The 288358-nt window shown below is 42.5% G+C and overlaps 2 protein-coding genes across 3 annotated transcripts in view; both read right to left on the reverse strand.

Moving 5' to 3' along the window:
* Nucleotides 1-5575: 5575 nt before the first annotated feature.
* Nucleotides 5576-153901, reverse strand: KIAA1549 (KIAA1549 ortholog). Its single transcript, XM_074168721.1, has 20 exons — nt 153781-153901; nt 79402-82143; nt 77813-77901; nt 71877-72054; nt 70426-70553; nt 68830-69013; nt 61206-61265; nt 58458-58603; nt 50313-50490; nt 47905-48089; nt 32898-33100; nt 29489-29613; nt 23947-24152; nt 21975-22198; nt 20679-20823; nt 18591-18824; nt 17506-17558; nt 13541-13686; nt 11525-11679; nt 5576-6406 (listed from the first exon to the last, which is right to left on the reverse strand). The coding sequence occupies exons 1-20, from the start codon at nt 153899-153901 to the stop codon at nt 6152-6154; spliced, it is 5757 nt and encodes a 1918-aa protein (XP_074024822.1). The 3' UTR covers nt 5576-6151.
* Nucleotides 153902-189526: 35625 nt separating this feature from the next.
* The window catches only part of HIPK2 (homeodomain interacting protein kinase 2), a 132464-nt gene continuing 33632 nt past the window's right edge, over nt 189527-288358 (reverse strand). Inside the window, exons 2-15 of one of the 2 annotated variants that reach the window (XM_074168260.1) lie at nt 277439-278537; nt 224873-224996; nt 222627-222746; nt 221817-221903; nt 220455-220639; nt 216471-216633; nt 213285-213411; nt 211593-211714; nt 206840-206982; nt 206310-206489; nt 203463-203744; nt 193115-193362; nt 191942-192102; nt 189527-190178 (exon numbers count right to left, since the gene is read on the reverse strand). In XM_074168260.1, the coding sequence (XP_074024361.1) occupies nt 189711-190178; nt 191942-192102; nt 193115-193362; nt 203463-203744; nt 206310-206489; nt 206840-206982; nt 211593-211714; nt 213285-213411; nt 216471-216633; nt 220455-220639; nt 221817-221903; nt 222627-222746; nt 224873-224996; nt 277439-278537 (3509 nt within the window). In that variant the 3' untranslated portion in view covers nt 189527-189710. Of the gene's footprint in view, nt 190179-191941; nt 192103-193114; nt 193363-203462; nt 203745-206309; nt 206490-206839; nt 206983-211592; nt 211715-213284; nt 213505-216470; nt 216634-220454; nt 220640-221816; nt 221904-222626; nt 222747-224872; nt 224997-277438; nt 278538-288358 lie in introns of both variants that reach the window. The other variant, XM_074168259.1, reaches the window with a different exon arrangement.

Below are 288358 nucleotides of genomic sequence, written 5' to 3' on the forward strand. Positions count from 1 at the left end.
CAGATCACCTGTATTGCATCCAATTTGAACAACTTCCTATTTAGCAATTATGTTGAGTACTACTGATAGTGGACAATCCACAGTTCTTTCTCCTGTTTCCTTAAGTCCAAGGATAAAAGCTTCCTGATTTTTTCTTACCTCAGTACTTTTTAAATTCCTATTTCTTTAGTCAAATTTCTTTCAGATCTGCATTCCAGGACCCAAACAGCACTGTGCACTGCCAAATATAACACTGCATTAATTTTCCTTGAACGCAAAGAATTTTTTCCTGAAACACAAACAATATCCAGCTACTACTTTTAAATCATGCACAGCACTAAAATGTTCAAATAGCCTGGATGAGAAAACCAACTTCCAAGAAGCCTTGGGAAGGAAATCTTAGAGAAGTTTTCATGGGAACGTGACAGAGCTCTTAAAAAGTGTGTGCATTAGAATATATTTGGAAATGCAAAACAATAATTTTCATCTTTCAGTCTCTTTTCTACCCTCTTAACTCTCATTTCACTCTGTCTGCTCCACACATGGCAATAAGAAGATTACTGTAAGTGAATCTGAAAAACCACCATTTCAGGGATCCACAGAGGTTTAGCATTCATTTCAAAAACTCTTCAGAGCATTTGTTCAAATGTGCCAACATTTTATTCCGATTAAGGCAAGATGTAACAGCCTAAACACAAACTTCCACTTATGGAGTAAGAACTACTCAAAACTAAACAGGAGTGGCCATTACAAAGGAAAGCACATACTTTAAATGTAAAGAGTAACAAGAAAAAGTAACATGAAATCAATACAAAACATTCCAGCTCTACAAACTATCAAGTGCAAAAAAAAAAAAGTGTATTTTTCTAGTACTAATGTAACTTTTTTTCATCTGTCAGTCTTCAGTGGGATTCACAGGACTGCAGCTCTGCTCTGGAAAAGTCTCTTTAAAAAGGCAGTGCAACTCCACAGGATTTTTGCTTCTCAAGTTTCTTACTCTCGGGGTGAGTAAACTCACCCGGGACTTGTACACTGAAGCCAGACACATCTTGCCAAGTGCATCCCAAACTGTACTAAGGAATTTGTAGAATAAATTCTCCTTCCAAAGCATAAGTGCGACTAAATGGTTTTCAGTGGAAGTCATGCAGATGCAACCAGGGACAACACACAGACCAACATTTGGATCTGAACTACCAGTTCTACTGGTATGAGCTGCCACAAGCTGAGCTTGTTCTGCCCTCATTGAATTAGCGACAGAGATACAGAAGACAATTTTTACAGTACTCCTTCTGACATAAGCTGCATTTCAAGGGACACTCACCGTAAGACAAACATCAGAGTTTTCAAGCAGTCAGGTGCACTCACACCAAAATACTTCAAAACTACAGTGAACCTTCATCAGCATTGCCAAAAACTTTCATTCCCAATTTCTGTTTCCTCAGTATTTAGGACCTAGAAATACTGGAATACATGAATAACAGCAGACTGGCGACAGTAGAATACATCCCCAGGGTTCCTCCCTATCTTTAAATAAAATATAACAGCAAGAAAGAAGAGATGCATGCCCCCCCCCCCCCCAAAGGGAACCAGATTTTTATTTCCACATTTAAGCACTTTAAAGCTGCTACTTTTCTCTGGGTACATCTAAACAGCCCTGGAGAAGCTCTACAGCCATGGTGAACTGCTTTTGGGAGTCTCAGTGACGAGGGATGTTCCTCACGTGCACAGACCAGTCTTGCAGGTGGCAAAGGGCTGCACAGAAATGGGGTTGTGTTGTGGAATCAGCTTGAGTGGGGGCAGGGGGAGTCCCCAAGATTTTACCTCTCTCTCTTTTCAGTGCCCTGTCACAGGTGGTCCTGGAGACCTGGTTGCTGTCCTTTGCCCTTCTGACAATCAGATGTCATCCTTTTCTTTTAATCTTTTTTCAGCTTTATGTTTATATTCAGAAAACACCAAACAGGTGTTATTTTTAAAAAAATCCATTTATTTCTTTGTGGCCGCAAAAATATGGCCCACGTGTTCCCACCTCAAAGTCACAAATGTTCTTCAACCTGCCACTTCAAAGCTCTTGGCCAAGATATATTTCTTTCCAAGGACTGGCACCTGTTAACAAATAACTGCTAGGTAAGACACGGAATGGGAAATACCCATTTCTTCCTTGAGCTGAAAAATTGTTAAAGCTGCAAAAAGGGAGAATGTAGTGAGGGTAGGAGTTAAAAAATGAGTTCAACTGCCTACAGCCATCCACATCACACAACTGGTGACTTCACTTGGGCTCAAACACTTATTTAGCTTCCTTGTGTAATCCATCTACTGTGTTTTCAAAGCTGTGAGTTAACACATAACAGTGTCAGCTGTTTTGGTTCTTGGGAAGTTATGATGCCTGTAAACAGCCTCTTTCTAAGATAACACTGTAACCCTGTTGTCAGCGGTCTAATTTAAAGGCACTGGCTTCAGCACTTGGTAGGAACATGCACTTTGGGCTGATCAATCTATTTACGCATTTACGTGTGTGTATAAAGGTGCATGATATTGGGGTAGTCAACATCTCGCCCACCACTCCTTTGGGTGCAAAGGTGATATATAGTTGTTGTCTGGTGCTGCTGCTCTCCAACTGCTATATATGAAGCCTGCAAGTAAAGTACAGTGCAAAAGGTCAGTGAAATTCCACGTACTGCTCCAAAGTGCACATATTTCACAGTATGAGTCCAGCACCTATGCAACTCAATCCTCCTAAAAACAAGGTTTTCTTTCCTGAGTCCCATGCCCACAGTCACTGACAGCCAATGTGTTACATCCTGGTAGAGAATATTTTATTGTACTGAATTGTGCCCCACCTTTCAAATTAAGTGTATGAAAAATAATTGCAAAATTTCACTTAGCTCCAAAGATAATCAAGAAGCAGGCTAGGGGTCAACATTTTGGCCATGGAAAGGAAAAGCAAACCAACTAAGCTGAATTATGAAGCTCTCATCTTGCCAAGTTCTTCCATATGCCAAACTAAACACAGACTAAACACAAATGTCAAGTAAAATTGTGAAGAAAGAGAAAAGCCTGAGGATTCCATGAACCAGATGGTTTAGTCATGGAAATCAATGTAACTGTTGGTAACAGTTTTCTGTGCCTGTACCAACTTCTCATCTGATCACTGTTTTCAGAAACTGGTAGATTTATTAACAGATACTTAAATTCAGTATACTTTTAAGTTTCAAAAAAAAAAAAAAATTTGTTTTTTTTTTTACCCTCCTTTTAATACGGCAATAAAAAAAAATTGGCAAGCAGAAACTTACAGGTTTTTTTTTCCCCTGAATTCCCAAGTGGAAACACACATTTTGGCACATGCATTCCACAAAGTCCTTCTGTAGCACATAAAACCCCCAGCTTTTCCTGCAGCTGTAGAAACTGTCTCCCTTGTTAGGGCCATCCTTGGAACTGGTGCCTTATGTGTTGTTTTCTTACTATATGAAGATACAGACTATGCCATACCATTTTTGGTGAAGCGTGGATCAGGTCTCCAGCCAGTTTGAGAATATAACTTCCAACAACAGCTTTCTGACTTCTTATATTTTACTCTCCTTTCCTGTGAACTTGTAAGGTTTTAAAGAGGGATTTTTGCATCAGAAAGTCTCTTTTATTTACCATTACATATTTGTCCTGTACATGTTCTTCATAAGATTTGGGACTGAAAAGAAAAAGGATATTCTTCTAAACCTAAAAAGATGGAATATCATAATAGCCTCATCATCACTAGCAAAATTGAGTTTCATATTCCTTCTTTAACAGCTGGAACAGGCGCAGCCAATGAACTTACTTTCTAGAACCCCACCTTTTCTTGAAGTCATAGTAACATGCTAACGCTATAAGCACTGGCCTCTGATCTCACCTCCAGTGAGGTCAGAGGCCAGTGCTGGATAAGGATGTGGGCTATGAAAGAGATGGATTTAACGGGAACACTTCTGAACAGTCAGTCTTCAGCATTGTCAAAAAGACCAAATAAACATTGCCCTATACACTCTTCATTCTGCAAAACCTGACATTTTGCAGAAGTATTGGCAACATTCACGTTTACAAACTTGGTGTAAAAATGTTTATTTTTATTCTAGAAGTGATTATCACACAAAAAGTTTAAAAAATTAAAAATATAATAACCTGTTGATACTGCTGTTGACAGCCATGCTGGTGTTCTGATTCCATTCAAGCCTCAACCAGTGCCCCTGAGGGCTTTAAGTACCGGCCAGGGAACTGGAAGTTAATTCAGACTGCTTTGCTACAGTTAAGTCCCTCAAAACAATTTCTTGATGATCATGGATAAACAGAAAAATAAATGATTTTCCTAATAAAGAGGGGAAACATACCACCTTTTTTTCCACATCAGTGAGCAGCCAGTTGCTTCCTGGTTTTGGCTTTGGCAATATCATGTACTTATTTCATGAAAAAGGTACACAGGGTTTTCCATAGTGTCCTCCTACTTGTTTTCATTTCAGTCTGAGTTAGTCCCGTCACAGTACTGGAACCAGGAACAGATCTGGTAGCCAAAGCCCACCATACCATGCCAGACCAGTGTTATACACCTGTATTTTACCAATGCCATTTCTACCCCAGTGAGTGAGGCAAATCCTGATCAATTGCCCAAAGACCTTTTTGGCAGACTACTATTCCTTAGACCTTTTATGACTTCGATCTGCTAGTGTTTGAAATACCCCCACTGTACCACCAAATAGTTGTGCTTTTCATTTTTCTAGGGCAAGGCTCCCAAGCCTCCTCACAAACACCGAGCTTATCCTGTACCTATGTGCCAGTCTGTTAGCTTTAGTTCAGTCTGATCAGAAAATAAAAACACTCCAACAAATCATAACTTAAGTAAAATTTCTGCATGTATTATGTCAGTTACAGTTATGCAATGGCCAAATATTAGTAAATTCGTAGCTAATATTAAATTAAAACTCTGGAAAAAACAGCAACAAACAGTTCCATGGCACGTACCATTCTTACCATGGGGATAATGCTTACCCTTTGTCCAAAGGGACAGTGGAAACAAGTATAAATATAGAAACTGTCTCAAAACCGCAAATCTAAGCCTATGTTAATGCTCTAAACTGTCACTGACTTTCACTAAAATTATTCAGATCCAAACATAAGCAATGATTTAGGACATCAATTTATAACGTAATGCTGGTGACCCTGTACCAGTCAGGCTGGATTGGTTTCTGTCCACAAAGCAAACTACAGAGTGGCAATATTTTATCGCTGGTCTTGCAAGAGCATATAGTATGTAAATACATTTTTTAAAGATATACATACACACTTCCCCAAATTTAACTGTGGCTGAGTATTCCTCTCCTAGTTTTCAATAATTTTTAAACAAAAATAAATACCAAACCCTTTCTGTTTGGATGCTTTGTTTTGCTTTTCCAGCCTGAATGAGTCTACAGATAATTTCTTAGTTATACAAGGCCAATGTTTCACTTTGCAAATATTGAAGATGAAGGAACACTTGAAGCTTCAGCACCAGAAGGAAAACAAGGAAGAGTGCAGAGGGTAGCTCCATTCGGAAGCACAGAGCTATAACAATTATTGTTCCAGTTTGTTACAAGTAGCTCACAAAGACTTTTATTCTAAGAAGTCCCATTTTTCCTGACAACCAAAGTGATTTTTACGTGGGACCACACCTTCAACACCCATGAGCTGATACAGTTTGTAATCTTGCAGAACAGCAACACAAACCAGTTCTCCATAAGCACTGGAGAGATCAGAATACTTGTAATCTCTTGCAAAATGTCATCTCAGTTTATTCAAACCTTCGTCTACTTCCTTAGAAAAAGGAGTCTATCATATTGGAGTTTGTTCCTGTGATTTTTTTGTTGCTGGAGTGTTGACTTCTTGACCTAGGGTTTTATTTATTTGTTAGGTTGAATGATGGTAGGGAGAGAAGAGGAGCACCGTAATATTAGCAGATTAATTAATATTACTTGTGATGACACTGATGATTTTCCCTGTTTGTCCCCCATCTCTCCTTACTATCCTCGTTTTGCTGCCTTTTTCATTTTTTCCAGCGTGTTGTCAACAGAGCTGTGAAAGTTCACTCTTTTCAGAGAACAACATTGCTGATTTCTTTTAAGTCTTTGCTTCCATAGGAAGCAGATACCTGGCAGATTTGCAAAGGAATGCTAAATCAACTGTGGAAGTTCTGCACTGTTGCCTGTTTCTGAGAAAGTCGTAGAAGTTCTTCTCTAATTGCTTTGATAAGAGAGGCTGAAGAGTGACCTGGCTGGAGGTCCTCAGTGGAACTGGTGGTGTAGCAATGGCCCTGGCCCTGAAGGCTGTTGTGTGGAAGCTGAGCAGGGGGTGCCGAAGGCTGCCTGGCTGAAGTCCTCGGCATCTGGAATACTGGTGAGGAGGAATATTCTTGGTGTCCATGCATATGCGTCTGGAAAAAGGTAGAAAGCATTATTGTACTTTCTGAACAAATATGATAATCCCAGAAAAGACAAGAAAGCAAAAAGGCAAAGAACAGAGGGAAAGCAGCATGGAGATGCTTCTATCTGCTGCCACTGTTCTTCTGTTGTATGAATGAATGATTCCTCTTATGGAGCACAAAACAAGAAGTGTACACAAAATTGCTGGACTGCCTCAAATTCAGGAATTTTCAAAATCTCTTTGAGCTTCCACTAAAAAGTCTGACCCCCTTTCTAATCCATGATATGGTTAGAAACTGAAGTGGAAGGAGGCGGGAAGAAAAACCACAGAACTGGAAGTCAACAGAATTGGCTTCTCTGTCCTTGCCTTTCCATCTACTTCCTAAAAGACAACAGGCAAATCACTCTCTTCCCAGCTGCCATTTCTCCATACTATCTATAAATAAAGATACCGTTACTTTAACCTTCCCCTTTCTCTGCCTGGCTTGCCTGTTCAGCCTGTACACTTTTGGGAGGACCCTGTGACTGACCAATGCCCAGGAAAACATGGTCAACAGAAGAAGCAGCAGGAAAATATTATTTAAATTGGAAAGATTAGGTATTTCTGTACTCAACAGCTGTTTTACATATCTGAGAAACACCATCTCAGTTCAGAGACTATCACTGATTCAGGATAGAAAGGGGTTAATTCCGCATTTGTTCAGTAACATATATCTTCTAACAAAACAAGAGAGAAACAAAACAGAAGGCTGAGTTTATGGGCTTGTCTATCTGGAAAAAAATCTGCTTACACTGAAACAATGCGTGAATTTACAGTACACTAGGTGACTGCACTGACTCCCAGTATGGACACAAACGAGGTACATTTTGAAAATTTAAATTCCAGCTGGCATCCCTAAAGCAAGCGTTTCCTCTTGCCTCATATTGCTGCAGGCTGAGACCCAGCCAACAGAAAACACTGGGCACAAGACTTGAACACATACTGTTGAACGCACAACTGGGAGCAAAGCAGCATAATCCCCTTTCAAAGGGTCTGCACTCTGGGGATGAGGAGCAGCCAGCTGCAGCAAGTTCAGATCCCAGTTACCATGATTTAGTGAGCACCCATCTTTCTCTGTGGATAAGCCTTAAGCAGTAGCAGAGAGAACAACCTGATGGGGGAAGAAAGGACAGCAAGGTCAGCTAGAAGAGGATTTGGGGGCGAGAGGGAGGGGAATGAAGGGATTACAAAGGAAGGATATGGGGGACCTGGAGTGACTGTGGCAGTAGTGTGCGGGGAAGACAAAAATGCACGAGAGCTCCTTAACATCTCTCATAATATAAATGAATAAAATCTAAGATATTGTGTATAAAGTAGAACTAATCATAGATTCTGACTCTCTTGCACAGCTCATGTACAGCACTGATCATTTACACAGTTAATTTGGGAAGAGAGATTAAGAGGAAAAGAAGCTTTAAGAGAAGAATGATAGGTAAAGAAGGTTTTCCAAGTAACATCTTGTCTTACTTCTTATAAAAGGGAGGCGATTTTAGTATCAGAAAGGAATGAATGGGTCTCTTGATTGTTCAGAATTATTCATTTGGCAGTGAAACCTGAAACTAATTCATATGTGCAGCCTAGAGTTGGCAAACCTGACAAGTACTCTGTGGGTTTATAGAAAAAAAAAAGACATAAAAAATATTAAAAGCAAACATTTCTTGACACATGAGTCTTAACAGCAACCTAAATTATGTTCAGGTTGCTTTCACATTAAAATGCATTATGTGACTCAGCTCCTATCTCATACTGCACTGAATTAGCACCTTGAGAATGGTTTCTAAAGGGAAGTTCGGAAGAACATCTGATGACCGCAGTGGCTGTTTCTTAATGTTAGGGCTATCAAAATTTCCTAAAGTATCTCAGAAAACCAAAAGTAAGTATTTCTGTGAACTCATATACAACATTAGAATTAAACAGGTCTGGGAACTTTCAGAATCACATTGGTTTAGAAACCCAACCTATATTAAACTACAACAGCAACAGAGAGTAAAAAGGTTGGAAGATTTTTTGCCTTTTTTTTAACTTCTAAATGTCTTCACTAACAGAAATACACATTCATATATTATAGAATGTTATATATGTAACAATAGATAGTTTTAGATAGTATTTGTAAATTATATATTTTGCACAGAAACTTCTGTATAATTACCAGTAGTACAAAATAATTGACAAAAACACCTTTACTGAATTTTCCTTCTTAAGGAAGGAAGATTCGTGAGATCACATTGTGAATCTGTTGATCTCCATTAGTAATTGTTGAACTCTGTGACCAATTTCAACTGAATTAGATGTATAAATATACACACACATGCATGTATATATGTGTGAACAGATATATTTTATAAAATTCACAAAAATAGGTAGCTACTTAGACATAACCTGATTTGTGCTATCATTGAATCTGCTTCTGAGTGGCAGAAAGGCCAGGTTAGGCTATGCTCAACTGAACCTCTCAGCCAGCATGTATCTCACAGGGGATAGCTAGGGGACATGAGAGACAACTTGAAGTACAGTGAGATGGTTAAGAGACACTACTGAGGGCAGTCGGAGTATAAAAACAGAGGAAAAGGGTGTCTTGGTGGAAACATTGGAAATCTGGAGAAAACTTGGGAAAACAGTGGAGAACTATCAGGGATTGTAGACGGATAGGAAGTGATGTCAGGTGGTGGTAGGGAGGTAGAGATATGCAAGACACTACACAGATCTGTAAGAAACCAGGCTTCATTTGTTCTGCTGCTCAAATGATCACTTGCTTAGTATTGTATTTTCTGTCATCTAAGGAAATGCTGTAATTACCCTGGTTGCCAAGGCCTTCGAGAAGGAGAATTAAGGTGAATTGATGGTAACCTGCACACTGGCTTTGAATCAGGAGATACAAGTGAGAGGTCATATTCGAGCAGAATATCTGGTGTTGACCGCAGGAATAATAGGTGAGGATACTGTGAGGAAAAGGACCATTGTAGGAACAAAAATGCAGATCCCTCTCAAGTTTGCGAGTGAGAAGAACGCTCTAGATCTAATCTTCCTAAATGCAGAGTTTAATTTTAGAAACTTGCTCAGAATGAGGGAACAGTAAGACTGTTTGCAAAGGATCAGTTGAATACTGCACCAAAAGGAACACGACTGCCATTAGGTAAATCCTTCTTTCCAAAAGGAGGAAAGAAAAATTTAAAGCTCTGTCCTAGTGAAGGTAACTCTGAAGGTAATTACTTAACTACAGGAAACCGCAAGACTGGGGCTCATCTAATAATGCTTTTTTTTTTTTTTCTTTTAATGGGGACAACCCTTTGCAAAAAAAGAAAGAACTCCTCATAGGAAAAGGAAAGTGCAGGCACTAGGTGAGCTCCTACAACTAAATGACACTGTACTCAGACAGTTTTAGTCCATGATCTCCTCCTTTTGACTTTTTTTTTTTTTAAAAATAGCAAACTGAAAAAAAAAAATCACATTGCAGTAACATATGAACTGCAGCAACCAGTGAGAAAAAAGTTCTGTCAAGGCCAAGGAAATGTTTAAACTCATTAATTTAAAGAAAGTCAACCTGGATTGAGGTAGCGTGTACCCATCTGAAATTGTGACTGAAACCCCCATGAATTGTATCAGGCTGTGAGTCTTTGAAAGCTGTGCAGGTAACTGATGAAAAAACAGCTATTTGCACAGCATCTCAGATAATGGGTCTGTAACTGACTTTTCAGTAATACGTTAGCAATTCAAGTAGTAAAATATTAAGAAAGTAATGGCTGAAAATCCACTCGGGAGGCAGAAAGGAAAGGCCCACAGATCTAGAAAAGTCATTTTCAGAAAAGACACACAAATGATAAGAAGAGGCAATGAATGGTAACCGAGGTGCCTCTGAAAATGGAACAGGAGACACTAAAATCTCTCATGCAAGTGCTCTTCTAGATGTAAATTGAAACGATGATGTTCTTGCACTCAAATACCACAGTTCCAAGCGCAGATTGCAAGTTAAATTAGGCAAATACATCTTTCAGCTTCAACAGTTAAAGTTTTTGAATAGTATCAGCAGTTTGTCTCTAGTGCGACCAGCCCTCAAAAGTTTTATGCTGCTCAAGTTCATCTGGAGAGCTGGCAGCTCAGTTTCGCCAAAATCTAAAGATGAGGCCCATTCTGTTGCATTTCCTTTCTGCAAAGTCACTTCAAGATCATGCAATACTGCAAAGCAACTTCAAATAGTGTGAATATGCATTGCCCTAAGTATGCAAAAGGAGGAGATCTTTCCTTCTTCACTCAAGGAAGAAACCAGAAAAATGATAGCTTAAGCAAACGAGCAAAAGAAGGAGCATAAAGTTGTCGCTCTCAAGAGTACTACAATAAAGCTGTCACAGGTCAGTCTGCTTCAGGATGCAAGTACATCAAACACAGACAGGTAGCAGGCAACTGGATCTTTCCTGGAAAGGCCATACACTATCTTCAACCTCACACATCTGGTTGAATCAGAAATGTCAACCTCTAGAAGCACCACTGCCAAGAACATGAAATAACGATGGCTGCCTAGGCAACACTGGTAAACAAATACATATTAATTTATCACATCCTGCTGAGTGAGACTAGGGAAATAACTGGTTTAGAAACACCCAAGTGCAAGTATGTACCTTATTCCATTGCCCTGACTTCTGCTGTTGCGCAATGACACAGAAGACAAAAGAACTATACCAATACAAAGTAGGACGGTAGTCTGGGACAACTTAATTCAACGTTTTCTACTTACAATGATCTTAAAATACAGAGGCATATTTCAAAGAAGAAAATGGAAAGCAGTATCCACCTCTGCTGGAGCTCAGAAGCAGAACTGGGTGAACTGCAATTAATGGGTGAAGCCCTCAAGTGAGAGAAAAAAAAAAAGGTTAGGGTAAAGTGAGAGAAAGCAGTTAGAGAGAAGCAAAGATGAAAGAACAGCAAGCAAAAGTTAGAGTAGCTAACGAGGGTTTGAAGAGCAAAGCAAAGAATGTCAGAGAAGCAACTGAAAGTATTCCAGGGGGGGAAAAGTTCCAAACAGTAATGCAGGAAAAAAAATACCCGAACATATCACTACTTCGGAAACTATGCAAATGTGTAACACAGTACTCACTGCATCTCGCCTAGCATATTCATCCTCTCCACGGTACTGGGGCCACCCTGGCCCCCCCGGCTGGCCATGCCCTGCTCTGCCTGAGGGGATCTCCACTTGTTGACCTCCGATCCTGCTAGCAATTCCCACCTGAGTGAGGTGCTGTATCTGAGAACCTTAAAAGCAAATATTGTTTTTTCATCTTTATACACAGTCAAGTTTGTAGGGCAGACAAATGACAACATAAAACTTTGTTGGAAGCAGGAGACAAGAAGGAAGTGGAGCTCTGTTTCTGTGCAATTAATTAAAAATCAGCAGAAAGAAGGCTGTCAGTGTAGAATAAAGAAGGAAAAGTTATGTGCATTTTGTGCAGCTCATTTGAGTGTGATGCTTTTCATTGCCACTGCACTAAAAGAAGAGGTTGAGATACATGCGTCTCAGACATGGACTACACTTCATTCCAAAAATATGCCAGCCCTTTCCAAACAGCATTTACCGAAAGCCCTGGCAATGCTTTCATGTAAATTACTTAGCAGCAAAGAGAAGACATTTACTCCTGCGGTACACCTTATTTGCATCACACTGACAAGACCCTAGCTCTCCAGACTGCTTTCTATTCCATCTCTCAGAAGAATAAAATGCTTGGCTATATAAAAGTATGGTTCTTTCAGCTTTACTTTGCGGTTAAATATTAAACGATGCTGTTGTTGACTAACGAGAAGGTCAGAACACACTGTATCTCCTTTCAGCCCGAAAGCTAACCTCCTTTCCTTTCTCTTCCCGCCCCTCCCTCCCTCTGCTTTCAAACACATGCCAGGGTAGCCACCACCATTAATTGCAAGAGACATGTAACTACATGCCAGCTTTCCTTTTCCCTGAATTTCCTCCCACAGAGAAACAAAATTTATTATAATTATATTTTATCATTCATTAGAAATGAAACACATTTAATAAACCCACAGATAAATAAGAGAAAACTGTGTCTCTGTGTATGTAACAAAAAGGGAGGAAAAGACAAAAACAACAGTGTGATTTACATGATGGACAGTTAGGTCACTTTCATATTTTCCTCTCAAAAAACCCACAATATTTGAGAAGTTTGATATTTGCATGTAATTATCCTGAAGGACAGGAACTAATCACCTGAATTGCCTCCAAACTTTACAGCAGAGTATACATGAACATTTAGAGAATAGTGTGAATCAGGCAATAAAATAATCATCATTATACTGTAACGGTCACTACAACCCTGTCATTCTCATCCATTTAAAAATTACAGGGAGAGGATAGCAGCTATCAAAAACTAGGACTCTGACATGAGTATGTGATCATATTTCCAGTCTTTTTGAACTCCCCAGGAAGAAAACATTTATCTGGGAGAAAATTAACTGTGGCATTTGCATAAGAATAGAATCTTTTATTCTTAAAATCAGTGTTTGCTGCTTAATTGCCATGTGATGCTAGCACCTTATTCATGATAGCACTGATGAGTGCTATGGCAATTATCTCACAACCAAATCAGGGAAGATGATTTCATATGGGACAGCAGCAATAGATAGTATCATCAGAAACTAAAAGATCCTGCTTTTATGCATACATTTCTAGGAAGAGAAATAAGTAATAAAGATGCAGAAAAGTATTAAAAAAAAAAATGTTATTTAGGAGACTGATTTGGGATGCATCAGCTCATTTAGCACAAAAGAAATAGTTGGCAGTGGAAAGTTAGCATACACTGTATACTCTGAAACAATTAAGTAATTTTCTATTCTTAGAGAATGGCTTTTTTTGAAAATACACTGTGTGATAACCAATGCTTGTAAGATACTAAAAAGGTGGCAAAGCATTGCCTTTTTCTGCAAGACCCTACGGAGGTAAAGTTAACCTTTGTGATCACTTTTTTTTGGCAGTGAAGACAACGACCACATTTCAAGTGTATTAGCTGAAGGAGAATGATCTCTTAACAGTGACCTTAGTGTAAAAGTAGATATGGAAAAGGATCAGTTATTTTAGTGCATATTCAACTTCAGTGAAGTGTACCTGCAGTGCTTCCAACTGGTCGTGGCCGTGCCACTGATGGCATTTCGTCTGAGTATATCCCTCTGGAGGAATACTGAACCTCAGGTGGCTGCTGGTCTGGGTGCATTAACTCTGCAGGTTGAAGAAAACCTGGCCCAAAGTTCTGCCTGTGGAAAAGTAAGGACTCAAGATTACAATAAGTGAATTGCCTACTTGGAAACAGTAATGCAGGTGTACCTCATTGAACAACTCTTTATGATGCCTTTTAATGTATATTTTAACCTTAAATGTTAAAGAAAATAATAACATCTGAGGAATATATTCCTCCTTTACGACCTGCATTGCATAGGAATAGGAGTTAGAAACTCTAACAAAATTTCACACGAGTGTTTTTCACGTGTTGCAGTCTCCTCAATGCAGAGGAAAAAGGCCACAGATCTCATTTTCCTCTGGGGAAAAAAGCATCTTCAATGGAAAAAAAACAGGGAAGTAAGACTTCAGTAGTAATGTAGCTGCTTACCTTAGCAACAAGTCTGACTCTTACTCAAGAGTTTCTGGGCACACAGTTTTGCTCTAAATCAACCCATACAAACTGCATTATTTATTTCATGAACAATTATTATTTCATCAAGCATTCTTATAATTTTTCAGGAAATTTTCAACACTTCGCTCTTTAAGATTCATCAAACTACTCAAAGCTGTCATTAGCACATATGAAGAGATGTGATGTATACTAAAATTACTGTTTACTATAATTCAGGCTGGTGCTGGTTGCCATTGATGTTTTGTATTTACTGAAAAGAGCTAACAACAGAAATTGTCACCAATCTAACTTCATTGACTGTGCCAAGGCAATGGGACTTGTAAAAGAAACCCTGTAACTCATTCACAGAACAGGAGTAGAGAAGGAGATGAAAATGCTGCTTTTCCTATGCTTCCTATCAACATATCTTAACCCTGGCGTGAAGTTATATTCTAAAAGACTGATGCAGCTGAGTTTTCAAGGATTATTGATTCCTGTCAATATGGTGGAGGTGTGGATGCCCAAACTTCAGGTGCTTAGGTTACTAGGCTAATCTCTCTTAGACTGCAGGTACGATCAAAGAAGAGAGTCACGCTCCTCAAGGGGCATTCAAAGCAAAAGATAGGTCCACTAAACCATCTTCTGCAGGAGCCTCCCACAGGCGAGTATAAGGGAAGCAAAGTGAGACAAACATCCTGTCAGGCACATGAAATTACACAGTGAGGACTAAGAGATCAGTTTTGTACACCTTCTGCCACAATGGCATCTAAGGCCTTCTCGACTATGGACTGCAACCTATCCCATTCCTCAACACCTAAGTTTTACACTTTTTTGTTTCATAAGAAAATTCCATGACAGCATCTAACTCAAACTATTCTTGATTTGTGCTTTATTTGGAAAACTAGCCACCTTTGTATGACAGCCAAATAGCAAAGAAAGCTGACATAATAATAAATAGCCTAACAAAGCCAAATAAGAGTTTAATAAAGCACAAACGAGTAATTGTAAATTAAAGTACTAGCTACTTGGCATACAGTACTAAATGTAGGAGGTATAAGGGGTTGAAGCTGCAACAATCCCATTGAGGACGTGCCAGAATTTCCCCAGCTCCCTTGCATACAATCCCACCTGTCCACTCAGCAGATCCAGAAGAAACCATTTCCAATCAGACTTAAAAGCTAGTTAAGATAAATGCCTGAATGGGTAGGTAATGATTAACACTGTCACTTCTGTTATGTTAATCACTGTAACCAGTAAAGGATGTGATCATCTGGCCCTTTATGCCTGCAATGCTGAGCTGGAATCTTGTTGCTGATAAATTACTATAACTTTTTGATGTTGTCTAAAGAAAATATTTTCTCAACATTGCTGCAATTGTATTATTTTTGTGCCAATTTTTCAGAGGACAGGAAGTATATCCTTTATTGCTGCTGGGTTTGTACTTGAAAGGTGCACATTTAATAACCCATTGCCCTCTATTCTCAATCTTCTTTATAATAGGTAGACATAGCTACTCTTTAAAGTCAGAGATCAATAGATGAGTATAAAACCGGGATACAGCTCTGAATCTACATCATACATGCTTTCTAGCGCTCCCTCCTATTTCCAGACTGAGACCCAGCCTTCACTTTATCTTTCAACATTCAAAAAGATTATTAGTCTCCAGTTTATTTAATTAAGTGGGGAGATACCGCCCTAAAAATCAATTTTACACCACTAATCCACTATGGCTAAGTATCTCTGTTACATAATGCGATATTAATTTCCTGGTGTAAGCTGTTCATTGTGCCTTTACACTTGCCTCACTGTTATGTGACCTAGGTCTTCCACATTTAATTTTTTTTTTACCCAGGTTGGTTCCACCCCATTAAAGATGCTGACTGCATTTGTACCGAGAAGGGAACAGTACGGTCACCCAACTATTATTCCATGCATTGGATATTTAAGCCAATGGACTATAACATCGACCCATGGCACCTAATCATACTGACCTCAGGTTATTTTCCCTTCCTCTAATCAGTGCACTGTTTCTATCAATTTGTTTATCATTATCTTCTGAATTTGAGCATAACTCCCACTACACAACCATGACAACTCTTCTTGTTTTCTATTGACCAAGCCTTAGGAAACCTTCTATTTTAATGAAAATTTAAAGGAATTCTTCCTGTTAAGGTCAATGACCTTGCAGATCGTTAACTTCATCTGCTGGCACTGGCACAGCCAGCACTTGAACTATTAATAATGATGCCATTAATTTGTAACTTACAGAAATCCAGACTGCCTATACCAAAGGTTGATAAACTTTTCTACAAAAAATATGTTGCAAAGATACTATCTTGCTCAGGTGTTATAACATGGGTTACAGCACCTTCATGATTAATTTATCACATTTTCCCTGAATGCATAACAGGTCAACAAAGAGAAAATCCTCAATAACAAACAATCGGTTATGCTTTGTGTTGGCAGTCTCAAAGTTCATAATCCTCAAGGTAACCTAAACTACAAAAAATACACTGCATTGTCATACTGTGTGCCATTTCACGTATACTCCAATCACACTGAAATCGTCACCTTTAGTCAAGACCTAAGTAAGAAAACGTGCTTAGAGACTCCTGCTTTTCCAGTTGGTTCTTTCAAAATTTGGTTGCCTAACAGTGATTAAAAGAAAGTTCTTCATATCCATTTTACCATCAAGTTTCCAAGGCAGTGAAGACTTTAGCTGAAATGTAACGATTTCATCTTATATGGTGAGCTGTAAGAAGGTAATGACAGAGCAGCACAAGGCCACCCTTCTACCACTTTGGCTGCAGCAGCTTGGAGAAGGTGAAACAAGTCTGACCACAGTGAGCACCACGACTTAAGAGTCCAACTACACGTGTTGAACACAGACACCAAACATGGAATTAGCAGTCACCTGGGTAACCGTTTTCTTCTCTTTACATGATTCTCCCACAGCAAGGCCAGGAGAAGATGGAAAATTTGTCCTTCCCCCTTGATTTTATAATAATGGGCCTGAAAGGCAGGCTGCCTCTGTGAGGGTCACCATGCTCTGTAATTTGTTCTCAACTTGGGTAAAAATAGAATGAATCTGTTAGTCGTCTTTTGTGAGCGAGTGTTGCCCTGAGGCTACAGAAACAAGATGAGAGTACTAGGAGAATTACATGCATATGTTTCAGACTCTCCAAAAGCTGAAATTCAGTGGTTTGCACAATATTTGGAAGGGTATCTCTATAGCCAAGGGGCTAGAAAGACATTTCTTTTAAATGGAGGAATAAATGGACTGGATTCCATACAGCATGCATATGTCATTTATGCTACATAAATAAATTACACAGGCTGGATCTGGACTCCTGTTACTTCTCATTTACACAGTACTTTACATAATAATATACCGGTGCCAGTAAGAACTCTGGAGGAATTGCAAGCAAAATAATAAATGATAATTCTATCAGTGAAAAGCTACCTTGGTAGGAGACCTGATGCTGTTGGCGGAGTCATTCCAAATTCCACATATCTCTGTCAGAAGAACAAAAAAACCAAATTAAAATCAAAAGGCATACCCTGGGAAGTCCACTGTCAGCCTTTTAAGTGATGAATGGCAGAGATCACTGGGTCTGTACGTGTGACGAGATTGCAGCCATAAGAGCTTTACAAACCCAAAAGCACAAGAAGATCTGGGAATCACTGCTACAGTGATCTTCTGCCTGACCAGAATCTTAACTTAAAAACCTTTCAGAAATACTTTCTCTCACTTGCAGAACACCAAGGGCTGATCCAGCATCTACTTAGCTTAAAACTTTCAGCAAATTAAGCTTTGTATTTGGAAATCTCCTTATACCTCAACTAGCATCAGATTGCAGCAGAAAGAACACGGGGCTTGGACTTAACAGTCCAGTGGCTTTATGAAACTTCTACTGAATAGTTGTGGAACTCAAGATGGCCTAAAAGATTACCCATGTGTCTCAGTGCTCCATAAAATGCAAAAATTCCTACACAGAAATACTGCTTCCCCATCCCTCACCTCCTGAAAGCATTTGGATACCCTTCTGAAAAATATGACCTAAGCCAAATACAATTTCTTTTTTCATTGTCAAAATGTGAACTAGCACACACATTTTTTTAAAAAAAAAAAGTTTTACTCTTGGAGATAACAAGACTGATCTGTAAAAGACCACAACTGATAAGAACAGAAAAGTTATGCTAAAGAAGAACCTTTTCTTTTCTTTTGTGGTTGGGATGGGAAAAAGGAAAATAATCCAAATGGCTTAAAAAAGCAAGTTCACCATCTTGTGATGGTAATTTCTCAAGTCTCCTGATTTCTGAAGTCTCCTGGTTCTAGAAACTGTTCCATATTTGTGATAAGTCCTGATAGCAAGGGCACAATAACAGTGACCATGACTCAACCAGTGCTAACTACCTGCTCAGAAAAGCCTTTTAAATGGCATCACTCACATTAAATGGGTTGTTTACTCCCTGAGTTGGACCATAAGGTGATCCCCACTGGGTACATGTGGTTCCCCTCCCTGCTGGAGCAGGAGTGTTGTTTACCGGCTGTCCTGAGGAGACCCCGGGTGGTGTGATAGCCGTGGAATTGGCTGCTTGGCTGCTAGGAGCCACCAGTGCAAAAGCATCATCCAGCAGTGAGTGCATGGTTTGCCGAGCCTCTTCAATGGATGGCTGTGGTGGGATGTACTGGGAGACTGGGTGGGAAGGTAAGCCAGGGAACTTCCCCACATCAGCTGAAGATGATGTCTGAGGTTCAGGAGGCAAGTCTGGGTCAGACTGGAAGAAATGGAAAGAAGGTGAAGGGCAGCCAGAGAGATGATCTAACCAGACAGCTTCCAAGCCCCTGTGGGCCTTAAGTCCAAGCAACATTTTCTTTGCCAGAACCACAATGAAATAAATGGCACAAGTAATGCTGGACAAAACCTGCCCCTTACTGTCCCCACTTCCACACACAAGTTCAAATCTAAACATGAGGAGGAACTTCTTTACTTTGACAGTAACAGAGCACTGGAACAGGCTGCCCAGAGAGGTTGTGGAGTCTCTGTCTCCGGAAATATCCAAAACCCACCTGGACCCTTTCCTGTGCCACCTGCTCTAGGTGAACCTGCTCTGGCAGGGGGTTGACTAGATGTTCTCCAGAGGTCCCTTCCAACCTCTGTCATTCAGTGATTCTGTGATTCAGTGTAATCTGAAAGACTGATCTCAGGCAAGGCAGCAGAGCTTTGTGGAGGAGTTACTCAGCTGTAACAGAAATCTTGTGATTTGCAAGCACATAATGAAGTCATGCAGAGAGTGTTTACTCCACCCAGAAAAATAACACCAGCTCTGTCTACGTCTTTGACTTCTCTGCAGATTTTGCAGTTCCAAGAAATTAATACAGTCTTTAGCTTACGACAGACCACATCAGCAGTAATATTAAGCAATTATTATCTCTTCGAAAAACATATAGAGGGAGGTGTTAAGCAACTAAGTGGTTAGTTAGTTAGTTCCAACTGCATGGAACTTGAACTTGGGTGCAACACCTGAATGGGATTCATGCAAGTGCTTCATAGCAGCAATACCTGAAGCATGCATCAGAAGTACTATCTGCGATCTTACCACATGGGCTCAATGTTCATCAGTAACAGGAACTTAAATAAGCTTTGCAGCAGCAGACTTATTATCAAAGCTCATTCTTACCACTGCATGCAGACTGCAAAACCAGTCGTTAAGACGCAAAAACCTCTACTTCATCAGGAACTGAGCATTCTGAACATTAGGCTCGCTACAGATGCCAAAGGGGCTGAACTTGCTGTGTGACACATCTTAATTAAACAGCTTCAGATGATAATTCATTCTGCTGCAGCACATTAAAATCATCACACTCTTGTTTGAAGGCAGAGGGAAACCACAGAAATCGACATTGTAGTCACTTGACTGCATATGCAGCTAATGGTGAAATTCTTAAAAATTATTAAACCATCTTTCAAGATGCAAACTGTCCAGGGGTTTCTGATATTAGCATTAGGCTTACTAAAATCTGCTTAGAAGAGGTTAAGGATGCCTAAATACAGTTTGTGACATGGATACTCTTGAGCAGAAGCACTGTCCAGTGTCTTTGCCTTTTTTAGACAGGAAAAAAAAAATTAATTTTGAAGACACTGTACTACAATCGTTTCAAGTTACTGTAGTACAAAGACATGTTTCTCTTTAATTAATAATTAATTCCCACATTTTAAAGACGAGAAAATTTCCCATGAAAGGCACTGAGTCTTCCACTCTGTAAGAGCAAAGGACGAAATTTTATGAACATATGAATATATAACATCCAGCAAATTGGACTAGAGCAAAACTATATGCAAGATATTGTGGAACATGCCAAGCATGCTTTCATGTGCATAATACAGTGGCATTAATGACAACAAGGTTTTGGTTCTTGGCCTCTGTAATATCAAGGAATACTTGGCAGAACTTTGTTGCTTAATAGTGACAGACCGCCAGTGAAATCCTCATTTCACTTTAATTTACATGCTAACTACATGTGACTGAAAAAAGCCATACAGACAGTAGTCAGAAGGCCAAAAACCTCCCCATGCCAAAACTGTCATTAAAATTATCAGAACACTCCTGTCATTCAAGAGACATACATACAATATATGCAGAATTATTGACTCCTGGAGGCCTTTTGTATGTTCCATCACTGTCAGTTGTGATTAACCTGTCCTTTTCTGCATCAATCGGACTACCATTTATCTGATGTCGTCGGCGCTGCTTGGGAGAACGTTTTGCACGAGAACTTAACAGGAAGAAAATAAAAAGCAGAGAGAGAGAAAAAAGAAACAAGACAAAGGTAATCACATTTCTTTTTGCAATTTTTCTTCTCATCCCACTTAAGCTTGAACTATGCCCATTCCCTCCAAGTCAAGCTTGCTCAGCCCTGTTTCTCTTCCTCTTCCCAGTTTTTCAAACCAGTCCCATTAGTCGGCCTTGAACACCTCTCCTCAAGTTTCTCCTAATAATGCTTTCATTGGCAGCTCTCCAAACTGTTCCCTTCCTCCCTCAAGCTCTCTCCACTGTCACCTCCCTTCTGCATTGATCTTTCTAAGTTGTCTGTGCTCCAGACAGAGCCCAGTGCGTCTCCAGACCTCCCAGACCAGTATCTGACACATTTGCAGTAGCAGAACATACCACAGTGCCAACAAGCCTTTGCGTTTGGCACATTGGGTTTAACCCTACCAAGCAACCCAGGTGAGGAACCCATGCAGCTGGGGAAAAGCTACTTTCTATCAGCGTGGAAACAGTCACAGGGTACCAGTGCTCCAGGAACAAAGTACCAGTATTCATAAGCTCTAAACAGAGCCCAGGGAAGACTTTCTCTGAATATATAAGGCCAGGAAGGCAGACCCGTGAGGCTGACAAATATGCCTCATTACCCAGAAGGAATATATAAAAAGTTATCTCGTTGATTTGTGAATTTGCCTTTAAAATTCAGAATCTTCAGGCTTTTTAAGATGTTCAAAGCTTTCCTTATTTTACACTTTTCTCCCCTTAATAAAAATATTATTTCTTGCAGTTCATATTTTCTGTGTATCTTTTTTTAGTGCTTATATTGCAATTTTGATCCCTCTACACCACACAAGAATTATTCAAACAAACAGCAGAGCAAATGCTAAATTGTTTTAAGACAGTTTTCATATATTTCGGTTTATTTATTGAGAATTCACCCCCGAGAACTTGTAAAAGAAAAATTTCAAAACAGAACACACTGGCATATACTGGAATAAATAAAAATGTTTAGAACAATCCAAATCTTTTCACATGCATGGGTCAAATTCAACTAGGGATCAAAATGATTTTAAGCTCTGAAAGTTCAGAAGTATGGGTTTGATGTACTTTGGATGCTGATTCTAACGGAAAAATTGTTCTTCCCATCTTTGAAATCCTTACCTCTTCCTGGGCTCTATGAAGACAGTAGGCACACTGCCTCCAGGATCCAAGATCTTGTCAATCTGCATCTGTGCCTTGCGATATATTCTGTGCTGTTCTTTGGAATCAACCACCACCACATCATCCACCACTGGAAATTCATAGTGCCCTTTGCGCTTGGCACGAAGACGAATCTTATTGCGGTGATGCTCAATCTCAGATTTATGCCTCAGGGCTGTTTGTATCTTAAAGAAGGAAGGGAACAAAAAAATCAACTGCATTTTTCATTTGTAGTTTTTGCAAGTGGAACTTTTTGCTGCTCTTCCGTAAAACTCTCCTCCTCACCTCTCTGCCTGCCCCTCCCTCCCTCTTCCCCTCGCTCCCTCAAATCTCTGAAGGATTAAAGTCACACCACAAAATTTGTAAATACACTTTCTCTCTTGGGTATTTTGCAGTATCACCATTGTCTCCCCAGGTAGATGTACTATTACACACAATATGATTGCCAGCACAGCAGGTGCAATTAGACAGAGGTGGTAGTTTGTTAACAAAAGGCAGAAGGAACACAAAAAACTCCTGCTGTCTGCCAGAAGTGACACTGCTCTGAAAAAATAAGACTAACCAGTACAGGCTGTATCTACCTTTGCTTGTCAAACAGAGATACATTTGATCAATAGCGTTGAAGTCTGTCACCTGTTCCCTTTAATGACCTTCATCATGTAAGAAGCAAGAACTGAAAGAGCTAATTGAGCTCATAACTCAGTGCCTCTGCTGAGCATGAGAGGACACCACAAGCTATGCAGAAATGTAGGGGCAATACAAGGGCTCAGCTCTATAGATGAACACGGCACTACCAGCTGTACATCTTCTTGCAGGCTGAGATTTCATACCACTCTCTCTCCTTTTTTTCAAATTCCCTGGAGTGCATCTCATCATCTGGGGAAAGCTGTTGTAACACCACACCTTTAAGTCCTGGCCCAACACTCACTGAAAACATTCTTATCAATGGAAAAGCCTTGGGCACCAGGAGCAGGTCGCAACAACTGCTCTGCCGGTGCTGGACTAGTTCTGGAATACATCTGCAGCAGCGAATTAAAAAACAAATAAAAATTTATTTTTATGTCTTCTATGATGAAAATCCCAAAAAAGCATAAAAGGGACACAATCCAGACTTACTCTTTATGTTTATAGTTTGAATTGTATGTCTTCTGCTTATGTGATCAAATTTCTGTTTTGCGGCCCCTCTTGCCTATGTTTACTAGATGTATCTATTTACCTCTCTTCCAGAAGGTACCAAGAAACACAGTATCTTAACCCAGTTAAGTTAAAGGTTTCATTAATCTTCCATTCTGAATGATGAGAAGAGGCCATCCCACACCCAGTACAAAACTAGGATGCAGGTACATGGTACTGTCAGGCAGTGCACGATGTGGTTTTACAGTGCATTACCTTCTCTCCTAACGCCCCAGGCATGCCCATATTCTGCTTACAGTAACATGAGCCTCAGAGAAAGCAGGAAATTTCTGTATGTTTACTGTCAGATAAACACATCAGAAGTTGGAAGCAATGAACGTGCTGTAAATTCACACCCTAGAATGTCTTGAGATAACCTGTTTGTATAACCCACACCCTGAGTTGCTGAAAAGTCAAAAAAATGATGTAGAATGAAAACCAAGGTGGGCCAGACATTCCAATTCTCACATGTTAATTAACATAACTCTTGTAAGTCCTGTCCTAGCAAAAAGATGGTAACATGAGGTATCCTGACCATCAAATTTGCTCCTCTCAGTGTTTAAGTTTTAGTTTAGGTACCTCTTAAAAACAGGTCAGATTATCTCTCTGGACGGAAACAGGATTATTCCTGTAACTTATCAAAATTCAACTCCTCAGGAACTAACACACAACTCCTGATAATAAGAAACTGGATGCTTTTCACTTCCCTCTTGGCCGGGCATACAGTCCTCCACAAACATTCAAAGCACTTTAAAAATACCTCTTTATTAATTTTGTTGGTCTCTGCTACTCGATCAGAAAGCACTGAGTTCTGAACTGGAGGTGCTGCCATTGGTTGCATAGCAATCAGCTGGATCTTGCTCGGGACACGTCTGCTGGCATCTGAGGAACGTGACATCCTATCCACGTGTTCGAAGATAGAAGCTGAGGAGTGCTGCTCGTTTCCACTGCCAGTCTGAGGAGGTCCTAAATCAGCAGAACAAATACAGAGTAAAGTAGTGCTGCTAGCATTATGTCAGTCAAATATTAAGCTCTATGGATGCTATCCTACAAGACTATGCCATGTTTTCCATCTGTGTTTAATTTGCTCTGTTAGGCTTTCCAGCTGATTCACATTTAGTGTACAACAAGTTTACCCAGTGGTTTGCAATTTATAAACATTTTTCTACTATATTTCCAGAAAGTGAGCTGTCATTCTTTATTTCTGTAAATCAAGCTCTTGGCAGTTGCAACCCCCCAAAATCTCAATCTACCGTACTCCATAAAAAGCTGTTCAAATACGTACTGCTAATGGTTCCTCTTATCAGTACTTAAGGAGATGCAAATTCCTCAAATGCAAGTTCAAAGAGAAATAAAGATGCCTCACTGCAAAGTGCAGTTCTTAAGTGATAGAAGGAGCGATATATGAACAAAAACCTCTTAGAAATACACACAAAATGCAAAGAGTTTTACAGACATTTTACTGATTAAAGCTTTTAAAGCACACTTTTCTTCTTTGTAACAAGATAAACAGTTCACACAGTAATAAGCAAGCTACGCAAATATTGCCATGTTGTAATTTGTTGAAGAGGTTAAATCAACTCAAATATGACCAGCAAAAGATGCTATGGAAACCAATACATGTGAAAGTTGTGACCCTGGTCCTGTCAACAGTTAATCACTTCAACAGAAATGGGTCATCTCCCTCAAAAGACATGAAATCTGTAGGATCACCCCAGTGGTTTGCAGCTAAGCACATATTTAAGTATTTTTTTGCTGGAGCTAGGCCTACAACAGGAACTGCTATGTGGCTTGCAAAAGCTATTGAAGACTTGCAAAATAATCTTTTGTCTTGTCCACATGGTAACACCACAAATTCTCAAACCGCTTTTCACCATGAAATATAAGCAATAAGAGATTAAGATTTGTGACTCTTCTTATGGAGGAACACAACAGAGTAGAGGGACACAGGTCCACATTCTTGCACAGACCTCTAATAATGGGCTGTGGTTCTCAGATTCAAATCAGGAGGAGAATCTGATTTAATTTTGATACAGGTTGATCAACCGGATCCAAATCCAACAGAAAAAAAGGAAAAGAAAACAGTCACTGCTCTGATCCATTTGCAACACATGCTGGTAACGAGGTATAGGGCTCAGAAAAGGAGTGAATGCTATCTTCTGTAGAAGACCACAGAAGATGACTTGCTCCTTTGCTTCTCTATTCTAGCACAAAAAGGGAGCAGGAGAGGGAAGGAATGGTGCATTTTACAGCACATTGCTTTCCAGCCCAAAAGTAATCTGGCCATAAGTTAAGCAAAATTCTTATTTTTCATATTTCTTAAACTTGATCAATGCATTGTCAAATATATAAATTTATAAATGGTATGCATCACTTGTAAATGTGACTTTCCTACATAAAGTGTAATTTAAAAGGAGGTAAGCAGTTCCACTGAAGATCTCCGTGTCCCAAATGTTTTGCAAGACAGAAAACCTATTTATCTCTTCTGTAAATATTTATATGATCTTTACCATTTGTCATCTTCAGAGCTTCTTCATGCATTTCTTAGAAACATGCAAACGCTACCTCTCAGAGAGAGGCACAAGATATATCTAAGTAGTTAGTATGAAACTTTCAGAGCAATCCTGTAGCACAATGGAAATCTGAACTTCTCTATTGATCTTTCCCATTCTCCCCATACCCCAGTCATTTTTTCCAACCTTTCCAGTCTAACACAATTTCTCAAAGCTCACTGACCTCCAACATAAAATTTTAAGGTTATTTTCACGTTACATGGTTAGCAATGACTTCCGAGCATTCACTCCAAACCTTTATAATTTCATCCATAACCTTTCCTTTTGCACACATAAACAAGTGCTTGGCAGAGGCCTCTCAGCTGAAACGGTTCTTAAAATCATTCTGTAAACCTGTCCAAAAGTTCCACTGTCCACTCTACAGTAACATCATACGTTACTCTCTTTTGCAGAAAAGATGCACACATACAAAAAAAACCACCCCTAAGCTGCAACTTATCTTTAAATCCTCCTTGTGTGCATACACTGAATGTGTCTATGAATACAAACCAAGATGAAAGTATAGTAAAGAAGGTAAGAAAGCCAGGAACTGCACAGTGCTCAACACATACAGCAAAAGGAAAAACGATTTCTAACTCAACACATGAATCAGCTTCTTTAGAAGTTTTGACAGACTGAATAAGAATAGTTTATCATTTCAGAGTTCTTATATTACACTATTGTCCATGGCTGGAAAATCTTCCTTATAAAGCTATCAGATGGCACTATATGAATGAAATTTTGATCTCAGACTAGACAGCTGCGGCTGAAAAATAATGGCGAGGAATTAATACTGAAATACTGGACAGAACACATTTAAATAACCAGTCCCTATAGGTCACATGTCAGGATCAACGTTCATCACTGTCCCCTGGGTTGAAACTACTAATTGAACTGAAATGTCAGGAAAATGAATTGCTTTGCAGGAAGCTATGATTTAATATGAAAACCAATACAGTTGGAGACAGAGGAAGGCTATTGCTTCCCACAACTTCTTGAAAACAAGAGACACAGCCACCAATATGCATGAAGCCTAACCCAAAATCAAGTAAAGTCTTCCACTGATCCACTGGTATTGGAATCATGCCAGAGTATGTAGTTTTGGATAAATTTCACAGTTTCTTTGTATTCCAGCTGATTATGTTCCCAGGATGGAGCTGATGACTCTCATTAGTTACTTGTACAAACACAACAATGGAAAACATCATAGCCATCCTGATATCCATCCTTCTCCACTATTACAAGATGGAAACTGCTATCAGAGGACACAGTCCTTGATTTATCACTACATATGGTATGCATCAAAGACAGTGTCAGCTTTCTCCTGTCCCATTTTTGCTGTCTCAGTCCTGACCAGAAAACCACTAGTTCATGAGAAAATATTTGTGCTTCTTTGCAGGTAGCCTGCAAAGTCCTGGGCTTCTAGTAAAGACACTAACAATATCTGTAACTTCTTTATACAAAGCTTGTTGTCCTTGTTTCAGGACCAACAGCTGCCTCAGTTTTGCTTCTTTCACAGTAATGTTTTCCTCAATAATTTGAAAAAAAATTGGGAGGAAATTAGAAAAATGTGCCTAAATTGGATGACTATAATTTGTGTTACTGTGAATTTTTTATACTTCAATAGCTCAAAAGCAATTTCGGTTTTTTAGACTCAGAAGACAAATCCTTCCATCCTTAAGATATAATTTCAGCTGCCCCAGCATCTTTATTCACATTTGTACTCAACTACCAGCTCTGGTTACTTACCCACTCTGTTTGCTCCTGACAACATAAAGGAAAAAGAAGAGACAACACAGTAATTATTATAACTAATTCAGCTGGAATAGCAACTGGAAAAAACACAGCACTAAGATGATTGCATTTACTTTTGAATGAAATGCATGAACTTGGATCAAACTGCCAAGCCTCAGCTGCACAAAAAGGGAGCCGAATCTGCCATTTAAGACAGAGAGCTCTCTGCAGACAGCACCTCCAATTCTGAATGCTAAAAATAGCCCCTATGGTTACCAAACTAGAGGGCACCAAATGGGGAAAAAGTAGTATATTTGATCCAATAAGGGCATGATAGGTAAAAAGGACACATCTTACACTATATCCTTTGCTGCCTTTGCCAGATAATTCAGATGCAGCAATACTTAATGCTTCTACACCAAAAGGGCACGTTAAACTTTATGTAAGGGTTTTAAGCCAGATGGAAAACGAAGAGACAAAAATAGAGTCCCCAGGGAATAAGAAGTGGGAGAGCAGTAAATCAGGGCAACAGAATTGAAGTCAAATAGTTTGGAGCAACTCATAACCATCCTGAGACGAGTTCTGTCATAGCCTAATTGCTTTCCTATACATGTACCTGGGCATGAGTTTTGGTCCTTAGAACAAACCTAAGGAACTAAAAACATATATATATATATATATATATATATATATATATATATAAAAATAGCATCAATGCAGTATCTTCTTTTTGTAAATTGTGTAAAGTACACACAGCATACACTGCCTGCTGAATTATCTGGAAGTATAACTTTCTAGTCACATTAGCAGATCCTGTGCTTTCTTTTCTTACATGTTCGTTACAGAGGAAAGCCTGCTCCATCACCCTCGGTCTTCCAGGAGTAGTCCACATTATGAAAGTTTAAGAATTATACACTATTTTAACTTGCTGTTTAGCCACCCAAGAGCTAGCAGTTTATTGTAAACTATCTTACATACTCTTCAATCTTATTTCTTCAATATAAGCAAAATCTGGAGACTATCCGCTATAACCTGAATTTCACTGGCACTGCATTCCTCAGTAGTCATCTTCATCTCGGCTGGTATTTCATAGAGTACTTAGAGAAACATTCAATATACTGAAGAAACTGCTCACAATGTGGTCAATATTTTCTTCTCAGTTTCTGCTGCCACCAAGGCCACGTGTATTAAGAACAGATGGGGATACCACAAGCTCCTTTACCACATGTTCAGTATCACATTTTCTCTAGGAAGATTATTGTGATTTAAAGCAAAGACCTGGTAACTAAATCCTCAAGCAAGGAGCAAGGCATCTGAATGCAAGACTCTCAGAAAAAAACTCTTAGTGTTTGCGTAGTCACAGTTATTCACACACTTTTAAACAGGAAAAGAATTTAAAAGAATGTTTTAATTAAAAAATTTAAGTGGGTTTGCAGCGCTTTATCAATTTTTCAATGAGGAAAGAAATATATCTTAGGCTACCTCCAAGACAAATTGTGGCACCTTAACTGGAAGATGGTTCTTTAAAAAAAATAAATCACTGTTACTAACATTTTAGCACTGGATTTTCATCTTCCTATAGCACAATCATGAAGGCTCTTTGGTCTCTTTTTCTTAATCTCACTTTTTTGAAGTTACAGTTAGAGACATATACCCATGCTGTATCAAGTCCTGCTGTGACCTCTGCTGCCCATGTAACTGTCTGCAAGATTGCTACCACGAGAACCACAATTAGGCCTAAATGGAAAGAGGTTTGCCAGCGGTGTGTGGGAGAGAAAAGGAGAGAAGATTCATTCCTGCCAAGCCATTAGTTTCAAAAGCTTACTGGAATGAAAGGAATGTGTAGATCTAAGTTTCAGCAGAAGAAACTAAGCTCAAAAAAGAGAGAAAGGAAATTTTCTGTGACACAAACCAGAAAAATTAACAGCCAAAGATGACTTTAGGCAAGTTACAAGACTAGAGTAATTCTTCGACCTCAGTAAAGCACTGCTAGTGAACACAAGAAAAGTAACAAACCCTTCTTCACTGCTCTGCGTGGTTTGCCCTCATTCGCAACAGTTGATGGTCTTGCAGTTTCTTCTCCCGTCTCTCTCCCGCTGGATTGTTCACTTGCTGTGGATTCAGCATCTGATGGTGAAACTCTGCCACAAACGTTAAGAAACAAACAAACCAACATATAACGTAAGTTTGCAAAGGGGCACAGTTCTCACATGCAAAGAATCCCGTGCTAAAGTATCTTGTGGAGACTGCCAATATTTCCCTCTGTTTATACGTATTTCATAGTTAGATATTCATTGCCACGATGTTGTTGCATGTGAAAACTGACTGCAACAGGATTCACATGTGACAAGATTATTAACTAGTCTTTCCTTTAAAACACACTTCAAGAAAAAACTCTGCATTCATAAGCAGCAGTTTACTCTTCAGACACAAAAGAATTATATTAGAAATAAGAAAGCCATACAGGTAATTAGTCTAATATTCAGATTTTAGAATTCAGAATATTCAACACTACAGGTCCCCGTGAATATTTTCCTGACTAGTTAAATGCAGGGCCATTCAGAAACGCGACTTTTATGTACTTATCCTATTCAGTCATGAGATTCTTAAAAACATTTGTTACCTACAAATTACAATTTCAGTGTTCATAATTTTAGCGGGGGATTACAGAAAAATATAAAGAAATACTATGATTTTCCCCAACAGTAAAATTAAAATCATAAATAATAAAATATAAATATATATAAAAATATAAAACAAATGTAAAATTATTCCATAGTATAAAAATAGCAAAAATATAGGGCATACATCACTGCCCAGGTGACACAAAAGCCTGTCTTTTCACATAGGATTAGCCTTTATGATAGTGTCTCTAGTGACCATTTTGTCTTGTGAACATTCATATTCTATTCCTACAGGGAGTCAATCACTGAAAGAGTGCACTTGCCTGTGCATTAACCTTGTTAAGTGCAAGATTTGCTTAGGCTAGGTGGATATCTGAACTAGTTACTGAGGCTCTGGGCTAAATATCAACCTGCCTAGAGCCCACAGACTAAGATAACTACACCCAGCCAGACAAATTCATTGAAAGTTAAACCTAATCCTTGCGGCAGGCGATGCTCTGAATTCAACCCCCCTTTTTCTTCTCCCTGAACAATGCCTGATAATTGCACTCTGTCTTTCATTTTTTCTGTAGGACCATATTACTAATAAATGACATCCCAATAATAATAAAAAAAATAGCAGGGGAAAAAAAGGAGAAATGGTTCTCAATGAGCTTACAGATCTGACCGTTGCATCTTTTCCTCTTTTCTAAGGTGGAGAGGGTGGGCAGAGCCATCATCTCCATCACCTTTGTCTTGGTTCAGCAGAGTGTAAGGCTGACGTTCTGTTTCCAGATCTGCCACTGACTTTCTGTTTCACCTCACTGTGCTTTGTTTTCCTTTATACTTTTTCCTCAGTCTATCTAAATTATCATTAAGTAAATTATAGGAACATAAATAGTGCTGAGTCAACATCAGTCTTTCTTTATAAGCGCTGAGGAACATGCAGTTGTATCCTCTCAAGCCAAAATAAGAGGCCCAAGTATCAGCTGGAGCCTAGAGATGCTGTGCTTTCAGAACCTGGCTGTTTTTCTTGTTTGTTGTTTTTTACAGATACAGAACGTGTACTCACATCACCACTACATTTCCTGGCACACAACATACAGTCCTGAATTGCATTGTGATGAACAGAGTTCTGTATTTCCTCACAAAACAGAAAACAGCTAAAACCAACATAACACACTATGCTATCATTTCACATTTCAACTTCTGCCTCAGGGAATAAATGTTTTAAATCTCAAGCTGACATGGGCATGTCAGCATATAAGGGAAATGATGGTAATATCTCCATAGTTAAGCCTAAAGGGAGATTTGCTCTTAAGGGAGGATGAGAGAGAGGAGGGAATTTCTCTTTTGAAAACATTTTGAAGTGTTTGAATTTGGATGCTATTTAAAAAAAAAGAAGTATCTTTGTTCCAAATTCAATCAATGATTCATCATCGTCTTCAGGTGAAGCATTAAAATGTTGGCTTCAGAAAATTCTTCCTGTTTTATTTTCTGAATTATTCTAGATGAAATACAGTAACAGTCTCAATTTAAAATTTCTTTCCTATACATATGTACATGTGAATATAGATACCTTCCCCTAAGTACTATCTCTCTCTTAGGCCACTTTTGAACTTTGAACACTTGAAAGGAACACAGAAACACTTGTCCTTCTGATTTATATTAATTTGTTTTAATTTATTTAAGCTACATCAAAATGAGTTAGCTAATTTTTCTTCCACTATTTTCCAGTTTTGCCCACCTTCCACTGTACCACTGGTAGTCTACTACTTGCAAGGCCTGTAGGGAGTTAGGAAGACAGGGTCACCATATGGGAAGGTGGAACCTGAGCTATACAAAGCCCACATGGGGAAGATGAAGCAGGGACCTTAGGACAACTGAGGCTTTAGAGGATGCATATAAAGTTGAGCAGAGCAGCAAGCTGTGTCACAGAGACCTGCAGCTCAGGAAGAACCACCGCTAGTTTCCTTCAAGCTCATTCAAACCTGCCATTAGTTGTTGGGTTTTTTTAACTCCCATCATGTAAAAGCACACTCCTCTCCTCAGGGCTCCATTTTTATTCCCACCTATTACCTTCCCTTCATACTTACCCTCCCCCGCTCCAACTTTTTTTTTAACACACAGATCCTTTTTTACTGCACAGGTCTGTTACAGCGCCTATACTACAAATATAATACTTTCAGGCAAGAGGCATTCACATCATTTGATTACGGGAAAAGGTTAGGAGATTACTGCTGAAGGCTGGCAGACACTTTTCCACTGGCACAGCTGTAAATTATCACTCCTTTTCCTGAACAAAGCTGGTTTTCTATGAGAGCAAACAGATAACCACAAATAAAAACACTCATGCATCTTCCCTGAATTTTGGATATACTGCTTACCGCTGGAAATTCTAACTTACCATATATGTATTCATCACTATTAATATTATTGAAACACACTGCTATTGGTCAATGGTTTTCATTTGTTTTAACCACCTGTTGCCTTAGAAGCTAGAGAGCACTACAGAGAGAATGCATCAGAAAACATAAACTTGGTGTTTCCACTAAACATGCAATGACTTGACTCCAGCCACCCTAGTAGTGTCTTAAATACCCCTCTTAACTGGGCATATTGCCTTTAAGAGAAAAACAGACACTAAATTCTCACAATCTTGTAATAATAAGTAGCGAGGTGTAACTGATGGCCCACTAGAAAACACAAGTCCCAGAGCTCTGGAACAGTTCTTTCCACTGAAATTGCCCTAAAAATACAGTCATCAACAGCCATTAATACACTATCATGTACTGCAATTTGGTTTTCCTCTGTGAACTGACCTCCCTCTGTGTCGAACAGTCTTTGAAGGCTTTGAGGAAGTCTTGGATTTGGGGCTGGGCACATCTCCATTTTCAGATGGGGTAGTATCCTTAATGGGTCCTGGTAAGGGAGCTGGCTCATGGATAATGAGGACATCATCTTTATTGTGCTGGCCCAGATGCTGCTTAGCAAAATCAAAGCCTTTCACACTGGGGGCTTGTAGCTGTGAGAGAAGAACAAAGACAAAAAACAGGAACCATGAGTGACAATGCTTACAAAAGCTTTGGTTAAGATCTGCTAACAATGGCCACTAGAAGGATGGTCAGGATATGGTAGTCTCAGGAATGAACAGGAGAGCTGCAGGGTGAAGAAAAATAAAACCCTCATGACTCTATCATCTTACTTGAGTGTATGATACACAGTTTAGAACTCCAAATCAGCAAATCCAGTCAAAAAAAAATAGCCTTCTGTTGCTGCTACATCTTTTTCCAGCTATTTCTTCACATTTAATCATTATGTGAGGAGCTTTGTGTTTACTTGTGGGTGCAAGGCCATAGACACCAGTGTACTGACTGAAATGGCTACCACTGCCAGGTCATCTTTCCATTTCTTTCAGTCAAAATGAGGGAAGAGAATTTAAATAATATAAATAATGTCACTGCTGGTCTTCCTAATTTTGAGCTCCCCAAATCTGTAGGAGTCTAGGAGTGCTTGTACAAACATCTAGTTCATCTGATGAAAGATAAACATTCCGCAGATCTGAGTTATACGGCAGCCTGGCAATGACTTTTCAGCCAGCATGGATGCCTCCAGAAAAGAACTGAAAATCCAGCTGTTGCGGAATTCCATACTGAATAGACAGAAAAATATATAAAAGACTTTGGAGTTTAGAGAAATTACATGCTTATCCTAGAGATCTTATTAAGGGATTATGGATTCAATTGGCGTTTTGCTTGAGAAAGAAACAGAACTGGGCCTTTCATTTTCATAACTCTATTTATTAAAAAAGCTAATCTCACCTTGTCAATGACTTGATTCAGACTTAATTTAATCAAGTCTCCAAGTTTCAAGATTTCCTGCTGGTTCTTTTGGGCTTTGGTGTAATTAGGAATTTTGAAGAACTTAAGTTTTTTTTTCAAGTCTCGCTCAACTTTATGTAGTTTGGAAGTTGAAAGAAGAAAGGTTGACAACTCCAGTTTTCAAAGCCCATGCACACATACCCACTGCACAGCACACGTACAAAACCCTCTGTGTGTTCCTAGAGCTGATTTCCCACAAAGTGAAGCATGTGTTGGAGTCCGTCTACGGGTGCGTCAGGTTCCAGATGTTTAAATGAACCCCCTTTCATAAAAGCTTGGCATGCCAGCATAGTTAACTACAAACAGACTCGTCTGATATCATGCCAAAGATAAGCTTGCCTAAGGAATATTCTGAAACAATCTCTTCAAAATATTTTCTCAGTAAGCAAACATTTTCCAAATGGTTCTTAGAAAGGATGGTTTAGCACAGCAAACTGCCTGTATAGACCAGTAGATGGCAATAAAAGCTTTCCTGTAAAATTCAACAACTATCTGAATGGTTGAGGTTTTGGAGTTCATTTCTCACAAAATGAGTAAGCTTATTATTTGAACAAATCTGGATGTCTTCCACTATACCCCATTTTTCTTAGGCTTTACAACAGTCCCTTCAATTCAGCATTACGGGTGATTCATTTATTGAATTTCTGTAAATGACTGCAACCACTGATTCAAAAAGGCACTATTGAGCTAGATCAGGTGAAGGTGTAACTGTTTCTCCGTTTTTTGAGTCATAGACACTTAGTGAACCCTTCCTGAAACTTCCCCCTCTTCAGAATTGAAACGTTGTCCTCGGAATCTTGCTCACTTAAAAAAACACCCCCAACCTCCTTTTCTTTTTTCCTTTCTTTTTCCAAAATACTTCTGAGGAGGAACTTTTCACTTCCGCTGACAGAATTACCATGCCAGCTAGCAGCACTTTGATTATTGAAACTTCTCTTAGTTACCCCACCTCCACCTCTGATCCGTTTGACATTACGTCTATTCCCTTTGAAGATATTCTGGTGTGCGACACTCTTCCTTTGAACCTCTTCAGTGGTTTCCCTCCTTCTTCTAACCCTTTCATACTCCACCCTCATGCCTATACAGCCCTGCTGCTGATCCCTGATGATCACTTTCTTTATTTCACTACATTTCCCTCCCTTGCCTCCAGCCCCCTTTGCTACAAAGATGATGAGAGTCTTCCCCATGTGCTGGGTACAACTATTTAACAAAAAAATTTGGTGGTGCTCTACCCTTTCCTAAGCACCCTTGACTTGACCTGCAAAGTTACTATTAATTTTTGAATAGTATGATGGGTGGGGTGTGCAAGGACAACTAGAGACACAAAGACTAATAATACTGGAATTACTACTATGGTTTTATTAAGATTGGTGCATTTCAACATACCTTCGAGTTAACTGTAGCATATTTGGCTTATAAATCCTCTGGGTAGTAAAGCAACATGCAAAAATATATTTTTTTATTTTTTTCACTTTGAATAGTCTTATTCCTAGCTGCAGTCTAACATAACCTTTAGTCTAAGCACAGTTACGGAAACAGATATATTTATGTGTACATGTACATACACCACAGCATATGTATGCACAAATGTTTATCTACAGACAGATCACACAGAAGCTGAATTAAGAGACTGTTAGGATTGCAAAGACAAGCACTCACACTATAAGAAATGGCACAGTTAAGATTGTCTGAACGATCACAACTGGATCCTCTCATGCACAGGTGTTGCAATAGAGTCTTGAGCTACAAAATCATAAATTCATTTCTTCCATAGGAACCCTCTTGCTGTCTTCTCACCCTGCTGGATCCTTGGCACAGGCTGGGCATTCTGCTATTAGTCAAAGTTAGGCAGAATGTAAGAGTGTTATTTTATCTCATTTCATGCAGAAGTTGGCAAACACGTAGTAAAAGGAGGGGGTTTAAGAAGAAAAAGGATGTATTCTTCTATGCACATCTGCAGCTAGGGTGGCTGAGATTTTGCCAATGTATTTCATGGATGCTTGCTGGTGACAGAGGACTGGCAAGCCTCAGGTATCACCATCCCAGGCCTCAAGAAGCGCTCACTCTGGGCACCACAGAACCTGTGCTCTATTTTCCTACAGTTGCAGCCAGGTAAACTCCTTATCTAGTCTTACTCTTTCTTGCCAGGCAGAATCAGTCTCTCCATCCCACCCTCTCGCCCCTTTCTCCTTCTGCCAGCCAGCTGCCAGTTCCAGTTTACGCTACCCAAGAGCCTGAGGCTCGCTGTTCCTCATTCCTTTTAACTGGCCTCAAAACAACCTCCACATACAGAAACAGAGAAAAAACCCTCTCAACTTTTAAGGTACAGCTCTACAGAGCTTATATGTGCTGAGTAGGTGTAGCCCTATGAGAATTTAACTGGTAAACCTCTAACAAGTCTCTGACAATCACACACAAACATTTCATTCTTACCATCAGGGTGGTGAAACACTGGAGCAGGTTGCCCAGAGAGGTGGTAGATGCCCCTACCATTGAGTCACTGAGACTCAGTGGAATGAACAAACAGCGTTGTTCCAGATTGAAGAGGTTTCCCACATTTTCTTATAAATTTCTGCATGCCACCTGCCATATTCTTTTCTTTGCATCGTTATATAAAGTAACAGACTGGATGACCTCTGCTCATCTTAGGACAGGTAGTCAGAATACCACGTGTGGATCAGTCACCTACTGCTCATAAATTAACCACCACCAAGGAAAGAATACAATCTCTTTTTAAGAGCACATTTGCGCTGATACCACTCCCTGTTCAGGTGCTGAAACTGAGCCTCTCTTTACAGCTTCAAGTGCCTCCACCTAAGACTGCATAAACCCAGCATTAGCAAAGATTTCTTGTTTTAAATGCAGATTGTTAGAGAAGGTTTTCACTTGTTTTATCTTTATATTGTGAAAGGTAAAAGGTAAACTACTGTGAAGCTTACCACCAAAATGAATGCATCTAAACGAACACATTTGTAAGGCATTATATTACTATACAAATGCAGAACCTGATGAAATTGAAGGGAAAGATGATTTCAAACTGGTGAGTCAAGACAGTACTTTAATTCTTTTGTTACATACTGAATGAAAAACAAGTATTGGAAGCTCAATTCTTAGAAAAATCAAATCATTTCTGCAGAAGCCTACAAACAAAGTCTGTCCATCTCAGTCAAGACTTACTCCATGAAAGCAGATAATAATTTCAATACTGTTCAAGTCACAGAAGTATAACATGGTTGCCAATACATTGTTTTGCTAGATGCAGAGACACACCAGGAATGTCAACAATCTGTCTTCTTGAGAAAGCGAATACTGCACACACAGGTCAGTGAATAATTTCAGCAGAAAGCAGGAAAGAAGAAATACGCTTACTCAGTATTCTTCCTGTAGTTCCTACAAGCAGCATTTGAATTTGGACATAATATGAAAACTAATGCATTAAGGCAATTTTGTATTGATTTTGTACCAGTCTTGCCTTGTTCTCTGTAGCAACACACACACTGAACAGTGGCAGTTAAAACACGTTTCTAAGGGAAAAAAAAAAGGAGCTAAGCATATTTTCAAAATACTACTTTAGTGCTGGTACATAATCTATGAATAGGACAGGAATCTCTGCAAAGAAGTCCTGCTGACTTATGACCTTACTAGTGTGGTAGCACGTGGAATGCTACAAAAATGACAGGATAAAGAAACTTTACAGAAAAAAACCCAACAAATGTTCTCAAGTCTACTAGTTTAAATGCAGCAAGGCAATGAGAATCAGTGTTTTTAAAATTAATGCGTGTTAAAGACTCCTGCTTCAGCAGGGGAGTTGGACTAGATGATCTTTATGGTCCCTTCCAACTCTAAAAATTCAGTGAAAAATTCAGTGAAAGATGTAAGTCAGTCTGATTTAGGAAGGCTTAAAGCTATTAAAGTTCGCAAACTGCCTTCCACAATCTGAGAGTCACCCCATCAAGTTCTTCTCCGTATTCCCAGGGTCCCATAGCATAAGGTAGTGTGAATTCACTGCATTACTCTCATGATGCACCAGTAAGGACAATTATTTGCAGCTGCTAGCGTGCTTGCTAGAGTCTTCTTAATTTTAGCTCATTTTTTTCACCAGTCTTCATCTTCCCACAAGGATTATTCATCCATGTTATTTGCAGTGACTGTTCCATGAGATATTCAAAACATCTACCAACCTACCAATAAATAAGAACTTGGGAGTACTGAAGCATGTTCACCTTTCTCAGTTTCATTTTACTATTCAGTTCCCTTCAACACAACATCGTTTCGGATCATAGCCAGGGACTGCTTGTAAAGTATGCTTACAAATTATACATGCGATTCAATAACAATTATGCATACCTGAGTTAAGATACAAGAAACCTTTGTTGATGAAAAAAAACATGTTAGAAGATCACATAGAAGCAGAGTTCCATCTTCATAGCCTCCCTCAAAATACTGAAAAAAGACCCAATTGTATTCCTGAAAGTCTTTTTGTGCCATTAACACAAGTTTCCTATGAAATGGGATACGACACAATCAATTATGCCATAAGCACAAACTCTTTCCTGGTCTACTTCAAAAACAATACTAAGCACCATTGAGAAATGGGCAGAGGGATCCTCCTCTGATGCTAGTTTTGAAAATGTTTTTAAGTACCAAAACAAAAAAAGTCGCTAGTTCGACTTAAACACCTTCACTTGATAACCATGTATTTATGTGAAAAGAAGTATGTGTGCAATGTTCACTATATTGCCCCTTAGGTGGGATGCCAGCTAAGCTTGGCTTAGGTGGTATCCCATTACAGTTGTATTACGGCCTATAACCTCTATACAAGCCCCATCTCTAAAAGAAGCAAGATTTTGACATCTGAGGGCCAAAAAAGGGGTTATATATACAAAATGCTGCCCATTTTCTTATCTCAGACCAAGTGCCTCTTCAAACAAATTACATCTCACATTTGTCATCACAACAGCACTTGTGTCAACTACCACCGTTACCGGGAATAGATAAAGCAGTTGAGCAAACATGTCCTTGTGGAGAAGAAACACGCATATAGTTATATGGGTTTCTACCATCAAGTCGGGGAAAAGTAGCGCACGGTATAACCAGTGCCGGCATGGCAGACCAGAACAACCCAGCGTACAGCCTCTGGTTCTCCTTGTCTCCTCTGAAAAGTCAAAACTGGCTTACTGTTCACCACCACACAAAGTAAAGCAGGAATCCCACAAAAAAAATACCAGGTCAGGAATTTTGCTCCTGGAGCAGGATTAGAAACAAATAAAGAAACCCCCAAACTTACAAAACTTTATAAAGCCTGACATTCTCAAGACACCTGTTCTGTAGTATTTTCTTAAGACAGATTTTTCTCACGGATTTTCATCATCCCTCTTCTCCTTTGTGCATTTCTTCCTGCCACACTAATATTTCCATGACAGCTCAGTAAATTTCACAAAATACAAGAGGGATCATGTTGTTGAAAGCCCATAACTCTGAGTACATCTATGCCCACAGGCTGCTGGGATAACTGCTGTAACAGGCAGAATTTTGTATCTGAATCACATACAGTTTTAGCCTTCCTTCTCAGACAGAAATGCCGCAGGGTGGATACTATCTTAATCACAGTTTGGAGAGGTTCCTTTGCACACTGGTTGGAAGAAAGTGTCAAAAGTGACTTCGAAAAAGATCACCAACTTTATAAGATAGACAGGTCACTGCTGTGTCTCAGTTCCACCAGTCTTTTGTCTGTAAGTTATGTCAAACAATTATTCTTCCAGGGCCACATACACAACACCGACATCAACTGCAATGTCTATGAGGTTGCACAACACATCCAAAAAATTATAAATAAATCAAGGAAACTCTTTTCTCAATTTGTGAAACAAAAGATTACATTCATAACATGGTTCTCACTGCCTGGACAGAGCACACGCACAACACAGTCCAGAAACACTTCTTCTCCTCAAATGATGAGAAAAGTGCTAACAGACTTTCATGGTAGAGCATAAATCAGCAATTTTCATTTATTTTTGTCCTGGTATTTTGTTGCACTCAGTGACTCAAACACATTTATATATCTAAAAAGGGTTTAATGCACACAGAAAGAAAGTGCATTCTTATATATTGCAGAAATAATCTGCTTGCTGAAATGAAGCTACAACGGAGTAGCAACATTAAAACCTTAGGCAACAATGATTTCATATTGGCCCATTTCCTTGTTCCGAAAATAGATAAATTCTACAGTAAACTCTTTATCATCTTTTGTTAGGAAAGACAGAAATTTTTTCCCCGGTATTAATCTAGTCTCAGTGGCCTATTAGGTTTAGGATGATATAAAGTTTATCCGTATTTTGAAAATGGATTCTTTTTAACTCCTTTTCAAAAGTAACCACTATATAAATGTCACTCTATAAATCCATGGGTCACCCACACTTTGAACAGCATATGCAGTTCTAGACTCCCCCTCTCAAAAAGGATGGAAGAGAATTAGAAAATGTTCTAGCCTTTTCAAAGGCTAGCAGTTGGTTCAAAGGCCAGTTCAGAAGAATGGATAAGAAAACTGGGACTCCTCTGTTTGGAAAAAGAGATGATTGAGATGGGAATATGATAAGAGATCTGTAAGGTCAGGACTGGCAAGGAGCATGTGCCTAGGAATCAGCTGTTCAATGTCCCCTCCAATACAAGGCCTAGGGGGCACCACAGAAAGCAAGGAAGTGGCAGGATAAAAGCAAGATGAAACAAGATGCTGAGGTTATAACATCTAACATTCTGTGGAAATCCCTGTCGGCAGCTCAGATGGGTTTAGGAGGTTTACAAGTTCATGGAAGAGAAATGTGTTGAGGGTTGCTAAATATCACCACTTCTAGAGAAAGTCCTTAGCCACAAATAACTGGAGGCTAAAGAGTTACTCAAGGCAAAGCATCACTCACCTTGTTCTCCCCTTCTATAGGTTTTTGCTTTTGGCATCTGGGCTAGCTGGCCTTTCGGTCTGACCTTAAGACAGCTACTCATATGCTTGTAAAAGAGCAGATGGAGACATTTTACTTTTTGTATCTATCGGTATAAGCAGTATATAAATGGGGTATTTTATTTCTACAATTTGTGAATAGTTAATCCTCTTTACAGAAGAAGAGTTCCCACAAAAGAGCTTTTGCAGAGGAATTGCCATCAGAGAAATGTACTGTTGAGAAGTAATTAGGATGTTGAATACCCTGTTCCTTGTTAGAATCCAGCTATTGACTCTGAAGCAGCAGAACCTATATGCCAATTCCAAAAAGACAACATTTGGATAGTTAGTTAAGGTTGCTATTAGAAATGAATGATATTTGTTATGCAAACAGTAGGCATAGACATGAATCTCTTGCAGAAACTCATGTCAGTTTTCAAGTAGCTTTTGTAAGATTGGTGTCAGCTGCCTTTCTTAACATGAGTCTCTTTTGACTGGAATTATTCTCCAATGCAGAGCTGTTGCCTCGACATTATACAGATGAACAAAAGCATTACAGGATGTCAAAACATCACAAGAATTCTCTGTATCAGGAGCAGAAGCCTAGTATTTAGCCTCCAGCAGGGCTGGCCTCTTTGATCCTGGAAACATCCAAGAGGTAGCCTACTGAATACACAATAACAAGCAAAACTCTCAATTCAGAGGTGTAAAGTTACACCTGACACTCGAGGGTCAGATATCAGATGTCCCTGCTTGGGGGGAAAAGTAAAAATCCACACAAGCCCCTCTCACACATCTTGCAGAACGCATGATTCATTACCTGTAACGTGATTGACACACGGAGGTCTGGCTGGCTGTCAGAAGCAGCGCAGATTAGAGCAGACATGCAAGGGCTGGTAACGGTCCCCAGGTGATTATACATTAGCTGAGGTTTGTTGGCACATGATGCAAATTGGCAGCCCTCCAGCTCTGACACTACCTGTGCTGCCACTCTAGGAGAAGGTAGGGTACTGTATGCTTTGTCCTAGGCTTCATGGGGACTGAGCCACCCCACCTCTCCCACATGTGGACACACAGTGAGGGGCAGTAAGCTGGAGAGTTGTGTTCAGCCTTTAAGAACCATAGTGGCATGCACTGGGTCCCCAGAGAGAAGTGACTCCTGGCTGGAGAAGTACACTTTTTCCCCCTGGGGTTTTAGGATGTGGCCTTGGAAAAACTAGGAGCTGAGTAAGCAACTCAGTCCAAGTTAGCACTGCAAAGGTAATGACCTCAGCATGCCCAGCATTTACAAGAGATGATCCACGACCTCTAAATGAACCATCAATGAGCTTGTCCACAGGTGTGAGATTCTTGTCATTAAGGCAGGGAGCCTTTCCATGAATAACTATCTAGAGCTGAGGCAACCTCTGAAAAGTCCTAGCAAAGGATTTGACTTTTTTTCTCCAGAAGCTTATACACAGCAAGGAAAGTGAAATCCCTGGTGAACTAGGTTCTATTCTAATTTTTGAATGTCCATAGAGAAAAAAAATAATATTGTCAACTCTATTTGCATTAGATATAATATGTAGAATTTTTTTTTTTTCCTCTATGAGGAAGAGAAAAGGGGTTGACAGTGTTTCCACACAAAAACGTTAGTAGTCCAGTAGAAAGCAGAATGATGGTTTGGGCATTGAAGGTATTTATCCTTTTTTTCCATGAAGAAGAAAAATAACCTATGGCGAAAATTCTATTGCCTCCAAGAGGCACAGCTTCTTTGCAAGAAAAAAAGCTCAGGTTGGGACAGTATTGTGGTGGGTATAGGCAATGACATCCTGTAATTTAAAAATGCCACTTATGCATCTTTTTACTTCCAAAGGCAAAGACATCTTTATTCACCAGATCACTTCAAGCTGAATTTCCAGTAGGATGCTATGGCTTACAGAACAAGTCATGAATACTTGATGTGCCCTTTAAATATCTTAGTTCCATCTCTTGAAAAGAATTATCCTTGCACAGACCAATGACTCTTACATAGAAATTCACTGCTCTGACCTGCTTCCTTAGCTCTCAGTTTAAAAAGGGTCCAAATAACTTTGATCTAAGCATGTTTTCCCATCTAATTTCCAGAATGAAAAAGGTAACCTAATATTTTTCATGTATTGCTAATCCTGCTATGAGGCAGAGGAATAGATTAGCTAATCCGAGTCTCTTCAAGGTCCGTTTTATTTTTTACTACTTTATCTTCAAATCTGGTTTTGCCAGCATCAGTTCCCACAAAAGTTTTCTTTCCTATGTATTTAAGTTTATATTCATTGAAGTAGCAGACTTCTGAGACTATCCAGAAGTAGAACATCCCTTAGTATTGTTTGAGTTCAGGTTCTCTACACATCCTTTGCAGAAGACAACATGAGCCTTTTTAAGAAAGACCCTTACGCCATCCTGTCTGTAAGACACTCATCCTGTGATGACACCCAAAGGTCAGATGGAGAGAACAGAAACTGGTAGAGTGACATGGTACACCCGATTTGTAGAAAAGGCCTTCACTATCCTGCCCAGGTCATCACCTCGGAAGAAACATTAGCTTTGCCATATCTGTATTATCACAGAATCTTCATGGTTGGAAGGGACCTCTGAGATCATCGAGTCCAACCACAAAAAAAAAAAAAAAAAAAAAACCACAAAAACCCACCAAACAGACACAAACCACCAATCTTGGGCACTAGAGCATGCCCTGAAGTGCCATGTCTACATGTTTCTTAAATACCTCCAGGGATGGCGACTCCGCCACCTCCCTGGGCAGGCTGTTCTAGTGCCTGACCACTCTCTCAGTAGAGTAATTCTTCCTGATATCTAATCTAAACCTCCCCTGCCGCAACTTCAGACCATTTCCTCTGGTCCTGTCATTATTCACTTGGGAGAAGAAGTCAACACCCACCTCTCTACAACCTCCTTTCAGGTAGTTGTAGAGGGCAATGAGGTCTCCCCTCAGCCTCCTCTTCTCCAAACTAAACATGCCCAGTTCCCTCAGCCTCTCCTCATATGACTCGTTCTCCCCACCCCTCACCAGCTTGGTGGCTCTCCTCTGGACACGCTCCAGCAGCTCAATGTCCTTCCTGTAGTGAGGGGCCCAGAACTGAACACAGTACTCGAGGCGAGGCCTCACCAGTGCCGAGTACAGAGGCACGATGACTTCCCTACTCCTGCTGGCCACACTGTTCCTGATACAGGCCGGGATGCCGTTGGCCTTCTTGGCCACCTGGGCACACTGCTGGCTCATGTTCAGCCGGCTGTCCACCAACACCCCCAGGTCCTTTTCTGCTGGGCAGCTTTCCAGCCACTCTTCCCCAAGCCTGTAGCGTTGCCTGGGGTTGTTGTGACCGAAATGCAGGACCCGGCACTTGGCCTTATTAAACCTCATCCCATTGGCCTTGGCCCATTGATCCAACCTGTCCAGGTCCCTCTGTAGAGCCTTCCGACCCTCAAGCAGATCAACACTCCCACCTAGTTTGGTGTCATCTGCAAACTTACTGAGGGTGCAGTATCTTTGAGAGTGACCTGGCTTTGAGGGTGGGAACAAGCAGCAAATATGGACACAAGCCCAGCTTCAGCGCTGCTACGGCACATAAATATAGAAGCAATCTTGGGTACTTCTATGGGTTTGTCACTGGAGGATATGAATATTTTTTGACAGAGCTATGCCTGCTGAAGTGGGAAATATGCTATTATTGACAGTCACAAGTGAGGAACCGTGACCCAAATATCCTAGAGGGATGTCCACAGAGCAGATAAGGGACCAAAGCAGGTTAGCTGTGCTGGCATGATACTCTGGCCAGTATGACTGAATTGTGGTGTAACACAACTCCCTGGCAATCTTTACCTCACTGAGGTATACCCAGGCAGCCACACTCTTGGGGCACATCCAAAAGGCACACAGGGTCTTATTCACAACAGATAATAGTACTGGTTTACTTCATCAGAAGATAGACTGTGAGGGTATGCAGCTTATAACTTACTTTTAATGGTGGTCATAGGAACACAGAAATCATACCTACTCTGTAAAAGTAAACCTTTACATATAGAAGATTAAAATCAAAAATCAAATAATTATACTGTCGGAGTCCATATAAAAATATTTCAGGAAAAAGCATGCGTTTAAAACCAGAATTAAGTAGTTAAGTGAAAGGAAGAAAGAAAAGATGATACTAGAATGACACATTGGGCTACAGAATCCACGAAAATTAGTAGTGTCTTTAAAGCATCTCTCTGAAGAGAAGAGCACAAATTTCTAAAAACTACTCTAAACTGAGCATAAAAAGCTCCTGCAAAACTTATGTCTTACTTATGTAATCTGCATTACCGTACATTTACAGAAGTTCTCTCTCTTGATGTTTCAAGGAACCAGCCTTTTAATGGCAAAGTCTTTCCCAGCAGTGTGAAACAAACAGGCTTTACCTTCAACCCCACTCCCAACCTTGTTCTGGGCTTTTAACTCACAGGTGACATAATTTTCTATCAGCTGCTACTGTGAGTTCTAACAGATTATTATGCTGCCTACTGATCTGTTATGTTAAAATGGCTAATTAAACACACTGAAAAAAAGACTAGTGATACCTCTGGAGATCCACCAGTGTGGTATAAAATCCTATTTAATCTCAACAAGAAAAGGGTGTCTCAGTTTCTTATCTTCCAACCAACACACATTTTTAAGTGCGAAACATATTGTAGACTTACTGCATGGTTGAAAAGAATTCTCTTCTATTTCCAGTATGGATATGCCATGCATGTGTTAATGAAATACTTTGACATTTATACATTCCATTTCTATATTTACACTAAAAGAAATTTTTTTAAAGATTAATGGAAGCGAGAAGAGCTGGCACTACAAATGCATCTTTATGGTTTTTACCAATGAAATATTGATTTCAAGAGGAACAACCCAGATCTTTAGCCTAAATATCATTCCATTTACAGATGCAGTGCAGGCCTTCGCTTTCCTTTGGTACCAATGACAAGCTCTGCAAAGAGGGAATGGAAATAATTGTGGGCAGCGTGTGGAAGGGGGAGCCAGAGTCCATTTTCAAATTGAGTTTATTTACAGACCTAAATCCCTGACCACATGATTTCACTCTCTTGACCATTTCTTTGCACTTACTGTAATAAAAAGTATAAAAAACACAAACAATTTTAAAGGGCTGGACCAGACCAGATGTCCCTATTAATTTGTACGCTATTGTGACTGTCTGGGGGTCTTCAGTGTTTGTTAAATATGCCCTATTCTGACCTGGCATTCCAACCCACTGTTTGAAGACATGAAGAAATCCCAAAGACAGCCTGCTACTAAGGAAACCAGAGTCCTACTTTTGTTTTGGGTCTTGGGCAAAGGAGCAAAATGGTTTTCAAAGTAGGTTCTGCCAGATGTTTGATGTGGTAAGTGATAAAAATTTAAGACACTTTTTATTGCCTTACCTCATTTAGTATTAAAGTATGAGCCATCCACTGGCACAAGGATTGAACTAGATGTCCTTACTGGTTCTTTCTAGTTTGCTTATAATGACTTCCCTAAAGAAGGCAAAGTGACAGGCTCCCTAGGCGAACTGAAATGAGACTTGCATACAAACAAGTTCAAGGCTTCTGACTCATGAATGATTAAGATGAAGAATACTGTGGAAGCAGTGGACAAAAACAACTGAGCCATTTTTCCAAAAGAAAGTAGAACTATAAAAGACGTTTCTGTCCTTACAGTCAACCCAACCCAACTGCTTTCTTACAAAAAGCTTGCAACAGCCGAGAGGTACCGAAAAAGTATGTGATGAAATAGCATACTGAGGGTAATGATCCCCTCTCGCCTTTTTTGTATGACCCTTCTCAAATTAGCTGAAACTACCATGGGGAACTTCTTCGATCAAAATCTGCGTTATGTATTACCACAGCACAGGTGAAACAAGGTACCAGGGGGTGAAGTTCATCTGCTTGTTGCCGACCTTGATTCTGACACTCAATCTGCAGTGGCAAGACAAGTGGAAGTTACTATTGATTTGTTCTGACTGCTTTGGAAGTACAACTGCTTTCTGCTTCTCTCATCTTTCACATCATTAATTATCTTGAAAGAGAGCATGGTGTACAGACAAGACTTGTTACAGAGAAAACTGTATGACTGAACATGAGGTGACAGCACAAGAACATGACTACAGTACCACAGGATTAGCAGAGACAGATTATTTTGCCTTTAATAATGCTTCTGAAGGTATAGTCAGTAATAAGCATCTCTGACACACAGACCGGTTCTCTTCAGTTGTAAAAAGGAACAGTAGGATTTGTAACCCTTTAGTCACTTTTCCACTCTTTTTACTGAATACATCCTTTGTGAAAATCCGGGATCACATATTTTTTAATTTATAGCCTTGGGCAGGAAAAAGACAAGACTACTGAATTTCTCACCATCCTAACCCCGTCCTCCAACACTCTGTCCAACACACTCACCCATACAGTCTTATGCGGATCCACTAATTAGAAGTTCTAGTCCTGCAACAGGCTCTCACAACGGAGACACAAGAGCCATGGCATAACGTGGAGCAGCAAGGATAGGCTCTAGCAAATTCTAGTTTCAGCATGAAGTAAAACGGATAGTGCAGTTTAGCTGTCAAATTGGTTTAGCAGAAGCTCTCCAAAGAAAAATTCAGCCCTCTGCAGAAAACAAGGTCAGTGATTCAACACTCAGTACATTTCCTCTTATTCAGTCCTATCTGAAAGCCTTGAAATGAAGTGATAAAGAAAGGTTCCTTTCAGCCTCACTGCCCACATTTCAGAAGGATGTATCTATCTAATGCAGTATCGTATACCTAGGAGAACAAATAAAACACCACAGGATTTCTTAAGTTCAACTATCATTTGACTTTTTTTTCTTTTTTTTTTTTAAACTGGAAGGCTCTGAAACTGTGTTTCCACATTCTGTTTAAGGATTCTAGTTGTTGCCTAGACTCTCACGTTTTTTTATGCTCAGAATAGTAAAGCTCCTCTCAGCCCAGCTTCCCCTTTTACCTTCTGTCGCTGCTGAATGTTGCTTATCGTGTCTGGCTGAAACTCCAGTTTATCAGTTCGACAAAGTTTCCAGTATAAAATAATAACGATCAGGAGCACCACAGCAACTGGGACGGCCACACCAACAATAATCCATAGGTTGCTATTCTGTGACTCTGAGGTGGACTCCTTCAGCTTCTCCACAGCTGTGAAGTTAAAAGGAAGACTTTATGTGGTTATATATTTTTAACTGAGGACACTTCAAGGTTATGTATTTTTATGTTCTTCTAAATGCTAGTTAAGGAATTTATCAGAAACCAGACACACATCACAGGAAATGTCATACTACTTATAAGTTACTGTTTTGCCATGCTCAGGAAGCTTGGGGCAGGTGACTGATTGTCCTGGCCTACCTTCTGAATACCTCTGCTTAAATAACTAATGAAAACACACTTCTGCCACATCATTTTGTAGCCCAAAACTGAGTTGACATAGTGAAATAAGTCTAGAAAAATTATTTACCACTAACAAAGGTGAGAAGGACCTTCCAATATTATTGCCTGTCTCCTGCTTTAAGCAGTATTATCAGCTGCCTCTTTTCTTTAGTTATACATTATGTATTTTGTTACCTTCTCCATCAATAATCACACTCTATTTGAAATCAGTAAGACCCTCCTCCCCAAGATGTATAGTTCCACATTTTTAATTACTTTTTTTCCTTTCTCTGTTTCATTGTCCGTGTGGGATCCTTTAGCCCCGAACAGCAGACAAAACTACTGGAAAGTGTAATCAAACCAGTCATGCTTGTAAAAAGTGAACTGGAAGAATCAACAAAACTTTCATTTGCTCTATTCTGCCTAGTGGTTATATGTGGGACGGAAAACCACAGCAGCAATACATTTCTAGTCAAACTGATGCACTTTCTTAAAACGATACTTTCAAGTTAAAAAGAATATTTTTATGCAATCTTAGTTTTATATATCATTTTATTAATGGCCATTCTAATGATGAAGTTAAGAGATTAAAAGGAACATGTAATAATTCTTGTATTTTATACATCTGACAGCTCATTTATGAAATTACATTTTCTGTTATAAAAATAATCTTTTTTATTCTAGTTTCTTCCTATAAGAAACATTTTAAAAATTTCTATGATTCTATGCATCTTAAAAGAACTTTCTAATGATGCGCCAAAGAGAACAAGTTTCAACATGCAGAATAAGCTATGAACACTTCATGAAGTTTGTTCAACACCTATCATCTTTGTAAAGGGAAATTATTCTTGCAACTTTTTGCATTTCTCCCTAACCAAAATTACAGTCCATTAACAGATATTAAGCAGATGTATATGAGCTACTGACCTATCTTTAAACCACTGTTCTAATAAGGGACAAAATTTAGAAACACATCCAGATGGTCCAATTATTACTGTTTTCTTTCTTTTCTTTCTGCAGAGAATTTTAAAAATCACACACATGCTTGTTCAGTTGGCAAAATACTCTGTGGTAAAATGTAACTCCTGCCTTCATATTGCACAGAGAAGAGAAAAAGCAATTAAGCATTCATTTCAATAAGGTATTTTGTAGATCCTATACTTGTCTGTTACTGTTTTAAAATACTTTGAAGTTTCTTTCCTAATCATAACATGGAATTTTGAGTAGGTTTTCTGTCTCGCTCCTTACTGCAAATTATTTATATACCAAGTTTCCTGAATAATTATATGACTTTATATGACCTGTCATATTTATTCTGATGTGCATCTAGTAAAAGATCACATTACTTTTATATTACCTTTATTAAAAGATCACATTACTTTTATATTACTGATGAACAAACAAATAAAAATAGTCAATCATATTCAATGGAAGAAATAAACTGTTTCTTTTTGTTTATACCCTCCAAAATGCCCCAACTGGCATTAGCCTACATCTTTCACTCACAGAAACCGTAACTAGAAAAACAAAAACAGTGACTTATGTTAAACTTCACTGCCATTACTCAGCTAAATGAAACACCCATTTCACACTGACACCCTCCCATCCCACAATCGTGGGTTTTGTGCAAGCTCTGGAGCAAGATAAATTGCAAAGAATATTGGACTAGCAGAAAGAGATCAAAATGGCAAGAAGGTATCTAGTTAGCACAGCATTTTTCCAGCACAAGCACTAAAGTGAATGCAGTGAGGCTTGCATTTAAGCTTAAGACTCTCTTGTAATTCCAAGCTCAGCAGAGTCTTCAAGAAGCAAAGCAACACCATGTATCTCACTGCAAGACTACTAGAATTTATTTCCTCAGGAGTGTCAAAACTGCAGCACCCCAAGAACAAAGCACTGCTACAGTGGGCACTGTGCAGTGCCATAATCTCCAAAGCTAATGTCACCCTTCCTGTTTCTCTTCGCTGGCATCAGTGTGGTTTTGATAGGGCTTACGCTGTGCAACAGTGCCTTCAATGCGGTATCCAAGGATGATTGCAGCCCGCTGGATATCAACTCTGTTCATCAGGTCTGAGCACTTCAGAGCGCTGAGTCTCTCCCCATCCTGGTCCTCCACAAAATAGATCAGCTCCACAGGGTTATCAACACCAACTAACCGTGACACGTTCACAATCTGAAAAGAAATTGGAAAGCTTTTACATTTTAAGCTGTATTTATTTGGAGCTCCCACATATTTGGTCTTTCAGTCCTTAACCTCTCTCCCCCTTCCCTTCACAGGGCTTGGACCTTAAGGACACTTATCTAAAAAAACCATTCGGAACAGCTTTACCAAGATGGCAGCAGTATCTGCCTTAATTGTCACTGTGTGCAACCCCTAGTGCATAAAAAAGATTCCACTTTGCATTACGATGTAGAAATACAATATCTCTTAAAGAAAATCCCTCTATCTGTGACACTAAGAAATGTGATATTATAACTAACCATGTAACTGCTGTGAACTGGTACAGTTTGGAAATTGTCAATATCCAGAGAAGTCTGATAGGAAGACACGTGTAGTGCTCCAAAATACTGTATGCAGCAAAGGCAACATACACATAGGCTCGTTCTTTCATCTGAAAAGAGCTTAAGTCAACACTGGACAAGGGTAGATACGTAGAGCTAATATTCAGTAATAATAATTTGCTTCCAAACTAAAATTCAGGATATTTTCAGCTAATACTTATGCAAAAGATTCTGAGCGGAAGTCTTCCAGAAGATGCCAACATTGCTGGAGTAATATTGTCTCATGTCTTGTCTAATTACACAAGCACTTCTCAAGTGCTCCAGGACCCTGGGAAATTTAGAAACATCCATTTTGTAACTGAAAGGAAAATTTTCAGGGTAGCGATCCCTTGTATTACACATTTTTATGGCAAACCTGAAGTGACCATTTCTTTTTTCCTATTTCTTTCATGACAATGCACAGATCCAGTATTGAAGTAAGAGAACCGCTCACACTCCAAAGATGCCAACACCATGCCACCCTGGAAGCCTCTATTGCCTTTAGCATTGGTCAGTTAGTAGGAGTTACTGAAGACATTATTGTGATTGCGCTGTTCCTTCCCTAAATACCTGCTTTGACTTTGCTTTGTTATGAATAACACACACCTCGTTGTTCCAGTTTTTCCAAATGTCAAGCAGTTACACAGGCAAGTATTCTGTTAGCTTCAAATAGAATTGTTTGCTCTTCCTCAGCAAAAGCACCTGCACAGTCACGTTCAACTTCCAAACAGCTCCCCCCTGGCATCAACCTTTCTTCAAGAAGGAATGTATTTGATGCTGTGGGAAGCAACTGTTCCTTCCTACTTCTAAAGACATTAATAATCAAAAGAATGCATGCTATGAGGAAGCCCTGTAGATACTCTCTAACCACCAAATATCTACATTGCATATGAGAATCACATAACAATTCTGAATTCCTGTAAAATTAAATCATATAAATAATAACCCTCCTCTTTAACCATTCACACGTAATGGTGATCTCAACCTAGAATTAGGCCAAACAAATAGTAGGAGGTATTTTATCATGTAAAACAGAGCTTGAAGAGCTCTGGAAGGAGTTGCCACAAATAGAGCAATATGTTTAGTTTCCTTTGGAATTATCCTTTACTGAAGAAAGTACATATTTAATAAATTAGAATCTCAAACACTGCCCATAGGCTAAAGTAAAGCAAACACACAAAAGTTTGTATGTCTGAGGCTTACAAAAGAAAAGCTTTATATTTTTTTCTTTCCTAGTTTCCAACAAAGCAATCATGTAGAAGGAAAGCAGTGCAATGTTCTAGCTCAACAGGGATGATGTTCTGGTCTTTGGGGACATCAACTCAACATGTCCTAAAAAAGCATTTCCCAGGAGTGGTAGCAGTGAGGTACATAATAAAAAAAGAAAGCGGGAAAAAAAAAGAGAAATCACAATTGTCAAGAAAATCTTCAAGGCCAAATCAACTGAAAACAAAGAATAATGTTCAACATCAGTCACATTTGATGTGAGAAACAAAACACCTATAAATAGAGCAGAAAAACGTGCATATTTCTGAAACACAGTACAACATGCTAACAGGACCCATTAACCAATGCCACTTCTCATCCTGAATGCTATCCACTCTTCTACCAGCTAAGGGGCAACCAATCCCTGACTGAAGGTAACACAAGAGTATCTATTGATATAATAAATATAATAATAAGGTTTCAACACACATATTCATTCACCAGCTGTAAGGCTGAATTTGTTTTCACAGAACCCTGATATATCATTAGTTAACAAATGTCCACAGCTTCCTATTTCTGCTTCAGCTGGGTTGCCTTCACTACAGCCTGGCCTCAGTGCACAGAGCAGAAGGGTGTATGGACTGGTATCTGCTTTCAGCGTGGATGAACCCTTCCTAAGTAGCATTTAACTCACATGGAGACCGAGGGAGTTGAAAGGCCATACGGGACAGAAAGTCAATGGGTTCTTCATTTAGTTTTATGCAACCTCTCTGTGTGTAGCAAAGCTATAAAATCAGAGGAATTTAGAAGATTCTTAAATTGAACATTTTATGGTGTCATGGAGTATCCAAGAAGCATTGTAATTATATGTGTGTTATACACACAGGGTAACAGCCAGAAGCTGGCTGAATGGGTTAAAAAAGGAACTTCTCCACAGCTGCCTTTAGAAAGGGCAGAGGGAAAAGAGAACAGATTCCTGTGCACGCAACAGGAACCTGTTGCCACAACTGCAACAATACAATTTTTAACACAGATTTAAAAACAACAGTATATGGCTTCCTGTGCTGAGGAGCTGGAGCTATTTTTCCTACGCTGAGGAGCTGGAGCTATTTTGGCACAGAATAGAGAACATGGGAATGAGCATGAAGAAATTCAGCGGAAGGTGGAGGTGCAGGCTCATGTTGGTGAACTAAGCTCACTATTTTAAGATATGTTTTATCTGAAATAATTCATTCTGAATACACAGTATTTTTCGAGTGCTCACACCACACTGAGGGAAGCTGCAGACAAAATTTCAAATCCACGGCGCCATGGTTATAGATTTCCATTCTGGGAAAGCTGATGGCTGAGCATGGTATTCTTGAGGTGATTACGAGACAACTAGACTTGTACCTCAACAGCAACTGTGACAATATCAGTACTTTAGTTTTCACCACTGTCACACTGATTCACTACAAAACTTTTTTTTTTTTTTAAACTAACCTCCGAGTTTGCTGCAACAGAGAAAATGGCACACTGGATCTGTTTATAAAATTGAGGTACACAGCCACTGTGTCCATTTTTTACACAGTTTTATGCCATTTTGTTCCAAATTATATTCTCCGTGCAGCTTCAGATTTTTTTTGTCTCATATTGTACAGAGATGCCTTTATCCTTGAGAGTGCTAAGAATGCAAGCAGAGGCAGAAATGGTATTTTCCAGGCTTCTAGCAATATAGCCCATGTGTAAGAATGCATTTAAGCACTTTACATTTATACTTTGGCAGTGAGAGACGACACAGGGAGGGAGGAGATACAAGAATTTCAATACAGGGGAGGCAGAAAATGAAAAAAAAAAAAAGAAGAAAAGACTAATTCAACTTCTGTGTACATTAATGATACCGTCTTTGTTGATACCAGATGTGCATTTAACCTTCACGGAGTAAAGGCTTAACTGTGTTCAGGTGTCAGTAAATTTAATTTAAAATGTGTTTTCAAGAGAATACCATAGGTCAGTGAACAGAGTTGCCTTGGTAACCAAATCTAGTTCCTAATTTAAAGCGGGGAACTCTAGGTGGTGGGCAAGCTCGCAAAGCGTTTGCAGAGTATCAGTCCTCCAGTGGGATGGATGTCCCAGCCAGCAACCCCCAGGGTAAGGAATAAGGAATCCCTGGGTGAACTGGTTCAGGGCTTGGTTTTGAGGGCATGAGCGTTACTTAGAAACAAGCAAACATGCATGCACGCGATCTCCAAAATGCATATATGAGGATTATTTTCCCTTTTCCACCACATTCACCTCCGAGGGAAAAAAAAGAATATCAAAAAAAGGTTCTGCTTTCTGCCTTATTACAAGTAGGATTTCAGTGTCCAGGCAATTAAATCAAGCTGTACTGCGGTCCGAATGGTTCTGCAGACAATGCAGTATAAAACATATGTGAAACAGGCATCACAGGTAACCTGCCCTGGGTCTGATGGAACTCTCACAGGAACGTGTCTGGATGGGAAACGGCAGTGCCACCTGCGGGCAGCCACCCTCCCTCCTGAAGTGCTCTGGCTGGGGCAGGACAGGGCATCACCTACCCGCTTTGGCAGACCCTTCTCGCGCTGAGCTGGGGAGACCAGTAAGGGGACGGAGAAGGCCAGGGCACCGAAGGCAACACTAAGGAAATGTCCTCTGCTGGCTTGCAGAGGGTTGCCCAGCCAAGAAACTGGCTTGCCAAAATAGAGGCAGGAACAGGCTGTGGGCAACTTGAGGGAGGGGCTGGTCTCTGCCCGGGGCAGCGATCGGAGGGGCCTCTGAGGAAAAGGTGAAGCAGCAAGCAGGACTCAAAGGCTCTATTTAAAAATCTAAAAAATTCCCAGCAAGACCGGGCCTTTAATCAGATTGCACACTCGGGAGAGACACATAAGCTGTCAGTAGAAAACCAAGAGAATAAACCTCTGCCTTAATGAAAAGCTCAATTCAGTCACTATGTCTTCTCATAGCTACTACGTCCTCACACACATTACAACTACAGTGTTGCTTAACGTGCTCTTTAAATCGGAACATCGTTCTTTTTGTCACTTAGTAGGATCACCTTTTCACTTTCTACTAGGTTCAAAAGGCCAAGCACGCTGAAATGAAAGATAATTAATCATTTTTGCATTAGAATCATAGAATCCTTATGGCTGGAAGAGACCTTTAAGATCATCAAGTCCAACCGTTAACCTAGCACTGCCAAGTTACCACTAAACCATGTCCCTCAGCACCATGTCTTTTAAATACCTCCAGGGATGGTGACTCAACCACTTCCCTGGGCAGCCTGTTCCAATGTTTGACAACCCTTTCAGTGAAGATATTTTTCCTAATATCCAATCAAACCTCCCCTGGCACAACTTGAGGCTATCTCCTCTTGTCCTATTGCCCATTTCTTGGGAGAAGAGACTGACCCCAATGTGTTGCTACAGCCTCTTTTCAGGTAGTTGTAGAGAGCGATAAGGCCTCCTTATCGCCTTACAGCTTCCTTTTCTCCAGGCTAAACAACCCCAGTTCCTTCGACCACCCCTCATAGGACTTGTTCTCTAGACCCCTCACCAGTTTTGTTGCCCTTCTCGGGACATGCTCCAGAATGTCAATGTCTTTCTTGTAGTAAGGAGCCCAAAACTGAACACAGTATTCAAGGTGCGGCCTTCACCAGTGCCATTAGCTTCTGGTATATGTATGAAGTAAAATTAAGCCATTTAATTCCTCAAAAAATGTAATGAGAATGATTTTTATTATTATAAACTGTTGACAAAATATAGCTCAGGGCCTAGCCTCTGCAGACGCAATGCAAACTGCATTAAACATGTGCCTTCAATTTGCAGCAACAGCAGATACGTATTAAAAATATATATGCCTTGCTCTGTGAAACATTGATATGAGCAGTTCCATTCATTTTTGTGTAATATCTCATGTACAACAGTCAGGTGTGGGACTTCAGAGGTTTTTCTATGTAATGACTATAGGCTTTTTTCTTTTTTTTATCATGGAGTGCCACCTGTTAATAGTACAGATAGGCAAACGGGAGGGTAAAACATGTTACTTGGGCACCCTAGGTAGTTCAAAGCTCTTATTCAAAGTGTCTAGATTTAAATAGTAATTTTCAAAGTTCTTAGATCCTAACACACACCTTTAGAAATGAAATCTAAACCTCACAAGGTATCACTTCTACTTTCTTAGTATGTGAAAGGAAACTAATATACCTGCAGTAACATTCACAAATAATTGCTTCACCTTCTGACCACAGTCCTGATTCTCCACAGAGCTTAGAAATGTCACATTTTGATACACTATAAATTTCTTTCATCTTAGGAAAAACTCCAGTCTATAAGAGCTCAACACAAATCAAATGTGTGTCTAGTCTTTCCTGAACATATGCATGTCCTGCTAATAAAAGTATCCAACAGTGGGGTTGCTGGCAGCTTCTGTTCTTATTTTCACTTCATCACGTCCTAGTATCACAGCAGTCACTGGTTTGTGTGCAAGAAATACATATGGGAAAATCTGAATATAAAGCACAAAGAACATTAATAGCTCTCCCATGAGACACAAACAGATACATATATACAACACACTTCAAACACAGCTTATAAATGTGGCTATGAGGAATAGAATTAGCAGCAGTAAAACTAAAAGGTTTGCTGCAAATGACTATGGACCAGATCCTCAAATGACGGGGGAGCACCCTTGAAAGAAATCATCCTCCACTCAGAAGCCCACTACCAGGTGTCTCACTCCAGGTGCAGACAATAGGCTCTAAAGGCTGTCTCACCTACCACACACCTGAACATCCTGCCAAAGCAAAGCTACCAGGAAGTTACAGTACCTGATGGCACCTACCATTCTCCTGCAGGGAAGCTGGACACCTATCACCTTGCTGATAGGTGTCTGTATCTCCTTCAGCCTTCCTTCTTCCACATCTCCTTTACTACAGGACTAACCCTATATAATAGTGTGGGCTGTGAGCACCTGGAGAAGCCCTGTGTTATGTGGGATGGTATGATATATTGACTGTAACTAAGAGAATCCTCCACTGCCCAAAGACAGCAGTTTGCAGACTCTTTGCACTAATTAACTGGCATAAAAGAACAGCACTGCTGTTTGTAACATAAACTGCAGACTTATCTTATGTCCCAATAAGTATTACAAAGTCACAAGAAAAACGCTGTATTTCTACTTTCTGAAATACTATTCTTTAGCTAGAAAGGACCTGCTTGTAATTTTGTGCATGCAAAAAAAAAATTACCTGAGCTTTATTATGTAAAATAGTAAAACCGTAATCTACATGTACACATTTTTTATAGGCTGTGGTATCTTTGCTAGCAACATAAGGAATATTTATTTAATTTAAATGCAAATGGAGGACTGAGGCATAAAGAACAAAGTGCAATAAGAAGTGTTGGGAATAGAAGATCTGAAGCTTCATCTATTTACAGCAATTCAAAGCTGCACAAAATTAAAATAAAATAAAATCTCTATTACTGGAACAGATGTTTCTGAGACAGGAAAATAAAAGTAAGAAAATCCCAACATCTGGAAATGTAAGTGGCAGCAAACACTGTAGGATGAAATTAAATAAAGATAATAGGTCTAAACTACTAGAAGGGCATCTGTGAAGTAAATCATCGGTGAATTAGCTGGAAAAAACAATTTTTAAGAAGATGAGCCATCAAAGCATATTTTGGCTTTCAGTTTGTTGAACTGACTAGAAAGAGCACATGTGAGACTTTAAAACGTAAAATTAAATATCCAAGTCTTCTTGGACATTATGTGAATAATTCTATCTGTGACAAAACTATAAAGCAGCACTGGAATCCAGACAGCAGAAGCCGCCATGTGTGCAAGATCTGACATGATTAATCATTCTTACTTGAAAGCCATTCCTGTGACCAAGAGTACTGTGACAAACAGGTAGTTAAGGGGCAGAATATACTACTCTACTGCTGCATCAAGCTGCACGTGATTCTATTTCATATTTCTACAGCACCACCAAAACACCACAGAGAGCTGTGAAGTAGCTGTGCCAGCAAAACACATTTTTCACTCAGATAAGCATCCTTTCTCCTTTTGCTAGGCACCTCATGTAAGTCAGACAAGATAGTAAGTTTTTAAAATAGGAGGTTGGTAAAATATTTTTCAATATAGTTTTTAGAAGTCATCAGAATTTTTTAGTAGTCACTTAAAACACTCAGTTGTTTCCATTTGTTATTTTTAGCTTAAAAGACAAGGTATCCACAAGAACCGTATTTTAGGTGCACAACACAAGCATCATCAACTAGCTAAATGTGATATATGCTTTTGAGTTCCCTTTCTCAGATCAAAACCTAGACAATATTAACTTATTCAATAATTTATTACCCTTTATTTCTTCCTCTGACTTTGAGCTCTTAATACCTGCACAACGTTGCTGCCTGCAAAACTGGCTCGTCTCCATATCCGCCCTCTGACCAACGCCTCGTTTAACAGGTGAGCCAGTTTCCGCTCCATCTCAGCCTGAAACACTTCCTCCTGAATTCGCTGGTCGATGACACCCAAGAGAACTACAATGCAGAGAAAGTAACCCAAGAACACAAATGAATTAGTAAAACTTTTCCAGTCTCTTTTTTTGCAACTTCAATTACAAGCTTTGAGTCACCTTTGACATCTCACGGACAATTCAAGAGCAGCTGTATTTGTATGGGAATACTGTCCAGTTCAGCTGGAGGTTACATGTTGGAAAGGAAGACAGTGCGTAGGAAAAGTTAAAAGAAATAAATTAAAAAAAAAAAATAATAATTAGGGCTAAGGGCATTTTGAATCTCAACCAGTCTAGACACACCCAGGATAATGAAGAAACCATTTCAACTCTAAAAAAACCATAAACTTATGAGTGTTCAATGAATTATTCAAAAAAAAGAAAAGAGAATATTCAGTCTAAATTGTCTGCTGTAACTACTTTCAGTCAAAGTGTTGTGATCGGAAGTCATACAGAGGTGGAGATGGGCAGGGCAAGGGTTCAGAATCAAGGAGAAAAAACAGGAGACTAGCACATGAATTAAGCTGTCTATTCCAAGTGCATCTTCCCTAGATAAGACAAAATTAACAAGTATGGCAATCATAGCACAAAAGACATGGTTAGTAGCCCTTCCCACTTCACTTCCCAACCCCAGGTACTCTGGGTCACTGGGACAGCTAATGATGAGAGGAATCCTTGAGGAACAACTCATAGGAAACATGAAAAAATTGTGGACCCTTACTAACAAGATGGCATCCAGTAAAAGAAAAATGGAGTGAATAGAGCAATAGTCACTCAAATGACCTAATTAAACAATCCTAAAGGACAATAAACCAACTCACCGCTGTCTGCAGTAAAATGGTTCAGTTTTCATTCCTCCACTAAAATGGTTTGTATTTTTCAAAAGTCCCTTTTTCAGTAAGTGTTTTCATGTTTATTTTTTTAAGTGTGGTGCTTAATAAAAAGCCATCCAATTAGATGAAATAAATTCAATGTAATTTTTTCTTAATTTTTAAAACAAAAATATTAAAGCCACTTTTTCCATTTAAAAATTTTCACTGAAGATGTCAGAAAAAGGAAATATCTTAATGATTTCTCACACAGATCAACAGCATCTGCCTTCTAAATTCAATCACAGATTAAGTATCTCAAACAGCAAAATAAATAGACAGTAGCCTCAGGCTATTATATACAGCAAGTAGAAGATGTTTTTTGTCTGTGTATTGAATTTCAGTATCAATGAATTATGCCTAATGGCATGAACTGTATTCTACAACTGAGAGGGACAACTACAGTTGCATATCCCAACTTTTATGACTATTGTCATACATGCGCATATATCTGTGTAATCCAATATTAAAAAACTCATCTTTATGTGCACAAATTCTATCCTGTTCCTATGTCATGAGTCATTACCCTTACAATACGATACACAGACTGAAAGGACTGACTCAGCCAAAGTCTACTAGCTCTTCCCAGGCTGTCTGCAAGAACTGGGATTACAAAAAATTCCTCTACAGCAAAAAAAGTGCTGCAGTTGGCTTTCAAAAATCTTACAGTCAGTAAGTTTAGAAAAACCCAAAGGTACAGGATTTCTGAGCTGGAATAACCCTCTTCTTACTGCAGGATCTAAAGGAACTTCCAGCAACAATGGACAAAGCAAACCTAAGGCTGAGTAAGAGATGGTAGGGGTGTGACCAAAAAAGCCAACACAAATATCTAAGGAAGGATGACTTTGGATGTGGAATACACACATGTAGCTTCTTTCACGCTACTGAACATGATCTGAAATTAATTTTTCTTCTCTAAAACAAACTGCATGGGCTTCAGAAATTAAGTTGCAACTTGGTTTCCTGCTTAAAAAGTAAACTGGGTCACTGGTGAAAGGAGAGAGGGATACCTGAAAAAAGAGGAAGTCTATATTACTGGTGAACTACAGGTGGAAAAGTTGTGGGAAGACAGAAGTGTATCCAGTGGGGCATCTGCACCCTAACAGCAAGTTTGCTAGACATAGCCTGATCACCGTAGGCTTTCTGCTTTAAAGAAGTAGGTAAGACCTACAGTGCACAGGCAACTTCAACTGCCTTCAAGCATCTAAATGTGACCGCTCAACTGTATCTGTGTATTATAGAATGAAACATCCAGAAGACTTGAGTGGGATAAATACTGTAAATGAATCAGAAGAGATCACTGAAATGTGATGAAACGCTATCATGTACTTATAATTTATCTATTTGCATTTTGTTTTATTCCTGGCATGTTTTGGTAGAAAGTGCCACATGAAAAGAAAATTAATTTTCACTTAAAAAAAATAAAAACCTAAAAATCATTGTGGTATATTGACAGCATGCAAAGTAGACACTTTATGCTTGACAGTGTAAGTTTTCTCACTAAGAATGAATTGCTTTATAGACAAAAACTACCTTGTGTGCGTTATCAAGGAATTGCAGTAGTTCATTCTAGACCCAGGAATTACATCTCCCAGATATTCCAGGTCACCAGGCCTCTGGTTTTAGAATTTATTCAGCTCAGGCACGTTATTACCTCATAAAAATGCAGCACCCTTAAGCTATCAGTATTAATGTAGGCTAGTTATCCTGCTAACAAAAATAATTGCACTTTTACTTACTTACAGAGACTGTACATACCTGTTCTCACCCAGGAAGATTTCATCAACTGAGACACATTAAGCTTAGGATAATGAAAGGCTGAGGGAAAAACAGAATGGAGGAAAAACATCCGTAAGAACAGGATTCTCAACAACATATACAAAAAAAGAAGGCACTTCATAATTTATGCTGTCAGTTAGCATCTTATTTACACAGATGTATTACTACTCCTGAGGCTATGCAGACACAACGGTAAGGAAAGTACTCCGAACATACATTCCCCAGTTTGTTTCTGAACAAAAAGAAGCAAACTGAAGCAGTCAGATTTATTACCTGAAAGATTTCAAGCTGCTGTACTGAGGTCATTGCTCCCAGAAACTCGAAAGTAAAAGCTCCCTGTCTGAATTGTGACTCTTACTGACCTAGCTGCAGGATTGTACGTTTGCTTAAAAGGCAATGAGGCAACTCATGAATGTCTCGGAATGAAAATAAGACCTTCTCTGAGGCAGAAACTACACGAAAACACTAAATATAAAGCACAAAACTAAATATATCCTATTTGTGTTCCAGACTTGTGCAGGGGGAAGCATTTAAAAAACACCACCTTGGTAATTTTTTTTTTTTTTTTAACAAAAATCACAAATAAATGCATGTGCAAGTATTGCTATGGACAAAACAAGGCTTTGTGTTTGGCTTGGTGGCTCCAAGCTTTCCTAATTTCTCAGATCTTCCAGAAAAATCTCTGCTCCAGAGTGAAATCCTTGCCCCAGTGAACTAAATAAAGTCTATTTCCACTGACTTCAATACGGATAAGATTTTTCCCAAGGTTTCCACTGGAGAGCAGTAAAGACATGTTGGGAAAGAAGTTTAGATGGGGGCTGGGCCAACACTTTCCTCAAGGGAAGTCTTACGCTTCACTACGGCAATAAGAAAAAGAAATGGTCTTAACTTTCTCAAAATATTTAATCCAGATGCAGTTTGCTAAGCATCATACAAAGGTTAATTTTTAAACCATTTCATGAATAGAAAGAATGCAGCACATAACAATTTAATGACCTGGTCTATGCTAGGTGAATTTAGAGTAAAGTCAGTTCTAGAGCAGCTTGCCACTATTGCATGTTTCAGAGAAATAGAAAATTACCATTTTTCTAATTTAATTATGCAATAATTTATAGAGTAGCTGACCTCTGTCAGTGTACCTAATAACTTATTCTTCTGCCCCTTAAAATTTTTTTTTGTTAAAGCAAGAGTAAAAGAACTACTAGTTGTGTTGTATCTTTTATTTTCATAGATTTATAAATATTCCCGGGGAAAAAAAAAAAAAAAAAAGAAAATTTTGTTAATCCACCTTTATTTCAATAATGGCACTACTAGCTTCAAGAAAACCATGTGGGAGGTACTTTGTGACTTACTATTCAGAAGCATATCAAAATATGGTCCTTTATTCTGAACAGGAGACATCAGCCCCTCTATACACTGACCAGAATGCATCAAATTTCCAAAATTCTCAAACATACAAAAAGCACCTCACAGTCCATTTAAACAAACACATTTAATTTTGGCATCCTGCTACATATTCTTCTGATCATAGCTTTTAGATTGGAGTTCTATTTACTCTGGTCATGCAATTGTTTACTTCAAATTAGAAATACAACCTGAACAAAAAAGCATAAACTAAACTGCATCTGTTGTTTTTCCAAAGCATGGGAAGAGCAAGATAAGAAAATCAAAAACCTTCCAATGGCCATAAAACTTTGAACTGCTAGCAGTTCAGAGTTTTTTCTTCTTTTAAACCAAAATCACATTTTGCCTCAATACTTAATGTGCTCTTCACACTTTTTCTAATTAGTGCTTGAAAATGATTTAATTCATGCAAATTGCTGGATGACTATTCACTTAAACTTTTCACGGAATTAATGAAATCTAAAAATAAAACAACTTGAGCAGAAAAATCTTGAAAAGGAAGATGTGCGATGATCATTGGCAACTAAGGCTGGGTTCTAAAACCTGAGGAAGAATGCATGAAACGATGGACACTTCTGCAACTGAGACCATGCTCAGAAGTCAGAAAATCCAGGCTCCAACTCCTATTCCACAGGTCACTCAAGTGCCTCACCAACACACGTGGCTGGATCCTGAGCTCAGCTAGAGTGTCAGCACTGCAGCAAGATCATATTTGCAAGATTCCTAATGCATCCTGGGACTAACAATTAAAAACAGCACAGACTGATTGTTATTCTGAGGAGGAAGCTGGATAGACAAAACGCAATTATTAGTTAGATTGCGGCTGGTCTGCTAATGACTATAGATGCATTAATGAAGTAGATGCTAGCATCATTAGAAGATTCTAACACACAGCCCTGAAGCACTATACAGCGTAACAGCATTGATTCCATGCTGACTGAAAAGGCAAAGGGTCACCTAGTCACCCAGAAACCTCTTGACAGCAGTCTGAAGCACACCACTCAGGCAGCATGGCCTTCACCCAACAAGGACCTCTTTGCCCCTCCTATACAGAGATCTATGGGACCATGCCGGATAGAAATGGTACCATATTGATTGTTCTGATTTGTAATAAATAGAGGAACAGTAATAGAAAGCATGGAGAGAATGCATTATTTGGAATGAGAAGGCATGAACTGAAAAATAAGATTCCATGTAAATATTCGAGCGTGGGCAATAGTAACACTCTAAAATCCACCCAGAAAAAAAAGGCCAAATATTTCTGCAGTCTTTGAACCGTATCATATAATTTTATGTTATCCTATTGGCCTTGCAACATCTCCAAGATATCTGAAATAAATGCCACCCATCAACATGCTACTTAGGGCACTGAAAAAATAGCAAGTCCCAAGGCAACTCTCTCTATTTAAAGTCATAATAAAAACAAAGAGATTTATTTGGGGTAAGTTCATGAAGGTCAATATTCCTCATCTAGTCCACAGCTAGCCTTTGCCTGTCCCTCAGAGAAATCTTCCAGCCACAAAGAGAGATCAAATATGTTATTTCTTATCGTTTTTAATGAACTAGCATCCAAAACCCGCAACTAGACTTGGTTTTCTTTCAGCTGACATGTAGTTCATGACCATCTAACGAGTTTAAAACCTAAAACCTGAGATGCAAGGTGGGCAACACAAAATAAGCATGCAGGAAGGTATAAACAATGTTTGAATAGAAGCATGTTGTTGAAGTCGCCTAGAAGTCTGTAAGGGAAAGAAAAAATTCTGGAAGTTTCCAGGCTTGGCCACTCCAACAGCCCTACACCTGCACAGAAGAGTCCATTCTGTCAAAATAACAATTTTCACTACTGAGCCTGACTCTAAATGAGTGGAAAAAGGCTGACAAGTCCTGTTGTTAATGATGTACTGCATGGGCACAACCCACACAGTTAGAAGTATGAACAGTACATATTATTTATGTGAAAAAAGAAACCCAAAAAACAGTGGAAGGACTGTGTGTGAAAGGCAATGTGAAGTGAACAAGCATCAGGGAGCAAACACATTCCTTCCACCAAGGCTCAAATTTGGGATATCAAATACAAAGTATGACTTCACTTAATGTTGAGATACAGTGGTATGACACAAATAGCTTTTCCTTAGTATGAATCAATGTGAACCTGCTGACCATGACAGCTCAGCTCACCTACAAATCAGTTCATTTTCTTCAGGTGCAGACTATAAAACCTACAAAATATCATATATGGAGCCTTTGTGGGGGGGGGAGAAAAAAAAATTCATCACCAAAGTATTAACCATGCCTGATAACTAAGGTACAAATGGTGTAGAACAGCATGGAAAGGAACTTTTCATATTTACATATAAACAATAATATATATAAATTGCTTATCTGTAAATATATAAATATTCAAAAATCCCCCCAAAGTTCACATTGAAAAGCAGAGGATTGCCCATCAATTTGCACAGAGCAAAGCAGCAACCTTTCTAAGGCAGATCTTCACCACACCTTAATTGCTACAACTCCTCTAGACTGAGGGACAGCATAAAAGCAGAGAGTTTAGGGCCTAGAAAACAAAACCATTTAGGCATCTTCCTGCCAAAGCAGCTTTGAGGATCTGGCTGTTGGTCATCCTCAACAGACTGCTGAATAAGATGTCTCAAGAAGGATCTGCCCAATGCTGCTTTGCCTTTGGACATGATTTCTGGCTATGAATACTGGAGATCTAAAACCCTTTGGCTCAAAATACAGTCACAGCAACAGTGTAAAAAAACTGTAGAAACAGCTAAAAATAACTGAGTGTGGTTGCCTCGCTTATAAAAGTATATGAGCTACATTCATTATTGTGCTTGCTGAATGACAGACCCATAGCTCTAACAAGCTGAGAAACTCTTGTTCCCACTTTGCTGACTTATCAAATCGCACCATGTCCGATGTTCCAAAACAGTGACTACAAACACACCGATGCGCTGTTGAGACCAGACTAGACAAGTTCAACTCAAAATGAGCTGTCCTGTAGTGGGCTCAATCTACAGTAAATATGAGGAAGTCAAATGCTGCCAAGATGCTCCTTGATTTAAGGCACCATACCCACCAAATCCTCATATTTTCTACGTTGTAAACCCTGCAAAGATCTCATAGTTCCTAAAAATTCTGAATTACTAAATTGAAATTTAACATATTTATTTTTAATTTTATTATATGTATTTTTTATTTATTTTAATACAACATTAAATGTTTTGAAACTTTTGAAACTTTGTATAGACAAAATTGGAAGTCGTCTTCAACATTCCTCTATCAAACAAACTAAGAGATACAAACAACGACGAACTCTGGCTAAGATCTCTGAGGCAAGTGCTATGCTCCGTTGGCAACATTCATTCAATTAACTACGGTAGCAGTTACTTAGGTGGGGTCATTGAAGGCAAGGGTTATACATGGCTTGTTCAGCTGTCATCATCCCCACTACGGGGGTGTGCATCAAAGAAACAGCATTTTTCAAGAGTTCCAAACAGGAGAATCTGGGAATAAAGTCTGTATCATGATGGATTTAGTCATCACCGATGAGCAATTCTGCCTTCCTACACTAAGGGTCTGCTTGAGGATTTGAGGTTCAGTATCGTTTGGGAGAATTGGTGGATTTGAAGGAACGAAAAATAATTTTGTGTTTAAAGAGTCTGGAGGCCCGTGGTGGAATTTGCAGGAATGAAATTACCATACTCATGGCATATTTGTTTAAAATTACCATCAGGAATAAACAAACAATTCCTGAAGCTTCAGAAATGAAGTTATAGAAATAACTCGCCCACAGGCTTGGACATGCCACTGTACTAACAGAGGAGAGATTTGCCAGGCCACAACAGCCAACATCTACATTACTTCATTGCAAATCCTCAGAGTAGTCAGGAAAGGAGGACAAATCCGCATGGGACCTTTTTCCAAAGGCACTGTCTGACCTCTTCGCTCATTCTACTTTGTATGGCTTTCTCATTAGCGTGTGAGCTACCACAGAGCTCCATGGCACTATAAGCATGCAGATAACACAGGGAGAGCTCCTGCTATGAGCACTAAAGAAATTACCTTCAAATTTCCTAAGTAGCATCAGGAAAGGAAAATAAGGAGAACAGCATACACGCATGTTTAATAGGAATGTTTTTCCCCTATGACCAGCCTGTCTTTCAGGATACATCGGCCTTGGTAGAAATTCTGTTATCATTTAATTGCACTGTAGCTCACTGGACAATCCCGAAGGTGGATTCTCAGCAAGGGGCAACCTGCAAATTCATTAGAAATCTCACTCCAGAATATGTGGACAAAACTAAAAACTGCAGGACCCAATGTGTGTACATCACAGGAAAAAAGTGCCCCATGACACTGAAAATAATACCCAAGAGACCAAAAGTAATAAACCCTAGGGCAAAGGTGCAAAAGAGACATTGCAGAGTAAAGAAAATTGTCTTTGAAGCAATCAAGACAAGAGCAACACTTAATTTGAATTCAGTGAGAGATAAAGACCACAGCCTACAATCTGAGAAATTCTGTGGCCTCACAAGGAACAAAAGAAATTGGTCACCTATGGACAAGGATACTCAAGGCTTTTGGTCCTGGCTGAACTAAATACAGCTACCACTGCACAGGTACAGTCTGTATAAGACCTACCGAGAGCAGAAATGTCTAAAGGAAATGAGACAACAACCTGCTGCATTTTTTAATTGATTATGGGAGCAGAGGGTTCACGGAATCATGGAATTGTCAGAGTTGGAAGGGACCTCTAGAGATCATCTAGTCCAACTCCCCTGCTAAAGCAGGATTGCCTAGAGCACATTACTCAGGACTGCATCCAGGCGGGTCTTGAAAATCTCCAGAGAAGGGGACTCCACAACCACCTCCCTGGGCAGCCTGTTCCAGTGCTCTGTCACCCTCACCATAAAGAAGTTTTTCCTCATATTTAAATGGAACTTCCTATGTTCCAGCTTGTGCCCATTGCCCCTCGTCCTATCGCTGGAAACCACTGAAAAGAGTCTGGCTCCATCATCCTTCAACCCACCCTTTAGGTACTTGTAAACATAGACAAGGTTCAAACTGCTGAAAAATGAAAACAAAAAATTTTCAAATTAGTACTTTTATGCTTCTAGTCATTGGGAAAGTATCCTGTGCAGTCATCTTATACAGATTTAGAGGTGCTATAGAGAACAACTTCTGTTGACAAACACTCTCATATAATGTCTTTGTTGACATACTATTGTACAGTCGCATAACAAACAGCAGCTGCCTTTAGCCCTGATTTTCCATTAAACATTTAAATGTATAGAGAAAATCATTATGTCAGGTGCTATGCACCTAAATAGCTCACAAAAATAACTCTGAAAATTAAAAAACTGCATGGGAAAGCACAGTGACATAGGAGAAACTGGGAATGAATGGACTGGGTTTACAGTAACACTTGCCACCAGGAAAGGCAGGGACTGTTCTCTCATGATCTTGCTTACATTCATGAGACATTTCTGTCATGAAAAATCCAGTTATGTACAGGGATAAGCGTTGAGTTTAGAAACTTGGCTTATTTATGAGACTGAGGTCATCTGAAAAATCTAACCAAACATAAGTTGTCAAGGCTGAGGGTTAAGCAAACTCTGCTATGCGGGCAGGTCCCATTAATCTATGTATAGGACAGCCATGATCTGGAAAAAGTGACCTTAAAACATAATAGACTACTCAAAAAAAACAACTGCTGCTCGATAGCCCAGACAGATTATATGGGCAAATATAAGCTTATGTTGCCAATGTCCCAGATGTTATAGAAGTCAGAGCCACGCCTAAGTGCAACACAAAGCCCAAAGTTATAAATCCTGCTGAGAAGCAGCCAAGGCCCCTGTAGACACATCCACAGACACACACCCTGGATCACACTTCACAGCAATACTGATGGAAGTGACTTGAACTAAGACCAATGGACTAATGAAGCCAGGTGAAGCACAACTGGCCCTGTGCAGAAGGAAAGGATGATGACAAAAGCAACAAGTTGCTGTAACGCTGGTATGCAGTATGTGAACAGGGAAGGACATGGATTTGTTCTGAAGAATTCATGATACTAGTTAGGTACTCGAAGCTGCATTATCACTTATGTACAAAATCACTTTAAAATCATAGAGAGGAAAAAATACTAAAAAAAGGTATTTTGCAGTCTTGGCGAACAGCAAGTACTCACGTTCAGCAATTTGCTGCACAGGAAAGCCCAGGTAGAAGCTGAATTCCACCACAGACAAGTTTCTTAGCTGCTCACTGACTTCGGACCCATTTAGAAAACCGTATCTACCTCGCACGGCAAAAACAATGCTCACGGGGCCTTGCCGAAACGCTCCCCCATGCCTACTCAGAGTTATATTCAGTATCTGAAAAGACAAGATGGAAACATAGTCAGCAAAATCAAATCACTGGCATTTCCATTCCTTCCTTGACAGTTTTTTTTTTTTCCCCGCTAATATGAAGAGGGGGAGGGCAGTTCACATCAGAACAGAGGAATGTCTATTCCAGCTTGTTTCAGCCTGCTGAGTCTCAGAAGAGGCAAAGTTACATGTGAATTCCTCTTCTAAGAGTTATCCTTTAAGGTCAATCATAATCCAGAATGACCTGAAAGCTACAGTCCAGAAACTGATGAAAAAACCCACCTGGAGAGATAGTCAGCAAAATAAATCTGCCAATAAAGAAATTTTAGAAGACCAAACAAATGGAGCATGGAACAGACAGGAAGAGACCATGACAAGGAAACATTCTGAAAACCTCCTGCACCATGCATGCCCATATCCTGCCACTGGTTAGAAGCCTTATTTTGGCACCGATATACACAGCAACTGTGTTCATGTAGACACACGTTTTCCAGACAGTAAGGAACTATTTAAAATAGAAGTTTGCTAAGTTGATAGTTCAAGAAATTGCTTTGCTAGTTCTGTCTTCAGTCTATTCAGTCACAGTGTCATGCAGTCGTACAGTTCTGAGCCCTTTGCTATATAGTGCTTTAGGTACTAAAAAGTTTATGTCAGTTTTCCTGCTATGATTTTATTTTAGGGTACTACAGATGGGTATTTATGGTGCCAGTTAAATAATACAATAAAATTTTTACTAATTTTGGTATTACAACAAAGATAGATTAAATTTAAGAATTCAGACAGAAGAGGGAGTTGGTCTCTTTCAGCTGAACTACTGACTTTCCAGGGAGTTTTAAGCTCTGCTATGTGGCTCAGTACCCAGCACATATGCAATACATTTAATACATGAAGTTCCAGAAACAGCTGCCACAGACATCATACACTGCTGTAAGTATTTCTAGACCTCAGAAGCAACTAGCATGTTTGCTCATATAATGGCAGAGTGCATACAACTCCTATATACCCTAAGAGGATACCCTGAGTGCCAGTGAGACCTGAAAGATGTCTTCCAACAAAAACATTCTAACCACACCGTACTCTGTAATAGTAAAATCTGATGGGAATGACATTGATAAGGCTTGGGGAAGACTTTATATGAAAAACTATAAAACCTACTATATTCCATAATGCTTTTGGATATAAATCATCATCTTGGATCATGTTTTCAAAAAGTTTAAAACCAGAGGGATATGTGGTGCCATATTATTTTGTAGGGGGAAAAAATCCTGTCTTCATAACAAAGCTTCATAGTTCTATATGATCTAGATGGCAAGTTGTAGCCAGTGAGCACCTAACTCATTTTACTGGCTGGATGAAACACAGGACAACCAAAGGTGAGGATAAAAAGGGTCAGACACAAAATATGCTAATCATCTTACCTGCACAGTGAAGTTGTAGAACTCCTGGTGTTTGCTCACCTCCATGAAAGCCACTGTCAGCCCTTTCTCAATTCGCCGGCTAAAGTTGCAGAACCCAATATCCACGTTACGAGGCACAAACTGAAGCACTGAAGGCAAAGGGTACATGTTATTCCTACAGACAAGTACTTCCATGAGAGAGAACAAAACGAGCAAGAGAATCCACAGGGCTATCACTTCTTCATGGAATTCACAACATATTCAGTGAAACACTGGGTAAAAATACATTAGTAATACATTTTATGTTGGTGCAGTAAATTCTCTACTCATTAATATCTGTTGCAGCAGTAGTAATTAGATTACTGAAAGATATTAGTGACAAAATACCCACTGTTTTCCCTTGCATACTGAAAGACCTTCACTACATACATGCAGCTAATTTTACATGACTTGAACACTGAATCAACCACACTGAAATCCTTCGTACTCAGTAGATCAATGAAAATCTTAAGGAAAAAAGCAACAAGTCTCTTTTTCTTGTAGACTTAAATACAATATTTAGCTTGTCTAAAAGACCACTTATTGCGTCCATTAAATACATCAGTATCAGTCTAACACTTTCAAACACTTAATTAGCAAAAAATCTTTTTAATCTAGATACATACACCTTAAAGTCTTTCACAGGAGAGAAAGAGCGAGCACAGGACAGAAAGAGTGAGCGTAGAGGAATGTGAGCAGGCAGGCAGACATACTAACTACATGTATATCTGTGGGTTACCTGATACAGTCTTACCCAAATAAATGCTATGGTTAGGTTACAGACCCTAATAACAACGTTATACAAGGTTCAAGAACAGAACATATGTCTACTGTCTATCTATATAACCATGTTAAGCAGTGGAAGGAGTTAAACAGTTACAGAAGTGATGTCTTACCATGTAGTTATTAACAGAGCAGAAACAACATGTGAAACATACCTGAACAAAAGCACCATGTTTGACATTCATTAACTCTCTGCCTATATACTCAATCCCTGTCACTACCTCATTATGCAGTCAACCAACGAGGCAGGTGGCTTTGTTATGCAAATAGTGCCTGAAGAAGATTTTAAATGATACCACTGACTACTCTCAAAATCTATTATGTGGATAATATTTTGCTTTAGATTATTAGCAGTCACGGACTTCACATAAGCTGCTGTCACACAGCAGCCATGGAAAACTGAATACTACATGAGCAATCCTGCTCACGTTATACATGAGCAATCAATCCTCCTGCTCACCAATTCTCCTACATTAAGAATTCTAAAAAGTAGCATATTTAAGGTATACAAAAATATAAAAAACAAGAATTAAGATTCACAGCAGTAGAACGCAGGGTTTTGACTTGACCTTGCATACTTAATCATAAGTGAAGAAGTATGAATCAATATGAAGCTACATCTCCTCCTCTTCATGTCAGGAAGAACTCACCTGTCTGAACTTGGAATCTGTTATCTGGCACAGTGAAAGAAGGATGCAATGAGAGGATCACTGGGGCCTCGCCACGAAGAAGACTGCTGTTCACAAGCACGTTTATGACAGCTACTGCCGTGTAAACGAAAGGACCCGATGTCACCAAGAAAGCAAATTTGGGGAAAATTTTATAAACCTACAAAAAAAGAAAAAGAATTGAAAAAAAATCTTCAATGTGAAATTTAGCAGCACTCTAGACTTACACAGCTTTATGCATTTCAAAGCCACATCATCAAGAGGTAGGAAAATACAATCTTTAATTTTCCAAGAAGGAGCAGAAGCACAGACACTCTGATAGTGATGTGCCTTGCAGCCTCTGCTCCAGTGCATCAGAGAGGCAACTCCCCTGAGGTACACGCACCTACTAGAATCTCTTCAGTACAACACACCAATCTGAACACTACTTGATTTATCATATCCCAGCATAGTAGCACTTCCCCTTGCCTGCATTCCCCTGCAGTACATAAGAGTTCCCATACAAAATTGCCGTTTACTTACTGAACTGCTTGCACAACTTCTGTATTTCAGTCATATGCTGCACAGCAAATACACCCTATACTATTCACATGTGATATGCAAGAAGCAAAATATACATAACTTGTGTTTTATGGATACAATTTTCACACTCAAGAATGCTTTCTTCCAGAGAATACTTCTATCTGCTTATTTCAGCAGTTACCACAATTAGAATTTTGCTTCTCCAATTAATCTCCTGACTTTGAGTCTTCTTAAAAATCCTGAGGAACCTTAGTCAACATGTAAAAGAAATGAGACTGTAAGTTTATATTTAACTTAGGTGAATGTTTCCATGCAGACACTCTTATCCACTATTGCTCTGTCACAACTGGAAGCTTTTCTTTATTTGAACATACTTCACAGTCTTGTCTCCTTCAAAGAAATTCTCAGTATCAAGGATATTGATATCTGCAGCCTTATTTTTTTCCTCTTTGGCTTACTCCCCCAGTTTGCTTCATTTGCCGAAGGTAGTCACACTAAAATATTTTGAGATGTCCAACATGATGGCCTCACAAATAAATAAACAATCTAAACTAGAGACACAAAGGTTCTGATAAACATGCACCTCTTAGATGAAGACACGCTAGCACCTTGCAGGCTTTGCGTTGGTGAAGGGGTATGTTAGAAATCCTCAACATCCTTATAGAAAAGCACCATGTTACTTAAATTGTGACCCACATGTTCCTTACTGGTATTTCTGCAACAGTGCAAAGTGATGGCAATTGCTGTTTAGATGAGACAGCAAGCAGCTCTTTCCTGTCCTCTAAAATCCATGCACTTCTAAGAGATCATCTTCACCAGAAGAAACTACCTCAGTAGCAGGAAGAAATTAAAAAAATAATCTATGCTGCTCATTATTCCTTTCTTCCTCCTTAGTCCACAAATATATGCAGGATCCAGCTTTTATTTTAAATGGATTTAGACCCACATTGATATGAATAATATGCACAGCTCTTTTCAGTTCCTCTTATCTGAAATTTTGTCCTTTTATCTCAGGATGAAATGATCTCTGCAGCTTCAGTTTGTCAAATGGAAACAGCAGTTATAACGGGTAAGACATGCGAAAAGAAAGTTGCCCATTACTTGCAAAGGAGACTACTTAAAAGGCAAGAAAAAGAGGAATTAGAATTACAAATCTCAGTGACAATTTGCTGGTGATTCTTAAAGTAATATATGCTGAGGAAGAGAGGCCTAGTGTACCCAGCATATACTTATGCACTAGAGGTAGGTATTTCAGACAAGAAAGCAAGTCTCTGGTAACTAACTCAGCTGTCTCCAACTCTGAGCTGTTGCAGTGCAATGAAAGCAGCCTACCCTGAACACCTCCCGGAATTTTGCACCAACTTTTTCGTCTTAACAGCTAACATTGCTTCCCTTTTGTGCTTCACTGCAGCAGAAGAGTGACAGCAACTCCAGAAGAATGGAAATTAAGAAAAAAACACTTTTAAGTGTAATTTTGAGGTGGGTAGATTAGAACCACCACAGGTCAAAACAATAGCTATTTCTGCTTGAGATATTACAGGGGTGTCTATAGAGTTAGCTCTCTACAGCCTAATTCAGATGACAGAAATAATATAGCCATGCCAGCATGTTGCTGTCTACAAGCTATTTCACATGGAATTTTGCAAAGTTGGCTAGGATAGATGAGCACAGCTCATCACTCTTGGTTCATGAATGAGAATAGCTCCTCTTGGCACAGCTCTAACAGTTTACCATCCCAGCTGTCCATTCAACCCTCTCTTGGAGGTTTCACCTCTACTGCACAGTTAGATGCTAGCAAATTAGCGAACTGAACCACCATATTTTACATTGCCACCTATTGAAGTAAACAAGCATAAATTTCTTATCATAACACTTTGGCCATAAAGCCAGAGAAGCACACAAAGCTCCGTGTGCACTTTGGAGCCATTCCCACAGCAAAAGCAGAAACCTCCAGTAGGAGCAGAAAACCCTTACACCACCTCAAGTTAAGATATCCCTTCTCCAAAGTGCCATGGCTAATCAAATTCTGCTGTTTCCAGGACACAAACTGTCTCATTCAAAACTACCCTCACATGAGAGGCCCTTCTAGTACAGAAAGTTTTCAAGCCTCCACTTACCAGAGGCCAAAAGCGTATTTGGGGAAAACAACGCTGTACGCTTACCCTGTCCCTTATGATGTTCTCTAGGCATTTGCTATTGATTATTGTCTGCTAAAATATTTGGTTAGATCCACCTTTGCTACAATCTAATCCATGCCTACACTCCACAGTACTATGCTGCACAAACACCTGGCAGAAAGCATAAACAACTGATTTCCTCCCCACCACCTTATTAAGCATCCTGTACAGAGCCCGCAGAGAGCGTTTAAATTCCTGAAGATGGGCTACAAAGGCCCACAGGTCTTAAAAATGAAACAAAGATTCTGCTTCTACGCACATTAGCATCCTAACGCAACAATTCTCTCATTGCTTTTACACACCTAAATGGTACCAGCCAGAATTTCAGCAGCAGTGAGTAGCCATGAAGCCAGGCCAAGTCCACAAGGTGGCATCCTTGAAAGAAGTATTTAACTGCCTGACAGTGAACTGGTCTTACTTTGAAGGCAGAGGTTTACTAATTTTGGATTACAGAAACCAATAGGCTACAGATAGGCCCTAAAACCCACATTAAATACAGCAACAAAGTGGCTGAGGTATACTTTTTACCACATGATAAAATTTCCAAGCACAAATGAGGCTGGCAAAAAGCTTTTTCCTGTTGGCATGAGCTTAACAGCACCAGGGGTCCTGGTGGCAAGTCACTGCCAACGCTATTTTATTTCACACCCCAATGCAACAAAACTAAGTCAAGGGAACATTGTATAACAGATCTTACCCAAGTGTCATAAGGTTTACATTAGAGAAAGCTGACAAAAATTGCTCTTATTCAAACAATGGGGTCTTATTCTTTTGCAGATGCAATACATTGAGACCGACTGGAAAGAACTTTAAAAGTTAAGGTTATTCTCACTTTGCTGTAAGCACTTTTGCTAGGAAAAAGCTGACAAAAGTTTTTTTCATTAGGCAGGACTCAAGCCTGCCTCCTTTTTTTTTTTTTTCCACTTGAACAACTCAACGTTTGAAATAATAAAGAAGCAGAGACCAAAGTTTTAACTGAAAAAGTTGGGAAAAAAAAAGTTTTAATTCTTCTTTCAGTGTTAAACTTGGTTTGCACTTAAAGTGAGCAGCAGTTATATCCACTGTTGCCATGGATTTTATTTTTAAAGCATACATTACTACCAAGTTAAATTTAACAAGACTGTCTCCTGATTTACTGTGCATTACATCACAGCAAGGGAACAACATCTGTGAGCTGTAATAGGAGACACAGTAAAAAAGCAGCTTAGGGAAGTGCACTGCTTTACAGTAAGTTGCAAATGTACACACTGTTCCTGGGTACTCTCAACTAACAAAAGTCAGTTCTGCTTGGTTAATTAAGGTTAGCAATATAGATGAATTCTATTTAAAACTTTGCATTACATCACCATTAAACATGCTGATACTATAAACAGCTTTTTATTTAAAAGAGCAGTTCTGTTAGTACTTCACTGCTAGAGGTGAAGACATTTGCTAGTGATTATATTTAGTGCAAAACCAATACCCGAGGCATCACAAAGAGAATGCACATGATAGCAGCATTCTAGCATAAAATAAGCATAACTGATTCCACAGAGATGTTTTCTCCTTTTGATAAAAAAGAATTTGCAAAGAATGAAGCTGGACTAACTGAATTATTTATAAAGAAAGTTGCTTCTGAGCAGCCTTAGGGCCAAAATACCCTATTGAGAGCTTTACAAGGCAAGAGTGGGCATGAAAGGAAGGAATTTTAAGGGTAAAAACATAAAGAAGCAAGATATCAAATGCTGGCTCCAATCAACCTTCAAATATTTAGAAATAGATTTTGTCTTACTGCTGTTACTATTAAGAGGACAAGCACTTCCATATTACTGAGGCATATAAGGTCACTGAAAATTAATGTAGTTCTACCACCATGAACTTTTGACTTCTGATTGACTATGCCAGTTTGCACAATGTGAAGATATAATTCACAAACCAGAAGAAAAATATCTTCTTTACAAAAAAACCCTGAAAATCTTACTAGCAGGTATTACTAAGAGGACCTAAACTAAACATAACTTATAGTGGCAGCTCACTGTGGCTGGAATTTGACAGAAATTTCTAACACTCCTGTCTTAACTGAGTAGTACAGAGAGGTATATTCTCAAATACCAGCCAGTTGTTTAATTACTGAGTGCAGTGATTATGGCAGGAGCTGTCAAAATGCTGTTTCCCCACACAGATCAGCAAGCAGAAATTAGAGGCACTAAGGGATCCTGTGCATGGGGAAACTGAAGTTATGTTCAAAATTCAAACTGCTACTTGAGTAAACGTCATAATGAAAATGAGATCATAGACTCAGAAAACTAAGACAATGTGGTGCTGGGCTATCACAACTGGATGAACACAGACATGAAAAATTGCAAGTGCAGCTGAACCTGCACCAACACCAGTAATTCCACTAAAACATTTCACTTTGTCCCCTGTGTATCTGATTGTATAACAAAGGTATCCCCAAACTACCTCTACAGTCTTTTCCTCTCAGGCAGAGGGTTTGAGACAGAGGGGAGCAACAGAGCCTTTAAACCTCATCTCAAGAAGACACTCACTTTGAGGGTAGGAAGCAACACTGAAATGTTGTTCAAAGATGATTCCTTGATCATCAAAGCAGAGGAAGCTTCCACAAAAAAACCAAGAGTGCAGCAATTCCTAGCTCTGTGACTTGTGGAAGAACAGGAGTCACACCTATTTGAAGGCTTAAAAATAACATCTTACCATTGCACACCTGATTTTTTTCCCCCTGCCTTTTTCATCTGCCAAGTCCTGCCCTCGGGATTCCATCACTTTCCTTGCAAGTGCTGATGGCCTCACTCACAACATGAAATAGCGCAAGGCTGTGCAGAAGGTTTGGTTTTCTTTAAGGTGCTAAGTATATAATTAGCTAGCAGAAGAAAAAAAACTTTTAAACAGGTATTTCTAAGGGTAAAAGCTTTTCAGTTCAGTTTCAGTTCACCAGTCAAAGGAGGTGAGCAGTAGATGCTGGGCACTGCTTGCTCACGTCTGACAAAACCAAGAAAGGTCTGTCCTAGAAAATGATGACATTCTATGAGTAAAAAAAAGCTGATTTCATATTCATGTTAAAAAAGCCCAACAACATCAATAACATTTAAGTTAGAATAAAGCTCTCTCTGATATAGTACCACATGCGTTGCTTTTAAAACACCTTTTTAGCCTGTGAACTAAACCCACTATTTTATTACATTGACCAAAGAGTACTTGTACGCACTTCATACCACTTACCTCTAGCTCTACTGATCGTCTGAACTGAACTCTGAGCACTTCTCTGATGGATTCACTGACATTTTGTAGAACAGCTCTTCGGGCCAGCACTGGAAATTAATGCCAGTCATTAAATACATTTTAGCGTCATCTCCTGAGCTTTGGTTCAAAGATGCATTTTCAATTGTGCAATGCATGAAAAAGCAGGCAATGAAATCAACTGCATCAAACACATAAGACAATGGACGAGGAAACAGGTAAAGGTGTGACTGTATCCTAAAAAGTGACTGTACATACAGTTTAAGGTACTCCAGGTTTACTTTCTCTGTCCTGTTCTGTTTTTCCATATCTAATGTCTTCAGCATTCTAGTAAAAGAACCTTCTAAAGAGCCACTGAGGCATTCAAATTTGATCTGAAAGTCGCAGCACATTCAGTCTGACCTGTGCACAATGAGCCTGCTGTCATACCGCAGTTAGTTTTGTAGGCAATGCATGGAACGCAGATGAGGTCAGAAAAAAGCCACAGAAAATATGCATCTACTTTTCTCTTAAATAAAATGTAAGCAAATGTGACTGATTACTGAAAGGGATATCCATCGAGTAAGAAACTGCTTTAAAAACACCACATCCCAATGGATATCATGTCTGTTATAGTCACACTTCAGACTGTGACTATGGTCACGGGAACAACTGAAAAGTGTTGCGTTGTCATCCTGCATTTACTTTCCACCAGGAACTTGCCTACAAAACTGCTCAAATTACAGGTTAAAAATAAATAAATCTTCCTCATCACCAGCATAGCCAGCTCGCCTTCATATCTGGAGGATGAGATTATGCTCATTTTGCTTTACGTATCACAAGTAAATCTTAAGGGCAAAATGTGTTGCTCACCACAGAACATGCAGCACTTCTGCAGCTGCCCTGGATTATGTGGCTGGTATTGTTTTGTTAACAAGCTAGGAAGGGGTAGGAAAACACCAAAAAAGCAAACACAGATGCTGAGACAATTAATTTTGAAACACACCAACGTCACTTTTTCTGGTTACAAACACACCAAATCCAACTGAAGTTAAGTACAGGAGGAGGGAAAATATAAACATAAGCTAGTATGGTAAAATTATAAAAATGGTAACGAAACCCAAATATATTTTTTAAACAAACTCTCCTCTTTCATATTACAACATTACCTCACATGCAGGTTTTTTTACAAACAGCAGCAACAACTGAAAGGAGAAACTTACTCAGTCAGAACATTTAATAGTTTGGCAGAACAGTACCATGACAGTAACATTCATTTACAGCCCATGAAATGATAAAGCAGCCTCTAATTCAGTATACTTGTATATATGCATCAGCAAGTTTATAAGACAATTTCATTCTCTGTGTAGTGTAATGTGTATGTAACTCACTACCACGACGAACTTTGTTCAAGTTAATTCTATTATTTTCAAGAATAAATGATAAATGAACACTTTTACAGCTGTTTGTCTAAACTTACACCATATTTTTTGGAAAGGTTACCTTAGCTAATTCAACACCTGCGATTTAGCTAGGGGGTCACATTACAGTGGCTTCTGAAAAACAAAATAAAAATGTTTGAAATAGCTTACCTGCAGTGACTAAGTAAGCATCGGGAACCGTGATGTCGCAGACGTAGGGTTGTCTAGTAGTGGTCACGGCAGAGGTTACGACCACGGGTTCAGATGGAGTAGTGGTCGCCAGAGGGGTGTAGAATAACGTTCCCAGGCTGCCCGCAGCAGTTGTGCTGCGGCTGCCCGTGGCACTGGTGGCAGTGGTCGTGGGGACAGTGGTGGGAGCAGCCGATGCATCAGTATCCACAGTTACACTGCTTCCTGCTGGAACTTCATATCCAGTGGGAGGGCTGGAAGTCGAAGGAAACTGTGTAGGAATAAATGATGTGGTCACAGACAGAGATGCTGTAGGAGGGGGCATCCCGCTGCTGGTTTCGGCATGTGATGTCAGGTTGTCAAGGTCTACGGGTGGAAGGGCTGTGTGGGCACTGCCCTCGCTGCGAGAGGTTAGAAGCAGCGTGGGGCTAACTGTAGCACCAATATCCTCATCGGAAGCCAGAGCAGTTGGGAGCAGAGATGAAGATATATTTAAGACAGGAGTTGCTGGAAAGGTAGTAAACAAAGAGATCAGATTTGTTTCATTGAGCAAGACGCTGCTGGTAAGAGACTGGGTGTCGGAAGCAGGCAGCACCAGGGTAGGAACCACGGAGTGAGAGACAGAGAGTGACGGCTCCAACTGAGAGGTAGCTCCTGTAACAGCTGAGGTAAACACAACTTCAGAGCCCGCTGGCAATACCGAGGGCGCTTCCAGAAACACAGACGACTCAGAGTGAAAATCTGACGACAGCGTTATTTCAGGAACATGTGCACCTGGAACAGAGAATGCATTTGAATAAAAGTATGATTGTTGGCTGAGAGGGAACTGAGAAACCTCGGCATCAGTGGCAGAGCTGACAGTGGTAGCTAACTCCCAGCTGGAAACATCCTTGGAAAGTTCCGATGTCCCAGTCAACAAGGTTGGAGGTAAGAGTGTTGATAAATCACTTTGCATGGCAGAGTAAGAATTTAGCATGGCTGATGATAAAGACAAGTAGCTAGGTTCAATAAGGAATGGTGTTGATAAAAGACTGGATGGAAAATCTGAAATATTTAAAGACAATTCTTCCTTTGTAGATGTCTTGTCAAGCAAAATCACAGATTCTGACGGCATTAATTCTGGCGACCCCAGCAAAGTCGTATGACTAACTGCAAATGATGGCACCGGCTCACTTGGGATGAAGGTAGTATCAAACAGAATGGTGGTGGCATCAGGAAGTTCTGCACGAGTGCTTGGTGTCAACGAAACTGTTTCCAGAACAGAGTGGGAAAACTGGGCAACAGAGATGTTTAGTAATGTTCCTCCAGGAAGATGATGGTAAGAAGGAGAAATTGTTATAGGTGTTCTGTTGTTAAGATCAGTGTCCATAGCGCTTAATAAAAACACACTTGAATTGGGCATTTCTGTGAATCTTGAAGAAAGTGAAACAACTGGTCTTGATGGAAAAGAAGTATCAAAAATCTCAGGTGTAGGCTCCTCTAACTCATACCCGTCAGTAATTATAGTTGTAAATGGAGTGATGCCTTGTACTTCAGAGGCTTTGATGGACAAAGTTTCAACATAATCACCTGAGCCCACATCATGTTCTGGGGAAAAGCCTGCTTCTGGCAGAAGTGAAACTGAGTCACAATACAGACAAGAACTGTATGATCTCGTGAAAGGCACTGGACTCGTGAGCTCACTGACAAGCTCTGATTGACTTGATATTTCTGACCTGGCAGGCAAATTTGGTGGTGTACTGGATAATTCATGTGTAAACAGGCTGGCATTAAGAACTGTATCAGAGTCTGTAGAAATGGCAGCTGAGTGAAGCGGAAAAGATGCAAGTGGAAGACTAATGGGAAACAAAGCAGGCTCAGCACTGGCTGCTGAAGTCGGTGTGGCCCAGGGAATGCTTGGAGTGGGGTAGGTCCGTAGGCTGAGAGTTTCTGCTGCCCTGCTACTCGCATAGGCGTAAATATCATCATAGGGGTCTGCACGCTGTGCTGTGGCATCTGGGGTCACACGGCTATTTTTATCCAGCAGCTTGAGATGAAGAGGCAACGCTTCTGAAGCCGCCCCAAAAGTCAGAGCTGTTAAATTTGCATTTACGTTTTCCCACACTGCAACTCCCGCCTCTGAAGGAATGGAAGTGAAATAAATAGCTGTATTTGGAGGGTGCAATGGCAAGTCTCTGCTTGCAGTTAGCATTTCACTATCTGGTACAAAAGGCTTCAATTCTGTAAGAGTGTTACTGTGTTCAGAGACAGCACTCAACGGAGTCTTTTGCTGTGCTGTTTTTGAGATACCGTACGGTGAAAAAAGGACAGATAATGAAGGTGTTAGCAATGTAGTTTCTAACGTTTCTCTTGGCGGCTCTACTGTATTAACTGAGTGATGATCTGTTAAAACCGCAAAAGACTTCAGTGGAGGAGTCCACTGTGCCTTTGGAAATGAGCTAATAAATTCATCGTCACTTAAGAACACCTCATTGCTTGTTACAGAGACATCTACCAATGGCGTACTTCTCCCTTCTGAAATCCTGACCATTTCTTCTTGGTTAAATAAAGTCCCATCAAAGGGAGTTGTAACTGATGATACAACCGTTTGAAAGGAATTACTGTCTTGGGACTCCAAAGTACTTTTTGCTAAGGCCATTTGTGTCCTGCTGCCTGATATGCTTTGGTGCATCTTTGAGTCCATTGAGAAAAAAGTAAAATTTTGCTGCTCCAAGGATCTCTCATCTAAATAAAGAGGCAGAGAGAAAAACAAAAACCAGAAGACACTAGATTAGCACCAGTAGTGAGATTGCAATGAGCAAACCCCACACACAGTATTTCTGGAGACAACTGCCCAGAATTCAAGGGCTGAGACAAAACCCTCACTATGCGAAAACTTCCATGAGCCAGTCAGAACAATTAGTAAGATTCCCCGTGAAACTCCATTCTCTGGAGATGAGCAGGACAACATGAGCTTCTCTCACTCTGCACCTACTTGTCTCCCTACAGCAGCACTCCAACGAGCCCCACAAAGGGACAGTGTCCCTTTGGCTCCCTCTTACCTACGAATGGCTACAGTGCATGACAGCTAATGGTCTCACAAAGTAAACAAACCAAAAAGGGGAACAAGGAACAATGCAGGGAAAAATTTTGCATAACTTTAGGTCTTCTGCTTTCCTTTAGTATCACTTCATTTCCTCCAGTTTTATTATTTCTCAATATTACGCTCACTAGTAGATCTGTCCTGTTTCAAGGACCAGATCCTCCCTCTCATATCAGAAATGAGTGACCCTTATGAGAGATGAAGAGGGGTTCCCTTTACGTAAGGCAAATGTGGACCTGATATCAGCTACAAGAATCTGCTAAGTAACATGCCCAGGAGTTACGCTTACATTGTCAGCCATTCATTGAACTTCTGGCCTTTTGGTAGTCAGTGACAAATTGTTTCATTACACAGTCACTATCTTTATTCACAACCCACCGCAGGAGTACTCTGGGTTTATAGGCCACCTGTAATAAAATTTTCACTGCTCGAGTTTGTAGAATTCAAGTAGTAACAGTTGGGTTCAAACACGAAGGAGAAAAAGCTAAGAATTCACCAGTTATTTTAACAAAATACTTGCAAAAATCATATATGAGTAGCATTTGCATAACTTGACTGTAATTCCTACTCTCTCACAAAAGTGTTCTTGGGTTACAGAGAAGATCTGTATATAAGCTTCTCCAACCATGGATGTGTTTTGCAGAGAAAAGCTTGATTACTGCTTGAGTACTTTTCTGAAATGTCAAGATTAGTAGCCTTCAGAGCTGAATATTAAAGGAAATCACAGAAAATTGCTGCATGGTATTTTTCAAGGATACACACAAAAGTTTCAACCTTAATCTATCTATCCCACCTGATCATCCTGTTGGGAGCGTCCACGCAGTGCTGCTAGAACCTACTGACAACACACATTAAAAAGGCTGGAGGGGCGGGAATCCCACCCAGTTAAACCACCAGGGATCAGTTTAAGATAAAAACGAGCATACACAGTGTAAAGTGCTGAACGGCAATACAGTACACTGCTCAACTGTGACTACATTTGTAACCCTTTAGAGGATGCCTTGAACTCAGTAAGCATGGTAGATCTTGCAGGAATAGCTCACGTATCTGTTATGCACTTTTATCAGTCTAACAACACTTTCCAAAGGTGATAAACTGCTGTAACCATCCCCTCCTCCCCGCTCTGTTTGCTAAATTCCTTGACACAACTTTTTAAGCACTGTCATACCGACTTGATAAATTTTGAAGCTGCTGATCTGAAAAGCACAATTGCAAGAATTAATACTCAGAGCTAATACCAATGTACCACTAATCACACCTAATCAAACATGAGTGCTCTGATTATATACTTTATGTTACAGATCCCACGCACAATGTTTTGCAGCATAGCAGATACTGTTCTCTCAAGTAGTTCAAATGAACTTTTTCCTCCTGAAACTCACTATAGGCATTGCCAGCTTTATGATGTTTAGTTGTGGTTCTTCCACGGAGGTCAGCTATTCGAACGCAGCACACTGTAGCACAGTGAAGCCACCATGCTTTCACAGGCAGTAAACGTGGGTAACAGACAAAGCAGTTTCTAGCAAGCACGGAACCGAAACACAGACCCATTTGCTGCCCAAAAGCTGTTCAATGCTTTCTCCTCACTCCTTCTTCTGATTTAGACTTCCAGCCTTTATTTTTCTCTTTGTGGTGTTTTGAGTAAGCAGGGAGATACTAAAGTAAATGACTTACAAGGCCATGAAACACTGCCAAAATTAATCACTTCTCTCCCTGTACGCATGCACAATTCCTTTTAACCAGCCCTGTAAAATTCTGTCCACTCGGTCACACTTTGGACACCGAGCGCTTGCTTGCAGTGAATTCCAAATTGCAGGCAAACATGTTAACAGATAAAAGTTCTTCTTGTTCATCAGAGCTTCATGTTGTAAATCCCTGCAGCAGTAACACAAGACAGCTGTGTTAGCTTCAACACAGTTAGTGGGGTAAACCTGGAACTGCTATAAGTGACAGTTAATATGACCAGCAAAGGTGAATGCATATTAATTAGTAACTGCACTTTTGATCACCTATCTCCACAAATCTTTGACTCAAAGCTAGAGGTGATTCCACAAACAAAAGTTTCACTGTCTATATGTGCCTATGCTGTGTATCATCTTCCTTCACCCATAGAGAGCTCCCTTTATCCTTGTTCAACTTGATAGGGGTGCTGTCACAAGGCACGATGTTGCTGGAAGTGACTACATGTCACAGAAAGATGTTCTGAAGTTACTTGCACCACCGTAAACTGTGCAACACACCTCCATAAGAGGCAAGGGGAACCTTGGATTTAAATTCATTCTGACTTCAGAATTAGTTTTTTCTTGCCAGTCTGCTAATATTTTTTCCTTGAAAGACATGAAGTAATAGTAAATAATTTTACTATTAATTATACTATATATTTTAGTATTAATTATACTACTAATCATACACCTGTGCCTTTCAATGTAAAGAACTGACATTGACACCAGGAAGGAAAGAACACAACTTCTGAAAAAGATGTTTCTTTTTTTTAAGGAAAACACACCATGTCTTGAAAAGGTTACAAGCTGCAAGACAAAGTAAGAGGATTGTTACCTGAGATAAGTGGAGTGGGAAAAATTCACTTTTGCCTATAGGATTTTGAAACAACTCCTCACCAGCAAGTTTGCAAGCCAGCATTCCATGCTATTGTCTTTGCTTAGTCCTTTAGAAGCGGGAAGTATTAGTGACATGCCATTAATAATACAAATGATTGTTTTCTGTTGTCTCCAGAAGAACAGTGTACTACTTGAATACTGCCTGTCAGAACCGTGCGCGCCCCTCGCGGAGAGCAGATGGGACACGCGGCAGATGTGCCCGGGAGCAGCCAGACAGCCCACTGAGAGGAAGGAAAAGCAAAGGAAAAAGGGAAGGAGGTGAAGGCACACTACGGCATGACAATCACCCCCTCATCGGCACAGAGCAGCCGATCTGGCTGTACCCTGGGACAAAGAAAGCAGACAGATTGCACATGTTCTGGTGTATCTCAATGCCACGACTGCACAAAGCTACTGATGAATATCAATGCTGACTTGTTTGTTTGCACAGCTGTTGTTGGGTGACAGTTTCCCCGTCCAGCAACTGTACTGCCATTGAGCTAAGCAACGGTGACAGGATGACAATCAGACAAACCAAACTCCGCCAAGCTGATAATGTTATGAAAAAGAATAGATAGCTCAGGAAGCGAAGCTGTGATCCCAAGCTACAGCAAAGGGGAGGAAAGGAGAGCACTTGTGGCAGGGGCCACGGGAGGCACAGATGGCACCAGTACAATGCCTCAGCTCAGACATGACCGGAGGAGTGACAGCATAGGAAATGTGCTGATGGGCTTGGGGTGAGGAACTCTCTGCTGCTTCTGCTGCCCCCCAAAACTGGTAAGAGCCTGAATGAAATTCATAAGTGGCAAAACCAGTCACTGGACACAACGACCCCTTCAACTGCCAAATCTGTATTTACTGAAGCACGGCCATGCACCGTTAACACTGGCACAGGCTCGTGTGAATTCGGCAAGGGCCATAACACCCGCACAGCACTTTCCCATGACTACAGCAAAGGACTGCTGCAGTCTATGGACTTCTTCGGTGACAAAAATACACTGTGTTGGCTTGCCAGAAAACTATGTGTTCATAAACCAGAAACTAGACTCGTCATTTTTCCCGAAAGCAATTAGGGGGATGTAGTTTTCATCCTTCCTGTAGCTGCAGTGCTAGAAAGTAATGTCTGTTCTACACACTACAATAAAGTAAAAAAGGATGATTTTTCATAGATGTATTTGTAATAGTATATGCATGTATTCATATGCTTTCATATTTTAATCTTTCATTTATTTATAATAAATATACCTTCATATATTTTTAAATGCAGGATCCAAGATGCAATCTCACCTCTGCCACTCATCTCTCATGTGACTTCAAAAAATTTGCATCACTTTTCTGCACTCTGCTATTAAAATGTGGCAATTGTAACTACCAATATCTACTAAAATGTAGGTAATTTCCTGTATTATAAAGATGTTATAGATGATAGGTACAGGCATGACAACAATGAATACAACAGAGAAGCCTTTATTTGTGATAAAATTAAACCTTGAGACCAGAACTAGTAATTTTTGCTCAATTATTTTTGAGAAACTAAGTAATGGTTAATAAAGTTTGCAAATACGAGAAAGCGTTGGCAGACTAGCAGCAAACCAGTTGAAAACATACATCACTTAAAAAAAATCTTCTGTGTACTAACATAATGATCTACAACATTAAATTTTAGTACCTTTATTTTTTAGGCAAGGAGAAAAATTGCTCTTTTATTGCTGCTCATTGTTTCAAACAGAAGCATTTTAGGTGGAGAGGCAACATTCCAAGTATTATGGGAAAATTCGCATTAATTAACTAGAATAATAAAAGTTCCCACATTATTAAAATTAAAGCTATGAACTCACTAGGAATATTCACCACCTGAAACGACTCCCTGACAACGGGGTTTGAGAAGCACATCACATTTAAAGCAAGCTTTTAACAATATTTTTGCCATTCGCCACTATTTAACTTTTTCTTTGAGAAACAGAAAGTAAGAAATTGAAATAACCAAACGTTGTATAGGACGAGATCAGCCAAGGGTAGGGAGAATGAGAGATGCAAATGCTGCTGAAAAAAATCATAGCTCTTCCTCATGGGGCTTAACAGTTAATAACTTTCTAACTTATTTAACAGCATTTAGTTCAGCTTCTGTCAAAAAGAGCTTGCATGCACTAGGTCATTGCAAGAAATTTACACAATTGTCTGGTATAAGCCTCTAACTAAATTTCTTAGGTGTCTGGGTTGTAGGAAAATACCGGTCACAGAAGCATGTGGAGCTGAAAAGCTGTCTGCTTTCTTCTCTGGGAGGCATTAAGCATGGATTGAACGGTGACAGTAATCACCCCTGGCACACAAAAGCCAGGGAAAGGAGGGGATGGGAGGTTTGTACGGTTCCTCCCTTCCCAAGGTGCAGTTCCCAGCTCCTCTGTGGGACTCGGCAGCTTTTGGAAGGTTCTGTTCCCCAGAGCACATGCTGCACCCCTGCCCAACGCTCCATTGGGGCAGTGTACACTTAGGCTGTGCAGGGGGTCACAAATCACCTGGAGTCCTAACAGCTGTTTCTCAAAGATGTTAATTTTCTTATTGAGAAGATCAAGGATATCTCTTATCATTCACCACATACACTTATGAATTTTAACTAATTAAGCTGCTTGTACCACCTGGAAGGTTAAAAGAGAAAGTAAAGAAACAAAAAATTTATGCTGTGTCTAGGCACTCTTTCACACTGCAGTGTGATAAAATTTCATAGCAAATAGAGTAAGTTGTACTAAGAGAAAAATAACAACATTAACAGGAAGCACGCAAAGTGAGTACCTATGTACATGCACGCTCACTTTTGCACACTTCAGGTTTCAATACACAGACAAGAAAGAAGCGGAACATCTTGAACTCATTCTTCATCCACATGCAAACAGATGTGGCTCAGCTGCTGCCCAGGTGCAAGTATTCAAAAAACTCCCCCTCCTGCACAGCAAATGAGCACAAGCTTCCACCTCTGCATGAGGATAAAAGATGCACCAAGGGAAACACCAAGGGAAGCGTCAAAGATAAACCCTTGCTTGCTTGCCAGCAGAGCTGATTAAGACCTTGCAACGAAAAAGGTTTAGCGGAAGGCAGTCTAATTGTATTTCATACCTGAATCAAGAAATACATCATGACACTCCTCATCAAGTATTACATTTGAAAACCAACACCAATGAACCTAAAATACCAAGCATCAGCATTTGCATTTTCTTCCTCATCCAACATTAAAAAAACACCCTCAAAACTTCCTTTAGGACACTTTTGCTGGTAACCACCATGTTAAAGAGCAGTAAGCAGTCGGGGACACCAACTTCCACTGCATGGCTGATGGACCTCATCAGAAAACTTGCAACCTATGTTCTGATTCAGGAATCTTCCTAACGTATCCTCTGCAGCATCCCTGTAGTAATTCACAGTAAATGGTAGATTAAAAAAAACAAACAACAGCTCTGTTGTTATCACTGTAATACATTCTGTTTTGCATGAAAGAAACAGCTTCACTTGGGTTGCAAGGGTTTTCTGTAACACAAAAGATAACAGCACACCACTAGGCAGTAAGGGCAGGAGAACATACAGGTGGGGAGAGAGCAAACAACCCCACCACTCACTCCATAAACACAAGCACACAGGGAGATCCACCTCCCAAACAGTATTACCTTTGAAAAACTAACGAGCGGGGTGGGAACAAAACTTTTGCACAGAACAGTTTGTCATGCCTATACAACACCTGCAAACCCAAATGATACAAAAATCCTCGCTGGTGGAACTGCATAAAGCTCTTATAGCACCAAGATGCCTGGAGCTGACAGTCCCTCTCTAGAAATTCTCTGAACAAAGATACCTGAACGCAGAGGTGAGAAAGCAAATTAGCCATAACAATTCACACCATTTCCAACATCTCAGGGGGAAGAAAGATAGATGTTTCCCATAGAGAAGCCTTCTACGGCCACTACATGCTCCTACAGACCATCACCCACAGCTGAGGAAAGCAACGGCTTCGGGCAGAGCTCAGTGCTCTAACATGACCAGCTGGCTGGCCATGCACGCACACACAGAGAAAACTGCAAATCAAATCGTAGTTCAAAGTGTAGCTTTTGCTGGGAGCATTTATGCTTTTTTGGCATTTACTTGTACATGACATCATCATGTGGGAAGCCATATGTTAGGGATAAAGTACATACAAACTCAATTTGGCTTTGCAAATGTTAATTCTAAGAAAAACCCTCATCACATTTGCTCATCATGATAAACAGGTCACATATTTTAAAAGAAAAGGCCTTCTTTCCCCCGTGTCTTTTTTTTTTTTAAAATTGCTCTGCACAGCAACTTGATTTTTAATCCCTAAAGAATCAGTGTCAGTTTTAATGCAACCAAATGGCTACTGAGAAGTTTTCTGTTTATGCTCAACGCCGCAGCGTCCTCCAAAATGCAGATCCTGGAAGTTTTTGAAGAGACCAACTAAATTATATCAGCCTCTCTTTTGTGCAGATGACATATCAGTGAGTAGTATTTTGCACTCAATGCATAAAAATACTTTAAAACCCTTAAAACAAAATAATTTTTATTTCTTAAATTGCCTTATCACAATGAAATCTCTAGAAGCAACAAAATGACAGAGCACCTCAAGTCAAGAGTAACTGCCTAATTAAAACAGAACTTACACTGTATCCTAGTAACCCAGTTATCCACAGGGACTCTCTTCATTGACACACATCCTTAAGTGGGCTGTGCTGACAAAGGGAAAATACCCTTGACTGAGCTTTAACTTGTTCAGGTCAGCACGCTCATTGCTCCAAAATCGTATTACTTCAAGGAGTAAGTGGAAGCCTCAACCTGGAACACCTAAAAGTAGCTCCTTTGAGAAGTTAATTTACAAGACTTTTGTTACACAAAGCATGATGGAAAATCTGAAAAGGCAAGATTTTCAACTCATGTAATACCATCACTCTGTATTGGACTCATAAAACAACAACTTCATTGCTCCGAGGCCAGATCATAACAATATGCTTGTACATGCTTAATTTTTCAAACAGCTGTATATGAATAAGCAAATAATACTGAAAAGCTCTTACACAGTCGGATAGGAAGGCATTTAGTGGTACTCACAGCATGTATCACTCGGCAAATCAAGTCACATGAGAGAGAATCTGTCAATGCATTTTCACAGAAAAAGGAGATTTCATAGAAAAGCTGGGAAAGAGAGCAGAACAGCCCCAGCTACCCCAGCCTTTGGGGCTGAAACTAAGCACTCACCAAGAGCTGAAAACATGAAAAGGGACATACAAAGAGATGGAACAGAAGCTCAAGGACTACACACTCTAAGTAGAGCTTTGAAATAAGTTACCTAAGATTTTTCTTTACAATGTGCAAGTGTTATTAGCCTTGATCTCACTTGGAAAAAGAGAAATCTAAAAATCCCCCTGTAATAAATAGAAAAAAGTCACTGCAAAGATCAAGCTTCTGGCGTAACTTATATCCACAGAACTTCCAGAAGACAGTTCCATGGCAAAACTACTAGGGAAGAAGAAAAAAGGCAACACAAGCACTATTTCAAATTAAAAAAAACAACCACCAAATAACCAAACCACCACAAAAAAACACAAACACTTTTTTGCCCCTTCCCTATAGGCTGTTAGGCTTAGGCATCCACTGTACAACATTTGAAAATTCAATGCAAATATCCTTACTAGTGATTCTGTAACTGCACTAGTTTTGAGAATAATTATGATATCAAGTAGTGTGTTCTCTTGTGTATGTATCTCAAGATTTAGCAATTAATTCTGGTCTTTTTGTCTTTTTCTCCTAAACAACATCATCAAAACATGTCAAGTAAAGAAATCACAGTTTCTAGCATCTTAAGAGAAATGAAACTCACCCAAAGCCTTTTCTTCTGTGTCCTTAATGTAATACAACATGCCCGATCACCACTCTCAGAGCACTCTACTGGAAACAGGTAATCCTGAGCTACTGCCGTCTAAGCTTTCAGACCTGAGGCCAAGTTCATGACCAACACAAATGAGTTCACCTCTATCAGCTCCAGTAAAGTTGCATCATCTTTTCCCAGTGCTGCAGTTCATGCTGTTGAGGCCACAAGTTATCGGCCATAGAATAACACCCAAGATATTAAGGTGTGAGTCTTTTATTTTTTGGTACTTTTAGTCACTTGAGATGCATGTGGCACTTCAAACTTAAGAGAAACAAGCTGTGCATATGGAAGACCCCAAGACCTGGTAATAAAACCATGTAGTTTCGGCATGGCTCTAGAAACTTCATAGCCTTAGTTAACAACAGAAACAAAGGATTGAGTAAAAAACATGTTAACAAGAGCAGCAGAAGTAAATCAGAAAAGGATCTGCTGTAGGAAACAATAAATATATAGACAATCCAGAAAAAGGATCTAGGGAGCGCATTCTTACTAGAAATACATATAGAACCAGAAAGGTAACAAAACACCAGAGAAATATATGGGAGTGGAAGGTATTACATAGTCCTACTTTATGTGGCAGCCAGGTCACAGCATTTTTTACAGGAACACTATCTCTTCAGGAGCATCACAAAGTAAAACTTCCTAATTAACATATTGGGAAATACACAACAAAGCCAACAATAAAAAGGAGAAGCAAGGAATGTCCCCGTATCAAAACTTAACACACGGGAGACAAATGAGAAACAGAAACAACTTGTTGGGAAACAGATCAGTTAACATGCCTTTCCCAAGCAAGACAACTTGCAGAGAGCAACTGAAACATGTTTCAGAACAATTGAGCGTTAAAGAAACTGAAAAGCTACAGCACAGCCACGCTAGCCTCGGAGAACGTGTTTTGGTTTTTTTATATAACTGACATTTATTATCAGCATGAAAGAAAATATATTTTCCTTAAAGCAACAAGGAGAAAAGGAAGTGGGCGAGTCTTCATGCATATGCAGATAACAATGGCCAAACTCGCCCACATTCAGTAATAATCATTGCACACTTGTCACCCTGGCTGCCATAAAGCATCCCATCACGATTTGACTTTTGAAGATCCTTTAGTACAGCACCATGTCAGCTTGGCTGTGAATTGTTGCTCAAGTGAATGATGACTCTGAAGAGATGTCCTTCTAAGTCCTTACTAGGACCTTTCCTGGTCCTTCAGCTCCCTGGGTCATCCTTTGCTTCCCCACATGCTCTACTGTGTAAAGTTGCATAAGGTTTCAACCTGCCTCCATTACTGTTCACTAAAGCTACAGACACAGGAGTCAGTAAGGGGTTATAAAACACTGAACATACTGATTAAACACAGACTTATACGCACTGCTCCATCTATCAGAGATGGCACTGTTAAAGGTACTCTCCACTGAAAAAACCTGGGTCAGGATTAGAAGCTCCTCAGGAGAATCTCACATCTGGTTAAAACCATGCTGATGCACATGCACACTGGATAAAGGAACTGGGAAACAGGGCTGAGATGCATTCTGGCTGTGTAGTCTCCAAGACAGACAGCAAAAAAAACCAATCCAAGAACAATAAACATTGGTCTCATGAGAATAATACAGGCTTCTCTTGAATTCACACCTCGGTACTTGTTTCGAGATAATCTGATCTGTTTTAGGACAACCTTGAAGTTTAAGTCAGTGAAGCATTGATGAGTTCCTTATGTGGGACTCCTCAGGGACAGTACACAAGATTTTTGTAAGCTGAAACAGATACCCCTTAGATTCTGAATGAACTTAAAAGTGTGGCTTTTCATTTATGATGTTGGCAATACCTTCGAACTATCTACTTAAAAAATATCATCACGTTGAACCTGGTGAAGCACCGAGTTCCTTTCATACATAGTACTCCTCAGGACAGCACACTATGTTTGGAAGCTAAAACAGCTACCCATTGGATTCTTCACTGAATTTAAAGTTGGAGAGGTCAATGTCATGAATAGCTTGAACCTTCCTACTTGAAAAATATCGCTGTATTGAAACTGGGCCTCTGCAGTGTGAACGGGGCTGCTGGTGTACTCCATGAGGTACCATATATTTGAAGCATTTTTCTTCCCTTCCTGAAACGTTCCAAGAGGAAGTAATTCAGCTAAATTTGTAATGAGGGAAAAGGCAGAACTGTGGGTAAGCAAGAGTTCAGTTTTACCAGGAATCATGAGTTCCAAGAATAAAAATACAAAGTAGAAGGAAGGCTGATGCACATAAATGCAAGGATTTTCCAAAATAAAGAACAGATCCCTTTCTGATCAAACACAAACAACTATTCTCCTTTATTGCATGCTTAGTATAATTTAAAATAATTGTAGGCTGCTTCTGTTGATTTTTAAAAAAAATCAGCTTATGCACATCAGTGTCTCCAAACAATAAAAATGAAATTGAAATGACTGCACATGTTAATAACTACTTTCACTTTTATTCCAGATAATGTTAAAATAAACAATATCACTGGATAAAGAAATAACACCGATATGATAATTTCCATAATGTATCAGTCCTTAGAAATCTACTGTTCAGAAGAATTCTATCTGTGGTGAAACAGTTTCAAAAGAAAGGGAAAAGAAATACACTAACCGTCTCTATTAAGCTATCAGTTACTCCAGATGGAGTATTTACAACGTACATCTATGTTGTTTGACGATGAACTTTGTCCCTTACAGAGCTGAAAAATCCCCTCCTGCCTTAAAGGAAAGAGGTTGCTAGAGGACAGCACATTAGGTATAACTAGACATACTCCCAGGAGCCGACCTTAACTCCTGTATGTTAGGATTCTTCCACTTTCTTGGGTGGAAGTACTGAATTAAAGATCCTGTATGACTGGTGATGCATTCTTCTTCTAATATCCTACTTCCAGGAAATAACATTAGTCATAGTTAACTATATGCCCACACCTTAGAAACCACAACAGAAGTACCAAGATGAGATACCCAAACCAAAAATTTTGTAAGCAACTACCTCAAGAACTGTTCAATTAAAAAAATAAATTAAATTCTCTCAAGAGGAAATACTTTCCTATGGAAAAAGAACAGTCCCTAGTAAAAGAAGATAAAGTCTTCTATATCAAGCCGATTTCAATTATTTAAAAGGCTGCATTGTGCATATGGCTGTTTTCTTCCCTTGCAACAGCTTGGCCTTTCACAAGTCACACTGCTTAAATGCCCATGATCAAAAACGGCCAGTGTTTCTGGATCAGGTCACACCACAGATACTTTGTACTACTTTGCCACATATAGCCAAACTACTAAAAAAATTTTATGTATGCTAGAGGAAAAGCAGGTCAGTCTTACACAAGTTATGAGCTACAGTTTACTCTATTTCACTCCCTGTGGTTTCAACCCCCCTCCAACAAACAATCTCTTGGGAATGGACTTCTAGCCTAATTATCTCTAACTGTAATATTCCTATTATCCTACTAATAATCTCTTGCTATAAACTGACCTAATATGGAGATTGGCAGGAGTATAGTTACCATAAACCAAAGGCACCATTTCTCCACTTTCTGGATAGAAAAAAAAACACTCGAGGGAGGGGTTTTTTGCCCCCAAATAAGTATAAGAAATCATTCTGGAAGCACAGGGAAACATATTTTCTTTTAAAGTGGACCAAATGGGGCTTAAAAAGGTCTAAGGAAGAGATGATTTTGGAGTACGTGAGCTTGATTATTCTTTGCTTACAACCTTACATAGGTATTCACACATCTGTAAAGTGCTGTTATTCTAACCTGGGAAAGTTTGCACACAGCGCACAGAAAATAACTGCCTACACAGAGAATTCAGTCCATTAACTAATATTGGTCTCATCCACAAAAGAGCATGATACAGAGAGAACCTGTTAATTAAAATGGAAAGAGAAAACGCGCTGGGAGTATGATAGTTTGAGCTTTGCTGTCAAATGCTCTATATTTAAACACTCACATTTGCAATGATCTGAGCCTCATTCAACCTTTGGAGTAAGATTTTTCTTTTCTGTGCAGACTTTTTCCTGCAGGGTCAATATTATATGGCACCCAGCACAGTGGTACAACTGAGCTTAGCTCCTCCAGTGCAGTCCTGTGCAAAGCACCTTGAGTGTTGCAGGAAACGCAGTGCTGCTCACCCAGTTGAGTGCACAGGCTTCTGCAGGAAGGTGTACGAATACAAGTTGGTTGTCTCATGTTACGATATTAAAAAAAGGAAATAAAGGAGCTCTACGTGTGACTTTGTGCCTCCTTTTGGATGCTGTACTTAAAGAAAAATATGGTCTAATCATAAAGAATCCAAAGAAGAGCAACAGAATGGACAGAGGTTCTCTAAGGAGGAAACAACTGAGATAAAGTTGTGATTAATCATCCTAAAGGAAAAGTGATTACAGGGGAAGGGATGGTACATAATAAAAAGTGTCAATTGCTTTTAAGCACATGTAAAGTTATAGCAAAGAGAAATAATCTCTTTTCCACATCTATACTAGACAGCTCAGCAGTCCTGATAGCCATTAGGATGAGTTTTCCAAAGGTCAGTGTTGCTCTATATTGGAAAAGATTGCCTCCACCACTGGAGGTCTTTAAGAACAGTTTAAACAACCACATCAGGAATGATAGTTAGAGTTGATTCTTTCTTCAAGGCTCTGAGACTTGTTTCAGACCTATTTCCTCTGATCCAGGCTGTTAAGATGCACTCTGGAGGGAAATCAATGTCACATGTGTTTAAAAAAGAAAGTTGCAGGGCTAAACCTTCTGTGCAGAGTTTCTCATATACAGCAAAGCTGCTTTAAAGAAAATAAACCAATAAGATGTGTTTATGAATATCCAAACTTCCCTGCTACTTAAGAAAGGATCTGTTAAATTAAAAATATTAGCTAATATATAGTGAACTGTCACCATAAACATTGCCAAGGCTTTCAAGGAATATGTCAGCTAACTATGGACAGTGGGATTGAGTGCACCCTCAGCAAGTTTGCTGATGACATGATGATGACATCAAGTTGTGTGGCACGGTTGACATGCTGGAGGGAAGGGATGCCATCGAGAGGCACCCGGACAGGCTTGAGAAATCGGACTGTGCAAACATCATGAAGTTCAACCAGGCCAAGTGCAAGGTCCTGCACCTGGGTCATGGCAATCCCAAACACAAATACAGGTTGGGCAGAGAATGGAATGAGAGCAGCCCTGAGGAGAAGGACTTGGGAGTGTTGGTGGATGAGAAGCTCAACATGAGCCAGCAATACGCGCTGGGAGCCCAGAAAGCCAACTGCATCCTGGGCTGCATCAAAAGAAGCATGGCCAGCAGGGCAAGGGAGGTGATTCTACCCCTGTACTCTGCTCTCATGAGATCCCACTGTGTCCAGCTTTCGAGTCCTCAGCAGGAAGGACATGGACCAGTTGAAATGGGTTCAGCAGAGGGCCATAAAGATGATCGGAGGGTTGGAGCCCCTCTCCTATGAAGACAGGCTGAGAAAGTTGGGGTTGTTCAGTCCAGAGGAGAAGGTTTTGGGGAAACATTATAGCAGCCTTCTAGTACCTGAAGGGTGCCTACAGGAGACATGGGGAGGGACTCTTTGTGAGGGAGTGTAGCGATAGGATGAGGGGTAATGGTTTCAAAGTGGAAGAGTGGAGATTTAGATTAGATATTAGGAAGAAATTCTTTACTGTGAGGGTGGTGAGGCACTGGATCAGGTTATCCAGGAAGCTGTGGATGCCCCATCCCTGGAGGTGTTCAAGGCCAGGCTAGATGGGGTTCTGAGCAACCTGGTCTAGTGGGAGGTGTCCTTGGCCATGGGCCAGGGGGGTTGGAACTCAATGATCTTTAAAGGTGCTGTCCTACCCAAAGTATTCTATGATTCTATGATTATATAGAATTCTTTAATCCTACCTAGCAATTAGTTGCCAATGGGTAGTACGCAAAGTGCATACTACTCTCTTTAAAAGCAACAAAACAACATGTTCTGTATTCAGGTGGATAAAAGTATATACAAACAACTTCACACCACTGAGGACCCGGCACTAAAAGGGACCAGTGTGTGAAAGCAGTATGAGTATTACTTCGTCATGAGTTATGCATCCTCTGCGGTGAATGTGTTATTTACAGTATCTCTGAACAACCACACAGCTCATTATAGAAACACAACTTGTTTAGCTATGCTGTCGGGGACTTTTCTGAAGCGAGGCAAGCCTCCAAATTCTTTTCTCTTGCCTTCCAGCTTTGCCCATTCCCTTTCAAGGGCCAGACTGTTCAGTCCTTGATTACAACTGGAGTACAAATAAAGTCAAACGTTCTAAAAGCCTCAAATGAACAGAGTAGTATTTCCACACGTAAGCAAAACACAGCCTATGTTCAGCTCCCCAAAAAACCGTTTCCACATCTTCCTACTAGGATGAAAAGGAGAAAGACATTATAACCAGTTTCTTAGTTACAATGACATACATTTTTAAAGCACTGCAAGTACAAATGCCTGTGCAATTGCACGGTCAAGAAGTCATCCCCATCACAGACACATACCAGTTTTTACTTCATGAGGCTATTTCACCCTTTCTTTCCCTACCCTGCTGCTTCCCATAATACCTACATCAAGGATAAAACCAAAGTAATGAAAAATGTATTTTGAGCTGCTTCGGACTCCTACAGCTAGCAAAAAAGTTTCTTCAGCAACCTAGGCTGAGGTTATCCTCAGCTGCACTTCAAGACCTACTTGGGCTTCCAAAACTACACGCATTTTTATCAGCTAGTGCTGCCCTGCTAACTGAGATTAAGAGCAAAGTAGGACAGTTCCTGCTGCTGTGGAATGCTTTAAATTCCTATCACTGCTGACAACAGTTGTGAGAGAGAAAACTGTGACCATACACCGCACTGAAAAATTTTCCCCAAACTTATACTATATGACGCTTCCACCTGAAGAAGCTCAGCTGAGAAATGGGTACGGACAGTTAAACTTTTGTGCTGTTGGGTCAAGGCTCTGTTGCCTGCAGCAGTGCTGGAAATTTCAGCTCCAGTTAGGAAGGCAAGAGAGGCTGTTTTTTATATGGAAGTAAAACTAAAAGAAAATCTACATGTGACTTACTGTTAGAGATAGAACTGTTCTACCTATTGCCATCCTAAGATCAAAGCAGCGTGGTTTGTCTCCTCTAGTATACAGTGCCACCTGACAGGCAGAGTAGTTAAAATGGGAACTCTTGGTGATGCTTCTCGTTACAGTAGGTGAAAGATATTTTGCTGTTACTTGCTGCTTTATGGCACCACGTACAAGCCCCTAGCAGGGATTCAGACTCCAGGCCTTGGCAACACCTGCTCCATGACATCCTGCTTCATAAAAATTACAGTAAGTGCTGGTAGGAGTTTTGCCTCAGTCATAAGTCTCTAAATTAAATTTAAATTACTGAAACTAGACCCAAAAGATTTCTTTCTCTAGGTTCTTATTCTCCTTCTCTGCAAAGTTAACTACCAGACACCACTTCTATTTGAGGCGATCTCAGATTTTATTCACTCACATACATACACATATTGATTCTTTATTAATTAGTGTCCTGGTTTGGGGTGGAGCAGAGCCAACTTTCTGTTCAGTGAGAGAGGCTCTTGCTTACACTTGTTGCTGTGGCAATCAGGCTCAGCTGACTTGGTTGTTTACCTCATGGAGAGGTTGCACCTGTGGTGAGGGGTAGACAGGTCAGGAAACCCAAACTGACCAACAGGGTATTCCATTCCATCCCATCTGCCATGCTCAGTATGAAAGCTGAGGGATCAGTGGGCTCAGGCTGGCTCCTCTTCAAGGGCTCTCTATCTTTGATGACTGATGCCTGAGGAAGACCCTGTCAGTTTGTCTGCCTTCAAACCTGATCAGAGCGTTCCGGAATCCAGTTCCCATTCGTTACTGAGACTAGTCTGGAAATTTCCCAGTGCCTGCTGGTGACATCTCCCTGGGAGCTTGATACAGTTTTATATATATTTATATATAGTATCTATTTCATTATTATTATTTTATTACTAATATTTCATTAAAGTAGTTTAGTTTTCTCCCTACCTCTGTTTATCTCTCTTCTTCCTCTCCTTGGAGGAGAGGTGGGGGAGAGCATCTGTCATCTTGTCATTGGCCAACCCAGCCCAAACCACAACAATTAGGATTTGGAAAAAGCTCAAAGCATATGGCCATGTAAGCTTTCTACAGATTCGAGAATAACACTGAGATGATTTCCAGTAGCATTTTCCACTTTGGCCTATCAGATCACTCACAAGTGATTTAACTTGCAAGTGGTTTTGCTTATTATCTCTCCAAATGAATGACATAAAAAAGGCCAAAGCACTCAGTATCAAACTCGGGTAAGAGATGCAAGCATTAGTGCTCCTATCCAAGGGGATACCTTTCAGCCTAGTAGGTGAAAAGATCACCTTAAGGAAGGCCACAAGAAAACCAACCAGAAATCATGATTGCAGGCATACAAACAAAGCGTGTTGTTCCTCCTGACAGGAGAAGGCAGCAGCGGAAAAAGGCTACTTGGAGAAGCACAATTCCCAGTCCAGTCTCCAGGAGACCTTGCAGCAGCCTCCTTTGCAGATCTGCTCCTACCAGCTGCCAACAGTGCACAGTTCTGCACAGATCGTAACCTAAAAATCACTATTCTAAGCCTGATTTCCTAAGTGAGTATTATTTTATTCAATGTTCTGTCCTCTCCAGTAACTCCCGAATCCAACCGCCAATTAAAAAAAACACTCAATAGAAGTCTAGAAACTCAGAAATGAGTTTCACTCATATTTCATGATCATAAGCATCTGAGATGAGGAAAAAAGTATAAATTAATCATTCATCTGCCCTTCTCTCCACTGAGTGAGGTTCAGACAAAGCTCAGCTTTTAACATGCCTCTTGGGAGCAGCTGGCTAATACACTTGCATCCACAGCTCCAGACATAGCAACACACATACTGCTTCTTGTACAGTACAAATATCTTTTTGACATTGATCTCCTGTTACTGCTGTGGTTGGGTGGAGATGGAGGGAGGAGAGGGAAAAAGGACACTACTGTCTAGGTAGTGCGATTTATAAGTTCTGCCCATCGTGAATCAGATTTATTTTAGACCAAGTTGCCCTTCCGTCCACCCACCTAGTTCTGTTCTGTGCAGAAATCCCAAAATCTACCCAGTCACGACAGCAGTTTTCAAATGGCTGCACAAAATGCTGAACCTAATCACTTTAGAATATGGATCTTTCTTTCAAGTTACCTCCACACACAGATCAAGCAGCGAAATACTTTCAGATGAAAAGCTTAACCTGCAAGGAATCTGAATGGCCAACACAAACAGAAGAGCTTTTTCCCCCCCAATGACAAAAGAGGCAATCATGTTTCCCTCAAATGATTGTTAACTTGTTAGGTTAGTAAAAAGATTAAAACAATTGCTTGACAACAATGATGATAACACTATGAAACTGCTACATTATTCCAATGCTAACTTCTGCTCCCATTTCTGAAAGACTCCACACGCAATGATGGCAGCCCCACAGCAGATTCCACATTAGTCATAACAAAAATTTTCATCCTAAAATTATCTCCTTTGATAGTCCCCTCTTCCACTAAAACTAATTCCTATATTTCAATGAATTCTGCCCTCTTCTAAATCCTGTTCCCAGCTCTAAATACTGCAAAAACTTCTTGACAGTAAGCACAGTTTCCCTCTGGCTTTAAAAATGGATTAGTAATGTGCAACTACAGCACTGCCTACACTCAGTCTGCAGCTTGAAGTCCTGTGAAGATTGATTTCCTCTTTCACTCTTATTGAACATTTTGTTCACTTCATAAAAATTAATTCATTTGACTGATACGACATGTAAAATGAGCATCTTATCTGCCATGGTATAAAAGAGAATCAATGGAAGGGAACCAGAGTTTATGCTTATGTTTTATCATACAATGTTACAAACTAAAGAGGTAAAGCAGACTGAACTACAATTATCACTTGGACAAAAGGCTGGAGTTCCTTAGCACAAGGTACACCTTATTCTCAGTTCTCTGCAGGTCTCTGCAGGTCTCCTACAGACACCATTATTCAGATTTAAGTAAAAGCTGGGAACAGAATGCATCACTATGCAATAGCTGGAGCACCAATTCAGGATAAAAGAAAAGGATAAGGATATGAATCTTCATTATTCTCCAAATTCTTCTGCCCTCTCTACCTAATTTATGTGCACAATTAAATTAGGTGTATATTCACGCATTTATGTTTTTTAATGATTCAACTTAGAAAATCTCTAATTAGGCTTAGCAGTCTTTATCAGAGTGTTGTTATTTCTGGATACTTAAAGCAGCACTGTATTATTTCACATTTGGAAGTTAGTCCTCTTAGCCTCCAAGGATCAGAAATTTTACTTGTATTTCAAAGCCGTAAGCTAAAATTCTGCACAATCTGTCATGGGATCTAGATAAATACATCAAGCAGGCCAGATCCGGCCTAAAGGCAGAGCATTCAGCTTTCCTGTGTGTGATACATTCTGGCTCGATAACTTAAACTCCAATACGTACAGGTTAGACTATGGAACTGATAGAGATGGTTTTACTGGGCAGAAGTCTAAAATGTATGCATTATTTTCCCAAATCAAATCACTGTACATGCAAAAGATTTAGTCGGGAGCTATATAAGAACATAATAACCACATCATTTTATCCATGTTATGTTAGAAGCCAGGCTGTCAACACACTAAGCAGCAAAACTAAAGCAACTCTTGAAGAAAATGTGCTAAGACAGGGGAAAAGGCAACGCATCAAATATCTGTTTAAGCACCTGCAGAAAAAAATAATAATACATGTTTTAATATAAAACAAGGTCCTATCAGGCAGTCTGCTATACTATTTAATTACTCAGACAACTATGCTGATGCAGCGCTATGACTAAGCAAGGTAATGATCTTTCCTCTCTCAAAAAAAAGAAAAAAATAAGTAGAACTTGGCAGTCACCAGTTGCATGCCAGCTTTAAGTGAACTTTGATTAGCACTGCATCCAAGAATCCCACTGTGGTGAACCTTCCATCACCTTCATCCCCCCCAGTAATTTAATTCCCATAAGGAATTGGAAAGGCTAATGAACTAAACAGCTGCATGGAGTTTATTTCCGCATTCTCAGTGTATGCGTGTTTCTTATATTTCTTCCTATCTATGCAAGAACATTTAAGTTGGAGGAAGAGGCTGAAAAAAAAGGGAAAGTCAGTCTGTTGCAACTTGTTGTAACAATAAATGAAACTATGTTGAACACTATAGCAACAAGAAGCAGACCAAAAAAAGATTCTACAACCTCTAACTTTCTACTGTTTGAACTTTTGAAATAAAACCAAATTATTTTGCACTAGTATCACTTTAGCACTTAATTAAGTTTTTCTTTTAAACATATGAAGGATGCATCCACTTGTAATTTAAGTAGGGATAGAAACTACTGTAAAGCAGGTTATTATCTTCAATTAATACTAGCACTACACTTAGATTTATAAGAGGACAGAAAAAAATGCTGAAAACACTACACTTCTCACCTGCTTAAAATCATGTGTGGCCACAAATGAAGCCACTAATTCTTCCCCAAGAGACAGCAAGGAGTGAAGAGAGGAGTGAGACCCAAAGTACAAAGGAAAAAGATGCCATTTTACAGTGTAATGGAGCAGCAAGTTAAGATGAAATCCCAGGAGAGAACAAAACTGAAGAGATGCTATCCTGCCATTTAATTTTGTAGTGGATTAGCTAGTTAAACAGAAGGTTAATTTTTGGCTTGATAACCCACAACAGCAAGCAAAGGCAAATCAGATGTAACCTCTTGCTTATTTCTTTATACAAAGAGGAGCCTAAAAGACATGCAAGATGAGATGGAGAGGAAATGTCACAAAATATTTATTGAGGTGCCAAGAAGGGAAGTGCTGGAGCACTGCAAATACAATAAACGTAAAGTTTGAAACTGCACAGCATTCCAGATGACAGTAAACAGGAGGACACCAGGCTCAGTCTGGCTAAGCTCAGTTACCAACGTGAAACAAGCACAAACCGTGCTCTACTGATTAAAGGCATCTCCATCTCAACAAATCGGCTTCTTTTGCTTTTGACTTCAGAAACTGAGAAAAGAGATAATGTGGGTCTTTGATCTACTTGAGGATACATTTAGCTGTTGATTCCAGATCTACAGCTCTTTTCCATTTTCTGGTGCTCAGCTTTTTAAAACCTAAAAACGGTGCACTGATTAGTGCAATTCAACAGCAAGTTCCACTTGTGCTGTGTGATCTGCAGTGCCCCTCAAAGTCAGTTTAACTACTGCAAACTTTCAAACTCTGCAAAATAGACTTTAATGCCCTGTCTTCAAGAGTAGCTATGACATGCAGGAAAAATAGGATGCAATTATTTCAGCAAAACTGTTTAAAAGGTAGGAAGCATGCCCAAGGACAGAGCTTGGCTATAAAGGTGAGTAGCCTACAAACAGCATAGCATTGGTAAAAGTAGAATGCTTTCCCTGGATTAGTGGGATGTATTGGCTCAGTGAAGGGTCCAAAGTGCACAAGAACGACTGAAAAAGAAGAGCTGGGCAACAGTCAGAGAACCAGAAGAAGAATTCAAGCGAGATGTCCCTGTTTCAGCAGCAGCAAACAGTTCAATCAGCTCACAATTCTAAGTGACAACTAAATGCTAACACTAAAACAAAACAACCCCCCCTTCCCCAACCCCTTAAAAAGCATAACTTAAATGAGGCAAGTTTCAGGTTACGTAGTTAAGCAAATAAAATCTGTCTAGCTTATACTATCTGTCTAGCTTATGCTCTACCTCTAGAGAAACGTAAATATGAATATCTGATCTTAACAGTACTGGGTTGGTGGTGCTGAATGCTTTAAAAGTAAATTAAGTATTAAATCTGTTCTGGCTTTTCCTTTCTTCCATATGCCAACAACATAAACATCCTAGTCACTGGGTGTGGTTTATTTTAGAGGAGAGTTTGTTTAAAAACAAATCACTGACATCAGCCTGACATTTAGTAGGACCACTGCCACAATACAACATTATCCGGCCTTCAGAATGAGGAAAACCATCAGGGAAATTGAGTTAGCCTCAAAACACTAGAACTTGAGTTTGCACAGCAGAATGTGTAGTGTTGTTTTTTAATATGGGTGGGTCCACTTTGATGATAGCTTATTTTTCTAGAAGGTAGTTTTGATTCATTGTGCAGTCTTTTGATTTTACTTTTTCCTCTCGTTAAGCTCTATGCTTGACATACTTTACCTGTACCGTAACTAAACTCTGGCGATCGATATAACCTGAAAGCGCTACATGCTTCAATATTGACCTGGTTATCAACACAGCTATACCACAGTATCTTCCTGTAGCTCTCACATGTCAGGCATGAAGACTCCACATCACTTACAATTTGCTGGTTTCTAAGCAAAGATTTGAGCCACAGCCATCAGGATATTACTCTTGACTAATTCAGCAAGTCCATTTGAGAACGCAGCAAGCATGAGTCTGATTTCAGGAATATAGGTTTGAAGTTCATTGGGATAACTCAAACCACTTAAAACCAGTAGATTTATCAGCACCACAGAATCAAAGGTTCCCTGAACTCCACACCTCTGGCAGCACCAAGAAACTTCACCCTTTCCACCCCTACATTTTCTCCCCTTTCTCTGTGTACCTCCATCCTCTCTTTGAACACTCTTTTTTCTTGTCTATGAACTCAGAAATCTCCTTTGATCCCCTACTTAACTTCAAAAGAGAGTAACATCCTAGTTTGGGTGATGCCAGATCATTAAAGCTTCTCTCAACAGCTGATGACCTATCAAGCACTATTTTACCTTCTCTAAAGCAAAGCTCCCACAAATACTCATCTTTGCCATCATTTCCTTTTCTAGCCCTGCTAGAGTCTCCTTTAATGCAACTACATGGCATTGTATCATGAAAACAAGACAGAGCTATATAATAAGAAAATAACATGGAATTTTTTTGTCCAATTTGTTGCAAGCATCCCAGAAGGGCTGAGAAATCTTTCTCAAGATAGAAGTGCCATACAGGCTGCTGTAACTCCAGATTAACTTCAGTACATTCTACATTTAATGCTCTGTAAATTGTGAATGTTTTATTCTGGGTCCTCACATTCCCCTATCTCATTAATAGTAAAGAGCTATTCTTTTTTTATTTTTAAAAGCTGTATACATGTTAGAACAGTATGTTAAACCCTTGGGAGCTTAAAGGATCGCTTCATCTAATTCTTTTTTCCTCCTTCTGTAAAATGTAATCATGACATAGTATTGCAATGTAACAGCTGTGTTGGTGATACATTAAGATGTAATCCCTAAGAATGCTCAAAAACTACTACATATATTTTTGCTTTATGGACTCCAACCTCACTATAATTCAAACAAAAAAGGGGAGACAGAAAAACACTTCCTGAAGTCTTAAATCTTGAGATCCACCTGCCATTCCCCTCCTTTTTCTCTTTACTCTTCCACATGGGCAAGCATAGATCATTTTAAATCCAAGATAGTCACTTAGATGTACTCACCTGTATTCATCTAAGTATTCAATGATGCAGCACTTCATCATTTGCAACAGCTTGTTAGCTTTACAACACAAGAGGGTTTGATTTCTATCTATTCTTTTTATCTATTATGAGGACTTTTATTATGTTACCCTTAAACTGATAAAGAGCTTCCAAAAGAGTCTTGCAACAGAACAAAATACAAAAACAACACCCTTGCTTACCATGGAAAAGAATATTCTGAGTATTACAAAATATCAAACATATATACTTGTAATGAATATATCAAATGCAGCTTTCACTTAAGTAAGAGGTAACCTGTTTCAAATTAAAGGTTCCTAACAGTCACTCAGTTGGAAAGACAGAGACATCTGAACCTAACTTACACACAGCCTGTTACCACTTTGTGAAATCTGCAATAATTTTTACCCCAAAAGATCGAATTATTAGTGGTTCTGAGATGGAGCAAGGGCCACTGTGCTTCCAGAAGATGTACTAATCACTGCCTAGAGTGCAAATGTGTTTCCCTAGGAGCTAATCAAGGTAAAACCTGACTGCTTTTCTCCATCTACATGATTATTTCACGATTCCACAATAATACTTTGATATTCACATAGTCCAAAGGGCTTTGCTTTCCATGGACAGGTTTAATTTACAGTTCCTAGCATCATACGTTTAGAGGCTCAACAGCCTGGTATTTTCCAAGCCCTTTCTACTCTCTGGAAGAACGGAAGTCTTAAAAATGTGGATAAGGAGATGAGAAGCATTCTGTTTCTTGAGTTTTAGGCAGTCATGCAGGTTGAAGAAAGAATGAAACATTAAGAGAACTATACAATAAGAAGCACATGCTATTTCAGAAAATGTTTTAAGTTAGAAAAAAAAGAAACAAAACTCATGCTACACTTGAACTCTGCATGCAAGGTTTTTAAGGCAGCAGTCTTAGTACATTAAATTTACTTCTATCCCTTCCCCTTCATCAACAAGGGCTTGCATAACCAGATGTTATACACTGCAGTTTACAGCTGCCCCATATGGAACTGCAACAATAAATATACGTAACTATGGAAACCAGAGCAAAAGTCAGAAGAAAGTCAGTAGTTTAGTAACCAGACTCCACAGTTTTTTAAGTTACTGAACCTACATCTTTCCTAAATGAACCTGATTACAAAATATGTCAAACATATTTTGCATCCAAATGCTTCTCTCTATATTCTTAAAACCTAAAGTATATTTACTTTTTACTTTCAGAAAAGTAATTTGGGTTAATTTGGGTTAAGACTGAGCTTCTTCCTACAAGCTCCCAAGTATTTTCTGCCAGAAACAGAACACATTAAATACTCACTGAATTCAATAGGTTATCAGTGATAGACCTCAAAATCTAGATCTCTGAGATTACTCTGAGATGTTACTGAGCTACATTTTCCTTTAAATAATCCCATTTTTATGTTGTCCATACAGTGGAGACTATAGTGAATAAACATCACCCGCTTTTTCTTTTTCAAACCATCTCTCTCCTTTGGTTATGGAACAAAAAAATGGGTAGTAGTACTAACTAGTAACACTACAAACATAAGCTCTCTTACCTTGAAAGTTACAAGGAATATTAAATAGAATACTTGCACATGTCACTACGTAATCTTTTAGTGAGGAAAAAAAGTGGAACACACCTGTAAAAGCATGTTCAGCTAGTTGGTTGATTTACAAAGCCCACCAAACCTGCCATTTATCCTAGATGAACAAATGATTTAATTTGTGCTCCCAAAAGCACATACAAACTCCCCTTCTTGCTACTGACAAAAGATTAAATCAAGAGAAATTATTAGGACAAAAATATTTTGCTGTTAGCCATTCTTCTTTGATGAGTATGAAAGGAAATTTAAACCCCTTCTCCCTTCTATCCCTAAATACAGTATTCTCTCCTCCAAAATAAAGCCTTTCATACTCAGTCGCAGGTGAGTACTCTAACAGGCATGTCTCACAATTTCAAAAGTAGGACTGTCAAATACTGTCCAGCTGAAATTGTGAAGGTTTATTTATTTTTAGCAAAACTGGATTTAACTTGGCTCTGGTGCACATTACAAAATTAGCAAATAGCTAATAGAGTAAGGCTTCTAATTCAGAAACCTATTAATGCAATTAACATAGAAATCGAGCATTTTCTGAGAGGTCCCGCCCAATATAAATGACAAACTTTAAACACTGGAGTTCTTCGTACAACAATAAGGTTGGGGCACAATGGAGAAGTTTAAATATTTAATTTAGACTGTGCTGTAAGTCATTAATGTTTTATTGATGCAAATCTGCAATTCAGCTAAAGCTAGACAGTGATGCAACCCATTCTGGCTGAAAGCAGGGTGAATTTCTCCAACAGAGAATGGGATATAACCCTACTCTTCCCAACAACATCGCCTGCTTTTACATGGAGATCTCAGGCCATGACAGAGTCAGAACTGCATCTGGGCATGGATGGAGGTGCATCCTCTGCTCATCATTTTGCTCACTATTCAAAAAAATGCAGCTTGATCACATATACAATTACAGCATCAATTTACACAAAACTATTCTAAAGAACATGCTGTGTTTTCAGAATGCTATAGTCAGTCAGAAGCTACTTTGCACTTAGTTCTTGTTGATGGTGAGAGAGTATCACTCGTCCAAAGCCAACACACTGAGGAAGCAGAGATATTAATATTGAAAAGAGAAACACATCTGCATTTCTATATGCAGAGCAAGAGAGAGGTTTCAGTTGCTAGTTCATGTAAAGCTGGAAGTAGCCTACCCAAAGCACCTAAGGTTTTTTAATCCAACACACGTGCCAAAAAGGGAAAATTCTAACCTCTTCCAAATCCAGCCAATGTTAAAGGCAAATTACTCTTCATTTTTAATGATTCTTAAATATTCTGCTGAAAGTATATATTTAAATATGTCAGCCTTGCTGCAAGGTACTAGCAAGTCTTGACATTGTATGTGCTTTGTAAAATTTTATTTTCTGGGAAGCAAGAGGACACCTGATATGTCCTCAGTTTTTCAAAATAAGCCTTGTTGCAACTTCAAAATCTCAATACTTTGCCAAGTTCAAGTTCTCAAGATTTCAGTCAAATTGGTCAACCAGGTAGTAGTGAAAAACCTGAACTGATGACATATGGTGTGCTGTTGTGCTCCTTAAGAATACATATAAGCAAAATAAAGCATTTTGTGACCTCATTTTTCTGTCACACAGATGTGCATAGCCTGTTTTACAAGGAAGCCTGTTTATGTGCTATTTCCAACAAAATCCAGAAGTGACAGGTGTCCAAGAAACATCAAAATGGAAATGTTTCAACTACACCAGAAGAATGTATTCCCATAACACCGTTCAAAGAAGCAGCAGCTTCACAGGACATGCTTCAGCTGTGCACCTGTAAGTGTTCTCTGGCCAAGCTTCCTCCTTCCAGCACCGTGGATGCATGGGTTGTCCTGGGCCAGAAGTAGGAACTGTTGGGTGGAGGATGGATGGAGATTAAGAAACAAAGGGAAAAGGAACAGTGAGGACCTCTGCAAGCATTACTGAAAGAGTGAGGGGAAGTGCTGCAGCCCAGCAGACTCAATATATGCCTCCCTCCAGCCCTGGAGCAGTGACGGAAGAATGGAAAACACCTCAACTCCGTCAACAGGGATTCAGGAGGTCTGCAGACTTGGGAACAAGCAGCAGGACCATCCAACAGGCACATGGGGCACCAGCGGTTGTAGAGCAGGGGCTCACTGAGGTGGCTTGGTTGTTGTGGAGCACCTGTATGCTGAGGAGCCTCCAGGGCCTGCTAAAAGTCTAGAGATACCAAGAAAGATCTCATGTCAACTTGAAAGAGCTACATGTTGCATTAGAGCCACAGAAAAAGGGCACACACAGTGCATACTCCATACAGACTACCTGCAACATGGACAAGTTTGGCAGGCCTGGAGGTGGGCAGAGATGACCTGGCAGTGATGCTGATGAAGCAGGACCTCCCTCCTTCAATGGAAGCTTAATGCATTTACTTTTTTTTCCTCTTTAATGACTACTATTCGTACTAGTCATCCCCTTAGCGACACACTGATATTCCTCTCTATCCATCCTAAGACTATCCCTTAGTGAGAGAAAGACAAAAGGGGAAACAAATTGGACACAAATTAAAAAGGTCAAGGACAGTGAGGGTCAACATAAAGAAAAGGAATTGCAAGGAGAATCAAGCAGATCAGTCCCAACGGCATCCACCATCTCTGAAAGGGGATCGAGTACTGTACTTGAAGGATTTCTGAGTAATTTCTGATCTAACCCAGCAAGGCCATGCTTAAATTGCCGAACAAGAGACAGGAATATGTAAATCAGATAATTCAAGTCCCTGGCACATAGCTGTCTGAATGGGAATCAGCTTTAGTACTTATAAAACAGATTGCACCTCTGTTGATTATTAAAATAAAAATGGTACACATCCTGCTGGCTACTTATTGCAGACTCCAGAAGACAGAGTTTAAAAATCTGCAAAGCAGCACAGAAAGGGTTTGAAAAACCGATTATGCCAAATCATTAACTACAAGCAAACTAATGATTGGTTAGACCAGTTTCCATAATATTTGTCTTCATCAAGATTTTTCAAAGGCAAAAATCTCTGCCAAAATAATAGCTTACAGAAACATTAATCACACTGAAAAATAATGTTAAACACATAATTTCATTAAGCAGTCTTGGTTAGATGTTCAGCTACCCCATTACTTACCAGATTCATTTCATATTCCAATCATTACCTTTCAACAGAAAGTAGAGAGAGAAATCCACACTGACATGCAAGCAATTTCAAATCAAATTTAGTGAAGCTGATTACGAAGCATTTTCTGAGGAATGAAGTTAATGAAATGGAAGCACAGCTTCTAACTTCTGGGGGGAGAGGGCTGCACTTGGGGGACAGAGGATGGGAGTGGATCACACTGGCAAAGGTGCTAAATCACCTGTTTCCAGTCTTACTCAATTGCTAACAGATATGCTTAGAAAAGTTCCAGTAAACTTACAGTTTAAGAATTCATTCTTTTTTGCAGATTTAAAAATATATTTCGTAGTCTTAAGTCTGAAATACAGAAAGCTACTGTGAGATTGCAATGGTGTAGGTAAGAGTACCACGGGAGGAGAAGGAAGAGCAGAAGCAACTCTGGGAAGTGAATTTAACTGAACAGAGTGGAAAACGTGAAACTAAAAAAGCAGGGTGCCTGTGATAACTTCTAAGAACCTAATCTTTTAAAATGTTAAGGTTACTTTTTACATTGTCAAGGTAAGTGGAAGTTTTAAAGGCAGGAAGTTCTCAAGGAGATAATAAATTAATGTTTAAATTCATAAAAAATTACTATACACATACACTTATTAAATATGTATTTAGACATCTGTATACATACATAGAGAGATGTCTGGACAAATAAAAATTTATCCATCTGTATAGATAAAACTTATAAACAGAATTTTCTTCCTCCTTGATAATGAAGGCTTGAATAACTTTTTAAATAACAATGACCTTTATACTTTGGGGGTCCCATCTTACAAATGTCTTGACTGGGGGCAAAGTCATTAGATACTTGTAATAGTATTTCAGTTTTATTTACGAACTAGGAACTACAAGAGGACATGTGCAGCATGCTGCTGAGATATAGGTGACCTGATTTATCTTCTACTGTATATGGGCCTGCCACCCACTGAAAATAGAAAAAATAGGACAGCTTTTTAAAGTTCAACTGGACAAGACTGGACTTTCTGCCTTGAAATTAGAATTCTGAAAGCTAGAATGACTTTGTTCATAAAAGCATTGGGTTTTTAACTCTTTACATTAGCATTTAAAAATCAGGTCTTGTCACAAGTGAAAAGTGCTTTGATGCTTATTTTATCACTGAGTGGTAGCAAGATTTCCCTAGTTAGTCATAAACACCAGAGTTTGAAAGAATTTAAAGTTCAATAATGCTAAAAATCATATGAAGTTAGCCATGCCAATCACGACAGTCAATACAAGATGACGTAGCAATATTCCCCCTAACATACTAGCCACTTTGACACTGAAGTTAGAGACTCATCATTTCTGAGGTGTGATTTGGTGGAAAAGACCAAAACCCTGACAATTTCCCACTACTAGAAGCTTTGGAAGAGGGAAGATCGTCCTTTTCTGTTCAGTCCAGTAATATGCCTTTCGTTCACAGTGGGGGAACGCCTCATTCTCCATTTTGTGTCTCTGTTTCAAAACAGGGGCACTGCTGACTTCAAGTGCCTCGAGACCTACCAGTTTTCTGAATGATCACCCGCTTCTTCTTAAACTGCTTATTATAGCATAAACTCAGATTTGAGCATGTTAAATCGTAAAAAATAATAATAAAAAAAATAGGTCACAAGCACTGAGAAACTCTCTATGAGGTAATCCTCTTTTTCTCCAAGACTTTTAAGATTGCTATTTTACATTTCGGTTTTTTGCTGCATATGTAAAATGTACTTCCAAACATTTAGTTCCCAATGCAAATGAGCTGACAAAGACAGCCAGAATGCTGCATCAGTTGCTACAAAAGCCATCCTGCCTCCTGCAGCCCCAGCTCTCACCACAGACATGTCAAACAACTTCTATGAATTGAGTGCTTATTACATCTCTTCCTTCCTCACTACTATGATGGCTTGAATTTAAAAGCATAGTTGAAACAATACTTGATCGAATCACCTCTTAACTGAAACCGTAACGTTAGAGAATGAATCAAACAATAATAAAGCAGGGTCCAATTCACCTCTGGCCTTGTAAAGTTATTGTTCTTTGTATTTCTGCTTATAAAAAATACCATAGTAAAAACACCAATATAAAAATACCTTTAGGAATCAATATGCTCTCTTAACGATAAATACTACGGCAGACAGATTGCATCTCTTGTCAATAAATAGATGCTTTTCTGTCAGAAGGCCATCTCTTCTTCATCCACAGACAGAATACCTAAGCTGCTGTGATAGGAGAATGAATTAGAAGGAAAGAGGGAAAACACAGCCTGCATGAACCCCTTTCTGGGTACCCCAGGACTGCCAGGACACGTGAGCTCAGCAGCAGGGCTATGAAAACATAACTGCTGGTTTTGGAACCTGCAGCATAGCAGCGTTTGCATGAACTAGCAAACCCTTCAACATCCAAGCCTGCTTTGCACAGAGCCATCTTGGACATAACCAAAATCTTAAGCAATTTTTAAACATGGTTATATTGCTGAATTCCTCTCACAGAAAGGAAAAAAAAAAAAGGTAAATAGTCATAATAGGAAGAAAGTAGTCAAAGCAACCAGCAAGAAATGGTCTCCTTCTCCAGAATCTGCATACTTTGGTATCTACCAGGATTAGATAGGAGAGACATCCCATACTATTTTCTTTGGCATGCCTCTTTGTCACCCGATTTCCTACCAAAATGTCAATCTTGAAAAAAAGTGAATCTTCAGAAGGAACTCAAAGTGGCCAGTGGATGAGCTCTAAAAACATTCTCCTTAAATGAAGGAAGCATGCAGCCACCTCCATGAAGAGCTCAATAATTAACACCTGCAGTTGGAAAATAGGAAATTATAGGGAACAAGAAATTAAATGAGATCTTGCAGTTCTAGTTCAAAGCTCTAGAAAGCCTTTGTAAGATAATTAATACAACGGGCCTCACCCTGCAGCAAGAGGTAAATAATGGAGAGGTTCTCTCCACTGCATTTAAAAACTGAGAAAATACTATGTAAATCACTCTAAGCTCAAATTGTTTGCACACAAAAAACCCAAGTATTAAAATCTGTATTCTCTTCCTTCTTTGCAGACTCAAGAGATCTTCTCTCAATCGAATTACTAATGGAATAACAATCACAGTAATAAAAAGCCTTTTTTGAATAACCAATCTACAAAATCCATTTTCTGCCTTATTAAAAGGGTAAAATGTTTTTAGGGGCAGTTTTTCTTCCCTTGCTAGTACACCAAGCATCCTCTTTCAATACCATTATTATTTATTCAATACTTTCAGCTAAGTAGATACCTTGGGAAGATCTGACTATTGATTAAAGCAAGAGATGTAAATCAGGGGGTACACGGAGAGGTCTGTAAAAGGCATCTCTATAGAGCCACTTTCAGGAATCAAAGGCCTGGCAAGATGTATTAACTGAGACACGCTGCTATGAAAACTTAAATACAATTTCTTCTCCCTAGTTTCTTATTTCATTTGAGTCTCCCATAGGCCTGCGTTTCCCCAGATGCAAAAGAAGCTAACAGATACTAAGATGACAGGTACTTTTTGAGGAGCACCGAATCTTTCCCTCACCTAAGCCAGGACGCTCACAGTGTCAAGTATTATACAAAGGCCTCAGTCCCACCTCCCTAGGAACACAACCGTTTAGCCTGTATTTAGTGCAGCATCAGATCTACTTTACATACCTTACTCCTGCTAAAGGAAAGTACTATCAGTCTACATCAATTCTCATTCCCTCTCAGGTCCTCCAGATTTTCCCTGCTGGCCAATTAAGGCTCAAAATTATTGCCCAGATATGAAGAACACTCCACTGCCCAAAAGAATGTGCAAACAGGGCAAACCAGTCACATCAAGTGAAGTTAACTTACTATTTGGAACAGCTCTGCCCCAACAGCAAAGACAGATGGACTCATGCAGCCTTCACTGCAAGAAATTCAAAACATTAAAATAAGCTTTATGGTGCAAAGGAACAGCTTTTACTCCAATGCTGAATCTCTCACAGGATTCATAGTTTAGGTCAAGAATATTTAACTACATTAAACTGTGGAACAGGCAATCTCCAGCAATTTGAAAGAAGGTAGAAAGCAGGGCCTGAAAAACCTAAAAGTCCTAGCACTAAAGTCTTCCAGACATTCTAAAGAGCTAACAAAGGTTAGTGGTGCAAAGACATCTATGCCCTCAGCACTGATGACAACATCTCACCGCTTCCCATTTACTATTACGCGAGGGCATTACGGAGTTACAAGCAAAGAGACTTTTCAAAAGATAATGTTTTGGGGGAAAACTTCCCATTTTATAAACCACCATTTTCATAAAATTATGAATTTAGTACCTGAAAGTCCATTTTCGCCACTAGCTCCATTACCAGCACGAAACGAGCCAGCATTGTTGAGAACACAATAAGCTGATGTAAAAGGGAGCTGAACCAACCCCACCCTCCCCTCCAGATTCCCCCGAGATACGGTTGTGCCAAAATCCTATCAGATGTACTTTGATCCTTCTTAATTCTTCAGTGTTTCAGACAGTAGGAACCGGGGCACATCTGCATTTCTTTATTGTCAGAATAATGACAGGATAATGGTGCTGGCATGAGGCCAGCCATTTTTTGAGACATTGTTGGCACGGACCATATTTGCAGTACTGTGAGTAAATGGTCTTGCCTGACAGTTATGGAACAAGTCAAGGAAATATGGTAAAAAAAAAGTTATCCCTAAGTTTCCCGCATTTGTAAATAACTCCTTAGTAGTTAAAATCTTTGTTATTGACTAGCCCACATAACTGCTTTGAGGGTTTTCTGAAAAGTGACATCTTGTGTGTACAGAGCTAAAAGTGCTGTGAAAAGAGAAAATGTACCCCAACTTCCAACACTTATAAAACCAAAGCTGTACCTGCAGAAACACTTGAACAAACTCCCTAAGCAGTTAAGAACTGACTTAAAACCAATGTATTTTTGAATTGTGGGACAAGAAAGCTGGAAAAATTTGTATCACATACACAATATATCATTGTGATGCACCGACAGCTCATAAATACATTAAATAAACTATGAAATTGAAGTTATTGTCTCTCTTCCCTCACCACTTCAAGGAAGAGCTTGTGCACTTCAGGTTTTCTTACTGTTTTCTCAGAAATAAGTGTATACTGAAAGAGAAGATGGCGAAGCTGTAAGTTCAAATCAATACTTAAGTAAAAGGCCAAAGGACTCTAAAATATAGAAAGTGACTGTGCCAAGGCTATTTGTGAAATTAAGGAAGTGACAGCCAGGCAAAGCAGATGCTTTTAGCCTTCAGACTTCTCGCATATGAAAGTGTTTCTTATTTATATAAAGGCTTTTAGCAAGTTATGGAGATACACAACCTAAATAAGCTTTTGAGAGATTCACCTCTAGGTGCTCATATCTGTAGCAGGTTTCTGTTACATCTAATAATCTTGTGCTCAAATAAAGCTGTCATGGAAAAGTCTGCAAGTCTCACCTCATCGCTGTTCAGTCAAAATATAAAAACAGACAGCAACTGGGTTTGTTTTTTTAAACTGAGATAAATATTTTAGCATCTTGTGTTTTTATATAACATTAGAAATATTACTATGTTTAAGATATGAAGTCAAGACATCTGATCTAACAGAAGTGTAATTAAAGAAAGGGTATTTACTTGGCTTATGTTTACCTATACAGTCATACCAAAACTACCTATGTTTGTTACAAATTACCATAATACACTCCAGCTGAAGTAGTTTCAGAAGCCATGAGAGCTCTCTCCAGCTCTTGAAATAAACAAGGCTAAAGATTTTCTGAAACAAATAGGCTTACCTAGTTGTAACAAAAATCCCCCAGGAACTCTCTACAGCCACCATGCTGGGAGCTGTAGAAAGAAGAATTAGCTGGAATAAGAAAAGGATTCATGGAGAGAAATGGAAAAAAAAAACAAAACCACCAGCAAACAAGAGTTAGCATGGAAGATCAGGTCTTATTTGGGACTCACATCAGAAGCACCAATACTATTGAACATCCTTCTGTCTGTGTGCGTCTACCTGGGAAGGAGCAAAAAGCTCCTTCCTTTCTGGAAGTTTCTTTAGGCAGCACAAAGGAAGTATCTAGGGAACAACAGAAACAAATCCACTCCCTACTCCCTACCTAGCTAGTATGAACAAAGTTAAAAAAAAATGAGCCAAATTTCATCAACCCGTCACCAACCATACAAAAGTTTAAAATTAAGGAAATTTCTAGTCTCAGAATAAGTAATAAAGCCCCTTAAAATAAAGGGCATAGGGCTGGAATACGCCAGCTTCCCCAACAGAGAAATTAGAGCTAGTATTTTTTAACTATCCTTGAGCCTGGAATCTGCAGGTGGCCTGGCTCTGCCAAAACACTTATCAAGGACCCCGCACAAGCACTTCTCTGGGGAAAAAAAGCAACAGGCGCCTGACACAGGCAGCTAGTCCGCCTGGAAGCACTGCAGTCACAGCTCAGAGAAACAAAACAGGTTTTTTCAAGACTGGATAAAGGCTTTCCTTGGACTTGCCCTTCTGCCTGGTAATAAACCATTTACGTGCTGCACGGTTAGTAGTTCAGGCACTAGGCTCTTCTAACTAAGCTTAGTAACTTGATTTGAGTGAAAAAATCAGACAAAGGAGGTAGGAGAGCTGCATGGATGAGCAAGGAGCTTCTAGAAAAAACTCAAATGGAAGGAGGAAGTTTACAGAATGTAGGAAAAGGGACTGGCCACTTCGGAGGAATATAGGAGTGCTGTAAGAATATGCAGGGACGCAACCAGGAAGGCTAAGGCCCACTTAGAATTAAATCTGGCAAGGGATGTTGAGGACAATAAGACGACCTTCTTCAAAAGGAAAACTGGGGAAAATGTGGGACCGCTTCTGAATGAGGTGGGTGCCTTGGTGATGGAGGATGCAGAGAAGGCAGAGTTACTGAATGCCTTCTCCGCTTCAGTCTTTACTGCTGGCCCTCAGGAATCCCAGACCCTGGGGTAAGAGAGAAAGTCTGAAGAAAGGAAGACTTTCCCTTGGTCGAGGACAATGGGGTTAGAGGTCATTTAGGCAAACTCAACACCCGGAAATCCATGGGCCCTGATGGGACACCAACATCACTCCAGTTTTCAAAAAGAGCAAGGAGGACGACCCAGGAAAAATACAGGCGAGTCAGCCTTGCCTCTGTCCCTAGAAAGGTGACGGAATGGCTCATCCTGGATGCTTCCTCTAAGCATGTAGAGGAAGAGGAGGTTATTGGGAGTGGCTCACATGGATTCACCAAGGGGAAACCATGCTGGACCAATCTGATAGCCTTCTATGATGTCACAAGTGGCTGGGAAGATGAGGGGAGAGCAGTGGATATTGTCTCCCTCAAGTTCAGGAAGGCTTTTGACACGGCCTTCCACAGCATCCTCATAGTTAAGCTTAGGAAGTGTGGATTAGATGAGCGGACAATGAGGTGGATTGAGAATTGGCTGAATGACAGAACTCAGAGGGTTGTGATCAGCGGCGCAGAATCTAGCTTGAGGCTATAGCCAGCGGTGTTCCCCAGGGGTCAGTACTGGGTCCAGTCTTATGCAACATATTCATCAATGACCTTGATGAGGGGACAATGTATACCCTCAGCAAGTTTGCTGATGACACAAAACTGGGGGGAGTGGCTGATGAACCATAAGGCTGCACTACCATTCACTAAGACCTGGACAGGCTAGAGAGTTGGGAGGAGAGGAACACAATGAAATTCAACAAGGGCAAGTGTAGGGTCCTGCACCTAGGGAAGAATAACCCCATGCACCAATACAGGTTAGGGTTTGACCTGCTGGAAAGCAGCTCTGCAGAGAGGGACCCGATAGACCTCATGGACAAGTTGACCATGAGCCAGCAATGTGCCCTTGTGGCCAAGAAAGCCAATGATATCCTGGGGTGCATTAAAAAGAGCGGGGCCAGCAGGTTGAGAGAGGTCATCCTCCCCCTCTACTCAGCCCTGGTGAGGCCACATCTGAAGTACTGTGTCCAGTTCTGGGCTCCCTTGTTCAAGAAAGACAAGGAATTACTGAAGAGAGTCCAATGGAGGGCTATGAAGACGATCACGGGAATGGACCACCTCTTTTACAAGGAAAGGCTGAGAGACCTGGGTCTGTTCAGCCTGGAGAAGAGAAGACTAAGAGGGAATCTTATCAATGCTTATAAATATCTAGAGGGCGCATGTCAAGAGGATGGGACCAATCTCTTTTCAGCGACAGGACAAGAGGCAAACGACACAAACTGGAACACAGGAAATTCCATCTGAACATAAGGAAAAACTTCCTTACTTTGAGGGTAACAGAGCACTGGAACAGGTTGCCCGGAGAGGCTGTGGAGTCTCCTCTGGAGATACTCAAAACCTGCCTGAATGCGTTCCTGTCCAACCTGCTCTAGGTGAACCTGCTTTGGCAGGGGGCTGGACTATGTGATCTCCAAAGGTCTCTTCCAACCCCTACCATTCTGTAATTTAGTACCAAAACATACTGCTTAATGTTGTATGCAGCTTTAAGCTGACTCTGAAGAAGACTAGGCTGCTTATTGATCACCTAGAGGTAGGTGTGACCCAACGTCTCTGAAGTCTACTACTGGTGAACCAGTAATACTGCGGATAGACACAGTGCTCTCCCAAGCTATAACCATCATTTTCAAACACAGTTATGTTTACATTCAAAAACTCTCAAAGACTATCACCGTGATGAAGAGCCTGCTGTAATTTAAGACCACTTGGGACCATACTTGTGGCAGTACTGCAACATATTTTTAATTTGTTTCACCCTCCCATGTAACATCTATGTGTTCCAACACAGAAGCCTCCTACTGCAAGAACTTGGTAGGCTCACACCTCCAGGTCATTGCTCAGGATGGGTAACAGGGAGCAGGCAGAGAAGAGAGTGACAGAAAGACATCAAGATACTCATTGATGTCCCATCATACCAACTCAGCTCAGTTCCTAGAGGGCTGGTGACCACTAAAAGACATCTTTTTGTGTCTTTTCAATTAGCATTTCCAGTTGAAAGCCTAAATATCAGTTATGGAAAATAAGGGGCATTGAGCAGTACTACTGTCTCCCACCCATCACATGAGGCCAAGTTCCCATCAGTAATATGCTGTATGATAGCATTTTCTGTCCCCACATACTGCAGATAACTAGGAAGCAAATTTTTTATTAATAACAATGTTTATTGTAAAGAATTTATGGAAAAGCCAAAGTTAAATGTATGTTATTTTAAAATTAAAAATACAATAGTTGTTTTAAAGGTTATTTCATTGTTCTATGATGCAAGTGCAAGCTTCTATTTAAACAATGTCCCTCCAAGAAAAATCATGAATAGAGAAGTGCAGCCCTTCATTCAGAAAACTTGTAGAGAGCTGTTGATAGACCTTCCTACTCAAAAAAGTGCTTGAGAGGGGGACCCTCTTAGAATGAAGAGGGGAGATGGCATACTTGCCTTTCTGGATCAAGGTGTTTATTCATACTACTATGATAAACATTAACTCATCATTGAAAAAGTGATTCTGAATTGTTCTGAAGTACAGAAAACTACAAGTCTTCAACCCTTCAACATCTGTATATTCACCTGTATATTCAACACCTGTATATTTACAGGAGAACTGTATGCTCAATAGAGAGATTACAGGCAAAGCCATGGTACATCTAGGATATGGACATTTGAAGGAGACGTCTGAAGAAAAAACTAGACGTTCCTGAAGTTATACAACTAAGTATACATAAAAAATCCAAACAGTAAGAATGCCTTCAATTATAAAAGCCATGATAGATGCTTGAAATTTATTTCAATAAATTCATTATTGTAGATTCTTTTTTGGAGGAGGCAGGATTTTTGTTTTTAAAGAGGAGGAAGCTGGCTGAAAATGACCAAGTTTATGAACATCTTTAAAACAATCTTGAAGCATTTACAAAATTAACAGCTGGGCCCTATGTATCATTCAAGCCTTAGTCATGCAACAGTACTGTTCTTCCTCCTCACCATTTGAGTTACCATAAACAATTAATATGTGATAAAATTATGAAAAAGAAAATGCATCAATTATTTTTTTTTAATTGAGAGATTTTACTGTTAAAAAAAACTTGGACTAATTTACAGAAGCAATAGTATAGCTAATATAAACACGTATGTCAAACAAAACAAAACTGTGATTTTTGTTAAGTTGAAGTTTCTGGCAGGGTTCGAGCTGACAAATTTAGATAGCCACAAGAATGTAAAAGGCACTACTGGGAATTGTAGCTAAATAGAGAGCACTAAGAATCCCCTGCCTACCTCTGAAATATTTATGTTATATTAAGCAATATCTCAATTAACCTCTCAAGCAATAGCCAGACCAGCAGCAATTTACAGTTGCACAGTACTGGCTGCTATATAAAGCCAAAAGAAAATTTACCTGGTCTTTCCCTACACGTTAGGATAACTGCATTAGTCTTTCTGCAACCATAATACAGTAACAGTAGAATAATGCTATCTCTGTTTCAAAAGGCTTTATACATATTTTGGCCCATTTTAATTTTAATTTTAATCATTTACAGAATGGATCCTCAGTCCCAAAGTTGTTTTCTACAGAAGTTTTTACCAGGGTTTGGGTTCATGACCATTTTATTTTTCCCAGGTTGTTAACAAGAAGACGTTTTAGTAATTACTTTTTAGACGCAGGTGACACCCCAATGCAGAACAGATACTCAGCAGGTATATTGACAGAGCCAAAGTTGTTCCAAACTCTCACCAGGAACGATGAAATACATTGCTTCAGGCATGGAAGCATGACCTACTAGTGATCTTAAGAAGTCCTTCCTACAGCATGCTGTTCCCCGCACTCTATTAATGCTAAATATAGTTTGCATTTATTCAGACTACACATAGTAAATAACTAGAACTTGGTGTAGCTCAGGTTTCAAAATATTTCCAGACTGCCAGAGAAATGTATTAAGTGGAAAAGCAGGAAAAGAAGCGAGTGGGGGGGAGGAACGGGACACAGACACACAGATGACAAAAAACTTTTATGCACTAGATCAGGTCAAAAATCTCTTTAGTCCTTTTGGCTTTCTTGAGCTTCCATGTCACAGCAAAGAAAGAAAAAAAACTACTAATGTGACAATTCTCTCTTTTCTTCATATAGTCATAAAACCAAGCAAGGAATAGTGCAGACAGTTCACTTCTTATTTTCCAGAGAGCTGAAGTCAAACCAATGCTGATCAGACTGAATAACAAGCACTCATATGCTCCCTTCCCCAGTTTTAACCAAAGCAGCAGCTTTGCCTTATAATGCACATCTCACAGGAAAAACAGGAGACACAAAAAAAATAATCAAGGAGCGCCATACATCTCAACATTTCAGGAAGTTTTTAACTAAAATGCTTCCTGGCCTTCTTAAATAACTCCCTGTAGGGGTGTCAGTAAAAACACCCCCACCTCCTCAATGCTCTAAAGGAACAGGGCAGATTACACACATTGTAGATTACATTCTCTAAACTGCCACTCTTGGTTTTATTTCGTCTGCTTTGGTGCTATCAGATCAAGAGCTAGGAATCTTTTCCATACTGGAACCACATCCGCCAAGCTTGCATTTGCTTTGTGGCAAACACAAATGGAATGATCTTTAAGGTCCCTTCCAACTCTAGCCATTCTATGATTCTATGAATGACAAATCTCTCCTCTTTTAATGGTTCAGTTTAACTGACAACAAAACACATTCCTGTAATCACATAATGGTTCAGATTGGAAGGGACCTCTGGAATCCTCCTGTCCAACCCTCCCTGCTCAAGCAGGTTGCCTAGGACCATGTCCAAACAGTTTTTGAGTGTGTCCAAGGATGGAAACGCTACAATTTCCGTAGGCAACCTTACAGTAAAAAGGTGTTTCCTGATGTTCAGAGGGAACCTCCTGTATTTCAGTTTGTGCCCATTGCCTCTAGTCCTGTCACTGGGCACCATAGAAAAGAGGTTGGTTCCATCTTCTTTGCACCCTCACCTCAGGTGTTTTATATACATTGATGAGACCTTCTCTTTTCCAGTCTGAACAGTCCCCAGTGTGCTCAGACTGGAGAGATGCTCCAGTCCCCTCAGGATCTTAGCAGCCCTTCACTGGAATCTCTCCAGTATGTCCATATCTGCCTTGTAGTGGGGAGTAGAGAATCAGACCCAGTATTCTAGGTGTGTGCTCACGAGTGCTGAGTAGAAGGGAAGGAGCACCTCTCTTGACGTGCTGGCAACACTCCTTAACACTGCCTGGGAGACTGATAGCCTTCTTTACCTTTGATCTCAAAGGGCTAACACCATCCCTTGTTTTGTGTTCGCATACTTAAAAAATATAGTGATAGAAAAATAGTCCACAGTGAACAAACATCTGTGGTTTTAATTTTACTAAATGCTAGGTTTCCTTGAAAAGAGGAAAGCTGTATGAGGACAATGCTATAGCATGCATCTTTCATGGACCTATACTAAATACAATGCTAGTAGCTCCAAGTTGCACAGAACGAAGGGGAAGATGAAGCTAATCACTTTTTCAGTTAAAGAAATTCATGCCATACACAGTGAAGTAATTCTCAAACAAAAATGATTTACAACAGATGACCCCAAAATTACCTCTGAGCAGTCACACTGCAGTGGATCTTTATGAAAAAACAGGAATAAATAGCACAGTGTTTACCCGTGAAGTAATCTTTTCCCATTAAAAAAAAAAAAAAAAAAAGAAAAAACACAGAAAACACCTTTTGACAAATTCTCTCTCAAACTCAAGTTTTCCATTCACTTCAAAATGTTAACATTTAGCAAATCTTTGGACACGCAAGAACAAACGAGAGCTTTAACTTTCTAGCTAAGATTTAAATAAACAAGTGGCAAAAGATGTCTCATATCCTGTGTGTTCCACCAGTACACGTACCCGGTTTCACTGTAGGTTACTGTGATGCTTTTATCCCCACACCATCTTTTACTGCTTGTTTGTTCATTTTAATTTTATAAATGCACTGTTGTGCTGCAAATAACTCCCTCAAGGCCTAACGCAAGCTAAGGACACTTTCCCTGTTCCACCCCATCTTTCTATTTCAATGGACCACTCTTGCCTATGACTAGTAGCACGTGAAGGAAACCCTCCACAACTTTGGTGTTTAAAACTTGTCAATTTTTGCAAATGACTAGCTGTTGTTTAGCCAAGCCACACACTTGGCATTTAGTCATTCTATTTAAAAACCAAATCCCCGAAATTACCTCATTGGAATTAAGTTAATGCAACACCCTTTCATAGAAGTAGTAAAAAAAGTAACAAAAGCCTAGTTCAAAAGCAACCTAGTGCTGTCACAGCTGAAGCTGTAAACAGGGCTGCCATTAAAAGGGACTGTTACTGCCACCAAGTCACGAAGAATGGAGATACAGATATTAAAGTACCACCTAAGAGGGTGCACTTTTTTTATCACAGCACCTTGCTTCCCCATTCCCATCAGAAGGGGAAATTGGACAGAAACAGGACAATGCAGTGTCAAGAGTCTTGTCTGATAAGCCTGATCATCAAGTGTGTAAAAGAGGCACAAGAAAACTGCTTTTGTGTTTATAATTTGCCCAAAACTGACATATTTAATACCTGACAGAATTACCTGTTATGTAACATGTCACTCAGTCAAATCTTCCAAAGCAACATAATGTCTTATTCCAAACTACTAAATAATTTGCTTTTTGCGTACATCTCCTGTCACATTCAGTAAATCTACTTAAGGTTTCTCTTCGTGCAACAGGAAATTGCCTTAACTGATGCATTCCATTAAAGCAGACAGCCAGGGCTCAGCTTTGAATTGCTCCTTTGTAAAAAGTCTATGAAACGCTAAAATGAAAACTCTACTGTATCAACATGCACTCTACAGACTAAAATAAGTCAGATTTACTCAGATGACTCATGTTAAAGTGACATAATACCAAGTCTGCTTTGTAAAGAAAAATGCAGTTTGAAGACCGCTATTAGCAATTTTTATATATATAAAAAAGGGCAGGTGTTGAAACCTTTAGGATCTTTACAGTAGTCCTATTATGCTACATCCATTACTGCTTGCTTTTACTGCCCAGGAATCTTGAGGACCCCACAAAGCCATTTTCAAATAGTAGATGGAAGCAAAACTTCAAAAGGCTTCCCCTGTACACAAACATGATTGTCTAGGTATAATATATATTTTTGCATTTAATCTAACTATACCTTAATTTTGCATTGTGACATTAAAAACCTATTCTCTTCCTAGACCACAAGCAGGATAATTTGGTGGTTTATATTGCCCTACTATAGCCCAATTGCCCCCTGTATCTCTTAAACTCCCTAGCCTAGATAGAAAGAGGGAACACCTTTTAATAACTCTTGATTTTAGCTTTTTACACATTTAAAGAGTTCTGCGTTTTCTGTCCTAACTTTTACATCATATTTATATCTATTTTACAAAATACTAATAGAAGGGTTTATTACTTTCTCTGTTTCATGCTGGTACCATTTCCTGTTCAATCCAATTTATAATTGTTGCCTTTCTGGCACAGCATTTCAGCATATTATGCAAATCAGTTTTTGCTTACAGCACAGCTTGTATAGTATTTATGACGTTAGATATCCAAAATAATATCACTGGTCAAGACCTGCGCAGGTCTGTAAGTAGGCTGCACCCAGTACTTCACACAATCTGCTAGCTCTGCAGCAGACATATGTGTCCCTTTTGGTGTTTCCCTAACAGTAGCATAATGTATTGAACAAAGCCTGTGAGAAGTCTGTGAAAAGTTAGGAAATCTTAAATATAGTGACTAATTGAGGGATTTGTGAGACCTGAGGGACCACATGTGATGGAGGAAGCCAACAGGAGTTCTTAGATTCCAGCTTAAATGTAACGAGAATTCTGAACATTGGACTAAAATGACATGGCTCACTAAGTAATTTACAAGTAAATGTCAATAAAAAAAGAGAATCTTATACTTCATGTAAGCTTATATATGCTTCCTATTTTTGAAAGCTTTAGGATAGACTCCAAAACAAAACAATTCCATTCCCCCCTTTACATACACCAGTTGTCATTTCATGTTGCTTTTAGCCAGACACAGTCCCCTTCCTCCTCCTCTCCAAGTGCTGGAAAGTACATTTCCAGTGGGTACAGTATTTCACAGAAGTGGTGTCTTGAAATTGCTTATGCTATCTCATCATTCAGATACACCGATTTATACCAGAAATCAGAGACAGTGCCTTATGTTCTTTCAAATACATCTGTATTAACATCAAAATATTTTGATTGAAACACAAACTGTTTTTATTCATGACTCGGTTACAAGGTCTTACTAAGTATCCGCTGATTCGCATAACTGTGTGCAGACAGTTCACACCAACTATATAGTATACAATTTAGTCTGCATGTAAGAAGGACTAAATTAAAGTCAAGTCAAATTAGTCTGCACTTGCCAACACATCCCCACACACACTGCTTCAGGTTCATCGACACGTGATAACTCATGAAGCCACAAGACTTTGAAATGTTCAGTACTAAAGACACTTGCTCAGTATGTTGACTCCAAGCCACATTCCACATTAGGAAACAGTTGCATTATAAAAGAGTATAATCTGACCAACAACACTTTACGTGATAAGTACAGACTGTCATAGCTGCGGTTTTGACACCAGCAAGGCAGTCGTCTGGAATGCTATCAGGCAACAGTTTGCAATCCCCACATCACCTCCAGCCTCAATGTTTGCTAAACAAAATATGTGACCTTTCAGAATTCACGTATTACAAATCCGTGACACGTGTAGTCTACTTGCTCTACCAATCAGCAACTGAACTTGCAGTGTGGCTTTTTCCAATTAGTATCTTCTTTATTCAACTTTCTAGGGGATGCAGAAACTGGTGCTCTCCATTGTAAAAGACACAACACAGCACGCTTTTCAGGCTCTAACAGCAGCCACCACCAGAGACTTTGCCAAAAGACAGGAAATTCTGCACACAGTAAACAACAGTTGGGTAACCAGCCCACCAGACAGATTTTTAAGCCTTCGCTAGTTCGGAGACAGCCTTATACCAGGACAATTCAATTCTTCCAAAAGCTTGCTGGTTTGTAATCCAAGTCCACTCTGGAAGGAGCAGCTTTGCCTAGCTGCTTGGCCTTCACAGCTACAAACCATGGCAGCACTCCGCATGTGCTCCCTGTGCGACAAGAGATAGCACAAGGAGGCACCTCATGTCTGGGACCTTGGAAAAGACTGGGCTACTTTTACTCATGGACAAAAAAGACAATTTAGAAAGCCAAGCATATACAAAGAAGCACAAACGCTTAAATCGGCTCTAACTGAAGTTATTTGCTATGAGAGAGAAACAAGTGTTACGCTACTTAAATACAGTTCTCAGTTACATATCTCATGTATTAAGGACACACACCAATAAAGATATGGAACCTGTATCACTAAATACAGCTGGGAAATCTTTACTTTCTCTTTGCTCAGGGGTTACAAAAGAAAAACAAGACATCATAATTATTGTGTAGTATATATTATATATTACATGGCAAAAATAAGAACCAAATTCTCTTCCCACAAACTTTCTCCTTACTGCCGTTTTTTTTTGTTTTTTCCCCCCTAATAAAATAGCAGTCTTTTTCCTACAAGTGCTGAGGCTTTCTAGAGAAATTTAACTGTAGTTTTAATACTAAAGAAACAAAACTAAGGGGTTTATTTTATGACAGTAAAGCCTGTCACAGCCTCGGGAAGTAGTACTGAAGAGTTCAAGTTAAGATGCACTGAACTGAGGGCAAGTCCAGAGACCACTCACAATACAGCTTTTAGGCAAAGATTTTACCAGCACGCTAATCCTTCTCACCAAGGTCACTGCCATGAACAGTGCAATTTGGAAAGCAAGTGGAATGATACCTTTGCAGAAGCTTAGTGGGAAAAGCTACTGTAAGTCAATGCTTTACGTAACATTGAAATTATATTTTGATGGCCAATAAAACAGCAATAATCATAGCCCTCATAAGTCTCTCAATACTTATTTCAGCTGTGAATGAGTTCACTGGTTCTGTATAACAAAAAAGTTCATCAATATCAATGGAACTTAACCCTAGTATTTTAATGCTACTGTAGTACGATTTATTATGCACCCAGGGATACTCAAAGAGACCCCAGCATGATACCTTTCCGCTAGTATTTTCATCATGAAACACAGGATCTTTTACATGGTACAAGACACCCTCCTTGGCTGTTATCTTACCAAAAGTCATCCCACCTGAATGAAATTTCTCAGTATCCTAGATACAAATAGACAGTTAAAAATATTGCTTAAAAAAAAGGACTTTCCAACCCGGATGGATGTATTTGACAAGTTTAGTCTTTATAAAATACTTCCACAGTAAGATCAGAGGCAGTGGGGGGATGGCGGGAGGAGATAGGAGAAGGGGCAAGGAACAATAGTTTCTTAAGTTTTTTTTTTTTAAAATAAGGAAGTAAATGCAGCTAACGAGTATACAGACATGTTATAGTTTCTGATGGGTGATGTACATGCAAGTTTTGTATCTCCTACAAAACCAGTCACTGTCTGCTACACCCTTGACAACTACAGGATTTGGTTTACACCTCAAGAGGGTCAACAGACATGTTATTTACAAAAAATACATCTAACACTTTTAGAAATAAATCCCATTCAGAGCAATTGTTCTACTACACACTCTGTATGTTGACAATGAATGCACCCATGAACTATACTGTTGGCCAGCACTGCACCAATTCTATTCTCTTTTTTATTTCCAAAAGTGACACACTACAAGAGTGGAGAACGAGTACACCATTCTTCCCGTATCGACTGCTCCCACAAACCACCCATGGAATCCTCCATTCCATTAAAGATACCAGTGGGCAATTTAAAATTTCAGATACGCGGTTTAAACAGAAAATCCCTCTTACATCAGGCAGCCAGAACACACATGAAAAATATCTTCAGGCACCCACTTCTCACACCAGAATTTGAAGGTTCCATTTGGTTGCTATGTGGAAACTGGAAACAAAACAATGACAAAGTGTACTACTCAATTAATCTTTCTTCTCATAAACGGATTATACTCTTTGACACAGTTCATAACTCTGTATGAGCAAGGTCTTGAAGACAGAACAACAGAGTACCTCTGATAGTTTGAGGACATTTTGTCTGGATCATTCGGCTTTCTCTTGTGTATTATGTAAGTTGCCAGAAACTAAAACTTGAGTTTTATACAGACAGGTCACCTGAAAAACTGTACATGAATGCTGAGATACTGAAAAAATCCAAATTTGCAATCAAAATCATGTTAAATATGCAATTTTTTTTTCAGAAAACAATTGTCAGTGTATTGCAAGTCAAGATTTGTAACGAACTCAATGTGTCAAGTGTTTTCCACTCCAGATCTTTTCCATTACCCAAGCATGAGTTGCAATAGGAAAAACCTTTGACAGTATCATACATTTTCATGCACGTAGTATCCCTACATAGAAATCAGCTTTGAGCACAAAGCTTTCAATGAATTGTTGAAAAGGTCATCTCCTCACTGTTAAAGGACTGAAGGTTTTGAAATCAAATTGTCATTTTTCAGAAGCTTAAGTACTTCTTTTATTGTATTTCTAAAGCTGTCAGTCTTTAGTTAGGAGCCTCAGAGATGAGCTGTAGTGTGTATTTTCAGAGTGCTATCTCCTTTACTGATACCATTAAGCATCAGAATTGCATAGAGGCTGACAATATACAAATATTCAGCTGTTCCTGTATGAGGTAACACTTACTGCCAGCTATAAGAGAAACAATAGTGAACAACATGATGCAAAATTTTTTACACGTTTGAACAGGGAAATTTCATTTAAAAGACACACTAGAGGCACAATGTAAAAGGTAAAATCAAGTCATCACTTAAGTTCCTTTTTGTCATACAGATATAAATAAGCCACAATGATTTCTCTTCAGTCCAGACAGGTACTTGCAGTCCTGAATTCTGAAGTACGAACCTGAATTGCAAGTACCTTAGACAACCACTTTTTAATGATACAAATAAGCCAACAAGAAGTGAAAAGACCTCATGGGAAAAGCCATTGTCTGGCATCCCAAAAAAACCCCAATCTTCTCAATTAGCAAATGTGGCAAGAAAAACAGAAACCTCGAGAGTTTTGTATTTCATCAAGTCCTCCCAAGGAAAATTGCAAACTCCCAATTTTAGCTCACCATACAGTATCAAGCCACAAACTATATGGTCAGATATAATTTTAAAGCCCTAAGTGAAATAAAAGCCTTACTTAGCCAGCTGCATGGCTTATCAGCCTGCTGTCATCTGCAAGTATTGTAAACATTAGTTGGGATGTTATGTATGGTTTGTAAGGAAGTTACAAGCCCCTGAACATAACCTCCCTTCTGTGGATTTTAAGAGAAGAGATGGCTGCCATTTGTATTGCTCTTCCAATCTTTATGTTAATAAGCAAGAATAGATGAAGGTGACAACTAAGTTTATTATACACGACCTTGTTAATAAATGGCCTTGACAATGAATCTATTCAGTCTTCTCGGCAACCTTTCTGATCCCTTCACAATTAAGATGCCTATGATGACTTCCACAGTTTAAAAAATAGTTTACATATTGTCTTCATCCCTGGCACATCTCTAGCTTCTTGGACATGATATCTTGTACCTAGTTGCCTTCCCTCCTGCACCTAGCCTTCTCAGATATCACAATTTTTGTTTGCTAACTTCTGCTGTATGTGAATAAGCAAGCCTGCCCTAGCATGGGAAAACCATGTATAGCCAAAGATAATGTATATAATACTGATGCAAAAAAGCTGTGTATGTCATTCTGGAACAGACAATAAATCATGGAATCACTCCTTCCAGATACCTCCCCCTAAAAATTCCTCCACAGCATCACTTGACAATATTTATGTTATGTACGCACATATGCTGCATATCTGAGATAAACTGGTTTCCTAGATCAAAAGCACACTCAGAAGTTGCAGAAAATTATAAAAAACATTTTTAAGAGAATGATCTCACAAACAAACATCCACAAACCACATCAACTCAGCAGCTTAAGGATGGACTGGAAAACTGTTAAAAAGTTATGCATTGTTTGATTTTAAGATGTAATCCCACGATTTCTTGAAGATGTATAGGTTTTGTGTAGACATGGCTTCTTTTTTTGTGGGATCTTAAATTCATGAGTACCAAAATAGGTTTCTAACTGTGAAATAAGATTCTTACTTTCCAGGTTTTTACTGCTGCACATCACACAGTAATACTGCCAAAATACATGCATAGATATATTTATATGCATCATGTATGTATATGTAAATATCATACACATACCTCTGTATGTGTATGTAAATCTGTATGTGTACACAAATGTATTTGTGTTAAGATCAACTTGAGAAATATTTCATACTGCCATGTAATTCTTAAGTTCAATGATAAACATTTATATTAGAGAAAAATGAGAAAACCAACTATATACTGAGCTCAGATATACACAGCATGCTGCGACACAATATTCACTTTTAAATAATTTTAACTAGATTCCACTCAGCCTCCTGAGAATTGGTATATTAAGCATAATGTTTCTTCACTACTTTTGTTTCATGGATGTACCCACACATGCATGGACAAAGAGAAACTAAAACATTTTCATTCACATAGATCTTTTCTAGTGGTACAAGTAATTCCAGATTGCTCACAAACTGAATGGAATAGGTATAGCATAAAAGAAGAAATAACATATTTGTAAATGGTTGCTAAACCCCAAGAAAGCCAAAATAGCAAGTAAGACTACTTTTCTCTCCACTGATAGCAGCCAAAAGTTTTAAAGGTAAATCTCAAGATGTATTGCTTTTACACTCATCCTGAAGTGCTAGGTATGTAACAACAGTAACATATAGCCTCTTTTTGGAGTTTGGTTTTACTGGTGGCAGAGAAAAGCATAAGCCTCCTGCCCAAGGTTATCCTGGAAGTACCTCCAAACAGACCTACTTTTTGAACAAAGCTTCCACCCCTTTAAGACTACTCTCGTTCAGGTTGCTTATAGTTTCAAGAGCATAAACCTACCTTTCCAAAACACTGAGTTCCCTGTAATCCATCAGCATTTCTACCTTAGACCTGCTACCTAATTGCCTTGCACAGATGGACTAAGCACAGTGACCTGTGAAAGAGTCAATGGTTATCATCTCAGAGGTTCCCAAATAATTGTTGTAGAAGTAAATCGTATGTCAGTGACAGTTCTGTGAAAAACAGTGTGTACACAATGTTAATCCACCCAAAAAAAATTTAACTGGATTTTCAAAGCCTTTAACAAGGCTCCTAATCAAAACTCTTCAGTTTAACTACTATGTGCTATGGACTAAGCACAAGATGTCAGCAGGAATCAATTCAAAGCTTCAAAATGCAAAAAGATTTCCAGCAGTGGTGCAGCTACAATGCTTAATATCCTCAAAACACAGTAAGGAACAGGAAGGTGAAGAAGTTGACAACATTTGCCAAGAGTGTTTCAGAAAAGTCCTAACTGAAAACTGACACCAAAGAGCAGTAGAAGGTTCTTCTGACACCACGGGCTTCCACCATGTTAGGTAAAACTCAAGATTGATGAATGTGAAGTACAGAAAGGAGGAAAAACCACCTACATACAGAAGCAAGAAAAAGCTCTTAATCAGCTACTATTAACTCAGGAAAAAAGATTGGAAAATACCATCCACCATGATTTCAAAATGTAAGCTCAGTACTCAGGAGAAATCAAAGACACAAACCAGATTACTAAAGACCACTAGGAAAGGAATACAGAACAAGAAACGAAACATGTTATTATGCCACACTTTATGCAAACATGGTGATCTCATCTGAAGTGCTGCACAGTTATAATTATCACTCCCAAAAAAGAATACAGAAATTGAGGTGTCACAGAGAAGATTAAGGATAAAGCGTAGGTACAGAATGGCTCCATTATAAGATTCTTCAGATTGGAAGAGAGACAACAGAAGCGAGACTACGAGAATAAGTTTCTAGAGTCATGAGCAGGAGATATGTAATGAATTGAAAAACAATTGACATTTCAGAATAAATGGTTAAAAAAAAAAAAATCAGTAAAGGTATCAGCTGACATCAGCTGAAAAGCAACAAAACACAAGTATTTTCCCCCCAAACATAACTAAATTGTGGACCTCACTGACACGGGATGTTAAGAGTCCAAAGAGCATAAACAGATCACAAAACACCCTGGACTAACACCTGAAACAATAGTGTATTGTATGGCATTCCGTTGCAGGAAACCAGAAGAAATCATCAGAGAAATGAATACTGCAAGTTTGCTGCATTTCCTTAGCTGGATAACTACAGAGTTAATTTGACCTTTGCTGCAAAAGACGAGAGACAGAGGAGTAAAGCAGAAACAAATTTCAGTATCTGCAACATGGACAGAGCCCACCAGACAGCCCCAGACATGAAAGTTGCTAGGTATGTTATCAAAACAGGTAATGTTTTTTAAACTGTCCATTAAAACAACATCCTTTAATTCCCAACATGCTTTGGGAATTAAAAGTTTTGCTGGCAGAATGTTATCTCCTCCAAGACCCATTTGCTGAAATTAATTTGAACCTTTACAGTAACAGGAATATAAACCACACAACAAACCAAAATCACTACCCTCCTTTAAGAAGTTTGCAGTTGATTCATGAAAGTTGCCATTCTCCTCATGTGGCCATGCAAGGTTTGAGAACCCTTGCTCAAGTGTTTTACCTAAATGCTTGCTTGAAAACTTGCCCCACAACTTCCATGGCAGTGCCATCAGTCATTTCAATACTGTGAATCTTAATGTGGTCTGATATATATTCCATGAATTTCTGTTACTTCAGAATATGCTGTTTTGTATGCAACATTGCAACAAGAGTTAGAACCCTCACTTTAAAAAAAACCCAAAAGTTTCACTAAGTCAAAACACATCACATACCTTTAAAGGCCCATCATCAGTTTTTACCTAACAAGTTATTCGTCATTTCAAGAGAAACATAAGGGACCCAAGACTTGTCTTAGTTTCTTCCACACTGGCAGTTTTTCACATCAAAAACTTTTCTAAATGGTTATCTTTTTGTCAATCAACTCTTGCACATTAATATATTTGGGTGGTGGGAATGGAGCTCTTGAATAATTTTACTGAAATGCATCACTACCTACAGAACTGGAGACTTTCGTTTACTTCAGTTTCAAAGGAGGATAGTTTCCTTGATGTGCTCATTTTGAAGAGCATATTTTTATTCTCTGTTCTGTCTTTTATTGTGCTTTTTTGTTCTAGTTGCACCTTTATTTGCGATGCCCTTTTCAAGTCTGTCCTTCGCTCCCTGACCTCTCAGAACACAACCCTGCTCGATCACATCATCAGACAGCTTTCCCCTCCCATTTCTCAGATTCTTGCACAGCTTTCACATCTTCTATCAACTGTGAGTAAAATAAAGGGCACCATCAATAAAAAACACATTCGTTTCTTTAAGGAAAAGCTATTAAATAGTTGCCTCATTTCCATTCAGCTGGTCTTTTCCCCACTCATTGCTTTTCTTGGTCAAACACTGCACTAAGCTTGAAACCTGGTGGAAATCTGGATTCAGGAACCCTCAAGCATCATTACAGCAAGATTTTTCAACCTTTACTTACCAGTTTCCTGGGAAGACCACATACTATTTCTAAAACATCCACAAAAGGGAACTCGGAAGGGAAAAACCTATCACCATCAAGTTTTACTAGCTACTAGGAGTCAACAAGTTAAAAGAGAGTAATAGCTCTACTGCATAAAGCTTACAGAGCAAGAAATTCAATAAAGATTTCTAAACATTGTAGTAATTCAGCAGCAAACAACTGAACTGAACAATCACAAACCAGCTCAGCTAGCAAACAGTAAATTATTTTGGCTCAAAGGGTCCAGTTCAAGTGACGCCATCTTCACCAGGGCAAGTACAAGATCAATAGGATCCCTCTTCAGAACGACACAGACAAAACACTATGCCAGCGTTTTACTCAGCAGAGGTCTTGAAGGTTACAGCTGAAAACCACATGAACAAAACTACTGAGATACTGCTGTCCCCCTTTCCCATCACAGTTTAAAATAACAAATACTCCAGGTAAACGGCTAACGTTGCAAGGAAGTCAGAGAGAACCATTAAAATGATTGATATTGGCTACCACAGATATCAGCTTCTATAGTACTGCATTGAATTATTTATTAAAAAGTTTCCATTGCTACAAAAGTGTCAGTTTAAGTCACTCCAGCTTCTTCACTCTGTGCACACTAACAGTTGCCAGCATGCAAAACATGCTTGAGGGGAGCCCTACAAGTAATACTAGCCAGTACCATTTGAACCTTGGGCACACCAAGGCCACACCTTGACACCCACACCAAAAAAAGTAATTTTTTAAAAAATACTAGCCAATATTCCAAGCAAATTAAACCTTTGGTGTAATGTAATGAAAAGGGAAGGGAAGAAAAAATGTGTCTACAATTTGTTCTCTGGTCTTCTGGTTTTATTTCTAGAGCTACCTCTTATTTGTGGTGAACTTTCTGTTTGGTGGAAAAGTTGACTCTGAGACTTCTTTCCCTTCCTTTCTTCCTGCCTCTCCATAGGAATTCAGAATATTACCCAAACACAACCATCTGCTTCTACACCCACAGAACCCTTCCTGACATGGGTGCTCAACAGGCTGTGCAACATCTATAATCCACTCTAGCACTTGCTAGAAAGAAGGAAAGAAAGGGAGGAGTGCAGTCACCCTGGGAGGTAGTGACTGACCCCAGTTCACCCTCAGGTCCCCACCGCAGAGACTGCCATAGCGCCACCAGTATCCCATGTTGTGCCCTGTCACCCTCCAGAACATTGCGTGTTCCAGAACTACACTGCAAAACTGATATATCAGCCAAAGTTTTATTTATCAGTTTGTGTGTTATGCTTTCAGCATCACATTCTTTTAAGTTTCCTGCAACTCATTACCATTTTGAAATCTTGACATTTTTTGGTACAGAAGTGATTGTTTTTAAGCCACTAAAACTTTTTATCAGTCTCCCCTGAGTCCCAGCCAGTGGAAGCAAGCACAAGCAGCATCGTATCGACCTGATGAGAGCAGGTTTTGTCATTTACTCCAACAGAAGGTGACTGGAGTGAAACGAATTATTAGTCTCCATAATGTCATTCTTTTACAGCACATAGCCAGAAGTTTATAAGAACAGCAAGTAACAACGGGAATTTCAAGCCCCATCTCTGGCCTAATACAGTTCAAAAATCTTGCCTAAATTATTTCCTGCTTTTTAAAGTTTCCAACATAGTAAATTGCTCTATAGTTAATTATTCCTCATTGTTATATGTAACTCCTAGTCTAATGTTTTTAAGCTTCAATTTCCCCTTACTGAAAAATCTTTCCTATCTGGTCCAAGGGTCCTTCCACTACAGATTTTATATCTTCCACAACACAGAAATCAAATCACATCTCCACTGTTTCTAGAACATGTTAATTAGACTTTTTTTTTTTTATATTTTCACCTGGAAAAATCCTTGCCAAAGCCTCAGGAGGATATTCTTTGAACCATCCTCAGTTAGCCAATATCCTTCCTGAATGGTTCACATTAGTAGCTACCTCTCAATAGCCACATACACAGGTAAGAAAACTTCCCGGTTTCCACTCATACATTTAAAGATTATTCTCAACCACACCACTGCACAATGAGCTCCTCTTCAACAGCCTACCAAACTCCTCCTCCTCCTGATACGTTCTCCTCCAGCCCCAAATCATTGCTTTTCAGAATTTTTGCCATGGTATCAATACGGCCTTCAATGTTTGTCCCTAAACAAACTACCTTAGCCTTTACATGCTATTTGTACAAAAAACAAAATGAAGCTTCCTACAAAAACTTTATTCAATGTATTAGTGAACAAAGCCCCGTACACTATGCTAGTGTCTGTTCTATGGCATCTTTAAACAAATGGGTTTAATTAGCTTTTTAATCTAATGCTAATACCCAATCACAACAGCTACCTTTGTGGAGTACACTTTTAAGGACTCAGCTCCCACAGGGCTCATTACTCCCAATTCCCAGCAGCATCCCTGCAATCCAGAAAGCCATTTCATGTCTCTTTCCATTGCCAGACAAAGCAACATTTAATGCACCCCAAACCAGCAACATCCCTCTCGTGTTTGCCAAGTAGTATCCCGCATTTATCATGTGTTAGTTTGGTATATTGTGTGACAGTTTGTAACAGTTCATGACAGAACTGCAATAATGCTGTTTAAATGACAAATGACTGCACAGAACACTGCCCGTAAGATGCTACCCAAGGATTAATATAGAAGAAAAATACACATGTAGTATCTGGTGGAGCTGTAATAGTAGGTCTTTCCATAGTCATAAAACAAGAGGTTATACTCTGAATATTAAATAGATGGTTCATAAAGCTAGTCTAAAACAACTTTAATAGAAGGTTAAAAGTTGTTATAATCTAAAAACTGAATGTTCCTTTAAGTACTCAGTAATGCTTTTCACTACTAAAATCCAGTTTTGGTAAATTTAAAATGGTTTTGGTATTTTTCATTAAGCGCATTAAGACTTGCTCCTCATGGCAAATACGAAGCTGGATAATACCAACATGCCAACAGAAACCTGCACAGGATTCCTTCCTTCCCCTCCCCACCGTTTTGTTCTGCCAGTTTTTGTTACTGGGGAACAAAATTACTTAAATAAGGATTTAAAGGCAAAAAGCGCCCTCCTTCCTCTGTTATCAGGGACCTAAAATACCCCAAATCATGACTAAATATGCTTACCATTTTTTATCCTATTGCAATGCCGAAATTCAAGCACAGTTGACTTATTTTCTAGTATGTTAAGCCAATCAACAAAAAGTCTTATTTTCTCCATTCTCTTTCCTCTCTTATCCAGTTCAGTTCCAGGTTTGCGAAACCAGAGCATTTCAGCCACATTGCCCTCCATCCTGTCATCAAGAAGCATTTCATTTCTAAGAAACAACAGAATCGACATTAAGTTCACTGGAAGACACTAGTCCTTTGCATCAAAAACAGTTTCCAAAGGCTTTAAGCTGGCTAAAATAGTGAAGAACATTTCATTTTAGGCATTTCTGAGGTAAATTACATTGCTTGGAGATTTAATCTCACCATAAACGGAAGTATACATAAAGTGAAATAAACCAACTTTTGCATTTAACCAAGTTAAGCCCTCAAGACATTAAGCCTCTATAAAGTAGACAGTGGGTATCAAATGCCATTAATATGCCAGCATCTGGTCTTGTGGGTGCCATAAGGTGATGCTGTTGACATAAGAATGGTATCTCTCTACCTGAAAGATCAGCACCTGTATATTTGACTCGAGTTTGGTCCAGGAAAAAGAAAAACCTATATATTAAAGAACATGCTGTTGATACCATTTTTCTATCAACATCTCAACGCATCTTTAGTTTCATGCCCGCTGTGTAGAACTCAGTGACTGATTAAAAGCACTTCACAACACCACAGTTTCCTTACAGAAGATGAGTAAACTTGCATTCAAGTCCTTGCATCTTCCTCAGATGCAAGTCATACACCAATATTCCTACAATACAAACACAGGAACATGCAGGGGATTAAAAAAAAAACCACAGCTGTGAAATTCTGCATACTCAATACAGCAAAGATTCATGTCAATGTTTCCTGTAGAGGAGGTTCCAGTAAAGCCCACTGAAAACCAAAAAAGCTATTTAATAAGAAAATCTAATAAAACCTGTCATTTCCACCACTTGTAGTTTTCTTTAAAACGTCAGCAAGTTGTGTCCTGGTTTGGGGTGGAGCAGAGCCAACTTTCTGTTCAGTGAGAGAGGCTCTTGCTTACACTTACTGCTGTGGCAATCAGGCTCAGCTGAATTAGTTGTTCACCCCATGGAGAGGTTGCACCTGTGGGGAGGGGTGGACAGGTCAGGAGACCCAAACTGACCAACAGGGTATTCCATTCCATCTGCCATGCTCAGTATGAAAGCTGAGGAATCAAAGGGGTCAGGCTGGCTCCTCTACAAGGGTTCTTCTTCTTCAATGAGGAGGACCCTGTGAGTTTGTCTACCTTGGATCCCCATCAGAGTGTTCCGGAATCCAGTTCCCATTCATCACTGAGACCAGTCTGGAACTTTCCCAGTGCCTGCCAGTGACATCTCCCTGGAAACTTGATATGGTTTACTATATATTTATATATAGAGTATCTATTTCATTATTTCTTTTTTTATTATTTTATTATTAATATTTCGTTAAAGTAGTTTTTTTCCTAAACTCAAATCTCTATCTCTCTTCTTCCTCTCCTTAGAGCGAGAGGTGGAGGAGAACATCTGTTGTTTTGTCACTGGCCAACCTGGTCCAAACCATGACAGATTTATTGGTGCCCAACACAGGGCACGAACTTGTATGGTGATCTTGAGCCTCCTGTTTGTTTGAGGTTTTTCCTCCTTCCTCTACAAGGGATTAGGAAACTGAGAACTTGTCAGTTCCCAAACCCATTTACATAAATCAGTTCTAATAAGAGCCTAAGTCTGTTACAATCAGCATCATGAGAAATTTTCACATCTCTCAGAGTATCTCAAAGACTGTTATACTGCTAGACAGGATAGGTAGAAAAATCCACCTATTCTAGATCTTCAAATAATTACAGAACAGAACCCATGAAAATTATCAGTGTGAATGAAGCAAAACATGACTTGTAATATGATTACATGTTGAAATACACACTTCTGGAAAATCTTCCTGCATTAGTTCTTAGAGGCAATGCAAAATTTTCTTATTGAAGCTAACTGCAGAACAGCAAAACGTCTAAAGCTTTTACACCATTATGTAGGGATATATCAGGAAGTTTCTTTTTCAATGAAAGCCTATTCTGGCAAAAAAGCCATCCTTTAAGTACTACTGAGAACTGCAACACCAATTTTTTTAATTCACTCTCAGAGATGCTTTAGAATTTTAAATGCTTCACATCCATCTGACACTTAAATCATAATTAAAGAAACCACAAGGGTGACACTCCCAGCTCCATACAAGATTGGAAAAACACAGCCTCTCTATAATGACCTACAATATGCACAGCCTCAAATGACTCACTTTTATTAGTTTCTCCCTGATGAGGCTTCCTCTCCCCAAGACACTGTTCCATCATTAAGCCAAAGAAAAAAAAAAAACAACCCACAACTAAGTTCAGTATCATCTGGCTTTAAAAAGACAAAGACAAAAATAAAAACGTACCCATTTACTCCATAATAAGAGACATGTAGGATTATATTTTTCTTCAAAATATTTCAGTATTCTTTTCTGCTCCTGACCATCCACAATATCACAACGTTTGGGAAGACTCCTGCATTTTCTGCTGTTAAACACATTAGTTTGCCTCTGCCCGGCTTCCCTCAGAAGGGGCTGAGAACTGACATGCCACCACGCTGCTTGTCAATGTCCCTGCTGCCCCTCCTGCTCTGGAAGGCAGAACAACAGGCCCCACACCATTAATTTAACTCTTCTTCTCACAGGAAAGCTGCCCTCAGCAGCAGCCAACAGCAAGTTCATGCTCATGAGACTTTGCAGAAGTCTGCTGGAATTGGTGAGTGTGCTTGCTACAAAATATTTTGTCTCCAGTGCTGGCAAAGAGTGATTTCAAATCCTGTCTTTCACAAGGTAATGTTGAATCAGACAAGGAAACAAACATTTCCACTACCTACCTAATGAAGCCCGTTGACTGGAATCTTGCTCTCACTTGGATGACACAGAAAACATCTAAAGCAGCAACTCTTCAGTGGATAGACAGCATGATATATCATAGACACTTTATAACCTAATTTCAGTCAAGTGCTAGACATTTACCATTTCATACTGGGCCACCCAAATTTTAACTCCCAAAATTTTCTTGCTTTTCCAAGTCCTGGATCCTGGAAAGCCTAGCTTGCCAAGTCAAGATCTCCAAGACCTCTAAACATGTATTTGTGCATTCACCTCAGAACACCCAGGGATGCATTTGCTGCCCTACAGACAAGCGTGTCTTGTTAGACTGGAACAAATATATATTAAGGGCCTGATTTGCACACAGAGTAATACAGGTGTAGCTACAAGGCGGTTTTCTATTTGATATAGTGTAGAGAAATAGCAGACAGCCAAAAACACAATAGCAACACCGGTTTAGCCAGTACCCCAACTAGCCCTGCGGCACCACAAAGCAGGAGTAGTGGCTGTCGTGCAGGGAAGCCAGCAGATGCTCAAACAGTGTGAAGAAAGGAACTGGAGTACTCACGTGGGGACTGAACAGTAAATAATTTTGATACTAGGGCAAGCGTTGAAGCGAATTCTAAACCAGAAGGCATCAACTATAAAGGAGGATGTAGGGTTCTACTAAAATGCATTAGCAAGAACACTCGCTCTCTAAACCTGTCAGTTACAAAAGTGAGAATTCTTTACCTAGACAAATTATGGAGCTTAAACTTTCTACACAAAGTACATGACTGAGGACCAAAAAGATACTTTAATTCAATCATTCATATGAGTATTTCCTTAAAGATTTTACTATGTATTCTCAGAGTTGAACTACTTAAAAATACAAACATCCACTTTCCTTTCAGAAGTTAAAAATTCCAGAAAGAGGAACAGTCATATAAAAATTACTAGTAAGAAATCAAGTTCAAATGAGAAAGGAGTTGCTGCTAAAATGAAGACTTTGCAATAATACAGGCTATTTAAGACCAAGGCAGTTCTAATCCTGTTGCTCCTTAACAAATGAATTTCAGAGTAAAATAAAGCTGTGGTGCCATTCTGCCCATGGCAGCTGTGTTTTGAAAGGTTCTTGCCACTCCCTTACATCCCCAGACACTAATTTCTGTGTTCCAGAGGTGCTAATTCAATTGTTTGTATGGCTGTGCTCCAAGTTAGGGTTTCAAGAATTATCCCACTTAAAGGGGAAAACACAAAACAAAACCAAAACAGGAAAGATATCCCAATAAAGTATTTTTAAAAATACAGCCTATACAGCAAGCATCCAAAAAGCTGAAGCAACAAGGTAAGAGAGAGATGTAACAGAAAGATCTTAAATCGAATTTTCCCCTGCGTGGAATAACAGAGCCACAGCTTAGTAAGCGGGGAAAATCATTCACATCTGGCAAGAGGCTCAACTCCTGCTTTCTTCCTCCTCCCCTTTTTCCAAGTCTTCCTTTCCCCAACAAGGGAAAAAGCCCCACCCATGCCTAACAAGTTCTACTCCTCCTTAAGAGCTTGGAAGAAGTATACAGAGTGCAAAGCCAAAAAAAGCTGGAATCGCATCATTTTTTTTTCTGGTTTGCAGTAGGAGGTAAGATGGAACTCCCTGCGACTTTCACTCCAAGACAGAGAAATAGCAAAAAGGCTAGAATATGTGGGGGAAAATAAGGGGAGCATTGGGGAAAGCACAGAAGGGGATGTTGATACATTTGTTAAAAAAAAAAAAAAAAAAAAAAAATCCCATAAAAGGATTTTCTTCCAAGAGGGGAAAAAAAAAAAAAGAAAAAGGAAGAAAGGAATTTGAAGTTTACTACACTGGATAAAAGAAACCATGTTACCACGGTTGTGAACTGTAATCTCTTGGTCTTGTGCCTCTATTTGAATAGGTATTACAACATGGCAATACAACAGTCCAGATAAACAACATAAACATTGATACGAAACAAGGCTCAGCTCAAAAGACTAGCTTTCACTCTATTATTGTTGTGTCTTCTGATTCAATATATGTAATACCTGCTGTAATGTGTAAAAACAGAGGAGAATCTGGTGGGTTTACTTGTTTAAAATAGAAATTGATTGCTTCATGAACAGCCCATTTACCAAAGCATGATTTTTATTTAGAAACATGTCATTTTCCATAAACACCAACAGAGAATGCTATGAGGAGGTCTGCAAGATTTTTTGGATGGAAAACAGGCTGTTGATACGACTGTCAGAGACTACATCATCACAAGTCATGCTACTCTATCTCAATTACACAGCCACTGAACAATTTCTGCATGAACACAAGTGTTTAATAAAAAAATTTTATACTTACCATGTTCTTTTCAACTTCTCAAAAAAAAAAATAATCCTGCACATTGAGAAAAAACAAACTTGTTCCCCCAAAAGACTATGAACAGGAGTTTAATTGTGAGACACAGGAGACATTTATTGTTAATATCATCTCATCAGCTTTGATTTACTTGTCTTGTATATTCTTTCATGAAAGCAAATCAGAAAAAAAACCCTAACATTCTTTTTAAATATGTAGTTTTCAAACAGAACTCCTATTTCAATACTTTCCCACCTAGTTTGAGATAATAGAGCTGCAATTTAGCAGCTCTAAATTCTTTAGGCCTGCAGACACAGGATGAAATTCTTGCCTCCACTTAACAGTTTTACCTTCAACATATTTAAAGTGGCAAGGAATCCAGCCCCAGAGGTTAGAAAGGATGCAGTAATGCTACTTCTCTTACACTGTGGCAACATTTCAGAAAGCATCAACGAGCTTATGACCTTACAAAGTTTCCAGGCAAGATCAACTGTACGAAAGCTAGTACAATAAAAAAACCTGTAGGTTATAAAGATTGCTTGTCTAATGAGAGCTTTGATCATTCGGGTTCTCCATCTTGGAAACTTCCCATAGCTCCCTATCGTACTTCTTTCCTGCTGACAGACTATATTCATGCTCCTTTACATTACATTAAAAGAAATACTTAACGAAGGCATTGTAGAATTACCAGACTAAACTGCTATCAGGTTGCTCTGAATGATGTCGCTCCTAAGGTGAGCACAACAGAAAGAGAACTTGAGGCAGAGGTCCCAATTAAACTGGGTGAGTTTAAGCAGCCAAGCCTGCACAGATGGTCTTCAACCTTCTATGCATTCTTCAATCATGAAAATAAACAAGTCTCATTTAAAACTCTCTCATCTCCCAAGGGGAGGAAAAAAAGAAAAAAAAACACAAGACCCCCAAACATACACATATTAACGCATTATAAGCACAAACCAGTGGTACATGCCTAAGCTTATATGCATGCTCAACAAACACCTGCTGTTTTGGGTGGTTGCTTTGACTGCCTATATGACAAACTATATTTAACATGCACCTGTGCTTTTCACCTGTCCTCCTCCAAACAATTCAATCCACAAGGATTGATCTTGAACACGCAGAAGAATTCCAATACCTATCATTTGAATTAATTCATTAATTTAACTCTACTAGTAAAATTCTCAGGTTTCTTTCCAACTCTCTCAAAACTAAAATCAAGAAATCTCAAAATACATCTTCATAAAACCCAAGTCCACTAACTCATTAGAAATGTAACTTCTGATGTACGAAAAATGGAAATAGGAGCTTGAAGTATTCACTCAAATCAAAATACTTGTATTCATAAAGCATTAACTCTTGCACCTGCAGTTGGAAGCTGTAAAATATATATATTTTTCTGCTTTTAAAAATATCTAGAAAGCTATTTAACATCATACTTACAGAGAACAAGTTTTAGATGTTGATAATATTTAGGAATGAGGGAAAGTACCGCAGAATATTTCTGATCTTACCTAAATGACATGGATGTTTGCATTGAATACACGATACAACATAAGGTTGCATTCTGTTCTCCAAGGGTGTATTTTATTTCCAAATAATACAACCATTCTAAACTGTCAGTGCAACCACACACATCAGTAGCGTGTTTTAATGATGGGTTTTGGCTCATTCAAAAAATACATAACAAAACAACTAATTTGAGTGCTATTTTAGTAAATCTGAAAGAACCTTTTTAAGATTTCTAGAACTATCTTCACCTGACCTCAGTGCTTAACAAACTTCACACACAGTAAATAGCAACATTAAATACTAAAGAATCAGAAGAACTAATACTCCAGTACAGAAACTATGTTCGGTTTTGTTTCTAAGTAAGTTTGTAATGCTCCCAGGATTTTAAGATTATACTTTCAAGTGACACTGTCTACTTGGAATCCAGTCAATTTAAAAAGAAGCAAAATGGATTTACATTCATTTCACATTCCTCAGCTATCCTAATCCTTCTGACAATTTTTACAGTTTTAAGAACCTGACTGTGGTAGAAGCAGCAAAGTAACTACTCACAGAAACAATTTCCTTGAAACTTTCTTGCTTGTACTAATACTAGATAAAATATTTCTTGACAAAACCTTGATTACTCTGTTGATAAGCATTTACGTAATTTTTTTTTTTAACCAAGTTACTATAAAAAGCACAATCACTCTGGAAAGACAAAGAAAAAACTTTTTTTTTATTCTTTCAGAGTGGAACAAATTGCATCTTCTAAAAACTGAATGTCAGTGGCTGGAAGCCCAAATTTGTTTCATCTTTCAGCATAAGGACAGGAAGTAAGGTCACTGTCAGCTTCTAATTGAAAACATCTTCAAACCAGACTTCTGCTCTAGATCAGGATTTTTTTCTGTGACATGCAATTTCTATCCCAATATATCACACAAGTTAGTCCCAATTCAGCAGTAGCTCCAGTTTTAAATACAGACATCCACTGGAGAAGTTACCTAATCAGAATCCAGTGTAGCTGATAGAACAACCCTCTTTTTCCTATTCAAAAACTAACCTGATATTAGCCCAGAGGGGTCTCCTACATAAATGCTTGGAGCTTTGTCTCCAAATAATGCTTAACTAAATCATTGTGGCTTTGTGGTTGAGCAGTACTCACTGCAATCTGCATACATGAGGTGGAATTCATTTACAATAGAATTATGGGCCACAGGAAAAGGTGAGACAGGCTCAACATCTGATCTAGCTCACACCCAACTAGAAGGGGAATAAACAGTCCCTGCACCACCTTGCAGTATCAGAAAATTACCTTTAGATGAGGAAAGAACTTTTACTTAGAGAGTACCCACAAACTAGTTCCATACACTACTGGCTGGAGAGCAAACAAGAAGAGACCTTCTTCTTACACAAGGAATCATACCAGTTTGATTTTCTTATTCACTATAAAAACACTCAACAGGAAATTCAGTCCCAAATGGTGCAAATTAAAAAGAAATAGGCTGAAAGCAAAAATTGTAAAGTGTATCAGTACTAAGGAGAAGTAGAGTGTGTTGTGGGAACCTATGTAAGTAAGGAAAAATCATCTTTGCCTGCATTGTCTTCCTATCCCATGGGAGCATTTATTTTCAGGTGCATTGACAGTTATCAAATGTATTTTAACAGGCGCCTGACAGTTTTCTATTAAAACTGAGCCCAGTCACCCCCTTTAGAAAATGCCCTATCTAAATGCCTCCATTTCTTCTGCGTAGTTCTAGGACAAGCTCTAAAGTGAGGATGCTCAAGTGATAGATATGGGGGAGCCATGAAAACCTCAAACTTGCCAACATCAAGCAGCCCTCTTCTTACCACAGCATTTCTCAACTAAGCCTACCCCTAAGGGCAAGGGTAAATCCTAAATTCTGTGCCAAGATGAACAAGTTCCCACCTTGCCCAACTATGCATTTCACAGAAATTATTAATAAAGTGTTTTGAGCACCAATTACTGGCTCTCCTTCCATCCCACCTGTTAGATATACAAATGCTAATAGTTCAGTTGATGAATAAAGAGAAGACATGCAGAATCACATCCACACCATTTACTTGTACCTGTCCTGTCAGTGACAATCTATGCTGTAGTATAAAATGCTTAAGAAACTGAACTTGCACTAACTTAAAAAAATTAGTGTGTTTCTCCTGCCCATTATCACTAAGAATAAAGTCACTATAGCAAGGATTATAACACATTCTTTGAAACCTTACAGAACTGTTAAGCCTAAAAACAATCATTCAAAAGTTAGGAAGTGTCATTAGTAAGGCCACCTATGAAATCCTAATTCAGCTTTTCTCTGCATAGACACTATGACACAGTATTTAACTATACAACCACAGATTGTTTCTTCACTTGAACAGTACACCAAAGTTTTCAGTAATGAAGAGATATTGGCCTCAATGTTGCACGTCGGCATGTAAATTACACTATTTGTAGAATCTCACAAAAACAGAATTGCAAAATATTTCAAGAGGTCATCTACTCCATCCTTCTACACCACTGTAGAATCGCTGTTGCAATCCACTTCTGTTAGATCATTATACAAGCTGTTCTTACAACTCTGGTGACAGATTACATTATTGCCCCAAACCATGTATTTCAGGGTTTCATTATCGCCACTATTAGAAAGATCAGCAGTTAGAAAATCTGTCTTGTTCACTGCAATTCAGGTCTTTCACTTCTTTTCTCACTCAGCATAAACACTTATTACACTTCTCTTTGTATATATCTTTTATATGTTTGAATAAAGTCATGTCTGCCTGTTTTTTTGTTCTAAATTAGCCAACCCAAATACTTTTGTTATCTGAACTCTCTCCAGTAGCCTGTCTCCTCCTTGACAGACAAGGTCCCATACTAGATAAAGCATTCCAGCTGAAGCTCTTCTGCCACTGAAGAGAAGGAATGAGTTGTTACACAGGATATGCCAAAGACCATAACCCATGTGTTTATGAGATCCAGCAACACTGTGATCTTGTTCAATCACATTCTGTTTGTGATCCACAATAAACACCAGATCCCTTCATACAGCACTGTTGCACTGCCTATTCTCCATGCTATAGATGTGCAGGTTTTCAGCCCCTTCAGTATGATACTATTATGCACTTCCCTTATTGAAAAACATCTGGATTTTCAGGCCCTTCTTTTGTTTCCAGTACTCCTCCCTCCTCCTCCTCCTCTTACCTGCTGGTGAATTTTAGCCTCTTACCTTTATTTCAAACCACGAGACCAGACAGCTAAAGCTAATTCACAATTGTATACATGGAACTGATTCATAGAAGTGAAGCCTCTCTAAATCAGAGGGGAGAAGGGAAGAGAACTAAAAGGATAAGAAAATAGTTTGTGCATGAAGAACAAGCAGGTAGAGGATGTAGGCTGAAATTGCTAAAACTGAAAGTGAGCAACAAACATCAGCAACCATAAACAAGTTCTTTTATGAAGATGTGATTTAAAAAAAAATAAACAAAACCCTACTACACTTAGATACAGCATAGTACATCTTCCCATCTGTAACAGTAGTTAACTCTCACTAAAAAGTCTTAATACGTTAAATGCATATCACTACACCACCACGTGTTACTTTCTATTTGCTTACACATACTTTATTTCTTACACCTCTTTCTTGTGCGTTCAAGTTTGGTGAACTGGTTTATCACCCACTGGATCTTTACTCTTCTAAAGATAAAATTCTTTGGCTTTCTGATGAACTTTTCTTTTGTGCTCCCATTGCATCTGAACATTTCATACTATTTTGAAAATCAAACAAGAAGTTGCATCTAAGAAATTACATTTTACAAACGGTGAAACTAAGAGACAAGATAAAATTCCAAGTGCCTAATTTGAAACATTAATGAGTATTTAGAATGACAGACACAACATCTATTCAAGAACAACTCCCCTTGACTTCTTTGGCAGCTGCAAGCACTCAACATTTCTGCAACACAGATCCCAGAGGTCTCACATCCAGTAAATGAGGAACACACAGCTAGTGACCACCTGCAGGAAGCTTGGTTTAAGCAACTTGCTCACATCACTGAAACTCTGCAACAGCAACACAATTCAATTGTCTAGGACAGCTTTAATTACATTAACAGTGAAACCTTTATTCAAACTTCCCTGTCCCTCACCTCATTCATTTCACACCTTCAAACATCTGCTACAGAAGGAACAAGAGTCCTATAGATAACTTTTTCATTTGCTATTCAACACTTATTTCTCCTCAGAGCAGGATCAGTTTTGTACACTGAATGCAACATGAGTCCTGTCTGCATGTAGGTATGTGTATGTACAGATATTTATGTGCAGATGCCTAGATAGCTATAAATATTATCTACATGGATATACACTTTGTGATCATGTGAGCATAGTTGTACCACAACTTACAGGCACAGAAGTAGTTTAAAATTGCACAGGTTATTATAATGTCAATATTTCCAACTTGCAGATTTTTGTCTTTGCCGTCTTCATATGCAGCTAAAATTTCTGTGGAGGAAATTTTCCAGTTTTTAAAACAAATGCTAAAAAACACTTCTGTCACAAGGCTGGAACATGCACATTCACAAAATGTCCAAGGAGTAGCAGCAGATTACCATGCTCCTGACTGAGAGGAGGAAAAGGCCAATACTCTGAAGGCCCGGTAAAATTTTGGAGGAAGTGTCCCAGAACACTGGGCACACGCTTCTCTGCTCCTAAATTCCAAGCTTGATGCTTTCAGCCACGTATCTTCCAGTCTTATTCAGTCCCCTATTAAGATTCCTCCTTTCAGCACCATTTTTGGAGGTTTATTTTCCCTTTTTTAAACTGAGTCCATCTGTGTTTTCCAGCATGCTCAACCTACTACCAGGCTGCACTCCTTACTTCTTCTAGGATTAATTTCTGCATTGCAGTTTCCCTCATCCACAGACCTATTTCCCACTCCTGACCTAATGTCTTGCCTCCTAGTCTTTGTGCCCTGCCAGTTCCAGTTTCTTTCATCTCACAAACCCTCTTGCAATGTGTGTGTCTTCCCCTCCTACTCTCACAACTCCCAGGTCTCTGCACACATCTCGTCAATGAGCAGAACAGTGACCAGAAAAGATCGGTAAACCCTTCTCTTACTCCTGCTGCTTAACTAAACCCAAGTTCCACGCTGGCTCCTTCTTAAAGCCTTCTGTTTTCTGTCTTGGGCCTAATGCAACCTAGCACCACCAGAAAACACTGCACCACAAGGTAGATGCCCAAGTTCCCCCAAAGAAAATAAAGCACTCCATTACATAGCACAGACACATCCTTAAACACAAGGCAGGCAGGAGGCCAGTTCTCAGTCCTAAAGCTCAATCCCATCCCAATTTTGGAATAGTTTAGAATGACTTTCACAGGGAAGTCCAATCTTTCACGTATCATTTTGAGCTATGGGAAGCATGCTTAGTACCTTTGCCCAGATGGCACATACACCCCCTGGTCAGTATTAATAGGTAGGTGAGGTTTCATGAGAATGGGCTATATCCAAGTTTTAGCAGACAAAAAAAAATGCATCATCTCTATCGCAGCCATGTGTGCCTAAATTCAGTTGTTACAAGCTTTTGAAAAAAACCACTTTCAAAGCAGCAGCAGAGAAAACATCCCCTTCAGAGTAGACACAATCTGCCAAAGTTTAACTGCATGCTCCAAAGCATAAGGGTATTAAAGTTGTTCAGAAAAGAAGCTGGCAGAACGCAAAGCAGAAACCATTGTTTTCCTCTTGCCTCAACATCAGAAGTAGCTGAACTCTTTCAACTGACATTTTGCATAGAAAAAAAAGCTTCAGCCCACAGCAAAATGCACAATTTATAAAATTTCAATTGAATTGGTTGTTTATTCTCAACTCTGCTGCAAAGCAGTAATTTTTCTTACAAGCATCTTATAACATTTTACAGTTTTAATAAGAGCTAGCACAATCAGCCCAGTCTACCATTTTCCAGTATTTATTCTGTACGTTTTACAATTAGTTACACTAATGTAATCAGTGATGTGACTACTGATGGTCAGTTGTATCTTTTCCCCATCTCATGCATTAGGAAGAAGACATCACTAATCCATTGCTCTGATGAAAGGTTTTCCCTTAGTCTTCCAAAACAGCTGTCTCCAATAATATCAACAGCTGAAAACACAGCACATACAGGGAGTGTCAATCAAATTTGTTATTGAGCTCATGTGTGTTCAGCAACCACTAAAGAAAAGCACAGGAATACATGACTTTTAAAGGCATCAAAAAAAAAAAATCATATCATGCAACTCCACAGTGAAAAACTGGCAGTACTGACAAGGACTCTGTGAAAATGTGATTCTTACACATGAGTCAAAAAAGAAATTAAGTCTGCATTGTTCATTTAATGCTACCATTTTACTTAACTTTGGGGTTCTAAAACAAAATTTAAAAGATAAGTTGTGCTATTTCCTCATGGCTTTTTACTTATACATAGGTTCCCGCAACACACTCCACTTAACAACTCTTATGCAATTAGTGTTATTCATACTGTATGCCACAACAGGCCAGGCTGGAGACAAACTAGTAGTTAAGGACATCATCCATAATAACTCTTACGCAATTAGCGTTATTCATACTGTATGCCACAATGGGCCAGGCTGGAGACTCACTGGTAGTTTAGGACACCATCCATAAACAGATTTACTTTCACATGAAGGAAAGCCATGTCTCGCCCAGCCGAAGTGAGACTGTATTATTAAGAATCCTAATCTGCTTCACTTCTCTCCCTAGCAACTCACACACACACACACATTCTGAATTGAGACATAAGAGCTGGGTTGTCAGAACCTGCCACTTACCACAATCATCAGCTTCCCAAGACCTCTCAGAAAAGATTTGTGCTGCAGGAAGAATCACTGCTCTTTAATGTGTCCAGTTCCTGAAATCTATTACCCAAGATAGGTCAAAGCTGTTAAAGCCTACTTTGTTTAAGGCATGCTATATTTCAAGTCCCAGCCCTGCCTGAGAAGTCTAAGATCTTGCTTCACAGAAAATAAATGTCACTCACAAAACAGACACAACTGAACAAAAAGCTGCACTGTCCACTAGCTTGTTTAGCATTCTAACTTCTTGAAAGAACATGCAAACAAAAAACACATTTCCTCTGGCAAGACTACAAGTGTAACTTGTAGACACGAGGCTGACATAAATAAAGCAAGTACAGCATAGAAAGCAGCCTTAAAGGGAATCCTCCAACCATATGGGCCTTCCACGAAAATGAACTGGAAGCAAGCTTGACAAGCTGAACTGGCCACAAGAGACATGATGCCAACTCAAGTGTCTGCAACACACTCATGCAATTAAGTTGAATAAACAATATCCTGCATCTGTCCCATAAGGCAGCTACATCTGATTCCTCGCCTGACCTCCATAACTTGTCTTTGGTCCTTGAGTCTCCGAGGAGACTCACCACAGACTTTTCTGAGTCTAGCACAGAGCTCTCCTCTCTCCCATGAAAACAGCGCAGCAAGACAAGATAAATCCTCCCGATTGTCAGTGCAGGAGTTGCTCAGATTGTGCAATGGAACAAAAGCAAAAACACAGCCTGGGCTGAGCAGTAAGACACTCACAGAGCCTGACCAAAGCCATAGTTCACATAGGTGCTCAAATGCATACCTACCTTTAGCACACTAGCAGCCTATCCACATGCTGAGAGTTCAGCGTCTGCTTAATTGTGGAAGGTGAAGCCCTGATTCAGCAGCATGTGACTCCAGTGGGAGCTGGATCAAACATTCCAAAATCCAAGTTGATTTACTACTTAATTTTCTTAAGTACTGACATTCACTTTGCTATTTCAACTGCAAGCAAGTGGCTCTAACAGCCATTCCACTCTTACTGTATGCCTCTTCTGCATAACTCAGAGCTGTAGGAGTTTGCTTTTGCTGTTCCTAAGCTGGGCAAGACCAAATGGCATTGAAAAGCAAATGAACTGCACCCAAGAGAGATGCTCAGGGAGTTGTAAATCTGTTGAGCAATTAAGTGAATGTTGTCCAAGCCTACTGCATATGACCAGTATGCATCTCTTCTGTTTCACACCATCCATTATACCATCAAAACATTTCAAGGCTAAAGAAAAGATTAGGATAAAGGCTGTGTCCTAACTGTTTAAACATTATGGGCCTTAGACAGAGAAATCTGACTCCTGTTGTGCTTGCTAATAAAGCATTTCACCTTAATCAAAAAGGAACAAAATATTCTTGTTCTTTGCAACCTGCAGTCTTTAAAAATCTCTGCGATCAATGGACCACTTCTAAGGTGTCTATGAAAAGCCTCCTCTGAAAAGCAAGTTTGCTCTTAGTATTCTGAAGTTCATTGTACATGATTCACATGCCCAGAGGAAAGAGAAAACGTAGATGACTCGCAAATCAAAACAGCTTGAAGGCTCCTGCTCTACACCGAGCAGGAAAGCATCGCTTTGGGCAAGATCTGTTGTCTCTGAGTGCTCTCTTCCAACAGCCCAAGCACTGGGTAAGTTACATAATATTTCTACTGCTGTTTGTAAGTTACACAAGGATGCACAGCAATCGCCACAAAAGTTTACAGAAATCCACAGCGTTGTTTAATTGAGAACTACTAAGTATTAGACAAACAGTTAAACAAAAGCCTTCACTTGCTTACTATGAAAATCTAGAAAAAAAAAAAACACAAAATCCCAGCCATTCTACTAACCTCAAGGAGGCAAAAAAACCCAAGCAAATCTCCAACTTACAAACCTACTGCTTTGTCTCCTCGTATTTGTACACAAAGCCAGCTTTATTTAAGAAAATTTACTAGAAATTTACTCTGAAATTTACTAGAAATTATCAACTTTCACATGGGCTGGAAACAGAACATCTCCTGTTGGCTACAAAGACAGCCGGAGCAGAGCGTAACTTCCCTGAAAAGCTAAGCAGCCACCCCCAAAACACGAACTACTTTCTGAAGTGGAAATAAAGTACTATTAAAGAGATAAGCACGTTTTATAACACCAAGGCTTCTTAGGCACCCAACAATAATCACCACAATTCTCGTGTTTAAATAAAAAGAGTCAACACTAGCTGGTCCACTTAATTGAATAGGTTAATGCAGGTTCTTATCACTTATCAGCAACTTATTGATAAAAACGTATTACTTTATACCTGTTACCTACCAAAATGAAAACCTACAGTCACAGCAAATTGTCCCTTTCTATGAAATGTTAGTTTTTGCTTTTTTTAAAAAAAAAAAAAAAAGAAAAAAGTATTAAAGATGAACCAAGAGGTGCTATGGGAGCAGAACCAAATGAGACGTCTTTGTGATTAAACTGTCTGCTTAACTACAGACTAATTCCGATGTCTAGAGCCACTAGAGGAAAAAAGAGAGAAAAAAGGGGGTCGCTGATTTCTGGCTCTTTTAAAATATCTACTGAACACACCACCCTATGAAGCCCGAGCAGTTCTCTCCACGCACAAGCCGTACCACGGCTGTGCCCGGGCAGTAACACGTTCCGCGGGTCTCTGATGCTTCCTAACTGGAAAGGGGATGGAGAAACGGGGCTGCCCTGCACCCCGCAGGTGCCGGCACCCCCAAACACCCCAGGGCAGGGGAGAGAGGAGCGGGCGCTGGGACCCCACAACGCCGGGCTAGCAGAGGCCACCGCTCACGCCCCAAACACCGGGGTTCCCCCCATGAGCTCTAGAACAGAGCTGCCACCGACACCTCCCCTCCCCAAACCGCATCTGCGGGCTGCCCACGGCGCCACGCCGGGAGCGGACACGCCGCTGGGCCGCAGACAATGCGCGCCTTTTCTGGCGGAGCTCCCCGGCCGCGCCGCGCGTGGAGGCGGCCCCCGCCCGCCGGCACCGCCGCATTGTTACCGGCGCTGCCGCCCCCCGCACGCGCCCGCCAACGGGCGCCCGCAACGGCAGCCAACCGCCCTCCTCCCCCGTCCCTCACGGCCCGTCCCGGCACACCTGCAGCGGCCCGGCCGGCCCCCTTTGTTCCCTTACCTGCGGCGGGCGAGCCCCGCAGCGCCGGCACGGCGAGCAGCAGCGGCAGCAGGGCGGGCAGCGCCGGCCGCCAGCGCGCCGCGGCCGCCGAGGCCACCACGAAGCGTGTCATCCCTTCCATGGCACGGCACTGCACGCCGTCGGCCCGGCGTCAAGTCATCGCGGCTCCCCGCGTCCCTGAAAGGGCTGGGCGGGCTCGGCGGCTCCTCCCGGGCGCATCCACCGCCGGCGGGGCTGGAACGCCCGGGAGCAGGGGGCCGCCGCAGCCCCCGCTCCTCACACCCACCCTGTGAGGAGAATTCACGGGGCAGGGGGTAGCGCCGCGGCGCCAGCCGCCCCCAAAAAGCGGCAGGAGCGGGGCAGCGGCGCCTCGCAAGGGCCCGCGAGCGGCACGGTTCGGGCCCCGAACAGGGAAGGCGGAGGGGAAGCCCCCGCGCTGCGGGGCAGCCAGGCTCCTCGGCCGGCCGCGGCGCTCGCCCGGGCGACTACGGCCCTTCACGTGGGAGGAAGAGGAGGAGGAGGAGGAGGAGGAGGAGGAGGAGGAGGAGGAGGAGGAGGCGGCAGCCCCGGCCCGGTGCTCGTTCCTTCCCTCCCTCCCCGCCGGCGACGCGCTAAGCCCCGGCGGAGGCCGGCCCGCGGCGGCGGCAGCGAGCGCAGCCGGGACCGCCTGCCACCTGCGCGCGCCCCGCGCGTCCGCGTCTGCGCGGGGGCGCGCCCGCCACGCCACGCCCCCACTCGGCCAGGCGGGGGCGGTGGAGAAGGGGAGGAGCTAAGGCCCCCGCCCCGCCCCCCGGGAAGAGGAGCCGGGGGGATGAAGCCTGACGTCCGTCACCCTCAGCGGCGGGAGGTGCCGAAGGCCCGGTCGGGTCCGGGATGGCTCCCGGTCTGCGTGGGGCAGCTTCCTGACTGCGCCCTCGGCTTGGCGGAGCGAGGCTGGTGGCCCCGTCCCGCTTGTCCCGTGGACCGGGCCCGGCGGTGCCCACGGACAGGCCCTGCTTTCCCACAGAGTTTTTTTGGGGGGGGCTGAAACAATAATGAATGCGTCCCAGCAGAAGTGGAGAAGGTGCAGCAACGACAGGAGATCCAGACAGCTTGAGTGGCGCTCCAGGGGATCAGGGGCAAAACGACCGGAGGACCCTTTCCCTGCAGGGCGCCTCCAGAGCCTGGCTCTCCTCAGGAGCACAGAGGGGTCCAGCACTTGCCCAGTACAAGGTCCCACCAGAACGTAGAGCTGGTCTCGCCCAGTTTCCAGCTGTACTCACAATAAAACAGGCTAATGGGACATCAGGGGACATCCTAACGCCATTCTCGGCGCCCGTCAGTCACAACAGATAAACCTCGCTCCAGAAGAAGGATGGAAGGAAGGAAGGAAGGATCCATTTTGCTGATGAACAGAAATAAGGCAATACCTACAAGCTTTGGCTTTCCATCACGCGTTGCACCGTGCAGCTTCATATCACACAGACAGCAAAGGAAAATAATGCATGGCAGATCCTTGGCAATGTAAACAAGCAAAGCTGCACTCAGCCAAACTACATCAGCAGAAGATGTGGCTGGATATAGACACGGCGAGTAAGAGGAGGGCATGAAAGCTGAAAAACCTACTGGTTTTAGGTTAGACGTTTTCAGGGTCAAAAAGTCCACATCCTGTCTTTGGCAAGGTGTCAGAGGCAATCGCTATGAAGAGTGGTACTTTAGGCCTTCTAGCACAAGACCTATACTTTCATTCTAAAAGTTTCAGTCCATAAAATATAATTTTCTCTCATTTCGTACAGCGGAGAGATGTTTCACAGAAAATGTCTTGGGTGATTACAACCTATATCTTAAAATGAAACCGAAAATCTAAGCTATAACATCCCATGCAAAATGTTAAACACTGCAAAAAGAAGCCACAGTGGGACGAAAAAAATCACCATAGTTTTTAAAACATCTAACAAAATGTAAATGCATAAAAACTGGCATAACACCCACTTTTTTTTTTTTTACCTGAGCAAATAACAAAAAAAAAAATCAGGGTCTGGAGATTGTTTCTGTTATATTAAATTGCTGATAGAAGTATGTCTTTGATATTCCTTTTTATGTTCTAAAAAAATTGAGACTTCTGTTTCCCAGAACCCATGAGGAATCAAACAGCTGGGGTTTGGTTTTTTTTTTTAGCTAGTTGCCAGTCTCCTAAAACAGCTCAGCTCAACAGAGCGCTCTTTAGCCTTGTTTTTATAACTGTGTACCCGCAGTTTGTGGATACATGCCATGTCGGGTACTTCCTTGCTGCCATCTCTCTCAGTTTCTCTTGTCCTTCCCAACCTCTTTTGCAGGTCTGCAGTCCAGGCTAAACAACAGGCAGCAAAAGCTTAAAAAAACCCAATTTCATTCCAACATGTCTTCATTGTAAGCAGCGCTGCTGTTTGGCATTGGAGTGTGCAGTTACATACTCTTTCTGTTCGCAAAATGTGGTTTTCCTTTTCTTTGAATAAGCTAGCCCTCAGAAGTACTCAGTAAGTGGATAGGAATCCATCCCTGCTTCAGATTCGGTGGGAGCTTTGGCAGTCAAGGCCATTGGAATACTTAATTTCAAAACATATTTCAGACGCTGCCTATCACCTCCTTCGCTGAAAGGTTACTTTGTCATCCTAACGGTGCCTCTAGTAACAGAGCACGTAAGGCTGCCTGTAGTACATTTCAGGCTGCCTGTATCACCAAGCTCCAAAGGTAACTTCCCAGGCTAAGGCGTGAGACAACTTCTCTCACATTTCTGAGATGTTATCCATAATGAAATCCGCCACAACTGCTAACTCATTCACTGTCTCAGCTAACACGGTTTCCTGCCCCAGTTCCCGGAGTTCAGTTCACGAAAATAATCTTCCTATCATGTGTTTAGATCATGTTCCCCACTGGTATTTATGTTATTTCCCCACTTCCTGGGCTAATTTAAGAACTGTCACATTTGATCACATATTCCCTATTCCCTGGCAGTTTCACACGTTCCACCAGACACCTCCAAATTAAACTCCCGTTGTTAAATAACAACCGGCATTGAAAGAGGAGCTGTGAGGCAGCTACCTGTTGTGGTACAGTTCACCCTCTGTTTTGGTCTGCTGTTTCCCAGAAGGTGTGAAGGAATTTCACTACTCACATATGATCCTCTGTCCTGCTTAGCTGCCTCTTTTACTGGAGCCATACTTTGGGGCAATGCTTTTGCAATTGTAGCTCCTGCTCCCCTTAGTGATTGCGTTAACTTTAGTGTCATCGTACTGTTGTTTAGTTCCCTTAATCCTTTTTGCAGTCCTCTTAGTCCCCCTTTTTCCTGGAAAACCTCATCGTATGTGGCAACCTGATTGACCTTTACTTCACACGTTTGTCTTGATCATAGAATAACTTGGGTTGGAAGGGGCATTTAAAGGCCATCTAGTCCAACCCCCCTGCGATGAGCAGGGACATCTTCAGCTACATTGGGTTGCTCAGAGCCCTGTCCAGCCTGACCTTGAATGTTGCAGGAATGGGGCATCCGCCACCTCTCTGGGCAACCTGTGCCAGTGTTTCATGACCCTCATTGCAAAAAAATTTCTTCCTTATAGCTAGCCTAAATCTATCCTCTTTTACTTGAAAGCCATTATTCCCTGTCCTATCACAATAGGCCCTGCTAAAAGGTTAGTCCCTATCTTTCCTGTAGGCCTCCTTTAGGTACTAGGAGGCTGCTAGAAGGTCTCCCTGGAGCCTTCTTTTCTCCAGGCTGAACAACCCCAGCTCTTTCAGCTTGTCTTCATAGGAGAGGTGCTCCAGCCCTCTGATCATCTTCGTGACCCTCCTCTGGACCCAGCTCCAATAGGTCCATGTCCTTCTTTTGCTGAGGACTCCAAAGCTGGATGCAGTACTCCAGGTGGGGTTTCACCAGAGCAGACTCACAACAATTTATAACCAACTGCAGGGTTCTTTTCCCCAGCTTTCCTTTATAGAGCCTTCAGCTATTTCTTCAGTATACTTCTCATCTCCCAGAAAATCCTGAGTACAGCAGCATCCTGACAGAGGACGGGTTTTTTGGGTACAGCTTCAAGTATGTCTCACCTGTACTTCTCTTTGTGCTTTCCTCAGGACTTTTCAGGCTGTATCAGTGCATCCTCACCACCTTCTCTCTATCTGATCCTTTTCACCTACTGCAGATGCACAGATAAAAGGCGCTACAGAATAACCAGCAAGAACCTCACTCAGATATCCCTTGAAGGGATGACATGCTGAGATGCGTGGTAGAGGCTGTGTTTTTCCTTTCCCTTTGGAATAACAGAAAAAAAACCTCACTGCCTTACATGCTTCTAACAAGTATCTCAGGTCAAGAATGACAGTCATTTATAGTAACAATATTAAAAAAAAACAACACAAAAAACAAAACCAAAAAAACCCAACCAAACCCAAAGATCTATAGAACACTTCAGATTCCACTAAAAGAGAAATCTGAAAAAATACAGGCAATTATGCTGGGACATTAATACAGACTGGAAATCACAGGCTTCCCTACATTGTCACTTGCAAACTTAGAAAGTGAAGCTAGCTATAATTTTAACTAAATTTTACTCTTAAGCTTGTAAATGCATTCATCACAAGAAGTAATTGAATAGGAAGGTGAGAAATTCTCTTTCTCATGATACTCTACTGTGATCTTTGGTAGTATGCGTCAAGGTTCTAGCTCCCCTGCTTAAGGGGAGAGTAGAAGTAATCTTTTGTAACTGTGTGACTTGCAAGGGTTGTTTACTTACTGCTGAATGACTTCCCATTGCACATACACCAGGAAGTTTTTGACATTACTGAACTTTCTACTGCAGTGACGGCTACTCTGATTTATCACTGGGGCAAGACTGAGGATGCAAAAAAATCAAAGGCTGTGCAAAGTGGGATTAGATTAATGATGACAGGCTCCACCTGGAAACTGAGAACTTGTTTTGTGAAGGGTGTAAGAGGAAAAAAAACCCTATAGCATTTTGGATAGAAACCTCATGAGTGAACACCCACATGGGGACATTTGGAAGCTGCAACCCAAGCAGTGGAAGGGAGAACCCACACTGCAATGACAGAAACAAGAGCGTCCTCAGAAGGCTCTTCTTGGAAATGCTCATTTCTTCTAATTGCCCAGGCTTTGGTGGAAGAGAAGGTGTGAAATTAGACCCTCTCATCTTGTTTTTCGCAGAGTATGTAATACCCAAATCTGGGAACCTGTTTCTCAGAACTGCACATCAAAACATTAGTTTGGAGAAGTTGAAGTGAATTAGAGACCATCAACAATATTTCCAGTGAAACTAGACAACTGCTTAGTAATTTAACTTTCAGTTATTACTGGTTCAGGACCCAATGGCCGGAGCTGCTGAAGAGATTTTTTGCTTTAGTGAATAATATTTGTATTTAAAAAAAAAAACCAACAAACCAAACCCAGAGGTTTTTTTCTCCTGCTCTTTTGCTGTTGCTGAAATTTGTGAAGAAACAGATTTTTTTTTACAAATGTTTCCAATTGCTGAATTACCCATTGAAAAAACATTCAAGGGGAGAGGTTCTAGCTTGGCTTTGTGAAGACCTTCAGACAGTTTGTTAAGTTATTCCTAATGCTCTCAGACATCTAGTTTTCTTACCAACACTTGTGTCTAAGGGAGCAGAGAGTGCTTTTTTTTTCATTACAGTTTTTCTTTTACTCTCTGAAAGCTGTGTGCTATGGAAAGTCACATGGTATGTGACATAAAACAGACTCAAACCATTTACAGATCAATACAGCCCAGTCTTACTGTGCACTTCCATTCTGTTTCTGAACTCTCATACTTTGCATGATCCAAACTTGTGCTCTACGTTACTTCTGCCCCGATGAAGTACAGTAGCAACAGCTGCTGGCACCAGAAGAGTCAACTTAGAAGGCCAGATTAACAAAACAGATCAGTTTTGTTCTAGAAAGTACAAGGAAGGTACTAGAAAGTATGCTTTCTAGGTTAAGAAGTGAAAGAGACAATCCGAACTTCATTAGGGCACAGATTTTTGTACTCGTGTAATCAGATAGTAAGATAAGACATTCCTGTATGGTCTCATGTTGTAACCGTGTGAAACGTGACATTGGGAACTGGCACCAGGAATGGCCACATGAATACCAGATTGTTCCCATGTAAAAAAGGAAGAAGGCAAGAGATACATGTATGCTCTGTTTTCAAGTCTGAGCTTCTAAGCTGGGAAAATATACAGAGGTAATGCAGGGAAATAGCCTTTTATAAAAAGAGTAGAGGTGTCTAATAAATTGCTTTCTTCCACATTTTCCATTACAGGTTTCGTTGAGGCATCAGAGAGTCTGTCCAAGCACATCTGTATTTTGCTGAAAGGCTTGTCATCTTTTTGCAAATACCTCAGACTGTCTGTTTAATCCAGTTCCTGGACTTCTGGCATTGGGTCTGCAACAAATTTCTCTGCTATACAGCTTCATACTGCTCTTCCTAAGAATGGTTACTCTGATTACCGCCTCTGACTCCTTCAATTTCACCACCTGCAAAAACCTTTTACCTCAAATTCCTATCTCTTCAATTCTTCTGAGACAACACAATAGAATAAATGGGCTTAGTGTTGTTCCTCCAGTGGAACGGTATGTAGCTCTCTGAACTGATGGTCTTTTCCTTCATATCTGCGACCAATCTTGACCTTAACTGTCCCATTTTGTTCATAAAATATTGTTTTATAACACATAGACATACCATATTCAGGAATTATTGCACCAGAGACATATTTTGGTCTATCAAACTATCATCCTTATACACTGAGCAACTGAAAATAATTCCATCTATACTAAGCTAACTTACCACATTAAAAAATAATGTGTTTCAAGCTACTATAGCATTGATTATGACAGCAATTAGATTGTTTCTCTGTGTTATGGAATGACACACAAGAAACAAGCAGGCCAGATCTTGTCTGTTGTAGTTTGGGAACTTAAGAGAATTAAATTTCGAGTACAGTGAATTTAGTATAAGATATCCTTGGTAATCCCATCTTAAACAAAGTGCTCACTGAAACATACATCCATTAAGCTCCTCCCACAAAACAAAATTAACAAACCTTCCTGCCACTTTGTGCAATGTCAATAAATACTTCCAAAAAATACCCAGACCTTGCAAAATCCCCCCCCACATCTGTTTCCAATCATCACTTCATAATTCAGGGTAGATCTCCCATTCCGGAAACCATTTGGACTTCATATAAAAAGATAAGGCTTCCTCCTGTCTGGCCCAGATATAGTTTATACCAAAGATTAATCAAATGCTATCCTAATTTATATAATGAACAAGGAAGATCAGTAGGCTTTGCAGACTCAAGAATCAGCTTTTTTTTTGGAAAGTAAGAATAACTAAATCAGGCAATCTGTAGATGCTTTGCCAGATTTCAGTAGAAGCAGCTGGAATGAACACTTTCAAAATCCTGCCTGTGACATTCACCTCTAGTGAGCTTTTCCTCTTGCTGACAGATGATCATAGCTTGATCTTCCTGACAGAAATGTTTTAACAACCCTTTTCCCTTCCCTCAAATCTACTTTGGTTTCCTACTGCTAATGGTTTCTGATCCCTCTAGAAGTTCCAGCCCCAGGCTCTCTCCCATTCAATAACTGTCACAAAATACCTATACTTCTGCTCTCTACTCTTTTTTCTTCGTTCGCATTTGTCTTCCCACAGTCTTCCTGCCTTCATGTCACCACAAAGACCTTTTCTCCCCACGTTGCGTCCCCATCTCTCAGTGAAATGCTTTACAGAGATCTGGATGGTGACGAAAAGCGCATCTTACATGACTCTACTTGAGGCCAAAATTGCATGATTCCTAAACCATGTTTCGCCTTATTTTCTTCAACCAGCATTGCTCCCCACCAAACACCCTTGTTTAGCACTGGACACTGCAGTCGGAGCGATGTGTAACTTCTTGCTGCTTTCCTTACTTTTTTTCTTCTCTGAAAGTAGAGCTTACAAACCCTGCCTGCAAACCAGGACCCCATTGTACCAAACTCAACAGACACAGGACAAAGCAAGCCAGAAAAGGTGGTTATTGACTCTCTCTACTAAATAGCCAACGTGAAAAATCCCGGTTTTGGAGCCGTCTCATTCAGCTTTGCCTCAGGGATGTTTGCACCGTGGTGTGTCACAGTGCAGCTGTGTCCTAAGTAAACTTTAAAGGACTTGTGACAGGCACACATAATAAAGAGACGTAAAAGCCTTGAAAAGCCTTAATTGTCGAGAAAAAGAAGAGTTTGTTAAGGGCAACATTTGAAAGAGAAATAATTTAATCCAAAAAAGGCAAACCTGAGTCAGAACCTCTGGATAAAATTTCTGGCAGTGGGATACACCGTCATGGGAATCGCCCTTCAAGGAGGGCAACAAAACTCGCCTCGTTCAGAATTTTAAGGGTCATGTAGACTAAGCACAGAGCAGAATCCAGGGAACAGCATTAGATGCCATGAAAGGCTTACTCCACTGCTAAATTCAGTGACAGAGAAATGAGCTGAAAGCTCTGGTGTTACTAAGGTACCTCTTATTCACAGCTCAACTGTCTTTTACGTTTACATTCATTACAGGATGCTGACGTGGTGTCTTCTTCTGTACTCTGATATGGATTTTAGCTGAAAAACACTAGTAAAGAGATTGAATTACTGACACAGATACACTACTTGGTTATTTGATATTATCATATTCTATGTTCATCACAGAAATAATTAAAATTATTTCCCTTCCTTCCAAAATGGGAGAGAAGAGTCAGGCAAATTGGAAATTGCCTCTGAACCCCACAGAGACATTAGCGACACAGACATTCACCTCAGCAGTCCAGCTAGTCACACGGCTGGCACATGGTCCTGAGCAGCCAAGTCTTCAATAAAGATAAAAGCATGACTAATTGCATTCTTCCTTCTCAGGTGCCACGGCAGTAGGCATTAGCCAGACTGAGCTCAACGCACTGGAATAATTAGCCCGAGTCAGTGGTGGGCCAGCATTTGTCTGCTGTGATGACTTGACTTGGCTGTAGCTGCGTGGTCAAAAGCTACCTCTAAAATTGTCCTCTAGAGATGCACATTCTGAATTCTGAGGTTGAGTCCTATTGGTGAATGCAGGGTAAAAAGTCAAGACCAAAAAGTTAAAGGAGGATTTGGGACATCCCTCCTGATAACCTTCTTGCTGAGAAGCTGAGAACCACAGGACAGAATAATCCTATCCCACAGCAGAAGTTAAAAAGGCACAAGCTGCAGCTACTGCTGATGTTCAGTCAGGAGAGCTACTGGAGCAAGCAGCTGCAATTTGAGACAAAACTCTTTCCTTCTCCAGTTCTTTTTGGTGATATTTTATGCAACGTTAAATTAAGGTCAGATAGAGGACATGTTGGTAATGTCCTTGCCAGTGAAAACCACAAGTTAACTATTAAATTATATTTATTTACTTAGTTTTATAAAAAGAGTTTCCATTTGAAAGTCCATTTGAGGAACCTGTGAAACTGAGAACAATATTTGGACACAGCTCTGAATAGTTAATGGAAGTTCTCTGTGCTATGTCTGAAACCAGTTGTGGTTCCCTTTTAGCACATTAGTTGAATGTATACACTGGGAATATTTTACTTTGTTTTATGTTATTGCAATTTGCAAAAATTACACTAATAGCCCAATTTCATGCAATTATCTGAATGCAAAACATTGTTCGGTTGAATTCCCATAGCCTAATCCTACTAGTTCCCTTGGCTGTCTCATTTTCAATTATGAACCAAGGTCTGTACATCAGATGAAATGCTGCTATTGTAAAAATAGATCCTTTATTTAAAAGTTATTTTCAGTGGTCTTCTGCCATACGGGCTGTTTTTATTGTTTGCAACCAAAGGCACTTTAAGGAAATCTGATTTTAACATCACAGGCCTGCAATACATATACTTTAGCTGGAGCGGTTTGTTGTGTTATTGTGGTAATAACCCAGTTATGTTTGCACCATAATTGTACCTCTAAATGTCTCTTGAGCTGCACATATGGGGCAAAGCATGGCTTTATGAATACACAGGGGAAGGGGAAGAAAAGAGGAAGGCCATACAGAGAATTACATCCCTTTTTCCTTCCATGTGCAGCACAGCTAACACAGTTTTGGAAGGCAGGCAATGGATGATGTTAACACTACATTAATGCCAACTTGGCGGTCAAGTCTCAGTATTCAGAAATCATGAGGCTGGCTAGGGGATCATACATGTCTGGTTTCGTATTTGGTTTTCCTTTTTTGGAGCCTTTACAGTTCGTATCTTCAAGTTTTATTCCACAATCTAGGAAAAAAAAAAACTTGAGCTTTTTTTCTTATTAAGTCAAGTCCAAGTTTTTATTAAATCACATGACTCCAGGATCTAGGACTTAAATTAAAGTACCAAAGAAGTTGAGATTTATAAGAGTCAGTGACAATGTGCTAAGTTCCCCAAATCAAGTTAAGGAATAAGCTTAGCCAACTGACCTGCCTCTCTGGAAGGAAGCACATTTTGTACATCTTGAAAAACGTGGATAAATGTCACACTCTGGTGTATATTTCCTTCAAGCCTCAGAAGGCTCGACTCCTGCTTTAATACATCCCCCTCTCTTTCTGTTCCTCTGAAATACCTATCCTGCATTTCCTCGTCTGTGCTCAATCTACTGCATCCTTGATTGCTTCTAGACCTCTCCTTTTTGGTAGGAGGAAACCATTCTTACATCCACTTTGGAAAGAGCTTGCATTGCTCAACTCAACCAGGACAAATGTAATAGATCCTTTTTAACTGAGGTTACATGCATACATTTCTTTGAAACTCAGTCTCTAAGCTCCATTCCTTTGTTATGAATGGAAAGAAATAACGTGCATTTCATTATAAGATAGGGCAAACATCAGCCTCTGGCCTTGTCTGGCTCTCTCCTTTGTCTATAGAGGAAGACTTCGATAACGAGGTCTTTTCTTGTAGATGGATAATGTTAGATTAAATGAATTCCAAATTTGATGTCACATTTTGGGTACCCATGAATCAAAATAATAAAATTAAATTCCTTTTTCATTTTCACTGCCTGAAATATCTTCCATCTTTTTTTGCCCTAAAGGAACAGCTGGCTCTCCAGGCAGTGAAATTTCTGTTCCTTATAAAAGGTACCCATGTATCTGACATCATTATTCAGGTGTCCAAGTGACCTTCATCAAAGAAAAGGAACTGGAGACATGATATTTTGGATATTAAAGGGTGAAACTTAAGCAGAAAGAGAGGGAAAAAAAGCCAAGTAATATTTTAAACAGGAGAGTGATAAAGAACAAACTCACCATTTTTAGCTTTGCATTTCACCATTTACATACTAATTATATAGTCACACATATAGATACCCCATTACTAATTACCTTTGAGGAATACTTCAGACAATATGGCAGGATTCTCCCATCTTATTTTGGCTGGTGTGCCTTATAGTAGCCTTTTCTCATCACACCTGCAAACACGGCCATTCTGGCACTTTACTTACATGGTATTTGGTTCGGGAATATTAGTGCTAGCCCAGAAAAAAGTCTTGGGGAACACAAATTTCATTTTGTGCTATATTCCAGCTGTCTCCATCACAGACAGCAAAGAGTGAAAAATATATTTCGGCTCCCCTAAGGTTCCTTTCATTTTCTTTGCCTGCTTTGTTAGAGCCGCCACAGTCGCTCACTCCTTGCGGAGCATCAGACAGACACGTGTAACATCTCTACTCACTCGTACAGAGAATCACTCACAAAGCTGGTTTCCTGTCATTAAGCTTCTTGGAGAAACCACCGATAGCGATGCAGGCCTTGGCAATTATTTAACTTCATGAACAGATAGAAATAAGTGGACCGGCTGCCTTGATGCTGCAGTACTTCTTTCTCCCATGACTGTCTGGAAATTCTGCTGCCCTGAATCTCTGGTTTCTAGGGAACGCATAGGAATTCACCAGCCTCTTGCTATCTTACTTGGGGATGCCCTTCACAGGCATGGCACAGTATATTATGCTCTCCAGCATTTATGTGTTACATGCACTTCTAACACAAAAGTTTACATTGGAACTGGCAAGGTTATTAATTACAGTTCTTATTTAACCTTCCTATGTCTTTTATTTCTTTGCAACACCTGTGGTTATATATATACATAAATATATATGCACACACACATACATTTATAAATATACAAGCATTTGATGCTCTATTTTTGGAGCAGAAATCAATACTAGCTGCCCACTGCCAAGTGGCTCCCCTGAATACATGGCCATGAAATTCTGCATTAACGAACACCAGTACAAGGGACATGGAGGAGAAAAAAGAAAAGTATTCAAATGAAGGCATATTTCCATTTCACATTTGCAAAGCAATGTATAAATGCAAAATTAGAAGGGATCAAAATCCACATTCTTAGTGCTCTTAAAGTTGTGTATCACATATTGTATTTCATTATACATTTTTTAAAAGGCTCCACCTACTCTCTGGGACTAGAAATCTTTTAATAGCATGAAGTTAGTCAATCTTTCTTTCATTAATATTCATATGTATGCCCCAGTTCTTACATTTAAATTTGCTAATGAAGATTCACTGCTGCTGCAGCCAAAGACTGTGCAGGACCAGGACCCTTTTGTGCCAGCAGCCCCCATGGAGCACTGAATTGCGCAGTGGGAAAAGGGCATTCATTAAATAGCAGCTGCTTCACCTGCTTTCTGCTCCTTTAGCCCTTCTGCTAATTCCTTAAACAGCTTCAGCACACCCTTAATTGAGGGGGGATGTGTTCCTGTTGCAGTGATGAGAGTGATAAGCAGGGACTTGTAACATGCCTGTCCTCTGTGTTTAATAACTTGGCAAAGATTATTAAAATGTCTTTTGCAATCTTTTCCTATTTTGTATTATAAAATGTTCCCCATTTTATGAAGGGGAGACAATAGTGCTTCTCTTCTTCCCAAGGATTTCTTACAACTATACAGCTTCTGGTTTCCATTTAGCCCTAACTCAATCTCTTTATGCAGCACCACACTGTGATGTGTAAACTTAGCCTGAAACGGACTCTGAAAGCAGAAGAGACCATTATGATCATCTAGGCTGGCTTCCTCTAGGATTTTTCTCAGGGATTCCTGCATGAGGCTCCACGGTTTCAGTTGCCAAGGAAACAATTCTCAGTCTTTCCCATCCCTCACCATCCATATCCCTCCTTTCCATTTTGTCATTTCTCGTTACAATAAAAAAAATATCTTGTCAGATGTCCTAGTCCTTAGCTCTAGCATCCTGACCTCCACCCCAAAGAAGGAATGGGAAATGGCAGTGAGGACCCTTGGCTGGGAGTTCAGCCCGAAGCTCACCTTTTATCCTTGGATTCTGTGCTGCAGGTGGATGACCCTTTGAAAATGATTCTCTCAGCTGCAGATAGCTTATCAAATGCTGTATTGTTTGGCTAACACAAGACATATTATTTTTTAAATTACCCAGCAGTGTACCGCTTGATATATTTTTGGTATCTTTCATTTCACCACAGCTTTAGCTCCACTACAGCCTCATGCAGAAATGCTTTGGAAAAAACACTGTATTGTAACATGCAGCTGAGGAGCAAAAGCAATAATGAGGAAAAGAAAGGAAGATGCAAAGAGGTGGAAAACTGTGTAGGAGGAAGATAGAAGGCAAAACCTCTGCATCGACTAGAGAATAAATTAGATGTAGTCAGAGATAAACTTTTGTAGACTCAGGAGGTTAAACTTAGGTACCTTCAGGCAAGTTACAAGAGATTTGCATGGTCCTTAGGGTCTAATGAGTCCCACATGTATCATTCATAGCTTCTGACAGTTGCACTGATTTTATGCCCTTAAATACAGCTCTGATCAGGGTGACTGTTTGAAGGACAGAAGGGTGTCTCACCAATGTCATTTGAAAGGTAATCCCCTCAAATTCAATGGAATTATATCAGTGTAATCAGTTCCTCAGTGTGCACGGGAGGGAGGATGAACACACCAACTGCCGGGAGGGAAAGAAGAGCCAAGGACTCACAAAAGGCTTATGGGGAAGAGGGCTGCCATGCGGCATGCTTTGATAATTCACTACTTCGGGTAATTGTCCCCCTTTTATAAGTAACCTAACAATAGCTCACATGAAGGCAAGCAGACTTACCTTGCAAACCTCAGGAATATCAGATGATCAAAGAAAAGTCAGAAACTGAAACATTCCTTAGGGGAAGCCCCTGGGGAGAGAGAAACAAGGTAGACCACATGAATACGTCAATCCCTGTTCACAGTTAGAGAGTGATGCTTCAGCCCTTCCTCTTCTGGACACTGATTTTTGGAGCTTGCTGAGGTTTTTTTTTGCTCTGTGTGTGAGATGTAACAGGATGGTTCTGAGGATGGCCAAACCATGCATGTATGCACAGAAGATGTTATGTCATGTCTTGCATACACCACCATGGAAACAGCGTATGTCCAGTAGATCTGGCACCAGAGCCACTGTGTCCCTGCTGGGGCCTCCATGGGCCCACGCCCCAGGACAGGCAGGGGGCATTGCTCATGATTGCTCATGCTCTGGATATTTTGGCCATTTGGGTCCATTTGTTTAAGAAGATGCATCTAAATGTAACTCAGCAGGATGAACAGATACTGAAAACCCTGATACTTTTTCTGCAGAAATCACTTGCCGATGGTTTAGGGTGGTTGTAACAGAAGAAGTGAGATAAACCCATGTGTGAAAAACAATGGAGAAAATAAGTTATTTTTATGAATGACAACAATATCTCAGTTTTCCTGTTGGTTACTTTCCTGCCAGGCTGTATAGAAGAATGTTAGAGGGAAGCAAAAAGGAAGAAAACAGCAACAACGTACCAACACCGTTTCAAATATCACAGAGCTGTTAAAGAAGTATATTGGGGAATATCTATCCACATACCTTCAGGCAGGCAAGTGTTAATTTCTCCTAAGTCCAGGGAGAATAAAGAATATACTGAACTGCTGAGAACCACAGCTAGACAAAGAGGAATGGATGCACAGAGTGTTGGGATGAGTCAGAAAAAGGCAGCCTTTAAGAGAGAGCTGGGTTTGGCACTTGACCTCAAACAGGTGTGTTTATGCCAGTGGAAGCTGTTGAAACAACTGTGTTTTCTGGCAAGATTTATGTACAAATGCTCTTTCTTTGCTTCATCTCATGTTTCATCTTCTGATTTTCTTCCTTTGGCTGAAGAAACATCTTTTGTTTCAAAAAAAGATATTCTTGAGCCCCCTGGATCAGCTGCTGCCCCAAAGCATTTTGGGTCAGTGCGGTGCAGAGCAGGGCCTGCTGGCTTCTCCATTCACATGTCGAGTGCTGGACTCGGCTGCCCTGGAGAAGCCTATGTGGAGGAAAAAAAACATCCCTGGGTGGCAATTACATGAGATGATGGCTTAGTGCACCGGCTGCCTCACAAGCCTGTGCCTCCTCCCCTCGGCAGGTGGGAGAACTCATTATTCCCAGATAAGAAAAGCAGCAACAACTCCATAACATAACAAAACCAAACCAAACCAAAACCAAACAAAAAAGAACCCAACACCAAAACCACACCCAACAAACAGGTAAACCTGAGAAGGGCACTGTCACTTGACCCTACTGTTTCTCCCACCGGCGTGTGCTGCGTAGTTCCCAGGCAACCGCTCCCCGGCTGCCGCTTGCCCCTGCCAGGCTGATGGCAGGGAAGAGGGTATCAGTTTGCAGAAAGAGAGCGATCCCACTCTGCACAGGAAGGGCAAAGTCTTCCCTCATGGCAGACCCAAGCACATTAATCGGGCAAATGGCACCAGGAGGCAGAAGCTGAAAGTTATCTCTTTTGCTGCCCGCATGGCCTTAAACTACTCAACTCCCACTCGCACTATAGGGTGGCTGGCAGTGGGGTGCAGCAGTGGTGTCTTCTCCACAGCCTTGGCTGGAGACATACTGGGGAGGAAAAGGCTCTCCACTGCTCAGGAAGACTGAGAGAAAGTCAGGAAGGGCTCTGGTTGTGGAGTCTTGTGTCCTGGAAAGCCTCTGCTGCTTGCTTCTGGATCCAAGACAGACCCTTTATGCCCTCAGAGTCGAAAATAGCTCATTTTGCCAAATCTCCTCTAAGATCTTGGATGTTTCAGACCTGTCAATGCCATCCATTAAGCTAAAAATCCCAATCTACTCCTATTCACAGCTTCTACCTTTCCAAGACTAATAGCCCTTTGTTATCAGAGCATGCTGGATCACTCTGCATGACTGTCTTCATCACTGTCTTCTGTCCTGCTAGTCATCACCAGCCCCTGCTGTTGTCAATAGTGATTTCATATTCATTTAGATCACAGATTAAATTGTTACATTAATGGATTAAGCAGCTTCCAGCATTGCCCTAATCTCCATGAGCCTCTCCCGGACTCCTCGCTGGCTCTTTGAGGTCTGTCAGTTGGCCTCCTCTGGGTGCTGTTCACGCAAGCTGTATTGATATTGTACGGTGTTCATTTTTAGACTCAAATTGCAGTGCACTAATGACTCATGGCCAACACAGTTTCACATACATTATCACTATGCAATTACCTTTGTCAACCAAATATATGGTCTCATCAGAGCACAAAAAATCAGGTTTGTTTGACAGGTTTGCTTATAGTTACCATAAAACTATGTCAGTGGCATTAGTCATATTCTTTCCCTTAATTCTTTCTCCACTTATTCCCATACAAGCTTTCCTTTATTTTCCCTGGAACTGAGCTAAGGCTAGCCAGCCTGCAATTACTGGGCTCATTCTTTGGGGCAAAATTAATGCTAGTCTTTTGCTCTGCACTACAACTGCTTTTCTTGTGTCCTGACCCCACTTTTCTCTGACTGTCTCTGCCCTGACCTCCTTCATAGAAAAACACATCCTCTTTTGCTCCTGGAGAGGCTTAGGGGAAGGGCTTGAGGCTTCATCCCCTCCCTTGCAGCGCGCTGTGGAGATACTGCATGTAAGAAATTCTGTGTTCCAGGAGGATAGAGGGCAAGAGAGAGGGCTGTGAGGTTCTGCACGCCCAGGGTACCACCTCTGTACCTCCACCATGTGTTAGTCTGTCCCACAGAGACAGCCCCTGGTCACAAGAGAGGCCAGACTGCCCAAGAAATGAGGGATGAGTGAGGAGGGCAAAGCTGGAGAGTTGTCCTGTCCCTGCTTACGCTTCTCCTCGCCTTTGTCCAACAGGTTTAACAGTACTGCCATGATTGGTGATACAATAATATCATCCTTTTGGTTGTTACCAGCAGCAAGGTTCAAATGATTATAATTTCTTCTTACCTGCGGGTCTACTCTAAAGCCTGCTGGAGTCTTTTCATTAGCATCAATTAGCATCAGATCAGCATTTATGATTGCATTTCTCTGAAGGTATAAAAGATGCGTCACACTCATTCTCTTCCTTTTTGGGATGCTCAGCATGATCAGAGGGTCTCCTCTGCAGGAGAGCAGTAGCAGTTGCATTTGGTTCTCCAGAGGTGTTACTGGGCTTTTCTCCACTCACCAGGCCCCTTTCATGCAGTGTGCAGTTTCGAGGCCATTGGTGGGGCTCCTGCCCACCAAGCCAGATTCTCTGATTGCAGGATTCCCCAGAGAATTAAAATAGATTTTATTTTTTTTTTCCCCCAAAACTCCTTAAGGAAATCAGTGTTTACTCACCAGGAAACAGATTCAAGATTATACAGCTGTTTTGCCAGGGTAACCAGTCGCATAAGCCTATATAAAGACCCTATGTCAGGCCACAGAGAACACAGGGAAAACACACATTGCACTGTACAGAGGGTTGATGCAACATAATCAGTTTCATATAGAATCATAGAATCATTTAGGTTGGAAAAGACCTTTAAGATCATCAAGTCCAACTGTTAGCCTAATGCTGCCAAGTCCACCACTAAACTACGTCCCTCAGCACCACATCTACATGGCTTTTAAATACCTCCAGGGATGGTAACTCAACCACTTCCCTGGGCAGCCTGTTCCAATGCTTGACAACTCTTTCGGTGAAGAAATTTTTCCTAATATCCAATCTAAAGATGATCATTATTGTTTTCAGCAACGTACTTCAAGTGCCCTTTGCTGAGGAGGCCTATTAGTAAAGGGAGACAGATGCCCTAATAAACTAAAGAACAACTGCTTCACAGTTCAGACAGTAAATATAGTGCCCTGGGCAAGCAGGTGAGATGGCTCAGTGACTGAGAGCTCAGCATAGAACAGTTAGGACCACTGATAACTCTGCTTATCGCAAAGAGGAAAATCAGGATGATGGGGGAAAATAAAGAAAAAAAAGTAAGAAGGAAAATGAGAGAAAAGGCAGTCATAGAAAGCTGAGCTTTATAGTAAGTGTGTGAATTGCCCTGTGACCCTGTCTGCCTATAGTTAGAGGGCAAGGAGGCACATATCCTATTAAAAATATCTTGTAAAACCAGATCCTTTCTCTGTAACCTCCGTTTGCAGTGAAGTCAGGTCATAAATGACAAAACTGGTTCAGGAAGATTTTCTCAAAGTTTTCATTAAACATAAGGAGTAATAAAACATTATGAAAGCAACTCAAGCATTGTTTCTGTTGTAAACTGCAGGCAGTTTACTTCTCAGAGATTGCTTATCAGTTATTCTTTTTCTGCAAAGCAGATCATTGGCTTCTTGACTGTCTGCATATAGCTCAAAACCTTGGAGTATTGGTGAAAGCCCCGTCTCCTTTGAAAACTCTGAAAGTGGTAATGAGGAAAGACAAAGCAGACACCCCTCTCTGCCCAGTTGTCTTCTTACGAGGCTGAAATCAGGCTACTGCCTTTGCAGCTGAGATGAAATAGCTTAGGGTGGGGGTGTAAAAAAACCTCAACCAATCCTAACAGCCCCTCACCTTCCTGAGAAGTGATATTCTTCATCTTCATTACTGTAGCAAGGGGCCTCTGGAGAGCAATGGATTTAAGAAGCCAGAGGACTTCCATTTTTTGTTCAAAGGAAGGGCAACTGAGATGGATGAATGGGCCCCAGTGACCTTTCACCATCCAGATTTGGTGTTCAAGTAGTTCCATCAATTTGCTGGGAATCTCACAACCAGTGGTTCCAGCACTGGATGTGTCAGAGCTGTTAACATTTGATATCCAACTGAGGTATTATAAAATCCTCTGCGCAGGCACAGTGCTGTTCCCTGTGATCAAAGGCAAGTCCTGTGATCAAAGGTATGTGTTTGAGGATCTTTGACTCCTTCTAGAGAAAAGCACTGGTGATATCCTTACTTAAGTGCTGAATGAATATTCTGCTTACTTTTGCTTTACCTCCAATACCAACTATTTTTTTTTTAACTGAAACCTTTGAGTACTTTTTTGTAACGGTCTCTATGTTCTCCGAATTCTTCTGCTCCCTCTGTTTCAAAGCATCTGAACTACAATGTCTCTCACAAGGTTTTCCCAGCTATACCAGGTCTGGTTGGGATGGAGTTAACTTTCTTCACAGCAGCCCATACAGCGCTGTGTTTTGGATTTGTATCCAAAACAGTGCTGATAACGCACCACTGTTTTAGCTATTGCTGAGCAGTGATTGCACAGGGTCAAGGCTGGGGGTGGGCAAGAAGCTGGGGTGGGACAGCTGACCCAAAGTGATCAAAAGGATATTCCATACCATATAACGTCATATTCAGCGATAAAAGCTGAGGGGAAGGAGGGAGATTCCAAAGCTGCTGTTGCTCGGGGACTGGCTGAGCATCAGTCTGCTGGTGGGAGGCGGTGAGTGATTACCCCTGCATCACATGTGGGTTTTCTTCTTCACTTATTAAGCGGTCTTAATCTCAACCCAGCCTTCTTTTACACCTATATATTTGAATATTTCTACCACGCTCACCACTTAGAAATGTCACCTAGCGCCCAGCCTGCTGTATTCTATAGGGATGTACGGCACCTCGTACAACGCACGGCTAACTTCTCGGTCCCACCCAATTGCAGTCAAACAGCAGGAAGAAGGCAGGATCTTTAAAGTCCCTTCACTTCTCGGTCCTGACCGTACACCCACCCGGGGGAGCCGAGCCGAGCCCGGCGGAGGCTGCGGGCGCCGGGTGCCCTCTGCCGGCCGGCGGGTCGCGGCGCCTCGGCAGGGCCGGGTGACCGCCAGTCACCGCTCTACTATTAGGGCTGGTAGAAAAATATTTCCTTCCTGCACCCCAAAGGACTGCCTTGTGCACACCCCGCTTTGGAGACCTCACTGCTGCAGCGGCTGGATGGGCTGAGAGAGGACCTGATTTTTGCAAGGGGTTGAGCACCCCCACCCAGTCTTCTGAATTTTTGTTAAAAGCAATGGAAACTCATTGCTGCTGAAAATCCCTTCTTTTTTCTCTCACATCTACACCGCTATTTTCTTCTTCTCTTCAACCCACTGCCTGTTTTCCAGTCAGTTCTCTTTCATTTCCTCTCGTGTCTGGTCTTGGAACATTTCATCCCCTTTATCCACTTTTCCCAGTAATACCAGACCCTGTCCTGTCTTGGTCCCCTCCCCCTGCTTCGCATGGTCCTTTTTACATCCTTTAGTTTATCTGCCTGCATTGTGCACCCCCATTTCCATATTTTTGTGGCCAGCATAAAGGGCAGAGGGTAGAGAGAGTGACAGATTGGGGCAAGCGACACAGCCAGGGGGACTGCACGGATGTGGGGAAAGGATTCTCAGACGCTTTGGTTCTTCCCTGCCAGCGTTTTAACACCAGTGGGGCACACACACATATGAAGGGTTAAAACAAAAATGCTGAGAAAGAGGTGCTTATCACAAGGCTGAATGGTGAGCCATCACCATCAAGGTCTCAAGGCCTTGCCTCCATGCAAACACAGTCATTCCTGATACTATTTTAAAGCCTTAACCGTCCCCTCTCCCCCGCAACCTAATGGGATTTGCTTTTCCCGTCACCCTCCATGACACACCGTTGCCTCTCGCTGGCTGCCCCAGCCCACCCCACACCCCTCGGCTTTCACCCGCCCTGCGAAATTACGCACACGCATGCTGGTGTAAACCAATATTCAGAGAAAATAAAGGAGGTGAGGGGAGAGGTGAGGAAATGGGATCATGCAGGACAGGGGTCATTAAAAAAAAAAAAAAAAAAAAGAAGAGGGGGTATTCTGAGCCTGGGGAAGGCAGAGATTAAGAGATGTGACTAGCAAAGGAGTGCTAACTCACTGTCACAGAAAGAGCAGAGCTCTGACATCTGGGGAACCCCACAGCACATAATGTTTTTAAAAGCAGGGTAAACAAATATCTGGCGTGTGTGGGTGAAGCGTGGTTGAACCTTCATTGATGCCTCCTGCAGTCTCCTTCCAGACCTGCCTTTATTATTCCTATCACTCCTGTTCCATACACTCCTGAGGAGGCCTGTTGCTGTCTGAAGGAGAGAGGCAGATCAAGGATACCTGAATGTGGAAGAAACCCTCAGAGATCTGAAGCGAGTTTTTCTCCAGCAGTGCCATGATGGAGCTATGACCCAAACCCCCTTCTGTGGGGGACCAATTCAGTAGCAGCCTCACTCTTCGTTTTTTTTGTGCATTAAATCCTCTGTGGTTTTCAGACTGTCCCTGAGCGTATGGAGGGGATGGGAATTTCTGTCTCAGGGTCCAATCACAGTATTGTGAATTACAGCAAGTCCTTCTGTTTAATCATACTTCTCTCCCCCACCCCCCTTTTATTTTTCCCTGTGACATTACTACAAGTTTTAATTTATTTTTTACGAGCTTGGAATAAAAAAGGAACTAAAGTGACTTTTTCACATTTAACGAGTTCACGCACCAGAAGCAATATACTGTCCAAGTACAAATGGGAAGCGTTCCAGATGCCTGCTGGACTTGCTGCCTCCTGCACCTCAACACCACTTGTCCAGATGTGTCCAGAAAGGACTGTGCCCAAATGCAGCATGGCGTTAAGTGTACTTAAGCTTCCTGATGTGCCTTTTCATTGGACCTTGTGATGGGGTTGACACGGGGGTGACAAGTCCCCATGGGGATGGAGTGCTGCTCCCTGGCCTGTGCTGGGTCCCCAGGGCTGGCATGGCAGTGGCAGCACTGCCTGTCACAGCCTGCTGCCTCAACAAATGGGTTTTACCATGGCTCAGGGTCTGTGCATTGAGGATGCTTCCCTGGCTGCCTCCCTTGGAGCAAAAGCCCCGAATAGCAGAGACTTTGATATACAGCACAGCACGGGGGCCCTTAAATAACAGCCTTTATTGCTCATTATTTGCACAGCCACCTCACAGGAGAAAACATAAAGGGAAAACACGTTGCAGGAAACACTGAGGCAGGCGTGTTTGTGCTGGCCTGGCGGGCGTAGTAAGAAAGAGAAGACACAAGAATTTACAAGAAGCGGGTCCACAGCTCCAGCATGGGTTTGCTGTGGAGATCTGACACACCTGCACAGGTGACTAAAGGGCAACGGTCCGCATTTCACAAAGCGGGTCCATTCCCCTCCCTCTCCCAGTCCCCCTTTGCCAGTTTCATTTGAAGCGAGTAGCAAGTAGGAGGGCAGAAAGGCATTGGAAGTCAGACATGTGGAGTTTAGGTGCCAAACTTTGGATGCCAAAGAACTAAAACATAGCTACTGCATTGGAAAGCACAAGCAGGATATGCCAGGAACAGCTGCACTGCTGTATGTATGTATGTATGTATGTGTATGTGCGTGCGTGCGTTCCCCCACCCTCCCAATTTTAAGTAAGAGTTATACCCACCTTGAAAAAACAGTTTTGCCAAGGCAAAAGCTCTCAGAGGAGCAGCAGAGGTTCCTTCTGACCCAGAAAGAGCTGGCTTAGCCCATGCTTTGTGGTGGTAATTTGTACCAGCTGCTCAAGCTCATGCTTTCCAGGTGCCAACGTTACTGCAGCTCCGGTAGGTTTGTGCCACAGGGAGAGAGATGCAGCTGCCCTCAGCTCCGCAGTGGCCTGGGCTCTCCAAGCCTTGCTGGGTGGTTTAAACCCTGTGCGAGGTGCGCTTAGTATCTTTTGAGTGAGCTCAGAGCAACGTGGGATGAATTCCTTGCACCAGCCATGCCAGCAGAAGACACACGGACAATCCTGGTCTCCTGCTAGTCAGTCAGAGCTCCCTTGGGTTTTGGACCCAGTTAGACGGAACTGAACTCAGGAGTATTTACAAGTGGGTATGCAGATAAATGACCAATCCCAAGAGAAACCCTGGAAATGGCTGCACTTGCAGACCATTCCTTCGTGATGGGCAGTCTGGAGGCCAGGCTTGGGCCACCGATGGTGTTGGATTCTCTCATCCTTTCATCTGGTGGCTGAAAAGCCTTCCTGTTTTATCTCACAAGGCATCACAGGTTCCATTAGAAGCAGCCCGGCTTAAATAGAAAAACTATTATTTTCCCCTCCTGGGAAAAAATGGTCAGAAGGTACATTCTCCAACTACAGTCCATTTTTAATCTCTTTTGGTCTCGGACAACAGGATGACAAATATTTTTTACAGTTTTATAGATAAGTTTTACAAAACCAAAAGAACCAAAAAAAAGACAACACTGTAACACAATACAAACATGGAGAAACTCTGCGCTAGTTAATCTAGCTCTTCTGGATATACAGCTGTTTCTGAGATTACATCATTCACTAATGTCTGTTCCTCATATCATGACCCAGTAAACTCCCCATTTCCAGTAGAGCACCTAACCCTGCAATTAACTATTAGCATATGTTTAAAAAGCTTTATTTTAAATTAAACACAGACTTAACTGGTTTGCTGAACGAGCACAGGCATTATGGCTTTAATTGCTTTTCCTGAATTGGGGTCTCAGCAGTTTAAGGCAGCTAGAAGAAAGGTCCCACGACCTCGTGCTACCAAAAGTTTCAGTATCTACCTCAAAATTCGTAGCACCGGTTTCCCCAACGCTTGCTGCTTGTTCCAGGGATTCCTGCGACAGAAGGCTGGAAAACCAACCCCATGGGAAGGGGTCTTTGCCTCACTGCCAGCGCTCACTGGTAAAACAGGGTTCCTGCTCTACCTGAGTGTTTGTGCCCTGGTGCGAGCCCATCACCTGGCAGTGCTGGCCAGTGCCATCAGACAGCTAGCCCACGTTTGCAGATGGCATTTGTCAGACACCTGACGCAAAGTGTGGCCCCACGCTGTAGGCAGCCTGGTATGACCCGTTGAACGTTCCTCTGGCCATCCCCAGGAACGGAGATCGGCTGAACTAATGAGATGGATCCCGCAGGTGACATGAGTCACTATGCTAGGAAAGGTCAGCAACAAAACCAGGTAGGTCTTACTCTCCCTCCGTGAAGAGGAGTTGTTGAGGAGCCATTTTCCTCCTCTAAGGTGACACCGTGGTATAATAGGGGACCCTTTGCAGTCACGCCTCCAGCTCGCTCCTGAGAGAACCTCATGGGGAAAATCAGGCACAGCCCAAACGGCAGCTACTGCTGTTGGCAACAGGTGGTGGCTTCAGCATTTTAATGTCTATATAAACCTTTCAAAGGTCAGCTGGGACTTGGCAAAGAAATGAAAGGGAGCAAATGAAACGAGGGCTCGGGTATAATGAAAAGAAAAACCAGGCTGCTAGTTGCAGCCGATCCCCACACTTCAATCGGCACAGCGGGACGGAGCAGGGGGATCTCGATGGAGCTGAACACGGCAGCTCTGAGCAGCCTTCTGTGCTTCAGTGAAGCCCAGATCTGAACATCTGAACGCAGATGCTCTTCTGCCCTGGGAAAAAAAAAAAAAATCACATCTCACAAAACTAAACCTGTCACCTCAAAGGGAAAACTATTTATTATTAATGATGCTATTACTGCTGTTTTTCCAATAGACTGCAGAGATTAAATAATAGTAACTGAAAACTAACCAAATGTTCAGAACAAACTTCAACTAGCGAGAAGACATACAGACACACAAACTTTGCAGTGACTTAAAACAGTTTAATGTAATTCCAAGACAAAGTGTGATTACATTTCTACACATATACAATATGCATATGTGAGTTTACAAATTCTGATTAATAACTCGTTTCACCTCAGAGACCGAAAAAATGATCAAAAAGAAACCGTGAATAACAAGCTATAACATAGTTCACCACAACGGGACCTCCTTTCTCACCCTACAGTTAGTAATATTACAATTAAAATAACTATATTCTTCTATAATGTATTTTCTGTTAAAATCATCTCATAAATTTACAATGCTATTATTAGTTTCCAAGACTAATATAAATTCACTCCATTTTTCTACAACGAAAATGATTATTAATTAGAAGCACACAACGTCATGATGAAAAACACAAGCATTTTTTTTTTTAGTAGCAAGAACTTGATTGGTTAAGAATTAGTTTTCTTGTAAAACATTCTAAAGCCAAGTAAAATATCCATTCTTATAACATACCTATAATATGAGACTAAGGAATAGGTTACATATAGGTCTACAACACATCAGTTTGTTTTTGTTTTTTCTTTTAAAAGAAGAAAGACATATTTACCAAAAGAAAAAAAAAAAAAGAAAAAAAGAAAGGGAAAAAAAAACCCAAAAAGAAAAAAGAAAGGGACAATTCACATAGGAAAAAAGCAGTACACAAGAAAATACTGTTGCACACAATAATTTTCACAAAGATTAACATGGATTAACACTCTTATTACAGAAACCGTACAGTGAAGGAACACAACGGCTCAGGGCTTTAGTGGGGTTACTGGGCTGAGATGATACTGTAGAGAAAGAACCACTCGAGATCCAGAGCTGGGGCAGGGGCATCTTTTCCCTTGCGATTGTGACAGCGTTTCACAGCTTTTTCCCCCCACCTCTCTTCCCCTTAATAATTTTGGTGCAGTGTATATTAACTTCCACTTTCCATCCAGAGTATGCTGGGCTTGTGGGCAGTCAAAAGGCATAAAACATTCCCTCCATTTCCCCCCTCCTGTTTTTAAAAGGATTTCACGGCTCATTAAAAAAAAATATGTTTCACCCGTTGGTTCATTTTTAACTACCCGAAGTCTAGACTCTTCACCTTCCGAGATGCCCCTCTTTCTTCTCTTTTTCTCGCTCCCTCTCTTACTCTCTCTCTCTCTCACACACACTCCTTTAATAAAGCTATTAATGACACTTCCTCTCCTTTCAGAAATTTGATTTGGTATGAAAGATACAGGCTACATTCTGGTTCTGCCCAAGTAGAATATGGTATACCCAAAACGCCTTGATTGCTCTGTTGGTGAAACATGGGATGAGGAGATCCTTTTTTATACCTGAAATGGTTGTGCCCTGGAATATCTGTGGAAGTTTCGCTTTGAGAAGAATTCAGAGCAAAACAATGTAGAAGAAAATCAAAAAAATCAAGCACATAAGGGATAAAGGGGAGGCGGTGGGGGAAGAAAAGCCAGAAGTGTTGTACGTAACCACGTGGGGTGGGAGCATTGCAGAAGCGCTTTATTTCCTTGCTGAGGGCAGAGCTGCTATGTGTAACCATCCAGATCCTACGGGATGTGCGTCACCAGTGTCGGAAAGCCCTTCTTGCCTAACAAGCTGCAAGCCAAAGTGTTCAACAAGACTCTGTGGTTCCTTCATTTGAGTGTGCTGGTATTTGCGGGTCTGATTCCCCCCACGAGAACAGGAGAGCAGGCAGGCACCAAGGGGCAGCAAAGCCTGTTGGTTGGGTGGCCGTGCCCAGTGAGAAAGGGTGGACATTTTCCAGTTGACCTGAGTGCTTGCCGTGTGATACGTTATCGCTTCGGTAATGTGGATGCCGGGGTGGGCACGGCAGCCCTGGAATGATGCTGAGGGAGGAGGAGGAGGCGAGCTGCACTCCCCCAGCCTCACCACCGCTGATTGTACTGGGAGCAGCACCGGTGCCCAACTGCAAAGCATCGCCCCATCACTCCTTTTCACTACCTCTGCTCTAAGCTGACTGATACAGCCCCGTCAGGCATGATGGAAACATGTAAGGAGCCCTCCCAAGAGTACCCGAGCTCCAGGACTGAAGCTCGGTTCTTCAGATGAACACATACATAGTTTTAAATGCCAGTTCCCGTACTTTCATGACCTAGAAGTACCATTTTGCCCAGCAGACATTTATACCATGTTCATTCATTACTCAAGTGAAAGAACACAACAGACGAAACTAGACAGCTAAGCGAGAGCGGGGAGGGGTGGGAATGTGATATATCAAAATGCAAAGTAGAGGGTAGCAGCAGCAGGGAAACAGCATTGACGGGAACTGGCACGGGCTGAGAAAACACAGCTGACAAGGAGATGGTCAGTGAACTCTGTATTTCGTTTACTGGTTCAAAACATTTCTGTGGTGGTAAGCATCATTTGTAAGAAAGGGGTGAACAGATGAACGCCAAATTACAGCATTGCCTCTGAGTGGCTGTCACACACACACACAACCCCCCCCCCCAACCCCCCAATTCCCAAAAAATAAAAACAGGCATTCACTAACTCAGGAATTAATCGTTTGGCTAATGATTTATCAACAGTACAATAGGATCCTTCCTTTGAATATCCTTCATTCTCCTGATGCGGGTATCTTCATCCAGATGAGGATTCTACATAGAACAGTGAACTTAGTATCATGCTCCCTGCTTCAACCCAAGGAGCCTGATAAAGCGCGTTATTAAAACAAGAGAACAAACAAATAGCTTATCTGTTGGACTAAATCTTCAAAGTAGGTGGAGTGTTTTTTTGACCAGACTTTGGAATACAGTGGATTACTTGATCTCTGGACTGACTTCCCAACACTATGTTATATCTCAAAACAGAATATACATATTAAAGACATACTTGTACTTTTCCATTTTTAACGGGCAAAATTAAAAAGAGGCAGCTGTATTGAGTTTTTGAAGGTGTCACTTATAAACACAAGATTTCCCTTAAAAAGTACCAGTTTAAATGTAAACTATAAAACACTGTAATAACTATAAAATGTAGCCAGAAAACTGTTTAAGTAGCCACAGTCTATTATTCAGTTCATATTGGTTTAAAATGTGACTCATTAAATATCTTCTAGAAGGCCAAAGCATTTTACAGTAGCTATAAACATATATACTTACATGTGCATTTTAACATCAAAATTGATTAAAATACATAAAAGAGTAATCTATTCCTTGGTTTAATTTTTTTTTTTTCTTTTTAAAGATTCACTGTCTTCAGAATTCACTCAAGCAACAATGACCAGGGTGGGCATTTATCGCTATTCCGCCCCTACGGAGTTCAGAGTCTTTGAATCAAAGTTCAAGCTGGCTACATGTTTTCAAAAAGGCTAAAACCAGGATGAATGCCCACATTTGAGGTAATTATTGCCATTAGGTCACAGTTTGCGTAATATAAGTGTATCTAAATCCTTCTTTAAAAAAACCAAAGGTATCCCGCAGTACTGGGGGATACCCTTTGTAGCAATCAGAATCCAGAATCCTGATCAGTGGGTTTGCTTCCAAAGGAGCCGGCAGTCCTGGAGCACCAAGTGCCCCTGGGACAGTTACCGACCAGCCTAGAGCTCAGGCGAGCAAGCCTGCAACAAGCCATTTTTAAATTTTTTTTAAATTTTTTTTTTTTAAGAAAAAGAAAGCAAGAAAAAAATCAGAGGTGCCATAAAATAGATGGGTAACATTTCTGATCAGAATTCCAGACTGAAGCTTTTCTATCTTATTCCTTTCCAAACAGTTTGCTGAAAAAAAAAAATAATAATAAAGTCAAAACACATCGGCATTAAATATGAATTCTATGCCAGCGCTGCAGAAACTCCTTGGCTATGTTCTGAAAGTGGGATAAGCTTTGCTTTTGCTCTGAGCATTGTTGCCCCATTGCTTTCTGTTTCAAAGAGGAAACCTTGTTTGAAAGAAAGAAAGAAGGAAAGAGGGAAGGAAAGGAGGGAGGGAGGGAGGGAGGAAGGAAGGAAGGAAGGAAGGAAGGAAGGAAGGGAGAAAAAGAGAAAGAAAAAGAAAGAGAAAGAAAGAAAAGAAAGAAAGAAAGAAAGAAAGAAAGAAAGAGAAAGAAAGAAAGAAGGAAAGAAGGAAAGAAAAAGAAAGAAGGAAAGAAGGAAAGGAAGGAAGGAAAGAAGGAAAGGAAGGAAGGAAGGAAGGAAGGAAGGAAGGAAGGAAGGAAGGAAGGAAGGAAGGAAGGAAGGAAGGAAGAAAAAGAAAGAAGGAAAGAAGGAAAGGAAGGAAGGAAGGAAGGAAGGAAGGAAGGAAGGAAGGAAGGAAGGAAGGAAGGAAGGAAGGAAGGAAGGAAGGAAGGAAGGAAAGAAGGGAGGAAAGAAAACAAATCCCTGGCTGTCAGAAGTACACGCAAGTATTTACAAGGTTTGTGTGAATCTGCACACAGTTCCCCTCACAGCAAAAGAGTTAAGAACAGAGATGTCACAATATTTATCAGTGCAGTAAAAAATATCATTTTTGGAAAAAAATATACCTTTAGTATTGCCTTTCTTAGATTAACTATGATAAGCAAAAGATTAAAAACAAAAACTTTATCTTCAAACACACATGAATAGTCTGTTATAGCAGCACTGCTAAAACTGGAAGGACAAAACTAACCCGTAAATGAGAAACAGGAGTTTCAAACCATAAATGCTGAACGCAAAGCCTCCTAGTACGCTTCCTAAGACTTCTGAAGAACCAAGCCAATCTACCATTCAAATTTCACTCTTGACACATGCAAATACTCTAAAATGTGTCTTCCCACTGAAAGCATTTGACACACGCAGAGCTCAGCCCGGTTGACCTCCAGTCCAGTTCTCACACCTCCACCTGCATCAGCAACTCTCCACAGGTAACGACCCCCACGGGGGTCACTCCCAGCAATTACACTTGTCATGGGAGGGGAAAAAGACACTTTCAGCGTGGAGCCCTGGGTTAGTGGTGCTCCTCTACACGCTGGGTTCTGCTGCGTGCCTGGGGTGGGGAGGTGAGCACAGTGGCATCACGGCATCACTCACAGGTAGTGAGTTCCCAGGTGGTGGGAAGGATGGACCGCGGAGATGTGGACCAGCCCGGTGAGCCTAGTGCCTCCCACCCACCACAGTACTCCAGCAAGGAGCTGACACACAGCCATTTACAACAGGACTGCCAGCACGACGTCAAGCACCGTGGTAAAATGCTGTACCTCGCTCAGTGTCTGCAGCCCAGGGTGAAGTTCTCACCATCATCAGAGGCAGCTTCGCTGGAGTACAGCAGTGGGGGAACACCAGCAGCACAGATCCATCTTCTCCTCTCTGGGTACGGAGGGAGCAAAATGATTTCCAGGCACAGGAGAGGGCCACAAGAAGTAAGTCGGGGACTCCACATACTTTGGACACAGGACCTCCTCAGAGGAGCACCAGTGAGACTCGGGGATGGAGAGGGGGTGACATAGATGAGTGTGACGACTGCAGATCCACTGCTCTGAAGCTCCCATGGGAAATGGGATGACAGCAGGGACCACTCTGTCAAGAGGAAGGGGGAAATCATTCCTTTCCCACATTTTTCCCTTCTGCATTGCCTACTCTCAACAAAGATTATTTCTGCAGACCTTGAGTATAGGTATCCAGGATTTGGCCCACAGGTAGCACTGCAGATCTCTGATGGGCTGATTCCCACACCATGGATAAACACACGCATAAGTCCAACACCCTTGCCCAGCTGTGTGGAGACTGACCACGGCAGCACTGTGTGGGGTCTGACCCATGGAACAAAACCACCATCCTAAATCCAGAGAAGGAGATGCTACAGAAGCATGCAGAGCATCCAGAAGCTTACCCGCACTATGCAGCTCAACATTTCCACACTGCAATGTCACCACTGAAACACTTCAATCGATGTGAACAGCAATGAGAGAAGAATAAAGTTTTCAACATCCCCTACAGTTTAGGATAGCAGCAATATTTAGTGTGAATTTCTCTGCTCGTCAAGCTAGCTACTCAAAATGATGACAGAAACTTGAGAGAGAAAAAGAAGAGAAAGGAAAGATGGAGTTCCACAGCTTATCCCCATTGCCTGGCGGTCATAACTCATGGCTTCATTTCATTTCATTTCTGGAGTGGGTGGAGGTCTCTCTCTCTCTCGGGGGAAAAAAAAAAAAGTATCTTTAGTTAAAGAAAAAATCAAGCAGGTTTATTGCCCTTAAATTTGCTAATGGAATTGCCTTCAAACGAAATTACAAGACACAATCCATTGAAAGTATAAAAAAGGAAAAATGTCACAGACAGAAGTGTCCATTTTTTGGAATGTTCTATGGATTATGACAAAACTACTAGAGAGAGAGAGAGAGAAAGAGACCTGCCAAGGCCCAATTTGTTGGGTGCAAGCAGGCAAAACTCTGCCAAGGAAGATGTAATTGTATTTGCCCTCTCAAATGACTGGATTTGGCCCAGTCTGCAGTGAGAAGTGCTTCCATTTAGGTTTTCCATCCTGCTTATGTTAGCGGTTCTTTCCACTCCCTCTTACATTCTGGTTTCATAGCAAGAATTTGAACATCCACCACTGAGGAGAGGCAACGTCTGTCCTTCCTTCTGCTTCCCACATAAGAAGGCAGCAAGATGAGATAATGGGGAAAGGGACCACTTTTTCACTATGCCAGCCACAAGCTACCCATAAAACTTCCGGTATCTAAACATTCACCTCCTTTCTCAAGTTTCCATGCCGTTCACCCCATGCACACGAAGGACACCAACCCAACTCAACCACGCCAATCCCATTTCTTCCCCAAAGAACTCTGTGAGCAAACCAAGCTGGCTGCTATTACGTACGTGGCACCGACAGCATGCAAAGCTTTTGCTTGCTCTGCTAACATGACTGGGTTTCCCCCGTGACTAACCGTACCACACTTTTTTCCATACTACGCCTTTATACAGGTGTGAGGGAGGAGGTGTTGCTCAGCTCCCCCATAACCCACCAGAAAACACGCAGTGTTGCACCATCAAAGCAATTTGATGCCTCTGCTGTGCGTCTCTTGCAATCACAGCATCCCATCACCACGATCATCTGACTGCCTACGGCTGGCAGGTCAGCGACTCCAGCATGGACGTGAAAGGTGGCTCCTCCAGCATGCACTGCACCCCTTCTCACTGCCAGCATCTGCCATTCTAATAGCTCTGCGGCCAAACACCCCCAAAACCAGATTTGAGCCTGCGTGGGAGAGCAGGTCAGACGGGTACACAGGGAAAACGCAATTAATACAAGTAAAACATTACTGTGATTGAGATTGCAACCTTCCACGCTTCGCCAGTCCTAGGCCAGAAGAGCGCATAAACAAGTAATTATCTTGAAGGGTTTAAGTCTGTTCTTTAGCAAAGCACTCAAGTGCATGATTAACTTTAAGTCTCTGCTGAAGTCCTATCATTTTTTTATGGAGTCTGAATTCAGTCATTGCTTCCCCCCATTCCAACAGAGCAGGCAATGCAAATGAAAACATAAATGCCTCAACTGTAGCAACCAGAATAGCTTAATAAAATTCCACAACAAATAATTACAAAGGAAAGGAAAATCTACACCAGAGACAAAAAAAAAAAACAAAACAAGCCAAGCATCCTGGCCACGCGGACATCTGATCAACCTTCAGTGAGAGCGGAAGACCAGGCAAGGAACCCTGCCCTGTCTGCGGCCATGCTTTACCCAGCTAACACTGTCCGTGCATGCCAGGGTCCTTTATCCAGTGACGGGACTGAGAGCCGCGCTCACACCTCCACCGCAGCTCCTCCAGTAGCCCTGTTTCTGGAGAGCCATCTATCTGCTTTCTGCTTTAGGAAAACCAAACCCTGCTTTAGGAAAACCAAACCCTTAACATGTAACATGACCTTGGGTTCATTGAAAGGACCCAATGATCATGGCCTGGAGCACAAATAGGTCTTGATCTCATATAAATGTCCTATAAAACAAGGTGATGGTGGGCTGGATCCTAGAGTGCCAAGGTCCTTAACTGCCTTTGATCCAGCTCTCCTGACAGATCGTTATGTTGGCTGCTGTTCAGTTTTGGCTTCTGAATGAATGTTTCTGGACTGATTCTGAAACGCAGATGTGACCCGGAGGATAACTCCGGTCCCTCAAGGCTGTAACTGCTTCTCACAGAGCAGCTCCACTCCCCCTAGGCTAGAGGCAGAGTTTTCATCCTTGGGACAATCTAGTTTCCCCTTCCTCCTGCAGTTTTCACAAACACAGCAACCCTTCTGATGCCACTGATGAAAAGAAATAAAATAAACAACAGTAACAACAATACTACGAGAAAAAAAAAATAACACAAAGATTAAGGAATGCGTGTGCAATTAAAACCCAGAGTAAAATATAATAATAATAAAATAATAATCATAATCATAACAACCATACAATAAAATAACATTATCTTTCCTTTTCATGACACAAGCAGCATGACGCTCTCGCTCCCGAACTGGTGGGAGAGGAGAAGAATGCAACAGAGAGAGCAGGGCTTTATCTTCCTGCCTCAGACAAAAGGGGACGTGTTGTCTTCCCAAAGGGAGGGGGGGAAAGGTGCATAGGCTGCTGGGAGATCACATCCTCACCTACAGTGTATTGAACTGGAATGAAGGACAGGCAGGAGAAGAAAACTGTGCCAGGATAGCCCAGGAACCAGAGCTGGCAACCAGGGAGGTAATTTGGTGGTTTGCCAGAAGACAACAGCCACGTTGAACCGTCTATGCATAACGGGATCCCATCTTCTTCCAGGCCAGCCAAGCACTTACCGCCAGACTATGCATTTGTCCTTGTCTTTCTGTCAACTTTTCCCACCTGAGAAAGCCTCCTTCCTCACTGCCACCCAGGGAAACCATCCCTCGCTACCCTGCCGACAAACCTGCTATTTTCCAGCATCTTGTGAAATACCTGAATACTTCATGCCCTTAGTTACAGGGAAATGTAGAGTGGAACCGAGCAGCCACGTAGACTTCAGCTTACATGGAAACATGGAAACATTCTGTCAAACTCTCTTCTTTCCTTCCTCCCAAGGCCATCCACAGACATGGGTACCCTAGAGACACTTCCAAGCATTGGTGCACCACTGCAACTGCTGTTACCAGCAAAACTTCCCTCTGAACCAAACCCAACTGTGGAAGAGGCTCTCTTTAGAAACCTGTCAGAAGCCAAGACGACCACGTAGTGTTCCTCAGCATGGACGACCCACAGGACCACCGTGCTCTCTGGTTCGAGGGTCACTCTACTGCTGCAGGCAATCTTTTGGGGTGCAGGTGAGAAGGGAGGAGGGGAGGGGCACACGGTCACAGCTATGTTAGAGTGCATAAGGCCCGATGTATTACAATACTCTTTTCACTTAAGAAACCTGAGTTTGACTCTCTCAACTGGATTTTCTCATGCTTGCTTTGGGACTCCAGCACTTTCCTGACCCCCTCCCATCGAAGATGTAGTGAGAGATGTTGGCAACACCTAGTGTTTACCCCGTTCACGGGCTAAAGTCTTGCTCCCATTTCAGACACGCAACCGGCACAACCCGGCAACTTGGGAGGATGCTGCCCTCCCACTCCACCGAGAACATCAGCGAACAGCAGAATGAGAATTCAGTTTCTGGGGAGGAAACCTGCTATTTCAACGGGATAGAAACAGACCAGTCCACAGATGAATCCCCAGACCCTCTGGCAGTCACCCTGGGTCGCACAACCGACCTGGCCACTTCCAGCCCATCCAGTGCTCGACAAAACACCCAGCTATACACACTTCCAACCCCGACAAGCCTCCCCAACACCTTGCCAAGTGAGCTAAGATAGACAATGTGGGAAAAAAAACCCAACACCACCAGCAGAAGAAGAAAATCTGCAGTAACAACCCCCCCCCCCAAAAAAAAAAAAAAAGAAAAAGAGCTGAGAGTAAATTCCGACTAGTCTCAGTCAGTTTCTAGGAGTACCAGTGGAAGTAAACCCTTAAACCGCGTCTGTAGTTCGGTAAGGCACTACGAGGGAATGATGTAAAACTAAGACTGTGACAGTTGTAATGGCTGTGCCGAGGAACACACCACAGAGAGAAGGCAGCATCTGCACGCACACGCACGCACGCACACACACACACAGGCACACACGCACGTACAAACCTGGACAATCACATTTGTTACATGCCTATGTTATATCACTTTTCTTTGTGCAATCACATTGAGGAATAGTCTATTGGTATCATTGAAGTTCAACACAAAATAGTAAAAAGGGCATATGACCTGGATAGTGCTACATTCTACCGGGGGCGGGGGGCAGCTAAAATGTCTCCTCCTATACTAAAACGCCTAGGGATTCAAAAGGAAAATTTCCAAATAAAATAAAATGAAACGCAACTGAAACCCAACATACAGTATTAGAGATCTCATTTAGGAATAGCATTTCTCAGGGATTTATCCAGTGTGTTCAAGGAAAGGGAAAACCATCCCCTTTGCTTCTCTTCTCGACCAGTGCTGCATGGCCTGTTTTGCCCACGTGTGTTTAAGCGTAACAGTGCTAGATCCGAATTTAGAGCACTGGGACAACGTTTTCTCCTCCTCCCTCAGCCTCCCTTACCCACTTTCTGTTTCCAGAAAAAATCCCAAAACTTTATATATGCTTTGGGATACAGAGACCACTACAAAGATGGGGCATAAACCCTTTGAAATGCTGGATAAATCCCTAATCCGTATACCTAATGGATTAAAAACCTAATGGATTTCATTTTAGGTGTCCTGGACAACAAATTTCTAAATGTAGCTCACTATTGGATGAAAATAACCTTTAAAAGTCTATTGGTGAAGTTCTCCAAAAGACAGGACCCGCTGGAGGGTCCTTCTGCTTCTCTCTCTCTCTCTCTAGTTTGGTGCAGAATGGTTGGGTTTTTGTGGTTTTATTTTTTTTTCTGTTCTTTTTTTCCATTTTCTTTTTTTTTTTTTTTTTTAAATAAAAAGTGTAGAATTGGTTCTCCCCCTTCTTCCCTCCTTCTTGTTTCTTCCTTAAAGTCTCCTTCGTTCAAGTTTCACGCGAGCCTCCCATTGCATTGTTAGTTTGCCATGTTCTTCAGTACAAAAGCGGCCGCCTCACTCCCCCGGGACGGGTGCGTCTCTCGCTCCTTATTCCAGTGTTTAGATGTAAGGGTACTGGTTGACCTTGGTGGGGCTCAGTGGGTATCCAGTGTAGACTGTGGAGGCTGGAGAAGCACTGATATAGGTCTGGTGGGCAAACTGAGCCTGGTACTGACTCGGGTGGATGGTGGGTGAGGGCAGAACCCGCGGGCCCATGCTGACAGGGACCTGGTGGACGATGCTGGCGGGGTAGGTGGTGTGCTGCACGGCGTGCCGCGCCGACCCTTGAGAGGCCACCAGGTGCGCGACGGTGCCCGTGGAGCCCAGGGCGGCCGGGGCGGTGTATGTGTAGAGGTGGGGTTGGGTGGGCAGGTGAGCAGCGGCAGCCGCGGCCAAGTGAGGATGAACTGTACCGTGGCTGGGGCTATTGTGCGGGAAAGAGTACGGGGCCTGAGCTATCGTTGGAGTGATGTAGGCTTGCTGTCTCCGGTGACTCCCTGTGCGATCGGTCGTGATGTGCTGCTGGGCCTGGATAAAGACAGCAACAGTGATAAGCAGTTACAACACAGGAGATGGCTCTTTACCTCCTCAGTGGTGCCTGGGAGTCTCCCTACGACACCAGGACGGCCTCAGAAAAGTCCCTTGCTCTCCTCCTGACACCCTCAGCATCACCACAGTCTTCCCTTGGAAACAGGTGATGGCAAAGGGTCCCTCCCTAGCCTAGAAAGACCCTGTAGTTTCATACATTCACCAAAATGGCCCCCAAAAGGACAACGGAGTCTCCCACTTTGAGCCACGACCTGCTGGCACAGCTACCATGAAGACCTAACCTTGGATGCTCGGCGCCTAAGAACATCTTCCACAAGTTCAGTCGCTCGCACAACACTCAGCTTTTGTTAGTGAACTCTCTGCTGACGAAATGTGGTGTGCCGATAGCTCAGGGGAATGAAGTTGCTTAACTATGCCCGGAGCAGGCAATTTATTTTTGCTCAGTTAGGGTCTTTGCGGTTATCACTTCCTCGGTTAGTAAAATAACTACTTTATTTTTTAAAGATAAAACCCTCAGCTGGATCAGATCCTGTAGTGGCCTGGTAGCCTCATGTAATCAGCTATAATTACTTGAGTACAGACAATTTTTTGCACCAGGACAGAAGCAATGTACTTTTTCAGGGATTTTTCTGAGTTCTTTTTTTGCATTGCACAATAATGTCAAGGAGTTTTCTCAGTCATTTGTAGTCACAGTATTAAATAACCAATAAAGTAGGAATTAGAAGGCAAGAAGGGCAATGCTCCAAGTTATTTCCTTCTAGTCTTTCAAGCCTTCTCATCCTCTTTGTATGCACTGCCTGTGCTGTCATTGTGGTCTAAAATGCGGCAGCCACACACCTCCCCCACTCTTGAAAACAGCATCTCACCCACTTCCTCCATTTTCACTCACTTTCATTTCAGGTTCGTTCAAATTTTTAAATTTCAACTACATTTTGAGGGGGAGGGGACATTATTTACCTTTTTTTTTTTTTTAAAAAAAAACCCAACAGTTCTGCTTATATCCCAATCTGGATGCAAACCAGCACTGTCTTCTGAGCTCTCCAAACTTTTTCCTCTTGAAACGCTGGTAACTGCGCTGTAATTTCTCTACTCTCATTACCTCACCTCACCTCAGGGTAGAGAGAGGCCCCAGGTGCAGTATGTGAAAAGGGCATTATTTACTGAAGCTCCTGGTGAGCCCTGGGTGTTTTGATCACAGGCTATGAAACATCTTGAGAAATGCACGCTGCTAAGCAATGGGATTTGCCCAGATCTCAGCCCAGGTTTATCACGGGATGGATCAAATTCATTACATGAGGTCATGTAGATGCTTTGCCTGGTCACCTCTGATGGGGACTTCTCTCCCAGTCCCACAGCCAGGCTGATGCACTCCCTTCACGTGGAAGATACTCTCCCCTTGGTTACCTATAGCTGAGGAGAATTCAGTCCTTCCAACATGGGCCTGCTCTACTTCTTTGTGCCTAAACCACTGCGCCTTCTCTCTCACATTATTCCCACTTACAGTTAGATCATCTGTCTTCAAAACACACCATAAGAGTACTGCCAGCCCACTCGGGAATGGGATCTGCACTACCTCCCCTGCCTGAGCTGGAAGATCAAAGTCTGCAGTGAAGTTGAAACAAGTTGATCATACTCGACACGGGGCCCAACTATCATTAGACCTGAACAGGACAGCCCATGCTGGAGGAGTGGTAGGTTACAGCTGGATGACGCACCACCAAAATTTGTCTCAGTTGACTTACCTGACTTAGATTAAGAGGCTGTTGCTGCTGGAAATGTGCTCCTGGTCGCTGCTGCCTATAGGCAACGGCTCCAGACGAGCTCCCTGAAGAGTGACCGCTGGTGGAGGTCACGGTGCTGGAGGACTTGGACTTGTAGGAGGATGAGTGGTGACTGGTGGTGACTGTGCCAGGAAAGGAAACACATTTGTAGCTTACATCACATTCTTTAATTGCTCACCCTACCTTTTCCTCACTGAATCTCCTCCAGAGTGGCTTTTGAGAGGAGACATACAACAGAAGCAGGATAAGAAAATGGTTTCTCTTAATTAACAGAATACCTCAGCAGTGCTTCATATACACGGCCAGCCTGTTATTCTAGAGGTAGACAAGCAGACCCGATATCTGGACCCAAACCGGGCCCGGAGAAGGCTTTATAGATCCTTCAGAAGTGTGAGAAACTGTTCTGCCAGCAGAACTGTAAGATGCAGGTACAAATCCCAAGGAGAGGAAGGGAAGTACAGCGTGCACAGCATAAAAAAGCCCTGGCTTGGCTGACCTCAGGTTGAGTAGGATAGGGAGGAAGAAGGAGCTAGTGGGAAGCTCACCCTCTGAGCCTTTGTGTTCACCAGCAGTGCGTCAAAAGAAAGGACTGCCAAGTAGCTCAAAGCCAATTGCTTCGGGCCAGACTTCCACCATAAGCCCCTTTTCAACACATCGTACTACCTAGCATTGCGGAGGCTCTGTATGAGCAAACCTCATCAGTCCATAATGAAGATCGTGGGGAAATGTTCTTCCCAGAAACGTCAACAAGTTTGGATGAAAAAGCACACGTGTTTTCAACCTCTTACCCGTTTTAAAGTAAACCTATGGAAAGGCAAGGCAGCAAAGGTTCACACTTGCATTTGGGAGCCTTTCATGTCAAATGTTGAGCTAAAGGCTGCATTCTGTTCTTGGGTTTGTACAGAAGTAACTGGGAACGACACTTGCCCCCATGAACTCCTGAGTGTACCAGGGCACATAAATAATGCAATACGGCTCCCAAGAACAGAGGTGTCACTTGAGAGAAGGGCAGGAGCACGGTTTCTTTGGAAAACAAAACAAACAAACAAACAAAATGAAACCGAACAATGAGATTCTTCCAAGATAAATCATTTATTTCTTACTAATTTTCTTGACGGAAGAGGTGCAATTTACCTGGCGCCAGGCTATCGCACTCTACCAACACCTCACTGGCCTGGGTTTTCAGTGGTGGCACGATGATCGTTCGGGGGTTCCCACTGCAGTGAGTCTCTGGAACCCCTTTGGTGTCGTAGGTGTTCCCGTTATTCTGCCCTGCGCGATGCTGCACGGCATAAGGGCTGTTGTTGCTGGAGGAATCGGAATAAGGGGAGTCATGCACGGTGACACAGCTGATGACGTTCTTCCTTTGCTTGGACAAGGTGCTGAAACACAAGCACACAAGTGGAAAGGGTGAATGGGCAACGATCGACTTGGAAGCCACCAGAAAAGTCTGCCCGCGGCAGACGAGCTCCGTAAAGGCAAAGCACACTCTTCAGTCCTCTGTCAGAGAGAGGCTGCTTAAGCCAAATCCCAGGATTCGAAACTCACTCGTTGCTATTCCAGGAAAACCTTCATGGAGGTCAAGGAGTGAGTAAGACATTGTGGACAGATCTTATATTCACACTGCTTAGAATAGCACTGAACCAGACTGCCAGATTTATTTTCAGACTGCTTTTTATATATATGTGTGTGCAGTAGAAGCCCAGCAGTTATACTATGCTTTGTTGCAAGTCTCACCACCCACACAAAAACGCGGCGGTTTCTCCCAGCCTTCCAGCAATGATTTAGTAATAGATGCTACGACTTTTCATGATTAAAACCCATGGATCCACAAAACACACTCGGTTCTATTTACTAATATGGTACAATAGGCATATATTCTCGATAAGTATTTGAAACTGAGGAAGGAATGAAGAAAAAATGAGCAAAGTATGCAAAACTTTTGGTTTTCTTTTCTTTCTCTGAATAAGCACTGGGTCTCCTGACTCTAGCGTGGATTATCAAGGTCCTGCTGCAGCTAATCTATCTATGACATCAAAAAAGTGATTAAAAAGGAACATCAACAGTTCCAAGATTAGTGCTAGAAGTTCATTAGACTAGACTGCATAAGTACGATTGGGATTTGCTCTGCTATTGTGTCTAATTATTCCTGATGGTTTCTCCTTCCTGTTATGAGCTTGTTTGGGGAGAAAAAGAGAGAGCGAGAAAGAGGAGGGAGGAAGGGGGATGGTGAAGATTTGCTTAAATGGCTCACATCCTTGACAGTGCACAGACCTTGACTACAGAAAATAGCTGCTATGTTTCACTGATTGCATTATGTTGTTATGGCAACTGAAGTTTTTAAAATGATGAAAAGAAATGGATAGCACATAAAAAGCTAAGTAATTATGCTTAATGGTGGAAACAGCCCCAACAGGAACAGAAACGCCATGGAGAAAAAGGAATCCATCTCATAACTTCTTGAGCATGCACTTTAGAAAGAGAGAGAACCTTTTGCCTCCTCTCTGTTCTCTCACTCTGGCCGGTGCAGTCCAGGGAACAGCTGATTAATCCGGTCTTAGTCTGTGATGGAGCCGTTTGTTCCCTCGTCTCAGCATCGTTTCTTACCCAGGGAAAGGTGGAGTGGATACTGAGAACAGTTTCCTTCCACGGACATTGTTTGCCTTATTTATTTTTCACAGTGCACTGGTCCACAGGAGCACTGGTGGGTTCCCTTCACCTTGTCTGTCCCAAAGCCCCTCTGCCAGCATTCACAAGCTGCAAACTCAGCACCTCGCTACCAAGACTTGTAACTGAAAAGCCATCAACTCTTCCTTAAAGAATGCCTTGGGGTGCTGCATTCATCAACAAGTTACCATCACACAGACTTTCCCTGGGCTATCATCACAGGATCCTGGCATGCCCTGAAGTGGATATAAGACCACATTGTTCTATGCACAGTGAAAAATACATCTCGAGAGGCCCTTGCTTATCCTAAAGCACTGACACTTGAAACAGGGCAGATGACAGAGAAGGAGGGGAAGCAATTGCATAGCAACCTGGAAGCTAAAAACAATCCTTGCAGGGACAGGGATCTTTTCAACAGGGGAGATGTACGACAGCGAACCCTCGTATTCCGGCTTTCCACAAGGAGCTGGAGAGCACTGGATTAGAAATGGAAAAGAGCAACAGTGTATCTTAGATGGACAATACTGTATGTGAAGAAAGATGCAGCAGTTTGGATATGGTGCTAAGAAAGAAGAATATTAAGCTAATAAAAATGACGAATATTGCATCAATATTCCTCTCTCCTTCAGTAGAAAAGCCTGTAATCACACATTTATGAGTATCCAAACTGCTTGCCCTTTGCAGCTACCCTTGGCTGCCAGTTGGGAAGAGTTATATATATTTTCTACCTCTGACAGTTATTACATTTTATAAAGAAAAATCAAGTCACTAAAGAGTTTTCTGACAACTGATAAGGTCTAGCTATTCTTTTACAGTCCCTTCCTTACATAAGTGGCTGAGCTGCTGAACTGGAAATACTTGCTCTTGGCTGACACTTGACATGAGAAGGCTGAGCAGTAGAACTGGAAAGGTATTTTTCTCTGTAATCTGTGCTATTTATTGTTTTAGAATGGGCATATTTTTCAGCAATTTGATTGAGGGCTTGTCAAAGCAGGGACCATGAGAAGTCTCCTTCCAAGTGTTATAGCTCCTTGGTTACAATAAGAAAACCAAGTAGATCTGTTTGGTTAAACAAATAAGTGACCCCAAACCCAAACCTTTCCAGAGAAAGGGACCGTAGCAAGATATTAAACTCATTTCATGGATGAGAAACTGAAAAAGACCAGAGTGATGGTCCTGCCAGGCCTTATGCAAGTGCTCAGCACTACTAATACGTGTCATCCACCAGAGTCAGCTGGACTATTCCAGTAACAGAGCTAAAGCACAGGGGTAAATATTTGCAGGATTAGGGCCCAAGTGATTAGCCTCTCAATTCAGCAGGCTGCATCATTTCAAGCGCACGAGGAGTCTCATCGAAAGCAGCTGGGTTTTTTTTCTTTAGGAAAGGTAACAACTTACTGCAGTTAATGTCAGAGTAGGCAGAGAAGTCAGTCAGGACTATTCACGCGCCCAGAGCTCAGCATCTGCTGTACCACAGCCCACCCAAGAGACTAAGGGTGGGAATTTCAAAAGCATGAAAGGTCCAGCTCATGCTGACAATCAGTTGATTCACAGGCTTAGAGATACATGTTGAGCCAAAATGGGGGCTTTTGAAAATTCAATCCAGAAGAGTGAGTGCTCCCCTTCTCAAAGCCTTCTCGATAGCCAGCAACTGTCCTCCTTCCAGCTCCCTCCGAGGACTCAGCTGCTCTCCCCACCTCGCGGTAATGCAGGAGTCATCTGTGTGAGGTCCAGGCTGATGTATCGCCTTCCCTGTTCACAAACTATCAGGACTGAGAGCTTTTACCTGTTGACACAGCACTTGCCTACTCAGCAAGCTTACTGTATTCCTATAACTCAGCCACAGCTTTTGGGGATGTTTGTGCTTACACAGAAAAATACTATTAAAAGTCTTGCCCCCTTCCTATTAAGCTGACTCCAAGCCTGGTAATTGCTTTCCCTCCCGCAAGCGCAGCAGCAGCAGCTTACGTGATTTAGTAGTGTTGAGAGTCGGCATGTGTTCCTGGTCAGCTTATGTGCCTGCCTGCATTATGTGGGTAGGTGTACTTTAATTCTCCAGACAAGGAAGGAGGGAAGATTACCAAAGTGGCATCTACACAGACTGAAAAGCAGTAAGCCAGGAAGGCTTTTTAACCCTTATTGGGTTAAAAGTAAAAAAAAGCTAGAGCTGCATCCTCCCTTTCGGAACAGCAGTTAGAAAAATAGGTATTACTTTCTAAGTTTATTATTAATTTATGAGTGGTAGCCCTTTCCCACCTGGTCTTGAAGAGCTTGTTCTCAAACTTGAACACGAAACAATTCATGTCTGTACAACGTGCAGACATGAGACAGAGCACAACCGTGCCTTCGAACATGCAGAAGCAGCTCTCGGAGTCAGCTCTCTAACATATACCACACTCATGAGTGCACAGCAAGAGACAGAAGTGTGTCTCTCTTCCTCACAGCAAAGAAAGACCTCAAGAAAAAGTCTGATGAGGGAAAGAAGAAGATAGTCTGTGCACAGGCACAGGGCAAGGAACTAAGGTGGGCATCTCAGATACTTTCAACGGAAAGGAGCTGAAGCCAGATGTTGAGAATGAAAAGCGAGAGGAAATTAAAGAAAAGAAGTTTCTGAATTAGGTGTTAAAACAATCTAAATTGTTTTGAACCATCTAAATAGCCAAGGACAAGGACAGGGACAACAGCAAGTAACAGTGCAACTTGAGATGATTTGTGCTTGCTGAAGGCCCAGCTCAAAAGCTCAGTACGTAATAGCATTGCATGAACAGGATCTTTTTTCCCTGAATATCTCACGTTACACCAGAATCCCAGAAAAAACAAATGGAGTCTAGTAGGGGCAATTCTTCAGCATGTGGCTCACCCACAGAGATACAAACCTTTCAGTGTGGCTGACCCTACAGCAACACAGGCTTTCAGCTCTCAAGATGGCCTTCTAGTTTGGGGGAAGAAGGCTCCCATCTCACAACTGCGCCTTTGAAGTGGTGTGCATGTATACTGTGGCACGTTAGCTTTACATCACATCACAAAAATTCTCTTCCAGGTATCTGAAAACTTAATTACATGCAACCTTTTCAGTTTGCTGCTTCGAAATAATCCACCTATTCTAGGCAAGTATACAGTCAGCCAACAAAAACTCACACTACAACTGCAATCGCTCTCTTCATGTTGAAATCTTATGCCATGCATAGCTCAGTGCTGAGAACATGCCCCTCTCTCTTAGCTCAGCCTCCATCCCGACCTGTTAATCTGCTCTCACCTTCTTTGTGATTTGTGACGGTAAGAAATATTTACCAAGTACTACACTGAGGCCATTTTATTAGGCTACACAGCATGTGCCGGAGCTATATAAGTCATATATACTGAATTGCTTAGCAGGTTATAAAGGTGCTGCTGCTGAAGGTTTGATCAGAGAGCTACTGTCTATCTCTGTTATTTTAAGTATTAGTTGCATGTCGGTGTGTCTTCTGGAGATGGAAGGCAGCAATCTTTTTACCAGATGACTGTGGTTAGTCAATGTATTGCTATGCAGAGTCAGTTCATTACTATGCACAGCATAACATAGCCACAATAGGCTAGATGTCAAAAGAGAATTACAAATGGTATTTTGACCCTCACATGCACACATCAGCAAGTTGGCAAAAACACCTGGTCTGTGCCTGCCAGTGATTTCTGTGTGGAAGAGGAATGAAAGTCCTCTGAAGTAAACTCCATCACCATTGCACTACAACGTGAATAAGGTGAATTAACAACTTGCATCAGCTCACGCTCAGTTATAAAGGTGAGACTCACACAGAGACTTCACTGTATAGTTTGCTATCTTAAGAAAAAGGGAAAAAAAACAACCCTGCAAGAATTTTGTGCCAGTGAAGATGGCCAATGAGGCAGTTACTCAGTATGCCCATGACAGCTGTGGTCAGTCTTTTTTGCCCATGGAGACAGTGATTACTGTGAGGATCCCATGGAAAGCCAAGCTGGAGAGGTGTTACTTATGACACCAGTGCAAACAGAGCAGGCAGTGGGGAACTGAGGGCCTCTCCTGCCTCTTTGGGGTGGAAGCACCCTCAAAACCACCCACCTCAAGGCCATCATTGTATCGTTGCAAGAAAACACTCAGGTTTTCCTTGGCTGCTGCACTCATTGCTTGGACGGTAAGTCATCTAGGCACATCACAACGGCCACCTCCACTGCCTTCCACCCCTTCCTCCTGCCAAGCTCTTCAATGCAGCCCTTGGCAGGACATGGAAATACCCCTCGCTGCACCTCCAGCGCAGCCTGGCATGTCCCTCCTGCAGGACCACGTGTGCCCTTCCTCCCTCCCAGCCACAATTCAGCCAGCCCAGGGTGCACTTGCGCCTGTCCCCTCTGCGTTTAGGTTGTCGCTTTATTTTTCTCCGCTTCTAAGCTTCAGAAATATTCAGCCAAGGGAGGTTTTACATTTAAACCACTGCACCATGTGAATTGCATACTGGGAGTACTTAACCCCTACCACTTGCTGCTTGCTGAGTGTGTGCTCCGATTGCTGTCACTGCAGTTGCACTGTTGGTCTGACTGTCTGTCTGCTTGACTTCCTTGCTAGAGCAAGTAGAGAAACTTAAGAGGAATAAATGTATAAGAAAAATATCAAGTCTATGCTCTGTTTTCACTCTCTTCAGTGCTTTACAGGTAATAGTTAGATCTAAATTCTTCCTTCCAGAATAAGTAACAGTCAGGGTATTATCTTACAGCACAGCACTAAACATCTCTTTGGCCTATAAAGTCTCTTTGTAAAGGATGCTCAACTGAGAGTCTACAAATTCACTGATGATAAATTGACAGGTTCACAAAATTATTTCCTGTTCATATAATGCTTTTTTATGCAAATTTTTTTTCTGCTGTTCCTCAGGACAAAACATCACATGCAAAACTTTGTGGTCATCTGTTTTTACTAGGTAAAACCGAATTAATTCAGTAAAAATGTTCCCTTTTTATTTTGAACATTTAAATATTTTTCTTATTATTTGCTTACATTTTGAAAGAAAAAAATCCCCTCCATTCAACCAGAAAAGAGAAATCTTCCCCTTAATTAGAAAATTCCCTAACCCTTTCTCTCTCTTAAATAAATTTAAGTCAAAACTTTTTGCAGTTTGAAGCTTCCCCAGATTTCACTGTGTCAAGGGTATTACTACAAAAATCTCAATATAGCCTGCAAAAAGCCTTAGTTTTGACAAACTGACTTTTTAAATCAGGAATTTGCCCCCTGAAAATCTCTGACCATTTCTCTGAGGACTGTCCCTGCTGGACCGTACCTGAGGTCCCTCCTCTGTGATTTTGCCCCAGGCATGGGGCTGGGGCCCAGTAGATGGCCCCCTTTGACAAGGCTCCATCGAGCAGATCCTCCAGAGCCCACCTTGCACCATCTCCCCAGCACCTTTACCCAACAGGAGCCCAACATTTTTGGATGACTATTGATTTGAAAAAGATTACACCAAGCTACACTCATCAACAGTGCAAAAAATGTAAGCAAAGAACGAGGAACGTGCTGGCCTGCCTGCCTGGTCAGCTGGTATTTCATAAACATCCTACTTGAACATCTGTGCTTTTCATTAGGAAAAGGAAAATTCTGCCCGTATCACACCAAATTCTTCAGATTTTTTTCACCAATAAAAAATTTGCATCCCCTGTATGAGAAAAGCTCTCTCTGCTGCTCTGGTATTACAGAGAGGTTTTTCCGTCGGAGTAAATCTGAGCTGAAGGGCTCCTTTACTGCATCAGCAGTATCATATTTTATCAGCATTACCAGTCCTTCTTAAACTGAGACTTACAAACTCTTACATCGTCGAAGGATCTACTACTTCTCACAACCACAGGTAGTTCTAATCTCTCTTCACCGAGCAATCAATAAAATAAACATTTTTAGTCTCAGGGGTCAAAGAGAAAATTCTAACCCCACAGGAAATCAGAAAAGGAAGAGCTGTAGCAAATTCAGGAGCTGATCCAACGTCAGTGAAGTTAATGCAAAATACCACTGCTATCATTAAGATGGGATCAGGCAATTAACTTTGATCTGTCAAGTGCCATACGATTTCTGTATTCTAATCTAGAAGAAGCTAAGCTATTGTTAGGATGTGACCGATAGCATGTTTCAAGTCATTCCTTATTTTTCACCCCCACACCACAGCTATTGCCCAATAGAGTAATATTTGCATAAATATGGGTGAGACAATGCATTCTTTGCATGGCTTCATTTTTGACTCAGATCTTGAACCTTTGGGCGCTGATTATATTAAACACATACGTCACTGTTACTCCCATTTTTCTTGGAGCCAAAAAAATAGTCAAGAAAATTTGGAGGTACCTTCCCAAGTGTGATGCGCTTTCAGTGAGAAACCTCAACTTTGGCAGGGGCAGAGTTCATCAGCATTAAATGCTGATGAAGTTTCCTTGACTGGAAGCTACATTCTTACTCCAGCTGAAAATCTGGTCTTAGACATGCCCAGGTCAAAAGGCATTGAGTGAGCTGATTTCACTCTCCCAGAAACTTTAACCAAAAATTCTCATTCTGGACATGCTGTTTTCCATCTGTGTCTCTGCCCCTAATCTCCTCTTGCTCTGGTTACATCTGCATCGGCAATTTAACTCACTCTGGAATTCCAAAAGGTGCCCGAGAACAGCCCGTGTCCATGCAAAATGTCTCTACATGGCTCAGAAATTAAATCTAGCTCTTAAGCTTTGGCCTTCCAGGAATGCTGTTGCCCTGGCACTCTGTATAGATATGCCATATGGATACAAAAAGTAGCCAGGGATCTGATCCCAGGCAGAAACGTGTCCGGAATATGCTCTAGTCATATCAAAGCCAGTTTGTTTATGTAAGTCTGGCTCCTGGGACTACTTTCCTAACCCTTTGGCAGACCTTGCCCAAATATTTAAATACCCCAAACTCCTAACTCGATTTCCAGACATTTTCCAGAACTTTGTTCTGTCTCCCTGGAGAGGTGCCATGTGAAGCAACTGGTCAGATGGCAGCAAAGTTGAAGCAGAGGAGACAACCTCTGCTGAGGCAGGTGAAGTGGCTGCAGGTTCCCAGCTCTTTCCTCCACCCCTCTCTGGACGCAAGATGATGCCCAGGTGGTAAGTGTAAGTATTTGCACATAATTTCCCAAAGCCTGGGATCAGCACCATGGGTAAACATGCTTGCAAATAGCTCCTAAGACCCTTGAGATACCTTCCTCTTCAGGCTGCCCAACCTCACACCCTTAGTGTTTAGCATCTCTTCTGTCTTGCCCTTCTGTTCACGTAAGAGCCCTGGAAGTGGGAGCTCCTTATTTATAGTCCACCTGACTTCCAGCCTGACCTTCAACTCTGTCTGGAAACATGCTTTCTTCTCCCTACCAAACAAACAAAGGAATACTGGAGCAATTTTTTTGCTTTTTTAAAAAGTGAAATATGTTACTCCGTCCTGTGATCAATTCCTCACGATAACCATTGGATTCACGACAAGCCCGAATGTGAGAGGCACTGAGCTCCCACTGCCCGGTGGAGTTCACGGGTGGGGAGAAGGGGAACGGGAAGCGGTGGCGACTAGTGGGAGGCAGGCTGAAATTGCAGCCCTAGATGCCTGAATTGTGTGGCTCCTCTGTACAGATTTTTAGCTCCTTGAGGCCAAATGCATCTCATCTGTTGTGTGCACATTTGCAGTGCTCTACTTATCAGCACAGCACAGAGACGCAGAGACGCAGAGATGCAGAGATATAGATAGATAGATAGATAGATAGATAGATAGATAGATAGATAGGTATCTCCAGTGATTAAAGGAAAATCTGCCATGGAGCATGTCCTAAATAAATAAAGAAATTAATTCTCTCTTGACAATACTGGAGGGATAAGGTAAAAAAATTCCTAGCTCAGTTACCAACATAAAGACGGTATAATTATTCAGCTGTTTGCAAGGCTACTTCTCTACAACTTACAAAGCAGTGTGATGTCTTGTGACTGGCATCAGATTGGAAACCTAGAGTGCTTGCATGTGATGAAAGGTGTTGAAAACACAGTCCTGGAAAATTAAGTCCTCTTTCATTCATATTAGATGATCAGCCAAGGCAGCAGTCCTGGGCCGCACTGTTCACTCAGGTGAGTTTTTTCTTTGAGTATCAAGCTCAGTCACCACGGTCTTTACAGCCTCATCTATGCCTCTCTGCAGACTCAGTCAAAAGCCATCAGTTTCTGCCACTTAAGACAATAGTTCAGGGATGTGTTGGCAACACAATCAGAATTGAGCAAGCCTCTTGCAATGTATTTACCATTATTGAGAGTTTATGAAACAACCACTAACTGTTTTTCTGGACCTTTTTACGGAAAGTAGCACATATGGAAGGTGTCATTTAATGCTCTTTACAGATGCCTGGATCACTTAGAAAAAGAAAAGGGTATTTTAAGCTACCTTCCTTCCAAGCCCTTCTTTTTGTCTTTGTTATAAACAGCTATCTGACTTAAAGAGGCTCATCACCATAGGATCTCTACAGTTCCTTTCAACAGTCCTGTTAGACAGACAAAAACTATTATTTCCTCTAACAGTTGAAAGACTATGGCACAGAGAGACTACTACACTTTTCCAAGGTCACACAGAAAATGTACAGCATGGTAGGGAACATCACCTAAGTCTACAGAGTCCTTAGCTAGTATTTTAGCCTCCCCATCATCTTTCCTCTCAAGTGAAAGACGACCTGGGTGCTGAGACCCAACTGGAGCTCCTGGGACCCTACAGCAACTTCTGGGACACTCCAGCACTTCTCTGCATCTCTCTCCTGCAGACAGAGAAGAGCAGAGAGCCACTGCTCACCTGGTAGGTGCATGTTTCTGCTCCTCCTCTTCATCTGTGTCACTGCTGATAGTGATGACACTCACTGCAGGGCTAGGGGTGTCGGGAATGATTATTGTCTGTCGCTGCCGCTCCCGCGTGGTGCTGGTTGCCACTTCGCCCCAGCCGCAGGTGACAGAGGTGCTGCAGGCAGGGCTGTTGTGCACCATGGCACAGCGGGGAGGTGTGTTTTCCTTCACTCGTTTCGACCGCTGAGGTGAGCTGATGGATTGAGAGGATGAAACTTCATAGGTGGATGCATTTCTGGAAATGGGAAAGCTTGTTAGTTGGTTAAAACTCAGTTTGCTTAAGTTGCCTGTCACCGTGGCTTTTGATTCCTGGTCTCTGATTCAGTGGCACTGATTTATGGAGTCTAGGAAAACTGCAAAATTGGCATAGTCACCTCTTCAAAGGACAGAGTGCCTCACATGACTTATTCATATAATTGGCTGAAAAGTAGTTTCTCTTAGTAAAAAATTAAATTTTGTTTTCCCTAGAAATTTCCAAATGAGCAATGCTGCTTCGCAGGAGTTTGAGCTGGGAGGCAGAGGCTAGTCACACAGTCTAGACAAACAAAACACAAGCAGGCACAGTATGGCTGTCGCAGAAGGAAGAACAAACCAAATGATAATCCCCTTCTCCTGTATCCTGCATGGATGCAACATGACCAGATATTTTTTGGCCAGAAAAAGCTTGGATTAAAATTAGAATTTGTTGTGGAAAACATCAATCATTTATGAGGAAAACTGCATATCTTAGCTGAAAATTTAATTTTCTGTTTAAGAATCTTTTCAATGAACATTTCCTGCCCAGTGCTTCATCTTCTAGGACAGTGGAATCCCATGGATGAAAGCACGCAGATGGGAGGACATATACTCAGCTTCATTTCATTCCCACATGAGGCAGCAGATACAGCATATATAAATAAGAAAGAAAAGAACAAGCTTTTTATTATGCAGTAGAAAAACATTCTCAAGTCCTGTTTTTTTCCCAGTCTTCATACTTCGACTTCCCTGCCTGACAGTTGGAAAGGGCCCACTTGGATCAGGGATGTGAGCACAGAATCTGTCCACCAAACAGGGCAGCACAGGTCTGCAGATATTTACCAAAGCACACCAAAGCTCATTTCCCTCATTTCCCATGTTTTCTTTCTTCCCTTTTTTTAAAAAAACATGTAATTATTCTGCCTATTGCAGAACATTTGCAGATTCAAAAAGGAAGCAAACAAAGTTCTGGTTTTGTTCTACAGTGGGGCCTAAGCTGCATGTTCGGCTCGGCCCTAAAGCTAACAAAAGGAATAGGTGGCATCCATCAAAAGGAAGTCATTATGGACGTATCGCACTATATCAACTTACACAGGCTCTTTTGCATAACAAATGGCTGCACAGTAGCATTTGCAGTGCTTTTTGAATACCAATGAGCAGCGTGGAGTACCCTACCCTCCAGAGGAGCACCTTCCTCATTTGGCTACAAAAGCAGCACAATTAATGAAGCTGTAGAAACCCATTGCTCTGAAAGTGTCCAATTCCTCCTGGACACTGTCACCCTGCCCCTCGAGAGGGAAGGGAGAGGGGAGTTCCTGTGCAGGCACACTGGTTGCAAAGGGCTCTCTCTTTTGCTGACTTGCTGGGGACGGGGCTGCCTCTGCTCTACATTACGAATGGACCAAGACAGCTGGAGCCCACCCAAAGTAAATGCAACATTAGAGAGCAGATAAATGGGAAGGATTTAAATAGTGGCCTCTTTAAACTAGAGTCAAATCAGTAGTGAACTCAGAGCGCTTCTGGCCCTAGTCCAGTCACCCAGGAAAACCACAAGCTCCTCTGTTTTTGCCACTGCACAAGTGGTGACCCATTTTGGTTCTCTCCCCTGCACTGTGGTTTTTGTTTCTTGTTTTTTTTTTTTTTTTAAACAATTCTGCTAGTTTCACAGCGCAGAGGACTTTCCCCAAAACAGCTGCACATACATCTTAAACAGGCTTGTCCTCTAGGCAAGATCACAGGGGCTGTGACAGGCACTGCAACCACCTTACTGTTTGAGTTGTGGCACATAGCATGGTATGAACCAAACCTCGCGTAGCCAAATGGTCCTACTGGGAGTTGACAGATTTAGATGTCTAGGGACACCCTGTATGAGATACCCTTATAAAGTGCTCCCTGTTTCAAGTTGCCATAATTATAGAAAGGCCAGTGTGGGTATCTGTTGCTGGTGTGTACTGTTGAAGGCAGGGGACCAATCACCTACATTATGGGCTAGAGAGCTTGAGGATGGCCTAAAGCCACCCCAGTCCTCCACTCTGTATGGCATTAAAGCTCAGAAGGTGGTAGGTCATCATTCCATTGCTTTTGAAAGGGCAGATGTTGAGTGCACACATCAGCTAGATGCACCTGAAGATGCGGTCCCCTGGTTGTGCACCAGCCTGTGGAAATGCAGACACTGCACCTCAGGAGTGCTTCTTCGAGATGAGGTGGGAAGAAATGGTGTGGCAACCGGGCATTGCGCCACACTGACCTAAGAATACAGTTACATTTTTAATTACGGTGACTACAAGGCCTCAGGTAATAACAAGGGCATAACGAGCTGTATGAACAGGGCCTGAGTCTCCCATCCTGTATCCCCTCCAGCCACAAAATGATGCTCACCAGCTGTAAAATGCGCCTGACTACCTCTTACCCACCCTGGTCACAAAAGACACGATCTAATCATTTCTGGGCCATGGAATAAACTTTTTTTTGCCCCAGAGAAGTTGGTGACGACCACCCTCGTCAGGGCTGCATTCCGAACACCCTGCCTCACCGACGGCCAGCGCCGGGGGCCGGGCACACTCACCGGGGCGCCGACTGGTGCTGCTTACTCTTCCTGGCGGAGGTGGCAGCGGCGGGAGGCTGGCGCATGACGTGGGCAACCCCCACATTGACGGGCTGGGCTGCGGGGAGAGTCACATGGCTAGCTAACAGCGCGGGCTGCTGCATGATGGGGTTATAATGGCTGCCGTGAGCGTGGGTGTTTCTGCAAAATGGGGAGACAGGCACACGTTTAAAATGCGACCGGCGGCTCCGCGGCAGGCACTATCATGGGCTCCCACCGCCTTCAACAAAGCACCCTCCTCTGGGCTCCGCTGGGCTCCCAGTGTCCCCAGGAAGGAGTGTTTCCCCAGGGAATGGACCAAAGGGAGCGGTGTGGACCGGGAACGGAGAAACCACCCGTAGCTCTCAGACAGGGTCGCAGGCTACAGCCTCCTGCCCTTACAGTCCTGGTCTGCAGCCTTGCAAGACCCCAACCCTCCCACCCCGGCTCTCCTCACACCTCCTCCAGCACCAGTGGGTACTTCAGGAAGCCTCCCAGCACCTCCAGTTTACCTCCAGTCTGCCAGGGGTTGGGTGCCTGCCATGGACTCTGGGATGACGGTCGCGTGCTGGACAGAAGTGTGGGTGGCCACCCCGGTCAGCTGCTGCCAGGCAGGAGGGAGCAGGATCTGCTGAGTGCCACTGGGCCACGCTTGCTGTCGGACAGAGGGAAAACGATTTCTTAACAAGAGGCATCCTACACTGAGTGTGGTGGTGGTTCCATGCTCAGCTGGGGCTCCTAATAACGATCATGGTTATACTACCTAGCTCTTACCACTTATCAGTCATAGATACAAATACTTTCAGGAAACCACACTAAAAGCAGTAAAAATTATGAATATAGTGCAAAGGAGGGGGAAAAAGTCCCTGCCATCCAAAGCAGTAGCTGTATTTCAGGTTAAACTGGGAACAGGGGGGATCAAAACTGATCAGCATTTCAACCCAAACATCAAACTCTTTAGCATTTTTTAATTTTGACTCTCCAGATCAGCTGGGCACTATGGTCCCGTTGTTATTTCCCCCATCCTACAGCCAGCTTTCTTTCCCACCCCAACAGGACCTAAAGGACTTCTGGAACCCAAAGGAACTTAAAAGGAGAACCAACTTTTCAAGGATCATGAAAGAGAACAGGGAACTCCTTGCAAGACTTCTGCAAGGTTTTTAAAAAAGAGGAATTCAGGGAGACTAAAAGGGAGGGAGTATTGGTCACCAAGTGCTCCTCAGGAGGAATATCTTGCTGCACAGACCAAGGAGCCCAGTCACCTGCTTCTAGCTGACCAGGAGCCCCCCAGCCAAAGCAGAGCAGAGTCGTGCATAGCTACACATCGTGTGCCTCTCCTCTCCATGTGCTCTATGGCTTTTTCTGAGCAAGTCCCCCCCGTGCAGGGGTGGAAATCTCTGCCTTGCAAGTTGAGCCACTGCTCTGCTATGCAACCATCCCTCCAGCTGCGCTGCCACAGGCATGACTCAGGTCGTCCTGCTCCAGTTACTCCACACTACGGGTCAGATGATTGGTTTTTTTACTTGGGAAACTTTCTTTGCTATGTGCTGCCTGAAGGCAACTCTGGCAGCTTCTCACAGCCTGGGCTAGGGAATGATGGGGTACTGACTACAGCCCTCCTTAGTCCCAAACGGCACCCCTATATTGGACCCATGTTGTGTTATCTTGCGGCTCTACGGAGGCTAAATTTCAAAGAGGGGAGGCTTCTTTCAGGCATGCATTTGTCCCCATCCCCATCCTCACAAGAATCCTGTTAACTATCCCATAATCCCTTCCTATCCCCCAGTAAAAAAACACCACCACCACACCACCCCTCAAAAAACCAGCTCTGATCCAAAGTTTGACTGTCTTGCAATTTTCCGTGTTGCGGACTTAGATGAAAAGGCTGCTACGGTGAGGTCTCTCAGCACCATCTGCAAAGGATGGACAGTCACAGGGCTCCTGAGAGCTCTTCATCTAAGGAACCACAACCACGGACTGGTGCTGCTCGGAGCAGGTAGGAGGAGGAGGCGAAGACGCAAAAAGATCAGGGAGGAAAATAGCTTTTTCTTTTAATTTTCTTTTTTTTCCCTTTTTTTCCCAGCTTTGATTTAAAAGAGGAGACTAAACTACTGTTGCAGTCAGTCCCAGGGGACTACCTGGATTTACTTGCAGAGAAAACTGCTTCCTCCTTTTTCAGGAAGAGAACTGAACAAATCTAAGCTCCTTTCCCGCCTGCAGTGCATAAATTTAGATGCAGTGTCAGGGTCCAGGCACAAATTCCTCACTTATTAGGTAAAGACCACCGAATCACTTAATCTGCAGATAAGACTTGTCTAGGCTGATCCACTAGCAGAGTGTGCTGTGCTCACACACGGGAGGCTTGTGCCGGCAGCCGCAGCCTGTTTTCAGCTATTGCGTTACGGCAAAATTGTGCCGCCGCGGCAGAGCGTTGCGCTGGTCCCTGCGCTCAGGAGGTGGTGGGTCCCCCCCATGGGATAGAGCTCCCGCGTCGGATGTAGAGCAAGAATGACTAATGGCATAAGCGTGTTTGTTCTTAAAGCCGGTGGCAGGACCTCCGTGGGAAGAAGTGGTGTTGGGAAGGAGTTAAAAGGAGAGGAAAATCAAGAATTCAGGGCGTTATTCAAGGACAGGGGACAGTTCTGGGTCATGTCATGGAAGCCTGCCAGAAAACTGTGCAGCTTTGTCTCTTTCCAGATCTGAAGCTGCAGAGAGCTATTCGTAAAGACAGGATCAGTCTCCTTTCACTGGTCTCTGTGCATACAGTATGTGAACCACACTTGCTTGAGAGGGTGAAAATAGACCCAGAGAAGTTACTTTTACCAGTGGCTCTGCATCTTGCAGGCTGCTTGCTCTGTCTAGCTCCATGCCACAGGCTGCGGACACACAGAGATGATGCTACAAATCTGTCACCGCCTCTGCCCTGGGTCCCTCCAGCTCCTGGAACTCCTTCCCCTGTCCCTCCTCCGGGACTGCTGGTCTCATACAAAATGCACAGGGAGAGCTGCCCTGGGATGCACTAAGGCTTTGCCAGCCACAGCCATCCTGACGCGGGCGAGCACAGCAACCTGCGCCCTGTGCTGGGCAGGGGAGAATGCCCATTGGTACTATGCAGCGCTGGGAGCACAAGGAGCAGCATCATGCCTGGTCAGGGGGACAAATAGGGCAGGTGGAAAGATAGAAATGGGCTCTGGAGGCACTACGCTCTCTGCCGGGGGCAGTCCCTCTAGTAGCTGGAGCAATCGCACAGTCCGGTCTGAAGAGCAATAGATAAGCAGCTGTGCATGAGAGGAATATCTCTCTGCTGAGAGAGAGACACGCAGCCACTCGGAGATCAGATGTGACTACAATGCATTACAAAGAAGCTGTGTTTTTCCATTCAGGAAACTGGAATTGGGTACAGATTTGTTTATCAGACCAGCTGCTCAGCCCGAACTGAGCGAGGCCCGCGGACACCAGATGCCACCGGCATCAATCAGAGCGCCTTGCCATCAGAGCGGCAGCTAGCATTTCTCGTTGCATGAGACAGACAGATATATCAACAGGCAGACTGCCTCTCTTTTATTAAATCAAAAATTAAAAATCTATGCAAGCGAGGAGTGTTTCTCAGCAACAGCTTCCATTCCCTTGTGGAAGTGACGGTGAATAAAACGTCAGTAGAAAGTATGAGGGGGGCAGCCCATGAAATGAGAGTTCACATAGCAGGGGCAGCACAGAAATTGGTAACAAAGCTCCTCCTGAACACTACTTCCCTTCCACAGACTGTGTGGTGACCCCAACAAGGCCACCGTGAGAAGAAAGGAGGAGATGGAGGTCCCAAGATGTCTCAGGATCCTGCTGTCTTTGGAATGCTTCAGACCCGACCCTCATCCCTTCAAGCCCCATATAACAGCACACCTCAGGATGGTGCAGAATGGTGGGGATTTGCAAAGCTCTGTCACCTCCTTCACCCATTGCCTTGGCTGACTTCTTGCAGAAGCACTTGGTGCCTGCAACAGTGCCTGCACAGACCACTTCTCACTTTGCCATTATTTTGGTTTCCACTGCCTCTCAGGCTCTCCTTTCCAACCAAACGAGAGGTGGCCATGTAAGTTGTTATGACAGGCTACAACAGAGGTGGGTTCAATGTTTCAGACAGCCCTCTCACAAAGACTCTGCTACTGGGAAGGGTCAGGGGACGTTAGCTAATGGAAATTAGCTAAGGCTGCAGGCTGCAAGTTGCCTATTACACAGGCTGCAAGTTGTGTTTCAATCTGTCTTCACCAGATAAGCGTGGCCGGCAGCTGGCAAAGAAAGGCAATTTGCACCAATGTCTTATCCCAGCAATGCAACACACAGGCATAAACCCTGAAGTCTGCTGGTACCTGACTGTGTATGAAGGCGCTGGCGCTAATGAAGGTATGGTAGATCAACCAATCCTGAGTCAGAGGCATGCATTTTTGACTTGTAGGTCATCTTTTCCAGGCTCCAGAATTTCATACTAAGTATACGAGGTGCTTTTTTTTTTTTTTGCCTGCCACAAACGTGCCTGATACTGGTGGAGGTACCACAGCACCAGCTGAAAACCGGTAGGGGCAGATTCACTGAAGCCAGCACAAGGAGGAATGAACTGCTCCTCCTTTTTGAGGAGCTGGAGTTTCCCTTGAGGATGTGCACGTAATTGGTGGTACCCATTCCCGTTCGGGGTTTTTCTGGGAGGAACCATGCTTTTCCTGTGAGGATATTTCGGACAATTGTGCCAACAAGTGCTGCTGACAAGGATTGCTCCTTGGCTGCCGGGCCCTTGCCTCTGCCCCCTACACCTCTCTCATAACCTAAGAGCAGAGGGCAACTCATAAAACAGAAGGGTGCAAACTTAAAGCATGAAAGATATTTATCAGCAGCATGCACTTCACTAGTGCAACTCCTGGCCACAAACTACCACTGAAACCGCAAGTTCAGGAGGCTGCAGGAAGGCTATTACTGTTTCCTCCTTAGCAGAGGCTTGACACAGCTTCCCCTGAAGGTTCCCACTGATTCCAGTGGAGAAGCAAAAGGAAAGAAGTTCTTTCCAGAGGCTTTTGCAACTCTGACATAGTCTTTGAGCTGAACAATGAACTGGGGGAGGTTTAGACATTCTGGAGAAAGCTGGAGACCATTACATGGCTGCCCAAGTCTCTGAACTGTACCATAGAAGGATCTCTGAGAAAGCTGCTCTCATGAGCCTCCAAGAGCCAAACAATACAAAAAATACCTGCTGAGCTCAGGGTGTTCAGAGCTCCTTACCTGTGCGAGGAGTCCTGGCTGGATCTGAAGAGGCTGGGCCCCAGGAGCCTGAGTGACAATGGGAACGGCGTTCTCCATCCGAACTGAATACCCAGCATGCTTCGAAGGGGAAGCTTGTAACCCTGTTCCACCAGCACAGAAGGTACAGCATTAGCCATCAACAGCATTGCTAAGAACAGTGGTCCGGTTTTCAGAGGTGCCTAAGGGCAGTTGCTGATGTCCACTTAAATTGCAGTGTTCAGTCCCTCAAAAATAATCAGGGTCTGGGAGTCTCACATATTCCACCCCAGCCCAAAGATGCCCATCAAATGTTGATAAACATGATACATGCATAAAGGTGCAGCAAAGATATTTACAAAGACTTTAAGGGATTAACTGAGTTCATGTATTCAGGGTGCCTCAAATCCGTGGGAAACATCTCAATACAATGTGCACAGACAGAAAAGGAAGAGAGAGAATGGCTTCTCTTCCTCCATGTTCTCTGGTTTGACATAGAAAATGGTCCTTGCCAGCCAAAAAATATTGCTATGTGAGTATGCTCTCTTGTGACCCAAGTGGGACAGTGGGATGGGAATCCAGAACCGTGCACTCACTCAGCCTTGACAGGAATAAGTGATTTTCTCTTGCGGAGCTTCTCAGGACTCATATTTAAAAGCCTCTTATTTGACTGTGTAATCTAGCACACCCCGAACTCCAACCATTGTTGGCTCAGCCACACATAAGCCTAACTGAGCTGGAGGAAACTTCCCTCTTGACCACTTCAGTGTGTGGCACAGCCTATGCTACCTCCTCTGCTTTAGAACTTTCTCAAGACAAGGTTAGCTTAAATACTCTAGCAATCCATTTCTGAAGTCAAACCCTCAAGATGCATTTTAACTATGTAGAAGAGGTCTAGCTAAACTCCCCTAGTTCAAGAACTTTGATAATCTTGCAGAACATTTAACAAGTGCCTAGAGACTGGTCCACAGACAGGCTTGTAGAAATGAAAAGCAGAAGTTGCAGCAGCTGAACCAAGGTCTATTTAGACCACTTCCTACAGACATCTGGCTAGTTTTTCCAAATTGCTACAGTATGTAAAGTCAGGAGAAGGACAAGTAGCTGAATCCAGTCGTCACTGAAGTTGTCTGACAATGGTACCTGCCACTGGTATACACAGGCAGAGCTGTTTGCAGAAGGGCTGGAGCTGAAGGAATGGTACTGATAAATGCCCACGAGTATCTGCTACAGGGGCAAACTCTCATCTCCGCCAGCACCACAGACACTGCTGCATTAACTTACTGAGTCCCCCTTTTAACAACTGAATCCCTAAGAAGTGATGAACCCGCTATTTATGTACTGATCTTTGTTGTGGGGGAAAGTTTTCCTGTTTACCAAAATGAGGGAGAAGAGCCTCAAACTCTGTTCAGGGCAAAGGATTGAAAATACCACATATTCTCGCCCAACCTCTTCTCAGTGCCTGCCCCGCTGTTTTAGACCATCCACCTCCAACTCATGATTTTGGAGGTGCCTGCAAGATCCTCCATTGTTGCAAACATTTCCAACTGCAAAAACCTCATTGCTCTGATTTACTAGGCCAACAATCTTTCGACCATATGATTTGCACTAAGGAAGCTTGTTTCTAATAAGAGCTAGATGAAGCAGCAATGGGGAGGGAGCAGCAACTGGCCAAGACCTGGTGGGACTGTTACTTACCTTGGAAGCCTGGTGGGCAGACAATGAGAGCTTGCTGGAAGGGGTCAGGCCGGGCACAGATCTGCGCTGTTCCTGTCTGCAGGGGCATGCTCCGCTGGGCCACCGCAGCCATGGACGCCGCTGAGGGCTGGTAGAGTGCAGATTGGTAATTTAGTATGGAGACCTCGGGGTTGGCTAAGGAAATAGTGGCACTGGAGGAGGTGGGAGCCAGGTTGGTGGTCTAAAGGAATGACGGGAATTAAACAAAAACAAACAAAAAAATGAGGGAGATGGGTACGTTGGAAGGAGCAAAATCAAAAAATAAAATAAAAAAGTAAAATAGAATAAAATAAGGTAAAAAAAATAAATAAAAACCAGCAAACCAAAACCAAAGAAGGGGTAGAACAGGATACTGAGGAGCACAGAGGCAAGGGCAGTGATGGGGAAAGGAGCATGATCTGCCTGAGTAACTGCAGCTGTACCATGCCACGGGACCTCTGGCCACGCAGCACTTCTGTGTACTGCTTGGAGACATAGCGCCTTCTCCAAAGCAGAACTGTAGCCCCATTTATCGCCCGACTGGCTCTGATTTGCAGCATACAGAAGATGGGTTCACAAAATGCTACTATCACCAAATCATGTTGTTGTCTCATCATGCACATAACTCTAGAAGAAACTCACATTTCTTAAGTAAAAGAAACTCAGCACTTCCATGCCCTGTGGAGCCTCATCCTGAGATGGCAGACTCATTCCAGCCTTTCCTCTACCAGCTATCTAAGACAGCACATGCCCCTTGAAATATGTTTTGAATTTGAAGGAATCAGAAGGCATAACAGTAGGTAATGCTTTCAAAGTCCAAACTTCCTTTGGCTTAACTTTAAAACCTCTCAGAGCAAAAACTCCAGCAGGGGATGTGGCAAAGCTATACAAATCAGCCCAGTGTTCTGCAAAACATCTAGAAATCTTAAGATGATTTGCTTTTCCTTTGGACTGAGTCTGTAACAGTTGCGGCAGACAAACAACACCCAAACACCCCTGCCACTGCTCTATAAAAATACGCCCTTAGCATTCGTGTCTAGGCAACTAGGCTCTACCACACCGGAGCCCACCTTTCCCCTCCATCCAAATGTACCAGCACCACTGATGGAGACAGGTGAGACAACACTTTCTCATGGTGAACACATGGACCCGGGATGAGGCTTTGATCAAGGTTGCAGGAGGCATCAGGCTCAGCATTTCGTGCTGCCCTGGTTGCCACTGGGCCTGAGAAGGGTATCCATGCTGCACTGCCAACAGCCACAACCACAGCCACGAGGGATGTGACGGCGAAACATTTCATCCTCCTCCTCCTCTCTCTGTGCAGAGGCAGAGAAGGGCAACCTGTTCCCCTGTGCAACACACCAAGCAACCACCACGACAGCTCCCACACTCCTAATCTCAGGAGCTGTAACTTGAAGGAGGCAATCCCCAGATATTTTGCCGAGAAAGGGAGCACCAGCGAGCCAAGATGAGTGGTATGTTGAAGAGAATTGTGAAGGGTTTAGAGCTTGTTCAAATTAAAACACCCTTCCTGGAAATGTTTCTGCCACTTCTAGAAACACTGGAGATACCGGTTCTGCTCATAACACACACCCCTTATGAGAACTCTGAGATTACCACGGACCTCCCCAGCCAGCAACCAATATTAACATCAAGTGAGTTGTGAGGAAACGAAAGCAAGTCTGCATTTCCTACTAGCAATTGCGGTAAAAATGGTGTCTCTGCCCTGCAGCTGGGGCCTAGGGGAATGTGTAGCATGCATTTCTTTAGTCAGCATCTCAGAAACAGCCAAGAAAGGGAATTGGTGTTTGTAACTAATACCCTATCACACCAAGCCATGACCTATCTCTGTCTGCATCTGCTTAATGAATTGTTCCAGAAGACCTTCTGTGATCACATGTATTGAGAACTGAGTCATGAAGTCTGGTTTTCTGAGTGACACAGGAACACCCTGTACATTTACACAGAATCCTTTAGCTTCCTTGCTTTTCCAAGCACCATTTCCGCAACGCCACCTGCAATCTCTAGAGAGAATCTTGAGCAGCCTGTTCCCAAAAGGCTTAAAAGACAGTAGCTATTTCTTGAGCTTCAGTCCCTTAGAGTGCTGTCCCTGGAGAGCTTCCTTTCACTGTTGTAATACAGTACCGCAGTAAACAACTTAGTCTGCTAGTCACATAAAATTTGTCAGCCCAGCACCGCCCAGCGCTGGGGCACATAAAACTAATACAAGAGTCCAAAGCACGATTACAAAGCCAGAGCCCACCAATGCAGAGTGCAATTTAGTTGGAGTGGGAGTACGAGCACAGGGTTTCCACGTCAACTGTGGCACCTGGAGTAAAACCAATGAGAGATAAGAATAAACATTACCACTAAACTTTTCTTTCCTGTTGATCAGTTACAGTGCTGTGTCTGTTACAGAAGGGTTTAAATTCTTTTGACTACAATGCCAATTTGAATCACAGAATCATCTAGGTTGCAAGGGACCTTTCAGATCATCGAGTCCAACCATCAACCTAACACTGCCAAAACCACTGCTAAACCATATCCCTAAGCACCACATCTACCCGTCGTTTAAATACCTCCAGGGATGGTGACTCAACCACTTCCCTGGCCAGCCTGCTCCAACGTTTGATAAGAAAATTTTCCTAATATCCATCCTAAGCCTCCTGGGGCACAACTTGAGGCCATTTCTTCTTGTCCTATTGCTTATTACTTGGGAGAAGAGACCAACACCCACCTCGCTACAATCTCCTTGCAGGTAGTTGTAGAGAGGGATAAGGTCTCTCCTCAGCCCCTTAGTCTGGAGAAAAAGGGGCTGAAGAAGTGCTGTAAGATCACAAGTACTTCTGCCTGACCCAGGGAGCACAGCCCTGCTTGCTGCATTAAAGGACTAATGAGCTTTTCCCCATAGCAACTTCCCAAGTAAGCAGGATTTATCACTCCCGACAACAACATAAACAATGAGGGCAGCATTTCACCATAGCACAAAATGTCAGAAGATTTCCGCTTGCCTGAAGAAAAAAGAATGAGGAAGAGTGGAGGAAGGACTGTAAAAAAGTACCATCTTTTTGCAGGCATGTTAAATGGGATGCTACTTTGCTTTTCATCTTCTAGACCCTCCTGATGTCAATGTTTCAAGCACTGGCTGCTTCTGATCGATGCCCTTACCTGGTTGTGGACTGTGTTCAGCTGGTTGTTAAAAGTCATGGTCAAGTTGGTCGATGTGCTTGGGGCTACATGGGTGATGAATGGTGTCTTGCTCTGGTTCACTGTGTCATACATATTCACCCGCCGCTTGCAAATCTCCATGTTCTGGAAGCAGGACTTGACACTGGGTAAAACAGGGGACAAGGAAGAGACAGAAAATCAACGAACTGACCAACACTGGCAACAGTTCATCAGAGTGGCCCTGCATTAGGTCTCCACGGCAGGCTTGGCACTTTCTTTGCTCTTAAAGCCCTTTGCTATTTTATGAAGGTGTCTCTTAACCAGTGAGAGTCAGATTAACCCTGTACTGAAGAGGGACCAATGGGTGTCAAGATGAGAGTGGCTGCTCTGGGACACCTGGGTGCCCCCACGGATCTAAGCACTGCAATATAAGTCACAGATAACAAGGAAATCTGTTGGTCTTCAGGTGGCAGGGCAAGAAATACACAGTGGCTATTTTAAGAGAGTGAAAGAGACTGAAAGCAAGAAAGAAAAATACTGCTTTTTCTGAGGATTGAGCCTAAGAGGAAAAGACAACTCATGCTTTCTGCCTCAGTGTAAGCCTAAAGGTAGTTTTACAAGTCTTTTGCAAGGACGAATTTTACTATTCTTGGTCACTGAGATCCCTGAAAAATCTCACTCGTTCCTTTTAAAAAGTAGTTCACTGCAAGCTAAGTCCACTCAAGTGGTTAAAGCATTGCCCCTGTCTGGCTAAACACTTCTGTAGATGCTTATCTTAAAGCACATGAGCTGTCCTCTTGCAGTCAATGGGACAATTCATATCACAAAAGGTTATGCCAAATCAGATTCATCAATGTCCTGAGGGAATCAGGTTCTGAGGTTATCTCAGACTGAGAACTGGATCTCGGGGGGGGATATACTACAGCTTCTTTCTCTATACAGACTTTCCTTTAAATGCTATTGATATAGCAATGGAAATTTTGAGAAGTATCATATCCCCAGTAAAGGAGATTAAATACTCTCTGCATTGCTAGAGCACTCTAGGTGTTTGGTACATGAAACTGCCAATATTTCATTTTTATAATTGGGATACCAAAACATACAGAGGTTTAAGAGATAACAACATACCAATCTTGAGCAAAACTGTATTTTTAATAAAATCTCGTTTTTCCAAGGACTAAAAACCAACACAGGTTTTCCACAATAATTATTTTTACAAATGTGGCCTCAGAGTCTGAAACTCAACCCAAAAAAATATGAAGGCATTTTTTCATTTCCATTATCCCAACCCAGAAAAATAGACGTGAAAATCAGCTGTAGCTGTAAAAAATCAGCTGTATGCATAATTTCTTTTGTAACTATCTAAGCTGTTAGAGGTAAGAGAGGTAAACACATCCTCACGTAATATTTGAGAAACAAAGTGTCCCTTCAAAAGGAACACACTCATATGATCCCTAAGGTTGGTCAGGAAGAGGACTTAGATCTTTTTATCCCTATCTTGTCTCTTACTCACATGGTCATCTGTCTTCTCTTACAGGTAAAATCTCGGTAACTGGATCTGTGACATAAACACCTGCAGGCAAGACAGGCTCAGGACACTGTGCATGGCTGTACATTATGTGCATTCATTTAAAGAACTATGAAATACCTGTAGGTCGCAGGACGTTCAGAAAAATCAAGCACTTATCAAATAAATATAAAAGACTATTGAACTGCATTTTTTCCAGATCATTATGAATATAATTCTCCCTCCAAAAAGGAGAAAACACTGGAGAGAGTATATATTCTGTACATGGTAAACTGTGCGTGTTACCAAACGGTTTTATGTAACAAGGTATAATCTCTACTAATGTAACGCTGTGTTCTCTGTCTTTACTTTTAAAAAAGGGGAGAAAAAAGAAGGCAGGGACAGAGCAAGATGGACAGAAAGACTGAGGAGTACCCGACAATTTAAGAGCCAGGCAGTTAAATATGTGAAATGGGGAGCTAAACTCGCTTTGCTCTTTGCTTGGGAGGAAGCAGAACAGCCCCTCTCGGGCTGCTCAAACTTGCAGCCTCTCTGAAGCATGTCACAGAGCAGAGATTCCTTCCAGAAGCCACATCTTCCATATATTCTCACTTTCTCTGCTGCCTGATTTACTTTCAAGAGAGATTACAACTCCCTGCATCTCTCGAGGCTTTGAAGTTTCTATTCACAAAACCACAGGCAATCACGGACAAAATTTCCATCAACTTGCCACGCTGGTTACAGCTTATTGCTCTCTTTACCAATCACTGCTTCCAATGTGGAGGGGCTGTACAGGGTTACACACCCGGGCTGGTACAGCATTTAGTATTCAGAGATCTGATGCTGAATTTTTTATTTGGGTAAAATTCTCACTGCTATTGGCCCCAATGATATTTTCAACCTTTCCGGGGCTTTGCCTGAGCAGCCACAAGTGAGCACTTCAAAAATGAAGATGCAATTACGGTCTGCTGCGTTAGCGGAAAGATTTCTGATGGCAATGCATTATGCCACAAATCTCTCCTATCTCCCACAATCAGTTGTTGCACAGTAAGAAGGACTGTTGCAAATTAAAAGACTTTCGTATATGATGCTAACACTGTTAGAAAATACTGTCATTTTTTTATTTATGAATGTTTTTATATGAAACTTACTTTCTCTCTGTTTAGCACAACAATCTCCCATCTTGTTTTCATTACATTTATCACTTACTATCTACTTATAGATAATAATGCTCAAAGATGTCTGTGCAGGGTAAGCCTGGGTGTATACAGACCGTGCACCCACTACCTTCTGGTAAGCAGCTGCTCTTATCTTGTGATAAATATAACAAAAAGGCTCTTCACAGAGCTTCTTCACAGAGGGAAAACTACCTTAGATGAACTTGAAATGGCACAGGTAAAAGCACACATATGGGTGGGAGAGGTGACTGACACCCAGTAACCTGCTGCTCTGAAGCACCCACACATACTCTATGGCTTTTTAAGCAGTCCCCTTTAATTTCGTACCTGAGCAACTCACATCCTTTAAACACCCATGCACATGGCACCCAATGAAGTATGGTGCTGTGCCAGTAACTGTTCTCCTGATGAAGTGAGGAGAACAGAGCAGAACAGGGACAGCCTGCAAAAGCACCTTGAACTGCAGAGCTGGATGTAGAGCAGGGTATTCAAAGCTAGGTGTCCTGAAGGCTTTGGAAAACTCCCACTACCCTGTCTGCCTTCACTTGCACCTGAGAAGTTTGGCCCTACGTGAACTGCCTAGGGGACAAGAGCAATGTGCTGGGCACAGGTTTCCTGTGTTTCAGGCTGCTGTGCTCCGTGATGCAGCCTTAGGAGAAAGGGGCCAGGTTTGAACGCACAACACTTCTTCACATCTCCATTGGGCAGTGGAGTCCATCTCCATTCCACAAATGTGTCAGATGAGGTCAGAGCATGGCATTTAAGGTCACATAGGTGGGCAACAGCAAAGCTGAAAACTGAACTCCTTGTCCTGTTGCCTATGCCTGTAAACCAGCCTGCTGCAGAAAAAGCTCTTCCCTTAAAAAGCAAACAGCCCCAAATTGACCCCTGCAAGATGGGAAGGTTCTGGGAAGAAGGGTCGGCTCCCTACTGCAGATAAGGTTGATTACTGCAGTAACAATCAGGACTATATTACTTTGAGATATACTGATACTTTCAGCACTAATTGCATAATTTCTTCTGCATTTTAATGCAAACATATGTAATTATTGAATATTTACATAATGAATGTAGCACACTGCAGTGTTTTAAATGCCAAGCACCTACAACACAATTCTTGCAACCTTAAGAATTGGTAAATTGGTATTCCTCTTTTTTTTTTTTTTTTAACCAGAAAAAGATTAAAACTTAGGGCTTAAGCATCTCAATAATGCCCCTCAGATACATTTGGTCTCTACCACAACCAGTTCTCCTCTTCATCCCTCTATTCAAAACCCAAGGGAAATGAAAGCCACGTACTGTGTGCTGTGAGGGAAATCGAGCAAGTGCGTCATGGTGACAAAAGGATGGTTCAGAGTTTCAATGGGTGTTATTCTCTTATCTGCATCTATCGTCAGCATCTTCTTTAACAGATCTATAAACTCCCGCCGGTCCGCCTTTTCCACCAACATATCACTTCCTTCCAAATCTGTTGTCATGTTCACCTAAAGGAGAAAGGACAAGGGTGAGCGCTAAAGGTAAGGAGCAGATGGTCAGGTCTCCAGCAAACTGTGTTTACTCTTCATTGTAGCACATGCCCTGCAAGCCTCCCTGTCTAAAGGGGTAGTTGCCAAAGTCACATGGTAGACTCCGTGGTGGCTAGTCATCTGGCTTGTGCATGTCAGATCTCCAGACAGACTGTTAAGTGTTCAGCTTGCTTGGGTCAACGGCTAATGAAACACTTAGTCACCCTCCACTGAAGATGAACAGCTTCCATGTGGTAGCAGGCAAGCTCTGATAATCAGTATATTTATCATATAAAGGACTGTGTTATCAGACACTTAACTATGTGTCCTGTGAGCAAAAAAGATATATAAAATAAATAAAAATTGTCAGTAGGTTTACCGGAAACATCCCATTCATGTCTCAGGTGCCAGGCAAAAAAAACCACCTTTATGTTACTTCATCCATTTATACAGTCATAGAATCATAGAATGGTTAGAGTTGGAAGGGACCTTAAAGACCATCGAGTTCCAACCCCCCTGCCATGGGCAGGGATACCTCCCAGTCCTCCATTTCTACACGTTTGCTTGCAAATGCTACAACATCTAGACTTTGCTAGCACAAACTCCAGTTCTGTGCCAGCGTTGTGCCAGTTTTGCACACTAGTTTGTTTGCTAGCACAAACTCCAGTCGCAGGAGTGGTTATGCTGGAATTAACTTTCACAACCACACGGAATTGACACAATTAATTAGTACTCCCCATTCCCCCAGATAGCCACGTTTTAAAGAAAGCACGCTCTTCTGCGGCCACGGTGATTATTTCCAATGTCACTGTTTTACAAATGGAAATATTAAAGCACACAGAAGTAAGTGACTTGCCAGTGGTTGCACAGAGGAGCACTGGAGAGACAAGAGAAAACACAGGACTTTAACAGTCAGAGATGTGACTTAGCCATTTTCCAAGGCTGCTTTACTACAGCACATTGAGCCCACACGCCCCTATGTGGAGTTTTCCCTACAAAGCAGCAGATGACGAGTTGATTTGGTAGGTATAATTTTGGTATTTCTCAGGAGCTGGCACAAGAACAGGATGCACAGAGAAATCATGTAGTTCCCCTTTGTTAGTGTCACCCAAAGGCAAGCGAAGCAGTCTTGCTGGTTACTCACCAATGCTCTTACCTGTGCCATATCATCCAAACAGTTGAAAATATACTTTCTTGCTTCCTTCGACTTAATCCCCGTCTCTGCCTCATGATCATCCGGTGTCTGCTCAAAACAGGAGACAGGCATTGACCAGAACTGCCCTGCAATCAGCTGTGGGTTATGTGCCACTTCCAGCTTCTGCCTTATCCTGCCCTCATCAGAGACCACTGTGTCTCTCTTGCCTGACCAGATAACATTTACACTATCTCTGCTATGGTTATATGACAGCTTTAGTGTCACAAGGTGATTCATCTCTTCTTTTTCGCTTCAGAGGATCCTCCCAACTACGGCATGAGTCCCAAAGGTCTCTTACACCCACCCTAGCGTGATGCTCAGCATTCCATCCTTACAGCCAGAAGCCCACTGGCCTCTCTCCTTGGGGATTGCCTGATACAAGAGACTTGGGGCCCACTTGAATTACTAGTGGTTTTGATTGTCAGAATTAAAATGATTTCTGGTTTTTTGGGTTTGTTTTTTTTATTATTATTATTTTTTCCCCAAAAGTCTGCCCAGGGCTTGTTTCATTTAAACAACACACCAATTCGTTGACTACTCAGAGGGAGATTTCCAGGTCAAATCCAGACTTAAATTTCCTGCAAAGCAGTGCCGAGCAGTGGGCTAAGGGCTGTAGACTTTGGGGATGGCAGTATTACCTGGAGCTATACCCACCCCAACGTCTGTGCTGCACTGCAAAAAGCAGAGACCTAGGCTCTGAGGCGACCTGAATGTCTCCTCACTTCCAACCAACAACTGCAAGGTAAAAGAAACAAGGGAACGTCTTCCTACCTTCAGCCTCCACAAAGGATACGGTGAGTCTGTATCCCTGTTGAAAAACCTCGTAGTCTTTGTCCCTGCACTTAACAAATACTCTGCTGGTAAGCCCTGCGTCTGTGAAATATAGCGAATCTGTAAGAGAAGGGTGAGAGGTCACTGTTCATCCTGTGAAGATCTCTGGAGGTCTGCCTTGAAGGAAGACAGGAGGCATTTAAAACAATAGAACAAAGAAAGAGAAATCGTAGCACATTAGACTTCACCAAAAAAACCCCTCACTGCAAGGAATGAGAGGAAAGAGAATTCCCATACGGCATCCGTCCATTTATCACGTACATCACTGGAAACTCACCCTTACAGTACACTACCACAAAGCCTATGGATAAAGGGAGGAAAGTCCCTAGGTTTTAGAGGTCAAAGCGGAGGACCCACACGGAGATTTCAATGGGGTGTTTCACTGCTTTGCACCTTTTTATGTCATGCTGTCCTCTCCAGGAGCTAATTTCAACAATTTGGTATTTGTGCTCTAACTTTTGCTGCCTTTCCCCCCCCAGCTGAGCGCACAGCCATAACTAGGAGCAGTTTGAAGTTCAGAACGGAGGACTATGAAGTGACTATCTTTGAACTTAGATGAAATATACACTCAAACGAACTGACACCCTCATAGTATGTAAAGTACTTCATCTCTACTGCCTACATGACTTCATTTGTTATTTGGGTTACTTCCACGAGCATGACCTTGCTGTCACTCACACAGCTAAAAGATGCTACACATGTTTCTAGGATCTCAGACTTTTATTTATTTATTCAAAGGAGAAAAGGTCTGTGATTACACAATTAGAGACTGATCTCACACATGCCTGGGGTGCCACATGAAACCTTAACTTTGGCATCTCCTGACTCCTGAATGTTTCACTCCGCAAAATTGCTGCAAACTCGGCAAAATGACTGAAAATAGTCATCTACTCTAGAAAATTCTAGGGAAGAATGGGAAGGGTTTTTGAGAGAAGAGGCAGAGAGAGAGAAAAAAAAAAAAAAATAAATAAAGTCATAAAAAGTTTCATGGTTTCAAAGACTTCCAAGCACTCAGTACCTGGTTCACTGAGCATGGCTTGCTAGGCTCTGCAGCTCCTTAGGTCCATTGGACCTCGTGCACCTGAGAAACACCAGGATCCTGCCCGCAGGCCAGCGCCAATGCTGCAGGGCAACTTGGACGGCAGCAAAGGCCCAGGATCAGCCCTTACCCCTTTCCCAGCTCCCCAGGAGCCCTCAACGTACTTCAGTGGAGGAAGCTTTGCGCTGGGCAGTTAAGCTGGGCAGGTAGGTATGATGATGGCTTCTTTTTCAGCTGGGTTTTATGGCTTTTGGGGTGCAGCAGGGAGGAGAAAGAAATCTACTCTTCATGCTTGGTCTGTGATTTTCAAATGCTTGTAAGTTTTTCAGCTACTTATGATTTCCTTTGGAGTCACTAATGGCCCTGCTCTTCATTGCGGGTTATCTACCCTGCCAAGTTTCACCTTTACAGCTCTGACTAAAAAAATACTAGTTACAAAAGAAAAGTCAAAGAAATATTTTCATATATAAAAATGTATTTATTACCCTGCTCTTTTTAAAAATTTTCTAAAAGAAAAAGGACCCTTTCCAGGCTGCATTTACAGACAGCTACTATCACCCTGAAGAAGACTACAGGAATGAACGTGTTCTGCAGCCCTGGCTCTAGCAGCTGCTGCACTATCACTTTTAGAACTACAAAAGGAGCATAAAAGCCTATAGGGAGAGAAGTATGACAGCTTATATTAACTGGAAACCTACACCACTGTGAACGTTCTCCTTCTTGTCATTGCTTTTAATATGCACCCTCATAAAAGGGGTTATGAAACACAGCAGAGTTTTGTGCAGTTTCTTCTAACAAATAAACCTTTATTCAATACTTGCTGTTACAGCAGAGAAAGGGTGCCTGCTCTGCTCAGTGAGGAGAGACATGTACAGAGCTCTCCAGTCAACAGCAGCGTTGACTCTTGATGGAGATTTCACTTAGGCAGTCAGGTCTTAAAAGCCAGTAATGGGTTACCTAAAGTAAATACCCCGAGTGGAGAATGAAAAAGTTGACTTGGGGGGTGGGTGGGTGTAAGAATCACATATCCCCTATTAGCAAAACAGAAAAACTAGGCATCTGTCCACTCTGACAGAAGATGAGGAAAAAACTCCAATCCATGAACATCCGTGCTCTTACCAGCACCCAGGGCAATGCCCGTACCCACCTGATCATACTCCGAAGCTCCTGGGTACAATGGCCAGCCCAAGAACAGCTCTGCAATGACACATCCCAACGACCACATATCGATTGCTTCACAAAAAGGTAAACCGAGGATGATTTCAGGGGCTCTGCAAAGGAAGAGGTTAGAAAACATCAGCAACGGGAGCAGATCCCCTCGGCTGGCATAGGGGACACAGAGTGTGATGCTCACGGAGCTGCCTGCTGCCAGCATCACTGCTCCTGCAGAGGTGAGGGTCCCACTGGCCACCAGCAAAGTGTCTGCTAACCAAGCACTAGCCGGTGAATATTTATCTTTGCAGAAGAGTCCTCTGCTAGCACTTCACCCAGACACAGTCCTATGTTTCACAGCAGTTTGCAAAGGAGAGAACTACCATTATTTTCATTCCGCGGGTGGGAAAATGAACCACAAAATAAATGTTTTGTGTTCAAAGCCACCCAATTAAGGCCCCCGCCCTCAGGCCCAGCTTGCTGGCCTGTGGAGGAACCGTGTGGACTCGCTGTGGTGAAGCATCCTCCCTTCGTGCAGCTCGGTGGGCTTCACAAACAGCCAGACATTAAATAATCATTACAGGACTGGTATAAAAGGATTACAGACTTTTTAAACAAATGGATGTAACCATAAAACACAGGAATAACATAATTAGATCTATTAGACCTAAGCCTTTTCCTCACAAAGAAGTAGCCAAGAAGCCTTCACTTCCCAGTCTGTCCCAGGCTCCTGATTAGATTTCCTCTTCTCTTGCAGCCCAAACAGCCAAAATGAGGCAGCACTCCTGCTATGCATTTACTGATGGCTTCAGGAGATGGCCACTGAGGCAACTCTGCTCAGTAAGTTTTGGTGTTAGCCCTGCTGAGCAAGGAGAGGACAAGGTAAAAAAAGCTTTGCTTCAGCTCTCCAGGAGAATCCCCAGCCAGGGCACGGACGAGATGCCCAAATAATTACGAAAGACCAGTCTCAGCTCAGACTTCCACAGGACCTTAAGGTGAGGGTCACTTCACCTTTCAGCCAGGTAGAAGCTGGTGACAAATCTTAGCCAGGTACTGTGCAGTCAATGGAGAGAGACACACCACCCTCCTCGAGGGGGATTTGTCCCACTGTCTTGGGATAGTTTGAATCTTTCTTCACTGAGGCTACACAAGCTCCCTAAACTGCAGTGGCCGAGGCGAGACAAGATGAATCCTACCCTTAGTGCCACAAATGCTTTGCATTTCAAAAGTGGCTTCTGTGTGGAAGAATCAAAAGTATCTTACAAATACTGAAATACTTATACAAAACCCATCTCCACATACAAGCACCTTCCTCTCTTTCCCTACCTCAGCCCAGACTTCCACATGCAGTTAAGTGCCATAGTTTCTATGTTTTACACAGGGATCACCTCAGGCTTCTCTCCTGCTCTTCTTGCAGATCTTGCTCCACTTTCTTTTAAAGCCCCAGCTTCTAGTGTCAGGTGATGTACAACAGAAAGAAAAACTTACTTTCCCATACTCCTCTAACCATTACATAAAAAAAGGCAAAAAAAAAAAAAAAAGGCTGAAGACAGATAAAAGAAACAAACATGCATCGCTTTAAAACTTTCATAATTTTACAAACAGCCTTGGGATTTCTTGGGCCATGATGCATATTTTGGGAATGCCTGGGGTTGGCTATTGAGCAAATCAAGTGCCACCATCCAGAGTGGGAAATAGAGCGCATGGTTCCCAGTTTCCCATCTGTCATCAGGATAAGATCTGACACCAGTGAGATCATACTAAGGATTACCAATTGCAGTGGAAAATATTATGTTTTAATCACGCCATTACATAGTCATGTGAAGACAAGTCTTTAGCCAAGAAACCAAGCAAAATGGGTAATTTTTTCCAAGGAAACAAGCAAAGGCCCTGTAGCAAGAGTCCATGCCCCATCTTCAGTCCACAAAATTCCCCAATTTTGGGTTGACTGGTAATGACAAAAGCCCCAAACTATCTGTTCTCAAACCAGCAATGTGGACATAAAAATTACGGGAAATTCTGGGATTTTAAGGCTAGGATGCTTTGTGCCATTCACACAGAAAACATGCCAGAAACTTATAAAGCAGCTACCCTTAGCCCTTTTATAGCTTCATCTGTGCTTGTTGTTCCCGTACCCCACTGTTCTTTAGCCAATCGTGACAAATTTTTTATTCTAACACCAATTGCTCCTTAGGAACAAGGGGTTAATTTTCCTCCTTTCTTCCCCATTCCGTCATCCCTGCATGCTACTCAACACCTAGACAAAATGCAGAGAGAGAAAGACAGCTATGGTGACCTGAATCTCATTACTATGTAAATCCTGCATTCAAAGCCATCTGCCTCTCCCTGTCTGCCTTCCACACTGTGAACGAAATGTCCCTGGTCACTAATGAGAGCTCAGCCACGCATCGCCTGAACTTCAAAACCCTCCCACTAACTTAAGCAGAGAGGTGGACTATCAGTGGGATATTCCCAATGTGACTTTGTGTAGAAGCCTCCCTGTTCATAAAAATCACTTACTCTGCTGTCATATGCAGCACACACCTCCTCCCCTCTCTCTCCACACTTAATGCTGCCAACACCTCCAGACCCCTGCAAAAAGGGATGACCTAGAATTTGGGGTTCCAAAATTTCTGATTTTTTTTTTTCTCAGGAGTTTTCGGCTGTCCAGCGGGTTTTCCTTAAAAACTCCAGCTTCTGGAGTGCAGCAATTAGGAGAGAATTTCTTTTTCACATAAAAAAGAAGTTTTGCACCTCCACTGTTGGGAATAAAACACAAACCCAGTGTCTGTACCACTTAAAACATAAAAGGCAACTAAACAATGTCCTGCATTATATTAAACCAGACCTATCCTTGTAGGGAGGGGAGGTGGTAAGATAGTTTCATTTTATTTTACCTTTTTGAAAGCTGGTATTTGCATTACTCAATCAAGCCTGAACATTACTTGCAATCTTTGCCTGCTAAGCCCCAAACAGATGACAATTGTGGAACAGCAATGAGAATCCCTGAGAGAGTGGGGCCAGATCAAAGTGATATGGTGCCCTAGGTACAGCACAGCCAGTGTTTGCTGTGGCTTTCTCCCAGCCCTGCCTTTTCATCGTGACAGCAATTTTTCCGTGGAGAGGGAGTGGCCCTAAGACAAAAAGATATTGTTAATTTAATTAAGCAATCATTAAGACATCAAAGGAACTACAGGTATCAGACACCACACAGGCTTACAGATTTTCAGCTAGCAGACACCTCCCGTTCGCCGTGCGAAAGAGAGAGCCGGAGTCACCCCCAAAGGAGCAGTGGCCTGCCTGCCTGCTGGTACTCTTTGCTAACAGCCAACACCAAGCGTTTTGGTGGAGGATGCTACAAGTTCTGTAAAGAAACAACTCACCCACTGATAAATTGCCTTCTGAACCTCTATCGGGTATAAATTGCTCTGTATGCTTGGTTATGGATGCACAGATTCTTCTGCACATAGACCTTTATCTAACACGTGGAACTCTTCTCTTTCTTAACATAAACATGTCAACTTTTTATGACAGGGTGAGATCTTGACTTCAATCACACACTGTGGCACGGAGTTCCACAGGCAACCTTCTGCTTTCAATAGCATCTTAACTCAGTTGTTTAAAGCCTGATTTTCCTTCACCGGGTTTAAATTTGTCACCTCTCACTTCGTGTTCACGTGGATTGGCCTAGAGGTGAAGACAGAAGCACCTGAATCACCTTTCTCTTAGCACAAGCTATTTTTATATCTCTGCCCTGTTCTTCCTTGTTTGCAACAGCTTCTGGCTTCTCAGTGGTCCATCCCATGGATGTTTCAATCCGCTTCCACCGCCTGGCCCTACAACTCCTCTCCCTGACATGTCTGCTTGGAGACAGGCTGAGCAGATGTAGAAACAGTTAAACCTGAGGATATTCCCTAGACTTATTTTACACTATTTGCAGAATGCTTTCGCGTTCCAGTCTTCCCTGAGCCTAGTATTTTGTTTGCTTTTGGAGTGACACGAGGCATTTCAGCAGATGTTATCTGGGAGATCCTCTGAGACACACAGTCCTTTCTCCAGAGGAGCTGCAGTTAATTTAGGACATAGAATTATGTAGATAGTTCAGTTTTCCTCTTCCAATGTTTACTGTCTTTCAGTACTGCACTGATCTGGCATAATGCTGTTTATAATCCAGATCGAGACCCTTAAATGTTCTTTTCTGCAGCCTAACCTAAGCAAGTCTGTGTGGTATCTGCACACTTAAGCACTTTACTGCTGGTCCACCACTTTTGACAGATAATTAATATATTAAATAACTCTGATCTTAAAATGTGCATGCAGGCCAGTCCATAACTGACCCTTTTGTTCCTAAAAGCACTCAGATTTAGCTCAGCTGCTCTAAGAATGGTGTAATTCTCTTTTCCAAAGAGAAAGAAAACATTTCCATGTCTTAGCCCGTTCTTATGTGGAATTTCTGCATTCTGCAGCTGGTAACACTATGTAACAGGGGAAAATACCCTATTAAAGTCTGCACATCAGAGCATTGTAATTATAATTCAGAAGAACTATTCACAAGGTGGCAGGTCCTCCCAGAACAGCACTGAGATCTTCAGCAGATCTCTCCATGGCTGCACAGGGAAGTGTTCTCGGTCCCGATAATCCTGCTTGTTTTAACAGACTCACCAAACCTTTTGATTGTGGTGGGCATCTTGCTTGAAACCAAGCAAAGGCAGCCAGCCTGCTGCCAGACACCTCGGTACGTGCAGGAACGTCCCCATTTACCGCTCTCCACAAGTTTTATGGATGTGCATCCACAACACCCTCGGCAAAGTAATTCCAGCCGCCAGTACGAGATACATAGGGGGAAAACAGAAAACTTCACCCTCCTGCTCTCCCTCTTCCAAAAGCTGCCTTCGATGTCTCCCAAGGAAAGGCACTCCCCTTCTGTACACAAAGCCACAACCTGCTCTACAGTTCACACATGGACCAAAGATTTAGAAACCACCAACCTGGGAGAGACTGAAGAGCTGCCTCCAAGAGCCTCTATCTCCAGGAGAGAAGCAGCCAGCCCATGCCAGCTCCACACATCTCCTACTCCTTTCCCAGACCAAATTACTCCCCCGGCCAGCAAAGAGTGACCTGCTGCTCCTCAGCTCAGCACTGGGTCCGGCAGGTCCTCCATCACCTTGGGGCACAGCTTCAATGCGCCCGTGTATACCAGAGAGCTGCCACTGCTGGGTGGCAGGGACACAGGACACAGGGATCCCCGTGCTGGCAGCACCCACAGAGGCAGAAGTGCCCACAGAGGTCCCCAGAGGCAGAAGTGCCATCTCATCATTTGCTTGCACCTCACATATGACCCCTTCCTGCTTTCAGGCCTGCCGCTGGCAGAGTATTTACTTTAGCAACCCTGCTTTGTGGCAGGGTAATTTCATTGTCTGGTGTTTCTGTCAGGAAAATTAATTACCAGTCTAGCTCACTGGCTTTTTCACCCACACATCACAGGACATTAAAAACAAATGCCAAAAAAAAAATTCATTTCCACAGACTTGGATTCAGAGAGATGGGCTCTTTCTGAATTTTAAAACTACCCTGCAAACTGTCCTCCTCAGGGATAATTTATCACCTCTGGTAGAGTCCCATGGAAGAGCGTGATTGTCTCGGCAGAGTCCTTCATGGGCAAGTATACATATCAGACAAAAATATAACTCAAAACTTGATACTTGCTGGCACCTTGGGCTGAGAGCGTTCCTGCTCCCTGCCTTCGGGGTGACGCTTCTAGAAGGTGGTTGGCGGGCAGCTGCAGGCAGACCTACAGTGATGCCGTCTGCTGGGTCGATATACACAGCTCCCGTGTTCTTCTACCTGTTAGTCTCGCCTGCCACCGCCTGAACTCCAGGAAGCCGCAGTTTTCACATCTCCATGCAGAAAGCCCTGGGCAGAGGCAGAGAGGCAGGAGCCGGACCCCCCGGCCCAAGCAGGCACACGCTGACCAGCTGCATGGCCAGGGCTTGACCCCTCTCAGTGCCTGCGCTTTCCCACTGCATCCTTTACATGTCTTACAAAGGGGCTTTTATTCAAGCGGTGTGGCTCCATCTTCCTCCCAGCTGAACCCGTTCTTCAGCATCTTTATGGACTCTTTCTCATACTTGCTCACTTGACCCTTTTGTATTTTGTGGAGGTATTCACTTTTTATTGCCATATACTGTAGCATGCAGAGTACCTTTAGCTCTTGGTTAATGGATGTGGAGAGCATATAGCACCTTTTTTTGTCCCTCTGTACCTCCCAAATCACTTCTTAAGTGCAAGGCTGTAAAAGGAGACAGGCTCATATTCTGGGAGTAAAAGGTTATAGTTGCTATTTTGCTCCCCCCTCCACCTCTCCACTAGCACAGACACCTGGCAGGGATGCAGACATCTAATACGGATGACCCCCAGACTCAAGGCCTTTATCTGCTCCGGGGATGGGCAGTTGCAAACTTCCCACCTATGAAAAAGCCAGCTATCAGGGCCAGAGCTTAACACCTGAAAGCACCAACAGCTTCTGCTCGCTTGCTCATGCAGTGGGCAGGAGAGAAGCTCCAGACCCCACCTGTGCTGCTCCCAGCCAGGGACAGCCAAGCTTACCCTCATTGCTGGCCTTGCTGCAGGACCTCTGCATTCCTCCTGCATCCCCAAGTGCTGGAGTTTGCTCAGATGTTCAGCTGAAGCCCATACAGAAGTGGTGCAGCCCTGCAGACCGCTCGCTAGGGCCTCGAGGACTGCCATGATCTCTGGACCGTGTTGGGAAGAACCAATCCAACAGAATCACAGCAAGGGACAGTCCTGCGGGTCAGGACTCATCCCAGAACATGCAGGCACACCAAGCCTTTCAGATTCGAGCATAAACTTTAAACCCTGGAAAGTTTAGTCAACACAGGGATATTCATGAGGGAGGGAAAGGGCCATTGAGGAAATGTCACCCAATCTATCAGAGCACAGTGTTTACCCACAAAGATGTTTTTGTTTGTGTTTTAAGGAGGGAGGGTGCCTCTAAAGGACCTACTATAATGCTCCCTATTTCACAGGTCAAACACAGCTACACCCAGTTTCTAGAAAGAACTGCGGGTGTAGCCAGAGCCGTTTCCAAGGCTGTCAAACCACCAGGACAACCACCACTAGAGGGTAGCTCCAACACTGCATTGCTCACATTGCCCTCACCCATCCCTGAAGATTAGTTTGCAACGCATCAAAAAATATCTGTATCAGCTCAGAGGACTGGAAGCTGGATCCACTCAGCCTTTGGTGATGGTTTATGTTACAGGACATAAATATAAACTAGAGGTTGGTAACAAGTGAGGTACCACAGGGGTTTATCCCAAGACTGGTTTTGTTTAACATCTTTACCACTGACCCAGGGGAAGAGGCAGAGTGCACTCTCATCCAGTTTACTGGTGACACCAAACTGGACAGACTCAGTGATGCACTTGAGGGCAGGCCTGCCACCCAGAGGGACCTGGACAGGCAGGAGGCATGGGCCAATGGGGACCTTCTGAAATGCAGCCAGGACAAACGCTAAGTCCTGCCCATGGGACGGATGAGCCTTGGTGACAATACCTGGGGACCACTAGGCAGGAAAGGCCATGAGCACCTTAACTTGGGGGGCAGTGGGGTGAAACAGGGACCCTGGTAGCAGTTGGACCAATAGCCTCCCTGGAACAGGGCCAGCAGACCAAGGAAGATGATGACCCACCTCCAGCCACACTTGTGAGACCACATCCGGATACCACGTTCAGCCTGGGGCCCCCAGTGCATGGGCAAACTGGAGCAACCTCGGCAGGGAGAGAGACAGCCATGGGAGACCTGACAGCATCCTACCCCCTTCTCCTCTGCCACATTGAGAAGACAGTGCCAGGCTCTTTGCTCAGGTGGGCAGCAGGAGGTGGAGATGATAGACATAAACTGAAACAGGGAAGGTTCCCACTGGGGACAGAGAAAACATCTCCACTGTGCAGATAACGAACCACTGGCACAGGCTGCCCTGAGAGGCTGTGCAGTCACCAATCTTGGAGGCTTTCAAGACCCGACAAGACAAAGCCCCAATCTTGATCTCATGTCTGGCCCTAACTTGAGCAACAGACTGGGCTAAATGACCTCCTGAGGCCCCCTCCCACCTGAACTACTCTGACTCTATATGGTGTGGTAACTATATGGTTGTTAATAGGAAGGTCACCATGATCCTACATCCAGGCAAAACACTACATAGCTGGGAGTGTTTCAGGGGGTACAGATGCAGGAGTCAGGGTGTTTTTAGCAAATATACACACATAGTTCTGTCTGTCTTTTAAAAAACACAGAGCAAGTTACACAAGAAATACTTCTGGACTTGATTGGCATAATTATCGAACAAGCCTCGGAAGCCTATCATTACTGAGGGTATTTAATAGCAAATAAATCATAGAAGCAGACTAAACTACCCGCCCCTTGACACCGCTCATGTTCCACCAGGGTGCTGACTGGGAAGGGTGAAAATACTCCAGAGGATGGTGTCAGAGGCTGACAGAGCCAGCCCAGACCCTAGGAAGTCACCCACTCCCTGATACTGGGACATCCCAGGCCTGTGTCACTCCTGGCAAGCATTTAGCCGGCTTGTCTTACAGACCTCCCATGGCGGAGCGCCCATAAACTTTGCTGTGCCCCAAAGGACCTCACCCCTTGTAATTTTAAGGAATAATACAGCTGTGCATAGCTGAGTTTATGTCATGCTTAATTACAACTTGTTGTCAATCTGGCGTCTGTGTAATACATATGGAAAAACATAACTTAATACATTTCATTTGACTTTGCCTATACCCAGCTTTCTGTCAGGCTGCACAGAATCATGGAATCACGGAATTTTTGGAGTTGGAAGGGACCTTCTAGAGATCATCTAGTCCAACTCCCCTGCTAAAGCAGGATTGCCCAGAGCACGTTACTCAGGACTGCATCCAGGCGGGTCTTGAAAATCTCCAGAGAAGGGGACTCCATGACCTCCCTGGGCAGCCTGTTCCAGTGCTCTGTCACCTTCACCGGAAAGAAGTTCTTCCTCATATTTGAGTGGAACTTCCTATGTTCCAGCTTGTGCCCATTGTGTACCTCCTCCCTATCTTCACTCTGCCTTGGCCTCAACACATATTCAGTACCTATAACCGTGTCTCTTTTTCTCTCCCGCTTCCCTCTGTTTCCTTTTTCCTCTCTCATCTTTTCTGCTCTCTTCTTGCATGTACTGTGGGTGAAGAGAGAGGTGGACATCATGCACTGGGGCGCTGAAAACTCTGGATGCCCATGGAGTGGGTGCACACCACGTTCCTGCAAACACAGCCCCGTGCTGCTACGGTGGGCAAGCGCAGATTGTGTGTCCCCACCTTTAAAAATGGGGCTTCACACAGACGCTTACACACCAGGCACCCTGACGGGATTCTGACCCTCGCTGCGACTGCCAGCACGAGGCTCTTGGGAAAAGCAATTTCCATGGGTTAATCCTGGAAGAGTTTCAGGCAAAGCGCACTAGCATACTCCAAGCACTTGCCGTCGCTACGCACCTTTCTTGGGATTAAGAAAGCCAGATTCAGCCACGAACAAAGCCTGGGTTTAAATGGGGAGGGAGGGGTCCCTGCTGGGAGGCTCTGCGCCACTCTGTTCTCCTATATGCACTGCATACATACATCCCATTTAGGTTGGGGCCTGAAAGAAAACCTCCTGCTCCCTTCGGCAAGAGCATGCGAGCAAATGACTGAAGCCCTGAACTGGAGAAAGCAGCGCAGCTGTTTGTGGAAACAAGACAAAAGATTTAGAAACAGTTGCTTTTTTTTTCTCCCTCTCCCATGTCAGGCTGTTTACAGAAACCAAGGGATGAAATTTTGCAGACAAAAACACTGAGAGCAGCCTGTCAGTCTCAGAGGGAGGGCGGGAGAGGGAGAGGGAGGGGAGCGTAGGCTTCTTTCGGGATTATGGATCATTGCTAAATTGCTCTATCAATTATTAAACCCATCACTCAAAGCGCAGTAACCAAAATACAGCAGATAAAGCCTTTCTCATCCACTCTCTACCAGCTGCTCTCCTCCTCCTAAAGCCAGAGGGGAATGAAAATTCCCGTAGTTTATGTCTTATACACATCATTTTCCCTGTGCCTTAAAAATAAAAGCTTTTTCGGACAAGGTACAGTAGAACCGAGCCTGTGGCAGGAAGATATTAAAGGAGGACTTGCCCTTTCGATTAGCAGACCCAAGGAATAAAACAAAGTCTCTCTAATCAATATGATTTCTTAGCGCTGACAGGTTAAACATTTATCTGTGGATAAATGAAGAGGCAGGCCCCAGCCATCAATAGCCGTTAGTTGCCATTTGCCTTTGCCGCTGAGCGGATCTGATATCAACATTAGGGCGGGTATGGTCCAAGGAAAAGATGGGGCATGGCCAAGTGGCACGTGGCATTCGGTCTGGCCGGTGACTCTGCGGAGGGAGAAACTGCAAACACGCATCCAGGATGAGAGAAGAAGCCCTGGAGCGGGCAGTGCTGACAGAGAACCACGTGGGGAGGAGGACCAGGACCTGACATTCAGCAGGAAAGGCTTCCACGCGGCTGGCCGATGTCTGAATGGACACGAGATTTTAGCAGCACTGTACTCACTTGCTGGAGGCTGCGGCTCCAGTTCAGCGGAACCCTTCACCATATGCATCACCTGAAGCAAACGCCTGCCTGAGTCCCGGTGAGGGCACTGGATGCAGCTAAAGTTAAGCCTACATTTAAGTGCTTTGCTGAATCTGAATCCTGCTAGCAAGTCCTTGTTGCACTTGAGCTGGAAATCTTAAGAGGCAAGAAAAGCTATTAAGCCCAATAATGGAAAAGAAAGCCAGGTCCTAGGTCAGCCAAGAGACAGTATACTAAGTTTGTCCCAGCCAGAAGTGCCTCTTTGTACATCCCCGGAGGAAGCCCTACTGGACTGATCGCAATCACGCTCCCCTCGTTGGACTCAGAAAAGCAGAACTCGGTAAACTTCCGAGAAGGTGCGCAAGGCTGAGCACCACGACCATCGCCCCCGAGGGTCATGAGCTCCACGCTGACCCAGAAGTGCAGAAACATGCCCGGGAGAGGGGGGTATGTGATGCAACAACAGCTACATTCAGCACGGTGTGACCTCTGCTTGTTCTCCGAAACAAAGGGTAATGCACAGGCGGGGGAGGTCTGGGGCTTTCCCAGGTTATGGAAGAAATCAGAGAATAGAAAAATCATAATTTGAAAACAAAAGCCCTATCCATGCCAAGCAGTGAATGGATGAGCTGCAACCTATTGGGTGCAGAGATCCCCTGAAGGAGGCATCTGATCAAGAAGGGAAGAATGCCAATTATGTGCTTCCATTCATGCCACTGCAATGAAAGCATAATTCTGACTCCGCTTTCTGACCTGCAGTATGCAATTTATGCAAATCCAAGCTGTTCTCGCTTCCCTCAGAGCCAAATGTCCACCAATGCCAGAGCTGGCTCTAACTTTTTTGTTTTCCTTTTCAAATCTATTGTTTTCACTGTTGAATATTTAAGACCTTTTGTTGTTGCTGTTGGGTTTCTTTGGAAATGAAATAATAATTAAAAAAAATCCCAAGGCACACAGAGACAGTCAAGAGTTTACTTCTTGTCTCCGACAGCCTCCCACTCTGCCACGCTCAGCGCCATCCCAAACCCTTATCGTTTCAGCCCAGGGCCCTGCCATCTATCAGCCAAGTGAAGCTCCTTGTGTCAGATCTGTAACGTTCCCTGAGACTTTTGTTCACAGCAAATACTGGAAGTTGCACCAAGTTGCACGGTGGTTTTATGGGATTAGCCCCAACACCGAGCCAACTGCCAATATAAGGCTCTGAAAGGATTTCTACCCCTGGCAAACACGGATAGGAACCAGACTCAGGCCATGATCCTAAGATTGGCTTCACAGAGCAAGTAGCAGGTCTGAAGCTAAAAATATCAAATTACTGCAGCCTCCTTTATTTTTTTTTTCTTTTAATCAGGTCTACTGGCCACTTGGTTTTTTTAATTAGAAAAAGACAAAGACAAAAATAAAGTACTTATCCTGCCTGCTCCTCAGAGAAAGGAGCATTGCCCTTTACTTATCTCTGAAAAGCCATGCAGATTTAATATTATTATTAGCAGCAACTATTTGTATTTCTGTAGCACGCAGAAGTCCCGGTGGAGACTGGGGCCCCATAACGCTAGACGCTAAAAGACGACGTGCTAAGGGACTGCGTCTGCTCCAGAGAAATGATGATCTAAGACGATGTGCGGTGACAGGGGAACAGATTGGTGGAGCAGTTCGCCCAAGATCATACGGAGAGAGTGTAGCAAAGCCAAGAAAAGAAGTGGGGTCCTTGCGAACAGTGCGCCGTATCTGTTAGACCACAACGTCTTCTACTTCTGATATTTGGGAACAGCAACAATAATGCAGGGATTAGAAAGCTCTTTCAAAAGAGACGGGTATTACTGAGGGCAAGGCAGATTTTGAGGCGAAATGGCCTGTAGATGTCACCCAGCAAGACAGTGTGTCGGGAACAGCTCATGAAATCTAAGGCCCACTTTAATGTCCCGCTCGGTGAGTCGCAGTATCCCACCTACCCTGTAAGGACCTGCCTGGTTTACAAACAGGTTTTAGGAAAAGCCTGGGAATGCCTGCCCAGGAGGGCTGGGATGCACTTGGAGGTATGCGTGGCTGGAAACAGCAGGGGCACCCCGGAGGTGCCCCAGCTGGCTATTCCTGCTGCAAATTTCTACTTTTAACTCAACCCCTACTAGAATCAACACAGCTTGCAGAGCGACCCGCGGAGCGGGTGACAACAGCCCCCCCCTGTACAAGCACTGCAGAAAAACATTCCTCTTCCATGGAATTGTGGAAACTCGACTCCACTTGGAATTTAACTTATTTTTATTGTATTTATGCTAGGGGTAAGATCTGGAAGGTTTAAGCAGGGCGCTACTATACCAGGTGCTGTAAAAAAGCGTAAGATAACAGTGTGTGCCTTAAGAGACTCGCAACCTAATTTGGGATCCCCCATCACCCTGGAAATACAAACTATAGGACTTGCTGGGGATCTGCAACCAAGCCTGCACAAAACACAGTCCCTGACCCACCGAGGTAACCACTGCCAGTCTGGGTGCTGCAGCCGACGGGGACAGGAGTGAGCCCACGGATAGGAGCAGCACCGCTGGGAAGCCCCAGCAGCCGGTGATACTGGTGTCCCGCTGCCGGTTACGTAAAAGCTACAATAAAGTAAGGCTTAAGCAAATCTGCAGGAAGGACAAAGGATCAGCACTGAAATCTCAGGCTGCTGACAACACATGGCTCATGGCTGCCCTCAACAAGCCGGCACACAAACATCCGTCCAGCACGCACCGCGTCGGTGTGGACCTGTGTGGACTCCTGCGAGGAGCAGGGAGTTGGACTCGACGATCCTTATGGGTGCCTTCCAACACGAGACGTTCTGGGATTCTGTGGTAAGTGCCCGAGGTTCTCGAGCACAAACCTGAGCACTGAGGGTTAACGGGTACCCCCCTGCTCCTCACGGAGCCCTGGGTACAGTGATAGTGGCAAGCAGCACCCCAAGGGCTTGGAGGGACCAGTGCCTTGTCTGCAGCCAGTGGGGTCTCGCTCCCCCCATACCACATCTCCCGTGCTAGCTCCCCTACTCCCTGCCTTAACTTCCCACCCCTCCCGCTGTCCCCACCTGCCCTTGCTCCGCTTCAAAACTCCACTGAGCTCACCTGCTCACTCCAAACACCAGTTTATCTCCTCCTGAGATCCCCCTCCTTCCCCACCCCTCCTCCTAGGTTTCACCCTTCCTGTGCTAAATGCCTGCTGGTCCAGCGCCTAGGGAGCAAAGGGATGGACAGGACAAGCCTGAAACACCATCTCAGAAATGGTGTTTTCCGTGAAATGTCCTCTGCTCCCACTCACACCTTATCTCACATGGGGATGGGGGCTACCACATTTTAGGGCCAAAGACTGCAATTCCCCAATTGTCCAGATGTGGAAGAGAGCCCCTGCAGCTGTCAGCAGAGGAATGACTCTGACTTTTACCTTTAATGCCATGTGTCTTACAGGAGACAGGCAGAAAACTAGAATACAAGCAAGAATGCACGCGTGGTGTGCACATAGTCCAAAGGAACCATAATGCTTGCAGGAAGAAAGGCAATGCTTCAGAAGGAAGACTTTTGAAATAAAGTCTTCTGCAAAGTTATATTCATTCTTTATTTAAAACCATCACATGGAAAATTCAATTGTTCTCCAACGCATCTCTGTACCAAATCAGGAGACTAAATTCAATCATTAAAGTGTGAAGCTGATGAATTTAAATCCATAGTAAGTGCAAATTTCAACACAATTTTAAGTAAGGAGTCGCTCCCAACACCTTCATAACATGTCAACACATAGTCATATATTTGTTTCTGGGACTCTTCAAATGTCTCCTTTTACAGTTTCATTTTTTTCTTGCCAAAACAAATTCTTAAAGCTATCCCAATGTTCTGAAAAAAATATAAACATTTCCCACATGTTAAAATTTTAGGTGGCCATGACAGAGATTTTGGAGAGACAAAACTTGCGGAAAAAACCATCATACAAAAGAAACTTTTCCTCCTCTTTGCCATACACGAGGGGAATTTGGAATGATTCCCATCTGATTAATTTTAACTTCTCATTCGTCCTTGGATCACACTGCGGTACGGATGTCATTTCTTAATTTGACTGTTTTGCAAGTAGCCAGTATCGTCCTTGAAAAGGGCGAAGAAATCCCTATATATCAGGAATGCTTTTGGCTGAGGGGAAGTTCAGTAATTACTCCAGAGAAATAAATACAACAATCAAAAGTACTTCCCAGGACATGAAGGCAAAGATCCACCCTTTCTTGAAAGAAGGGGCTCTGTTATGTATACAATCATATCTTCAATTATTGTGACTGCCTGTAACCATTTAGCCCTCTGCTAAGTCAACTGCTGGGTTCAAGAACATTTCCTGGCATTCTTTACATTTTTTTACATGCTGCAATTTTATCTGGTGTCTATCATATGATTCCCTGCAAAATGCCTGAAGCAAACCATCTTCCTCCTGATGGAGGAGTTCGGGGTTCATAAAGTTGGCTGCAGCTCTCAGAAACCTCATCACTTGAGGGCTGTGTTTGAAACTACCGAAAACAGAGTAAGTTTGGCTTTGATAGGTAAAACCAGAGTACATTCATGCAGTAGGGGATGCAAACGGACCAATACTTCCCCTTAAATACACTGTCACCCAGGCCTGTGCCACCAATTGTAAGCCCACAAGTTTACCACCCCAACATCTTGGAGCTTGCCCATCCCTCCAACCAAAAATCTTAGGGTACATCTTTGGTTTTGTCACCTCCTTCACTACACCCTTCCCCACCTCTGTCCTCGCAGCTCCCTCAACACCTGTTTTAGTTGTGGAAAGTGGTCTTTTTGGTTTAATCGAGACGGCGACAGAGTCTGTGCCGTTGCCCGCACCGCGACGGGCAGGCAGCCTCCAGCCTCCAGCTGGACAGGAGGAGGATGGGAAGGACCTGGCATGGGGTGCAGCTCATTACACATCATATGATTTACTACCAACACACTGCAATATTTAGGGTGCAATAACAAGGCGGTACATGAGTGCTTTACCAACAAACACGATGGGGAAGGGAATAACTGTATTTCCCCTGTTATTCTAAGGGGAGGTTCACCAAGAGGTTAGCGAGAAAACAATGTAGGCCATCGATCACAGGGACAGCTAACCTAGAAAGGTTACCGCATATTCCTGCCTCATTTTTCATATCTCTAATTACCCCGCCGCTTCCCTTCACGTCCCACCCATCGCCAAGCACCAAACGCAAACCACCACTGCTTTATTAATTACGTATTTTGTTTATGCTCATTGTCACCGCCCCGCAACATGCCACGGCGGCTTAAGGATTAAGTGGCACAACTTCTGTGATCCCTGCAGGCCAGCGTGGCTGGGGAAAGGCAGCTTGAGATTTCCTGCCTTTCCTTCACCCCGGCGTGAGAAGCTGACACCTCTCGGTGGAGGTTGAGGTGGGATGGAGGTAGGAGGGATGTGGGTCTTTACATCCGCCACGTGAGACGGAGAAACAAGGTAAGGGCGCAAGAGGGAAGACCGTTTCCATTCATGAAGGGCTCAGATTGGCTTTCGGATCTTCATCCAACTGAAACAAAATGCCAATATTGCTGAACATACTTAGCACCTCCTAAAGCACAATCCTACTCCGAGCAGCGCCTGTCTAAAAACAGCAACGCCAGGCTCCTTGTTTACTGCGTCTCCCTGATGACTGATCTGAATTTCCCAGTTTAAAAGAAGAATTACTTTTTTTTTTTCTTTTCCTTTTCCTATATACTAGTCCAGCAAACCCAACCAAAGCTTCAAGAGCCACTTGGGACTCATTTCTTGCACATTTATGCATGCAGACACAGGCAGGCAAATCAGAGTTATGCAGAGGTGGGCAGGGGAAGCGCAAGGCAATGATTGGAAGACAATGAATTTGTAGGTAACTCAGGATGTTTCTACTCAAAGTACAGCATCACGTTTCTGATGCAGCGAAGCCTGAGGGTCTTTTTTTTTTTTTTTTTTTCTTTGGGGAAACCTAAAATAGCTTCCTTTGAGAACCTGCGCTCTCTAATCACCATTTCCTCTTTCTGCAGTATTTCTGGATCCAGGCTTTTGAGTTGTAGAATAATAGCAAATATGTATAAAATAAGGAAAACTGCTGCTGCAGCATCAATAGTGAGACATACTTCAAGTGCTAGATCTGAGAACTATTTTCTGTTCTTGCTTTTTTCTGTCCTACCAGAAATTATAATTAATTCATGGTCTAACAATACTAAAATAATTATTTTCTAATTGTAACCATATCTGCCATAGAAATCCATATTGATGCAAAGTGGAATAGATAAAAAAATGACAAGACAATGACAAGAGTGAAAAGCTTGCAGGATGAAAGTCATGCAATGATACACAGTCGTATGCATGCCCAGTTTTGGACCCCCGAAAAGTTCACACCCGTTGAATGCCAATGAAGATAGAATCACCCCAGAAAAGCCAATATGAGTAGTATCAAGAGGAAATTAAATACGTAATTTCTCTTGAGAAAGAAACCTAGGAAGGCGAGAGCTTCTGTGGTGCTTTTGAGGCTGCTGAGCTTCAAGATGCTCACCTCAGGATCCTGATAGAAAACTAGGCACAGGTGGGATACAGAAAAACCAAGGAGGTATAGGCCTCTTTCACGCTGGCAGAGAAAACAAAAAGCACAGCACCTGCTGCCCTCCGAGGCTAACTCACTGTATCGAATGCAACCATGCTCAACGCCACCAAAATGCTCAAATGCGTTTCCAAATGTTTGTGAAGCGGCCAAAAAAAAATTTTAAAAAATCACAGAGCATCAGCCCATCCCTAAAGCTTTATTTCTGAGTTGGATCCACAATAGACAGTGGAGAGGACGCTGGAAAAAACCCACAATGGACACTGGTTCCCATGTCCCAGAGGTACCATGCAAAACCTCTCCTTCTCCACACACTGCGAGAGCCAAATGCTTTCTCAGCCAGACTCCCTGCTCCCAATGCCTACGAGCACATACTGCATTCAGATGAAGCTTCTCTCAGCCAAGCCCTCAGGAAAGCTGTAACAGCAACCTGCCATCTTTGGTGTTGACCGTGACACAGATGTTCCAGCTATAGGCACCTCCAATTCAGCTTTCCCCCCCTCTTTATAGTTTCCCCCTCCACTCACAGAATCACAGAATGATATGGGGTTGGAAGGGACCTCTGGAGATCATCTAGTCCAAGCCCCCTGCCAAAGCAGGTCCACCTAGAGCAGATTGCACAGGAACGTGTCCAAGCGGGTTTCGAATGTCTCCAAAGAAGGAGACTCTATCACCTCTCTGAGCAGCCCATTCCAGTGCTCGGCCACCCTCAAAGTAAAGAAGTTCCTCCTCATGTTTAGGTGGAACTTCTTACATTCAAGTTTGTGCCCATTTCCTCTTGTCCTATCCCTGGGCACCACTGAAAAAAGAAAAAACATTCAAAAAGAAATACCACTCAATGGGGTATCTCATTATTGAACCCTTGTGGTGCTCCACACCACATCCCTGTGACTAGAGGAGACCCTGGCACCTCTGCCAGACCTGGTTGATGGCTGAGATCAAGGGAAAACCCACCAGAACCACTGGCTTTTTGCATTGATGCCCATCCTGCACACAACCAAGGTGACGGGTGACTTGTGACCAGAAGTCAGAGCTACCATCTGTAGAAAACCTGGATCTGGCTGTGGAAGAGCAGCCAGAGCTCATTTGAAGCCAACAGGGTAAAATCCATCTACTCCTACTGTGCCCTCCTCCCATCCAACACCCATTGTGCTGACTTCTCCAGAGTCAGGCCTGGTTTATCATTCTCATCTTTCACCCAACAGAGAGGGTCAGTGTCAGCGCAGTTCTCATCCTCCCCTGAATCCACCAGGCAAGGTCTGCTTGTCACACCAGCAGCAGGACTGATACTGTACTCAAGTACAGTTTGCTGGAGCAACGGCGTGGAGAACTGGCTAAAGCTTCTGGTTTTGACAATGGCCACAAGATCTTCAGGAACATCAGGAGAAGAACAGGAAGATCTTCTCACAATAGGAAGTGTCCTATCGTGTTTTCAAGGTAATTTCTGAGAAAATACGAAGATCTCGCGTATGATGAATTTTAAAGATCTAAAATTTAATGATGGGAATTTTCCTCCCCTCCTGATTAAGCCAAACTACATTTTTTTCAGGCTGATGGTTTACCCATAAGCTGGGGTATATGTGTTGAGGAACATCTCTTGGTTGTTTCTTTGAATTCCATTGTTTATTTATTAGGTAAAGAAACAAAGAACAAACAACACCATAGTACAGAGCTGCATGCTCTGGAGTGGAGCAATAGCTGCAGACCCTCTAGGATTGAGATGGGCCCTCTGAGGATCTATCTCACTTTTAGAAAAATCCCTGCTTTTCCACTCTTCCTTGAAGCAGCAAACTAGATGAGGGAAGGATTAATTAGCTGATGTTTGCAAAGCCCTTTGAAGATGAAAAGTGTTATTTTTATTTTCAAGTCTCACCAAAGGAAAAAAAAAAAAAAAAAGAAAAGAAAATTAAAAAAGAAAAGGCCAGAGAAAGACTTCGCTGTTTCCTACAGACCAGGGTCTCAGGACTGACCTCCTGCACAGAGACACTCCTCCAACAGTATATATTAACTGGCAAGCTGACACTGCAGCCTTTCCCCCGGGGCATGCATTAACAGGGTCTCTGCCCAGCTGCCTATTTTCATGAAACATGTAGCACTCAATACCACTGAGACCTCTCCCCCTGCATCAAATTTGCTTGAATTTGTCCACCGGATTCAAAAGTTAAGGGGAACAGAGCAGCAGTGTGATCACACACATCTCATTTCCTTAGAAAAGCAGACTAAAAGCAAATGAGGAAGGCCCTTGAATACAGATGTGGAGCGCCTGGCTACCCAGAATCCAGGTGGGCTATTTCGACCTGAAGTGTAAATTACAGAAGCGATTTATCTTTTTCAAAACACTTTGCACCTACTGTTGGAATTTCTGTATGTCCCTTTTATTATTTTGCAGGTTTTTTTTTTTTGTTGTTGTTTGCTTTTTTTTTTTCACTCCCTGTGTCCTTGGTACCGTGAGGATAGACTCAAAGCAGCGGCACTCTGTGGTGCACGACAAGGATCCCTGGGCAGCTGGAGAGCAACAAGCAGCTTACAGGTGGGTGTCCTGCTCCAGGAAGACAAATATAGCAAGAAGACAGAAAGGATTGCATCGTATTAGCAGAGCTGTGCTAAACACCTAAGACAAGGATGACAACGAGCTGTTACAGGTCAGGCCTGAAGTGAGCTGGCAACCCAGAAGGGGAAGACTTTACGGCGTGCATCCTTCAACTCTGTGCTCTCATCAAAATCTCACGACCACCAGAAATAAACAGAACGCTAGCTTTGAGTTATCCTGTTAGATAACATCGAAATACTCATCTTAATGATGATGCCTAATGTCCAGCTCCAGCTATGTTTGTTGCCCCATGATCAGGGCTAGCAGCGTCCATCCTGAGCCTGCTTTCACCTGAGCTCCTTTCCCGGCTCCCAGCTCAGCAAGGCACAACGCGCAAGAGCTGTGAGGTCCTGCATAAAAACAGCCATCTGGTGAAGGGGCAGGAAGAACCAGTTAAAAACAGAGTAGCTCCACCATATGGAGAAAATAATTCAGTTGGGCAGTGTAGGAAGAAGCAAACCCTATTATAATAATTGTGTTGCCAAGTGATGTTGCAGACTTGTTTTTCCCCTCACGGCTTCTGCACTGATTAAGAACAGAGCTTCCCCCATAATGTGGCACCATCCCCACAGCAAGATCAAACTGTTCCCCCAAGCGACTTGTGGGATTACCGGGTTAGCACCAAAATGTCTACAGCGAGAACTGAGCACAGAGACAGGAACATTGCACACACACACACCCCCCACCACCTTGCTTATTCTTCCATTGTGAGCTGAAACACCAAGACTTTGGGTAAAGGTGATCCAGTTCAGCTGGATGGCACCCCAAGGAAAGCTGAGGCCTCGGAACTAGCACAGGAGGCAATTACGCTAGTGGCAAGCCCAGGTTTGAAAGATTCTGATCCACCATTCCCAACAACAAGCAATGCAAACCTGCTTGGGGCTAAGGCCCATCTCTTCCACAACACAGGAATTCGGGATGTCCTGTACTCCCCCATATATCTGGGACACAGAAACCTGATAGAACTCTGATTGTAAACAGGTCCTTCTAGAACAGCTCCCCTTCTTCAGGCATTTCTGGGCTGTTGATAAATGGTACCAGGTGTGCAAGCTCCAGAAGTACTTTGTACCCTGCACAGTGGAGGCAACCTCTCCCTGGAGATCACGCTAATCAGCTCCCCCCACAGGAGCCCTTACCACTTGGGCTCCGAGGGTCCTGCAATCAGATTATCATCACTAGGAGCTAACAACGCGCAAAACAGCGAGTCTCCCAAGTCCCACCCTGGCTCTCCTAGTCACAGTAGCATGCCCCTCTTGGGAATCCTGCAGGCAAGGGATCCGTCTCTCCTGCTGCTCCCTGTCCACTCGCCACACAGACTAACAAGTAGCCCCCCCAGACAGCAGCTAGCACCAGTACATGGGTTAGCACGTGCTGAGCCCTGCACGTGAGGCGGAACAGATGCCCAGGCTGGATGAACTCCAGGGCAAGTATGGATCTGGATGCTAAGCGCAGCCACCACGCTGAATGATGGCAGGTAACCCCAGCTCTCCGCCTCTGAGGGACATACCCTCCCACTGAACCATTTGTTACAGGTGTGCTCTTTCAGGTTAAGGGCAGCTCAGGTCCAAGTTCAAAGCTGTAGCTTTCTCTTGGTACAGAACTTGCTCTTTCCCCCTTTTTCCTTTGTTTCCTCCCTTCTCCCTCTCGTCCATTCCCATGCTGTGGCTTTCCACCGGGCTGCATTTGTTTCCAGACATACATGGTTGTAACCAGAGAGCCTTCCTTGCACCAGCAGCCTTGCAGCTCCCAGCCAAAGGTGGACAAACCCACTAATGTCTCTGGAGGCATGGAAGACGGAGCGGGAAGCACATCCTCTTGCTGCAGACATCGTTCCCAAGCAGGCAAAATCCCAGACTGAGGCCAGTTAACGTATTAGTCATTAATTCTGGATAAAAGGAAATTTATTTGCATGGCCCTGCTTAGACAAGACTGAAATCTTAACTTGCCCCTCCCCCTTCCCCTGCTCTCCTTTAATACCTTATTAATATTGTACGCCAGCACAAGCCAACATGCAAATAGAGCTCTATGCAAATACGGCTCAGCGCAAAGACAGCTGCACTTAGTTCAGTGCATTCGTGCAACTCCAGAGGAATAGCCAGGGGAAAAATAAATCATATAGATGATAGAGAAAGCATGTCTTCACTTCCAAATTTCCAGGGAGAAAGCCGTGTGTGCGCGTCTGTCAGAGTAGAGTTTACCAAGTTTCATCAAGGAGATAAGGTAGTTAATACTCTGCTTAATTAGAGGCTGCAATGTTCTTTTTCGGACTCTGAGGGGATTGCCCTCCTAAGTGTCTACGGCTCTGTCTTGCAAAACGTACTTCTTAAGTGGACTTAAAAGTGCAACTCTGCTCAGTAAAAGCAGTACTGTCAACTTTCCTGTTCATTGTTTCTCTGTAATTCCACATCAGATACGCTCAGTTTCTAGACGGAAACCTTTTTATGGGTTTTCCCCGAAGCACAGTCCTGCAAACAACAGCCCTGAATTTGAAAGTCAATCACTTCCACTCCTTCCCAAGCTCTGCTACCAGCATTGCATTAATTGCTGCTGGCAATCAACAGGTCCCCAGATATAACACTGATGAGGGGCAGAAGTATTTCTACCAAGAGTTTTGAAGAGATACCTAACAGAATGAAAATTTTACCTTGACTCATATGCTGTCTGGCCCCTTGGAGCAGGGTCCAGGTCAAGGATGCTCACAAGAGCTGCTGCTAACTACCATACTTACCTGCAAGCAGCACAAACTTGCATTTGACCCCAGCTGTGAGAAGCAAGCCAGCGGGTCAGCTCTTAGGGTGTGGGGTGGTATCAGAAAGACCCAAGCACTTCTTATTTCTGTAGAGACAGCTGTTGGACTTTCAGAAACTTTAATATACCCAGGTAAGGCAAGCACAGTTTATTAATCCCACTTTATAGCTGGGAAGACTAAGAGACATAGCAGAAAAATAATTTCGAGAGTTTCACACAAGCAAACAAGAAAATAACTTCCTTTGTCCCAACCTTGTGTGTTAGCCATAAGACCATCTTTAGATACAAGTGCCAAGTTTATTAGCAATGCGTATCACTGCAATTGGTGATCTTGCATTTGGAAAAATTTCTCGGCTCTAAAGGACAGCTGAGAACGCATTAAGGTCACTTGGAGCACTTTCTGAGAACAAGCACTCCAAGGAATGTCATTTTTGTTGAAGAACTATTTGGAAATGAGGCTCCCATCTGGAAAGCTCATCTGCTAGAAGCAACAAAGGAATGAGGGCATCTGCCTTGCCCAATAAATACAGAAAAAACATGTCCCTGCTCTTAGCATAGGAATCATAGGTCTCCAAGGAGCTGGAGTTCAGGAAAGAATTAAAGCCCAAGACTGAGAGCACCTTGCAGCCCTCACCAGCACCTCTTCCAGCTGATGCTTCTTCAGAAGGCTTCTTTCTGGATTCAGCAAGGCAAAAAAAAGGTGACATGTAGAATGAATGCAGGCAACCCCTCTTTTTCCTCAAACAAAGATACTGGGCCATAGTTGTAGAAGTTGTCTCTGCCTGCTTCCTCCATGCATTGGGGTTTAGATGTTATGCAAATAGGAACTTCAAAATGAGGGAGAGAGGAAGGCTACAAAGCAATATAACAACTGAAATCTTTACGAAGCAACGTCCTGTCACCAGTGATCTTTGATTCAGGCCCAATGTGCATTACTTTGCTCTTAACTGTACTCTGTACTGTTATCCCATATACTGCTCTTTATTACAGATAACTTCTATAGATCCACACCTGCTGCCTGGCAGTGCTTTTATTTGGAAATAACCATAGGCAGACATCTGGCATGTAGCAACACATCAGAAAGGACCTCAATGATTTTTTTTTTTTTTTTTTTTTTTTAAATTTCAGCACGGCCACTCTTTCAGCACTCTTCCTTCTTTATGTAACTGGGAAAGGGCTGAGGTGAGAAGGATCCCACACAGAAAAAGAGCTGGCTTGCAATGCAGAAGAATGAAAGCACTGCTAGGAAAATGAGAAGACAGCTGGCTTCCACAAAGGGTGCCAGACCTCATGTCTAAAATTAAAGAATCTCATGTTCTGAGGGAAGCACCTAGTCTCACCCTTAAGTAGAAAAATTAAAAAGCAAGAACTGGAGCACACCATGTGATTATTAGTGCCCTATAAAAACCTTACACAGGTTGGGAGCCAGATTAAGCCCTATTCATGTTGGTAGTAGCTGCTGGACTTTATTTTTCAGTGGTTTGTTTCAAGGCCTGCATGCAGTTGAAAAATGGTTGGTCAGCAGCCAGCAGCTGGACCCACCTTACAAAAATAGTCACTTTGGTAGCACGGTTGTGCATCCCTGGAGAGGCCAAAGACCAAGAGTCATCAGGTTGGCTTAGACCTTTACCTAGATACCATGTCTCCAGGCCATGTGAGAGGAAAGAGAAAAAGGGGAATGGGCATTTCACCCCTGCTTCAACACCAGTCATGTTACCATGCTGCTCACCTTCCCAGCACGAGCCAAATTGGAGGGAAACACCCTGATTAACAGAGATGAGTAAAAAAGCCAGTACCAATATGGGCAACTCCTTCACAGCTCTAGGCCAACATCAACAGCATGAGCATGCCCCATCTGCAGACCTGGAGTCCCACCTCCACGAGAGACACAGGGAAGCACACTCCTGGCTTGTCTTGGCTGTTATGGTGCCTGTGGTCTCCAGGTACATCTCCTCCTGGTGGCACTGCTGTTTTAACCAGTCTCTGCCCCAAACCCCAGGTCCCAGCCCTGCGCTTTCCCTTAGGACAAGCTGGAACAAATGCTCACCGGGTCACGCGGGGGTGAACCAGCTCGGATGCAGCAGGGAGGTAAGATGGGGAGAGGGAGGCAGCACTGCTTAGGCAGCCGCCGTCCGTCACCAAAGGGCACGTATGTGAGCATGCCCCGAGAAGACAACTGCTGCCTTGGTGAGCTCAGGACCAAGCTATCACACACAAGTATGTAAAAATCAAGCCAGAGAAACAAGCAGGGTGACGGAGATCAAAGTGGGGGAATACACTGCCAGCCCACGACTCATTTCTCCTACGCTCCCGGCAGCGTGGTCTTTCAGGTGGTGCTCAGTGGTTTGGACATTAATCACAGATGAAGGGTATTTTCTCTCACATGAAAGCAGAACCCCCCCCCAGAAGGCAGCCTGCCGGTGCGGTCGCTGTGACTCACTGGGTGCCTGAAGGAGGGGCTGGCAGAGGCACGCACCTCCTAGAAGATCACGGACTTTACACCGTCCCCCGTCCTCGCCTGCGGAGCTGCTGGGGAAACAAGCTTTGCTTCTCATATTAGCGCATAGTAAATTAATCATTTTCTTTTAAGAAGGAAGGGGGAAATTGCATCACCTCCCTGGTTTCCCAGCACTTGAATCCTGAATGTGTTTCCCACCAACACCACAAGCAAAGTGTCTCACGTCCAGAAGGTAGAGAACAGCACAGAAAGAGAAATGCAGAATTTATCACTCCCCATCAGCTAACAAATATGGGGAGAAATCATCCCTAGCAAACAGCCACAAGGGCTCAGGAGAAAATCTCACATGGTTTACCAACCTTTTCCCAGATTGCTTCTGTTAAGGAAAAAAAAGAGTACACTATCATTGAAGTAATTCTGAAAAATTAGTTTTGCACCAACCCTTCTAGCATTGCTTTTGCGGTGGCTGAGGAGACCACATACTACTTTAGTCTTCGTAGATTTTCTTTAAGACATACTGTCTCCCTGGCGTTGGGCCAAGCCCTGGTATTCTTTTTACTTGGGGAAAGTCCTCAGGAAAGTCTGTCACAGATTTGTCTTGAATTATGGGTCTTTGCCTGGAAAGATTCATCTCTTCCCATCACTGACTAACGCGTGAAAACAATCCAGATCTGGTTGTCGGGAACTTGGTGGGATCGTAGAAATTTCCTAGCTGCAGCAAGCTTGGAAGCAACAGGCTGTGGAAATAACCTTCACACCCCATGGATCGAACTACAAGAAGCCACCTGAGAATTAATGCATGCTGTTATCGATATTAATATGAGAATGAACACTTATTTCCCCTGGTCCTACTTTCCTGGAAGCGAGCTACAGAGACGAAGCCGCAGGCGGCTTCACCCGCTCGTTTGGAGGGCAACCAGCAGAAGGTGGGTGCAGACGCTCTCCCTGGCTCCCCATCCCACCGTGCCCCTGCCCAGCCACCCCCCAGTTCAAAGTCACTGGAGGCCTTGGTTCTTATCATGAAATGTTCTGCCAAATCAAATGTAAACAAATGACATGCACAGTTGACATGGCAACAAAGCAGCCCTGCACGCAAGACGGCAGCGGCAGCATTTAACTCTGCCAGGCTGGGCACAAATTTGCAGGAAAGACCAGAACCACAGGGAAACGGCAAAGGTGGAAGATAGCATCTCCTCTCCCTTCCCCAGGTGCCTGGAGAAACACACTGCTCAGCACCCAGGGGTTTGCTGAGAGAATGGCTGGGCCATCTCCTGTGAGATGTCTCCAAATTTCCAGGCAGTTCTGGGCGGCATGGAAGACCTCTAGAGCAGCACACCCACTTACACATCCCAAAGCCTCTCACAGAGGAGTTCAGCATCTCAGACTAATCCTTCCTACTGGAGACTGACCGTATATGCCTCTTCCCATGCAGCCCACCCTTGGGTAAGGGTTATTTACAGAAGCAGAGTCTGGGCACCCACCACACATGCAAGAATGATAAAAAGCAACAAAGAGAATGAAAGGGCTCAGGGAAGGGATGCAGCAGCACACCGGTATGATCACTTGGTATCCAATAATGCGCTTTCGCCCCCTTCACAAACCTCCCACCAAAAGACAGCCCCAGGCATTTAATAAAAGGAGTCAGAATAGAAGTCACCACTGCACTTAGGGTCCCCTCAGACAGAGCAGTTTTGTCAGGTCCCTTATAGTAAGTCGGATTCAACGAAAGCTTGGAGCCAAGGTGGGCGTCTCACTGCAACCACTTTGGGGCAGGGACTGCGACTGTGTGATTTGACACTGCTTTTCCCTACAGACATCATCATCTTCTAATTTTAGATGCCCAGGACAGTTTTCACGCTCTGACCTAATAAAAAATACCGTACGCTGTCAAAGAGCATCTCACTTTTATTGTGGTGGCAGCGCTGTTTCCAGGGATGGGTGCAGGAATCCCTGCAAAGCCTGCACAGGTTGTAAATGATTTGGGAGCGTCAGCACAGGGAAGCATCCTTTTGGGAGCAAACTATTTTAGTTTCACCTCTCTGAGGAAGGCGTGCAATCTCTGAGCGCCCTTCCAGAAGAGCCTAGCAAGGAACATCAAGTCTGCAAGGCAAAGTCCCTTTAAATAAAAGCTGCTGCTGATGTTAAGATAAGCATCCAAGCAGTAAAAATAATGAAGCTGGCTCTTAAATAATGAGTGCTGATGGCCCCCTCTGCTTGCATTCCTAGCCTAATTACTTACATGGTTAGCTCAGCCCTATATGCCTTTCAAATGCTGCCATTTAAAAATGAAAGTTAAATCCACTCGGAGGGGACAGGAACTAATGGGAACTACCGCGTGTGCACATTGCTGCCAGAGGCTAGGGTCCTGCCACGGGGGCCCTTCCCCTCGGTCTCTACTTTCAACAGGAAAACCCGATTTAAAAAAAATCAAACAAGTAGCCAGCTTACAGATGGAAGGATAGCTCTTTAAGATGGAGGAACCTGCAGCTTGTGTGCTTGGGAATTCAAATCGCTGCCTCGCATGAGACATGTGGAGGTTCAGGTTATGGTGCTGATGCCAGGGAAGTCAGGGGGAGCAGGTCCTGCCAAAGGAGCCCCAGGCTCGGGTCACAGCCCCACTGCTGCCCTTTGCTGGGACCTCCTTCAGCTCTGTCCAGTTCCAGGGGAGCTCCCGCAGGTGTCCTCCCATCACGTGGCATGTGTCTCAACCGCATCCCCACCATGCAGACAGGCCATCCACTGCATACATACAGGTATATGAAGTCCCACCAGCAAATCTATAGGGTTCCTCACACAACCTCTAAGACTTAATTAGAGGGTTAAGGGTTGCTCAAAAAAAGAAAAACAAAAACAAACAAACCAAAACAAAACCTCAAGAAATGAGATGGTACTGCACATACTGAACTGAGTCTGGAGATGGCAGGAAGGATGACGGACTGATGATGATTTTGGTGAAGAGGTCAAGGCCCAGAACATCACACCACCCCTCGCCCCATCGCTGCATGAGAGGGGCCCACCAGAAGAAAGGTTGCAAACCCACAGTGTAGCACCCCGAAGGGTCTCTCGCATGTGCTCTTCCCATTTAGTTTGGCACCAACATTTTGGCTCCAGAAGCTACCCTGGCAACAAACTCTTTCCTGAAAATTTATCACATGCCTTCATACAAAGCTGCCAGAATCATTTATAGCCACTTACCTAACAATATCTGCTTTCGCTTCAGTCATTAAGGAAATAAACAGAGGCTGGAAAAGAGTCAGTATGGAAAAGGGGCCTCTACTTTGGAGAAACAACAGCCTCGGACTACTGGAGATGAGCGGATGCTGCCCTGCCTCAGAAACAGGCTAGCGTGACAACAGTGATGGATTACGGAGAGAGATTGCTTCTCAAAATGATGTCCAATTACTCTTCATGCCCAATCAAATTGGTTTTAAGTTATCCCTCAAGTGAAAGCAGCATTCCTGACCTGGAAGAGAAGGCAAGGGCTTTATGTGTAAATAAATAATTAGAAATAACCATTGGCTGATGGTTCAGTTGCTGGGGTCTATTAGAGAAGAAATGAGAAAAAGCAGCAGTAACGCATTGCTTTCCGTCTCACATCTGTGAGGATTTTTTTCAAGATCTGTAATTTATGACAGGTTGTTTTTATGAGCCAGCAAACAATGATTTATAACATTAATAAGCCACGATAGGTAAGTTCCCCAAATACGATACCCTTGTGTACTTCTCCATGACATGGATGGAAAAGATTTTCCTTTCGAATACAGAGATCGAACCTCACAAAAAAAGCATTAGCGACGCCCAATAACTACAAAAGCAAGTCCTGTGCTTGTCAGGGACATGAGCCCCGCTTGCAGCCTGCCTTTGTCCCCATCCCCGAGCATTCGCCCCGGAGCGAGGAGGAGGGAAGCAATGGCTGGGCTCGCTCACGCGTACAAGTCTGCAGAACTAGGGCTCCTGGATTGCGAGGTGCTTGGGGATGTGCTATGCCTTTTGTAAATAAAGCACCAGCTATACATCTATGTCCCTGGATAAATAATGTATTCATTGCAAGCACTGCATATCTCTGGTGCCAGTTTTCCTGCTTTTAACAACTCCAGAATGCCCCTGACCATTTCAAGAAGGGATACTGAGGCGGACCTGACAATTATTTTTCTTTTACAGCCTAGATTTGGAATAAATGGCTTGGAGGAATCCAGAATAACTCCCTTAGCCCTCTTCTCACAAGTCCTCACAAATTTCATACCTGATAAAAGCCCCTGTGACCAGCTGAGAGCTCAGACATAAAACGTGGCTGTTAATGAAGATGTGCCTCTACTTCCAGAATGCAATTCGTTAGGAGAGGAGTGAAGGGGAGGGCAAAAAAGGGGAAATCAAACGCAGCTCCCATAATGTTCACAATTACTCTATGAACCAGGAGTCCGGTTCTGGGGAATATGAGCAGTAAATTGCTGAGTGGCTTTCTAATCTAATTATTTCACTTGCAATTCAAATTATTTTCCAATTAAAACCAAGCTAATACATTCTGAAATGTAAATCAGACTCTATTACCTTTTTTAATTGCAATGCCTACACTATTCCCCCTTTTCCCTTTAATTGATAAAAATCAGGGGGAGATTTCCATGCGTTCCTCTGCAGTCCTGTAGGGTTATTTCATGCCAGCTTTGCTGGTCTCACCATCCTTGACCTACGCCCTTGTTTCCACCACAGCAGAGGCCGATGGTCTCTGCTTAATGAAAGCGAAAAGCTTAGAGAAGGAGGCAGAGGAACAGCTCTTTTCTCTTCATGCGACAGCAAAGCCTTCCTGTTGCAGCAGCGCAAAGGTACGGACAAAAGATGCCCGTTGGGTGCCAGCTCTTGCCCTAGAAACTGGGTGTTTGTCCCCAGTTGGTGTGGACCAGCCAGCCCTGGTGCAGTTCTCCAGCACTCGATAGCTGCCTTCTTCCAAAAAAAAAAAAAAAAAAAAAAAAGAGGAAATAAGTACAGAACATTTTGTCCATCGAGCCAGCCCAGGTCAGATATAAATACATGAAGAACAAGCAAGGAAACCTCTTCTACAAAGGGAAGCTATTTTCGATTTAGGCAGGGCCCTTTCCAGACTGACAACTTCTGAATAAACTTGCAACGTCTATATTACTTCCCTTCTCTAGCTGATTGACAAAACTCAAGGGCAGAGGTAGCGTGCAGGACTAGTTTCTCTCATATCCTATGCTCACCTTTTTTTCCCCCCAAGTTTCCTGCAAGTATCAATATTAATTTTGAGCCCAGCGGTCACTCGCGATCCCATCCTGCTCCAGGGTGGGCATCCTGCTCTCCTCCAGGGCCACCAGTGACCTCTGCAGGAGCTTGGCCACCAGAACCCCATGCAAGTGCTGCCCAGCAAGCAGCCGATCATAGCGTGCCCACCTTCCTGTAACACTGGCAGGGGAGCACAAGGCATTCGTTGTGACCCGCTGTTTTATCCGCACAGGATGGGAGCAGATAAAATGGTGGGTAACTGCCTGTTGACTCCACAGTCCAGGTCTGCGTTAGCCCCAGCCTTCACTCCTGACCCCCACCTATCGTAACGTGATGGATGGAGCTGAGCAAGCCCAGGTGCCAGGCAGGGTGGGCGCCCATTCCAAAAGCGAGAGGCAGCTTCCACTGCCCACAGGAAAAGCAAGTGAAAATCAGTGGAACCAAGAAGGGTTTCATGCCCCATCGGTGCAGGCAGATGCTCCAGCCATGATAGGCTACGCTCTTAAAGTCTTCCCCTTCTTGAGTCAGAAATGAAAATTAAAGGGAAAAAAGAAAACAAAGACACAAGAATAAAGAGTGGGAGACATTCAGCCTGACAGAGGGTAGCTGTACTGACAAGAGCGGCATGAATGCTCACCTTTATTCCACTGTTAATGGAATGAATTAGTAGAGACTGCAGATGTGGAAAGGCTTGCCCCGAAAACGGAAGGCGCCTAATCCAAAATCAGGGTGGATTTTTACTTCCCACAGCCACGCTGCCTTTAACAGGGCTAATGGAGATATAAGTCAAAGGGAACTACTCTCCTTCTCTGGTGCAAATACGCTCTTTTCTGTTGTTTAACTTTTCAGCATTACTTCTAAGATGCTCTGGGAATTTTAAAAATTCAGCTCCACTTCATTCGGCAAACATCCACACTCTACCTGTGCTTTTCCTACAGTCTAATATTAATGTTTGGATTGCTTTGTAGTTTACATCACTTCAACATACTAGAAGCCATTTGGAGAATACAAATTATTAATTAATTGCCCTCACGCATAGACAGAAAAATCAATGGCATATGATTATTTTTTTCAGGTTAGTCCTCAAATGAAGAGTTTCATCTGAAAAAAAATCAAAATTCTCTAAATATTTAAAGTATTTAATATATATATATATAAAATAAAATATTTAAACTACATATTATGCATTTAGATTCCTAAGACAGAGAACTAGCCAGGCAGTTAGAAGGTAAGATAGATGCCTTTTCAGTCTGAACTACCAGCACCCTTTAAAAATTGTACATGGAGATACTTAAAAAGATCTGTCCATAAAATACAGTTTTCTAGAAATCATCTCAGCAGGCGTGTGTTGATCTTTTATTCCTATAGAAAGCTTTTCAGACTTCTATTTTATTTTTTTTGTTTAAGGAAGGTACAAAACAGACCCACATCTCAGATGTGGAAATCCCTATTTTCAAAGTACTGGGGGAAAAGGAGGAGGAGGGAAAAAAAACAGACAAGCATCCAACTGGAGGAAATTTTCTTCAGGTGTCAAACCTAACATTTTCTTTACATACAGATTCATCTTATTTGGTGCGAACTCATCTCCAGCAGAGCACTGACAATTCTAGTAACCTGTCATACTTCAGGGACTAGCGGGACTTTTATATGTTTATTAACTCACTGGTAATCTCTTCATCATCCAGGTGACGGTAATCCAGCCTCTCCCTCTCTATGATTTCCAGTGGCCAGCTGCAGCTCTCTGTGCAGCAAAGACAATCCTCAAAGCCGCTACACCCTGTTATGTTTTTGTCTTCCCGTTTTTAAGCCATGTGTTGCCTGGCATGGCCAGCCTGCGGATGAAATAACACTGCATCCATCCAAATCCCTCCTTCCCAACCGGTTTGCCGACCGCGGGGTGGTTCTGCACTTGCCGTCCCTCCCAGGTACCCGTGCGTTCCACGTTTTATTGCTTTCATCTCTTCAACACCCTCTTACTACAAACACATTTCTGAGAAAAGCAGCAAGCGTGGGGGCGAGCATGTGGGGAGGCGGTGGAGGGGTTGGTACACGGCATTTGGAAACAAGGAGGTTTGAGGGAAAGATCAGAACGGGAACGACCCCACGCTTCCCTCCTGCTCCAGGGTTTTGTCTTGCACCCGGCTGCCCATCGTGAGGGGTTCCTGGCCCAGGAGACATCACCTTCACCCCCTGGTTCATCCCAATTTCTTCCCCCACGGGGTGCTGAGAATTTCAAGGGGCTGAAAGGCTCTGGGCGGCTGTGCATGGAGACAGGACGTCCACCTAAGCAGCTCTCTGCTCCCCCAGGGCCAGGGCTCTCACCTAACACCAACCAACCCTTTGAGTGGGGGATGCCCCAAAGCCTGCTCAAGGCAAGAGGTGTAGAAAAAGCGCTGGCCCCGGAGAGGAAAGTGCAGGCTGGGCCTGTAAAAATTAGAACAGCGTGGAAAAAAAAAAAAACAAACCAAAAAAAAAAAACGTAGCCTAGACTTCCTCGGCAGCTCCTTGTCAGAATTCGGGGAAATTTTGGAAGCAGATTTTCCAAAAGCTGTCACTGCAGTGAACCTGAGCCACAAATAACTCCACAGCTGTTGCACTGGAGATGCAAGGATTTAAATCAATAGAAAAGCAGTTCCTCTGACTTCTCTATCATGAAGAATCACAGAAGTATCCTTCTCCCACCTAGGCTGTGACTGCAGGTTTTCTCCTGGGAAAGGATAACCTAAAAAGTCACCTGCCAACCTCCAAAATCACAGTAGATTTTTTTTTTTTTTTAAATAATGTATTCAGCCTCTGTTAAATTTAGCTTGTCTTGAAATTCTTTCTTGCAGTAACACTGAAGTCTAGAAATGCCTCTCCCCTTTTTTTAAGTTAAAAAATAGATTCTCCCAGGTAGGTAGGATGTCAAAAAAAAAAACCAAAACAACAAACCCACAGAAAGAGCATTTTAAGACTTGATGAAAACGTACAGAACTAACAATACTGGATGCATCTATACCAGTTGGGTCCTTTTGAGGCAAACCTCCCAGTCACTTCCACTTGTTCTGTGCTCACATCAGAGAGTGGTCTCAGAGTGCACAAACAGGCACTCACCCACTGAACAAGACCTAGTCCAAAACAGCCACCCCTCAAAACACCCCCAGACGTGGCCATCAGGTCCTTGGCACCAACTGATTTACTCTACAGACCTGTTCCCACCAGGCCATGCTGCTTGCTAGGGCATACAGAGCCATCATCTCCTGGGCTCCTGCATGGGAAGCTTGTTCTCTGCTCTCACCCATGGAGAGTCATTTAATGGTTCGCATCTCTGTGCCCATACCTGGAACAGCCCAAGTTTCATCGTGCATCCCTTCACATGGGAGGACAAAAGCATGGGCCTGATTTATCACATGACCCTTCGTTAAACCCGTTAAAGCAGTAAGAAAATTAACTGCAAGGGTTAACACACATCTGTAAGAGGCTATCCTGGTTATGACATTTACCTTCCCCGCCACAAGCGAGTTATCCGGTCTCTTCTCTAGAGTAAAGATAAATGTCAGCAGAGATCAACAATCATGTATTATAAATATACAATGCATAATTTTTTTTTTCTCCTGCTGTTTTGAAGCACTGAAACTGCTTTAGATGACAGACATGAAATATTTAGAAACCCTTGGAATAGGATGTTCTGAATTCTCCTAAACTTTTAATAACTTGCAAATCGCGCTGTCACCCACAGGACAGCACCAGGAAGGCGCCTGTGCCAAGCTGCAACAGCCGAAAACCAGCTCCACTTTCGCGGCACCGAGCAGGTACCGCTTCCCACAACGTAGGCGTTGTAGCTGCTGGGTGTCACTTTGTTATACCCGGACAGTGGGGTATTAAATGCAAAAGAAAAATTTGCAGAATAATTATCTGAATTCAGTAAAATCCTACAGGGAGCTCTCAGTTCAAGCCACATTAACTTCTCCCCGTCCGGAGAAGCACACGCAGCCGGCACAGGCAGGATCTGCTTTACAGTAGGCACACATGTGCTAGATAGCTGTTGTTTACTGGGTCATGTTGATTTTGCTTTCAGCTATGTTTTCTTAGGCACCCACGTCTCTTCATGTAGGAGTGCCTTCGAAATTACAAAATATTACTCCCACTCAACATGCACTGGTGTATGTATACATTGGGTCTGTGTGTACATAGCTATAGAGATGCCCACCATAAACAAACATTTGCATCCACGAGCTTTCAGAAAAACAAAGGTATTTTCCCCATCACGGGAAAGTACCGCACCCGAAGCGAGGAAGAGCTACAGCCTCACCGCTTTCATCCATCCCCCTCATCCCACCAGCACTTTGGGATCCCACCTCCTCCATGCCTCGCTTCTGAAGGGACCACGCTCAGCACAGCCCTGTTGGCCACCCCCCTCTTGGGGCAGATGGAGGAGCAAAAGGGGACCCTGCCCTGCTAAATGCCTTTCCCTGCAATGCTACTCGCTTGCAACTCAGCATTTCCCCACAGAGGGGCCTCCAAATGCACAGATAATTTCACTGTTCTCCTTCCCTGCCTCTGAAGCATCCCTTCTGCTAGCTGTGGAAAAGCCCAGTTTCTTGGAAAGCAGCAGATTCTTGCTTAAGATAGGAATTCCTGTTAAGGAAGCTGATCCGGATCAAGCCCTTCCCTTCTGCCCCGACCTCCACCCCAGTTTAGGAAACTCACCTTCCTGGAAATGCCTTGGCTATAAATACAGCCCTAAGAACAGCTTGTGACATTTTTTTCCCTTTACTACAGAAACTTTCCGCTTGCCGAAATCATCCCCAGGAAAGGCTCCGCGGAACATACACCCGGGAAAGCGGCGCTTGGCCGGAGAAGCGGGGTGGGTGGCTGCAGGCGATCCGCACGCAGCCCATCCATGGGCACACGCCTGGGCACGGAGCTACCTCGCGTGGGGATGTGCGAGACCCTAATATAACCTATCCGAAGGATTCATCCCCTTCCCCTCCACCCCTTGTGCTCGGGTACCCTTCCCCCTCCGCACACCCTCCCTCCCTCGCTGTCACCCCAGGTTTGTTTCATTTTGTAAGCAATGGCTTACAGAAGCCACTCGGCGGAAGTTATTAACGCCGCTTTGGTATGGGGAAAATCTCATTAACGTCAGCAAAAGGAGGAAGAGTTCTGAAAAGCTCCCAGCTAATTTGCTTTCTTTTAATTTTCTTGCAATTACAGTAAGCAGTGTAGCGCTCTCCCAATAAATGAGTCTTTAGCATTGTGGCAGCAGCCTTCTCCCCGAATCAATTCTCGCTCAAACTTTTAACCCTTCCCTAGATTGCCGGAGAGGAGAAATGACTGTGCCGTGCACCTTCCCAGAACAAATGGATTTCAGACATTTCCAGTAATTTATCCACACGGTGGAAAATCCCTGTTTTGGTTGTGCTTTTTTTTTTTTTTTTTTTTTTTATAATTTTTGCTTTGCAGTCACCACAGCAGTACTGAGCTGGTGCTTCCCACATCCTTTACTTGGTATAAATTCAGTTTCTCTTACAGTAAACACAGTTCCTAAAGGCTGCAATCCAGTTCTTTTCTGCAAGGAGGTTCAGTGTTGCATATCCCACACACTGGCTGATTTTTAAAACTTGCTGTGTGATCTGTTTTCCCTGACTGCTTTGGAAAGTTGAAGAGCAACAACTCTATTTCAGGCTGCAGCTTATTATTTTTACTCCACTGAAAAAAAAAAATTAAAAATAAGAAAAAAAGGAAGAATGTTGAAGAATGTTTAAGCATACAGTCTGAAGGGTAATAGTAAGGGGACAGGATTTTGGCTTGCTTTCTTTAAAAAGAAAAAAAGTAAAGGAAGTAAAAATTGTCCTCTATATAAACTAAAATTGGATTGATTTTTCGATGACCAAAAATGTTACAATAAAGCCCAACACCAAAATTTCATAGTGGCAGGTTTCAACTAGAATGGAAAAAAGGTTGGGTTTTTTTTTTGCTAAAAAATTTGGAGAAGTTGAATTGTGGAGGGAAATCATGTTCTGATTAGCCCTAAATGAGATCACTTATCCACATCAAAACAAGTCAGGGAAGTCCAAATACCATTATTATTTGATGGCTCTTTCAGTCAATACTTTTTTTTTTTTTTTTTAAATTCTCAGCTGTGGATTCATCTAAGAACGTTAGCTTTCTGTTTTAATTAAGCTTCTAAGCATCAAGGCTCCAACCCAAAACCTTACTATATCAACCCTAGAATCTAAAAAAATCCCAAACAAAAATAAAGAAGAATCTCTTTTTATTTTTTTCCCTGTAGTTTGACCAATGTTTTTCACCCATTTCTGTGGCAGCATCCAGGTGACCTAGGGACAGCAGGAGCCCCTGGGAGGGAGCAGAACTCCTGCCTGGACATTTGGAAGTCTCTGCCCAGGTTCCACCAAACACCTCAAAGGTCCAGCCGTCCGTCAGCACACTGCTGACACGGGAGTGGAGAGAAGGGCTGGATCAAAGCGGCATTAAAAGTTTCTCGCCTTCGCAGCTACCAGAAGTCTCTCCACAGAAAAATGACCTACCTGTCCTGGGGACTTCATAAAGCAAGAGGAAAAAGCCTATCCTGGCACATGTTACAGTACACCATTTTTTTTGCAGAGCTCTTATCAGCACACCAGAACATATGAAAAAAACATTGTATTGATTAAAAATTATATTACATGCGGAAATTAGGTGGTTAAAGAACTGGTGTTTGACTGGACCCTTTGCTGAACATATTTCAGCCAAGGGAAGCTTCTTGCACTGATCTGCAAGTTGCAGAAAACCCGACTGCTGCCAACATCTGAAAATAATTAAGTTGGACCTTTGTTGTCTGTGGAAAGAAAAGAAGCCAATAAAGACACATTTTAGCTTCTTTTAAAGGATATTTGATGATCACAAGCTTCTTGCATGGATAAGACTGTCTGCACAATGAAAAAGGGTGTCCACCAGTACATACATACATGTACCAAGCCCTGTGCTAAGAAACGATTCCTGCATCATTTATAGCTACTCTACATATTCCATAACGTATGCATGGATAAGCTATACCGAATGCAGGATACGGAAACTGTCTCATTTGTCCAGGCCGGTCACAATCACGTAATTAAATGATGGCCATAAAGAAACCGTTACTCAAACCACAGACAGCAGGAGAAGGTTAATTGTCTTGTTTGTTAGAAACGTGCCCACCCCATTTACAGGCGAAACCCAGGGGCAACGGGGATTTTCAGCACTGCAAAACCAAGAAATCTGAAGTGGGTCAGGAAAAGCAAACTCAGAGGATTTCATTGGACAGTCATGCACCAAAACCCAGGGTTGGCACCCCAGCAGAAGTCACTGTCAGGACCCAAATGACAACTCATGTTTTCCTCTTGGCTATGGAGATATGAAACCATCGTAAACACAACGCTTCCTTTCCACGCATCAGTACTCCATCCTCAGAGCTGACAGCATTTCAAAATGAACTCCATTTAGACACGAAAACATAGGGCACCGAACAAGCACATCTTCCGGTGGTGCAGTCATGGGAGGAAAGGTCCCTTCTTGCCACCCCTTCCCTCTCAGGACCTAGAGCTCCTCGGCCAACGGGAGCATTAGAAAACCCTTTTTGTCGCACAGCCAGAAATTTCTGCTCTCACTCAAATCACCAGGCTTGCTGTGCTCCTAACAAAGCAGTGTTCAAAACAAGCGTTGGCATGTGCATTTATGTGAAACGACTGAATGGCCCTGCAGGTTGATAAAAGGTTCTGGACTCTTTCACGTACAACTAAAGTCATCGGATTGAATCCGACCTGTACCAGTGGTGTCTGAAACTGGCTGCAGCTGGAAGACTGCTGGTGACCTATCTAATAGGGTTGGTAGTATCGCCCTAACTCCTGGAAGACAAATGTATAAACTGTTTGGGATACTTTGCACAGAGAGGTCAGCACTCAGAAAGAAACGAATTTTGATCTCCCTTTTCGTGTATGCTGTTTGTCCCACCAATCCAGCCACCAGGTGGTAGCTGATAGGCTCTTCAAACACATACAAGGCTTTTCATGGATCATGATCCACCCTCCATAGCTAAGTTTTAATTGAAAATATCCTCCATGTTGCCATTTCATAGAGTCCTGCAAACCATCTACCACAGCCTTGTGAACTGGGGTTTATGGAAGACGCTGACGTCTCCAAGAGAATATGCTGGAAGAGTCCATTCCTCCCACACCACGCAATAAAATCTTGCTAATGTTAAAACTGAAGATCATCCACAAAGATGTAATAAAAAAAACCCAAACAAACTAAAAGCTCAACACCACCCATCTGTAATCTGCCCTTCCCTTCATCTCCCAAGGCCATGACCAATTCTACCAGTCAAGTTTCCCACGACAGCTCAACGTTAGTAAACTCATTCCCCCATGAAAGATAAACACAGATACATAAATTCCTCATCCCATATGTTTGCATACAAACGCTTAGCTTGAACAAAGCAAAACCGCATCCCTGCTGCCATAGCTCCCTCTGAAACACACTTCTGAGAGCAAAGGTCTCCGATCAGGCCACAGCGGGACTGCCCCACAAGATGGGGCAAACCCAGTGGTAAAGTCATATCAAACTAAAACATGGTTCAGATTAAACCTCATTTTACTGTGATCTTCAAACCTCCTACTGGCACTCAAACCAGTCTGGTTTTAGCCCATTTTTACAGCCCCACGCTGACCATCTTAAAAATCTTATTAACCTGATGAAAAGTGCTCCCTAGGCCCTACTTTCTAAACAGTATCAAGCTGCTCGTCAGCCCTTACCAAAATGACAGAGAAATAAAGAGTGATCCTCCCTGTGTGAGTTACAGGCTTTGCCCCCGCCTCGCTGAGGCGGCAAACCCTGCTGGCTCGCTCCCGTTCACACAGCCCTGCACATGCTCAATAACACCATTGATTTTGTTTGTGCAGGCAGAGAGAATCCAATTTTAAAAAGCCACATTGATTCCCACCCATTAAAAACAGAGGAAGCTGCAGTATTTGCTAAATGGATAGAAAAAGACTGAGGTCAGGGTGGAGGGGTGGGAATAATGTCATTACGCTGAGCTCGTTCTGAAGGACGAAGAATTACAAAAAACAGACAATAAAGTAGTAACCGTTTGACTTTACATTATTTGTCGTAGTTTCTAAATTACAAAAATAGCAATTCAACAACAGGGGAGTGCCCGGGCACAGAGACAAGGGATGCACAACGGAAGGCATCCAAGAGCATGTAGCTGTGATTAGTTGCATCTGGAGCATGAAGACACGCACGCAGCGAGCGAGGGCACAGACACAGGAACTGAGAGAAAAGCCCTGCGAGTATCTGCGAGGGCCCTGCCTGCTTTTCAGTTCTTTGTTTTAGCACATTAAACAAACAGAGCCATCGCACAGGTCACCGAGGACCTTCCTTCTGCAACTGTGGCCCCAGCTGCACTGCACACAAAAACTATTATTATTCTCTAATGGCTGCACCTTTTGGACAATGATTCAGTGTTTTTGGTTTGGTTTTTTTTTTTTTTTTCTTTTCTCTTTTTGTGCAGTGCACTTAAGTCTTCTGCTTCATTTTATGTTTTATTCGCACACTCTTGAAATCTTCATGTAGTGACTAAAAATTCATGAGGAAGCCATAAGTAGGAGTCCCCACTCCCCCCTCTTTTCTAACTGTAGTGAGCAGCTAAGTAGGTACTGGGCATATACCGGTGCTGCCGCAGCAGCCAGGGGGTGGGGAGGGAGATGGTGCTGCAGCCCTGGGGGGGGGGTTCCTCATCCTGCATCTGGGAGCACAAGCTACAGAGGGTGCCGCCGTAGGGCACCGTGGCTCTTCGGTGCCCGGCAAACATATCCCAGAGCACAGACACCCCATGCTCAAATGCTTCAGCTCAACACCATGCACCGCCCCACCAGGAGCCTGCCTGTGCGCTGCAGAGCAGTCACTCATCTCTTCAGCTTCAGTCTGGCGATGGGAACAGGCAAGTGCTTGCTAGCATTAGTGAGGCTTTCATAATTGGTCCCAGCTGGTTAGTTGTAACATGCCTTGCTGTTGAGCAACTACCTACTAACGCTGTCAGACATCCCCTGGTTGCATAAGGAGGGTTAGTATCATTATTAATTACGGGTCGCCACCAGCCTGTGCCACACTCTGCAGATAAGAAAGCCTTTAAGCTCCTGGTCAGTCAAGGCCTCATTGGAAAATCTTGCGCCAGCTTCAGGGAAAGCAAGCTCAGACTGAAGCCACGGCAGCCTTCTGCCCTTTCTATCACACTATGGTTCCTGCAGCGCCTCGGTCCTCTCTCCCCTCTGGCTGCCTCGGGGTCTGCTGCCAAGGCCAGCTGGCTGCCAGCCCTCCTGCCACCACCAGAAACCCTGGCTCACCGGAGAGGTGCATGTGTGCACACACGGGTACGTGCAATGTGAGCATGGCAGACGTTTCAAAGTATCGTGAAGAAATGATCAGAGGGCTGAAGCACCTCTCCTACGAGGACAGGATGAGAGAGTTGAGGTCATTCAGCCTGGAGAAGAGAAGGTTCCAGGGAGACCTTATAGCAGCCTTCCAGTACCTGAAGGGGGACTATGGGAGAGATGGGGAGGGACACTTTACCAGGGAACGTAGCAATAGGATGCGGGATAATGCTTTTAAATTGAAAGAGGGTAGATTTAGATTAGATATCAGGAGGAAATTCTTTACTGTGAGGGTGGTGAGGCACTGGAACAGGTTGCCCAGAGAAGTTGGGGATGCCCCATCCCTGGAGGTGTTCAAGGCCAGGCTGGATGGGGCTTTGAGCAACCTAGTCTACTGGGAGGTGTCCCTACCCATGGCAGGGGGGTTGGAACTCGATGATCTTTAAGGTCCCTTCCAACTCTAACCATTCTATGATTCTAAATGTACCCCAGTGCCTGGCCATGCCACTGATGAAAAGCGTGACAGCAGCAAATACAATAGCCTGGCATGTGTTCAAGCATAACCTAAAAGCTAAGCAAGGCAATGCAGTATCAAGCAAATGCGCTGCTCCTGGCGTGGAAGGGAAACGTGCAACAATTTGGATCTTTCTCAGGAGGCAAAAGCATGGGGGAAATATAATGGAAGTGGCTATTTCACAAGCTTCTTGAGCATACCAATGGCTCTGATGACTTAGGTCAAAGTTTGCAACCATCCCCACTCGCCGTTCGATTTAATCTCTGCAATACAGAGTCAGGGGCATTGTCTGCAGAAAAACAAGCAGCATCCTCTTCTTTCTGCCCTGTCACTGGGCTGCCGTGACAACCCCCTTACAAAACTAAGGGCTATAGACATATTCTGCACATACGATTCTTACAGGACTTAAAACGCCATTTTGAGGCCAGTAATCAGATCCTGTAGCCCCAGGCCAAGATAAAAGCTGTTAGTATGTCTAGGAGCTGGAGCTCCAGGGTTGCCCAAAAGCACAGACCTTGAACTGTAAAAGAATCTCTTCAAATCCCGCATAAGACCCCACTGCAGAATTGGGCTGAGTGGTCCACATGGCTGTATGGCTGTCTAGAGCAACTCTGGCCTTTGCCGTTCATGGCTTTCATCTGAACCAACCTCCCACGCTCTGGGTTTGCTCCTGCTTCTTCTCTCTCCAACTTCTAGTTCGGCCGCCTTTAGGGCCTGAGAAGGGCACCAAGGCTGCTTGGAAAATGTCCTGACAACTCACAGGTGGGACAGGATCTGCTGTGCTTCTTGAGCTGCCAGCGAGAAGTGGCTGGCAATTCTCCACCTCTCTCTGATGAGGAGCTTGAAGACTTGGGCTCAATCAAGGTCCACATGACAGGACACCCCCCACCAAAGTGGGGATTGATCCTTTTTGTAAGATGTGAGCTATCACCCCATGCATACCCAATGTCTTGGACAACCACATAGGAACAGCAAATACACTGCAACGCTTCATACCTGTTGTCACTATTCCTCATTTTAGTGTATCAATTCAACATGCTTTAATTTTACTCATGTCTCTGGAAGCCAAGAAAGTCATTCGCAGAAACTTAATTTCTTTTGCTAGATCATAGGTACTGATGCTGGAAGGTAATTCTCTAAATCCAATGTAAATGTTTAAAGTTTACTCCCAAAAGTATTTATGTAGACATAAATATACAGATTAAAAACAAGCAAGACTTTGGGGGCTTTTTATTACCTTCTAAAGTAGCCAGGCACATGGATATTTTATCTCTCTTTTCTATCTGCTTTCTTCCAACTGCACATTTCAGAGACTTCATACAGATCAGAGTAAAAGTTCAGACTAGCACTGACAATTTCATTAAAAAAAAAAAAAACCAGAGAGAGAGAATTGTGTTTTCTTATGTTCTCTGCTCTTTTATTGCTATTTTCAAAATGAAGAACAGTCCCTATCAAAGTGCTAAGGGCTGAAAACATAACTCTAAACGATACAGGAAACCCAACTTTGTGCCAATCCATTTTTATCATCTCTTTGTGGCCATAACAAAGCTGAGAACAAGAGCTAAACAATAGAGAAAAAAGAATAATTTCAACATAATTTTTTTTTTTTGCTGAAAGTAACATCAGTGACAATAACAAGAATCCATTCAAAAGATAGAATGTTATCTTCCAACCCAGTTAATGTGCCTTTCTCTCTCTCGCTCATTATATATCTTACACATCAAGCTGTATTTTGACCTCCCTTACAAAGGAATACGTTTGGAGCCACCACATCTCTATACGCATATTGGCATCCTAAGTAAAATCCAGCCCTGTGCTACCTTTCCCTTCCCTGGTGCCTCATGCACCTGCCAAGGGGAGACAGGTTATCACATAAGCCTCCAGAAAAGCATTTCCAGAAACACCACCACAGCTATCTTCTGCTTTTGCTTGTGCTCATGCAACCCTCCAGAATCCAGTCCACTAATTTAAGTGGCTAATAATGGCAGGAGCTGTATTTTTCACAACTATGGGGACAAGATCGCTGAGGTAAGCTTTTATTTTTGATACAGGCCTTCACCATTACTTCCTTTTACCTGCTGAAATCAACTGGCAGTATTTCATCATTAACTTTTTTAGCATAGTAATCAGGAAATTCAGCTAGCCTCAGCTGAACATGTTTACCTTTTAGATTTCATCTGTCCCTCTTAATATTGTTGTGAGCATCAAAGAAATACTCCATTTTCCCCTCGGATGATTATTCTCTGTTTGCAGTCTCCCACTGGCAAGTAAAACACTCAGACAAAATAAATGGAAACTTTTTTTAAGCCATCAGATACTCCTTCCACCCCACCACCCTTTCTTCCGAGCGCACAGCTCTGCATGGAAGCAACTAGTTGAAACACGGATTCTTACCATGGTGGATCCGAAAAAGGCCATCAGCTTTCCTTCTGCACAGCAGCTGTCACATTAACGTGCGTGCTAGACCTCATGGTCACATGTACCATTATACTCTCTATTACCCTTTTGTTTAAGGGCCTCAGCCACAAAAATCTTTGTGCTTTAGGTGCTGTAAACACACAGAAAACACAGCATCTGAGGAGCACAGCATAAGGTAAATGGCGACAGACACCTACAGCTGGACTGGAGAGGATGGGGAGAAAACACGGTGTGGCTCAGCAGTATTACCACAAATGATCTAATGATCATACAATCTGCAGTTCAAACAGAACTCATTACAGTACTGCTGCTCCTGTTGTCAAGTTAACCACATTGCTAACTTTTCCTTGTCTGCCTCCACGTGAGCACGAGCATCAGCTGCTGGAAAAGACAATTCTCCTCCTTCTCTAAAAAGCTCCAGCTCTTGAGCTTCCTGGGCTCAGGAGCTGCACAAGTCACCAGGGTTATCTGAAAGCTGTCCCAAGCCTCCCACAAAGGTCAATGTTCAGTGGTGACACTATGAAACTTTTGGAACTTTTCATGTCTCACCAGGCCCAGGGCACTACTCTCGTGCTTGAGAACTGCTTCAAACCAGCTAGGAATGACAGTGGTTGGCAAAATGATAAATAATGGCCAAGAGTTAACCCAACTCTTCGTGCCATAAAGCTTCTGATTCAGATTCACTTCAGTCAGGTTCAGTCCAAATCCCACACGTCTACCCAGCCTTTGCCCCTGAGCAGGAGCCTTTGGAGACAGACAGTAGGTTGGGTAGCAGGTAGAATTCTGCTGCTCCCTGGCTAATGCAAACCAGTGGAGGCAGCAAGAGAAGGGACAGAACCTGAAGGCGCACCCAAGCATTGATCCCATGCAGTCGCAGCAAAATAAAGGCAAAACGTCTCTGCACAAAATAACTTGTTGTCTGTGCAAGTAAAACACAGCTGCAATTACTTCTGTCCTTCAAGAAGGAGAAGACAGAGGTCAAGCTGCCACACAGGGACTCACAGTTTACTTTCCAGCCCAGTGCAGGAGAAGCACGCTGACCTGTTTGGAAATCAGCTGTCTCTGGTTTTGAAGGCTCTAGATAGCAAGAAGGGTGAAATCTCATCTTCTTTCCTCCCACATCTTTCCTTATATGGGGAAGAGTGACTTCCAGGTACCCATCGCCTGTAAGAGGATTTTTTGTCTACTCTCTCCCTCTCCAAATTCCTAGAGCCACTTCCCTTTTATTTATTCCTCTTAGAAGCAAAAATTTCTCACAGTATATGCACACATGCCTTTCTTCTGCCTTTTTTTTCCCCCTTGTAAGGCACCACAGAATAACCATTGTATGACCTGGCCTAAAAGGCAAAGGAGATTTCCTTGACCTTCCTCTTTAAACAGGTAACAGCTGTGGCTCTAACTCAGCTTAAGTCAAGCCACAAGATTAGTGTCTTTCAAGCGAGCTAACCACTCTCAACTGCTTGAGAGTTGCTCCTTTCCTCCAGTGTGACCTAGAGAAGGAAGCAGCTACTGAGCCTTCACCTGAGAATTAGGTGCCTTTACATTACCTTAGGCTAATTTGAAGCATCATTGCAACAAATAGCTTGAGAAGTTAAGATAGAAGCTTTGGGGACTGAAGTCACAGCACTCAAGGGTCTGAAGCTGGGGAATGTATAAGCCCATACTAATCGTAGCATCTTTAGGTAATTTCTCTCTTCTGGTAATGACTCATTAGTTTATAAACCAACGTCAGTCACTTTTCTAACCTCACTGCCAATGAGCAGCAGAGCAGAAACACTTTCCAGTCAGAAAATGCTCTTCAGTATAATACAGATTTTCAGTCCCACTGTGCTGGGGCCTAAAACTTGTGAACTTAATGAATGCACAGACATAACGCAGTAAGCTTCCTCCATATTACACTTAAATCTCTTGCCTGCAGTGAGGAAACGTACAGGGGGAGGCAAAAACCTGACAGGATTTAAATACGTGGTACTCGAGCAAAGCATCCCTGAAATCCTGTGCAAACTGTGTTGCTAATGCTGCTTTTTCATATTCAGAAGTGTGGATGATGAATCTGGCTACTTGTAGTTCTTATTTTCACACCTGGAGCACCGCTCTCACGCCACCAGCCCCTCACCTCACTCTGCTTCTCAGCAGCCACCGCTGCCATTAGCCAGCTACTGCCCTGACCCAAACAAGCGTTGAAATAAGTGGAGAGGGACATGGAAAATCAGAATCCAGTGTGTGACTGCAGCGCCTTCTCCTTCATTGACTGCCTATTGCTGGAGTAACCTCCGTGGGTGACCACACCGCTGTTCCTATGAGCAGCTGCTGCTTTTCTGTCATCCGAGCTGAAAAAAAGAGCACCTCTTCCCGGCTCTGTTTCCTTGCGCTTGGCGAGGAAGCCACTTGAGTGGGAGGAGAGAAAGGAGAGCGAACACAAAACCACAGAAGTAAGCAACTAGGAGCAGAGGCCAAACTTTGTGTCTCTCATAGACACGCAAACAGGGGACTCCCATTGCAGCTGGCTCTTGTCCTAGGCCTGCTAATTGTACCGTCACTCACAAGTATCGCTGCAGAAGCAACTGCTTGTCACCGCACTGAGCTAGGTTATTTCCCAGACCGTGCTCTGAGCACAGGTATCTTTACCAAAAGACAGTATGTCTTTTATGTACTACAGAGACAGAGCCTCAAGCGCTACAGCCAATAGCTGCCGTAGGAGGGTTTTGATTTCTCTTAGGTAAATAGCTCTTTCTAAGTAAAACAAGCTAGCCATTTGTAGCTGTTTCAGACCTGCCCTGGTACAGTAAATACAAGTGACCTTGATTTTTCACATCATTTCACCAGGCTGCAGCCTTAAAGGGACTTACTGTGCTTATAAAGCTTGAGAGAAGAAAAATAGACAGCAGGAAATCCTGTGACAACCTTGTTTTGGTGATCGTGTAAGAGAGATAGTAGCAAGAGAAACAAAAAAACACCAAAAAAACCCCTAAACCTGAGAACACCTGTGGCCAACCTGCAAGTGGGGAGACTGGAATTTCCGAGCCTCTCTGATCCTCCCGGCATTACCGAAATGACTCTGGCAGCAAGTGTAGACAAGGTAGGAATTAGTTCAGGATTTGGAGCCAGGGTTTAAAAAAAAAAGGTTCATGGATGTTTATGTCAGGATTACCCAGAGGACTTCAGGTAGCAGGACGTGAACACGTTAGGGAGTGTATTTGCAAGCTACCTCCTCTCTGCAAGCCCTCTTGAAAGCACGTGGGAACCCCAGCTCAGCCACATTTGATCATTATTTGCTTCCAAACCAGAAAGTGTTGGTTTCGGGGAGGTCAGCCCCAGGCCTGGGGCTGTGTGGCACCAGGTGGTGTCAATGCCCATGGAGTGAAGGTGTGCTTAAACAGAAAAGTTATGGGGAGAAGGGATGGAGGGGAAGGGAGAAGAGGAGTGGTGTTCTCCAAAACCGTGTCCTTCCAGAGCTGATGTGGAGAAGGGTGAGGTGAGCTGCCCCAGCGTGGGCAGGACACCTGTGTCAGAGCTGGTGGTCAACCACTGAGCCCTGGTCAGCAGCCCAGCCACCGCAGGCTGCTCCAGCTCTGCCCAGGCTGTGGGCAGCACTACTGCGGGTGGATGAGGCTGCCTCCACCCAGAGGGCTGCCTTCCCCTTTGTGGGGAACACTGACACGCTTGAAAGCAGCAGAAGCCTTGGGAAAAATGCTCTTTTTTAAAAAGAAAATTTGTATTTACCTCCTTTTCCCCATGTTTTTCTTGCTCTTTTGCACAACAGCTATTTTGTTAAGAGAGGGATCTTTGTTTAGCTGTTCACTTGCTCCCAGCGCTCATCCCCTCACCTGAGGCCATTGCTGCTTCCATTGGTTCCACTGTCAATCCTATCCCCTTTCCACATCTGCTAACGGGAGATTGTAACTTCAGGCAGGGAAGAGTAACAGCTGGAAATTAGGAACTCCTGAGAAACAAACATTCGTTTTCATGCAAGGATCTCTAGCAGCGATGAACAAGGGAAAAGCAATGTGGGAAGACAGGGTATGGGTAACAACAGGTGGTCCAAAGCCCAGATTTCAGGGTGCTTTCAGGGTCTGTGTTGTTCCAACAGTGAGTGTGGCAGCCAAAAATATTTTTATTATTTTTTGTTGTTGTTGTTAATCTGTGCTAAGTGGGACTTTGCCAACCAGTTTTACCTTGTGTGGACCATGGCAGAGGTTTTGCAACTCCAGCTGACTGGTGAGGACCAGAGCCCTTTGCCCGTGGAGTGGCACCAGCTGATGGTGCCAACCAGTGCTCCCAGCCCTGGTACCTGCCTCTGGCTGCCAATCTCGTACTTGTCTCTGATCTACAACACCCTTAATGGATTGAGCCCTGCCTGTGGACACATAGGTTCCTTTCTTTCCAGCCACTAAGACAAAACTGAGATCTGCAGGAGGAATAATTAGTGTCAGTCCCCCTTCTTTGCTGTACAGAAGCTGTTTTGGGAGAGGGGACAGAAGGGCCTGGCTCAGCGCTCAGTTGAGATATTTGATTTTCCACCACTCAGACATGGATGAGCCAAAAGGGAGCAGCACAAGACTTTTCCCCCTCCTCAGGCCAACAGCAACTCTTCTTTGCTGGGGAAAGCCTCCCTCTTGGATTCCTTGCAACCAGCCCTTTGTTACAAATATTCTTGGGCCACGAGGCATATAACTGAGCATATTTTATACACTTGGTTAATAAATAAACAAAGCCCTCCTGTGACGGCCCTTCCGATTCCACATAGGGGCAGAGGGCTCCTCTCAGAGTGAGGCCAGCATCATGTGCTGGAGCCTGGCAGGGAGATGCTGTGGCATCACAAGGAAAGGGGCAGATATTGCTAACTTTGACAAGATAAAGGAGGAGCTGGCATCTCTGCTCAGAGCAGAATAAAAAAAAAAAACACCTAAGGAGACTAGGGAGACTGTTCTGAAGAGATCGTTTAGGCTGAAATAAAAGCTTTTCTGTTTTAAATTAGACCCAGAAAGGAGTTATTTTGGAATATACAGTGTGTATCTTCTGTTGGATACAGCATGGGCACAACACCGGTTTACCATCCCTGTTCTGGGGTGATTTATACACAAAGGAACTTGGCGAAGAACTATCTTTACTTGAGTTTTGTAAAACCAAAAAACTAACCTGGCCTGACTTTCACACAGATGAGAAAAAGCCAAAAGCTTTCAGCTGAATGTCTGTTCCCTTCCAAGACTTGGTGGTCTGGATACAATGAAACTGAGATTCAATTAATCCTGGTGTTGGTTTTGCAAAAAAGAATTCTGCTGAATTTTGGTTCTGAAAAAAACAACCCCAAACTCCAAATGTCCTCGGAAAAGAAACAAAGAACTGCTTAAAATAGTATAGCTTGAAGTCTGCTTTCCTCCACAAAGTGTCCTACAATGTATTGCCTGTTCTGCAAGCCTGAAATCCTACCAGGCGTGATCATCAGTAAGTGAAACTGAGCTTAGACTTCAGCAATGAACTTGGTGGTTTCGCTCCAGTACCCAGAAGAAACATTTCTCCTCAAACCATCTAGCCATCCTGGTCTTTACCTTGGAGAGGCAGAGTCAGTAAAGCAGTGAATGTTGCAGGTAGGATTGAAACAGACTGGCAGAGCAATGAGGCTCCCACAGCTGCAAAAGCAGTCAAGTCTGAGATAGAGATGTTTTTGCATGTCCGGAATGGCAGAAGATTTTGAAATCTAAGTGCACTAACACTGTTAAACAAGGACATTAACAGATGCCAATTCACTGAGTAAACCAGTAAGCACAGCCTACCCCTGCTGCCATTACTACTGCCTCACTTAAAGGGCAGTTTTGGCCAGAACGACACGTGCTCCATGTCACACAATTGGCAAGAGGTTGTCACACAATTCCCAAGGGCAACTGCTTGGGAATCTACGTTGCTTTGGCTGCCTGTCAGCATGGCTAGAGGACCGATACCTGTCATGGCACCATGTCCACATGTGCCAAGACAGATCCAGTTTAGTCCCAGGCATCCCTCAGGACCCATACTCATCCAGCTAAGCATGTACAGCCAGTTAAAAAACACACTTGCACACAGTCTCACATATACTCCATAGTGGCAGCTGACAATGTGCACGTAGGCCTTTATGCCTGCACATTTTCTTGTAATGTCTGAAATTAGAGTGATAAACACCTCTTCAAACTGATACTCAGCTTCACCCTCTGTTATCCAAACAGTTCATCAAAGGCCACTTACCTACAGAGATCTCAACCCATGGCCAGACACGCCACATACCAAAGCCTTTTGAAAACACGACCCCAAAACTACATTTATCCCTTAACAGAGCAGGGGTGACAGCCATTATTTTATATCTGCAATATTTTGAAAATTCTGGAAGACTTAAATCTCATAAGATGATTACAGTAAGAGGAAAGGCCTTACATTGCTCTGAGAATCAGCAGGATCTCATGCAACTTTCCTCATTTGAAAGGACTTGGCCATCACATTCTTGAGAGGAGTAAACAACAAAAAAAAAAAAAAAGAGGGAAAAGAAAAAGCAAGTTGTTAATAAAATATGGGGACGACCTGGGAATTTGCTCCCAAATGCTCATGATAAAAAACCTCCAGCTGAGAGCTGACCTCTACATTATATTCCCCAGCACTCTGCCTCGTCTTTCCTTAAATGCATGGGGCATAGGGCTTCTGTCATTTCTTTGGCATGCCTGCTTACAGTCTGAGAGGTTTTACTCTGAGGAAGCTCTTCCTTCACATTCAGCTTAAATGTGCCATTTCTTGAAGTCATCCCCTTGTCTTTTATACTCTAGCAAGCAAAACAAGTGTAAATTAAATGGAAGACACATGAAATCTTTATAAAGCCCTGTGTTTCCTCTAGCATGAAAGTTCCTTCTCTTTGGAGTGGAATGGGTCTTTACTCTGTGCTGTATTTTTCCCCATCAGAAAATGAAGAGGAATATAAATTTTCCTCATGACTTGAATTTAGCTTCATCAGCAGCCCCCTGCTGATGTAATTCAACCCAACGAGATTTTTCTTTTTCTTATTTTTTTTTCCCGGTGAGCTGCTGCCCCTTTTCCCCTCCTCCCATCAATTCAGACATGGAAAACAAGGGAGGAATTAGACAGACAGAACTTATTATCTAACAAGCTGCAACTTCAGACTGGGCAGGAATAACATTTAAAATATAAAAAGCAAATTTTATCAAGCCTTTTCCTCCCCAGAGACTGCCACAAAAATATTCCTTGTTTGTTGCTGAGAATGAACCATTTTTCTCTTTCATTTCTGCTTTCTGTCACATATTTCATTTTGGCTGCCCCTTCTGTCTTTCAGCGAGGGACCTAGGCTGCTAATGCAGAATCACAGATAACTCAACAACAAAATGCCTGTATTATCTTTTTGGGTTTTTTTCTACTTCTAGTCTGCCAGGTAATTGCAACCCTAAAAGCTTTTGCATATTTACCACAGAAACATGTCTCTCTTGGAGGATGGGACTGTCATCAGGCAGAATATTTCATTTAATAAGGCTCTTCTGAGGTATAAACTAGGGTTGGGGATTTTTCTCTGGCTTCCTTCAGAGCAAAGGACAAGCAGATAAAAATCAGCTGCTGCAGTGCTACACTGTCAAAGTTCCTGTTCTGTGAAAATTAACTCTTCCCAAGCTCAGAGCTCAGGTGGGCTTTGCCACTGCGATGTTTATGAAGTAGGAAAAGGATCTGTTATCAACTCATGTTGTTTTTCTGTCCCCAGTCCTCCCCACATATAAAACAGATTTCTTTCCTATTTACAAACAGAGCAACTACCCTGCTTTTCCGTAACCCATCTGATGAGTTGTGGATGCTGCCAGGACTGATATTCATTAAATCAGTCATCAAGAAGGATCACATTTTCCCCCTTTGCCCCTGTTTCACAGTATTACAACAACAAAAACATGGCTTGAACATTCCTAAATTCGCTGTCATCTAAAGACAAATTTGCTTTTTTCCCCAGCCCCTGTTTCCCCCCACCCCTGAGGTAGCAGAAGAATTGCTTTCTTGGTCCTTGGCATGTTGAATCTAGCTCACTGGTACCAAAGAGAGGGAGGGTCTGAGGAGAGCATCTACAGAGAGACTTGTGTCAAGACAGAGGGATAGGATGACCTTCCAGGGCTTATGAAAAGAGGCTGCTTTGCTGAAACTTCAAAAGACTGAAGAGGGATACAGCTGGTTCACACGCTTCGCTTTGGGCCTGCCTACACAGAGGTCAGAACTGCATCCTAGCACATAACATACCTGTACTTAAAAGCACTGTGAGTGGGAATCGACTGCCTTCAACAGGTCCTCAGTCCAACACCACATTACTGACAATGCTCATTCATCCCTACCAACAGCTTCCCACATGGAGAAAGGTGTTTCCATCCTGGCCAGGCTGCCCGCTCACCTGGAGCAGAGCTGATGAGAGCCAGCCAGAATACTCTCATTGACTCTAGCAAGCTCCACAGCCTGTGTGAAAACTACTCCTTGACAAAGCATCTTCTGCATCCATACAGTTTTCCTGTGGGCCAACCTTATTCCTGTAAAGACCCTGGTTTTACATATGAACAAAGACTGGAAGACACAGCTGATAGATGGATTGATTGTTCAGGTTAAGGTCTTTCTGAAATCAAGAATCTACTTGCAATGACTTGGAAAGGAAATATGGACTCTCCAGACCCATCCCCTCTTCTGGAAACAGTCCCAGAGAGAACGAAGTACTGACAGAGGTGAAAGGCTTTCCAAATTCTAACTGGCAAACTCTGTTTTTACAACATTTTATGGTTATTTACAAATTTACAACGGTTTTCAATGCAAGTAAACTCCAAAACGTTACAATAACATTTTGTCTAACACCAACGAGCCATTCTAAGAGCCATCCCAGTTTAGGATTAAGGGATGACTCTCATTCATTTACAGGAATGTAAGAAAATTCCCATAGGTAAAATATTTCTCCTAATAACGTTATATGAGCCCAGTCTCTTACCTGTAATATCTGGATTGAAGGTAGGTAGAACACACAGCTTTAGACACATGGCTAGCTGAACCAAAGTCTATGACCTTGACCCTATATGGCTGTCGGGATGGGTCTACCAGCATGATGTTCTCTGGTTTGAGATCAGCATGAATCAGTCCCAGGCTTTTCAGCTTCATTAGGGCAGTTGCTACCTGCTGGAGAATTGGTCGAATGTACTTAAGGGGCAAGGGACTGAATTTGTTTTGTTTTAGGAAATCATAGAGGTTCTGCTCCAACATTTCAAAGACCAAGCACGTGTGATTCTTGTGCTGGAAGCACTCGTACGCGCGAACAAAGTTGTAGTCATCCGCACTTTCTGTGCTCAGCCGAGCCAGGATGCTCACTTCAATCTGGCCTTGCCGGGCATAGGAAGGATGGTTCTTTAGGATCTTGATAGCCACAATCTCATTAGTGCCACGTTTCCAGCATTTGACTACTTGTCCGAAGGTTCCACGGCCAAGAAACTCTAACACTTCGTACGTGTTGGTCATGGAACAGAGCACCTCATGTTGCACTAGCTGGTAATCCCCTTCGCTGTTGGAGCCACTGTTTTTGGAGGTGGCCGTGGAGGTGGTGGCAGTGGCTACAGTGGCCCCACTGGCATTGTTCTGAATCATTGGTGGATGCTCTTCGATGATTTGCACGCTGCTTGTGTTCTCGATCTCCTCACTCTTGCGCTTAAGTCCACATTTTTGGTAGGTGTCCAGAAGGCTCACAGTGCTGCGACGCATCAGGTTGTGTGGCCCGCCCAGTGTTTGCCCAGACACTGCAACCACACCAGAGGTGCTGTTGGCGGATGTCACCACGATGTGCCCCGTACTTGCTGGGAAGATGATGGTCTGTTCGTAAGGGATGCTTGGATTGGGGATCTGGAGGGAGGCGTTGACGGCTGCTGCGGCGGCTGCTTGGGAGGACTGCACGTTCTTGCTCTGGCTGTAGACTTTGCTGTGTGTGCCGTACCCAGTCATATCCCAGTTCGAACTCGGCTCCACTTTCAGTTTCTTCACGCTACAGAAGGCACTTGACTGAAGGGTGTGAGGAGAGAAAACTTGCACATGCGAGGCCATACCTGCAATACAACATCAAAATGAAATCACAGTGTCAAGACGCCTTCCCAAGATTTTGCATTTGTTCAGTGGCAGGAAGGGAAAATGGGATACAGTCTTCAGATATAGCACACGCACACACACAAAAATCAAGTTCTTCCAAAAATAGGTATTCAACACAAATAAAATATCATTATAAAATAAATCATTACCCTTGATTGAACTACGCTAACAACAACCAAGATTCCTGCTCTCTTCCTCTCCCCATTCTCATTTTTAATAACAGGAATGTAAATGTTATTTTTACCTCCTCTGCCTAAAGAGACTCCTATTCCCATTGTCCCCAGGAATATATCTAGCTCTCAGGAAGAACTGATGTCAAATACTGCAAAGTATTCTGCCTGTGGAGGCCAAATCTCAAATCCTCAGGCTCATCCTATATTAAACGGTTTGGTGGAGCTGACTTAAGCCCTCTGCTTATTCCCATAAACCCACTGTGTAGCTTATGGCCTGCAGAGGGGCAGGATGGGACTGGGAGATGATACACCATGACAAAATGGAGGTGCGCGAACAAAAGTTGAGGAGCCAGGACAGAAGCGGCAGATGATGTGTCAGGTTGCTTGCCAAGTCTGCGTGTGGGAATCATGCACAATGCTGGTCTGTGCTCAGGGACACTGGAGACGGGAGTTACGCAACGTGAGCTCCACTGTGTGCTCTCAGTTCTCCCAGATTTATAAAATTGTGTTCATCTATTCTTATGCACGGTGACAATACCCTCACTGGAAAACGGATCCCCTGGAAACGAATGGCATTATTAATGAAGCAACGTACACATTAGCACAGGACAGAACTAGGTCTTAATATAACTTTACTTTTTAAGAAAAGATTAAAACCTACTTTACTGCAAGCTTCTTTGGTTCTAGAAGAGTTAACGATCTACACCTTTATTAAAAAAAAAACCCACCAAACAAACAAAAAAAGAAACCCACAACCTCATAACCAAAGTGAAAATTAAGTATCACTGAGGCAGACTTACTGAAGGGCTCTGAGTAATATTCCACTGAAACAGAAAACGTTCCTATTCAGAAAACACAGACGTGGTCCACAGAGAAGAGAACTTCTAAAGTCCTGACTTGCTGCCAATTTCCCTGCCCAGGGTAGGGATGGTACCGCTGGGGGAAAGGTATTGTGAACGGCACAAATCTATGGGGATTCCTGGGGAAGGAGTCAGCGCCTGGTGGGAGTCAAAGCAGAAAGGCACAGCCTCCTTCACCCTTCTATCTGTCATCAGTGTTTCTTTTTAATAAAGCAGAATGACTAGGGAAGAAAAAGACAATATGCTGAGCTGGCACCGCTGCTGAATTATTAAGCACAAACATAACCTTGACTTGTTTTTAACTTTAAAAAGTTAAAAGCTGAATGAATGCTTCAGTGACAAAACCACAACAAACTCCGCAGCGCACATGGATGACTTCTTCATGTGGAGACCTGAGAGCATCTAACACTCAGCTCCCTTTCCTAAAAGAAACCCATTCTCCACTCGTCAGTGTTGCTCCTTGGAAGATTTTCCGGAGCTTACGTGTACACATACAAACTCTCACACATATATGCATAAACATACATACCCAGATAGAAAAACGCAAATGTTACTCCACGCTTCCAATGCTGAGTAGTGTGGTCAAGCAAACACACCTAAACACACCCAACATCCACTTTCCAGTTAATTCCCAGCAGCCCAAAGCCCAGGAACTGCTCACAAGAGGGGCACACTGGCAAGCCAAAAACCACGGTACGAAGCTACACAGAAGTAACCAGCAAAGCAATCACTCCGGTTTGCTTCAACACCCCTACCTTCACCCCTGCCGCAGTGATGAATTTGCAAAGTCAGGGCAGACGCAGAAGAAAACCCCTATCAGGACTCGTGGGGAAACCCTCACCCCTGCTGGAACACGCAACGCAAACCCCCACTAACCCCACTCTAGCAATGAAGCCCTGCAAAAAACAGAGCCCTGCGTGCCCTCCTTTGCAGACATGACCCCTGGCTTTAATACGATTTCTGATGCTGTTTGCTGCAATTTGTATTCACACACCCCCACCAACCTCCTTGGCAGCAATTTCCAAGGTCCCTGCAACTGGGTCCTTGGACCCCCCCCAGCTCCCTGCCCCTCTAAGTGCTTTCTCTCCTCTCTCCTTTCCACGGGGCGACGATGTTGCCACAAATGCCATAGCGTGTGCCGATCTCGGAGAACCGCAGCGATATTACTCAACTTGTCATCCCAGACACAAATATCGTATGTGACTGAGCAGAAACTCTGTTTGTTTTTCCACTGATTAAGAAGAGTCACGGTGTTCCTTCCAGTACAGTACCAACCTGCCTGGAGAGTGGGGTTGGTCTGATGTATGTTTTCCCCCTGGACGTGAATAATAAAGCAGATGTAATTGGTAACATATTGTGGACCTAGCAGAGGTATAATTTATAGCTTTATGGCTTTCATTCCATGGTGTGCTTGAGCAATATCTCTTCATACAAACTAAAAAGGGAAAGAAAGGATTTGTCGCAGAACAAGGAGAGAGGTTCTTCTCACACGCTCCTCTAAAGGTAACACCAGAAGACCCAGGCATCCTAAGTTAAAGTCAGGGACGTGAAGCACAGCAGCTGCAGCTTCCTCAGCGCCGTCGTTAAAATCGGGATAATCACCACCATTAAGAGACAGACTTTCAACTGGTGCAAACTGGCAGGGCTCCATTTGATATCAGCTGACGCTAAAAACAAGGTCAGCAGTCACTCAATGCAGTCAACGTCAGATGGCCGCCTGTGCCCCTTGGTGAAACGAGTTGTTGTTAGGGTCTGGTTTCCACATCAACAACCAGCCCCTTGCTGTCCCTGCAACACTGCTGGCAGCCTCAGCAGGGGGACAGGAAAAGGGGACACGCACTGACCCACCCCAAAAACAGAAGGGGTGGAGGAAACAGGACGTATTGCGGCTAAAGGGAGGACCTGGGACTCCTCGTCTGCCACTTCCACCCTCCTCAGAGGTTCTATCTCATCACAGGAGAAACATTTTTTTTTTCCCCTAAAAAAAAGAAGTATGAAATCTTCTTCCTTCCATCCAAAATAATTTTCTCACGTTTAAGGTTTAGGGGCACATGCCGTAAGGAGAATAACTTGGCCAGCTCTTCAGCATAGTCCAATACCAAGAAATTACAGGCTGATTGACAGCTTGGTGATGGGAAAAGAAGGCTTCTGCAGCGAAGTCATTTTTATTGCAAATTTGCCTGTGCGGCTAATGTGAGGAAAACACAACCCTAAATTTCCTGAGGACACTCTCAAATTGTGCTGGTGGCATGTTCTCTATTTTTTGAAAAAGGATCTTTACTGCATGGCAATAGCAGAAATAGTAATAAATGTGAATAAAAGTTGGGTGGCTTGTTACAGGGATCAAATTCCTCATTACAGCCTGTAATATGATTTACAATTTCAGCCTTGTGATTGCATAGGCTGACAATAGCTTGCCACAATGTCAGTGAAGAAACAAGCCGGCGGTAATGAGGGGATACGCGCCAGCCAAGCCCTGTGACAGCGATGCCCCCCTGAGCATCCCCCAGAGCCAGCCGGGATGGTCTCAGGGAGCATCCTTACTCCTGGGGTCCTGGAAGGACAGAGGGGCCATAAGTCATGGAGGGATAGAAAATGGATTGTTTCACTTGTAAAAAGTCCTTTTAAACCCCTGCTCAAAGGTCTGCCAAGAAACCTCCTGTGGGAGGCTGGGCCTCTTTTGCTGCCTCCCTTCACTGTAGGAAGATCCTAGCAGACACCTTGCCACGTTTTGCATGGGATGGCCCAAGGCTGTCCCTTAGCTCCTTGCCTTTTTGCTCTCTGCCAGGAACGGAGGGGGTGAGGATGCTCAGAACGAGCAGCCGTGCCCAGTGAGTGCTCCCGCTTGCCCAAATCCTGGCTTAGCAGCCCCACCTGCACTAGCAAAAGCTTTGGCTGGACTAATCCGAGTGGTGACACGGACTGAACTCGCCTGGGCTCAGGTTTGGTCCCTGCCTTGGCAGATGTGTACGGCAGCCTCCTGCAGGCCCAGTTAGCCAGTCAGGCTGCAGCCAGGGCTCCGCAACAGCTAAATACAAGCCCTGAAGAGCGCAGGTCTAATTTTTATATCACCCTTGTGCACGGCGAGTCTCTGGGCTGGGAGCAGAACCAAGGTTGGGCACCATGCATTAAATAAAATTGATAGTTCCTTTCTTTAATAATGAGTTTTAGTGTAGCCATTTAAAGCTGTCACACAATTGACAGTAACTGGATTTAATGGGGCCTCCCCGTCCTTGATACGACTCACATAACTCCCCATAGCATCCACATGAGCTGAACTACGTAGTGGGCAGCCAGGGAAAAATGTTAAAACAGCCTGAATGACTTTTATTAAAAGACTTGACTTTTTTTTTTTTTTTTCCCTGAGAACTCCTCCCATGTCAGCTTTCACTAATAATAATTTAGCAGGTGCTATTTACAATTCAGATGGCCCTCTTCTGCATGCATACACAAATCACGCAGCTGCCTCACTTGTACTTCCAACAGGTTTCAGGAAAGCAAATGAGGTAAAGTTCCCTATCCACCCACCTCACCCCAAAGGGCAAAAAATACACTTGGGGGACTAAAGAAAGAACAGTTTGAAAGTCACTGATGTTTTCTTCTGCTTTACTCCTAGCACTTACTGCTGATTTATAAGCGTGGCCTTTGTGGTGGCAAGAGACCAAGCCCCTGCCCTGTATTAAGCAGGCAGTAAGACCTTTTGCAGTACCTGCAGAGCTGCCAGTGCTCTGTAACCAGAGGCTGCTTGCTGACTGCCGCCAGAACGACAGCGCCTGCTTGAAAAATACCGTCGAAAGCACATGGCGTGTGTTCAGCATATAAATGATGCACACAAGACACTCCTGAAATAAATATCTTCCACTTCTCCCCAGAGAGGCACAAGCCTGCAAACTCATATGCACACCCGGGTTAAGAAGGCAATGAAAAGGGGATCTGCCAGGTATGGCTAATCTATTGCACCTTCAAAATAGCCATGTCTCAAGCCCAGCCCTCTTCTTCATGGTGGCCTCTGTGTGGCCCTTTTTGAGGCATTGTCCCCTGTACCACTGCGCTCTTGGAACCTCCTCAAAATTTATGTCCCTGGAGGCTACACAAATTCCTTCCCTTGTGCTACCGAATGTTTGGAGACAACCTCAAAGTGGAGTTCAGACCTCAACAGCCTCAGCTCCTTCCTGTTCCTGGTGAGCAGAAGATGTCAAGGGAGCCTTCGTTCCAGGTGAAAATTTCTCTGCCTTCCTGCTCTGCTTTTCCTGTCCTGCTAGTAAAACTGTCTCGTCCTAATTAGTAGTTTCCTAAACGCTTACATAGCAGGCGGCAGTTCTCAGAGATGTGACAGAGCCCATCCCCTGCACTACTCCAGACCTGGCTTCATGTGGCTTCAAGCTGCCGCGTTTGATCCATGCCCCACAGCCACACGAAAAAGCAAGACTTTCCAATGCACTGAATAGCCATAGACAAAACCAACCAAAGCAAGACAAGCATCCTTCTACCTCCTCCGCCCGTGAAAAACACATCTCCTGCTGCAGCGCAATGGTCAGGGAACTCTCATCACCATCACCTTCACACCCCGTATCCCCTCGACTGCCCTCCTACACATCCCTCTCCCACATTTACAGCATCAGCAACCCTGCCTACTATTTCGTTCTCCACACCATGACTTTCCTTTATAGGTAGGATAAAAGTTAATAACCAGGACCTCAGTTAGTACTCCTGGGCACGGAGGGGGTGTAGGCAGTTGCTCCCTATCGTGGCCTGAGCAGGTTATTTTGGCATGTGGCTCAGGACACTGCTATCTCCCCTCCCAGACCATCTTTATCCTCATCTTCATTCTCCCTTTTAACTCCTTAAATCCAGGGCAACTTGCTTGCTGGCTACTGAAAGCCTTCTCAGCTGACCAGAGCAAAGAGGACACAGCTAGAAAAACACTGGGGAGACCTTCCTCTGAGCCAGCCCTGTCCATCCTGCCTCCTCTCCTGAGCCTCCAGCTCCACCGCACCCACCTGTGAGCACAGGAGGTGCTGGGGGAGGTGGTAACTGCTGGCAGGGGCTGCTAGCCAGCACTGCCAGGGGAGCAGGGCAGCTGGCAAGCCCAGGCTCAGTGCCTATGTACCAATGCAGGCTGAAGGCTGGTGAGATGGCACACATCCATGGCACACGCCCGCTGTCCCCTCCAGGACACCTCTGGTGTTGGGGGTGGGGGGAGGTGGGTGCTCTCCAGGGCACAGACCCCACAGGGCAGCACCTCTTTTCCCAGAGCTATGGCATGGAGACTGTGCAATAGGCAGAGCTGTCCATGCTGGGTCCATATGCTCCAGGAAGCATCTCTGCCACCTCAAGTGAGAGCCCTCATGAGCAGCTCAGGGGCAAATGGGCTACCCAGAACCCTGGCGCATCTCACATGGAACAAATGAGGCAACACCACCCTGAGCCTGACCCTGCACTGGAGCCTGGAAACATCTAGGCTGCTCCAGCCTCATCTGCCCACACTCCCCACATCTGGCGTGTCACTGGACAATGCCATGTGAGCTGGATTTGGAGTGTGGGCAACCACTTGAATAAGCCTGTTACACATCTGAAACACCAAACTCTTAGGAATTAGCAAATACAAGCCACCAGCAGCCACAGATCACTCTTTGAACCATGTATGCTGTCTTTATTTTGTCTCTATAGAACAAAGTCTGTTACAGAGTCCCTCCAACATCAGACCTTTCCTTCAGTGCTCAGTGACCACAATTTCACATCTCACCACCACAAAACTCCACTCTTCCCTATCCACTGCAAGCCACAAGGATCTAATATATTCTGTAATCTAGAAACATCACAATTCTTACTCATCCTTTTGATGTGGCTTCAGGTGCCCACGAGCCCGAGTAACAAGCTGCGGGTTCTTCTGACACATTCCTGGTTTTAGGCACATGAAGCAAAATCTCAGGGACAAATATACAGACTTACATTTAAATCCTTGATTACACCTCAGTGAAGGATTCTTTCGGGGTCACCTCCATCTCCCACTTTAATGAATTGCAGTAATGATGAGATATTACAGATTTCCTCAGTTAATCATCTGACTAGTTTATGTTTCACATTATAGTTAATTAACAATGCAACACCTGAGAACACAGGTTAAAATATTCCTCACCAGAGGTTTGGATGCCTCAATACTTCCCTGCAGATGCTGCAGCCACTGGACCTGACACCAATTTCTAGATGTCGGTGTAAGAAGGTCCAGCAGCCAAGTCCACGCTCCCCTGAACTGGAAGGTAACCCCTAGATACTTTCCTAAGGGAAAATCCAACACAGCTGGAATAGCGCAAAACTTCCTCTCCAGGACACCTCAACATCACTCAGTGGAAAGCAAATGAAGGCAGCAAGTGAATACATTTGATAGGCTACAACCTTGACAAAGCATAGCCAGACCCCAGTAAGTAAACCCCTTTCAGCATACCTGTCAAAGCTGACAGGAGGACTGTCACCTCTACAGAAATCATGAAACGATGCTGCAAATGCCAAGACGTCAAAGTGCCCTCCAAACATAATGTAAGAAACCTAGGAGTCCGCTCTGCCCATGGCGGGTCTCAGCAGCTTGAGAAGGCAGATATGGACATACCTGCTGGACGTACCTCACTGAGCAAAAGTCTTACCAAGCCAGGGAGCAAAGCCTCCAGCTCCTGTTACCAACTTTTGGAGTCCCAGGAGCAAAATGAGGCAATGAACGATAAAGACAGAGGCAGCAGCAGCACCTAAGAGCCTCCCAGGTCTGCATGAGAGTGCAAAGGAACTTATGCACAATCTCAGTGTAAAGATGTTTTAGGAAAGTGGGTGTCAATGAAGTCAGGAACAAGTTTTCTACCAAACACTCAATACTCCCAAGGGCCTCAGAGGAGAAGAAAGTCTTCTCCGGTGTCAGAGATGGCATGAGAAAAAAAGAACAAGATGAAGTCAGACAGGTGGGATCAACAGAAGCCCTGCTTTGAAGCTCTACCTCTGGAGGACACTGAAGGATGTCTAATAAAGTGCTTTGCTGAAAAAATCCTTCTTTCAGTTTTCTCAGAGAGGGGCCCAGCAGAACTGAGGCACGTGCCAGGTGATGGGGAGACCGTGAGGTGCACTGCATCTCCTTGAAGAGCAGGAGACCACGGTAACACCTGCAGCACCACTCAAAATGAGGCACCACACACTGAGGCTTGGATAATATCATGCTTAAATGAGCTCCTGAAATGCTGGGAATGGCCAGAGGAGATGGGAAAAGCAAGCTACCAAGGAACGTTTTGTGGTTTCCCCATCCTGACGCTAAAATGGAACCGGATGAGCCTAAAAGCAGTTACTCAGGTCAATGTGCCAGGTAGGACTGTTTGGCAACGGCATATGTGTTCTGGCCACCTTCCTCGCTCCCATCATGTCCTCCATGGAGGGAAAGTGGGACAAACTTTTAACTATGGCATTTCTACAGCACCCAGAGGTCCCTTTGGAGAGCCATACAAGATAGCCTGAGCAGTAAATAGGAAACTGGCCAGGGCTTGCCTTGTAGTCCAGTTTAGCATGTGTGTGGGTCCATACGTTTAACCTCCAAACAGAACTAGAGCCTCTAGTTTCTTACATGCTCCATATCTGTTTGCTACTTGCTGACAGAACTGAAAAAAATGGAGTATTTCAGCATGGCTCTTCTTTCCAGGCAGCGTGGGTCAAGCCACTCAGGTGGGTCACTTCAGCTTCCATCTTCCAAACAGGAAGTGACCACAGTATCCCCATCTTACAGGGGAAATAGAAGACTTCCTCAACAATTCCTGACCCCAGGTCCTACAGCCTTCACTGGCCATCCCACCTGGCTCTTGTGATCTCAGTTCCCGCAAAAGGGTGCCAGGACCTCTGGAAAAGGCACCAAAATGAATCAGTGCTTCCTTTTGCTGCCCTGGCTGCGCCCCCCCTCACCCACGCAGCACTGGCACACTCGTGGCTTCCCACAACTGCCCGGTGGAAAGGATATTTTGGCTTTTTCCATCTACCACAGCTGCCTCCCCACCTGGATGACTTCCCACCTGTAAATACTAGCTTTGTAATGTCAATGACTCCAACTTGCCCGCAAGTGTGGTGAAACCACATGGAATGGCTGGCACTTCGCATACCTCACTCGTTGGAAGCAACCCTACTTGTGAAGGCAGGACATGGGCAAGGCTTGCTGGAGTCTCAGACTGAGCCTCTCACTCCCACAGGATTTTTTCCTAAGTGTTTCATTTGCAAAGAGGCCATTGCATGACATTCAGCGCCTGCTTTGTTTACGAAATCTGAAACTGAGATCAAGCACTAGCTGGGCTGAAAAGGTCAGTTTGCCTGTTCGCAAAGTCCCTCCCTTCATTTCATTTCCATCAGGGTACAGACCTGTTGGAGAGAAACAAGTCCCTGGTGAGGTCTGGATGAAATACACAGGATCTGGGCTGCAAAGGAAGACGAAGATGCAAGGAGAAAGGTGGGGAAGCTGGGCACAGGGCTCTGCCAAAGCAGAAAATTGAGATAGACTGATTTGATGACCTCCCAACTATCCCAAAGCCAGGGTTAACTACACCTCCTCACTTCTGCAGCAACATCTCCCTTTCAAATAAAAAAGACCAAACACAGGATTTACAGCACTCTCATACAGAGAGGGTTTATGGGGTGCTTCAGGAAGTTAAGACAAAGAATACTGCAGGTTAATCGCGTGTCCTGCAGTTTAAGTAGTTAAAACAATTCTGTAAATAACCTGCCCTCCCATAG

This window comes from Numenius arquata, chromosome 2, assembly GCF_964106895.1.
Source record: "Numenius arquata chromosome 2, bNumArq3.hap1.1, whole genome shotgun sequence".
NCBI lineage: Eukaryota > Metazoa > Chordata > Aves > Charadriiformes > Scolopacidae > Numenius > Numenius arquata.

Coding starts and splice junctions, on each gene's coding strand:
- KIAA1549 (XM_074168721.1), bottom strand. CDS start 153,901: ATGGAAGGGATGACACGCTTCGTGGTGGCCTCGGCGGCCGCGGCGCGC. Junction 50,491..58,457: donor CAGGCAGCAACGTTGTGCAG/GTATTAAGAGCT, acceptor ATTTCTTTTCAG/ATTGTGAACGTGTCACGGTT. Junction 20,824..21,974: donor TTCATAGAGCCCAGGAAGAG/GTAAGGATTTCA, acceptor CTTCCTGTTAAG/TTCTCGTGCAAAACGTTCTC.